The 281,293-nt window shown below is 39.1% G+C and overlaps 3 protein-coding genes across 7 annotated transcripts; 1 reads left to right on the top strand and 2 right to left on the bottom strand.

Moving 5' to 3' along the window:
- Window positions 1-18,219: 18,219 nt before the first annotated feature.
- On the bottom strand, window positions 18,220-69,162 carry NIPAL2 (NIPA like domain containing 2). The gene is made up of 11 exons (XM_031503742.2): window positions 68,938-69,162; window positions 50,282-50,350; window positions 45,879-46,050; window positions 36,729-36,788; window positions 34,635-34,756; window positions 28,594-28,690; window positions 24,557-24,692; window positions 22,102-22,190; window positions 20,239-20,302; window positions 18,837-18,931; window positions 18,220-18,525 (listed from the first exon to the last, which is right to left on the bottom strand). The coding sequence occupies exons 1-11, from the start codon at window positions 69,061-69,063 to the stop codon at window positions 18,431-18,433; spliced, it is 1,125 nt and encodes a 374-aa protein (XP_031359602.2). The 5' UTR covers window positions 69,064-69,162; the 3' UTR covers window positions 18,220-18,430.
- Window positions 69,163-96,282: 27,120 nt separating this feature from the next.
- On the bottom strand, window positions 96,283-269,633 carry STK3 (serine/threonine kinase 3). Of its 2 annotated transcripts, XR_013339874.1 has the most exons (12): window positions 269,458-269,633; window positions 262,902-262,982; window positions 262,328-262,456; window positions 260,284-260,398; window positions 243,844-244,008; window positions 243,250-243,417; window positions 212,084-212,221; window positions 210,087-210,212; window positions 198,896-199,088; window positions 188,325-188,500; window positions 121,991-122,069; window positions 96,283-96,328 (listed from the first exon to the last, which is right to left on the bottom strand). XR_013339874.1 is itself a non-coding variant. In XM_021529418.2 (11 exons), exons 1-11 carry the CDS (start codon window positions 269,478-269,480, stop codon window positions 143,154-143,156), a joined length of 1,473 nt encoding a protein of 490 aa, XP_021385093.1. In that variant the 5' UTR covers window positions 269,481-269,633; the 3' UTR covers window positions 142,787-143,153. The 2 variants fall into 2 exon arrangements, 1 of the variants encoding a protein (XP_021385093.1); XM_021529418.2 differs by lacking the exons at window positions 96,283-96,328; window positions 121,991-122,069 and adding an exon at window positions 142,787-143,312.
- On the top strand, window positions 124,437-131,352 carry KCNS2 (potassium voltage-gated channel modifier subfamily S member 2). Of its 4 annotated transcripts, none has more exons than XM_021529414.3 (2): window positions 124,437-124,456; window positions 125,521-131,352. In XM_021529414.3, exon 2 carries the CDS (start codon window positions 125,558-125,560, stop codon window positions 126,989-126,991), a length of 1,434 nt encoding a protein of 477 aa, XP_021385089.1. In that variant the 5' UTR covers window positions 124,437-124,456; window positions 125,521-125,557; the 3' UTR covers window positions 126,992-131,352. The 4 variants fall into 4 exon arrangements, with proteins under 4 accessions (XP_021385089.1, XP_021385091.1, XP_021385090.1 ...); XM_021529416.3 differs by lacking the exon at window positions 124,437-124,456 and adding an exon at window positions 124,502-124,638; XM_021529415.3 differs by lacking the exon at window positions 124,437-124,456 and adding an exon at window positions 124,986-125,058.
- Window positions 269,634-281,293: the final 11,660 nt, after the last annotated feature.

The raw sequence follows: 281,293 nt of genomic DNA, 5'->3' as shown, positions 1-281,293 counted from the left end.
CTATCTGCTAGAGACCTCAGTGGGTCTCAACCTCAGTTGTTTTAACTGTGGCTCTAGTGATGAATCCTGCGTGTCTACAGTTGTAATTATTTATAAATACTATACATATACTTCTAAGAATCTTACCTGGGTTTTATCAGGTGTCATCCAAGAAAGCTTTGACCCAGAGGCAAAGCCAATTGCTCGTCATGAGGAGGGTTGGGTGGGAAAGAGGGATCATCCATATGAAAGTCTGTTACTGATCCTCAGCCATGAGAAATATCCTGGGTGCATGCACAGAATAACAAACAGTAAATCTGCAATTAAAAATATACTTTTCAGATGGGCAGCTGCTTAATGCAGTGATTTTTGATTTTTTTTTTTTAAGATGCATGTGGAAGTAGTTTTGGTACAGACCAGCAGGGATTAAAGGGTTAAAAATAGATAATTTATTTTCCTGTAGAACAGAGTGTCTTACAGGAATCAATTGCATCCAGGTTTTCTGAATATTTTTGCAATGCAATAATTCTTTTAAATTAGTTGGCAAATACATGAAGGGGGTTCCAAATGAAGGCACAAAAATTTATGAAATTGGTTGAAAACTGTAACCAGTTGTTTTTGTTTTTTCAAAGAGAAGCAGATGATAATGAGCATTAGTACATAGCAGTCTGAGGAATGTCTTTAAAAAGAATTAATTGTAGTTTCCCGTAGTGTTTTTAGGGCTTTCACTGAGCTTCTGTATATTGAGGCATTCATTATTTGTATTCATAAGAGTTAATTATTTTAAAAAATAGATATAATTTCTTTTGGTGTCTTTAAGAACTTTTATGCCAATAGGCAGCACAAAATGGCCCAACTTCTAAAATGGTAACCCCAAACTACAGATTTCTGTATCCCCTGAAGTCTCCCCACACCTGATGCTGGGACAGAGGAGGTTTATGGGGTGTTGCAGGTGTCCAGCAGCACCCAGTGGGACACACACACACACACACACACTGGAGGCTGAGAAAACAACCTCAGTAGAAGCTGCTCTTGGAGCACTGTGGCAGCACCCTGTGTCAAAAGCTGTGGAGGCCAATCCTTCCCATGCAAAACTGGAGTCCTTCCATGTTGGAGAAGGAAGGGTAAGTCTAATAAATAGCTCAGAGATCCTGATCCTGCCATTCTGTGTTAATTTGGGGGGAATAAAAAAAAAGCTCTAAACTTTCCTTTTTTAGGTTAGTAGACATGTAGAAGGTTTGTTGTATAATCCAAAAAGAAGTAAAACTAAAGCAGAAATATTGGGAAAATGGCAGTTCCTTCTTTGCCTGAAGGCCTGTTTGTGGCATCCTAGGCAACCACCCCCTTTTTGTGGTACAGCATGCTGGTGTGAAGCCAGAGCTCACTGATGTTGCAAGGTGTGGTTGTGCAAGAGTTTGCACATGGGCAAATACATAACACACAAGGTAAGAGGCTTCCTAATGAACAGACTTTCAAATCTCTGCTTCCCTTGGAGCAAATAATTCTTTTGATTGCCTGAGCAGCAGAAGAGGCTTCACACATCTTTAAAACCACAGAAACATAGAGTGGTTTGGGGTGGAAGGGCCCTTAAAGATTGCCTAGTTCCAGTCCCCCTGCCATGGGCAAGGACACTTCCCACTAGACCAGGCTGCCCAAAGCCCACCCAGCCTGGCTCCCCCCACCAGTCTGTGTCCTTGCCATTTGGTGTGGAATGGGTCATGGTTTGACAGCTTTCCTGTAGAAATGTAAAGACCACGGAAGAGGGAATGGCAATGTCTATTCACAGAATTCACAGAATCACTGGGTTGGAAGAGACCTGCAAGATCATCAAGTCCAACCCAGCCCTAACACCTCAACTAAACCATGGCACCAAATGCCACATCCAGTCTTTTGTTGAACACATCCAGGGATGGTGACTCCACCACCTCCCCAGGCAGACCATGCCAGAACTTTATCACTCTTTCTGTGAAAAACTTTCTATGCTGTATCTGTCTTTTAAATTCTGCTTTGATTCTATTCTGAGTAAATCTTGGCCTTTATTTTGAAACACTATTTTTTAATTCAGATTTCTTCCTGTAAAAGACCATCAAAAGCTGAAAGATTACTGTCCCACAGTACAAGAACGGGGATGCTGTTAGTTTTGCCAAACAACTATCACAAATATGCAAGAAATACAACATAAATTCATTTTTCTTCAAATGTTTTCTGCAGTCAAGATCCCAGGCTATTAGATTAACTCCAGGGACTATGAAGACAATAACTTGAACTACAAGTCCCAGGACAGTAGCCAGGTTTCATGTGGTCTTCAGGGATGGGAACAAAAAACCGCACCAAAAATAATAACTTCCTTTCACCATTGAAAATAGGGAGCTCCACATGTCAGCTGGATTTCAGAGTCTATTAAGCAGTAAGAAAGGTCAACTCTTCTATCTGGAAGGTTGTGAAATTGATGACCATTAAAACTTGATTCTTATCCAAATCCATTTGTAAAATTAATTTGCATATTTTCAAGGACATAAATTACTCTATAGGGACCTAGACTTGGAGGAAAATATACGTTTCCTCCTTTTCAGTCCTCAAAATGCTACGACCACTGAGTATTGAAAAATATTAAAAGCTTGAGCCACTCTCCTCACTGAAGCTTCAGTTTCCTTCTCAAACAGGAGCTAAACAGGGTTTCTGACCTTACAGATAGGATATACCTTTATTCCATAACATCAAAGTGTAAGAAAACATTAGAAGATTGTCCTTTGAACTTTGATTTCTGTCATTAAAATTTCCTTTGGCTTAACACCTGTCTTCTTTCACAGACTGCTGTAGGCATACTTCTATTAACTGAGCCTGCTGCTGTATGTACCTCTATTTTTTGTCACAATAAAATTTTTTCAAGTGGAAAATACTATGGAAAAGAATGAAAAGCAGATACTTTTCTAAGATTTTAGACACCGAGATATTTTTTTCCCAAATATGAAGTAATATATCTTACAGGAGACTCTGTAGAGTATAGGTTTTCCAATAAACTAAGATAGTAATTAAAATAAAAAAATACAAATACTTTAATAAGTTTTCTGTTTCCACTTTCAATTCCTGAAAAACACTTGGATAAATTGGCAGAGCACTTCTCTTCCCCAACTTCCCTTTTGTGCTCCAGCATGCACTCAGAATTAATTCCTTTCCTCTAAAGAATAAAACCATCAATCTCTATATCCTGCCACTTCAAATTCAAGCTGAATGCTGAAGAGAAAAAAAAATAGTGATTGGCAGAGCTTGGAGGGGGAGCCAGGAGTACCAGCTCATCCAGCAGAAAATTTCATGTGAAACTATTCCTAGTCCAAGGAAACCAGACCAAAACTCTCACTTTAGCATCCATCATTGATGGAAACAAAAGCTGTCATGTATCTGAGTATGTTCCAAATTAATGAAGGAACAAGGAAAAAAAGAGGAACCCCCAGCTGTGACAGCACATATGAACAACATCTCTTCATGAGGGAAATAAAGCAGCAAATTAAAATTTATGGCTTCCCAGTAGCATTGCATACCCTGGGAACAGTGAATGTTTTGTTCCTTCCCAAAATGACAAGTGTTAAGATCATAAAATCAAACTCAACTGGAGTAGCAAATTGATTCTAGACTATCTAGTTCTTGCAGGCTATGTAATGTCAAGTGGAGTTGATGGTTGGTTGCCTAGGGTAGCAAAATATTAGGAATAACAGTATTTAGTGGCTGTTCCTTATGAGCATGCCTCCAAGAGGGGAGGAGGTATGTTCATGTGTTACTGTGCTTAGCACAGCAGAAACCCTAGAACTGAGTCAGTCCTGAGTGTTGTCTTTCTAGCCAACTTTCCAACAGCAATGAACTAATAGCATTTCCAAAGGTTAACATTTCTGTAACTTTGCCAAATTGTAGGGTCATGCCCTGTTTTTCTGCTTAATACAACTTACTTCCCTCATTTTTTTTTCTCATGACCTTTTCTCCACTATTTGCCACCATCTATTTTGGCCCTTTCCCATATTGCTACAGACCTCTAACATACTTCAATATTTATGTTTTGCTCTGTCTGCAAGGAAGGGCTGTAGAGCTGCTGTAGCAGTAACTACTCTGCCTAAGCTGCAGCTGCTAACCATACAACAAACAAGGTAGGTCTGAAACTCCTTCTTTACAATGTTTTTCACAAGAATGGTGTTTTAATCTTTTATCTTTGGATGTTACATGCTATTCCAGGTACAGTTGATGTGATGTCTGTGAGGCCCTAAAGCAATTTTGGCTTCTGTGACTCTGTGCCATCTCCTGTCACAATAAAACTGTTCAGTAGCACAAAGTGCACTGAGGACAGATCAGGTATTTACTAAGTAGAGACGCCACTCTTAACCAAAAAAAAAAAAAAACAAAAAGGAAGAGACAGAAGTAAGAGATGACCCTGTGCAAAGATGTCACTCTTCTGTGAAGGACTCCAAAGAGATTGCCAATATTTATTGTACCCTTGTGTGGTTTGTTGGGCCGTATTATTCCCTAGTTCTCAAAGAAATTGATCTTCAGAACGAAATCTACTATGATCATGTTCTCTAGTTAGATGTCCTACGTATTTGCATTTTTGGAGCAAGGTGCATATTTTGCTGTCCAACAGCCTCTGCAGGTGGCAAAGCAGAAGAACTCAGAAAGTGAGCAGGGGATGGCCCACAAGCTTTGTCCAGACTCTCATCTGCTTCCAGCAAACAGAAGGAGACTTCTACTAACAATTCTGTCATAGCAAGAGCTCACCTTGGGCATGGGGTTTGTCCTCTCCAGACCCTTGGCTTCCTCAGACTGTTTATATCATGAGATGATGGTCCTACACATGATATTTTTTGCACACAAATGTACCAGGTGCAGGAAAAATGACTGAGACAGTAACACCCAATCTCCTTAGGTGACATCCAAATTCCTGTAACTATCCAATTAACAAAAGAAGTTTCTTCCAGGACCTGGCCATGTGTTGCATTCCATGGACATACTTCCATAGCAAGTGTAGGCCAGTACTGCCTGAAACTGCCTTCTGCTTGAAGTCCTGCTTGGACTGTAGGGGAAAGCAGCGAAAGGTCTGAGTATTTTTTTAATGAGGAAAGGGTTTTTTCCCTTCACTTCTTGTTCATGCACTAATTGCTTCCCTTCTTGTGAATGAAAAGTTTCAAAATGCACAAAACTATCAGGACACTGGGAAATCTGGAATCAGGAGGTGGCGGCTCCTTCAGGTTAGGGTCTGAAAGTGAGGTTTCAACCAAAGCCTTCTCACCATGTTGGCCTCTGTTCTCACCCTAGGTTTTAATGGAAATCACTGCCTAAATCAGTTGCATGAAGCCAACATGAAGTGAAGCAATAGGAGGATATGATGGTAAAGAAAAACGTATTTTGGATATCCCAATGGTAGGATGGTCCACAGAAAATGCAGGCGAGACAAAGGAATCCTACATCATGATCATCTATAGGTGTTAATGGGTGGAGGGATCAAAAGGAGGAAACAAAGAGGCTAAAGGTGCTGGGTGTGGGTGTGAGGAGGGACTGTGACACAGCCAGCAGAGCATGTGCCTCGGAGACCAGAGCGATGTGTCAGAGAAAGGAGGTCCCTGCCCAGCTCCTTCCGGGGCCATCCCAGCTGACCTGCTGGCCCCAGCCCCACCTGGTGATGCTCACAGCCTGCCCCCCTAACCCCCACTGTGCATCAGCTCCTCACCAAAGACAATTTTTCAGTTGTTTTTCAAACTCAGACTTGGGACTTGTATTTTATCTTGAAGATAAACATTTTGAAAGCTGTCTTCTTTCTCACACTGCTGGCAAAAGTTGTTTTTATTATCTTAGGAAAGCTTTTCTTGCCCAGGCCAAATTGTTCACTGTTTGTCTTGTGGAGCTGGCCTATAAACCAGCTTTTAGGGATTTATTGTATGACATTATCAAGAAAGCAATCTTTGAAAAAAACTGAAATCACAACACTTTTTTCTTCTTTGCAAATGGCTTCGTAGAAGCCAAATATCCAAGCTGACCACCCAAACTTTCTGGACAACGCTTACTCCAGATGAAAATGTTTAAGTTTAATAATGTTTTAATCCTAAAATGTTTTAAGTGATTATTTAGGCAAGAAAAGAAAGTTCTTCCTGTAGGGGAGAAGTGAGATTTTGTTTTTCAGAATTGCACATTTTGGAGTCAGCAAAGCATAGTAAATACAGGTATATATAATTCCTGCTCTTTGGTAGATATGTGTTATTTTACACACACACACACACACACACACACACACACACACACACACACGCATGAGCACGTAATCTTATTTAAAGAAAGAAAGCAATGGGCAGAGAGAAGAGCAGTGATTATTCAACCACCACATTTTATGACTGTTTATTTCTTTACAGACTCTGAACCATGTGAGTGTTGATTGTGGACTTTTTAAAATGCTACCTTTGAAAATTTTGACATTCACAATAAACATGCTGCTCATTTAGAGGAATTTGGTTGTCTTGAAATGTAACAAATATTTAACTTTCTTTTTTTTCTCTGACATATTTCTGCATCATCGTTTTTTGACCTAATGCCAGTATTTTTCAGATGACTGCAATTTTATTGCTTTCCTACAGACAAAGGAAAAAGGCATGTCTTTCTCAAGTGCTCCTCAAAAAGAACAGAAAAGCAGGACTGATGTAAGTAGAGGAGACTTCAATATTTACATTTTATTACTATTTGAAAGGAAATTTGATGGAGGAGAGAGTTCTGCTTTTAGTCAGAACATCCTTATATGTCTAATTTCTGAAGCACCTCTTCTGCACTAAGGAAATGTTGCCAGACTCTTAAAAGACTACTCAATCCAGAAAACTAAAGAAACCCATTGGAAATCTGGCTCTTTTCTGGGATCCGTACATTTATTGTCCTTATTATCTAGAGCTCCCCCACCTTTTTTCCTCGGGATGGTCTTACATATGTTAATGTTGATGCAACTGCCTTTAAAATCTCCACTCCCTCTCAGTTCCTGCATATTTTGATCATCACTGATGTCAGTCAGAAAGTATAAGGTATTGACTGTGTCAGCTCTGATTTTATACTCTATGCCATGGGAATACCCAGGAGATCCTTGATCTTTGACTTTCCAGGAATGCTTACAGCAGACCAGCATGGGTTGTATTTGCACTGAGTTTAAATATTTCCTTCCCTATGACAACAATTATAGTGCTATTTCCTATTCTGCTGCAAGTTAAAGCTGTGAATAACAGTGCAGAGGTCTAACCACCCCCTGCTGTCCAAGCAATCCTTGACCAGCCTGGCAGCTTTAGGGAACAATGCAGTTCTGCTCTCAGATGTTTTTTGTCCCTGCCCTGGGAGGGAATTTCTCCACCTGTGCTCTGGGGACCACCCCTTTCTGTAAGATTTCAGAGAATGGTTTCTGAGATAATTCTAGAACAAAGCAACTCCCCCCTGTCTCCCCTACCCCAAAACTGCCCAAACTCTCACACACATGCTGTCACTACTTTCAAAGGGTAGCCTAATCTTCAGTTGGTTATTCATGAAAACTACTGCATTAAGATTGCTCAAGCAGTCTGCAGCTTAATCCTCAAAAACATTAGTGGAACTTTGGAGTATGGAGAAACATCTCTTTGGAGGAGTCTGTCTACTATTTCATTTATTTGTGAAGACACAAAATACCTGCCTAATGTGTTGTCTGTACTCTTTAGAGTCAATGACAGATTGTAGTATAAGCTTCCTTCTTCCACCAGGTGCTCATGAATGAAGCATACTGGATGCAACAGTACTACTAATAAAACCAGCAGGTTAATATTAATTTATTGCACTCTTTTCATCTAGTGAACACCACTTCAGATGTTGCTGAAGCCCTTACACCAATGTTACAGTAGGCCAGGTTGGCCTTTCCAACATAAATACCTCTCCTGGAATATCTCAGCTACCATCAAGCCTCTGGTCAAATGCAAGCCTTTTTCTGTCCTCACAGTGGTGTTGATCCACTTTTACTGGATAGATCTTTGTTTGACAGCCCATGCCCACTTCTCAGCCTCATTCTCATGCTTGCACTCCACCGTGCTGTGCCTGTTTCCAAGAGCCAGAACAAGAATATTTGTCCCAGAAGAGTTCTCCCCTTCCTCTGTATGCCACCCTTGCCCAGACACATCCTGTTCTTTCTCACAGCCATTCTTACTACCAACAATCCCTGACAGCTATGGAGCCAACTATCTGGCTATCAGTGTTTAAAACACAGATTAGCTCCTTATCTTCTGGCTTCTACAGCTGCCTTTAATCTAAGTGAATTATTTACACTACAGACACACCCATGGGCCCTACCCAGATGCCTCCAGGCACTCAAAAACGCTGCATATGCGGCTGATCCAGAAGGATTCAGGACAACACTGTAAGCAGAAGATGTCAAACACAAATGTGTGCAGAGGACTCAAACTGGTGCCCTGACTGCTGACAGCTCTGGTGCCTCTTTCATCACCAGGGACACAGCAATACCCCAAAGCCCTGCTGTGAGAGGCAAATGGAGGGCATGGGGAAAAGGCAACAGGAGTAGCTGCTCCAGAAAGCAGAAGGCTGGGTTTTAGAGCGATAGATAGATAGATAGATAGATAGATAGATAGATAGATAGATAGATAGATAGATAGATAGATATACTTACTAGATACTTAAAATTATTTCATTTTTTTGGAAAAGAGAACCAGAAGATTACCTTACCCACAAGCAGCCAGGAATTCAGGAGAGTCTCTTACCTGTACTGGGATACAATATTTTGTAACTGCAGGCTCAAGGCAAGAGTCTGAATGCCTCCCAGTAACCCCCAGCTAACCCAGCAGTTTGGTTATTGGCTACTAAACAGCTGAAGTAAAGCACAAGGACCCTGGTATCTGCTTTGGCTTCTGCAGTCTGTGAGCACCAACATTTGCTGAAACAGAATTAGGAATGGTCCTATTCTTTTAGGTTTTTTTGGACTCTATTCTTGTAGTTTGATGTGGAGATAACCAGTGCTTCAGTGAACTGGATGTTGCACATTTTACCCTGTTTCATGCAGCCCAGCTGCCATCTCACTCTGCCAATGGCTTGGTGTGTTTAAAGCCACCTTTCAGGATAACAAAATGAATTAATATAGGCTTGAGTTTTGGCCAGATAAACATGATACATTTTTAAGGTATGATTTTGTTTTGGCCAATGGTTAATGATATGTTTAAAAATGTGATATTATTTTGCATTGGAAAGCTTATTTATGCATCATAACTAATTTAACTGAATTTTAATGATATTTACTGCATGGTGCACAACTTCAGTTCTAAGAAAGAAATAATAAAAAGATGCACTCTGAGCACTGAGAGGGAACCTGGCATTCTAAAAACCACATGACAGGGTGGGTAAAATTAAAGGCTGATCAGTGCAACCTAAGTATGCAGTTAACCACACATACCCACAAACAATTTTCTCTCCAATAACACATATATCAAGAAGAAAAATGTCCTGGTCTTGGGCACAGCTGGTAGCACTGCTTTGTTCTCTTCTGTAAAGATCACATTTTGAACAGATCATAAGTGTCAAATTTTTCCCATTTCACCTCAGATTGCCACCAATGGTTTTTTATAGTCAGTGAATTTAACAGTCTAGCTTAAGTTCAGTGAAGAAGATAGTGAAGACTGTTTATTTCTTAGCAAAACAACAGCACTGGATTTAATTTATTTTCAACACAGAAGGGAAGAAGCATCTTGTCCTGCTGGTGATACGAAGTGCTGCCACAACCCTCTCCGGACTGCTGCAGCAGAGTCAGGGCTGAGCAGAAGTCCTCTTTTCCCAATAGTCTGGTTCTTCCAGTTCCTGAAGACACTACTAATAGTCTCCAGTTCAGACTGGAAAAGGATTTCAATTTGTATATTTAAATTTCACATTAATGTTTTGACCACTAAGAGGTCCCTGGAGCAGTGTATACCCTGACCTCACTTAGGCTACAGAAAGCCATGGTTTTGTAAAGTGCTGAATCCTTTGAAGCCATGCCCACCTCTCAGGCCCAGGGCTGCAGGGTATCCTCCCCGTGTAGCTGGTGGATGGGTGATGCATCCCTCATCTGCTTTCAGCAGTGATCAAGATGAGCAGAGGTTTCCCTTCATGGACAGGGATGGCCATGAGAGGATGCTCAGCATGTGCAGTCTAATGGTGCTGGCAGAGCTCTGCAGCACGATGGCAAGCAGCTTTGGGGAAATGCCATTTTTTAATCAGCATATTCTTTGCAAAATTGCAGTTTGTCTGTGCTATAAGTGTTTAGGAAATTTGTCTGGGAAGTACATGTCAGTGATGCTTCTGGAATTAAAGTGAGTACTTGTTTGACGTAAGTGGGAAACATGAAAGGCTCAGCTCAGTTCAACATGTCAGACCCTGGATCAGGGAGGAAGGGCTGATGTTCAGATTGCTCCTTGGCAAAATTACCCCAAGGGTTTTCTTCTTTCCCTGCCCTTTCATGGGTGCCCTTTTGGGTTCCCAGCTGAAGACTTTGCTGACTGCAGCTGGAGATTAGGGGGAGCGCAATAGACAGGAAAGTAAGAGTCTATTTATCCCTGGCAAAGCCTGCCTTTTTCTACTTTTGATGGAAAAGAAGACGAAAGTCCATGGAGCACTTGAGTGAACAACAAATGGCATAAGGACAAATTCAGTGAAAGGGAAAGCCAAGGTTGTCATCCCCCATGAGCAGTTTGGATGGGTTTCCTCCTCGGAGAAGCACGGGGGAGGCTGTGGGACCTCGTGCAGGAAGCAGGTGGTTTGCTTTACCCAGAGCCATGCGTAATGGCCAGCGAGCTGTGCCGCACGCCGGCCAAGCTACAGCAGATGGGCTGCAGTTTGCTCTGCTCAAGGATATTTTTCATGTTATGTGTGGAAAAGAGCAGTAACCCTTGTTTGTTATATGAGGCCTTGTAGGATTTTATTTGGAAGAAAGCCATTTTTGAGATTAAAAAAGAAAGCCATTAAAATGTGAGTCAGTGTAATCACTTTTAAAGTGCTCTGACAGGGCCTTCTACTTGCAAAGACTTCACTATTTTTTTATTAAAAACTCTACCACAAATTATCTCAGGCTAATTGAGGTGACATTAGGGATCTGTTAATTTGAAATTACAAAGAAAAACCGCTTTAAACACCTCAGAGCACTGGATACAAACTACTCACTCTGTATAGCTGCCAGCAAAATAGCTGTGTCTGTTCTGTGGCTCAACATAGCAACTTGGCTGTAAAAGCACCACGATATTCTCTGCCCTGCAAAGGTATTTCAAATCCTATATCCTCAAAAGGGCTGGGGGACACTCATTCCTGGTTCAGAGATAAGTAGGACCTGAAGCACAGGGTTCACCCAGGAGTTGGACCCTGTGGGATGCCTTGGGAACCTCAGCATGGGGAGATCCAAAGCCTGAGTAAATAAATGGCTGATCACCTGAATGATGATCCAAAGATGAAAGGGCTGATATGCACATCCCACTGCTCTTTGGGGTTTGGATGTCCCAGTCTCAGCATTGCCAGATGCTTGTGCCCTCTTGGAGGGAAGATTCCCAAAGTGCTGCTTTCAGAATACAGGCTCACTGTGAGGCTGTGAGCAATGGGGGTCAGAGAGAGCAGAAATCTTTCTGTCATATATTAACATGTGTCAAATTATCAACATCTTTTCTCTCTGGTGCACCATCACCATCCTTTGGAAGTGACCAACTGACCTGGGTCTCCCCACATCCAGGCACTCCTCCCAGTGTGGTATTTACTTACCACACCTCAAACAGTCACTGAATTAGTCACCCTCCTCCCAAATCTGGGCTGAGCCCTCAAATCTCTCAGGTGCTGAAGAAAGGGCATCTCTGTGATGTTGCTTGTTACCACTGCCAGGTACCACTGTACCTGTGTCAGACCCTGGGCCAGAGGCTTTCAAAGTCTCCTGCTGTGCTGGACCTCCTGGAGACCTCTGGGCAGGGGCACCTACTCTTTGGACCACCACCAGACTCAGCAATGAGTCTGAAATCAAGCCACTGAAAAGAACTGAGGCTGCTGCATCTCTGGGCGTGCAAAACAGCCGAGGATAAATTACAGTGTCAGAGCAGAGGCACCTCCCTGGAGAGGTGGCAGGGCTGCAGCTGTGGCAGGTGGGGAAGCCAAGCATCCAACCACGGCACGCTGGGTCTCATCCTGCTCTGTCCTGCTTCTTCAGTGCTGCTACAAACTGATTTTTACTTTGTGTTTGGCCAAATGCAGACGCTAGAAAAATGGAGAGAAAGCAGCAAACAAGCACAGGAAACAATTTGAGGGTTGACAGAAATATCTGATGGTGAGAGACTTAGAAGGTTTGTCTCTAGCTTAGTGAAAAATACACCATACTGTATTTTGCTAGAGGGACTTATACCAAGTGCTTTAAACCACTGGCAAAAGGCAAATAGCTGCAAGCTAAACAAGTTAAAATAGACATAAGGCAGAGTTTAAAAGCAAACAATGACTCACTGCTAGTAAAAATTACTAATGGCATTGGTGGTTCCTCTACTTTAACTAGTAGGAGAGGATGGGCTGTTTTCTTCTGTAGATGGGTCAAAGGGTTCACACAAGTGCTTGGAGGAGGTTGCCTGACTTGAACTGTAAAGGAGGCCAGGCCAGATGACATAAAGCTGCCTTCTTATATCAACATCTTTCATTATTCACAGTGCTGATTTGAGTCCTGCAACACATCCATACACCCAGAATCCAGTCAGTATTGTCAGGACGTGTTGTTAGTTCACTGTTAAATATTGCCAGGAAAAAAATAAACACATGGGTAACTGCGGTGCTTCATCACAGTAAATTATACTCCTCAGCTCTTTTGCATTATAAGGCACAGAACAGTTCTTGAAAAATCAATAGAAGGTCCAGTAGTGTGTTTTTGTATTCTATTGCTGTGCAGTGTGTTACCAGCCATGACCTTCAATGACAGGTAAGAGCTGCTTAATTGGCAGCCTCTGTGCCATGCAAGCATTCTTTCCTGCTCTTGGCTGAGGGCATTAGAAAGCATTAGACAGCATAAAGCTCTGTACCTGGTACACATGCTATTAAAACTCAAGAAAAACTTTAAATTTTTTTTTCAAATTGAGAGAAAACTCCTGATCTTGTGCTCATGTTTCTCTGGATTTATGCCCACAAGCTATCAAATGGAAGACAAATGACAGTGCTGTTATTTCAAGCAGTTTAATGATTCTGGCAAAAGACCTGGCAGCAGACTGCAAAAATTTCATCTAGGCAAGGCAATGCCTATTCCAAGAGTGGAAATCTTCAACTGGAGAGCTGGCAAGTGCATGTTTGTGCTGGAGGCTTAAATCAATCATTTCTATTTTTCCCAAAGTGATTTAGCAAAGTACAGAAATTGGCTCCTTCATCAAGGGCCACAGGCCACTTTTCACATTTAAGGTATTAGTGCCATGGACGAGAGTGATATATTGACTTCATGTAAAGCAGTCAGTGTTAGCACCACCTGTTTAATCATTCCTTTACAGTAGCTGCAGTTTGAAAACTGTCAACAGTGCCTTGTTGACACTGTCAAAAAGAAGCTCGGGAGACCATTATACATTACTGGCCCCCTGGAGTAATTTCTCTGTATTCTTGCAAAATTTTCCTGCCACCACGATACATTTCTGAGTCTGCTGCCCAACAGCATCCTTCCCATTGCTACCTTGGGAACTGAGAGATTCCCCTGGGACTGATGCCTGAGTCCATTAGCAACCAAAATACTGATGGAGATTTGTAGTATGAAATGCACTTTGAAAGTCTTGGACAAGCTTTAGGGACCTAATTGTGAAACTGGGATTTAGATTAAATAAAGAACCTACTCAGCAGCCACCTAATCCTTTACTTAGGCCTGGGGATTCTTGAGATTCTGTGGATACCAAAACTGTCCATGCTTACTGTAGTGGTAATTAGAAAGTAAAGGGAACGCAACCCAAGACTACAGGTTTACAAAACTTCCTTGCTGAGCACTCTCTATAAACACTTCCCAGGTCATAGGAATATTCTGGCAGTACTGTACTTTCTTATCAGAGCAATCCTGTGTTGTATAGATATCACACAGTCTAATTTCCCTAAAGGGAAGACCCAGCAAGAGCTCTGCATGAAAGACAGTACATGCCCAAGAGGCACTGATATGATGCTCAGGGCATCCCATTTAGCATGTCTCAATAATATGTTGAGGGGCCAGATTGGCTACATGTGCTCTGAACAGATTTAGCACGTGGCAAGAGGACAAGGATCCTTCCTACATGGTCAGGAGTGCTTAATATGAAGTGATGTATTTGTCAGTGCTGCCTCCTTTTATGTTATAATGAAAGGGTTACATCAGCCAGGTGCTTGGGAGGTACCTCTACAAATTTCCCAGCTTCAAAAGGTTGAAACACCTCCCATCTGCCAAGATGCTGTATTTCCTTCCTGCTTCTCTAGGCAGAGAGCAGTCATCCTTCACTCCCAAACTAGTGGGAAATAAATAAAAAAGCAAAACCCAAACTAAAACCACAACAAAAATTACATGAAATCACTATTTATTCACTGATGTCCCTGACTCTATCCCAGAACCCAAAAACATCACAAACTCAGGATTTCTCAAACTCCTGAGAATGGAGACCACTAAACATTTCTCTGTATTTTGCTCCTGAAATGGCCTTGGTTTGTAAATCTTCCAGCTTGGCTCTCCAATAATAATTATGGTACTTAGCCTCTATCTCTTTTCAGCTAGTTGCTAATACAGTCCAGCTGATTTCTGCAGAAGGAATGAACAAACAAATTTGAACAAGAAAATGTCAAGCCTCAGAGGACAGTAACAAAAGGGCACACTGACAGACAGCTCAGTCTAATCATCTGCACCCCAGTGTTATAAAAGGGAGCATTTTTCTCTGCAAGTAACCATCGATCCTGCATAGAGGGCTGGAAGGAGACATTGCATGGATGAGAACAATTTGAGTATAGAGGACTTTTCAGTCCATTCTACCAGCATTGTTTATACACTTCATTGCAAACAGTCACTGAAAATAAAAACTTAGCCCTTACAATAATTTATAGTCAGACGTGTGTCCAGGCTTTTAGCTGACATTGGGACACTGCTGGTTGCCACAAGCTGCCTATCCTAGTCCCACTGGGGGCCATTTATCACTCTGTATACACAAGCCAGTTAATCTGGCAGTTATAAGAGTTTCAGGAAGCTCTCAGCTACTTTTGGGGCATGGTAATACAAGAAGAGTGATCTTAGCAGAATTCTTGCTATATAGAGAATCTCCTCAGAAGGAGAGAAATAATATTATGGTTCCCCTGAAGCAAGAGAGGTCTCATTCCCTCTCCCCCTTTTCACATCTGTCCCATCACATGCTCCAGTCAGTCTGGTTGGGTCAGTTCAGAGAGCTACCCCAGCAAGCAGAAGGATGCAGATGTTTTCTACAGGATGGGTGAGCTGAACTGGCCACAGGAAGCCACAGGACCTCGCAGCTGAGAAGAAGAGGATGCGCCTTTTGGCAGTGCTGATCCATTCAAGCAGCTTGCCAGGTGCATGAAACCATAGGTTCAAAGCACAGAAACTCAAACCCTTATAAAGTTTGGCCTCTTTCCTTTGGTTTTAGGTGACCAGTGCCCTTCTATGCAAAATGTGAGTCTGCCAAAAGTTGGGCTGGAGTGAGTAGCAGGCAATCAGCCTGCCAGGTGAACACCAAGCCCCTCCCCGGGGCAAACAGATAAATCCAGTCCAAACTTTGTTTATTTTTTGCCAGCTGAAACTGTTGGTAAATACATCCTGATATTTTATGGCAAAAATGAAACAGTCTTGCTATGCTGAGAGCTCCCATTTCCAGGCCCCTGGCCAGTTAATACTTCATCTCTCGCTGCAGCGTGACCAGCAGTGGAACAAGCACTAAATGAGTCCTGCTGGTCCTGGTCTGTCAAAAATCCCAAGCTGGAGCCTGAGGGACCACGTGAGAACTGCCTGCCTACCACACCTTCTCCTGGTTTGATTTCTGCAGATCCCGTGGAGGATCTGTTCAGGAAAATTCAGTCTGCAGGCATAAGTTTTGCAGCTTACCTGGCCCGCATGTTTGATGTCAGGAAAAGCACTGAAAGAAAATAACTTGTTATTAAGGAGAAGGGCTCCAGAGATTTTTTTTTTATTCCAGTACAAAGGCTTTTCTTTTAGCAGGCGTTTGTCTGTGGTGTTTGCAATGTAAGTATGGCAAGCAGAATCTGAAAATAGCATTGATTAGAAACTGATTCTTGAAACAAGTCATGTCTGTTTCTTGGCAGAGCAGTAATGAATTCTCATAACCGAGTTTTTCCAATCCTGTAATACATTAATTAGTTGGAATACATTAACATCTCAAAGATCGTGTCAAATCACAATTTTCAATTGCACATAATTTATACCAGTGTTTTGGTCCACAAATTATTTTGAAATACACTAGAGATAAAACAAAACACTTTAACCCTTATAATTTTTTAATAAACCCATAGGAAGGAAAAAAAATTGTTCAAGAAGTAATCCAGTAATTTAAAATAAATAACTTTTGCTACAGATTTTTACATTTGATTTATTGCTTTAAAGAGAAAATCCTACAGCTGGTAACCTTTATTACCTCCTGCAGCCCTCCTGAGCCATGGAAACAGATTTCAGAAAGATGCCCAAGGCCAATCATTTAACAAAACAACAATACCAAATCCGTTCACCCATTCGTTTCCCAGGTCACACAGTGAAAACCTGTAGGCCTCTTATTTCCATCTTCAGCACATACTCTCACTTGAGACTTAGCAGCTTAAATTTGACTTGCAAAAGAAAGATAGGCATGTCCTTACTCCCTGGACAAAACCCGTAAAAGTAATGTGCTTTTTTAATTTTAATCTTTAGAAACTTGAACTCAAGATGCTGGTTGGGAAAGGAAAGCCAAGCAGTTGGTACAAGTAAGGTGCAGACACAGAGTTTTATCCTGTGTCAGCTGGAAAAGACCCATATTGAAAACCAGCTTCACAAGTGCCCAAATGCCATAGTTCCTGGGACATTGCTGCACACAAAACACTACAGCTCTGTGTGTGCTTTGCAGCATTTGAAACAAAACTGTCTTATGGACCTTCAGCTGTACCTATCTTAAAATTAAATATACAATTATTTGAGAAAAAAAATAGATCTGAAACAAAGTACAAAGTCTATGACCTCTACCCATTACTGTCCCTACCCATAACTGCAGATTAATTCAATCCTAAAACAAGACATGAACATTTTCCAAGAGCACTTTCATTTGTTTAGGCCCCTCTGTGCTGCCTGAGGTGGATCACTACTATCACACAGGGATAAGTGCATCCATGATGAATTCCTTGAAGAAGTTTTTTGGTAGGATACTGGGATGGAGAGACACCAAGACATCCCAAATCTGAACACAAAGCCTGTACTGTCATTGTTCTCATCACTGCTGGCTCTTCAAATCAGTGTGGAGACACAACCATTTAAATAAGGGAAAACTGTACAATTACTGTGACTCTTTGTGGCCCTGCTGTTTACAGCCTTTCCTCATGCAGAATTACCAGTGGTGACAGGAGTTGCCCTAATTTTTTAGAGGTATTTTTCCAAGACATAGCAAGAGAGGGACCCTGGCTACCCCACTTCCTCTGAAGAACCATGCATTTTCTTCACTAAAACCCTCTTTTGCTGAAAACAGAAGTTAAAACTCAGACCAGACTATGCTAAGAGATCATAGAGCCCACTGCACAGGACTCCTCTGGGAGGATGTAAAATGTCAAATACAGTACCCTAATCCTGCCTTGGCTGGGCACCTCAAATGTGTGTGTGTGCCCACCTGCCTGTGTTTATGGCAAGCACCATCTTCCCATCTTCCCACTCCTCACACAAGTACTGATTTCCTTGGAAGATAAGAGAATTAATCTGATGGTAGGAGATAATCAGGATTGTTCTATACCAAATACAAAATTATTTTTGTATTTTAGTAGACACAATTCTATTTTTGTCTACTTCATATATACTTACAGTTTTGACTCCTGAACAGTAATGAAAAGGTTTTAAAGGGATTATATATATAGCAGAATAGTTTGAAATCACTTACAAAATTTCAAATTTCTCACCTTTGTCTTTAAACCTTTACACAGATCTGAGGGGTTCCAAAGGGGAATTTTTATAATCCTGTTCTGTTCTCATTGCATTTAAAATCAATTAAAACCCTAAAAATGTCCTCAAGAGGCATTGATACTAGGAGAATATTCCATTTCATTAATGGTTATTTGGTTTTTATTAAGGCTTCCTTTATCTTTATAACACATTTGGTACTATCATGGGATAAACTAATTAGGATTAAATAATACTATGACTCATCAACATCCAGGAATTCAATGTGTACTTGAATATGTTCAATAAAAAGGTGCTACTGATCCTTGTTCCAGTGGTGTTCTTCCTGTTAACTGGCATGTAAAGTGCTTTCTTCTTTCAGCTTTGCCTTTTCACCAAGTCATCTTCCTTATTCAGTGTGCCATAGCATGAACAGTGAGAATCTGGTTGTATTTTGCCTGTCAGTTTTTGTCCTAAGGAAATGTGGTGAGAGAAGGAAAAAACAACAACTCTGTGAAGAATTTTAATAAAACAAATTCCCCACCAATCCATCATTTAAACATTCTTTGCTCCAGTAATCATTGTTTTCATTTGACTGGTTGTAACAATAGCTTGGAAAAACCCTGGAAAATTATTTGAAAAATCTGTAGGAAACAGGAATAGAAATTAAGTGAACAGTATATTTATTAAATATGACTAGAGCATATTTGTGACTCAATTCTCCTAGGTCATCTTATTATCTGATACCTCATTTAAACAGAGACAGAAAAAAAGCCCTACTTACCAGGAATATGTCCACAGTCAATAAAAGGAATTTGTAAATGCTCCTCTTTTTTATTTCTTGCAATTATAATCACGCCAAGGAAAGATAGGAGACACCTGCAAAATAACAGTGGCACAGTATCATTAGAAACAGTTCACTGCATCTGAGATGAGAATTTCTTTCCATGTTTCTTTTTCAAGGACTTCCAAACCCAAGCTGCTGAGTTTATAAAGAAACACTTCTTCCTGGCAGCTCTGTAAATTTATTTTGGGCCTCTTTCAGTCTAGTTTTTGCCTCCTGAAGTTTTATTATCAGTTCCAAAGGCTCCACAGCCAAATTACACTTCCAGCAATATACACCTAATCAGATGCCTGTGAGTGTGAGACCTCAACATTTGAATCCCTGAGCAAGCCTTCACAGAGCATCCAAGCTAGCATTCTAGCATGTGCAATTTCATTAACAACTCAGCCTAGCTGCAGACAATCAACATCTCTGTTGCTGTTCTCATTTGATTGTGTGTCTCAGGGGCAGGCTGTAAGCCAGGAGCAGTGAAAAACTGCTGTGGCTGGACACATCTTCTATCTGTTGTGTGTTGGACACACAACCCCTAACTCCTAGCTGCCAAATCCATGGTTGCTCATCTCCATTTTTGTATCTTCCAGCAGTCAGACAAGATAATGGCTGTGTGCACCTACTCCAGCCCAACTGCAGAAGATGAAGATGTCTGTAGCTATCAGCCCTGTTTATTTGACAGCACTGTGGCAAGACACTTCCAGCAGTTTAGGAGATCTTTTAAACATTTCATGCCCATTATTACAACTGTCACCTCTCCCAAAAGTTGTGGTGCTGATAGCCAGCAGAAGGTTTCTCCTCTCACAACACCTAGGCCATTCTTCAAAAAGATATTTAGCATGCTCTGAAGTTTTCTGCAGGCATCTGTGTCATTCTTGACACAGACAGATGGGGGAGAGTTATTACAGCAGTACCTTGTAGGCAAGCATCTTATGTAATTGCCCATGCCTTGGGGCAGAAAAAACCAGCCAGACACACCAGTGGAAGGTAACATGGGAGGAGATGTCTCACAGCTGTAAAAGCACCCCCTATAATTTGATATTTGGTGGAGAGCAGTGACTTCTCCTTCCTGCTGGAAGAACACATGATGCTGCTTTTTCATTCCATTGTGAGATTAGTAGTTCACAAGTGACTCACATTTTTACATATTTGGATTCAAAACCAGGCCTCCAAACTCCCAAAGCACAGACATCAATCTTTCCTTTAATGTTTTTTTTTTTATCCTACTATAATGGCTATTCCATAATACTTTAATAACAAGGCAGGTTTCTTCTTACTGAGAAAAGAGATTCCACAAGGCAATGCTGTTTCAGTACAAACCTTAGTGAAGATTTTAGGCTGATACACTTACCCCAACGGAAACATGAACATGCTCAGTAAAGTTGCACTTTGGAATTCCCGATAAAATATGACCCCTGGAATGTGACAGAAACAAGAATTGCAGATCTTGACTGGCTTCCAAGTGATATGAATTACAGCTGGGAGGGTCAGGAGAAGTGTCATGCTTAAACAGAGCAAAAAAATCCTAAATAAGGTATTAATACACATTGTGATGTGTTCACTGGATGTCCTATATTCCATAATCTAGGCTTTCTCAAGATACTGCATAGGACTGCAGAAAATTTAGTCAATCAGGCTGGAACATGTGCTGGGTTAGTAATTGCACAGATGCACGTATCTTTTGCATTGTCAGCAACAATTTCTCTGCAGGTCAAACTTGAGGTTTTATTCACAAGCAGTGACATACCAATACAGCTAAGAGGCTCTTCATGGACTTCATTAAACTACTCCAGCAGACCATGTGGACATCTTAACTCCAATTGGGAACAGATTTTCAATAACTAACTGTGTCCCTGATGCTTACACCAAGTGAAGTGCTCCAGCAGCCAAGTTTGCCAAATCCTTCTGGCTGAAGGGATCACTAGCTCTTTCTGGTCACCCCTCTTCCAGGAATTAGCACCTCTGTAGTGGAGGTGACAGAACCAGATGTGTATCTGGATCTCAGCTGCCCCTATTAACAGCCAAGTATATTAGATTTAAACCACTGATGAGCACAGCTCTGCTTAGAAACACCAGAGTGGGACCCAGCACAGCTGAAGTGTGAGCGTGTCTTTGAAGGCTGTAACTAGGGACAGGGGAATCATGACACCAGGTACTTTCTGTGAGCACCCCAGCAAGATTCAGAAGAGGTTGCTCTTCTAAGCCCTACACTGGTTTAACTAACCTAGTGCAAATGCATGTGTATCCACTCTCAAAGCTATTAAGCCATTCCTGAATAGGTACTTGATCTTATAAGGAGGCACCAGGCCAAATTCCCCATATGGTCACAGGAACACAACCCCCTTTTGGCACAAGTTTCTTCTCGGTCACAAAGCGTAAGTCTCTTCTAACACAGGTGTTGAGGCAATCTGTGCGTGAAGCTAACTCCCCTTCTCATTAATGGCAGCTCTGCATGAGAAACTCCTGCACAGCAATGACAGGAAAGCCCCCAGCGTGTGTTAAAATGAGTCATAAATGTTCTAACAACATGATCATTTTGGCTCATTGCTGATACAGCATCTTAGTCGTCCTCCCAGCTCTTGTTCTTAGGCTGCACACCATTTCCAAGATTTGCAGTCCCTCTTTAACAATGCTGAGTTCAAAGTTCTCACCCAGAATAAAATGTTAAATGCTTAAAAATTTTTGTAGTCATTTTATTTCCTTCACTTAGCCCAGAATTCCACCTTCTGAAATGGAATATACACTAACTACTATGAAGCACAGCTGGTTGTCATTTGAGTAGTTTGCCAGGCTGTTAAAATTACTCTACCAGTTTGTATAGGGAAAGACTGGGGTGCACATGGTAAATACATTTACTGGATGTCAGTATGAGGCTAGGATAAATGCAGGTACTTCTAGTAAGCCAGCAAGGTACAGTGAATCACACATAATCTCTTTTGGAAAGGTTAGAATTTGATTATTTTTGTAGAATTATAGAATTATTTAGGTTGGGATGAACCTTAAAGATGATCTAGTTCTAAGACCCTACCATTTATTTTGTTTCAGAAGTTGTGAAATTATTTCTTTTTCAAAACTTAAACACCTATGACATAGGAAAAACTTATTCCTGTGAAGACAAATATGACTGGTTTGGGTTCCTATTCACAGGGTTCCTATTATTGAAACTCTAATGTTTAAAAAATCTTTCTGTAGATGAAGAAGGTCAGAAACAAACCTGAAATGATGGCACTGGTGGTGAAGAACACAAAATTAATGGGGACAACTGCTGTTGCTTCATACAGATGCATTGCTTGATTCAAGAACCTGAAAGGTAAGCATTATTGTATCGCATGCCTACAGAAGGTTCCTTGCACTTTAAGTCAGGTTAAGCTACTTCTTGTCAGTTTTATAATAAGTGTGACCATTCCTTACCACAACAGCAAATAGCCCTGGACAGCATACACACACTGAATTTACTTTCTGGTTTTGGATCTGCAGAGTACAAATGAATAGGTGAAAGCAAGAAGGTTGGCATGGATTCTTCTGGCCATAGGCTTTCAAAGGACATCTTTTTGAAGCATTGCTGGAAAATTTTTGTCTGTCACAGATAAGGGAGGAATGCTAGGGTGTTATTGCTTATGATCTGCATTGGTTCTTGGAAGCAGTGTTGCCTGCAAGCAGCCAGGGACAAGTTGGTGTAATCAAATAGGTTGTGTAAGGGTACACTGGCATCATGGATAGAACATGTGAGTTCTTGTAGAAACTGTTTCCCTTTTCTGAAGTCCACATTGCTGCTACTGCTCAATCCAGCTTGGCTGAAACACCTATTTGTATGTTTATCCCTGCAATCACACCCCAGAAAAACTCTGTCCTGTGGGGAAAGTCCAGGAAGGTGGCTTCAAGCTCCTTGGGTTGGAAACTCTCTGCCCGGCTCTTCAGAAAGGTAACAAGACCTCTCATCAGAATCATGAGCAAGAGTGTACAGGACCACAGGAGCATACACTGCACACAGACCTGCAGGACTGAGACACTGGCCATGGAGCAGCCTGCACAATCTGCAAAAAGGCAAAACAATTAAAACCCACTTGTACAGAGACCAGAGCTATCAACATCCACCCATAGAGTGATGAATCATGAGCTGACATCGTGGATGCACCTGTAAATAGCCTGTTATGTGAATGGTCATTTCAGAGAGAAAAATCAGGAGTCTGCAGACTAAATTCAAGCCTGTAAAAAGAACCACACTTGAACATTTCACTGGTGCAATATATGCACACAGTAAAAATCCAAGCTTGGATCTGTTTTAGCCATTAAAATAATTGCGTGGTTATTTTAGCAACTGTTGAACAGTCTCCATGGTGCTTTAAAAATAAAGAAATCCTACATATCCACAGGATAGTCAGGATTTTGAAGTCATTGAAAACACCTCATTATTTTCTCCCATTTGCAACAAATTTGGTCACGGGGACTAAAACAGTGATAGGCCTGGTGTTGGATCCAGGAGATTGTAGCAGCACAGGCTGTTTTCATCTAATGAATGACAGTCATTGAAAGTAAGAGAGAAAACAAATAAAATGAAAAATTAGACTGACAGCATTGCCCCTGCTAGAAAACACATCCAAAAAAGTAGAAAGAAAGGGATGCTGAGCCCAGGGAATGAAATGGTCACATTTCACTTCTGCTTTATTTTTTGCCAGCAAAGGAAATAAAGAAAAAAATTACAAGATGGAGAGGTTAATTCAGCAGCTTCTTATTTACTAAGCTCTTATTTCCTATTGAAAATGCCCAGAGCTGTTCTCCCAGCGAAGACAAGCTGGATGTAAATCACTTTATAATCTGTTACAGGGGAGTTCCTGAGTCAGCCATGGAGAGTCAGTGCACAATAATGCATGGACTTTCTGATTCCACATGGGAATGGTATGTTCTGCCATGAAAAAGCTGGGTTGGCTTTTCTACCGGAAAATAATCATACAAGTAACTACTCAGGCTCACACTGGAGCAGTCTAGATGAGATTACTGAAGGCTGCTATCAGCACCAGAAGCAGAGGGACAGGCAGAAAGGGAACAGATGCTGTTCAGCTGCAAGACATATTTTACTGTGCTGCCACCCCCAGCAATCTGCAAAGGCAGCATAAAGCAATCACTTCACAGACCAGAGGCCTGCAGGGGAAACTTGAAAGGTACAGTCATGCAGGATAGCAAAGTGCAGCAGATTTAACAGAGGCAGGGAGAAAGTTGGGGTAAAGTCTCTTCTTCAGTCTGACTGGGGCCATAAAGCTGGGGAACAGACATGAATAATGAGGATAATCATGGTAATTTGATTATTCAGCAATAAAGATTTCTAAAAGTAACCCCCAAACGACTACATAAGTGTAAATTTCACTTAGTGTGTTAAGACCTGTGCCAAAACTAGACAAGTACATTTGGGAAGACCTTGCTGAAGGTGATAATGAGAGGAGGTGGTGTCCATAACAATCAATTATAAACTAAATAATAAACTAAATATAAACTAAGAACTAAAGTTTAAACAAACAACACAATCAGCTGGAGGCAATTTATGCATCTGTCAAGGCTCTGCCAGAATTTGTTGCCTTAAAATGCAACTTGTATCTGGAATCATTATCAGTCCCAAATAAAACTGTCAGATGAAACATGTATGAAGGTTAGTAGGTAAGTAGAATCTTACTCACTTGATTTGGAAAGCACAAGAAGTTGCCATTAAAACACTCATGATATAGAAAACGGAGTAAGTTAGCTGCATTTTCCCCTTCACAGAAAGTGCTATCATGCTGGACACAGCCTTAACAGCAATGACAGTCAGCGATGCTGAAAGGGAAGGGAAGAGATTAGCAGGGCAGGGCTCAGATTAGCAGTGACTTCAGTACATCAGTGAGGGAGGACAAAGATCCAGGTCAGAGGCACAGGCCTGATCTCTTAAAACAAGACTAAGGAAGGACTTGGGCACCTAAAACAAGTGTATGATTCTATAAATGCTTGCTAAGCTCCTGTCTAAGGTCAGTGGCCTTAGATCCAAGTCTGCTGTGTTTTGCCTTTAAGTCTTTTTAGCACACTGGACTCCCAGTTGAAGGTGGTACAAGAGCCTCCACATCTTCCACACATACTTTGTTTAACTCCACACATACTTTATTTAGCTAATTTGAAGCCCATGTTACAGTATTCAGGAGACATCTGAGAGGTTTGGCTATCTGTTCAAAGCAGTTAGGATGCCTCTTTATAGCAGCCTGCATGTGTCACTGGCAGCCTCAAATAACTCATCATCTTCAGGATTTCTCTTTTGAAACAGGAGCTGGACAAAGTTGACTTCAGGGATCACATCCCAAAGCACCTAACTCTCCCCATGCATTAAATATATATGAAGAGCAGACAAACAACACAAGGGTCTGCACTTCATTTCAAGGGCCAGGCTCTTTAGAGCATTTACTGGACTTATCCCACAGAAAGAGAATTTCATTAGTGTACTGTCAATCCATTTATTCATTATCATTGTGTCACCACAAACAACTTTCAGACAGCAGGCAATGGTTTTAATACATGTCACCAGATCAGAGAGGTTTTGCAAGAGAAATCTTTTAGAAAAGGGGCTGAGAGTTTAGCTAAGAGTTACTTTAGATTTCCTTTTGGAGCTCTTGGTTTGTGGAAGCTAATCCAACAAGTCTGTGATTACTGCAAATAAAATGTAACAAATTCAAAAAACCCTAAAAATTTCAAGTGTCAGGCTGCAGGGATGACCTTTGAAGAAAGGTAATTAATTGTCAGGAGCACCATCCCCCAGCTGAGATCCAGTTCCACCCTTGTGCAGAGCTGAGGAGTGTTGGATTTCAGTGGTCTGATTCATCCTGCCGTAACATTCAGATTGGCAAGGAGACCTGTGCTGTGCAAAAGGTTCAGGCCAAAGGTAGGGAGAAAAGGAGGGGGAAGAAGAATGAATGCAGGTTTGTGGGTTTGATTGCAAGCATTTTTCTTACAGAAAGTCCAAAAGTTCAGGAGGAGTTTAAAAGCTGCATACATGATGATCCTGTTCATCATCATGAAAGTCACTGTTTTCATGACAACCTTTCCCCCCAGCACTTCACTTCTTTCTCTGTAATGGGAACGGGTGAAGTGCTTTAACAAACACAGCTGTAAAACTGAGCAGAGGTCAGTGGTGCAAATGCTATGATACAAAGTCAAAAATACACTCAAGCCCCAACAAGACATCAACATAAAACTGAGATTTGCACTCTAACATGGGGAAGTTATTATTTTAAAAGAACAATTACAGGTATTAAATTGTTTTGCTAAAAGTAAAGATTGCTAAATTCTTCTTCTGATGGAAGGGAAATTTCCACGCCTTAAAATTTTAACAAGACAGAAATGAAAGAACCAGGGGGTTTGGTTGGTTTATATTCTTTGAGAAGTAAAATTATATTTTCCATTAAAGTAACTCCAAAATGAGTTTCAAACCCAGGAGTTGTTTTCTCTGTCAGAATGACCTCCCCTCAAAGCTAGTATGAGAAATTATGTCACTTTCCAGCTGTTAGGGCAGAAACCTCTGAAATCTCACTATAATCTGAAATGTTTCCCCCAAATTTATGATAACTGAGCATATACATGAGGTAAGATGATTCTCTCCAAATGAATCTGCTGAGTTGTACTAAGTAAAACTTTATCAGATTTTTTCATCACCTCTGTATTTTCTTGATGGTGAAAGTAGCTTGCATATCCAGTGAAACACAGGTTTCTCTGTAAAGAAATCTTGCCACATTTAATTTATGTCTGTATGAACACCCACCAGGACTGTATCACCTTCCATGAGCTCTCACCCCTTCAGCAGGCAGAACCTTGCAAGGGCAGCGCCTGCGTCACACAGCTGGGAGCAAAGTAATGGACAATTTTCAGCCCCTCCATCACTTCACTCAGCAGAAAGGTCAGAGACCAAAATGCTCTAAGTGTAGATTTGTAGGGGCTGCCAGCATCCAGGACAACTGCAGGAACCAGAGTCAGATGCAGTTCTGAGTGTCATGTTCAAGGGAAATGTCAGTATTTCAGAAGGTCCCGTGAACCACGATTTGTTTGTGTCTTTTTTAACAGAGCAGAAATAATGACACATCCTTCCTCAGGTTGCATAAGCTCACGAAAACCTCAGCAGCCTCCAGCTGAAAATGTATTTTTGGTTGACTGCAGCCAGACCAGGGGACCGCAGTTAGAGCCTGCCAGGGCACAGGTTTGCAGCCCCGCTGCCGCTCCTTTCCCAGCGGAGCCCGGGGCTGGCAGGACGGGGGCAGAGCCAGCAGGAATGTCCAGAGCAGCTGCCCAGCACTCCCAGGGCTTGCCCAGAGCAGCGTCATGGTGAGCCTGCCCAGACTGCAGCAGTGATGTGCAGGAACACATCTGGAAATTTTCAGGCTTCCAGTTATGCAGAAGGAGGACCTGGACCTGGTCCAGGACTGCCTGGACCTTCGCTCAGGAGGGTGCAGTGCTTCACACTCCTCAGGCAAGCTTTGCCAAAGCTCCAAGGCTCTGTGCTAGGAGCTGGGGATAGCCACACTCACACTTCCCTCCTCCAAACCAAGAGCAGTTAGCCCTAAGGCTCCAGGGCTCTTCCATCTCTGCCTCATGCAGGGAGCAAGGAAATCCTGCAAGGAAATCCTGCTTCTGCAGAGCTACAGATCCTAATGTTCCTAGGGATGAGAAACCTACATAGGAAAACTGTCCCCAAAAAGTTGTTCTGAAAGTCTGAGTTTTTCAGCAGAGTAAGAAACCATTCAGGGTTTTTACCTTGAATGAACAGTTAATACATCTGTGAGGGTTTTTACATTCAGTTAAATCCGACTTCTGTACCTGGCAAACTTTAGGGAAATTCTATTTTATCAAAACCCTCATGGTCATATCCATTAGACACATAAGTCTTTGCAGACTGATACATGCACCCACTGAAATCGGAGAAAAAATAACCTTTAACTTCAATGGCACCTTTCACTTCAACCAAAGACTTCTGTGCCATGAGGGTTTCACAGAGAAATGACAAGACAAGGACGGGAGAATTTGTCGCATAGGGTGGTGAAAATTCTTGATATAATCCTGCAAGCATAGGAGCTTTAGAGATGAACTCCTGATATTTCTCAAAACAGATTCAAGTTTAATTTTATTGAAAGATGCTGATAAAATGATCTCCTGTATTTTCTCTGGTTATTGACTGTGGTGACAATGATAGAAAACACATTTCAGTGGCTCACTGAGTTCTTGTTTTTCTTTAGGAAAGGTGGTAAAATATAAAATGTTGCATATGCAAATAGTCATAGATAATTAAAATTTGCTGTAGAGTCACAGAATATCACTGCGTTTGTTTAGAGAGCACTTACAAGGTCTTCAGTCGCTGTTACAGAGAACCGATTTTCACAGCTTGTTCTCCAAAACAAAGTTTTGAATAGTCTATTTTGCCAGCATCAAAACCTAAATAACCTTGTTATTTAATACAAGTTTCAGAATACCATTGCACATAGCATATTTATTTGAGGGCATCTGTAAAAAGAAATAGTCCCAGCAATAAGCACAGAAACTATGTTTAATAATCAGCTTTTCAAAAAGAGAACGCAGTAAAAATCATGTCAAATGTTTCAATGATTCTTCTTCGGCATGGCTCTAATCTAAACTGTCTGGAGAGATGGAGTGACAAGGAATTATCAAGTAGCAGACAGGAGCATTAAAGTGAATAATATGTTCTTACCCAGTAGAGCTACCATCATTAACAAAACCATGATGTGTTTCACAGCCTTTCTTTTGTAAAAATAGAGGAGAATGCAGAATATTAGAATTTCTAAAATCTGAAAATAAAAGAAAAGAAAGTTAGAGCCATGAAACCATGTAATAGATTTTTCATTCTAAGTCTTTTGAGATTTCGCATTCATTTTTGCTGCTCTGTATGTTCAAAGCAAAGAATGGCTTTATAAAATGTCTTCTGCTAAAAAATAACTATTGACTGAGCTATTAAACAACTGTTGTAATTTATTTTTCCTGTTATAACAAAAGTTAAACTTTGAGCATTTTTCATATCTTCTGTTTTTCATTCTGTACTTTTATATATATTTTGTCACTAGAAGACTTTTTTTAATGTGAGAGCAAAGGTACCAATATTTATCAGTAAATAATAATACTTACAGAAACTCTGTCTATTAATCCTATCGAAAAAAGCACTTGGCTAAAGAAAGAGCAATCTCTTCTTTTAGCTATAGTATTCCTAATGTCACTTACTCTTTGTAATGTGCAAGCTAATTTTTGCTACCCTCTTTGCTCTTCTCACCATTCCTACTAAAAACTCCCCTCAATTTTCTGTCCAAATTTTCTGCCATACATCATAAGGAGGAAATAATTTATTTCAGACAGTAGTTCTCAAATCACAAGTACCTGCCAGGACCTTACCTTGAAAAGTTCAATGACACTAGCAGACTGCACTACTGGACACGTTGAGATGTTGAAGCAGATCCACCTACACCATGCATGGTCCAGTTTTGCTCCTTCAATAACATGTGACAGCTAAATGACAGCTAAATTTGCGGACTTCCTGTGCACATGTCTCTGCAGATTGCCTCAGTAACTCTTGCCATCTCAAAAGCATGGGTATTTTGCCACCTACCCAAAGGGGTTGCCCAAATATCCCTCTATGCCTAAAGAGAAGAGCAAGGGCAAGGGCCATGAATCTCCTGTCAAGCTCAGAAGACTTATGAAAACAGGAGAGAGCCACCTCTGCACTAAGGGGTGCTCAGAAGCCTGGTAGCTTTAGAGACAGCATGAAGATAGACAAGTTCATTTGTGCATGTCAGAAAGAAATCAAATGGGGGAAATAAGACAGAAAATGAGATTGCCTCATTACTGAATCTCATTATTGCTATTTTTTGCCAACAAAGCAAATCATAGAAGCATCTGTTAATCTCATTGATTTTGTCACTAGCATACTATTTTATATTTTATAAGCACTTCACTCTCAAACCAACAGCCACCATAAGGCAGCACTAAACTCAAAAGTACCTGGGTGTAGTGCTGATGAAATTCCCAAAGAGGTGACTGAACAGTTACCAGTGATGGTTATATAATGTAAGTAGCCCATTTCTCATTTTGGAGAGTGACTGCAGCAGGAAAGCTGTCAGTTCTGCCCAATTACTAAAATTCTCTGCCTCATTTATACCCTCCCCAATTCAGTAGTGCTTAAAAATATTAACAGAACACAATTATACTTTAATTCAATTTTTAGTTACCTTCACATGGATCCCTTGCTCCCAAAGACAACCAAGAGACAATTGCATTTCAAAACATGAAGAACACAAATTTGGATTTTATACCACATTTCTTTAAAAAATGTCAAATATTTATCACAAGATTAGAAAAACCAAAACAACAAAGTTGAGTGGGAGAGGGTGTTCGGTTGATGTTTATTTGTTTGTTTTTCAAATGTGTTGGATTTTGGCTGTGGGTTAATTAAAAAAAAAAAAACAACACAAAAAACCAAAAAACCATTCCTGGACTACCAGACTAATCCTAATTGAATAATCTTCACAATCTCTGTGAAGCACTGGTCTCATCTTCCCCCAGACTGATGTCCCTCCCCACCAGTCTTGCACACAGAGATGAAAACTTGGCCACCAGCTTGGCCACCACTGAGGCTTTTGCCTCTACAACACTACCACTAGTGGTAGTGTTGTAGTAAGTAACTTGGCCAGCCTCTCCCACTTTATTCAACAGTGTGACACTGGGTAAATCTAAATCAGGAACCAAGGCACAAGAAATGTCAAGATCTGCAGACAGGTGAGTTCATCTTGGCCTCCCTGTTGAAAACCATGACAGAGTTTTGAGGGGACTTGAGAGGAGAAGTAAAGGTGTCAGCTTTGCTTTTTGTGCTGCTGTCAAACACATCTTAGGGCCAGAGGGGAATATCACATTATCAGGCTGCAGCTACAACAGCCACCAGGTAGCTTCATTTGCTATTCTGACAGGGAACAATTGGTAACAGAACAGAAGAAACCTGTGATAAGAAAATATTCCCCACTCAGAAAGGCACCCATGTTAAGAAAGGAGTCCCAGAGATGCCCTAAGTATCCTCTTCTATGACACACAAGTTCACAGGAGGGTGTGACTGGGACTGGGCCATGGCACCAGGTAACAGCACTGTGAACTCTGCTTCCCTCACCCATGCAAACCTGAGCACCAGTCACTCTTCCCAGACCCTTGGTGTGGCTACCACAGGTTGTACAGAAACCCATGAGACAGCCCTACTGCAGGCAGCTACATCGATTCATTTTATATCCTCTAGACAATCACAGCAGGGGAAAGCACCATCATCTATCCTACCACTGAGATTTCAAACTATGCAAGAACAATCATCCAAAAACAAGCCAAGGGACAGTCACTGACTCAAACTGGTCTATCATAGCAGCTGTGTCATTCCACTCCCTCTTCTACCTCAGTCCAGCCCCCTGAGTGACAGGTAGTGCCAAGCAGCACCAGCTTTGACTGAACCAGGTCATCATAGCTGGCTCTGTCCATTAGCCTTCTGTTGGTCCTCATTGTTTTGTCATTTCTTCTCTTGCTAAAGCTAAATTGAAGCTCCACTGTGATCTCCTCCTGCTTAAAAACAAACCAACCCACCAAGAAGACACATCTGAAAGGAAACAGCCAAGCAAAATGATCAATAGGACACTGGAGTCCCCGATGGCAACTCTGGAAGGGGTGCACAGGTCTGTGTGTGTCACCACCTCCTGGGGAAACCCCAAGAGTAGCCATGGTGTAGAGCCAGAGATGACAGTCCTGTGGCCAGACCTAGGGAGATAAATGATGTTTGCTTTTCAGGGCTGCTATTTAAGTTTACTCAGCTCTGTCAAGTTTCACATACTAAGCTGTAAATCCAAACAATTAGTTCTCAGTGCTGTCCAGCAGCCTAACTATTCTTCCATGGTTCTCTGCCACTTGGTGACCCAAATACAGGTCATCTTTAATCAGAAGACAAGGGAGAGTCTGTGACAATTAAGTTACACTGCAAGCAGAGTCCATGGCTCCTAACAGGGCCTCACACAGCTGGGGTGCCCCAGTTGCTGCCTAAAATTGTCTTCCAAGAACTACCCAAAACATCACTTAGTCTCATCACTGATAGCTGTGGTAGTGGTAAATATGAAGTCCAGGAATGGGAAGCTTCACATACTCTGTTTAGAGGAAATGAAGGAACTTTATCTGTTTACAATCATCTTTGCTATAACAACTAATGTCTACTGATGTCTCCTCAAGCCCACATATCATCAACATTTTTTAATAATCATGTTTTCCATGTTTCTAAGCTCTACCAGAAGGCACCAAAACAAAATACCACACTGGCTGCCTCAAATGCTTTTCTGGCATACACAGGATGGACTTCTAGGCATTTCAAAAGAGAAGCAGAAATGTTTTGAACCTGATTTTGCAGAGATTAAATATTAACAACACAATTCTTACTGTGCTTCTGTTTAGGGAAAAGTAACAGCTTAATCTATGATTTATGTCCTCTGTAGAGATTCTAAGTGCACATAAGCAAAAGAGAGAAAAACAAGCTAAGGTAGTCATTCATGCTCAGACATAATTATGCTACTGCAGAGTCTCAGAAGGTGACTCAAAGTTGTCTTGTGGGAATTAGAGGCTACTTCTGCAGAATATAGCAGTGGAGTGCCACATGGGGATGGTTTACCACCCACAGAGAACATTTTGTACCATTGGAGCTTTGTATTTCTCAGCAGATCACACTTTGGGGCTACTTTTAGAAAGATTGTTGGACTGCATTATACTTCTGTACTGTCTCCTCATTGTATATTTATACTGGAAATTCTGCAGCTTCTGCTGCACTTTTTTATATCTCAACAGCCAAACTGTGCTAGGCATTTTACAACCAGTTTTGAAGAGCTTGTTTCCTGCCCAAAGAGAATGTTTACAGCAGGGTTTGCTTGATCTTCCAGCAGCATACCAGGGCAATCAGGCTGATATCTCTGTCTCTTGTGGAGCCTTTCGCTCGTCCCCTTTCTTTGGTGGAAGGGAGCTCAACACAGATGAACGCACGAAACAGAAGGAACACATAAAGTTTGATATATTGTTGAGTCAAGATTTGCTCCATATTTGCTCCATCCTCCCCTACAACCTATGCTATACATGCAGAATTAGATGCTGGCTAAGGTAGGGGAAAGAGATAAGAGGAGAAATGAAGTTCTGAGGTTACCTACTACCTCCTCACAATGTCTCCTAAGAAGAATACAGCACAGTCTTCCTACACATTCAATTGTATTCTTGAAAACTTTTCCTGAAGTCAAAAAAGTCCTCAGGTGGGGAAAAACCCTTTTCCAGGAACCTGTTTTTTTCAAAAAAATGTGAATGTTATATCACACAGAAATTTCTGGTGTCACTGAGTGTGGATAGGGAGTTTTCTTTCTCCACCATTTCTACACAAATGGGCGAATCAACAATTCAAAATCAGTGTCTAAAATTCAGGCTACTTTATAATCTAAAAGTAAAACTGCAGGGTAGAGGGTGATATTCAGTAGAAAAGAAAGAGCATTGATATCCCTATTTTGAACTCCACCCTCTTACTCTGCTGATTGCATTAACTTCTTGAAGCTCTTGTAGATGCTGAAGCTACCCTTACTGAGTACCCCAAAACTCTTGGGTATTGCCTGATTGAAAGTAGATGTGACTTATACAGCATAAATATTCATTTTTTCCACTGAGCTGAAACAGCATATTTCAGGATCTTTTACAGGGCAAAAAATTGAAAGAGAGTTTAAAATGCACAATTAATTGAAAGAGAGGATCAACATGTTTTATGGTAGCATGTAATTTCTGTTTAATTAGTAGTTAATGGATAGTTAGATGCACGTAAAATCTGCAGGTTGGCTAAAAGATTAAGGTCCTTAACTGTCTACTCAGTGGCTTTCTAACAGAAATTCCTACTAAGAAAAGCCTGGGCACTAAGAATCTAACTTGAGTGAGTCCCTATTCTGGCAAATAGTAAGTGCTTCTGAAGCTCCTATATTGCAGCTTTTACATTCAGCTGGAGGAAAACATTTTCAGCTTTCCAGAGGAAAAGAGGGACAGAAATTTATCCTACTCACTCTGGTCTTGCTCCTGATGTTAATGAAATACATCAAAGAAGATGTATGGTGTTTGAAGTTTGTACACAGATACTTTAATCAAAATGGTATTTTTGTATTTGAATTCTGCCTCATGTTCAGATTAACCTAAGTGGCAGAGAAGTAGGCCACCTCTTCCCATCTCCGCTCCTTTCAGCCAGGCTTAACAATGTGGGAATAAAACAGAGTGATATGAAAGACAAAAGGCAGGACCAAAAACACAGATAGCCTGATTTTTCAAAGCACAATTCCATCACATTCCAGAAAAGCCCTGAAACTTAGATGTACAGGTAGACAGGGTGGCATGAACACATATATAAGAAATTTAAACAGTACCAATATTTAGGTTTTCCCTCAAGTTCCCCAAGTATCAAAATCTTTCCACTCTTGTAAATCCTGCACAATTATGACTTTATCCTGCACAATTATGACTTTCCCCTGAAAGGTAGTTTAAAATTATCTTTTGTTGCTGCATATTTTCAGTTTGGATTTAGTAGGATGATGAGGGACTTTCCTTTGAAAATCACACATTTTATCTTCAGGAGCAGTTTTTCTACCACTAATTTATAATGCTATAAAAAGCCCAGTAACCCAGTTTTTCTGATTAAGGGAGTAGCATGAACCAGATACTCACTGAATATACCAAAAAAGGCCAGCTCACTAAGTAATTCTGCACTTGTCTTGCTGTGAGCTCCTGAGGTACATTTGGAGTGAATGTCACCAACAAGTATATCCCTGTTATTGTCAGTGTTCCTCCTTTAAAGAAAAGGACATGTTACTTTGGCAATACAGTATTTGGTAATTGTGGTCATGCTTGATCACCAGCTGATTCAAAAATAGTTTCTAGAAGAAAATTTAAGTCCATTTAAATAGATCTATACTTAGGCAATGGGATTGCCTTGCATGTGTGGTCTTATCTAGTCTAATTTTTATTAAAGACTCAAAGAATTTTGGAAATGTGAAAAAAAGTTGTCAGTAAAGCCATGTGAATTAGGGTTCCAACTCAACAAAAAAATGCATTTTCAAATACTGTCAATTCTAAATCCAAGTGTAGGACAAAGGCAAATTAATCCTTTGTACTTCTCTCAGGCACAAAGTGCATCATGCAAACTTAGCCTGAGCCGAAAGGACAAATTTCCTACTAGTGCAGTCAGTTGGGTCATTAGCCAGGGCAAACAAACGTGACTGTCCCAAAGTCAGAGTGGCCACAGAGATCTGCACCAGCCATCAACCTGACCTGGAAGCATCAGATGCAACACAGCTGCCAGTCCAGTGCTCAAGTGAAGCTGTCATAGGGCCAACATTCTGGCTGCTCCCTCTTGTATTTGCAGATCTATGAACTGTTTTATACAAGGATGATTTGCAATAGGCTGTTCAGCCACTAGGTTGCCAGGGCCCCTTTTCAAGGTCGAACTTGCATTATTATGCTTTTAATAAAAATCTGCAAGTTCTGCCTTGTGGACATCTGCCTGTGACAAACACAGATGTTCCTTGAAGTATCAAGATAGAAGTGAGATGATCCGAAGATCGTAAAATGTATTGGATTAAGGAAGATATTAGCTAAATCAAGTAATCTTTAAAATTCTTGGTAAACCTATAAATTGGAGTGGAATGCAAGGCTCAGGAATACAAAACAAAGCACATCCGGAGGGATTTGTTGGCACTGCTATCTCAAACAGCTCCCTTGGAAAAGCAGAACTGTGCTATATTTATGTGCTTGCAAAACCATCACCATATTTCCCATCATACAGCTCATTCTTATGGAATGTAGCAACATTGTTAAATTCATCTTGCAAAGTCAAACTCACAGAAATAAAATAAATCAGCTGAACACTAGTTAAAGCAACATACAGTGTTTAAGGCCATAAGGGAAACATGATCAGTGAAGGGAGGGGGGGTTTAGAATTTAGCAGCTGAGCTGGCAAACTTGGATTCCAAACCTAAATAAATCATATATAGTATTCCTGGAACGATACTGAGCAGATCTCTCCAACACATTCATGAGAACAGCTGTCCTCACTACAGTTTGGACAATCTAGCCTAGATGCTAGGAACCCACAAAAATATCAGGTGCCCTGCATCAGGTGCACTGTCCCAGTTGAGATGGCTTGGTGTAAAGCCCAAACCCTGAAATGTGCTTTTTTCTCACTATTACTGTGTTGAAGGTGGGCAGTTTTGATATGCAAAAAAACCTTGGACACAGACAAAAAGCTGACAGGCTTTTACAGTGAACACCACATTTCCCAACTGAACACTTGACAAATATGATTATTTGTTTTTTGAAGTGATAAAATTAAAACCAAAGGGAAGTTATCAATTTAAATTGAGCTTGAATTTTTGTGCAATAGCTATGCAGTAAGAAAAAAAATCTTATATTCAAATAAGTAACTCGATAACTTCCCTGATTTTATTAATTCTGTGTTGGACTCATGAAGATAATACTAAAGACAATCTCATAGGCAAAATTAGAAAATGAAAATAAATTTGAGCAATAAGGATACATAAGGAATGAATTATGGTTGTAAGAGCATAGGATTTGGGAATAAAATCTTTTCCTCATGCACTGAGGATTCTCTCTCTTTTTATCACTTTTTCCCAATTTTGAAAGTATCTGCCTTGAAACACTTGCTTGGCAAAGTGGGAGTGTGAAGGTGGGGGGCTGAGTGAGAGTTACAGCTTGCTAAGCATACGGCAGCACACATGTCTAAATTAGCAAATGCTTACTTACCCAATATATCAGCAGTCCTCATGGTCTTCTTTAGGAAAAAGACAGAAATAAATGCACTACCTAGAATAGATATATAAAGACCTTTATATATATACACACATGTATTTGCTAGAATATCAAGTGCTATGGCAAAAACCTGCCCCGGGACAAGTTTAAATATATCTCATGGGTGTTGTTGTTGCACCATACCATGATATAAACAGCCAGCAGTCCATTCCTGCAAGCCACCAAAACTTTCTTTCTGTAAGATTTCAGACATATCTGCAGGCCCTTATGTGATTGAAAAGATGTGATACCCTTCTTATTTCTCGTGCAGGGACACTGCTTAAACTGCTCTGATTCAGTCATATGTGGAAATATCAGGGAAAATGGGCACTGATCAACCTTACTGTTTCACTCCCCATTTGGCTACCGAGTCACTGTATGGGCTTGCTCAAGGCAAACTGCATCATGGAACAATAAAATTCTGCTTCTTTAGTCTTCAATGTATTAGAGGCTTATAAGCAAAGTAACAGCAGTACAACTGCTGTTGTAGTCACTGCAAAAACCTAATATTTTCTATCATCTATGTGGTCCTGACATCTACAGACAAACAGGGAGAAAACCCCACACGTGTACGGGAGCATGCCCATGGTCTTTTAGAGTGACTTGCTCTGAGGAAGGAGAAAACTGGAAGTGAGTCCTAGAAATTATTTTTCCTGTTTTCTGGGAAACAGGTTCCCTTGTTCAGCTCTTGCATCTGACCTCTGCCAGCTCCTAGTCCTGTCTCTTCAGGATGGGCAGCAGCAGGGAGATGAGCAGCAGTAGTGGTTAGGGCAGGTTTTGTGGTTAGCAGCTCAGTGTGGACATGTGCTAGAGAGGAAAGAAGGGCTTTGAACTTAGGATGGATGAGACTGTGAGACATGGCTCTATTCCAGCACACAACATCTACCTCTAAAAAGAAAGAGGCTGGATATAAGAGATGAGTAAAGTCCTCTGTGAGAGGTGCATCAGCAATGTTAGATTCATTCAGAAACCTCAAAGAAAAACTGCTCAGGAGGGACAGTGAAGGGACACATTGAAACAGAGTCATGGCATGCTGCTACAAGAGCTTCCTACTTGTCTTCAGCCTGTTTTATTCTTGAAATAACAGTTCAACATTTTTACAGCTATCTTTGCCTCTTTATTGTTCTCATGGAAAATTTCATTTGTGTTTAGCTTGTGGATGTACTCTAGAAAAATCTAGAGAGGTTCATACCAAGAGGTAAACAGAGAACTGTAATTCAGCATCAGGTCTGTTTTCCAGTCAGTAGAAGATCAGATGGAGCAGAAGTCATAAAATTAAACTGTAGCAAGAGTGATAGGGATTTGTGCAAACGAGTAAGTGCAATAAAAGGATCTTCAACTGAAAATGCCTCATTGAAATTAGGTTCCCTGATATGGTTTTCTTTATTCAATTTTTCAGTGATTACTTTGCTGGAGTGAAGACACTGATGGTATCCAGGCAACACTGGTAATAGCAGAGCTACCTAGGTTCAGAAAAAAAAAAAGAAGGGACAAAAACCAGGAAAGAAGAAGCAGCATCCAAGATAGTGCAGGAATTAATTACTGCTTTGTCTTCTTGCTCTCATAGCTTTTACAAATCCCACCTCAAACCACTCACCTAGACCAGTCCCTGTCACAGCAAAGAGCTGCTGCTTAAAGGACTGATACCTCAGTGATGTTTTTGCCATTCTTTTTGTTTGTTTATTTGTTTTGAGTACTCCATGTCTGGACTCTGCATTCAGCAGAGGTCTAGTAAATGCAATTCCACTGTTGGCATCCAATTTGAGGTAAGATGAATTATGCTCAAATGTCAACTTACAGGGATCACAACCTCTGAGGCTGGCAGTGGGCACAAGATGGTGCTGGAATGCAGCCAGATAATGAAACTTTTCACTCTGCTTTAATAATGCATTCAAATGCAGCAAGCCCTGTCTCCAGAGATAGCTGGCATTGCACCAGAGATCATGAGCTTAACAGAATCTATGTATAATTAATACTCTATGATGTAGAGAAATATGTAGAGGAATCTAAAAATAGGAGAGGTTTTAAGAACACATACTAGACCATCTGGGAGTAGAGAAAAAGCTGCAGTAGGAAGGGAGGTACAACACCAATCTGAATGAGACCCAGGAGATACTCTGAACACAAAACACAACTGTCTCTGGAGTAAGCTGCCAATGCTCCAGTTGCATTCAAGTGAAGAAGAAAAGGAAATGGGGTAAATATAAGAGAATAAGAAGAGAACAGTTACACAGACCTGATGAGATGCTAGAAGACATACATGATAGGTCAGAAGCCTTGCAAACTCTGGCTGTTACCTCCAGGACAAAATTTTAAGCAAGTTATGGTATTGTGGCCAAGAGAACATGATATTTTAATTTTACTTTTGTTAGTTTTCTGGGGTTTAAGCTCCCAGGTTTGACCTTGGGGTAGTCTTCCATATTCTTCAATTTTCAAGGTAGGCTTGAATCAGATTAAAGCAAAGAAACCAAGAGCCGATTGTCTTGCTGCAGATGGGTCGGGGAGGAGGAGTATGAAAGGAGCCCTGGGAATGCAGGCTGGTGTTGCCAGAGTTCTGCTGGCTTTGCAGCCTTTTCTGGCTGATGAGACAAATGACAGACATCAAAGTGTTCCCCAGGAGCCCAGTGAAAAACCCACAGCCCTCCTAGCTCTGCTCCTCTTCCTTAGCTCCCACTTACAACCTCAGGTGCATTCAGTTTTCTAAGATATTACCTCCTCCTGAAGAGGAGTTTAAGACACTATGCCAAAAGGCCAACACAGGCTCTCTGCTCTCCTCTCTGCTGGATGGCCTCTGAACTGATCCTGCTTTAAGCAGGAGGTTGGGTTAGGCACTTCCTAAGGTTCCTTCTAATCTGAGTTATCCTAGGAGTCGTGAACTCTTTGCAGGAATAAGTGGGCATCCAGAGGCTAACAACTAGGCCTACCAGATATATTAATATAAGTCCTTACTGTATCCCAAATTCAGTTCTTAAATGCAGACCTGTTGAAACTCCCCAGACTCTCCTCTCCTTTCCCACCCTCCCTCAGATCACAGGTGAGGTATCTTACATTCCTCTCCTCCTCTCTACCAGTGATGTTATACCCCCATACTTTCCTCTGAGCCCACTTCTTCTTGATTTCACCCCATCACTACAGTGTAAGTTTAATTCCCTACCACTCAGCCCAAATATTTCCTTTCCCATGCCAGAATTCTTTTGCTCTTCCTCCACAGAAACTGTGCTTCCTCCACCATTATACTGATGTGAGAAATAAATTATTGAACATTATGTTTCAGTCTGTGAGTGAATAGACTGAGGAACTTGGGCAATTGCTGTGCTAAAAAGTATGAATACATCTTTGCAATTTTTTTGGTTTTTTGTTTGCTTTTTTTAAAAAAAACAAACATAGAGACTGAGGTCTGCGTCAAAGCGAGGAATAGTTTTCTTCTTGTGTTTTTGGTTTTTTAAAATTGGTTAGCAATAGAATACAACAATACAGAAACCCAGACAAAAAATTGTGTCAAAGAGTAAGCTGACAGTAGCTCGGGAACAAAACAAGCAATTTATCATTGTTCTGGAGGCTCGCTGGTTTTGAACTGTTGTCTTTGGGAATGCAACACATAGACAGCCCTAGGCCTGGATTATCAGCCTTCAAGTCATCAAGGCATCCCTGGTCATCTGAGAAGAATTGTGTACTTTTGGGTGAATCAGAATAATTTTTTAGGTTTTCACTAATTATTAAGGTAAAACTTCCAAAAGTAGGCAGAGATGTAGCTCCCATTCCCAATGACAATGGTTGCTAGATGAAGAGAAGGGCAAGAAAATCTGTGAAATGATCTGTTAAGGATTAAACATAACAGAACCAGCACAACCTAATGTAATCCTTGAATTTGTTTCATGCCTTGATTGCATGCTTATATTAATATCCATAAATTATGAAATAAATAGGTCCTGTAAAATGCTTATATCTATATGAAAAAGCCTTTCTTAATGCTCATGAAACTCAAATGGAAAATATGATTTGACACTACATCAAAATCATGATAAATAAAAACTGTTGGATGGAAAAGGGGGGGAAAGTATTTGTTCAGAAGCTTAATTGTTATCTAAAAATCTTCATCATGTAAGCCAGGCTGGTTTACATTCATTGTTGAATGAATATATTCATTATATATTGAATGATCGTATATTCACATGTATTGAATTAATGTGTATTTATTGCAGCATGTGAATTTCAATGTAAATTGAAAAAAATATTTAAAACATTTTATATGCAATTAAGTGACCTGAGGAAGGGCTGTAATGGTGCTATACATAGCTCAGTCAGCTGCTCATTCTCTTAGGAGAGTGATTATTTACAATTATCTCCATATGTAGGTTTTCTCCAGCACAAATAGAAATAAAGAGCAATGTGATGTGTGGGTTCTGCCACTAGCAGACAATGAATGGTGAGAATCCAGCTCACAAAATACCTCCTCTGCTTCCTAGACATGAAAGCTGCAGCTAGGACTGGGTTTTGTTTGTTTCTTTAAGAAAGGGATAATACACAACAGAAGTAAAAAATAGAAAATACATACTGATTCATAGTATATATTCTGTGTATTTTGTCCAATCCAGCCACAAAAAACTCGAGTGTGTGTGCATGATTTATTTTCCTATACAAAACTATTTCACTGTATTTCACTATTAAGCTGTTTTCCTGATACTCAAGCCATTTTTGAATATGTATGATCATACTACCTCTTGTTTTTACTGCCAAATCTTGCACTAAATAGTTTTTGTAACAACTGTTTATAATTTTAAATATTATTATATTCTTTCTTTCCCTCTTTTTGATTTCTAGATAAGCTTTATGCACTATTTAAAAAGATTACTGCTCTCCTCATAAATGCATAGGCTGCTTACACTACTGTCTTCTCCAACAGTTTAAAAAAAAAAAAAATCCACAAAATTTCATATTTGCTTTAAATGTTAATTCTCTTAAGCTTAACAGATTCAGTCAGGTGAAGGCAGTTAAACTCACCCATGCAGAAGAACACTTCACCAGTGGTCTGGATGAAATACCAAGGGAAGAGAACTAGGTATGATTCAAAGACTATTGCACCTCTCTCAGTTTGTGCAACAATATTTCACTTTGAGACCAAGCATTTACTCTATTTTATGCAACTTAACGGTGTGCTTCCATCTAATCAAGCAGTTTAAGTTCACCCAGTTGATTTTACCCCTAAATCAGTTGAGCAGTGCTCAAGCTACGGGAATGCAGTTGCTGGCAGTCCCATTCCAAGATGTGACCTCAGAATATGCTTTGTATGAACAGACCCTCAGCCTGTCTTCCAAGCTGAAGTGAATCAGGACCCTCCCAGTACTGAGAACTTGAAGATGCTTCAATCCAGCCCCAAACACAAGCTATTGTGGTCTGCCACAGAGTCAGGAAAATCTGGAGAGATGATGAGTTCCGTAGTGCATTTAATTGCTGCAGAGCAAATGACACCTGGGAACAAATTAATTACATATAATTGACTTCCAAAACCTGTTCTTGGTTTATATGATGGATATTAATGCTCCACTGAATACAAAGAAAGACATTACAGATACCTCTTGACAGCTGTCTTGCACACTGAGCCTGTAATATTTCTAACACGATCAAAGATTTGTACTGGAAAAGTGGTGAACAAAACATGAAACATTTTTCCCCATCTGAGAAACTGCTCAAAAGAGAGACCATTACGATGTGCTTAATTCTGGAACCTGGATTATAGGACATATACACTGCAAAGAGAAGGAAAAACCATGAAAATACTTTTTTTTTCATCTTCTAGACAAGTACAAATCAAATATTTTAAAGAATAGTTTGGTGACTGTTTCCTAGATATCATTAGTAACAGAGTCCTCAGAATTCCAAGTTCTCAGACCACAAAGATGCTACATTACAGTGAGTGGGACAAATCCATTTCTACAGAGAAACTTCCTAAAGTACCTCAGGAATATAATTTTCCTAAGCCTGAAGCTCCCCACTGCTGTTTAGGAGCATATAAAAATGCAAAGGGATCTTAACAAGTTCAGGCTAGGTGAGGCAAGTGTAAAACAACTCCCCCCAGAATGATGAACATTGCAGAAGAAATGGTCTCCAATGCCACTGACCTTTCCTCACCTTTTCCATCCCCAAGTCATTTCTGCAGGCAAAAGCAAGATGATGAGCTAAAAACCACTGCAACCTAAAATTACCCAAGCCACATGTAAAACATGTTTTACTTTTTAAGTATAGAAAGTTTCTTAATGATCACATCAAACATGTATTACTCCTCCACTTTTAAATTAAAAATTTACTAATTTCTCCTCTTGAAGAAAACAACTGCTGTCTTCTCAAACTATTTAAAACCCTGAACAGATGTAGAGCTTGCATCATTGCAACCACACACAGAAATACTTCCACTGTGTAAGAAGAAAAATATATCATTTCTCTAGATTAATTATTAAAAAAAAAAATCTCTTGGTGTCATTCCAATTCATAGTCTTTGGTGCTGTATTCTTTTTAAAACAAGACACTGGAACAATCCAGCTCAATAGAAAGAGGCACAAAGTTTTCACCAATTAATTGATACCGGGTTGAGTGCAAAATCCAGTTGGTTGCAGTTAAATGTGGTAGCAGAGCATAATAGATGTTGGCTCCATCTATTTTAAGATGCTTCCCGTCTCAGAAGTCTGGAGATATATGATGGGTACAGCTCAAATTCATTCTGGGTAGGGACTCCAGTCTGCCTTATTCTCCTCCAAACCCTGGTTCCCAATCAAAGGAAACTCTCCCTGCAAACCCAGAGTCACAGAGACCTGCAGAGGATCCCCTAGGTGACTGGACATACTGCAAAGCACATTTCCCCTCAGCACACCATATGTACTGCATTTCCAATGTCAGTGAGAGTCAGCCCTTACCATATGGAACATGTTGACACAGAATTTGGGAACAAAATGATTCTCAGAAGGTTGGACTTAGGGTTCAGGTATGCATTTGGAGTTTGTTACCAAGTACATAATTTGTTCATTAAAAAAAAAATTAATTTATGAAATACACACATTCAACAATACCTCAAAAACACTTGTAAGCTAGACTCTGCAAAGGCCACCCTCCACCCCTTAAAAGTGGTCACAACTTAATGAGAAAAATATTTCTTGATCTTTTAAATTGGAAAACCTACTGCCTAAACTACCCTTGGCCCAGTTGTTAGCAGATGATGCACATGTGACTTGGGCAGTTCGTCATTGCCCTCAATGAAGAGCTCTTTTGAAATTGAGAGGATGCTCTCTCTCTCTCTGGCTTTAATTTCAGAAGACAGGAAAGTATCTTGTAGTAGGAAGTGTTACTGGGAAGTTATTGCTGTAATTGGCTGTCTTCACAATTTTTACTTGCTCTTCCTTAAGGGATTGTTTGCTAGACTAAATAAAATTTCAGATATTTCTATTGTTTGGGCTATGAAATGGATACTGTCAGCTGACTTATGGGAATGGAATATAAGATATTAAAGTGCTTTCTTGGATCTTCCAGAATAAGCATTCTGGGACAGTTTAAAAAAAAATGAAAGTGGATGAGAATTTTGGTAAGACATAACAGTTAGCAAAATGGTTTCTTGGTATTTGTTGTAAGTAAGGGAAGTGGAGAATGAAGGAATCACCAGATGCAACATTTCTTCTTTTGCAGAAGCAAAGAAGGAATCTGTTCAGCTAAAAATCAACCCTAAATGTGATCTCACCTTTTTTAGTTTAATAAATATAGGGATTTTTCTTTCTACTCACTGCTTTTTGCTTTTTCTTTCTAATTTTCTATATTTACATTTTCTTCTGTTTGGACAACAAATGAGATTAACCAATATTCTCTGATGTTCAGAGATGTCTGACAATGCCTACAATTTTTACATATATAACTACTACCACCAAAATCACACTGGGGTATAGCATGTTAATTTACGTTTTCATCTCGGGTAATATGTCATTCCTTTCTTTGAGAACTCTTTCCTACTATAATGAACTAACATGGCTTTATATCTGAAATTCTGCAATAGTTTAACATTGAAGGCTGCAGTAAATTGCCTGCAGTTTCCTTCTCCCTCCGTCTCTGCTAAATTGCACCTACATATTGTTAGCTGCTTGCTTCCACTACAGCTAGGCAGTCCACTGGGAAGGTATTTCATCTTTTCTACCTTCCCATGGAGAATCACTCACTGCAATGTCACTTCCAAGCATGCAAATGGTAACTGCAGACCTTGCAATGTTAGCACTTGCCAATAGCAAGTAAATGAGCTCCAGCATATACAGAACTGTTGAGATCTCTCAGTCCTGGATGTTTCAGCTGTGCATGTGAAGTGACCAGGTTAATGGATGTAGCTGCACCCTTTATTCCTGTTCTTACAGCTTCTGTACAATACTGCCCTGTCTACCCTGTTTTACACTAGCACAACATAAAGACATATTTTTAAATGTCTGTTACTTTGTCAAAGAAACAGACCTCTCATACCTGAGCACCTTAATAACAAAAAAACCCACATGAAGTAAAGAGTGAGATCATATCACTTCAGCTAAAGTCCAATTAATCTGTATATAAATGAACATGTTTGATAATATCCATAAACGCATGAAACATTTTTGGAAATTTCTAGGCCCTTTTTGTCACACACTATGGAGTGTCAAGTAAGTTTGTCCACATTAACATGAATCATGGTGATGTGCAGTGAACAGGCAGCAGAAACCACTTGGAGTGATGGCAACAGAGAATGTGTTGTAAGCATTCAGGATCAGAAGCAAAGCTCTGAGCAATGCAGCAGGATGCCAGTCTCCCTCTCTGGGGGCTTGCAGAGCTGGCAACACTTACAGCATTGGGCAGGAGCCTAGCAGAGCACAGTGACACAAAAGAAAAAACCATGGAAAAAGAAATATATTAGAAGAGTCTTTGATTTAAGTAGACAGTTTTTGTCAAACTGTCAGCTCATGTAATTATATGAATAATTTCTTCTCAAACCACGACATTAACATTTTCCTCTTGTGTTCCTGCTGCAGTTTCTGTGGTATTATTCCTCTAGCCAGAAGCAAGCATTTGATTAAAGCACATACTCGAGGAAGAAATGGCAAACGGTCTCACCTATAACAGAAACACATCCCAGTGGAGCGACAAGAGCAATGGGGGCGAGTCCATAGGCTGTGAAGTTGCCCACCTCTCCAAGCCCCAGCAGGGCAATCCCACACCACCACAGCCTGCTCGTGTAGTAGGGCTTCTGCTCTGCTTGGCACACCAGTCGGAGATGAGCGCATTTCTAGAAAATTAATTATTAGGAACAGGCGTGAGTAGAAATACTTCCATTGTGTTCTTATATCTGACAAAAGTGGAATAATTAAGGGGGCTGTCAACTTCAAACTCCAGGTGCTCTGAGGTTTTCTTTTTAAACAGGACTTTGAGCTAGTTGTTGCAGAGCTTTGTGTTAACTCAGTGCTGCTTCAGATGTGCTTTCTTAGCCGTGGTAGAAAGGGCTGAAAATTTAGGCCTCTGAATAAACCTGAAAAATGCTAAGTGAATACTATCTAGTGCTTCCTAGCTATCACTGCACACATCTGCTGCTGTCTCAAAGCAAAGCTCAGCAGTTGTGCTCTGGATCTGGAAACACTCAAAGGCAGGAGACGAGGCAGAATCAGAACTGTGGCAACAAACTTGGACAAGGGGAACTGACAACAGGGTTTTCCTGTCTGTGAAACCTATCCTCACCACAAATATACTTTCAAAATAAAAAAGGCAGCACTTAATCACATCTTCTGTAGGGAGGACTCTAAATTAATTAAATATAATTTATGATTTGGCTACAGTATCCTGTTTGACCTTAGAAGGAGATCATAAGTAAAGCATTATTTTCTAAAGAAAAAACAGTTGGCACAGGTGTAACATACATTCAAGTATGCATCAACACTTCCTGTTACATGAAGAAGGTATCATTGGCAGAATGTAATTGTTTTTTCTCTGGCTGTACAGCAAGAACCTGTATATAGCAAGACATTTTTTTCTTTGATCACACTGATCCTCTGCAACAGCGTCCAGGCAGTCTCCATCAAGAAAGTGTCATTACTGGGAATGATGCAATGTTTACCAAATTAATTCTACAGATTATAATTTTCTTTCTCAAATTACTCTCCAGTCTTTCCGCACATGGGTCAAAAAAGGTGGAAATCAAATGATACAGTTGTTGCAATATAAATGGTGGTAAAAGAAATTTTTTTCTCCATTACTTGATATTTGATTTTAGAAGTGCCCCTGCAGAGCCCAGAGAAGTTGTAAAGGATTTTCCTCATAGTCCCATCCTTCTCTGTAGGCTACTTAACACAGCATGGGACAAACAGCAATGTCTGTAATACCCCATAGTCTTAGTCAGTGCTCTTGTTGAGAAAATGCAGCACATCACTGCAGTTTCATGCTGTGGAATGTGTTCAGGGGATTAAATTCTAGCCTTCCAAGGAGAAAAAGAGCAAAAGGAAATAAAACTTGAGCCACCCATCCAAAATGGATGTTCCATTTATATAAACAGAGAAATTTTAAAAGTCCAATAAATAAACAAATTAAATTAATATTAAATAATATTCAAATTATTATTCAAGAAGCCAAGTTTCTGCCAAAAATTAAACAGGACAAATTCTTAACTGAATCCTGAGATGTATTTTCACCCCAGATTCTTGTAGGATTAACTTTTGAAGGCACAGTGAGATTGAAATGATGTGCAGCAAACACAGGAAGGTGAGCTCAGCAACTCCTCTACAGCATTCTTTCTCCAGATGTCTTCTTTGCACAGTGATGTGTGCAAATGGTATTTCGGTGGAGGCTCTTTATAACTCAGCTGAAATACATTGCAAATGATGAGCTGTTCTTTAGTAGGCAACCTGCTAGAGGGAAGAGAAGCAGGATAATGGACTACATGGTCAGAAAAGGACAGAACAAAAAAAAAATTGGCCCGTCCAGTTAATAAGAGTGTGAAAATAAATGCTGAGATCTAGGGAAAGTCATAATTCATATTTAGAAGATACAGTTACTAAATGAAGACCTAATTTAAAGGATAAAAAAAAATCAGTTTAAACTTTTTGTCAAATGGCAAAGAGAGCCGTTGGGTTTCCCTAATCAGCATTTAAATAGCTGACAGTTCAAATCCAGTAAGGGATGTTATAATTACAAGTCAATAGAAGTCTGCTTGTATGCCTTGGTACATCCCCTTGCAAAGCATCTACTTTGGCACCCAGTACCCTCAGCAGACTAAAGATATGAAATCTGAACAACCTCATTATTATGGCTAGACTGAATTCCCACTTCACCTTCACTTTTCTTCACTTCACCTTTACCTTTCCACTTCAGAGTTTTTCTCAGAGCCTGTCCTAGCACTGTAACCACCTGCAGGTTGGAACTCATGTGGAAAGGCAGCAGTCATTTCAACTTCCCTACCTCCTCTGGCTAAACAGATTTCTTTTTATGGGATTTTCCAGCTAATGTTGTTTAAATAGAAGGGAATCACTGAAGAACCTTCTAGCTTTAATAAATTGGGTTACTATGAACAGAAGCTTTCATATTCCACAACTTTCTATTTCATCCTTTACAGAAAAAGCAATAAGTACAACTCCTAAAATACTAGCTAGCAAAAACACTTCTGGACAATTTACATAACAATGTCTTCTGTGCTTTAAAAAGTTTGTTAGAAGACCTCAAAATACAATGAAGCCTACAAGATACAGATTATAATGAAAAATGTAACTTTCTACTGAGTATGTATTCTAATTATTAAAATAGAAAGGATTTTATAATTGGCACCCTACAATGCTTTACCAAAGTTGTAAGGGCAGCACCTCCCTTTATTTTTATGATTGAAATAGTGTTTACTCAGAGTATTTTATCTTAATTGAAGAAGAAAAACTAAATTGGCCAAAGTTATTTTGGGGTCCAATATTGTAAAAACCTTTATGTCTGTATGCATTTATGGAACAGGTCCTCAGGGAGCTGACTCTGAAAGATGGCCTCCTTGATCTGCTGCTTGTCAGTTCTCATGAGTGACGTGGTGACTGGCACCACCTTGGCCACAGAGACCATGAAATGTTTAAGATTTTTGTTGACAGGAGGAAAAGTGCAGGAAAACCTCAACTCTGGACATGAGGAGAGCAGTCTTCAGGCTGCTCAGAGAACTAGTAAGAAAAGTCCTTTGGGAAATGTTTCAGTAGTGCTGGGGTCTATCAGTGCCGGTCACTCTTTAAACATCACCTCCTAAGGGCACAGGAACAGCAATTCCCCAGTGTCAGAAGTCAAGCAGAAGGCTGGCTTGGCTGAACAGGGATCTTCTTTTGGGTCTATGGCAAAAAAGGAAGGGGTTTGCCCAGTGGAAGCAAGGTCAGGTGAACTGGAAGAATACAGAGATGCAGCTTGTCACTATAGGGAGAAAATTCATGTGGCCAAAGCTCAACTTGAAGATGGACAGAAATGTGGAGCACAATAAAAATAGAGTTTTCAGATTTATAATAGCAAAAGGCAGCATAGAAATAACATCAGCCTGTTACAGGATGAGGATGGGCACCTCACAAACAGGGACACGGACAAGGCAGAGGCATTTAATGCATTCTTTACCTCTGTCTTCAACACAGATGATGGACCAAGGGAGGCTCAGTGCTCTGAGCTGGAGGACCATGGCTGTGAGAATGATCAAATCCCAGCTGACCCTGAACTTGTGCAGGATCTACTCCTCCAGCTGGATCCCTACAAATCTAGAGGGCCTCATGGGATTAATCCAAGAATCCTTAAAGAATGAGCTGATGTAATTGTAAAATCTCTCTTGATTTTTGAACTGGGAATCTGGAGAGGTCCCACTTGACTGGAAGCTGGTGAACATTGTCCTGATTTTCATGAAGTGCAAGAAGGAGAACCCTGAAAAATTCCTGTCAGTCAGACAGCAATCAGAATTGAGACCTGTCAGTCTCAATCCATTGCCAGTAAAATAATGGAAAAGATTATTCTGGGAGGTATTGAAAAAACACCTCAAGGTCAATGCAGTCATCAGTCACAGCCAGCACAGCATCATCAGGAGTAAGTTCTGCTTATCAAACCTGATTTCCTTCTGTAACAGGGTAACCCACCTATCTGATCTAGGAAAGCCAGTTAATGCAATCTTTTAGACTTCAGCAAAGCTTTTGATACTGTCTCTTATAGTACCCTTCCTTACTCCTGGGTTCACTGGGACCACAAGTGACTCACAGCTGGTATTTCTTTATGGCTTTAAAAAGAGGAGGAGTTATGAATGTTTCTTCTATTCCTGTATGACAACCACAGCACAGAACAGGCTGAGAGCTCCCAACAACTCCCGACTCCTAGCAACTATAGCAGGGCGCTGCTACATTACAGCTAATGAAAGAGAGAAGGTTTATTAAATGCAACAAAAGTTGCATTTTTGCATTTTGAACTTCATCAAAACTAAACTGCAATGTAAGTACTTGCTAAATATAAACAACACTGAATAAAGAGAAACCATATCATACCTGGATATTCAAAGAGACACTGATGAGGAAATTTGAAGAAACAGCAAGTAAAACTCCAAAAAGCTGAGTCTGCAAATCACAAAGCAAAGAAATACGAAAATATTTATTAGTTTAAGAAGAACTATATAATGGTGGTTTTCTGATAGCACATTATGACCCAGTCAAAACCAAATTATTGTACTTCTCAGTCACTGAGTTCATGCTGCAGTGAGTAAAGTGATAAAAAATACCTCTGCATAGTTGACTAGGGCTTAAGTAGTAAACAAGTAGGAATAGAAAGGCATGCTGGTTTTGCTGTCCTTCAGTAGAACACTTTCTTAAATCTCATGAAAGACAAAACTAGGCAGCTGAAAACCACAGACAGGTCTTTTTCCCCAAAAAAAGGACCTAGTTTTTACATTACTGAGAAGGAAAACCATCAGCAATTAAATGATTCCTATTGGAACACAATTATTTTAAGTGTCAACATATCCACTATTTGACAGGGTAGCCAGGAACATAGGTCTGAAAATTTCTTTAATGTATTGTGTTATTTCATTAAACAATTTCCTAATCACACTGTCTAAATTTCAGTAAGATTTGCAAGCTTTCTATGAAGCCAAGACATTAAAAATACTCAAGCAGGATTCATTATTTTGGACAGAAGTCATTTAAAGATGCCATTTCAGCAAGGTCAAACAACACGGACTTGATAGAGCTCCCTGACACTCTCAAAATGTTCTAATACATTGCAAACCATCCTAAGTGTATTAAAAACCCATTCAAGGTCACTTCTATCGTGCTGTGAGGAGCCCCATTAGTTTGTAGAGAAGACAAACTTACCATCAGTTTTTATAAACAAGGTCATGGTAATATAACCCAGCATAACAACTGTTTCCAGGCTGTAAAGCAGCATCCAACTCTGTGCTTACAGCCTCATGTTTCATTAGACTTACCCAAAAAGGTGCCTGGGCAACTCCAAACAGGCAGCGCCTACCAGCCACTAACAGAGACTGTTACCCCTCAACATTTATGAAGAGCAACATGTTGTCCCAAAAGCACTTGGAGGGGTGATTGTTGTCATGGCTAGATAGTTCCCAGACTAAGCAAAGGCATCCCCAAAAGTGTGAAGAAACAACAGCCTTATTATAAATCAAATATAATATTTAAGCCAAGCAGCAGAATCCAACTGTTTCCAGCCCCGATGTTCTGTAGGGGCTTGGAGCCGGCAGGAGAAGACAACAGAACTGCTCTGAGAGAAGTGCTTGGCTGCCTGCCAGGTGTCACCAGGACAGGACTGAGTGGGCCAAGGGGAATTAGAGACAAGAAAGCAGGAAGTGAGAGGGCTCCCTCTGCTAACTATTACAGCAGCAGTGCCACAGCTTGAGTACAAGTATTCAGTGAGAAGCATCACTCAAGATTTTAGCCCACAGCCACTGGAGGTCCTTCCTCTCTTGCATCCTCTCCCCAGGATCCTCCGATCCAGCAGCATGTTCTGGGCTCTCACACAGCTGTGTTTTTCATGCTCTGGGAATACACCTCGCTGGAGCCAGTGGGGGGGTGTGTGATGTGACACCTCAGCACCGATGTCCCTGCTGGGATCAGCATGCACTGTTACAGGGACACAGCAGCCTCCTTCCACTCTGGGGAAATGCTGTCACATGGACACCACCCAGGCCTTGCAGAAGCACAGGGGATGGGTTTTCCTTCCTTACACCTTAATGCTGTAGCATCAAATCCTGAGCACTGATCTTGCCCAAAGTTTGACCACTTCATCCTGCCCACACAGCAGCTTCAAAAAACAGCACTAAATCAAAACTGTTTTCTTGCTCCCAAAGATTTGTACTTTTAAAATAACAACATGCTCCCTTGTGAGGAGGTGGAGAAGTGGCCTTGTCAGCCTTGTCATGAAGTGTTTAAGAAAAAGGAGACAGAAGGGAATAGAAAACAGAAACTGCCCCCTCATTTACCCCATCGTTTTATTGCACTTACTTTAGTAATTGTAACAAATCCCCACTACTCCCAGCTGAGAACTCAGTCTCTCTGTGGCTCTTCTTGTTCCAGAGGCCGGTCCTATCGTTGTGGCTGCATCTCTAGATGCAACCCCTTGCAGCTCCTTCCTTCCAGTTTTCAGCTGGGGGTGAGAAACCTTGCACAGGACTCAGAAACCTTACAACCAGCACACCACGGAGAAAACACCATTGATCTTTAGCCAGACCACAAGCGGGTCTCCATCCAGCTCTTGAATGCAGCTGGTGAGCAGAGAATGAGGTCATGTGTTCCACTGGTCATCTAAAATAATGTGCTAAATCAGACCCATGTGTGGGTACTGATGATGACCTGAGTGCCTCTAGAGGCTGTGAATCAAATCTCCAGCAGTGGGTTTTCCAATGCCCTGCATCATGGGTGTCCTCCCCAGAACAGCAACTGCTTTTGCACCACAGTGGTTGTTTCACCAGGTACCTGTGAGCTTGGCTCAAATATCACTGTGGGACACATAAGATTTCTATCATGATGATCAGCCTACGTCTGAACAGAAACAATCTTGAATTGTCTTTTTGGAGAATCTGTCCTAGATTGCAAGATGTATTCAACTGCCATCTGTTAGAGGTGGGGCAATTATCTTCTCTTAATTGGGCAGTTTTCTTTATCTCTTCCACAAACCAATCCTCCCTCCAGGGGAGATATCTGCTGTTAATGGCCTGTTGAATGTCACTGCATGACTGAGAAAAGTTGCAGCATCCCATTGTGAGATGCCCCACCCAGAGGGAGGAGCCAAGCATTTCTACCTGGATATAATCTTGAATTTCTTGAACATCAACACGGCTTTTCCTGCACTGGATTTCCCAGAGGAAGAGCTGCCTCTTCCACTGCAGGAAGACTACACCCCTTTTTTACAGGATCATTGCTCCAACAGAACCACACCTGCACTCCAGGAGGACTGCAGCCATAATTCCCAATTGGACTGCTACCAACACCCTGACTAACAGGGTGTCAGGGTGTATTCTGACTCTGTCAGTGTTGTTTTTGTTCACTGCATTATTTATTTTATCGTATCTTTTTATTTTCTTGCCTAATAAAGAACTGTTATTCCTGCTTCGATATTTTTGCCTGAGAGCTCCCCTTAATTTCAAATTTATAACAATTCGGAGGGAAGGGATCTTCATTTTTTTTTTCCTATTTCAGGGGAGGCTCCTGCCTTCCTTAGCCGACACCTGTCATTCCAAACCAAGACAGAATCACAGAATGGTTTGGTTTGGAACAGAGTTTAAATATAATTTAATTCCAACCTGTCTGCCATGGGTAAGGACACCTTCTATCATGTTGGTCAAAGCCCCATTCAACCTTGAACATTTCCAGGAATGGGGCATCCACAATTTCTCTGTGCAAACTGTTCCAGTGCCTCACTACCCTCATTGTGAAAAGCTTCTAGTATCTAGTCTAACTCTATCATCTTTTAGCTTAAAATCCTTCTGCTGTGACACTCCTCTGTGCCTAACTTAAGCAACCTCCCAGTTTGCACACAAGAAAAAGCAGTGCATGTGTATGATCAAGGCAGCAGCTGGGCTCAAACCTTACCCTCATGGCTCAGGTCATCTTATGGCAATGACCACATGTTTCACCTGAGCGTTGCTGTTGGCATATATACTGCACTGCCTGCTCCAGGCTGACAGGTGTTCATGAGCTCTGCTCAGCATGGTGATAGCATCATGCTTCCAAAGCCAGGGATGGACAGACCCCTAAAGATTAAGAGCAGAGTACGATGCCCCAAGGTCAAATATCACATGGATCCATTCAGGGAGATGAGATGAAAGTACAGCAACACCATACAGCTACAGCATGGCAAAACTGTCTCATGTGGGTTCATACTCACATGTGCTTAGATTAAATTTAAAAATGGGGGAAAATGCAGTACAAAGGAAAATTAAATTGCAAACATCTCAAATCAGAGTGAATCTTAAATCAGCAGACAATTTCTAATGAACCAGGATTACCACATACAGCAACATTCAGAGGAGAAAAAGCACATCTCAGGCTAGGAAAACCATACATGAATGAAAGAAAACCAGTAACTGAAGAAAGATCCTAAAATTGCTGTACTGCCCTGAAAGCCACCAGAGCCCTTCTGCTCTCATACTATCATGTGAAAGGCTTCATTATTTGTGCTGTGTCTGCCACTTAATATCCTTCAGAGGCTAAAGGACTGGTGGAACATCCAGTTTAATAAGTAATAAACATGATATTCTCTGAGTTTCCAGTTGTGATATCCAGTTGTGATATCATCCACAGCACTGCAGAGCTTCCCACACATAAGTCTCAAGACAAACCTCAGTTAGGGAATTCAGTTGCAGACACAATTTCAGAGCCATGGTACTACTTCAGTCAACTAAGGACTTCTACAGGAAAGGGCTTTAAATATTCAAAACTGTTGGCATAAAATGCAAGTTTTTTCATCACCGAAACATCTGTCCGAGCATACAGGCCACTTTGTCAGACCCCAGATTTCGAACTGTTGACACATTCTTCCAGTGCTTCCAAATGCATGAGGCTTGTCACAGAAACATCTTGCCCTTAAGCTTTCCAAAAAATAAAAAACAATACAGAAATTTAATTTACTTCACTTTAATATGTTTTGGAACAAGCCATGAAAGTCACCAACCCATTTGAAGTCCTTCCTAGATAACCCCTGAGCATACAGACCATGGACTGAGATTGTGGATCTGCCAGCATTTTACTTGGTGGCAAAACAGGCTTGAGGAATGCTTTCCTCTGGCCTGCTGCTCCCTCACTGCCTTGCTTAAGTGCCTGAAATAATCCACCCAAAACACACCCCATTACCATTATGTTCTTTATCAGCCACCTGCCAATGTTTAACACTAAAGGAGGATCAAAATTCACAATCCACAGCAAGGGTTTTAAACTGGTGGCCCTGTGCAGTTTGTCAGGGGTGACACTGACCTGTACAGGGGGTGCTGGGGTAAATGAGTTCAAGAAATGAAAATGTGCCTCAAGCAAGGCACCCCCAGCACTCGCCTGGCATCCCCATCCCAGCTACATGAGGGTCCTGCACAAGCTGAGGCATGGGGGAGGGAGGTTTGAACCATCAGTCAGGAGAAATCCATTTGTCAGCTGGGGTGGCAGCACACTGCTATTCAAAATAAGTGAGCAGCAGTGTGGCAGCGGCTGGGTATAGTCCTGCTCCCAGCACTCAGGCAGGACCTGATGCTTGTTTACCAGAGAACTTTTCACATAATTCTGACAGTATTTTAAAGTGACATTTTACATGCAAAGTCTCTATTTATTGTCAAAGTAAAATAAGGGTTTTATGGCAAATGAAAGCCAGGCTGAAATCTGTATCTTTGGCAATAATTCTACTAAGTTTATCACTTGCAGACTAAAATCTGCATTGGAGATTCAGTTATATGGTGAAATGCAATTTATCCATATTATATGTGTGTTTTCCTAAAGCACATTAAACTGCAGTTGCCAGGTCTGTGAAATGGAAACTTAGGAAAAGGAACATAATTTGCATTGACTAAAAGGTATACACCATCATTTATGGAAACTTGCTATGCCTATAAATTGAACTGATGAGCAGAAAAAACACAAACATTCTAAATATCTGTTGTCGGCTCACTCATAAAGGATAGTTAAACAGTTGCTCCTATTTTTTCTTGATTTCTCTATGAATTTGAGATCTAAAGGTGTTACAAATAAATTTAATGGCATATACTGTTTCAAAAGCTATGCAGCATTTCAAATAATTGGGATTTCGTCAGAACTCAATGGATCTTACTAAAAAAAAAAGAAAAAGGGGTGGAACATGTTCTAAACTTCCAATTATGAGTTAACTCTGAAGCAAGAGGAATTCAGAGTCCTTAACAAAAAACATATTTTTCAAAGAGCTACCATGTGGAATTGGGAGAGGCTTATCATTTAGCTATTATTATTCACAGAGCTCTGGCTGTACTTAGTACTTCACAGATGTATAAATAAAACAGGGTCCTTGTTCCAATGGTTTTCATAGTGCAATTCATATACTCAGAGATCAGTTAAGGTCCATATGAAGTACTGAAGGACAGCTGAAATAAGAGTAAAAGGGCAATTACCAGTGTGGGAACATGAAATGAAAATACATTTGATTTTTTCATTGTGATATAAAGGAAAAAGGGCATTGTTCAGTATATGAAAAGGAGAGAGTTAAAACATTTGGCATCATTATTGTTGGGAATAGAGAGAGGAGACTTGGTAACTACATTACCTCACAAATTTAAAATTTATCTTTTTCCAGAAAAGTTACAAATTGCAAAGGCTGGAATGAGAGTCTGGTAAGTTATGAAAAGGTGAGGGAACTTCAGAGGATACAGCAACTACAGAAGTGGGACTCTTCTATTTATCTCTGTGTTTTAATCACCTTCCTGAGATCCTAATTATATTCATCACTCTGATTATTTTAATTCATATACATAGCAGGTAACAAACCAAGCTGGAGAATATGAACTGTGAAATAATGTAACTAAAGTAATTTTTTATGTGCTTACTATTTTATATACAAACATATCTACCCACTGTATTGTAAAAAAGCCTAGAATTATAGAGTTGTTTAAGTTGAAAAAGACCTCTAAGACAATTCAGTCCAACATTAATCCAGTACTGCCAAGTCCACCACTGAAACCCTAAGCACCATATCTACATGTCTTTTAAACACCTTCAGGGATGGTGACTCAACCTCCTTTCTGGGCAAACTGTTCCAATGCTTGAAAACCTTTTCTTGGAAGATATTTTTCCTACTGTACTATTTAAACCTTCCCTGACACAACCTGAGGCCATTTCTTCTTGTTCTATCACTTGTTACTAGGGAGACAAGAATTACCCACCTCACTACAACCTACTTTCAGGTAGTGTTAAGAGACCACTATGAGTAGCAATATTTTTTCCTTTCTGAAGAGTTAAAACTAAACCTCTCAACTTCGACATTTCAATTTCTTATTCTCTGGAATGAAATCTTAAAACTAGAAATAAATGGGAGAATGGAGAAGGGGCAGAATGGATTTTTACACTGTTTCCATGAGCAGCCTGTGATACTTTGGGACGCTGTAGTTCCTGGGATATTTTGCTGCATAATCAAAGACCATTTAATATTTTTAATAATACCTGCTAGATTGCAAATAAAAACCTCTCCCATGACTGTATAAAAACATCAATCATAGCTGAAAACATCTTAATAAAAGATTTTCTCAAGTGCCATCACATATTGTCTCCATGGCAACTACAGAAATTAAATACCAGGAAAAGCAAGAATAGGATTATAAACTTTTGCCAGTTTCCAGGTCCCACAGGAGAAACAGGGAGGCAATCTAGCACTGCCTGAACAGCTTCTCCCACAAAATGGCCAGCTGGCTTGGGGATATGCTTCTACTGCTGCCCAGGAGCAGGCTTTCTGGATATTTCCTGTTTGACCCAGTCTAATTCCTGGTATACAAGGTAAGGTTCAAACCACACCACTCCAAGCCTAGGAATATTAATCCCCAGAAAATTCAGTCTGGCTCACACTGAGAGGCTGGGCTGTTCCTATCACATGCTTAACGTGGCTCCCTGGACCCCTAAACTGAGAGCCAAGGAGGTGATACAAGGCTTATGGGAAGCTGGAGGCAAGCTCAAAAGGGAGTGGATAGAGCTGTTCAGTGTTACAACAGGCAGGACAAGGCACAAGGAGTACTCTCAGAGAGATGTCTCACTCTGCATGTACACACAGCCTCTGCATGCACACACACATGTGCCTCCAGCCAAGCACAGAGAGCTTGTTCCCTCTTGTTATTGTAGTCTTGCTAAAGTACAAATGAGCTGTTTCTGACTCCACCTCAGTCAGAAACAGAAAACCCTGAGAGAAATGTAGCAGCTTAATACATTATTTAGCAAATCCTCAAAATAATTTTCATGTAAGAATCTCCCTTTACCAGTTGAGAGGAATGGCATACCTCTTCCAGCATGCACCTCTCCAGCACCACTTTCAAACAAAGGCAGGCTTATCTCCTATTCTAACTCAAATAATCTTCTGTTAGCTGTAACTAACCCTTCCTTTCATCTTCACAGAAAATGCTTTTCCATGTCACAACCTGAGTGAACAGTTGTTGAAACACAAAGTCACCCATGTCAGACATGGGTAAAAACAGGCAGAAAACCACACTGCTTCCAAGCCAGTGGCACTGCAGAAATATTCTAACAGGAGTAACAACAGGGCAGGGAAAAAAGAAAAGACCTGACTGCAATTAGAATGAAGTTGGAGCCATCTGTTTAAAGAATTATTTGATTTTATGGCAGAGGAAGGAGCTGCCCAAAGGCCCTTCCAGTGTGTTGTTCCTGCAGAGGGGTGCTCTGCAATAGTTCTCTCGCTTTCCTTCCTGCACCTCTTGCACTTGGCTCTCCTAGTTTGATTTCTAGAGTGTTAATCATTTACAGAGAGTTCCTAATGCAAAAAAAACCAAAAACAAAACAACAACAAAAAAAAAAAAAAAAAAAAAAAAAAAAAAAAAAGTGGACTCCAGAAGGCAGAACCTTCTGCTTAGCAGCATTATTATTTTAAATATAAACAACTGCTAGATTATCAGTGGTGATATAAAACAAGAGGCCCTGAACTCCCTGAAATGTTCACATGTATGTAGATGGGTACATAAACACATGGCTGGATGCTTTTAGTTTGCAGATACTTAATGCAAATCTTGGAATAAAAAAATAAACTCTAAAGAAATGGCCTCACATGCAAATTTTTTGCAAGGGCCTGAGATATAGGTAGCAGGCTCTATGACATAGTGCAGTGGTACATTTTGACATTTTACTACAAACTGTAGTTTACTGGTTTAAAATATAAAGTATTATTAGCATTTTGTAACCCATGGTGAATGCTGACATAAAGAGCAGGTGTTTAGGTCACAAAAATCCAAAGCATCTACTTCATAGCTGCCTTCTGCAAGAGAAAACTAAGATCAGTGAAGTTGAATGATCCATTCTACGTACCTTTAACACCTTTTTATATTGTCTGTTGTACTTACAGAGATAACAAGGTGATTATACTTTTTCCCCTAGTTATTAGTATTGTTGGTCTTTCAGCAATTGTGTCTTATGTGGATTCTCCAATATAGAACTTGCTGTCTTTTTTCCCTGCTATTTTAGCATTAGTATAGGATAAAATGGTTACAGACATTATCCTTGACAGGGATTACTATGGAAATGAGGTGAGGAAGATAAATTCCTTTTCAGGAATTGAAGAGATGGAGAAGAACTGAGTATCTTTTCCGTGAGCCAGATGCTATTATCTCTCACATGCATGCTTTTTAAACCATGCATTGCTCTTCAGTTTGTCCTGGCAGCCTCTGATGTGTGGTTATCACAGCAGCCAGCTCAGCCTCACGCAGCTGGAGCCACTCTTCCAGCAAGATGGGGGAGAAAACTGGAAGGATAAAACTGCAAAAACTTGTGGGTTGAGATACATACAGTTTAATAGATAAAGCAAATGCTGCATGAGAAGCAAAGCAATATCAGGAATTCATTCACTGCTTCCCATCAGTGTATAAGTGTTCAGCCATTTCCACAGAAGCAGGGCTCCATAGTGGGTAATGGTTACCTAGGAGGACAAATGCCAAATGTCCCCTTTTCCCCTTTAGCTTTATATGCTGAGCACAACACCATAGGTATGGGAATATTCCTTTGGTCAGTCAGGGTCACCCGTCCCAGCTGTGTCCCCTTCTTCTTGTGCATCCCCAGCCTACACATCGACAGGGCAGTGTGAGAAACAAAACACACCACAGTGCTGTGCAAGCACTGCTCAGCAGTAACTAAAGATCCTGATTGCCAGCAATACTTTTTCATCATAAATCCAAAACACAGACCACACAAATTACTGTGAAGAACATCAACTCTGGCAAAAACAAGTACAACAGTGAAGAGATGGAGTAGACGTGATCAGGTGAAAGCTGCTATTATTTGTTTGACAGAAGCTTCTGCAGACATGACAAGCTTTGCTCTTGGTCATCTTGAGATGAAGACCGAGTCATTGCTGCATGATAACACAGATACTGAATAAAAATGTTCATGGTGCTTTAGTCACTGCTGAGCGCAAAAGATTGTTACTTTGAGAAAAACAAAGGGAAGAAAATAATGTGATAAGAAGTCAATAAATAAAAGAACCTTGTGACAATTACAAAGCAGAAAAAAATCCCCAAACCCACAACAATACCCCCAATAAAAATGGAAAAGAAACATTAAGAAATAGTAGGTTAGAGTCATAAGGCAAAGTAAATGAAGTCACAATCTATTTACTCCCAAGCTCAAGCCCAAAAAATTAAACTAGGTTTTAATTGATAGTTAACTGTGTGGGTACAAGTTTCTTATGCACACAAACCCCATATTTTGGCTGTTTTTCACAGGAACATATTTACAGTGGAGATATCTTTGGCTGTTGAAGAAAAGGGCTTCAAGTACAATCTGTATCAGCTGGCAAAATTACTTTGTTTCCAGCAGGATGACAAGTCAAATCATCCAATATGTTAGCTAGGACATTGGTAGAGGTTTCATCTCCCATGAGGCTAATTTGGTTCTAGGAAGTTAAATGTCAGCAAGAAGTAGACTTGTCCACAAAGGGATATGCACTTCTGTGTTACTACGTCACCCCAGGACCATGAAGAAGTCCTGTCCAAGGAGCCAGTGGCTGATTTGCTCTGAGTCATTGTTTTTGTGTGTGGAGGGGCTTCCTCCAAACCTTGCACGTCACCACAGACCTCTACCTTACAGGGTTGTTTCTTCAAAACACAGCAGGATACAAAGGGACATACAGCCAGAGAGTGGCTGTGTGCCTCATCCAAGAGTTTAACAATTCTGTGATTTCTCACTGTCATAGTTCCATAATCTCTCTTCATTTCCCCATTATGGGCAAAACAGTTCATATCACCAAATGCAGCCAAAGCTTTTAGCCTAGATGATGTCAATCAGTCATGAATGTCATTGAGGAGAGTGGAGTTATACCAGTATAATCTCAGTCAAAGCAGCACACATCTGTTCAGTTTGAGACTGACTATTTACTTTTGAGCACACTGCAAATATCCCTTTCTTAAGAGCTCTGCTCCAGGCCTGGTGTTGATTCACACACCAACTGGCTGTTCTTTGAAGCTGCTGGCCACACATTTCAAAGTCCGTATTAGTCAAAGTGTGGAAAACGTATCTCCCAACTGCTCCCATTAGTGAATGCCATTGTTCTGGGACACTTCATGGTGACATTATAAACATGAGCGTAACAGTTTATACATGTCACCAAAACTCCAAATGGAATAATCCCAGTCTTCAGTTACCAGGTTAGTCAAATGTCCTCACCTCCCTTATGACTCAAGTGCACAGTCAATTGTTTGTTCATCTTTCTAAAGCCTTGGGTTTTGAGTTTGGTCGTATTTTTGCTTGAGCAATTTGGGTTTTTTTGATTTCTTCAAAGAGGACAATCAGATATGGCAGACTATAAGGCCATAGTACAAGAAGGACCATTCTTAAGTGCTGAAGAGCAATGCAGTCTTTGGATCATGAAATCTTAGGGGGCTGGTGTTACAGGTGAGATTTTACATTAAAGAAAACTTTTATTTTAAAAATTACATTAGTGAATATTTTCTTGTCAATTCACCCAGAAAAACTGCCTCATAAAGGAGTCAAAAGAGTGCTAAGGCAAATGAAGCAGCACAAGCACAGATTCAAGGTGGGAGCAACACTACTCCTTTGTGTGACAGCAATGTCCTAGATCCAAACAGCAACCTCATGAAATCTCAGGAGCAGACAGGTGTTGGTATGTGCAGCCAGACTTTCACTCTGCATTACTTTGCAACTCACAGACATGCTGTGAGACTTGAAAATCAAGACAGTGGCCACAGCCAACTAAATTTAAAGTAATTACTTGTAGACTAGTCTAGAAGCTGGGAACAGGAAGGGCAAAGCACTACACTGAGCCAGGCACGTCCAGAGCAGTGTAGGGATTCAGATTCATCCTATGCCTGGTCTTTCCCACTCAATGCTGACTAAGGGACAAGGAGGATTTGTCCTGCTCTGCTGGCTCCATAATTTAAGCCCTCTAGTCAGTGGCTAAGCTGCATATCAGACACAGCCTACACAGTGCACCTCATTTTTCTTCATCATACCATTTTGAAGAAAAACTAAATTCTGCACTAGGTAGGATATGTTTAATTAGTGATTCAAGTTTCTTTGCATCTCTCTTCTGCAGTCCACTTTCTGACAAATTACAAGTATTGTAATGTTCCTTACTGCCTAGAAATTTCCTAATTAACATTATCACGCCTCTTAAAACAGATTAGTGTAATTACAAAGATCCTGTTTAACTTGCAGTCACCTCAATCACCAGTAAAAAAAAAAAATAAAAAATTCAAATGCAAATGTTCTTTAATGTCCTCAGAAAAAAATTTAAACTCATTTTATTATAGCATCTGCTGGGAAGGGAAGCATGGAAAACAGTCTGAGATTGTGAAAAATAGCCCAGAGAGAATCAGACAACAGACACTCAGACAAGCTATAGCTGGTGCATAGCATGGCCCCAGCTCTGCAAGAGCATTCATTTCCAGTGTCCTGCATGAGGTGTCCAGGAAGACTTCTTCAAAATTAATTGTGAACTATCAGCCTAAATAAAATTGTTTTGCTCACCAGCTTCTGATCTCTGTCAGGCACGGAAACAGTCCTGCAAGCAGCTCTGCCAGTAATGCTGAAAAGATGTCCAGATGTCCTGGTTTGTAAGATAAGCTTGTATTCTATTTGCCATCTGTTGGAGGTTGGGCAGGTTTGTTATCTCTTCCAAGAACAATGGTTTGCTCCGAAGAGGTAATGGTTTGTTAATGGGCCATTGACTGATTCAATGCAGGGCTGGTAAACGTAACATCATCCATTGTGAGATGCTCCACCCAGAGGGGGAAGCCAAGCACTCTTTTATTGTATAAAGGGGTACCTTTGGGGGACAGAGCAGCTCGCTCTCTTTGTGGGATTTCCCAGAGAAGCAGCTCTTTCGGCGGAATTTCCCAGAGAAGCGGCCAGAGCGCGGTGAGGCAGCGGCGGCGGAGCTCAGAGGCAGCCCCGGCGCAGAGGAAGACCGGCCCAACTGCCACCAGATCTTCAGAGAAAACTATACCTCCTAAAGATCACCACTGCATCTGCAATTCATCAGCCACTGCAAGAGGAGCAATAATCCCAACCGAACTGCTACCAACACCCCGAATCCTCAGGTTGTGGACTTTATCACTAGTTTTGTTTGTACCGATTGCATTTGCCTTTTTAAATTGTTATCTAGTTTTCTCCTAGTAAAGAATTGTTACTCCCATTCCCATATCTTTGCCTGAGAGCCTTTTAATTTAAAAATCCTGGTAATTCGGAGGGAGGGGGTTTACCTTCTCCATTGCACAGGAGGCTTTTGCCCTCCTTCACAGACTCCTGTCTTGTCAAACCAAGACACCAGAATAGATGGACTTTGAGTTCTCCCAACATCAGCATTTGCTTTGAGGCTGCACACAAGCTCAGGATGTAGCACTGGGCTGGTTTGCTGTTCTCTGCTACCAGCACCATGCTGGGCTTAGCAGGAAACTGCCACAGGCACATGACTCTTTCCAGGCTTTGTAGGGGGAATACAAGCAGGATACTAGAGGCCTGCCAATAACACACACTAGGAAATTCTGCTCTGGGACCCTGAGAAGTGCCTGGTGGAACCCAGATAAAAGGTCAGTCCTCAAGGAGGCTTATAAAACTGCATACTGCCTCCAGTCTTTGGGCTACTCTCCCATTGTTCCAGACCTGCTGCCCCATGTCCAGCCTCCTCTATATTCATAGGTATAACCAGCTTCATGGCTTGCTCCCACTCTGCTTACAGTGGTTGATAAAAAACCCTGTATTTCCCTATGGAATTTGAGAGCTGGGACAATACAGACATGCTTTTAGTATTGTGCAAAAGGACAGGCAGGGGATAATGCTTTCCTGTAGTTATTTCCCTTACCTTTGAGTCATGAGTAAGTTCCCAAGCAGCAGCTGATCTCTCTTAAGCAGCTGATCTCTCTTTAAGCTAGAGGCTGAAGTCTATAAGCTGTGTGCTCATTTCACATCAGAGATGTGATCTTTACATCTGCAGGGACAGTTGATGTTCAGCACAGCTGAATGGATGTAAGAGGTTAAAAAACGATATGGGCAATATTTTCTAACCAGTGTTCAATTTTGCTTTCTTGTGTCAGCTTCTTGGTCACATTAAAGCTAATCAGAACACAACCCTCAGCAGATCAGACCTACAGCTCTGGCAGAGCCTGAGAGCTTGTGTGCAAGTGAGTCCAATTGAGAGTCCTGCATTTATGAGCCAAAGCCACAAAATTGTTTTCTAGCAGAAACTAGTTAAATGGGCACTAAACCATGGAAAGTTGCTGGATTTTTGACAGCAGAACAACACTGGAAAATCGTGCAATGCTTCTTGCTTCTAGCAGCAGTGGGGAGAAACTGACCTACAGGAGATTCTATCTGAACACAGGAAGAACTTTTTTACTGTGATGCTGACAGAGCACTGTAACAGGCTGCTCAGAGACGTTGTAGAGACTCCTTCTCTGGAATGATTCAAAAACCTTTTGGACACAATTCTGAGTAATGTGTTTTAGGGGGCCCTTTTGAGCAGGGTGGTTGAACTAGATGAACTCCAACCTTACCCATTCTGTGATTCCTTCTGACCTTACCCATTCTGTGATCATGTGCTTCATTATAACATTTAAGTTTTTAATTCCCCTATAAGAGGTTGAAAGGCTGAATAAAGTCCTCTTCCTAAGTTTTGATTTATTAGGACTGAAAATAATATACATTTCCCTAATACCTAAGAAATTGGATGCATTTTCTCCCACATTTCCCAATAAGATAAACTGAAACTGCATGAACTCTGAAATCTGATAGGTAAAGGACAACAGGATGAAACAGAGTTAGTGTTTTGATACCCTTGTTTGCTTTCAGTGAAGAGTTTTAGAATAAAGAGATGGTGTTGAACAGGAAAAACTTCACTGCAGTCTTCACAGATGAGTACACCAGCAGAAAGCTGGGTGAGGACATTTGCCTCTACCCATGCTCAGGGACTGGTTTACTGATTAACCTGAAAAAGTTAACATCTGCAGTGCATCCAGGAGGAGACTGGAAACTGAGGTATCCTACAGAGACTGAGAAAATACCATTAAAAACCCCAGGAGGGTTTGTCTTCAACAGCCTTTCTCTTCTTTCCTGCAGAGGAAAGATGTCATGATAGAAATCCACCTATGCTGTGGCCATGCTGCCCTCTGACTCCCACCCACATTTCCTAGGTTCACCTTGACTTGCTCTAGAGTTTTTCCTAATTGAAAGCCATGGTTGAAAATGCCATTGCTTAAGTGTTTAAAATGTCCTGGTGAATGTTTGTAGGGATGTACCATGACAACATTTTTCTCTGGTGATGGTGCCAGCTGAAGAGACTCCCACTGTTTCTGGGGTGCTTCTTCAGCCAAGGCAAATGGAGAGAAAATCTTTCCATGGAGACAGCTCCCTGCCTTCCTGCCTGGAGTCCCTCACAACACAGGTGAAGCAGCCCCCATGGCATCAGAAGTACCAGCAGGCTCTGGAAAAAATGGGACCAAATGATGCTCTCATCTTGGCTGAGTGGAGCTAGACATCAACCCCGAGTAAAGAGAGGACTTGAAGCACCGAAGATGTTCCTCTTGAACAGAATGAACTAAAAACCTCAATTGTGCCATTCCACACAAAATCTAGATTTCATCTATATGATAGAAGGCAGAGTAAAATGACCTCTACAAGAATCTGCTTAATCTGTGGATTTCTCATCACACCTGATAGCAGCCACGATCACTCACTGATGAGACCACGCAAGGCATCAGGCACATACCACCTGACAGGCTCTGATAGACTGTGAGGGGCAAGAGAGCACAAATCCATCTGTGTCAACCCCTAAATACAGAGCAGAAATTATTTATTCCTACAGTCCACAAAATAAGAGAATCTTTTGAGGTGGCTGTCTGGGCAGCCAGTAATAACTCAGAGTCTATGAAGTGACAGGCAAAGAGGGAAAAAGAAGCAGAAGTGAAATAAATTTCTATCTCTGGCTCTGCACTTGAATAACTACACAGAGTGTCTACGCACAAATAGACATGTGAAATGCTGAGTTACAGAAGAGTTGTTATGGGGCTCTGAGTAACATGGTTTATTGGAAGCTGTTCCTGCTGGTGTCAGGGGGGCTGGAATTAGCTGGCCTGCAGGGTCCCTTCCAACCCAAACTATTCTATGATTTTATTTCATCTGAGCTCTCAGTGACTGTTCTCACCCAGATGTTTTCTACTACTCTGATAATACAGAGTCAAACCAAGATCAATACTGTAGCTAATAATCTCAACTAATCCTGCAAATTGTTTTTGTCCATAAACAACAATATTGTAAATAAGTAAAAACCTATGAAGGGACATAAAAATGTATTACACTAAGGCAATTACATACACTTTCTATTAAGCAGACAAAGCCCACATGTTGTGGCTCCCTATACTCATTATTCCAGCAGACACAAAAATATTACAATATCAGTTTCCAGGAAATACTTCAGGTAACTAAGTACATATTTCATCAGATTTTACTGCACCATTAAACACATGTCCCATAACACACCTTGCCTATACAGGGAGGGCTGTGGGAGCATGGCCTGGGTATTGCTGATTTCAGAGATGCAGCTCCTCAAGCAGTATCAACCAAGCTACATCCATGCTGATGACAAGGAGAAATCCTACCTCCACTGTTTTTCCCCATGGTCATGTGTGCCCTGTTCCACCCTTATGCCAACAGCTAGTATACAATCAGCCTGATTAAATGGAGGGGTCTCTCAGGAGAATAATCCCAATTAAATCAAAAGATAGAGAAATGTAATTCTAACACAGAGGCATTATATGACACAGCCACATAGACACAGCCACTTTAGTTTTACCAGGGAGCTGAGTGTTTACAGACATCACTGAAGGCCTACTTTAGTGCTATGGATTTCCCTGAAGAATGTATCAGACCTACTACTCCTGTGTGGATGTGTCCAATGCCCATGTGGCACTAGGCAACCCCAATTGGCAGCTCTGCCAAGCCACTCATGTCTAGGAGCTCTTGAAAGGGGTCTTACTCTTTCACCTCTTGATGGGGTTGAAGGGGCTGGAAAATACTCCCCCAAAAATAATTCACCTCAGCTGTCTTGGGTTGCTCCCAGGCAGATCAGAGCCAGTGCAGTTATGGTCTCTTGTAGAGGGAGAAAACAAAGAGCTCCTTTTCAAACCAAGAGGATGACATTACATCAAGAAAAGGGGCAGGGAGAGAGGCCCTGTGTGAAGACCTGAAAATGGGATGATCCACTGAATCACAGCCAGGATAGCCACAAACAGGAGGGGGGAATTGTTTCTGAGGCTTCCAAAAATGTAAAATGTGAAAATGGAGGTGGACAGAAGAACTTAACTGTTGGAAAAATTAAGGTTGGCATCAACACATGACCCAAATGACCATTACTGCTCCAGAGCTACAACTAAAGAAAATAAAAGAACACAATATCAGTCTCACCCACAGACACCCAAGCAGCTCTAAAATATTATTAAGGTCTACCCAGAAAGCTATCACATTTTAAAAAAAGCAATACTCATGCAACAATCCCAAGGAGTACAGGATCAGGACTGGAGGTTTTCCAAGGAAACAAAAACCCCCCTCTTTGACATGCAGGTGGGTATCCCCATGCCATGGGAATTCCCTATTGCTTGGCAACATTCCCTATCTTCTTGGCAGCTGGGCACGCTCACAGCCTTGGGACAATTCACAAACCCACAGTAAAACCACTGTCTCCACATTCTTGTCTCCCAGTAAGAGACCCAGCTCTGGTCTTGGGAAGCACTGCCACCAGCCATCAGCCAGGAGTCCTGCTGCTCCAGGAGCCCACGCACAGGAATTCTCAGTTTTCCTTTTCTCAGAGGACATGAGGCTGAAAAATGCTCCCTGCCAAATGGATATCCACCCAGTAGCAAATGCAGAATGCTGAGTGGAAAGTTTTTGGGACCTTCTTCAGGCTATCACCTTCTACTGGGCTGCTCCTAGAAAAAGGAGAGCAGCAGTTGCAAGCCATTTTATACATAATTTATACCAATACTTTTCATCATGACAAAGTGGTTTGCCTCTTATGCAGAGAAAATCAAGAATGTTGGGTATCCTTCTATGCCTTCTAGTTTGTGAAACAAAAAGCAGAGAAAAGGTAAAGGGTTTAATCAACCTCCAATTCATTTTTATTGTTAGCAGATGCTTCAAATTGCTAGCTCTTAGGGGCCACTTCAGTCTCTCTTTTGCAGTTGCCTAAATCCATTGTCAGCACTGACAGTGACAGAAAACACAGATGACAAAAACCAGTGCTGCTCGAGCACAGAACAGAACCGCTCTGCCCAGCTCCTGCTCAGAAAGGACGGCTCGGAGAGGGAGTCAGGGTGGTGCAGGCTGAACAGTGGGGTGAAGAGGGAGCAGAGCCAGCAGCAAACAGGTGCTGGAATGGGGCTCTTCAGAGGACACAGGAGAGAGGCTGAAGTCAGCATCGCCCTCTCCCCAAGCCCTCTTGCTGCTGGTGCTGCTCGCTGGGCACTCACCTTGTGTGTGCTGTACCAGGGGCCAGACAGGGCCCCGCTCCCGGCTCCCGCTCCCCCAGAGGATGCATTCCAGGACGCCTGGGATGATGTCCCCGTCCCTGCCCTCAGGCCCCAGCCGCTGGCCATGCCATGCAATGTCACACCGGTGGGGAAGGGTGGCTGTGAAGAGAGGTGAACAGGATGTGGACGTGGCACTCTCTTCTGGTGCGAGGAAGGCTCCTCGCATGGATCACTCTGCACGCAGGTGTGTGCGGCCAGGGCTGCAGTTGCTGCTGTGCACCAGGACGCCCTTAGCTGGAGAGTAGATGGAGCATAGGAGAGGAAGGGGAGCTTGACAGAATGTTTTCCTGCTCCTTGCCAGGGTATTCAGGTGCCTTTCTTTTCTGTCTCTGACTTCCCCAATGCCCCACCCTGCTCTGAAGAGGCAGCCTGGGAATTTAACTCCTTCAAATCTGTGCCTAAACCTAATGGTTAAGTATTAATTCCTCACTGCTAGATTGCAAAACTTAAAAGTTGTTGTTCCCAGAGGCAGATAGTCCCTTACATAAATTCTTACTTATGTCCTGTCTTTTTCTCTTCTAACTATTTCCTGAATAGTTTATTTGCAGAACCTTTGGGCAATGTGTTTGTTCCCAGTCTGTGGCTTGATTCATTCATTCTTTTAGTTTTGATTTGATAATTTATTTCTTCTGGGGAAAACAATGACTGAACAAGCTTATTAAAGGGAATGTAGAGCTAGCAAGGTAGGAGCTTGGCAGAATTACATAGGAGACAGAAGTAGGCCTCCAGAGAAGCACAGAAAGGAATGTTAGGACACCACATCCTCAGGCTCTGGACAATACAATGGTGTGCAATCCAGAGAGATCATAGTGTACCTTGGAGGAACTGACATATGTTAGTTCATTCCTTTGCTTAGCAGGGCTTGAAAACACCCAAAGTCCTGACAATTATTGCAGCAGACAAGGGTCAGTGGGCAGTCATACTGCTCCCTGCTATAATGGGTTCCTCCTACTCTTTGGAAGAACTGGCACTGATTGCTTAGTCCCAGAAGGGCCCGAGAGAACAAGTCAGCATGCAGATAGCAGGTTGGGGGTCAAGCTTCCAGCAGGCAAGGAGATACGATCCCGAATAGAAATGAGCAGCAGCAAAGCTGACTGCCAGTATGATTAATTTGGTCAAAAATAGAAGAAACACACAATTACAGGAAAGAATACTTTCCAATACTTTCCAACTTGAACACATAATGTAATGTTTTAGCCACAAGGATGTTATTTGAATCCAGACAGAAGGTGATAGAGAAAAGCCAGAAGTGGCAAGGTAATGCTTCAGTTAGATGATGGTATACCAAAATACAAAATCTTGTCGTATAACAATAAATATTTTGTTCATGTGTGTGGCCTAACTTGAAATACCAGTTTCTGTGATCACAACTCCAGTGAGTCCTTTGTAAATATTGGAATTAGCTGCAGCCATGTATATATAGGTATGCTGGAAAAAAACAGCTCCAGTATTTCATGGCTGTGTAAATTGCTGCAGATTATTTTTACAGTGTTGTGTAATTATTCTCTGCAGTCTAATCTTACATTATAGAAAAAAATTCTATGCAACCTTGGTTATGGTTGAAAAAAAAAACAGTGCAGTGAAACTGGAGTGTAAACTGCTGCAATGCTATTTGCCCTGTCTAGAGAGAGTTGAAACAATAGCCCAGAGGAAAGTGTGAAAGGACCCATTCTTTCCTCTGGAGTGCTAAACTAGAAGTCTGCTGACAATTTAAGTGTCAACATCAGCTACTTCAAGGCAGATCATTTGAGCAGAAACACCAGGCTAATGTTCTTATTTGTCATCCTCAATTTGCACTTGTTGTATAGCAGATCCTGGGATGAAGAGAAAAAGCAGCAACGATTGTCAAAGGTTGCTGAGCTGAGGAAAGTTCTCCCATTCTTCACCCTTCTTCACACAGTTACCCCAGCCCAAAATAGGGAGCAAAGATGGTCCCCCAGGCTGGAGAAGTTGTCTTTGGTAGCCAAAAGCCACAGTAGTCCCTATCAGCCTGGAAACAACCTTTTCAGTATGGTGCTCTGTTGCCAAAAATGCCCAGATTGGTAGGAGATTGAAAAGGAGTGTAAGGGGAGTGGGAGGAGAGGAGCAGCCCAAAATATCTCTTGGGGACAGTTGCTGTTGTTTTGCTTCATTCTTGTTGGTTCACTGCCTAAAATACAAATGTGAGTGTGGTTTTCTCTTGCATAACAAAGCTATTGGAACAGGTTTTTTGTAAATGCTGTCTACATGGAGCCCTTGTTGAATTGCTTTTGAAGTTGATCTAACAGTGACAGATCATTGTTCCACAGTTGGGTCCAGACATACCAACTCAGTCTAAACAAACCAGGGGCCCTTATGACATCCTTTATTTATTAAAGGTCTCTGGTTTTCTTGCATATAAAACCATTATTCAGTTATTCAGATTAATTTTTCTTTACATTGTAAGCCAGTCCTATTAAAATATTAAAGAATATTTTAAAAACTATTTCTGCTCAGTTACTACACTCCATTAGAAAAAACAACCATGTGCCAAAGTCTTTACACTTGTGCATTTCTATTTTCAGGCTAAAAGTGATGTTGAGGTGTTTGGCATAAAGGTATTAAGTCCTTAGGACTGGATCCTGAAATATCCTGAAGAAATGTCCTGTGAAGTGGAAGCAGAAGATGGATCTGCAAGATGTTTTAACTGAAAACATTACTTCCAGTTTTCAGTGGCACACACCTGTGCTGAAAGTTTGTTCCCAAAGTCAAGTTCTATTTGAGGGTCCTTAAAATCAGGGATGTCTTCTGCCATCTGGGCCGCAGAATAGACTGCAGCCACTTCCAAAACATGGAAATATAAGGCATTTTCGGTGGGTACTACAACACATTAGCAAGGTCATGTCACTGGGGATATGTGCAGAATGCACCATGTGCATTCTCTGTCTATGTGTTTTTGGTTGTTGTCTTTGCTGTACTGTGGGAAAACTGGGGTAGCTCAAAAAAAACTCAAGAAAAGTATTTTCAGAAAGATGACCTGACTTGCTGTTGCTGGACCTGTCTGTTTTAACATGTGTGCAAAGGCTAGAGATGTACAGATTTGTGTCTCTGTGGTGGCTGACCACATCAGTATCAGGACAGGACTGTTTCTCCCTGTGAGCAGCACCTCATCCCTTGGAGTAGCACACAGCACAAGGCAGCACCAGTGAAGATGGAGTAGATGCTGCTTGAGTTGGTTTGCTGAGAAGTCTCAAGACTGGTTAAGGAGAGTAAGCTGCAAGGTGGCACTATTTGACTCCCCTCATTCTATTGCCCATCATTTTTGGGTAGAAGAGAAGGGACTTCACAGCCTAGGAGATTACATCCCATCAAGTTTTTAACATCTTGGGAGATTTCTGAGCAATGGAGATGCAAGAGACTGTTTTGGGTGTTAAGTGCATGGATTCCCTCACTTGGATGCTGCCTTTCTGATATTCTTGGGCCAAGCATCGGTTTCTGTTAACAACAGATAATGTTTCTCTGTTTGGTCACAAAGATTTGCAGACTGCAATGGATGATTTTTCAGCTTCAGGTTCAGATGATGTGGGATAGTGCCCAATCTGTGTGTCTCCCTGAACTCTTGCTTGTATGATATTGGAACTTCATAAACCAACAGAGTAGGCAGTTTCCTCCCCCTGCTTGCTTTAGCTTCTGGAAGTCATCCATGAAGAGCTTGACCTGGCACTCCCACATTTGGTATACTTAATGCGCTTTGGTGTCTGAAGAGGAAAGAGAGTTTTTCATGTTTGCTTGCCCATGCCCCATCACTTTTCTGAGCTTACATTTTGCCATTGTAGATGAGCCACACTCCCAGCTGAGAAGAGTCCCCGTCGTTGACTACTTGGCTCTGGTCACAGTTACTGAGACTTCCTGGGACAGAAAATTAAAGAGTCAATGGTTTCCTTCTCTGCCACATAGCTTTCCTTCTCTGCCAAATGGTTTCCTTCTCTGCCAAAAGTACTATTTGTGCAGGGCCCTTAGGTGTTCTTCTGTGAGGACTGAGCCCAGGGAGTTCAGTGTTGGGACAGATGGTTCCAGCAGGGTGGTACCGGAGAGAGTTGAAGACCTTGCTTTTACCTTGCTGCTAGTGCTAGCTGAGTGCCGAAAGTGCTGAGCTTGAGCAGGATGATCAGATGTGTTTCTGAGTTAAATGTCTATAAGCAGATTTTTGCTGGGTCACTCACTATGTGTAAGACTGTACCTGTGAGCTGGGGATCTGCCTGGAGTGGGTTACAGGCAGGGAATATTGTGTAATGGATAGTGCAGGACAATTTTTGGAAGATGTAGTACCAATAGTCAATTGATTTTATAAGCAGCTTTCATCTCCCTTCCCCCAGCAGCTTTACAAGACAATGGTGCAAGTGTGTACTACTTCATATGCTAGCAATTACAGTCCTTTGGAAAGTTGCTTTCCCTCTTGAAGTCTACAAATGTATGAAAAATAGAAGTTCTGGAATCAAGATGTACATACAGACCTTGGAGAAGGGTTTCATCCTTCCTTTCTGCGTGATGGATCAGCGAGAGATTTGTAGACTTTGGACATTTTCACTTTGCCTTTTAGACCCTACCAATTTAGGCTTAATCCTGATCCTTTTACAATCAATGTCAAAGTTCCCACTGACTTCAAAAGAGGCAGCCTCAGCTTTCAAATACTTTAAAGAATAATTTTAAGCAAACAAACCCAAAATGAATAAGAACTACATTTTCTCTCTCTATTAGGCATGCAACTTATTTTCTCCAAATGTAAACGTTACCTGGAGAATGAAGCAGTGATGTGGTTTTTATTATTTCTTTAGGAGACTACAGTACCCAAAAGTATATTCCATACATACTTCTTCATTTAGGAGCCAAACATAGCTATGTAAAGTGAGCGGCTTGTTTACAGTAGGCCCTTATGTCTTGCTATCAAATTAGTGGCAAATCAGGACTGTAGTAAACAGAGGTCAAAGATCAAACACACAATTTCACATAAAATTCCAAACCATGTACACAGAATTTAAAATGCAAAATCTTCAAATCATAAGACCATCAACTGCTCTTAAAACTAATCAAAAGCAGGATAAGGACTGAAGGAAATGAAATTTAAACATGATTTTAGTCCAACTTTTAATGGAACAGCTACATCATGGGTATCTTTTAACTATGACAGCTGATTCCATGCTACTTATTACATACCATGAAATAAGGTTTTGGTACATCTCTCTGGATATTCATACATGCTGTTTTGTTTCTTTTTCTCCAATTTGAAATAAAGATAAAATAAATTCTGAAAATGTTACCACCTAAGATTTTACAGTGGTTCTGTTCCTGCTAAAACCCATGGTAGATTTGCATCACTTTTTTTTAAGTGCTTTGTTTCTCTGTGTTCAGAAGATGGAATGACAAGATGCCGTGTGCTCCATTTTGTGACTGTGTTTGAACACAGTCAGGTGGCTTGGCTGATGGTCTCTTGGCTGATGGCCCCCCCTTATCTGGAGGTCAGTGCCCACATACATGTCCCACAAGATCTCCAGGACATGCCGGTCCCATACCAGTGTGTTACAGTAAACCCCAGTCTGAAGTGGTCTGGAAGGAATTCTTTTCTGCACCCAGCTGAGGGAAAGTAAGGATGTTGTCTCCTTAAAACTGAAACATATTTCTTTAATGAAGATTTTGTTGCTGAATGCCACCAGATGTCAGCATACACTATGATTAAAAGCAAGTGCCTAAGATCTCTGAGAAGTGAGCAGTTAACAAAAATGCCTTTTGCCTCATGGAAATGATGAACCAGATCAGCTTTGCTGGGGGAAGAATTATGGCAGGGATTAGCTGGAAGAAATTGCCTGTGAGGTTTTGCTTAAATATCTGCTTACTTCTTCTGTCCTTGGAACATGCCCATCTGCTCTGCTTTCAATCCTTCTCCCCATCCAGAGGTCTGTCAGAGGGGGTTTCTTAACATGGGCCCAAAGATCATGGGGTGTCTTAGCATGGACCCAAAGACCTGCATCTTCCTTGAATCCAGGACAGGAGGGGAGAAGGGAACTTGCTGAGGGTCCAGAGCCCTGTTTTCATATATGTAGTTAGGGAAGATATACCTCTACCCAAAATACTGCAGCAGTATTTGCTCTGGCTGTGAATGATCATGAGAACTCACCAAGGAGGTGGGCACAGAGAGTGGTTTTTTATGACTTATGGAAAAAATATGAACAGAAAACAGAAGAAAAATTTTGATGCAATTTTTTTCTTCTCTGACATACTCTTTCCCACTCTGGGAAATGACAGAAGGCCAAAGCCATTCTTTGGATGACCCAGTTTAATATCTGCTCAAATTAAGTTTTCTACTTTAATATAGGTGTATGAGGGTTACATTTTCTCCTATTGAAATCAGTGACACAGCTCTTCAGAGGTAACCTGCAGGGTTACCTGCAGTAAGGTAACCTTCTTCCCTTCAAAACTGCTTTCCCTAATGAACATGTACAGAGGTGAAACCATTATTCTGCCACTGTAAGTTCTGACCTAAGTCTGCCATTGTCCACATCCCAAGAAGTCACAAAACTCTGATCTATCAGAATGTCCAAATAAGAAAGTCAGAACCCAAAGGACAGCTGAGCAAAGTGACATTTCTATGGTGCTGTGAGTAAAAAAGCCATACATCTGAGTTTCCCAAAGCATGTCCTCTTTTTTTGTCTTGGAGTTTCAATTTAGTTTTGAGGATTTTACTATGTTTGGCTGACTTTCTGGGTGTATGGCATCTTTATTTGAAGGTCCAGTACAACAGCTCCAAGTGCACTGGCACCCCTCCAAATTTCACAGCCACGACTACTGTGCTGCAGCAGATAAATTCTGCTGGAGGCACGTGCTGTTGTCACCACACACCAACATAGCAGATCTGATGCTTTGAGGCAACTTCAGAGGTTGCACATTCATAGAGAAGACACAAAAAGCACAGTGCTTCTGGACACTATCAACGCCATTGCCTGCTTGCTATTCAGCTGCTTTGCTCTGGCTCAGCAAATGTGGTGTTTCCCAGAAGCACCAGATGTCCACACCAGAGGCACGTGTATGCAGATGGTCTGTGTAGCAAGCTCACTGCACGTGTGTCTGCAGTAACAGCACTGAAACTCATGCAATCCAACAGCAAAAATCCATCAGTTCCTTCCCTTTCATCCATGTCATGAGCTGGATCAATCTGAGGATGGTCCTGCTTGAATAAATTGAGTCTCAAAAGAAGGGCATGTCCTGCCTATGCCTTATGTAAGTGGCCTAGCAGTAAGGGTAGGGGACAAGTAGTTGCAAGTGCCTGGGGAGTGCCTGAGTGCCTGTTTAACCTGGCTCTATGTATGGTTTAGGAAATCCCCCCTCTTTGGAGGGAATAAGGTAGGCACCTTTTTTCAAATCTGTGGAATATCCTTAAACAGGATTTGGGTGCCTACGTGCCTTTGAAGAGCTGATCAGTGCCTCAGAAACCTTATTCCACTGAATAGCCCACTGACTTCAGAGGAAGGAAACTGCATATTATAAAATCTGTATTCCAAAACCACACTGAAACCAGCCCTGGAGCCAGATACTTTATGTATTACAGCCTTGACAACACTTACATATGGTGGCAGTGAACTGAAACAGAGTATGATAAGGTCCGATCTGGATTGAATCTGCTTTAAAAAAATAGTGATTTAAAAATAAAAATTATGGTATTTTGGTAAATCCATAAAATCCCTGCAATATTAAACATAAAAAGTAAAATAACCTGAGGCAACCTCCGGGATAACTGGACTGGTTTCTTCCCTCCAAGAAATAAATTGTTAACATGAATATCACATGTGTCTGTGAGTGTGCTGGGAGCAGGGGAAGAGCTGAACTATGTTTAATAACCAGTCAATTGATATCACAAACCTTGTATACACACAATATGCCTTGTTAAAATATTTGAAGAATTGGAAACAAGCTTTCTTCACATTACAAAGGACTTTTATGCCTTTGCATTTTAAATTAAGATCAATAGGTTTATTTCCATGAGTTCAGTTTTCATAAATGAAGTATTTTGTGTTCTGAGAACAGATAAGATATCCCAATTATAAATTAGTTTTATAAATACCAAAGATCAAAGTCCCCCTTTTATTTTTTTGCTCTAACTACAGAAATACTCACTGTAGTGTTTTGGAAATGCTGCTTTCATCCTTGTAAAACCATTCAAGCAAGAAATGGACATACAGATCTTCAGAGATGGAGATAAAATTTGGAATTATTTGGAGAGAACAACAGTAAATAATAATAAATCAAGAACATGGTGATAGACTTCTTTTGCAGGGAACATCTTCAATGAGGTATATTGATGCAGATGTTTCCTGAAAGAGCTAGTAGAGATCCCTGAAGCATCAGCTGCAGAAGTGCAGATGTTTGCTTTGGTGAGGAATACTATCACCATGAAAGCAAACAGGATTTTGCAAGGGTATGTCCTGGGGGCGTATTACATTTTATTCAGGAGAATGATGGATTTTAAGTACCTCATTGAAGAGGAACCTTCCTTTGTTAGTGGAGAAAAATACTTTTGTCTGTGATGTGGGCTATTTTTTTAGACACAGACCGTTTTGTTAGAATATGTATTCAAGAAAATAGAATAGAAAGAATATATATATGTATATATATATATATAATACCTCCATCATGGATGCTTCATGAGATTTGACTTTCTTTGGAGTATTTATTTTCTTGCCAGAAATTTGTTTCTTTGTCTAGAGTCTGCAGAACATTCCTTTCTGTATTTATTATATTTTTTACCATGTTATAATAATTTAAAGATTAATATAGTTTTTCAACCTCTGGCTGAATGACACTGTCCCTTTTTCAACTTAGACAAGAGGAACTGATCTTTAGTTTGAAAATACCTTTTTTATCATTAGAAAACCATTTGTGATGCAGAGTTTACAGACTGTTTATGATAGTTTTTAACATGATGGAAAGGAAAAAAAGAACAGTTGAAATTGAAATCAAGCTATACCAGACAAGGAAACATATTATATAAGGAAAATATTTACAGGATTTCAATCAAGAGTGGCTTATGTGTGTAGCACATGGAGAGGTTTTGGTGTTGCGAATCCTCCAATTCCTCATCCAGTCCTTGCACATGTGGAATAAATGGATTCCACCCAAATTTTGAGCCTGCAAGGTTTTTCCTTTGCCCTGCAATATAATCTGCTAAGTGGAATAGGTTTTGTGAATTTCTCCTAAAGGTTGGTGATCAAATCCCAGATGCATGTGTGGGTGGGGAGAGACCATTTTCAGTCCATAGCAGAACTGGCTTTTTCAACTATTAGTAGAGTTTCATGGAGAAACCTACTAATCTCTTTATAAATCAAATGCAGCAATTCCTGTTATTTTAATAAGCACAACATGGAGTGTGCACAGATATCTTCACTTATTGCCATGGTTATATAGATCAGGTTTGTATCCACTAGTTTGCTAGCTCAGGACATGCGTAACAGCAATGCATGACAGCAACCGTGGAGATTGGCTTTATAAATAGCTCAAATCAGCACAGAAAATGTAAGCCAGGGGGAGTTTGTATCTTCGACATTTTGAGGAGGTTTTATTTTTTCCTTTTTTACTAGAGGGTGATTTTAATTCTCTGAGAAATAGTATTTTAGAATTTGCAGTGTATAACAGGTTTTCCATAACTTTTTACATTGGATGTAAGCTGTGTTTATCATTTCTGTAAAGTCTTGTCTCACCCCCTTGGCTTTTCTATTTTTTATGCTATTTGTCAGTATGAAGGTTTTATATGTATACATCCCCCTTACCCCCTCTGTCTTGGGATATGGGAATGGCAAAGTAGAGATTATTCTCTTAAGCCTGAACATAGCTTCTGAGCTATCCTTTATATATCACAGCATTATATGTAATCCCATCCTTCTGAGATAGCTTTTTTTTAGCCTATAAAACTCTTGAGGTTGCTAATTTTGAAACTCCAATTTTAGACAAAGACTGCTGAAGAGAAGAAGGAAAAAATAATTCTAATTGCTAGTGAAAAGTATTGCATGGTTAAACAAGAAAACTTGGACCAGGCAGGCACCAAGTCAGTGTCACAAGTCATATTTTCCTAGTCAAAGTATAGATGTACATCCCTGGTGGCAAGGAAAGGGATTTGGGACACACTGTCTTTCAGCTGGCATTGCTGCATGGCAGGTTCTGCTGCAGCCTGCTGGGGAAGCTGCCTGGTGTGCTGCAGGGCTGCAGGGTGCAAGGATGGGGGTCAGGGCACAGCCTGCTGGGTGGCATCTGACTGGGTCCGTAGCACTGCACAAACCTTTGGGTCTAAGTGGTCTAAAAGAACCTTGAGCTATTTTGGTCTTGCATGTCTCCACATGTGGATTTTCTACCATTAGCACTCATAGCAGTGGTAAAGCTGCTTGTAAAATGGATTTTTTTTTTTGCACTCATGCAATTTTGTTTGTTTTTAAAATTAAACCTAATAAAAAGCAGAACTCAGTCTCAGGTTTCCAAATGAACATTTAAAAACTGGCCAGGAAAGCACATCTTCCCACAAAAAGAGAAAGAGTAATGAAGAAAAGTAAATATCTAATTTTAAAAAAGCCAAAGGAAAACATATTTGTCAGGCAATTTAGCTTTTGTAGGTCACCCATCAGCCTCAGGTATGGGTTACAAGTGTTCCCTGTGTCAGTAGTTTTAAATAGCTGTTGCATGTATCAATCTTTTGCAATAAATTAGTTCAATGCCAGTTGATCAATTACATGTTATTTGAAGTTGTAATCTCTGTATTTTCAAGAAAGAAAGGGGGACTTGGTGTTTGTTATTGTTAAAAATTTTCAATCTGGCAACACCAATTAAGACTCCACTGTACAAGCAGACAAAATTATAATTCTTGTCCCTAATAATGCTTTTCACATGAAGTTCAAGAGCTACTTCTCTTTGCTCTGAGCAGTTTAATTCAATGCTCCAAGGCATTGAAAGCAGCTGCTTCAGAATCATGTGAGCTCTCTGTGTGCAGTCTCATTATAAGCAGTGTTTTGTTTAGGATTCCCCATGTGTAGAACACTGTCTTGTGATGCATGCTTATTTTCCAGGACATGCTGATGCTGCTGAACTGTCAGAGAGAAATTCCTTCCTTTGCAAATGTAGTGCTGTCTTTGAAGTGGTTCAGCCTCAGCTACTTCTCAGTAAAATTGTGATAATCACCACAAGAGAATTGAAAGGGAGGTGTTTTTAAATTAAGTAGAGAAAGCTCCCAAAGGGATGGCTCAAGTATTGTAGCCTTGCAAGGCCTAAACTTTTACTCACAGTTTATGCTTCCTCTTTATTCAGTGGAGAATAATCATAGAGATTTGAACTTACTAGAGGTTTCATAGGCAAAGTTTGTAGAAGAGGGGTGATTTTGCTTGTTTGGAGACTGTTAAAAAAGAAAGCACGATCTACTTCTTTATAAGCTGTAAAATCAAAAGCAAAACCAGCAACCAAACAAAAAGCTTGTTGGCACTTACAGCCAGCAGCAGAGCATGCCTGCACCATGTCATTGGAATGGTGCCGAGGCTGGGGCTCATCCCTGTCCTGGCTGCAGCACTCGTGGCAGCTGAGTCACCCACTGCCCAAGGAGCTGCAAACAAGAGCAAGATCAGCCCAGCCCCGTGACGCTTGGCCTCCCCACAGCTGTCTCCCAGGCCTTGTTTATGGCAGGAAGTTACACTGTGGTAGTAGTTACCAAGAGTCTCCAGCAACATGTTCTAACATGATGTAATTTCCCAATGAAAACTATCCTACTAATGTCTCTTTCCAGTTTCAATACCAACAAACAACATTCATGTTGGGCTCAGTTCTAAATACTGCTAGAGTGTCTGAAGATGCCAATGCAAGGAAGGTGCAAGCTCTTTTATCATGTGCTTCAAATTCAATTTGTTGCAACCATAAAATGCCAGGTGAGACTTCACATGTGTTCTGCGTCTGCATTAATCACAGCAGCTTTAAATGGATTCCATTAAGCCAGTGCACTTGGCAGATTGAGAGTTGCAGCCTGCCTTTCTAGGGACAGCTCTGGTTGCTGACCTCCCCTCTGTAAGCACCAAGAGGACATAAGCATCCCTGTCCTTCCAAGCAGGCAAGCCCAAATCCTACTGTATGACTTAAGACAGTTAAAATTGCTGGTCTGAGCCAATCCCAAGGTTAGCCTGCAAAGCATGTTCACCTGCATCCCCAAGAGCAAGCCACAGGGATGAAGAACGTGAACAGGTGCTGCTTCTTTTCCATTAACACAGCTGATCCTAAATAGGATGGCTGTCCCTGCAGAGAGTGGGAAACTCACGCTAAATACCTCCAAGGGTGAGAAAAGCAAGGGAGAGTAGGGATCTTAGCTGCAACCTTCACCTAGGTAGTGTAGGCACTTACACAGTCTTGCAGCTGTGAGTCACTTTATGATTTATAAAGTGTACACCAACAAATCCTGACATTCCCCCAATGCTTTAGCTGATCAGTGTGCTTAATGATTTCCCACAGGCAAAAGCAGATACTTCAAAATAACAAGATCTCAGCTTTAAAAAGTATTGAACATTTACATGTGACAAAGAATCATCTAAGGACAATGTGTTGAGGGACAGACAAGCAAAAACAGGGGAGCATGCATGGAAGGAACATTGCAAATCACCTAGATGTACTCAGCATCTTGCCATGTGGGTGCATTCTGCAGGAGGAAAAAGATATTATGGCAACAAGAATAATAATAATTTGCAACCAGTATGGTGCAAGGTTAAAGCAAGAACTGACCTCACCCTTTCCACAGGGAGACTAAGAGATTATCTGATCCGCTTGGTCTCATTCGTGATTTTTTTTTTCTCTTACATAAAATTTAATTTACTATAACTGATTTAGACCTGAACAAATAAAAGCCAAAGCTGTTGCAAGTACTTACTCCTCAAAAGAAAAACAAAAATCTAGAGTTAAGGTCTTGGTTTAGGATTTTTTTTTCTCTCTCCTAGGTAATTGAAAGGAAGCCCACATTTTGTGTCAGAACAATAGCTCAGTAATATAGCAATAAATATTTGTAGAACTGAGCCTTTTTATAAACCTCTTCCAATCTAGGTGGCTTGCTGAACACATTCTCAGCACATAAGAGATTAATTTATCCTTCCTTTTTCTTTTAGAGTTGGCAAGCAAAGGCACCACAGCCTGAAGTCCATACCTCTAGAGACAGCATGGTCTTGGAACGCAACCATGATTTTAGCTGAAGAATTTAAGAAAATAAATTCCATAGCATTTGATACCACAACTCCTACATTTGGACTTCTTGCATTTTGCAGCTAGGAGGGGCAATTTATTTGTGTTTATGGTGGAAACACAGAAAACCTGGACCCAGAAAGGGGTGCTGTAAAAAAGGTTGGTGGCTGTATTTCAGTGCTACCCACAACTGCAAGTACAATGTATTCCCTTTATATCTGATATGAATTCAGCGTCTCTTTGCCAGGCTACAAGCATTGCTGCAGCCTTGTGGGCCTTGCTCGATGCCCTGAGCTCGCTCCCTGCAGTGCTCACTGGCAGCAAGGAAAGCCCAGGTGCAGGTGTCCCCATTACCTGCAATGCTGCTCTGCAGGGCAGTGCATTCCAAGCCTCAGGTGATGCTTCCCCTCCAAGCCACTTTGATACTTCAGAGCTGAAGCAATGATCTCTCTTCATCTGGTTTCAGCAGGAGAGAAGGTAAACACACAGAGAGTGAAAATCACCAGTCTGCCAAATCTTAAGTGCTTGAATTAGATTTAAACACCTCTGCACAGGAAAGAGGTTCCTCTGCAAATAGTGTTTCTCTTCAGGCAGCAAATACTGGTTTGACACCATCACGTCTGACCACGCAGCCACAGCCTGGTTCTCTCTAGGGGCAGATGACAGTCTTTATGGGACTAATAATGTAATCAAAACCAGAGAAATTAATAGAAGGTTAAATATTGTCTCTATTTTGTCATTAAAGCATAATGGCAAGGAGAAAATGTGCCACTGCTTGCAATATAGTTGGATTTAATACTGAGAGTCTTTGGGGGCTTGATGTAAGCTTTTATTTTAATCAAGTGTCATCCTTGCAAAAGTGGGTGTTATTTGCCAAGTGGCTCTAAGTGGCATACCAATATTGAGATCTTTGGCTTGTTTGCAGAATTGCCACCAATTTCTAATCGGTGGCAAAGGAGACAGCAGCAACCCATGCGTCCCACTGATCTTCTCAAAATTCTTCTGTGTGCCTGTGGAGATATCATTAAAACTGCATGGTGCTGGAGGCTGCAGTGCCCAGGAACAAGCATGCACACCAAAGCCAGCAAGAGCTGCCTCCGAGTTAAAACAGTGAATTTGTATTTATTTGCTTTTATTGCTTACTCATTTACTAAGAGAGAGAACATTTGTCACTTGCTCAGTTTTTCCAGCACTGCACCCTCTCTCCCTTTCTCTCTGCCGGTCTGTGTAGGACATGCACACTATCTCCTACACTCACTTAACTCCCAAGGTCTCTGAAATGCCCACACCCTCTATATCCACTAGAATGTTTGGAGTTTTTTTTTAAATTATAGCAGATGCAGAGCCCCACCACACAAAGTGGGGGAGGCAGAGGACACCCAGTCCCTAGGGAGTGGAGGAAGCTGTAGGCAGTGTATCCTGCTCTGCAGAGAAAGCCTCCTGTGTCTCCCTTCTGCTGCTCTAAAAGCTGAGTTTGCCTTGATCTCTGTAAGGATATTTAAAATGCTGACACTATAAACAAGTCTGAGGGAGTCAAGATCATTAACACCACTAAAAGGAAGCTTCATCTCTTCATTCTCGCTGGGCTGCAGAGCAGCAAAGGTGAGAGCAGCAGCTCCTTCCTCCTCGCTACACAGAGGACAGGTGCCTGTCCCCTCCCTTGGGATGGCCTGTCCTGCAGCAGCTCCTTCCAGGTTCCCTGCCCAAATTTCCTTCCACACTCTGGCCTGCTGCTCTCCTTTTGATCTTATGTTGGGATGAATGCAAAGCTGGCATTCAACAAAGATTTCTTGAGGTGGTCATGGTGCCTCCCCACCAGGACACAAAATCTATCTTCAGTGACAAACCTCGTGCACACTCACAGACATGGAAAGGGCTGAGCTCATGGATCAATTCCCATTGCTTTCTCAGCTAGTCTCGATGTTCTCCATGATGGGATCTCATATATTTATACTTACTTATGGCCCTACATTGTTTCATTTCCTGCTAGCTTCTCACTAACAGCCTGCTTTGATTTAACTCCATGCAAGCAGGATATTATCAGCAAGAAAAATAGAGAGGATCATGATATGGATATACCAATATTTACGAAGCAAACAAAAGCCATATATTTTTCCTCATTCTTTCCTTCTAGGTTTTCCAAATGCACCTTAACTTGTAGCAGTAGTGCAGTAAGGAAGAGTCTCAACATCAGGGAAGAACAAAGGCAGCCTACTGCCCCTTTCCAGTTTTTTAGAAATGGCAATTTCCTAAAAGGAAAGGGAGAACTTCTGTGATCTTTCCTGGAGGTGAAAAGTTAAAGCTTAAGTCTTAGAGAAGTACCCATTTATTATCTGATATTCTCAATGCCCACAGGATTCACAAAAATTGGACTGCAATTTAGATTCCTTTCTGCTTCAAAAGTTGCCTTATTTTTGGAAAGAGCCATTCCTGCATGTATTTTGTCTTTATGTGATAGATTTTTCCCATCCTGAGTCTAGGACTTGGTGTTTGTCCTTATTGAATTTCACCTAATTGCTTTCAGACCATTTCTTAAATGTATCAAAATAATTTTAAATTCCTCTCCTGCCCCCCCCCAAAAGCCTGCCAATGTGGTGGTCATGTCTGAATTTCATAAGTATGTTTGGTCTTCCATCATTCAAGTCCATCATTATGAAAGTTCAGGATGGTACCAAGCTTAGAACAGATTTCTATGAAACCTCATGTATGCAACTATTCCTGTTTGTCAGGAAATTATTAAGAACTAATTTCTGAGTACCTTTTAATTACATTTTCCAAGTATTTGTGCAGCCTTCCCACAGCAATTTCATATAGGCCAGACTGCTAAGTTTCTGCATGAGAATGTCAGAAAAATGTAAAAAATATTACTAAAATTGAGACACATCACATCTACTTCCCCCTTCTCCATGATAAATATTTCTTTTCAAAGAGGTAAAGTACATTACTTTAACATGACCTGCTCTTGACTATTTCATGCTCCTGTTTCTTATAATATTTTTTTCTCTAGGTGCTCGTAATTATGTGCATTTATTTGAATAACTTTAAATCATTGGAAAGCTCTCTGTAAATTTCCAGACCCTCTCTCCACCTCTCACCCTTTTTTAGGGCAGGTATTTTTATCTCTCTTAGCTCTGTAATATTGTCATGATTTGGAGTAAATTTCTTTTGGTTATTGTTTGCTTTTGATAATTCTTTTTGTATTCCAAGTTTTATTAAACTGTCCTGCATGAAATACCTAATTTATGACAATAAACCTCATATACATCCCCCCTGCTTTGTTCTAACACACTGTCTCCTTGTTACTATTAAAAAGCACTGTGCATCCTTTTAAATTTGTGCTTTTTCCAGTCTTTTTGGTAGGATTTCTTCGCCTTCTAGATCAGCTTCATTCACTGAAACCTTTTTGGTTTGTTTGGATATTTTTGCAACTCTTGCTGTTGGCAACAGCTTTGGACTTTTCAGGTTTTTTTCATAGTTACCTAATTCTTATGGGTGCAGTTTCTGTTCAGCTTAATAACAGGCTCCTGTTTCTTCTTTTGTGATTTCCAGATGAAGAAGAGGTCTTAACACTCCTCTTGAGGTTAAGGTACAGTAACCTCAATTAAAAAATTAATCTGAATGGGGGGAAGATGGTGCTCTGAAGAATAGTCTGACACTGCCCAGGAGTGAATCTATGTGCATTTGAACAGGGATGGCAAAGGTGTTGGGACAAAACCAGTTTGTGGGTCCAATAATGTGTTTTGAAAGTAAAGTTGCATTTCAGGGTTCCTCCAGTGACCAGGCAGATGTGCAAGATTCTCCACAGTAATTTCTTTCCCATTGCCCTCATCAGGACAATGTAAGCCTTTGGTTGCATCAGGGAACTGATCCAGAAGATACAAAACCGTATTTTAGCAGAGACTTCTCTTTGTATTTGTTGCTGATCTGGCCCAGAAGAAAACTACCCAAAACACGGAGGCAGTGCCACGGAGGCAGCAGTAGCGTAGCTGGAGGCAGAGAACAGCAGGAACCTCTTAAATCCCCTGCCTGGCGGGGCAGGCATTCCCCAGGCTGGCTCTCAAGGGGAGACCAACTTGCAGATCTGGAGTAAGCACCAGTGAAATGCCATGCAGAGCAGAACTGGTCAGTAATTTTTACTTTACTTATTTTTGCCACAAAAAAATTACATTGCAAACTTTTGGCCAGAAACTTTCTTTTTTTTTTTTTTTTTTTTTTTTTTTTGTAATATTTTGTAACTAATTGAAATAGGATCGTTCAAGGGATTTTGGTTCAAAGCCAGTTTTTTTCAATTGTAAGTTAATTTATAAATTTTCAAATATTATATCAACATCAGAGCTATTTCTAGATTATTATCCTGGTTGTATAGATTAACAGGACTCTGGATTAATGGCTGCTCCCTGGAAAAGAGAAGTGTGGTACCTTTAGGATGGAATTTCCATCTTCTTCCTTTCTCAAACACTAAATATTTATGCTTTTTTGAGGAGGAAATGTAGGATAGGCAGCAGTGATTGCTGTGAGCCACAAAATGAGCCAGGGTAAGCTGGATCAGAATTCAGGAGCTAAACTTGACTTTTCTGGGCAGTGCCCCAATGAAATGGAAAACTTCTGCTCTTCAGTGACTTTAAGATGAGCAGGGAAGGCTGCCTAAACTTGCCACAGCAAAGAGGGGGACACAAACAAGAATTGATTAGCTGAGGGGAGTGACCAGTTAGTCAGTGATTTACCCTTGTAGAAAGAGCAATACAGACACACAAGGTAACTATGCTTAACAGTGTGCTAGATAGAGATAGGGAAGCTTTGCGTGCGTCTTCAGTAGCACCCGATGGCTGAGGCAACTCCTGAGATATGTGACAGAGAAGTAGTGGCAGGGTTTGGCCCTGCTGGAATGGGATGACTTTTAAGAAATATAAAAGTCAAACAAGTTGCTGGTAGTTAAGATATCTTCTCAGGATATAATAATGGAAAATTCCTTTCAAGAGCTGGTGGTTTAGACCTCAGAAAATGCACAGCAAATTGCATTGTGATTTATTTGTCGGTGTCTTTATAGGTTGGGCGTTACTTTACCCCACAGCTGGAGTCAATTTTTAATATTTAAAAGTGGAAAGAAAGCAAAACCTAAACACATACAGATCTGTCTGTTTTAGATTGTGCTTTTCCCAAACATTACTGTTTAGAATTGAACCCTGAATAGATTTCTGCAGAGGCCAGCTGGCAACAGAGAATTAAAATAACTGGGACTGGGTGGACCATATAGAAAGACCTCCTAAACTGCAGTTAGTTGATCTGGTATTCACAGTCACTGCAGAAATAAATCTAATCTTTCCCTTTTCCTGATAAAGGACATGAGGTTCTATATTTTTTTTTATCCTTCATCTCTTTCTCACTCTTTTTGTCTTTCTCTTTTCCTGTCTCTTTCTTTCCCTCTTTCTTTCACTATTCCATTGCAAAGTGCTGCACCGAGTAGGTGTGGTACAGTACATTCTCTAAATACAGTAGTTGTTGGTTACCATGAGAGCCTGTTGAAGAAACAGATAAATAGAGTGAGGGAGATGATGATTTACATCACTCTTGAACCGCACACATGTGAAGGAATTAATGGAGAAATAGATGACAAGAAATTTTCTGGTGCCCATCAGCTTTTACTCAGCCTGGAAAGGTTAATGAACAAACAGCTGGAGTCAGAAACAGATCCTATTTCAAAGCCCATACTATACCTACACTAGAAAATTCAGTCTCATGTGGTTCATGCTCAAGCTTTGTTACAAAGTTGTGCCTGGCTTGCTGCAGCTTTAAATGAACTGACAGGCCAGTCCTTAAAGCACAGCTCCAAGGACCAGGATTTGGGAATTTCATTGTCTGCCAACAAACTGCCAGGTGATTTCAAAGCTTAGCAGAAAAACAAGTTACCATCATATGCAGATAATCATGGAATGACTAAGCCCCAGTAATTGCCTGTACATGTGGTTATAACCTCGAAGTCTGCCACCAAAGACCAGGTAACTCTTCTTGGTCCATAGGGAAAGACAGCTAAGCTGGATCTGCTGTGGGCTGAGACACAGCTCAGCTGATGCTCTGTGAGTTACCATCCCCTGTATCTAAATACTGGGAAAAATCACTTTGCTTCTTCATCTGTCAACTACAAACTGCAATGGCATTGCCTGACTCACTAACGTACTGCTGCCATAGGCCTGGGTAAGGGCTCAGAAGCATTCTGAAATTTTTTAGCTGCTGTATTACTGTGGATCTACTATACAAAGTAACAAAAATAAGACTATTCCCAACCTCCCTCATTTTTCTTAGGGAAAGTTACCTGTGGAAGAGGCCACAGCTTCCAGGTTCTCAGAGCCTCTCTGTGTAACAGCAGAGTACACATGGAAACAAGACCATGTCTGCATGGCATATCAGACGTCATGCACAATTTCAGTCTCCAAGTTGCTGGTGAGTGGCCCTGGCACCCCTGCAGAGAGCCATGGATATGTTTACCAACAAAAGGGCTCTGTAATATGCAACATATGGAGATAGAAAAAACAACTCTAATTGGGAAAGGCACAATCTCATTTGGTAACATTGTTGTACCTCTTAATAGTATTTTATTTATTCTCTCTTCCCTACTGAGTCGTGGTGGATGCCAAAAGCCAGGACCACCAAGCAAATCTGGCTCCCTCCCCAAAATATGCCTTGCCTGAGCAGATTCACTCTGTGAAGTATTGCAGGGAGATGTTCTCCTTCAAAGATTTTTATATGATTGGAAGGGATGTTGTAAGATAGGCAAAGAATGCTTCCAGCTGAGAAAGGTTTTAGTTTCCTGCCTGTCTAGTCCAGAGCAAGAAACTTTTTGGCTGTCTTTGTGAAGCTGATGTCTGCAGACCACAAGGCATTTAGTTCAAGCCTCAGCTGTGAAAATGTGCACAAAAGGAGTGTTTTATTCAGCAGATGGGGGACATCTCTGTTTGCGGAAGGCAGCTAATTCAGGGTCTGGCCAGCAGCTGGCAGTCCTGGCAAATGATATATTTTTTAAAATATCAGCTCTTGTGACTTGACATCCCCATCAAGAATTTTCACATCCCTTCTTTGAAGATCAGCACAATTATGAAAGGCTTGCATTACAAACCTTAGAGGATGAGAAAGAATCCTTAGACCAATTCCTTGCTCTTAGGGGTATCTGGTCTGGACTGGTCAGGCTCTATCATGATGGGATTAGTTTATCTCTCAACAATCTGTGGGAGGTGAGAAAGGTAGTACAGATTGCTGTAGTGGCTAATAGGAAACACCAGTGAGGAGGGCTCATTCCTCCATAGCCTAGATTCTATGTGCATTCTTTGTCAAGAAACACCTTGCTCGCTCTAGAGGCTATCCTAGTAATAGAAAATATGGCAATGAGTTTTCCTGACAGAACTATACTTCATGGGAAAATCTTTTGTTTCTATTCCTGCAAAGTTTCTGCTTGAAAAATCTCTTATCCATTCAAGCTTTCATCGAATTAAACAAGCAACCCCCTGCCTGGTTTTGGGCAGTCTACACAAAAGCAGAGGGCCCTTCTCTCTGGGTCTGTGGTGCTGGGCCAGCCCAGATAGCCGGGTCTGCCACGGGCTCTTGGCACCTGGGACTTCTGCTCGGAGGCAGGGTCGCTGTGCTGCGAGTGAGCGGCGCTGGCAGCAGCCCCAGCCTGCGGGACGAGAGGGATGCCAGGCAGCAAACCCTGAGGCTGGACACCCAGGGAGTCCAAAAAGTGAGAAGCTTGCAAGTTCTGGCTCAGAGTGGGTCTTGGCTCCCTGTGTCCAGGCAAGGATGGAGCCCACAGAGCCTCAGGTGGAGCTGCCCAATTCTCAGATGCACAGCCAGGACCTGTGAGGACAGAGACAAGTGTCAATGATTCTGTCTACACAAAAAGATAGGAAGGTGGGACTATTGCAGCACCTGAACATAAGTAGGAAAGGCAAGAAAAAAGTTTTTGGGCCAATTTGTCCAAGACAGTCCAAAATTTTACAATTTTTTCCTCAGGTCAGATTTTCTTCATTTGGATCACCTCTAGTGACACAACAAAACTCACATGTTGAAATGACTCAGTGCTAAAATGAGGAATGTATTCCAAACTAAAGAGGCCACCTAACAGAGATCATCCCCCTCCCTGGCATATATACAGGCTTCTTATGAACTGTATCTGAGTGTTATTCACATGAATTACGTGCTTGACTATAGAAAAGGAAATAATAGATTTGGACTGGAGCTGCCTTTTTTGTGAGAATGACACAAATATTGCCAAATTATTCCAAAATTTTCATATCCATGCAGTAGTTCTCAAAATTGAAGAAATGAAAGAAAAACACTGTGGTGTGCAATGAGGGCACAGGAGATGGGAAAGTATATAACAAGCAAGGAAAAATATATAAAAAAATAATTCAGACATAAATATAAAGGATTCTGTCTCTCTCAGGCCCCAGCCCATTTGATTCACAGTGTGTGTGTGTGCCAACTCTTTTCATGTTCAACTTTTTTTTTCTCTCTGGGGCAAGGGTGACACAGAATAGAAGAATAGAAGGTTACTTTTAAACTGTGGAGCTGGATCTTGTGTGACATACAAAATATCAGGAGCCAAACTCTGCATCATGTCTCAAACTTTTTGTTGAGCATGTGCCTGTAGAGACTTGAACAACATAAACACCTCCCTAAATAAATTGCTCCAAAGTTAAATGCTCTCCAGTATCACAAATGTGTCTGCATGTGTTTTCCTTGTTAGATCTGTTTTAAAAATGGTGTGCCAAAGGAAAATATTTAAGGTAAGTTATTTTGCTCAAGATTCAGATATAGCAATGTTCTCACCTCTCTAGTGTCTGAGAAATTTTGGCTTGGATACATTTTTGTAGAGAAAATATCAGAAAAATAAATATGGAACTCTTGATGAAGAGCATAAGCAAAGGAGCTAGAAATGGATTTTGTAAGAACCTAAGTGGAGGCTCCGGATCATTTTCCCCCCAGCTTTCCTTTCCAGGGGGGAAAAGTGAGCCTGAGCCTCCACTTAGGTTGAAGCTGTCATGTAGTATAGGTGAGCCTTCCCAAAAAGCAAAAGACACTTCTATACACGAGGCAGGGTTCCTAAAAATATGACTTCAACAGAATGATTCAACAATGTACAGGGACAAAGCAGTTCCAACAGCAGCAAAGAAATCAGCCTTCCCATTCCTGGCAAAATGTGACTGAAGTATTTGATGGAGCAACTCCTCCAAGCAGTTTGGTGCTATTGCTAAGTATGAAGGAAAGAGCATGAACCTTTAGAAACATCCTTTTGCTTTTCTGTGTCTGGTTTTATGGCACAAGTAAGGAGATGCCTAAAGGGTCTTAGCAACACTTGTATGTTCCCTTTCAACAGTTTATTTTTAAATATGGCCAAACAAGTGGTCGTCCATGTTTCAGTTATCAGGATTGGAAGCTATAAAGCACTGCAGCACTTAAATTCCTGGATGAAATCTTGGCTGCACTTACTCATTGAGGCTTTTTCTATTTACTTCAACAGGGTGAGAACTGCACAGCTCTTACTTGCCTGAAACCACAGAGAGAGACTATCTGCACAGTTGGCTGCAGGAGGCTTTCACTGAACTATTTCATGGGATTTGGGGATTGCTGCCTCATGAAAGGGATTCTTCATGGTTTCTCACTTGGTAGATCTGTGCTGTGTTTAAATTCTGCTATCAGATATGCAGGAATAAAATCCAAAGGGTGAGGTGTGAACATCTACTTCAGGACAGAAATTGCTTCTTTTGATAAAATTCCACATGCTATGTGGAAACTCCTGGATTTCTTGTTGGACACACCCAAGCCATGTCCTTCTGTATCTGGGCAAAGAGCTGCCTACAGATGATTACTGCACCCTCCCATGCCTCAGAAATACATGCACAAAGAGATCTAGGCACAACCCAGTGTCCAGATACCTGGTGTGAATAATCAGGGACTGTATCTGAGTCACATCACACAGCCTGGCCACTACTGCCTATGGAGATGACTGGTGATGCTCCACTGCAGGGCTTTATGTTGTTATTCTTTATTTAATGCTAACACAATATATGGGACACATATATTCTAGGGACACTGCCTGTGAATGTAAATGGGATCTGCAAAGGCTTCCAAAGTGAAAGCTCCACTTTTCTGCATAGTGCTACATTTTTTGAATTTGTCGTCTTGCTGAATTACCATTGATAGTGATTAAAAGCACCCAGCTTGTGTATCAGATGCTCCAACAATACATCTCAAAATGTTTCACAAAGCAACATGAATCTCTTTTATTTCCATAGCCCCTGGAATTTCTGTATTTCTAATTTAGCTCACTGCTTTATATGATCTGATACATTTCACGAGGTAAAGACAAAGAGAGAGGTCTTTGCCTGCTGCTGTAATCTAAGAGGACATGTGTGCTATAATACACAGATGGAGAACCTGCAAGGAAGTGTATGTGCAGCCAGGTCAGTGAAGAGAGAGCCAGCAGCTGTGTGGGCCCAGCCCCACACTCCTGCACAGCTGCACTGAAACCGGCCTTGTCTTTGAGTAGGTGTAGAAAAAACTAAATTTCACCTACCTCCTTATGGCAGTGGGGGAGCCACAGAGGGTGATTCATAGGACCTAAATAAGGCAGTAAGCAGGCAGCTGCTTGGAGCTAGTCAATAGGAACATCAAGCACAGAAACACAAATGGAATTTAGCCCCAGTTGTCTAATATAAAAGATCTGCCAGGGCCCAACTCACTGCTTGGGTGGTTCTTCTGATGGTAGTTTGTGGTTTCAGTTATTACTTTCAACAAAGGAATGAGAATAATAAAGATTTCTGAATCTAATTTAATCTTGGGAGGCTTGTAAAAGTTATATTCTGTACCAGCTTTGTGTTAGGCACAATCCAGTGGCTTTTATTTGCCTATATAGCCCTGACTTCTGAAATATGCACTGTACATAGAGATAGCAGATTCTACAAAAAATACAAGGATGAAATTCACATTTATTCATTTATTCTGTGCTAAAACACCATATCAAAGACCTGTCAGGAGAAAGTTTCTTGAAAACAAATCACCTCAGACAGAGCAGGATCAAAACTTTCCTTTGCATTTAGTCAGACATTGAATTAAAAAAAAAAAAAAGGAAGAAAAAAAAAATCTGTACTCACATGACTAGCAAATAGGCCAGAACATTTTTTAGATAAATTATGCTCTTCTGTCAGCTATTGTGAAACTATGAAAACCTACGCGTGCTTGTAAATAGATCACACTTAGATGGAAGGAGATCTCTAAATGCACCGTGACTCATACAGCATAAAGATGCAAGGATGGATTGTACACTGCACAGGGCTGGAGTTCCTGGCAGCATTATATATTCACAGACACATCGTTATACAGCGTGACAGGGGAGCATTGATAAGAGCCCTGAGGAAGGAGAGTGACTGTTTACTGGGTGGATTTTGAGGAACAGAAAACCAATCACCATTTTTCTTTTCTTCTCAGTAACTACTAATCAATCTAATAATTATTAACAGGCTATTTTTAAAGGTCTAAATTTACAAAATAAGGAAGGAAAATATATGGCCAGCCTAAGAACACCATACTGCATATGAATCTGTTCACCAGTATAATATAGGACAGCTTTTCTTCTTTTAATTCCTTATTGTTATGAATATTCAAAAATTAATTGCTTACAGACTTAAGTGCATTTTAAGTGCTTTGCCCAGCTGCTGGTTTTCTTAAGTTCTTTACTCCATTCACAGTAGACTTTGTGCTCAATTACTCACCTGTCTTCATGATTTTGGCATTTAATCTCATAGTCAATGTCTACATGGACTCAGCAGCCCCTGCATTCTGGACCACCTGGCTGCTACAGTGACTACTGACCAGTCACTTCTGTTGGCTGGTGACCATGTGGCTGTGTTTGGACTTGTATTCCAACATCTCCCACAGCATTTGTGTGGGTTGTACCTCTGATCATGTCAAAAAGAGTTCAAGTAAGGGTGGCTGGCACAGCCCTTCTAGATGGGAGTCCTGATACTCCTGTTACGAGACAGTGGAAATGTAGTCCAAGACATACAGATCTTTATTCAAAGCTTGTTTGAACTGGGAGACAGGAATTATTCATGACTTCTGAGCATTTAGAGTATCAAATGAGTTCCACTTGTCAAAAACAAATATAGCACTGATATATGTTATACATTTTTCATATTATTCTACAATAATGAGAACTATAAACGTGCTTTTTTTAGAACTGAAATATGAGATTTTTGGAACATGAATTTCTGGCAAATTTGGTAAGGAAGTTGCCTGGAGCACTGAATTTGGCCAATGAGTATATTTGCAGTCTTTTGAACCAGAATGGGACAGCATCAGCAAATACTACAGGGAAAAACAAAGAACTTTGCACACTTCTATCTGGGAACCTGCTTTCAGCCCCATCTGTCGATCAGCACATGCTTGAATACTTCCTGTACCTGGGCTCCAAAGCAGCACAAACCATTCACTCCAAGGGAGAAAAGAAACCCCTGAGACCTCTGCAGCCTGAATTTTGACCATCAAATGCTAATATCATTAATTGCTTCCAACCGAGTTAGCAAAGCCAGAACTATGCAAACCTTTGTGCATGAGCAGCTCACACTGAACTTATTTCAGAATGCTGGGGCAAGTCTACTTGGAAGGCCAGTGGTATTCACTAGGCAAGTCAGTCATTGCCAATTATTCCCCATGCTGTGAATCAGAACACGGTCCTTATGTTACAGATTTCATGACCACAGCCCATGCTTGAAAAGGCTTAGAAATGCAAGGCACTGCTTACAGGCTCTGGCTCTGCACGGCGTTCCAGTATGTGAAGGAGACCTATTTTCATTGGAAGAGACTTGGCAGCAGCAACTGACAAATTTTGGCCCCATTAATTTTGTTTGTGTAAAGAAAATTTAAATCTATTATTTGATTTAGAAAATAACTCAGCATGAGTTTTTAATTCATCTTGCCCTTCAAGGAGACAAATTAATGAACTTTGGTAATACATTAGTCCAATTGCCTCTTTTCTCTTATTGAAAAAAATTTACATAGAAAGAGGTTAAAAATGTCTGCCCATTCAGCTGCTGCTTGCATTTCTTGAGTTACGAGGTGCATACATTGTGAGCCTGGAGGGATGCAGAATTTTGAGTGCATTTCAGTGCCTTCCACTCACTTTGTCATTGAGATATTTGCTGACAACCTAAAAGGGTGGAGGCACCTCTGCAGTTCTCTCTGGGAGATTTTATGGTTTATTTTGTGTTTGTGTTGTATTCCAGGCTCACAGCTGTAATTTTTCTACTGTTCTTTTGATATTATTACTGGCAGTGAGTTCATTTCCTTACCCAAACTGGTTGTGGCCTGTTTGTAGCCATCCCCTATGCTCACCACATTTCACTGTCTGAAGAGGAATCCCACAGTCTGTGTCTCTGTGCCTCCTGAGTGGAAAATGGGAAACACTCACCCAGCAGCCCTACTTGCCCCTGTCACGGGCAAGTGTCCTCTCTGGCCCCTGCAGGACTGTGCAGCCCAGGGACCATAGAGGCGGGCAGCAGAGATCCCACAATGTTCCTGCGGGGCAGGCAGGACCACCACCATCTGTCACAGGGAGATCTGGCACAGCCACTAGTTGGGGACAAGTGACTTGTGTTTCCCACCGGCCAGACATGCCACTCATAGCCCACTGCTGGTGGAAAGGGCTGCTGCCCTCTGCCCAATCCCATCCAGCAGCAGCAGCTCAGAGTCAGGGAAGCTGGCAAGGAGTCTTTGCCCTTTTTACACACAAGACTGTGTAACCCCAGCCTGTGTTCTCAGACTTTTCCTGTTATTTTCAAGCCCCAAGGTCTTGCGTGAGCTCCCCGCACGTTACTCGTGTGTTGGGGCCAGCTCAAGGAGGAGCTGGGTTTGGCTCCAGCCAGGGCCACAGCTGAAGCAGCTGCACCCTGGCCTGCACCCAGCTGGCATGGAGCTGCTCCCCCAGTGTCCATAAGCACAGATCTGGCTGAAAAACAGCATGCAGATACAGCCAGACTGCTCTCTTACCTGGGCTGGTAGGAATGCCTGTGACAAGGTAGTTCACTAACTCAGGCTCCCCTGGTGCTTGCCATTTGGATTCTTGCCCCAGCATTCAAATCACCCAAAGCTGTCAAACACTCAGGAGATATACCGGAAAAATAGAAAGAATTAAATTAGTTTAAGTAGGGTATTTTAAACAGATCAATCAAGGTCTTAATGGTTGCTTTATTTCTCTGTTTTCTGAGGCATTAGGATGTGTGGGTTTCATATTCTGAGTCCTTTCTCTACTGTCCTTCCTTTTAAAGAAAGCCTAAGATTCTTACTCTCATACTTTCTTCTGCAGCTTTTAAAGAAACTCCAAAATAGTAAACAAATTTAATGAGATTTGTGTTAAAATCAGTGTTGGCAGCACTGTTTCATTTGTTGAATTTTTCCAGGACATGGAGTAACTTTGCTAACCCAGAATGTGGAGAAAGACGTAGTTTATTCACAGAATCACAGCCTGGTCACCAACTGCCCTTTATTCATTGTTAGATAAATTTTATTGTTATTATATTGTTAGGTAAATTTCCTTGGCTGTCATATGGATGAGAAAAATGAACCTTTCCTTCATGGGTGCATAACTTTTTTGAGCAGATAAGTCACTAAGACCCATTGGCACATCCTGTCATGACCCCTCCAAACCCCTTCCACAGCCCTTGCATCACATTTATTGTTGAGGAAAAGCCCTCAGCACCAGAGTTCCTTTGCACAGAGCTGAGCTCTCAGAAGATGTACCACATTGATTTATACATATATATATATATCCTGCATTTTCAACACAAGGATATCACATCCTCTAGAGAAGACAGCATTCAATGCTGAATATTCACTGTCAGGAACAGTACTTTTCAACTTTCTGTGAGGGGGAAATTTTTTTAATTTCTCAAACTTTTCCTAGATAAAGATAAATGAACTTGATGTAAAATTTCCATATTTTAATAGCATCTATTTTATGTTCAGGCTTGGGACTTAGAATAATCAAGTTAGTTTCATTTTTGTTTATTGCTCATTTCTGCTCAATTTCCTCTCACTGCCTTTCCCACAGTAACCTAGCATGGCAGGGCACACTCCGGCTGCAGATTCTACAGGAAAATAGTTAAATTGAGTTAAAATTTGTTTCACCAAAAATATACTCACAGTTCATACAAGCCTATTTATTCATCCCCTTTTCAAAAAACTTTACCTGTGACCTAACTGAACTAGACTAGGACCCTCTAAGCTTTAGATGATTTAGATTTTCCCATATATTGCTTACTGTCTGTTTCTAATTCATATGTGTGTTTCTGATCTATGACAACTGGCTGTTTTATTTTTAATATCATGACTGCACATGAGCAATAAAGGGTGGCACTTCTTCAGAAACCCACAAACTAGCAATAAACTTCTTCAGTTACAGAGGAAAAGAGCAGAGCCTTACCAGCAAGGAGAAATCATCAAATTTGGGGGAGAAAATTCAAAGTGAGGAAAAGGGTCTTCACATGGTTTGCAACCCGCATGCAAATATTTTTTGGCCACTCAAAAGTGTTTTGCACTTGCCAGCCAAGTGCTACACAGCAAATTCCAGTTCCAGTGATGCTAACAGAACAGGTCCAGCACTCCAAAGACCTTCTCTGGAGATATTTAAAACCTGCCTGAAGGCAATTCAGTGCAGCCTGCTTTGGGTAAACATGTTTTAGAAGGGAGGTTGGACTAAATGATCTCCAGAGATCCTTCCAACACCAACCATAGGTTCCTTCCAACCCAAACCATTCTATGATTCTGGGATTGTAGAGGAGCAGAGAAGGTCACGTGGAGAGCTACCACAATCTGCCTAAGTCTCTTAGGGAAGTAGAGGTCATTTCACAGGGGAGACTCATCAGGACTTTCACAAAAGGCAACCACAGATGAGAAGGTATTGTCCTCAAGCTAAACAGGTACCCAGAGGACAACACAAGACTGGCCTAAATCCCTGTTGTGTGACCTTTTCCTAACTGAAGAGAATGTAAATAAAGGTGTCCTGCACAGGGGCACCGTGTCTGCTGTAGTGGAGCCAGACAAGCAGCTGGAGCACAGCGGTGGCTGCAGTTGTTCTGGGGTGGGCTGAGGAGGGTGAAGCTGAGCCTCAGCAGGTTCTGGGAGCTGCTGGTGGCCATAAACTCATGGCTAGGATAACACCACCAAGACACACACTGAGCAGTTATTTTCTCTACAGAGTGAGAGTACATTACATTTTAAATTTCTAGATTTGATTAAGTTTTATTCAGCAAGTTCACAACTATATGAGAGTAAAGAGCAGTTCTTTTCCAACAACCCTACTTTATTTTTCATCACATCTTGTCTGTAAAGGCAATTGCTATAAATAATACACTTCAACTTTGGCAAGTTATTAGATATAGTGTTACACAATGCTCTGATGGTAGTGCTAGAAAATATCAATAAAGTGAACACTAAGCTGCTGAGCAACCAACATATCATAGTGACTTTGATTATCAAATAAGCCTGGCTTTATTAAGGCTCTGTCAGACCGAGTGTGCTGAGTCTGACACTGTTTGATATCTCCACTGGTGATCTGGGAGCATAAAATCATTGCTAATAAGATATTTGGTAACAGAAAAGTAAATAATTGTGTGGGCTGAAAGTTATGCAAGACTGAGACTGTGCTCATTCTGTCTAAACACCCTTTAATACATTTTACACTGCTAAACAAGGAATGGAGGACAAATCTTTGCAGAGAGGAGGTATCTTAGTTTGGGGTGGGTGACTCAGAATAGGTCCCAGTAAAGAGACACCTTACCAGAAATTCCCTGTGCAATATTGAAGAGGATTTGATGGTAAGCAAAACTATCTGAAGTCTGACACTGAGTGTGGGTACCAAAACCACAATACTGTGTATCATCAACATTCTTTTTCTCAAGTTTTTTTGAAGGCTTCGGGAAAACTGAAGAGGATGCAAAGAAACATGAAAATATCGAAGGGCCAGGGAAAATGCCTAAAGCTGGGAGACTTAAAGAGATCAGCCTGATTTAAAAGAAAGAAAGAACTAATTTACAGGCATGTTAATGAAAGAAAATACAGAGTCCTGAAGGGGCACTTCCCACAGAAAAAAAAAGCATAACAAGAACCAAGAAAGGGAGATGAAACCAAATTAATTCATACTGAAAATAAAGCACAGAGTCTTACCAGTGAGAACAATTAACTGGAGGAAGCAAAAAAACTGTGAAGGAAGGATTTTTCATAATTTCCTCCTAATGTCCCCTGTTCAAGTCTGAATTTGCTTTTCTGCATGCTAAATTTTAGTTTATATAAAAAAGCAAATAGACTCCAACTCAGTGGGAAGAAATTGAAAATCTGGAGACAGACAAGAGGTCAGGCTCAACTGGCTGCCCCTTCCAAGCTTAGAAATCCCCTGCATCTATGAACTGATCTGCTAAAAACTTTGTCTCAGCTCCTAACAAGTGTAATAAGCAGAGAAGTGCTCTTGGAATGAATAACTAAGGTTTTGGGGTTTTTTTTGTCAGTGATACATATCACTTAATGAAATCTAAAATGAGGTGACAGATACCAACAAAAACATCACTGATTGAAATTGTTCAGATGTTTGTTATGAGCCTCTGCTGTTATATTTCTTTGTTTGTACATTTGCCAAAGGATTTCTTGGCATGCAAGAAGAGATTTTGTTCCTTTTTGTAAGAATGGGAAGAAAGCAGTGTTTTTATGTAGATGATGCAGACCATATTGATTGCAGTAGTCAATTTACTAGAGAAGCAAGTCCAAAATGCATGCCATGTAGTTGCTTAGGGATTATAGTCAGTTGTAATTTTCCTGCTAATTAAAATTACTGTAGAAATAACAATATTTCCATGTTGATTTTATATCAAGAGCAATGAGATTGCATGTCTAGTGCACAGCTTTATTTGACAGAGAAGCTTGCATCTGTATTATATCACTGACAGCTAGAGCATTTGCATGCAGAATACTAGGGAAAGGTCATGATTACCAAGAGAAACATAAATGTGTATGCACTTACTAGCTTATTTGACTTGGAAGCTTATGTCTAGATATAGATGAGGAGTGTATTGCCATAGGTAGGAATTTTTCTCAGAGAGTATAATCAATTTGAAATTTTTAAAGAAAAGTATGATGATATAGGCAATCTACAGTTCTTGCCTTCAATTGGTTTGCTGGTCTGTATTGCATTATTCTAAGCAGCAGATGCCTGTGAAATATTCTGAAAGAATCTGATTCTGAAAGAGCAGGTTTCATGTCAACAGATTGAATAATAATACTGTGTTCAAGCCTCTGCTTCTCACTCTGATCAGTCTAAATTCCTCAGGAAAAGAACATGTTCTTGTGTGCAGGTATCATCTATGTGTCTCTTCTTTCAGTGGATAACAGAAAACATTTTCCCAAAACTGGCTTCATCAGAAAATGTAGCAGCAATTGCACTGAAAGTCTCAAGCTCCAGAGAGGGGAAAAGTTCACCTCCCCTGATAAAGCACGCCTCTGAAATCATCCAGGCTCTCAGCTCTAGCTGCCTTTCTCTCCCCCACATCACAAAAATAGCCTTTGAGTTCAAAATGATCACACACTTATCTTACATAAAATGTACAGGTTCCCAGAGAAGCTTGTGTCCTATTTGCTGAGGCATTTACAGAACTATTTCAATGCCTGCACATGATGGAAAAATATCAGCACTTGTGTTAGAACTAGTGCATAGGCTCATAATGATGAGAAACATAGTGTTAGAAATAATAATGGGAATTGCACGTTTACTGATGGACCGTTGAAAATCCAACAGAGCAAATAAAACCTAGTTGCAAAAGGAAGCTAGAATTCCAGGTATTATGCCTATTTTGCTTAGCAAGCCTGGACTTTCTTTGCCCTGCAGGTCCACCTGCTCCCACTTTGCCTTCTGGAGTTAACTGAGTAGTTGTGCATTACCAACATCAAGGTGCAACTGCTCAGCTGGGGCAGGTGGCCACATGAGCACAGGATTTGTCACTGAATTAGCCTTCCAGCCTAGTGCCTTGCTTTAGGCATGAGTGTTTCTCTGGCAAAAATGTTCCCAGAGAGCACTCATGCCTGTGGCACTGCTGGTCATTAGGGTGTGGGAGGGTACAGGAATCCCTTCACTGGAGCAGTTTTATTCTCTGCCTGGTCTGGGTGGGCTGCCAAACTTAACTCTCAGGAAGATGCTCTGAAGAACCTTCCCCCATCAGAGGATTCCCTGTCTTCTTTCAGACCTTGATTTTATTCCCACACATCTGTTTAAAACCAACTCTAAATCAGAAGTCATGTCAGCTTTCTGTCTCAAAAGAACTGGGATGTACTGGGAGGTGACAGTGCTAGTGCACTCACTGCACAGCAGGCATCTCAGTGAGAGCCAGGCAGTGTGAACCGGGCTGCTTGGGAATCACATTTTGTCCTCTGACACAGCCAGGACCCATGTACTGAAGCCTTCTAGCAAGCCCAGCCCCTGAATGAAGTCTCCTTGTTGGCTCTTCTGGAGACCAGGTGATTTTCCAGCTTCAATCCAAACCTAATACCTTTGAGAGGCAGTTGATTAGTCACAGAGAGGGAATAAACACTGCTCTAATATGTTGAAAAATATGATATTTTCCCCTATATTTCCAAAAGAAAGAGGTTCCCAAGAACCTAATAGGAGATGTGATTTGCATTAAATGCAACCTATTAGTCCCATTTAATTTAACTAGGAGAGACAGTATCCATCCTGCTATCAATGTCCTACTGTGGTTCAGATATTTATCTCAGTAAATCATAGCAGGAGGCCATTTAATCAGCAGAAACCAAACTCAGAGTTTGCAAACAGACCTTAAAATAAAAAACTGAGAAGTGGGTTAGACTGAGCAGGCAGCCTGGCATTCCTTAACACTGTGGCAATTTGTTTTCATAACTTCTGTAGCTACAGCCTCTCACCCCTCAGCAAATAAGCACCAATGAACCTGCAGGGAATAATTAGCTTAAAACAATTGCCAGCAGATTTCTTTCAGATCTCCAGAGCGCTGACTATTGCAAAGCTTATCATTTGGCATTCACTGCATCCTTAACCTTTCCAAAGGCAGCAGAAAGCAACAGAGAGCCTTTCAAAAATCTTTTTAATAGCTGCTTCCTCTGTGTGTTTATAGTGACCATAGCTGTTGCAAAAAGCTTTCTGAAGTACTCCAGCCCTCCCTGGAGCAAAGGCTGGCTGGTGCTGGGCATTGTAATAGCAGCACACTGTTTCATCAGTGCAAAGTCATTCTAAAACCTTTCCTTTTCCTCTCTCTGGAGACCACAGCTGGCTATAACTCTCCACATCTAGCAGTCCAAGTCTGGTGTCATTCCTGCAGGTGTGGTTTCAGCACAGTGCAGGGGGATGGGAATGTGGGGCTGGGAATTGCACTGGCAGCTTACTAATGCTGTGTCTCTGCACTGGGGACTCTCCCATTAGAATTACCCTGCTGGCTGAAGAGTAGCATTTTAATGACATTTGCAGATGCCACTCAAACCATGGGTGGTTTTACTTATTTAAACAGGACATTTTGGCTACATGACTTAGTGCACTTGATGCTCTGTGCTTTCCAAAGTGTGGTCCTTGAGAACATTTTCCCCTGGTGAACAGAAAAGTCCAGATTCTCCCTAGCAGCTGAGACTACTTAGTAAAACTGAGGAGTAGGGACAGCAGGGACTAGTTAGTGGATCCTAATCTTCTGCTGTACTCTGGCTTCAAACTGAGTTGGAGAAGCTTAATACAATTTAATGCTCTAACTCCTAAAGGATTCCCTAGAAGACAGAGCCCTTCACCCACCTCCTTATCTTAATATGCTTATTCATGCTATGTGCTTATGCGGAGAATATAGCTGAAAATCTGATCCTAAAAGTAATGGAAATATGATTTTTACACACTGTTATTCCAATGTAATTCAAGAACCAGGATCTCTGTGCAACATTTATCCCACCTGGGCATAACAACATTTATGCTACTTATGCCAAAGAGCATAAATTCGTGATTGATCTCATAATTACTAAGCTGATGGATCTGCAGATACAGGTGGTTTTGACACATGCTTTCTTACACAGGAGTGACAAAATCACCAGTAACCATTAAGCAGTATCTTCAGATTATGGCCCTTATAATTTAAAGCATCCTTAGAGAAATCCTGTGGTTCTACAAAGAGATTTCTGTTAAGGCCAAGAGATCCAGCTCTCATTTGTGTTAATCACCATTACAGTTGATGCCTTGAGAGGCTGCCTAGAACAGAGGCTAGACAGTGTTAAAGGAATGAAGTAGGTATTTATTTAAAAGGCCTTCAAAGGATACACCTTGGGCAGTACAAGAGCCTGGCCCAGGCTACACCAAGATGGACACTGGGTCATGAGTTTTCACACTTTTATAAGTTTTGGTCCATTTACCTGTTGAGGTTAATTTTCCATTTACAGGTTCAGGTTATTAGTCCCATCCTCCCAGTTTGCTCTCCTCAATTTGCTGTTGTTTACACTTTTTGGGCCTGAAGCTGCAACAGTGTCCTTAGTTCTTAGGCTGGAAAAGGACTGTTTTGTCTAACTAAACCGTGAGGAGAACTTGCTAACATTTATATCAAGTTCAATTATATACTAATGCAGTACAGAATCTGGATAATATGAAAGCTGAAACTTAAGGCATCATAGTGACACCTGTGAACAAAGCAACAGGAGGTCCATGATGTCTCTGCTCCACAACTCAAGCAACAGAAAACAACCCACCCATGCATTCAGTGAAATGCAAGGTATGAAAATGCTCTTTTTATTCATTTCCATGCATGTGCATCCCAGCAGCTTTCTTGCCCAACATTCCCAAAGAGTGTTTCACAAGGTGACCAGTCCACCACCTGTCCTCATGTGCTTGCAAGGAAAGAGACAAAGAACCTGATGCACTAGACGTGTTCACAGCTAACCTGACTTCCCAGCCATAGAGCAGTGGCAGAAGGTGAAAGGGTTAAAGTCTGCTTCTGTCTGAGCAACTTTTAAAATTATATCCTGATCCCAACCATACAGACATAAGGAAACTGTACAGTTGTTTGTGGCTTAAATGGAACACGCTGCTGGAATTTAGACAGGCCTTCCTAGTTTCAGCCAGAAGCACCCAGACAGTTGCTGGCTTTGTGAAAATACTGCAGAGCTGACTTCTACATACCAGCCTGTTTTGTTGACATGACTAGTGAACATCAAGTTTTTGGGGAGAGTTCAACAGACCACTCTTCTGTCTTGGTCAGTACTGATCAATCAGTAACCAGATTTTGGCTTTTTTGGCTTTTTAATAAGTTTTTCATCCATACATTCCTTCACATTTTCTTGCTATTTTTTTGGTATTTTATTCTAAAACATGGCCTTTACCATGGAATTCTGCTTTAGGTTTGTTAAGGGTTTTTTACAGAGAAACAGAACCCCTAACTCAAATCTTCTGGGGGCCTGTCACTAGGGTGCAAGCAGCCCTATTGGTCAGGAGTAGCACCCAAGAAAGTGAGTCAATGGAAAGTATCTTCAGAGGACCATCCAGCTGAGGCTGGGACTTATTATGGGATGGTTAGAAGGACCACAGTGGAAAAAGGGATGGACAAGGGTTGTTTTGGAGAAATAAGCATGAATACAGAGAGGGATAAGGAAATAAAAGGAGCTGGTTGCATGCAGGCCTGTGGCTGGTCAGCATATCACTGGGTCATGCCCTGTACCTTACCAGTGCAGTCGTTCTTGTCTTCCTATTAACCTCCATCTCTGTTTACCTGGGGGTGAGGGACTCTTTTCTGTGTACATGAGTGTGCATTGACATCTAAATCAGCAGCTAGATTTGAACCACAAGTTACAATTGCCCATGTGCCTGGGGTGCCAACAACCCCTGCAAGTGAGGGTCCATACGACAATGTGTGATTGCTAGCTGTTCTCAAGCTGGACAAGGCAGCAGAAGGAAGTGGCCTGGGAGCCAAAGTGGCCATAAGCCTGGGCTGGATACATGCATGAGACCTGGAGGAACTGGTTACTGGAGGCACCAGGAGATCCAGGTCAACTCTTGAAGAGACCATGGGCTCTCAGAGTCATGTGTGTGCAAGTACACGTGTGTGTGCAAATCTCTGGAGGCAACTGGAGACAAGAGGGTGCAAGGGTAGGGACAAGAGGGAGATGCTGGGTAGGCCTGGTGTCTGACCTTACTGGGGATCCATGGTATGCATAGGGGACTGGGAGGGGACATGTGTGTCTGTGAGGGATGGACATGCTCCTGACCCTGGCCTACACTCTGTCTGCATATAAAGCATCACCTGAGTAAATAAATTGAAAAGCACCAGAGACTGTTCCTAAGAACTGAACTTAATCACAATAACTGTAATGTAAGAATATCCCTCATCGTGCCCTGAGTCTGTGCCAACAAACACTCCTAAACAGTTTGAAGGCATGCTTTGGGATGTAGCTCAAGTTAAAGTTTGTGTGCAGTCATCCTTTTTTGGAAGATAAGCAAACCTAAGGCCCCCTCCTCTGCCAGCTAATTTCAGTGCCCAAGATTTAGCCTACACACATTTAATTTAATGACAGATCTGTAAGCACAGAACCACTGAGCATGGTGCCCCTGCAACAAAAACTTCTGGGTATCATCCTGCCTGAACTGTGGTCACTGGCCCTTCTCTCTACCCAGCTCAATGCAGGATCAAACATTTGGTTATACCACCCCACTCCAATAGGCATTGCCTCACTCTTCTGCTCCCATTGAATCCCTCCATTCATTCCCCTGGTCTGGAAGGTTACACCTTTTCCTGTCAATTTTTCTTACTCAAGATCCATAAACATCCATGTACTCTGCTCACCTTGGAAGTCTCTGCAAATCCTGTCTTTTCAAATCCTCTACCCAGCAAACACTTGCAGCAAGTAGCCCATTAATGGGCTGAGCTAACACTGATGAGGTTGACCATGACTGTTTTATATTTCTTTGAGCTGAAAGGCTTGAGTTCTGCCCCAAGATAAGGAGCAAGAAGAGACTATCAGGAGACAAATTTGTATTTTTTGTGGAAAGACAGATATTTTTAACTTGCTTTTTTTCAGGTCTGATGTACTACAGAAAAATGAACAGAAGTGCCTAACGGTGGAGTGGAAACCCTACACAGTGTTTCTCTTCATAATGCCACATCAGGCTTCACTGATGCTCAGCCCCATCATGTGCCTGTTTCTCCTGCAAGATCTCAGTGATTCCCCCCAGTGTCTTCTCCACACCAATGTGTACCACTGAGCCACAGCTGTGGGGTGCCAAGCATAAGTGATGGGGTGCAAGCGCTCCTCCTATCCAATCCCACCTTCAGAGGACAGGTTGCTGCAGCCACACTACAGGTATTGCTGTAGGCTCTGCTCGAGAGGACATCTTCACCACGTCCTCCTGCTTCCACCCTTCTAGATCTGTCACAATTTGTTTCTCTAAAATTTTCAATGGCAGTGTCTTTACTCCTGCTATAAATTTGAGATGTTCCCAAGCAGATGGATTAGGTATTTGCTGCTAGGAGGTAGATAAGAGTCAGCACTGAACAACAACCAGCTGGCCATCATGACCCATATTTTACATTGTTAAGGGCCTGGATTAATAAAAACAACAGGATTAATAAAATCAGCAAGTGAGGAGCACAGGGAAATTTCACTGCTTTTGCAAAAGGGAGTATGTCTCCCATCCCAAGTGATGGTGCTTTTTCTTAGGACCAGCATCAATGTCGTCCCAGAGAGTCAACAAAGGCTAAATCTCACCAAACAAATATGGTCACTCTTCTTTTACTCATTTACAAAGCCAGCTGATAAAGAGAATGAAGAAGCAGCCTCCAGCCAGTCCAGAGAAAGCCTCAGTTACAAAAATTACTTGAAAAATGAATGTAAGTTGGCTGGGAAATGAGCAATGTCACAGAGATTGAACACAGGCTGTAAGTCCATAAACAAAGAGGAACAAAAGATAAACATGAACATAAAGAGCTGATGGGAGAATATCTGGGGCATGGATTTGGCATAGGGAGGGGAGGGGAGGGAAGGAGGACTAGAAATCTGCCCTGAGTCTGGTTTTATTTAATGTCTATTTTGATCTGGAAGGAAGTAATAAACACCACATTCATTCAATTTATATTTGATGTAACATCTCCTATGAGTTAGAGAGGTGTTGTGTAAACTAATGGGGACAGACACAAAACATAAAGAAAGTAAGACAGGCTGGAAATAACAAAACAACAGCCAAGTAGATGGGCACAAAGCAGTAGTCTGCAGGAGGAGGGTCAACCTCAAATGCAGACATGAACTAGAGAAATGTGCTTAAAGAAGGGAGGCAGAAGGTCCTAATAACAGCAGAGACTGACTGTGATCTTGTGGAGCAGACTCATCCCAAAGGAAGCAACGGGGTAAGTATCTGGACCTACTGATTTATGAGGAATTAAGTCAATGAGACAAGTTTGGCTGTACACAGCTGAGCAAAGAGAGCAGAGTGTGCTCAGGCACTAGTGCTGAGACAGACTGCTGGTAGTGAGGAAATATCCTGGGGATATCTATATATTTTGACAGTGTAAACATCACAAAGGAGGAGAAGGACTGATTTATGGACTGAGGAGGAACAAGGGTCAAAAACAAGCTAAAAGAAATACAGGCTGACTCATTGACAGGGCGAGTTGTACTGCCCTGTCAAACAGCTACCTGAGGAACGGTCTGACATTTCTTTCTCTAAATCCCTTAAAAGTAGCTTGCACACAAACATATGAGAAAATATGAAAAAAAAACCTAGGAAACAGTGTTTTTGCCTTTGAGAGGAGAGACTGAATGGATGTAGAGGACAATGGCAGTCTGGGTTTGTCTGCTAATGGGTCTTGTCTGTTGTGAAATCCTAAGTGAGCCTCTCTTTCTCTCCTAAACTGCCCTCTCAGTACAGTTGCCTGTGAAGAAAAGAAAACCAAAACAAAAAACAAACAAACAAAAAAACCCAACCAAACATAAAGTCAGGGGATAGCTGAAGCAAAAACAAGAGAAGAGAGAGGCCAGAGAACTAAAGTGAATGACCTGTCAGCAGGGGAAAAGTCAGATTCAGATAAGGGACCTGGATACTTCACATCTTAGTGGCTGGTTTATTCCACAGGTAAAAGAGAAACCTGAGCTCTCTGCTCCTTTCATCAGACTGAAGCTGAGCCCACACCTTTCAGCTGCCCAAAGACTGCCCTACCACACAGCCTGGGAGAGGCTACCAAGGTTACAAATCCTCCCATCAATGTACTTAGTCTCTTCCCCAGGAGAAGGGAGGATGCTCAGGGAATCCAAAAAACATTCAGCAGAAGAAAAGGGCAGGGTGGCAGTGTGGACTGTGAACTTTAAAGCTGGCTGCTCAGCACAATATGGATTTGGATGGCCCTGGAGGCAGGACTAGAAGCTGATGATTAAGAGGAACTTGGCTGGTAGACATGCAGATGGCTCAGGAACTTAGGAAACATGAGGCTGAAGAGAAAAGAGCAAGGAATTTTGAGGTGTAGTATTGGTTCCAGAGTAAGTTAATCTAGCACTAATTTCTTACAGGTTCATTGTTTTAAGATGTTAAGCTGCTCTCCTGTGCCAGATGAATGTCCAGAATATACTGGAAAATTAACCTTAATTTAGATAATCCTGTTCTCCAGAGAAGTAGCTATAATGCATTATAAAATGATATCTCATGCTTTGGGCTGAAGGGGAGGAAAAAAGAAATCTATTGAAAAACATGTTTTCAAGCATTAGACACCAGGAATTGGTTTCCCAGCTGTCTGAAGAAGATAAGGACAAAAGTGAAAGTGAGGAGCATTTTAATAAATCACTGGTGAGGGAAACATTAGACTTGTCAGTAAGCTTCATTTCTTTACCTAGGTATTAGTCAGTGTTTTTGAAAAATCTTAAAAGAGTAAAAATAATTTTTTAAACAAACAAACAAAACCAATTACTCCTTACTACAGAAAGTTGTGAAGACACCCAAACTTCAGATCCTTCTGAGAAGGGAGAACTCTCGCCATACAGAATCATAAAAGGTATTCAAACATGAGGTATTTCCACTTTGATTCTCCTTATTATACAGGCAGTCCATGAGTGAAACAGCCATTCCCAATCTTAACGCAAAGAATGGTTGGACAATATCTTCAGTAGGCAGGAGGCAAGTCCCAGGGTCATGCTTTCTATAGATGGCTCCTGGAAGTATCAAATCACACGATAGCTGAGGCTGATAAGCACCCCTGGAGATCATCTAGTCAGTCCCTGCCCAAATCGGGGTCATGTGATGACGATCCTCTACCAGAGACTGAGACCTCACAACCTCTCTGGGCAGCTTCTAAAGGAAACTCCAGCCCCATTTGCTTTACACCCCGTCCCTCAGGTATTCATACATGAATAAGGCTCCACCTCCAGGCTGAGCCACAGCTCTCACAGGTTGGTCTTCTATGTCACTACTTGAGTCCCGTAGACATTTTGATGGCCCTTCACTGGACCAGCTCCATAATGTCCAAATCTCCCTTGTACTAGGGACCCAGCAGTTCAGACAAGTCTCAGTGCTTAGCTGAAGGGCAGGATCACCTTCCTCATGCTCAGCCTGCTGGCAATGCTCTGCCTGGTGCAGCCCCAGCAGCTGTTGGCCTCTGCAGCAGGGGCACACAGCTGGCCCACGGCCACCCTTCCATCCACCAGCCCCAGCAGGGCCTCCCCTGCCAGCTGCTCTCCAGGCAGGCAGCCCCCAGCCCGTACTGCTGCAGCCCATCGGTCTGGCATGGTGTTTTAATCTCTTTGGAAATAAAGGGATCATCTCAGTTCTGAACCCTTTACACGCACACTATGAGACAGTCCCAGAGATGAACATTTCTCTCTCGGCCCTGAGGACTGGGCAAGCAAAGAGGAGATTTCAGCTAGCTGCTGGGAAAGACTTTTTAATGGTAAGGAAAGTAAAGTGATGGAAAATCATGCAATCATGAAAATTCTATCACTGGAGCTTAGACCTAAGTATCTAACAGGAAAATATTAGGCCTAGTTGATCCTGCTTTCAGGCAGAGGAGTGGATTTAATGAACAGTAAAGGCTTTTGCCATGGTTTTCTGCTGAATCATACACAAAAATAATGGCATCGATATTTGAAAAATCTTACCCTGTTATTCTAAGAATGGCATCTATCATCTCACACACTGTGAAACACAGGTACTTATTCCAAAAAAGGCATGTTATGGTGTTCTCCTATGCAGGATTGTGGTCTTCTACAAACATTGACAAATTATCTTCCCAGTACTCCTGAAGTTGAAAATAAAGTATTCTTCTATGTTTACTCATGGTCATTGAGTTAAAATTCCCAAAAGAAACCACAGACTTTGGCTTCTCATTTGAGATGCTCAAGAACAGATTTTTTTCAGCATATAAAGTGTATCTTCAAATCAAATTTCCCATAATTGTGAGTTTCCTGCATATCCCATATCAGATTCCAGTTGTCAGGGTTTCCAGAAAATCAGTTACCATCTGTGAAAAGTTGTGAGTTAAGTGACTAGCCTAGCATTACGTTTGGAATGAGGTGAAGTAGAATAACAACAAAATCCATAATAGCAACAAAATCCAATACCAAGACATACTCAGTTTCCCAAACCACAGTACAATCCTTTCCTATTTTGAAGTCCTCAGCCATCACCCTCCAAATTCCACACAGCTTCTGCAATAAGGTAACCATGATTTATCCCACAGCAGGTCCATCCTCTGCAGTGAGGGGAAAAAAAGGCCAAGAAACCACTAGTTTGTGGCCATGCAATTTGAAATTGGAAGATAATGTAGACAATGGACCTGAATTATTGCAGTTTTAGTTCTGGCATTCCATAGCCTTGCTTGGCAATTATTATAGTCTTTTCTGGGTTGGCTTGTTTTTAATTTTTTTTTTTTTTTTTTTTTTACCATTTCAAGTAGTTTCTTAAGCTTTTACAAAAGCAAACTGGAAAGACAAATTCTTCACATGGAACCAGCTGTTCCACAGCTGGGTAAACAGCAGAGCTGGAATTTTCGTATCCTCATCATAGTTCAGCGGGTGAGAGACAGGGGCAGAACTGCTAATACTGCAACTCTGTTATCCTCAGATGGTGCTAGCAGTTGCATATCTTCAGACATGACTCATGCATTCCACAGGAAAATGTGGCACCTCTTTTCTTGAAAAAGGTAGTCTGCAGACTAATCTCCTGCTCTTACTTGAGTTTTCATCCCTCAGGTTTGGTTCATTTTATAGGTATACCAGCATATTGGCTATCCTCCAGATACAAAAAAAACCCAAAGCCATATTGTTAAAAGGGGGTCTGTTGGCAACAATCATCTCCATAGATGTTAGGGCCAAATAACCCATGGTGGATTTGTAACTGGATAGGAAAGCTAGGTACATTTTTCCTGAAACTGTGCATAGTTCCTGTGCTGCTTTTCTGAATCTAAAATAAGACTGAAAGAATAGATCTCCATTCTGAACTTCCATAGGTTTTATATTCTTCCAATTACCCTAAAGAGTTAATTTCAAATAAGCAACAGCACTGTTAATACAATTTTTTTTGATTTAAAGATGGCTGTTTTCCCATGTTAAAAAATCACAAATGTTGTAATACACTTCTGAACATAAAGGCCCAATTAATTTCTTCTTTTTGGCAGCGTAAATCTCTTATCACAATCAAAGTCAACACAGAAGCTCCAATAAAGCAATTAGATCTGAAGTACCGCTGGTGATTTAGGCCTGTACATTAATGGGTGTCAGTCTTCTGGCTCTAAATATATAGAATAACTGAAGAAGACTTATGCATTTCCCTGCAGAAGAAAAGAAGCTAAGATTGGAAGTATTGCATTTGAGATGTAGAAGCAAGAATTACAGGACCAATCATGCAGAATAAATGATATTATTATTAGCATTATTTAGAAGCTGTGTGAAAAATGACAAGCTAAAAGGATGTGTTTAAACATGCCAAACATGTTTGGGATATCTCAGAAGGATTTCATCATCCTCAGATACAAACTGATTTGATTTGTTATTTAGGGCTAGCTGGCCCTAAAGCAATTCAGTATACTCTAAGTTATCAGATGAAAATATCAGATGAAAAAAAGACAAGTTTTTGTCTATTGCTACTTTCAGCTCCGGTGACATATGTCATAAATCCATATAACATCAGATTTTGACAATTTCTTTGCTTCTAGTAAGACTTCTTAGAATAGACTCATCCCTGAGACTATTCTAAGGAAGGCTTGCAGCAAAGACCAGGGCTGATGTAGCCCATGAAACAGCAACAACAAGCAAAGGGATCAAAATCTGATGCCATTGATCCAGTTCAGTGCTATGGCAGAAACACCAGCCCTTGAATGGGAGCTAATGAAGGACATCTAATTGGTATTTGGTATTTGAATCTCATCTCTACCTCTTTTTACACCCTCAGCTGAGAAACTTAAATACTCTGCCTGCCACTATAAATTCTCAGGAAAATCTGCACCAATACTTAGGATGTTTAAATTTAATCTCCTGAGTGGTTGAAGCTGGTTGGTACCTCTGGGGAGCCTCCAGTCAATCTCCTGCCCAAACCAGGGTCATGTTGCCCATGGTTATGTTCAATCAGGTTATGAATATCTCCACAACCTCTCTGGGCAGCCTGTGGCAACACTTGACCACCCTTGCATTGAATATTTTCTTTTCTTATGTTTTAGTAAACTTTCCTGTGTTTCAGTTTGTTCCTACTTTCTCTAGTCCTGTTACTGAGCACCACTGATAAGAGTTTGGCTCCATCTTTTATTCATCTCTTTACCCAATTAGCTATTTTATGCACAATACTGAGATTCCCTGGAGCCTTCTCTTTTCTAGGCTGAACAGCCCAAGTTCTCACAACTTCTCATATGCCAGATGCTCCAGACTGCTAAACATATCAATGGCCCTTCACTGGACTCACTTGAGGTACATCCATATCTCTTGCACTGGGAAGCCCAGACCTAGCAGACCATACTTCTTTGGAAGTCAGAGGATTATTATTCTGCATCTGTATGTACAGAAAATCAGAACTTCCCACTCTGGGAAATAATTTGCCACTTCCACATGTTTATTCTTTAACTCTTTCACAGATAGAGAGTTGGAAGTTTTTTTCCAAAAAGTACCTGATGAGATATATTCCCTTGGAAAAGAAAAGGCCAAAGCCACATACTTCCAGCTGCTTGTAGCTATTCTGAAGTTAGCTTTAACATGCAGCCACAGCAGTGTGGGCATAGTGGGACATGGTTCAGTAGGGAACATCAATTCAAGCACAGTTTTGGGCTGCCCGTACCTTACCAACTTACGGTGAAGTCCAGCCTGGCCTGTCTCATACTGTCATTATCCATGAGAACCAGGGAACAGCTAGTGTGAGACTGCCTCTCTGCACAGTACTTGCATGTTAATTGGGCTATGTGAGCAACTCCCCCATGTCTTCTTTCTCCTTGGGATGACCTATGTTTTTGGGCCAGCCTCCAGGAAATCCCTGCGTCCTGCACAAGGAAACATCACCACTGTTGTCCCTCTATCTTTGCCAGGTTGTGTCTCTGACACAAATCCACTCAGGTTAACAAATTACTTTATTTAGTGTATTGGATCTGCAGAGAGAAGTTTTCCTGGCTTAGCTGTTTGCCTAGTATTGCAATAAGACTACCTATCTAGAGAGTGTTTCTGTTACTAAAGGCATCACTGAGGAATGTTTAATTCTTAGCAGAACTCCAGTTCTTGTTCTACAAAATCCAGATGATATAAATAAATAAACCATGAAACATTCAGGGAAGGCAAATCACCAGTCCATCAAAATACCTGATAAATTAGTTCAACAAACTGGACTACAGACATGTTCAGTGATTCATCATCACAAAGAGTAAATAAATTCCGATTAAGCAAAACTTGATTGAATCACGCTGAAGTTTGGCACTTAACAAAATAGATCAGTCTGAGGTCTTACTTTAGGAACACATAATCTCTTAAGATTTATGAGTGTTATTGCTGACCACATATGTTTCTATGTTCCTGTTTGCTATGTTGAGAAATGGATACTCTGAGTGTACAAAGGTTTGCTTGCTATTACACGTTCTAATCTCCAAGAAACTCTTCTCCTTATTCCCCTTTTTGGGGTATGGAACAAACTTTTGGAATAGTAAACTTCCTGATTTCTTCCTCTGCCCCAGTAAAATTTCAAATTTCTTCCAGGTTGTTTTCAGTTCCATCTGACCATTCAATTCGTTTTGCTAAAACAAATGTTGTGATGTAGCCAAAATGAAAGAGCTGAACTAAGGCATTTGGTGTCACTACATTAAAAGAGCTGAGAATTCTTTCCAATAGCTGAAACAATTTTAACACAATGATCCTTGTTTTAATCTGTTGGTAGCTGTAGATTAGGAACAACAAATACCTATGGATATATTTTAAGAAACAAATTGAGGGAAGAAATAACCTACCCACTTCTTACCAATAATTATGTTTGTTTAATGTTTATAGTACGGCAATATCCGAGGTCATTGTCAGGGTGGAGAACCAGATGTACTGACTGCTGTGAGAATGGGAAGGTAAAGTCCTTTACAAAGCAAATTGAAAAATTATAACCACTTGAATGTCTGATGTCAAGTTCTCCTCTGGTGTAATACTAAAGCCCTCAAATATCTTTGCATTTGAGAATCTCTTTGTGCTATAAATATTGGGTAGGGAGAGAGTTGGTATTATTAACCTTATTATACTAAGAGGTATAATATGCAGAACAAGTTCCAGACTAACAGTGGTGAGTACTCTGCGTTCAGCCTTGGATGGCAATCATACTTTCCAGAATACTTAAAACAACAAATGGTGATTTTCCAGCCAACATCATGGATTGTGGGTCAACACTGTCAAAAGTTTATATTTATAAGCTGAGTTTATCACACAAGCAACAGTCTCATGTCCTTATCCAAGCAACTGCATGTATTTTCATCTGGAAATACTGATCTTCATCCATGTCCTCCATCCAGATTTTACTAAAGGAAGTAACATTGTGTGTGGAGGGCTCAAATGTCAACGTCCCAAGAGGTCACACTTAGAACTAGAATATGACTGAATTCTAAGTATGTTCAGTGCAAGTCAAAGTATCTTCTACATCAGATTAGTCTCTATTGCTATAGAAAAAAATAAACAAAAAACCCAACAAGAAACAACAACAAAAAAACCCAAACAAAACAAGTCTTGTCCAAAATTCTAAGTATTAGCGGTTACCATACAAGCAGTGCTTACACACATACATGTGGATGCCAACACAAAAATATTATTTTTCATATTATGACTAGGCTCTGAAATAAGCCTATTCATTGTTTCTTGTGAATTACAAAAGTAATATTCACTGAAGCAAACCTGCCCTTGGTGATGCCTATGCTCCAGCCCATCTGTAGGTCAGAGAGGAATGCTTTACAAGACAGCTTCTCCTGTCTGCTGGGGCTTGTTCAAACAGATGTTCTCTGACTACTGGTGTGGTCTTTGTGGTGCTAAGTTTAAATTTTAAACCCATTTAAATTAACCTCAACAATACTGCAAAGGGAGAGCCCATTGCATTTTCCCCACTACAGCTGGGAAAAGACTGGCTGAAGTACATCTTATCATTGTTTTGTCTTAGGAACTGCAGAAAAAACATCTGCAGAGCATGCATCTATGTCAAGCACTCTCCAGACAATATTTGCTCAAGATGACTTATAAAAGCAGTGTCACTTGACAGGAGCTACCAGGAAATGAGAATGGGAGAACAAGGGACAGTGAAGCAGGCCAGAAGGAAAGAAAAACATGTGTGCCAGTGGCAAAGGCACTGCTGCCTCTCAAGCAGCTCTTATACCAAGGCACAGCAGCAATACATCTGCTCTACTTGTGGCAGATTGTGTGAGTCACAAATAGGATTTCACAGCCAGCAGCAAACTTGTGAGCCATAAAACCCACTCCCTTCAATTACAGTGATCACCTCCCAGGGATATTGTAAGACTTGATCAACTGATATTTACAGAGTGCTTTGAGATCCTGAGATAAAAGTCACTATAAAAGGCTACAGATTTTTCATAACGCTCATAGACCACCTGCTCAGACCAGAAGCATTCACTTTTAACATCGTTTGAGCCAGCTACCAATCTGATATCTCCACAGGAATTTCCTAAAACAGATGTGGCTGTCACATTTAATCTTTCTTTTACAAGGAACTCTAAAAAAAGAAACTCCTGGAAAAGGAAATAAAACAAACTGCATTAAAACTGATGGTGAGAAGAAGGCCCATAATTCTGTTCCCACAGCTCATGGATTCTCCATCTGTACCTTTCAGAAAGCTGCCATAGTGACTAACTCTGTGAGCTTCACAAATTAGACCTGACCTAGATTCAGTGAAGTCTTTGATCTGCAGCTGGTTAGTGTAACATTCTGACTGCAGTGAATTTCAGAATTGTTTCACAAAGCAGCAGCTTCAAAAGAAAAACAAATAAAACAAAATTCAGGTTTTCCTTACAACATGCTGGCCCTCACTTGACTGTATACCAAATGAATCAGTCAGCAAACCAAATGGTAAAGTTTAAACTACTGCTGTTTTCTCATAATTCTATAGTATATGCTCTTGAAAAAAATTACTTCATTATTTCCTCTCACTCCTTATTATAGGAATAACAAACTCCAGGAGACTGAAGAAAAGCATGATTCTGAAAACTAGAGGGGGTTATAATTAAGCATATTGTTAAGTGCTTTCTTGAATAGAGGTTAAAAATTTGAAGTTTAAAAATCATGTTAGCTAAGGATAAAACAGTTCAGAGGCTTTTTTTATAAACTGATCTGAACCATATGAAATTCTTCAGAGCATGGATCTGGACTGGCATCCCTTCAGAATAAGGTTTCCCATGATGTTTTGGACTTTCTGCATTGTGTATAGAAACTGAGCACAGATGTCCCAACATGTTTCAGAAATTTTAAAACCTTTTGTTCCACGATAGCAATGGGAACAGTGGGAAACATTAATTACAGTCTTATTTGGTGATCTTTTTTTTTTTTTAATTGGCTTGTTCTTGCTTTAAATATGATCCAAAAATATCATAGTGAATCAAATCCAAAGAAAATAGTTTCTTTATCCTTCATCCAATAGTGAGAGGGCTCTTTATAACCGGAATCTTTTTGGAAGCATATAAGAATCTCGATCAGATATTTAGGTAGGCAAGTCTGACCTTTAGGATAAATTACAGACCAAATTCCTTTTGAGGTACGTTTCAAGCAAGGTACTGCCATGGCAAAGTTACAGTGAATGACTCGGAGATAGACTGTTACTGCAAATAATTTGTTAGTATTTCTAAATGGGTGGAGTGCACCTATTCCAAAAAAAAATGTGACATAAGCATTATGCAGATTATGAAAAAGTTTTTAAATTCCTTTTGCTGTGTATATAGTTATTAAAGAATATATGGTTAAGGCTGATTGATTTTCACTAAACAGAATTTAAAAAACTCAAACCACTATCTCCATCACAGTAGGGCTTGGTGCAGCACAAATCTTTCTCTTTGAGCTGTAACAAAAAAAAAAAAAAAGAAAAAAAAAAAAAAAAAAAGGTGGGGTGGGGGGAAGAAAAAAAAAGCCAAAAGCTGCTGGAGGCAATAACAGTATAACAGTACAGAAGTCTATTTTGTTGGCAGTGTGTGATGGCCATATATCTTCCAGATAGTGTACTACAAACATCTCAAGGAGAGACTGATTTACCTTTATCTCAGCTGGCAAACTATGCACTTGGTTTATGAGGCAGTGGCAAATGGTTCACACAAACTGAGAGAAATTATTCACAGTACCTGCTTTGGAAAGCTTCAGGAAGCCAGTTAAGTGTGATGTGCTTTCACTTGCTCCTTTTTTGTGATACTAGGCTGCATATAAAAGGATATACCTGTACTGCCACTTTGGGACCACTCCTTTTCAGACCCATGCTGCACTACTTCTTTAGTCACTCAGGACCCTTAAATTTCTTCACACTCAGGCTGACTTCAGAGGCAAACTTTGCTCTTCTCTTGATGAAGAAACCAGCGTGAATAAAGTGGATACTGAAGAACTGTGACCACCACAGCCCCCAGAGCAAACTAAATCCTTCAAAGGATCTGATGTTGGGTGGCTTCATAAAAAACAGACAATGCTAGTATTTCATATTTAAGAAGCCGAGACCTTTGTTTAGAAGCCAAAAACCAGCTTCTGAATCTGTGCTGAGCTGCGCAAATATTGGGATGCAGGAAGCTGGAGCCACTGATGGTCCTCTGTGATCAGAACTGGGTCCTAATTATTAAGTCATCTCTCCAAAATCTTTCCAGTTAAATCTCTATGACCTTATCTGAGGATCCAGTAAAGCTTTCTCTCAAGCTAGAATATGGCAATAGAGACCAGATATTGTATCAGCAAGTTATTGTGTCATTGTTTGGGCAGTCAGGGAGGCATGATAGTGGCAACTCACAAATGGAAAGCAAATAGCACATCTGCCTTCTCCCTGTAGAAACAACCTTTGGGAGGTGCAGAGAACGCTGTCTTCCATTTTCTTTGCTTCTTTGTTTTATCTCACTCATTGATCTAGCTGGGCATTAAGGTTTTCAGTCGCAAAATAAATACATTTGGACAGATGAAGAGTAAAATTTGTTTTAAGTTCAGTAAAGGTGCTTATGATCCCCAGCTCTGCCTGGCACACTGCAGACTGACCTCACACTCTGGATGTGCTGTCCACGAAATGATCAGTCTATCCTTGCCAATATCCCTAGTGATGAGGCTGGGCAACAAAAAGCAAAGGCAGTGAGCCAGGTGTCATGCCTGGGTATCTGTTGTATGGGGTTACTATATGGATGAGAAGATTTGGGCACCCAGTAGAAACTCATACAAGGAGTTAGGACAGAAAGTCAATGGATTAAGAATTTATGTATGGCAGTAGAAGCAGTCTCTTCTAGCTGTTACCAACACAATTTCAATGTTGTTCCTATTTATTTGAAAAACATGGGATTGGCTAAGATTCTCCTAGCACTAAACTCCCCCAAAAACATCAGGAAGAAGAAAGGCGATAATGCTGATCCACATATAAGGCAATGGTAAACAACGTTAGAGCTGGCCCAGCATTGCAACACCAAACAACCTTGGCCTGGAGGTTACAAACCTGTGCAAAGTATGGTATGGCTGTTTGCTGCTCAGTGCTGACAGCAAGAACAGTCTGTGAGGCGGGGTCACCCAGCTCGAGAGGCTACTCCTGCCCTTCTGCATGCTGGTTTCATAATCAAAATCAGTTTTCCTCCCACGCTGTAAGCTAGAAGGGGCTTTCTCATATTCATGCTTTCTTTGAATACTATGTTTCCAAGTAGGAACTTGAATAAGTTCCAAATTAGTAAGTTTGAAATGCAAGCGAAATAACCTTCAAATGCTCCATGTCATCTGACTGACAACAGAATTAGGCTTTTTAGTCACATTTTAGAACTAATAGCCATAACCTGCATCCAAGCAAGATCCTCTTTCTCCCCTCCTCCATTCATACATTAAAGAGGCCAAGCCCATTGCTGTCTGCAACACATGCCACTGTGAAAATGACCATTGCACTGCATTTGGTCATCTTCACATCCAAAAATGCAGCTCTAAAACCCCCTCTTTCCCATGGCTCATTGGGGTCTGTAGGTACGGCTCATTTCACCCATCTCAGACATCAGTTTTCACTAGGGGACAGAAGGTTTTAAAATTCTACAACCTATCTAAAAGAAAGTCACAATTATCTAATAACCTTTTTTTTTTTTTGCTTGCATTCCATGATTCTGGGATGTAGTGATTTAATTAAGGAAGACAATGCTCCCCACTGGGCTTGCAAAAGCAAATATTCCCACAGAGTCAAGAATCAGGTGGTGCAGGCACAGAAGTGACTAAGGAGGTCAACTCACAACAAAAGGCAGAATACCACAGTCATCACAGTAAAACTCCAATACTCCTGCAATCACTGCACCACAAAATATCAGTATTTGCCACTCTGTTGAGGTGCTGTCAGACAAAAAGAAATGTTCCATTCATGTTCAGCACATGATTCAGTTTCTTCAGCTGCCAGATGGTCTCTCTGTGGTCCACTGAGTTCCACTGTGTCACAGTGAAGGTCTGTTTCCAGACATGGCTATCACTGCCTTGTAAACTTACAGCTTAGTAAAGTGACTTTCCTCGCTCACACATTTTATACTGCAAATGCCACAGAACTTGTGCAAAGCCTTTGCCTCCTAAGAAAAGCAGGAATATCTTGTCAGGGCACTCACAGGGCGAGCAGACTCATAAACAAAGGGCACTTCTTTTATGCCTCTGGTTATGAGGGTTTTAGAATGATGAAAAAAGCAGGGACAATCTCAGCTTTCATTAGACTTCCAGTTAGAAAAGGCTGGCTACAGACTGACAGGAATCAAGCATCATGAGAGTGGCTGCCTTGCTGACATGGGGGAGGTAAGAAAAGGTGTGTTTAGAAGGGTCCCTCTTCTGCAATATTCTCTCTCAAATTTCTGTCAAATTGAGACTGTACTTAGATTAGGTGGATAAATATCCAGAAACTGATGTAGTCTTTATGAATTTGTTTAAATCCATTATCAACTTCATTCTTATAAACTTGGCAATGTTCTGCAACAATCCTTTTCTAGTATTTAGTGAGCACGATGTGCAAAGTTATTTTTACTTCTTCTAAACGTATTTACTAACTGGCCACAGTTAACAGTTGTGGCAGTAGAAAAGCCAATACAGAAAGGTCTCAGCCACCTTTGGAAAGAAAAGCAGGTTGTATCTATAGATCTTAAACTAAGACATTAAGATGCATTAAGACCCCTGGATTTTCCAATCTGTCTGTAACAAAAGGAAAGAGTCAGCAAGAATGTACATTTGAATCTGGCCCTAGGGACAGAGGGAAACCTTTCAGTAAGTATTAAATTCAGAATAAAGTTCCATCTTCAGTGTAATAGATGGTTGTGTCCTCAAATTCAAAGTGAATCCACCATATTCACCATGCCAATAAAACTACTGACTTTGGTCCCATAACTTCCTTTAGACCCAATTCAGTATTTCATTAACACTTGTGGATTTAGTAGTTTTGGAGCAGTTCCACTTCTTCCAAAGGTGACAATGCATCTCAGCTGCCGTGTCGTGCCTGCAGGACAGAATGCCACATGTCCCCAGCAGTGTTAGCTCACCGCAGTGGTGGCGGGGCAGCCAACAGGGACCAGGCAGGGGGTATGCCTGAGGATATGGCTTCTTAGGCAGCAGCTTCCTACACTGACTCAGTCAGTAGGATGGCAATAATTTCCACATTCCCTCACAGTTTAGGTCACCACAAACCCCAGGCTGGGTGTATTGTCAAACACTGTAGTTGCCATGTCTCCCTGGCCCTGGAGGGCGCCTGTACTCACGCTGTGTTTTTACACTGGCACCTTCTCATATTCCTTAAATAACATGGTACCACGTGTACCAATAAAAAAAGTCCCGTCTCACGCAGTCTCAGTCAGAAACTATAACCACCAAACCCAAAGTTAGTTTAGCTTTTGTAATATTACCCTAGGGTGATATGAATCATTCATTCATCTCCCCACTCCAACAGGCAATTCTTCACACTTCCTTATGCTCCCAGCCCAGCCCCACCTCAGCACTGATCTTGCATTCTCTACAGTCCAAGAAGTGTCCACAAGGCAGTGCAAACAAAGTGTTGTTTTGTATTTATTTGGTGTATTATCAGTGCATCCCAAAATGTGTTCTTATCTGACACATCACAAGCTCATTTTGTGCAAAAATGACATACCTGATTTCTTTTGACATATCTTTTGCCTCAGATTACACCAGTGATAGCGTGTTCACAGCAATTTTTTCTGTATTTACTGCTGGGAAAGGCAAAAATATTAGGTCAGTAACAGTAACTCTTATATGCCCATGGAGCAGAGTGTGCCCTTTACAAAAAAAAAAAAAAATCAGATGGATTTTTGGATTACTAATTTGGGAGCTGGAATCATTTTAGCCTTATTAGCAAAATGCTTGGGCTGAGTCTATTAGCCCTAATTACAGGAGCAGTTATATGAGACCAGAGAGAGCTGTATCCTTATGTGTTTTTTAATGAGAAAATGCAACTTAGAAAAGTGATCAGCAATTTTTGCCAAGGTACAGATAAGATCAGAGATTGATAAATGAGTAATGAGACTGCCTGTAACCATTTTTTTCTTAGCCAAGTCACTTAGAAGGTGAGAACAATCTATAAAAGCTTGGAAATCCTCTAAATATGTCTCCACTTAGTTTGTTCTAAAGCAGCATTAAGGAAAAATATTTAATTTAAGAATAAGAAACAAAAGTATTTTTAAAAAATTGCTGAAGATGTTTCAACATGTTTGAAGCCCCCACTAGCTACCCAGAATGAAGCAGAGCTGAGGGAAATACACAGACATCGCTTGAATGTACTTCCAGCAGCAGCAGCTCATTATTCCTTGTAATGTTACTGAGGAATACGAGTTATTTTTGTTCTCCTAAAAGTGAGTGGGAAATTACAATAGAGAAGTTTTGTGATTTATCCAAACCCTGGGGAACGTGGTGGGGCCACGTTCAAAATCCAACTCAAAATTTTAACGTGGTGTTTTCCCAGTCCTGTGTCCTGCTACCCCTTGCCCCAGGCATTAAAAGCCAGTATAATTAGAGCTCTCCAGTGAGTGGCTCGCCAGCAAATCCCCGAGAGGAGGCGGCTCTCACGAACTAACACAACAGCTACAGTGCCACTGGGAAGCAGGAGAGCTGCCTCTCTGGACATGAAACCACACTGTTACAGGGAAGCGGGCAGGTCGCCACTGCATTTGCAAAGCCTACTCCCTGCTGTGTGCAGTCACTGTCTCCTGTTCCCAGCAGGTGGAGAGCTGGAGGGACCGGGCTGAGAGGAGCAGCACTTTCCCTGGCCAGGAGAGCAGCCTGGTGTCCGTAATTCCATGCGGATCCAGCGTGCCCTGGGATGTCGCCGGACACGCAGTGACGCATGCTGGGACACAGAACCCTGAGCCAGGGCATCTGTAGGAAAGGGAGGCAGGAGGCACTCACCAGCGGCAGAGCAAAGCAAGAGCACACACCACCCAAGAAAAGGCGAGCAGGGAGACCATCTGTAGCATCACTGGAGCACGGATCGTCGGAAGCATCTCGGGGGGCTGAGGGTGCTGTGGGTCCCCGCACACCGCTGTGGGAGTGTCCCAGAGTTGTGGAGTCTTTGACCACACAATGCACCAGCCTTGGTGGGATATGGTGGTGTGATCACGATACCCCAGGTAAAAAAGCTGAGCAGGCTCTTGGAGACCTGGCCAGCGGCATACACCAGGACTTACTTGCCCTACTCCATGTCTGTACTCAGTTTCCTGGGCTCTTAAAGGGCTGATCTTTAATACTGGGGGGCTTCTTGTAAATGAGGCTCACCTGTGGCTGGACTTGGACGTTATAACCTCTCTTCCTCACCGAGGCTTTGAGGAACAAGCCGAAGTTGATGTGTAGGGCTGGAGTGCTCAGGGCTCTAACAGGGCTGAGGGAAGCAAGAGAGGAGTCTTCATCCCCCTGCACATCCTAACCCTACAAAACACTGACAGCAGTGCATTAACAGGAGCTGGATTTCAGAGGCATGGGACCACGAGTGAGAGGCGGTCACGAGGCAGCTTGCAGGAGACCATGTGGGTTATCTCGGCATAAAGCACCTGTTCCGGAGCATCTGTGCTCTGCACAGCCGGCCCTGCTCAGGGCGGGGTCAGGTGCGCAGGGATTGCCACGATCAGGCTCCCCCCGAGAAGCTCGGCCTCACCCTGGGCTCAGCAACAGAGGGGATGTTTCTTCCCAGTCGCCTGCAGCGTGAGCAGGGACACTGCCATCGCTGACCATGTGCTAGCACAGGGACACTATTCCATGTGCTAGCACGAAAAGTCTATCCACCGAGAGCAGCAGCACAAGGAGGTCAGCCCTCCCACCCGCCCTGCTCGATTATCACGATTATCACGATTATCACGATTATCCCCCCCGAAATGGCTGGCGGGGCTGTGTGCGGAGGTCGGGGGTTCCCAGCCGGCGACTGAGGGGGCGACGAGCAGCTTCAACACGCAGCTCCGTTCCCCTCACACCAAATCGCTCTGACAAGTGTCCCCGTCTTTCCTGGGGTCAGTGTCCGCAGGGACCCTGCTCCGGAGCCGCAGCCAGGACCCGCTGGTGCCATGGGCGGGCGGGGTAGCGGCACCAGCCGCCCCGGTCCCTTCCCGGCAGGGTGAGGGGGAGAGCGGCGGGGGCGGGCGACGCCCCTCGGCAGAAGGTCCGCGGGTGCTCGGAGCCACTGCGGCCGCGGGTGGGCGTCCCCCGTCCCCCCTCGGGAGGTTGTGCCGCTCGGAGCCGGCGTGAAGCAGGATCGCGGTGGGGAGGAAACCCGAGTTTGCGGCGCCGCTGCCGCCGGTGCGCGGGGGCAAGAGCGAGCGAGCGGAGGCACCTTCGGCGCACCGGCTCCGCTGGGCCGCCCCTCCGCAGCCCCGGTGCCCACGCACCCGGCCCGATCGCTGCCGGCGGGGTCGGGCCGGGGGTAGGTGGGAGCGGCGGGGGCGGGCGGCAGCCGCGGGGGTCGTCGCCATGACGAGCGGGCGTGCCGCCGCCTCCCGCCGCTGAGCGGGGCGGCCGCTGTCCCTTCAGCACCGCGCGGCCGGCGGGGCCGCCCTGCCCTGCCCGGCACCGGCACCCCCGAGAGCAGCGCCACGCCCGGCACCGGCAGCCCCGCGCAGCGAGGCGAGCCCGGCGGCCCCCGCGGGCGGCGGCGATGGCGGGCGGGGGCCGGGGGCAGCCGGGCGCGCCGGCGGGGGGCCGCGGCCGCTGAGGCAGCAGGTAGGGCGGGCGCGGAGCGCCGCGGAGCCGGGCGGGGCGCGCTCCCCGCGGGTCGCAGCGCGGCTCCGGCCCCTGAGCGCGGCGTGGGACGGGACCCCGGGCGGCGGCGGGGCTCCCTGTGTGGCGGGGCCGGGAGCGGCGGGAGGGAATGAAAGGTCCGCGCGGCCCCGGTGGCACAGAGGCCGTGAGTAACGGGGCTGGTGGGAGCGACAGCCGCAGCCCAGGTGAAGGGCGAGGGGAGGGACAGGAGCCTCCGCGGGAACAAAGGAGCCTCCCTCAAGGTCTTCAGTGGGAGGTGGGAAGAAAGAAAAGAGGGAAAAGGGGAGAGACGGGGGCAGAGGAAGAAAAAGGGAGGGAGGGAAAGTGAGTGAACAGGGAGAAAAGAAAGAAAGAAAGAAAAAGATTGGTGAACATGCTGTGGATTCGTGCATTCTGCCAACTTTCTGTGTAATTGTATCCTAGGTTTTCATTCCCTACCCACCTTTGGAAGGAGCTCACTATGACAGGGCAGAGTCTGAGGGCTTTATCTGAAGCGAATTTTGAAGACAATGAGATCAGCATCAACGTTGGAGGCTTTAAGAAAAAGATGAGATCCAACACATTATTAAGGTTCCCCGAGACCAGGCTGGGCAAATTGCTGAGCTGCCACTCAAAGGAGTCTATACTGGAGCTTTGTGATGACTATGATGACACCAAGAATGAATTTTATTTTGACAGGAACCCCGAGCTCTTTCCTTACGTGCTACATTTTTATAACACTGGCAAGCTCCATGTGATGGGTGAACTCTGTGTCTTTTCTTTCAGCCAGGAGATTGAATACTGGGGAATCAATGAATTCTTTATAGACTCCTGCTGCAGTTATAGCTACCATGGGAGGAAAATGGAGCCAGACCAAGAGAAATGGGAGGAACAAAGTGACCAGGAAAGTACAACATCTTCTTTTGATGAGATTTTGGCATTCTACAATGATGCCTCTAAATTTGACAAACAGCCCTTTGGAAACATCAGGAGGCAGCTCTGGCTTGCTTTGGATAATCCTGGCTACTCGGTTTTAAGCCGCATCTTCAGTGTCCTTTCAATAGTGGTGGTGTTGGGCTCCATTGTGACCATGTGCCTGAACAGCCTTCCAGACTTTCAGATTGTTGACAGCAACGGCAACACCGAGGAAGACCCTCGCTTTGAAATCGTGGAACATTTTGGTATTGCATGGTTCACTTTTGAACTGGTGGCAAGATTTGCAGTAGCTCCTGACTTTTTAAAATTTTTCAAGCATGCCCTGAATTTGATTGACCTAATGTCTATCCTTCCATTTTATATTACATTAATTGTCAACTTGGTGGTGGAAAGTAGTCCAACTTTAGCAAATTTAGGCAGAGTTGCACAAGTCCTGAGACTCATGAGGATTTTCCGCATATTAAAGCTTGCTAGACACTCCACAGGTCTCAGGTCTCTTGGAGCAACTCTGAAGTACAGCTACAGAGAGGTGGGGCTTCTTTTACTCTACCTCTCTGTTGGCATCTCCATTTTCTCAGTAGTGGCTTACACCATTGAGAAAGAAGACAATGAGGGGTTAGCCACAATCCCTGCTTGTTGGTGGTGGGCTACTGTTAGCATGACCACAGTTGGCTACGGGGATGTGGTGCCAGGGAGCACTGCTGGCAAGTTGACAGCATCTGCATGCATCCTAGCTGGTATCCTAGTGGTAGTGCTTCCCATTACACTGATCTTTAATAAATTCTCCCACTTCTATAGACGTCAGAAGCAGTTAGAGAGCGCCATGAGAAGCTGTGATTTTGGTGATGGCATGAAAGAAGTTCCATCTGTCAACTTAAGGGACTACTATGCTTATAAAGTTAAATCCCTTATGGCCAGTCTGACCAATATGAGCAGAAGTACCCCCAGTGAGTTGAGCCTGAATGATTCACTGCATTAGTGTACAAGTCTGACAGCAGTTTGCATGAGAGCTATCAAGAGCTATGTTTATAAATGTTTTCCTATTTGTCTTTTTTTTTTTTCCCAAGAAGATAGTGTTGCTGACACTGCACTTTGCACTTGAGAAACTAAAGACATTTCTATTACAAGTTAACAGTTTGCACATTTTCATCCTGTTGCATAAGGGTACTAAATGCTGACTTTTCCATACAAATGTTACTACTTCCATGCCATTAGTGCTGGTGGTATAGTGATGATCTGTTACTTTATGCATCTTCTCATATGAGCAGAGAAATTAATGTACCCAAGTGGAATAAAAATTCTCAGCTGTCACATGAGTAATGAAAAAATCACCTATCACTTATATTGGTGTCTGTACTAGTATAAGACTTCCCATGCATTTTACAAGGGTTTGAAAGAGCCACCTGTGAGTCACTGATACAGGAACACTTCTACCTATATTGCTGACCAATAATTCTGATCATCACTTGCCTGAAAACACCTCTGAGTTTGCTTATTCTTTAGTATGTGTGTTAAAATCTGGGTGTTGTTGTCCTGAAATGTTATGTATAATAATATTTTTCAGAATCTTCTGGGCATAGACCTTCCTCCGTTTCCAAGACTAGATCAATACCGAGCCCTCTAAAGAAGGCCACCCCTCATTTTCAGATAGCTACATATTCTAAGACTACATTTCCACAAGTGACTCTAGGTATGGAAGCCCATCTAGAGTTCTCAGGATTCCATTCCGAGAAGGGATCTGCTCACAGCTCAGTCCCAGTGCAACTGCAAATGTGTTGTATCAGTCCACCAAAATGGTTTTGAGATTAGACATACGAAAATGTGGGCTTTAAACAATTAGAAGCACCAATGAAATCTTGGATTCGATTAATGAAGTGAAATATTCCCACATGAACAGTACAGGCAGCATTTTAGGAGTTGACATTCATATACTGCAAAAAGACTAATTATAAAGATGCCATATGTGATGCTGAGATATAAAATCTAATTTTATCAGTAAAGCTTGAAAGCAGGTGTTGATGACAGACAATTTCATTAAAATTTCTGCCAAGGAATCTCTAAGCAAAAAAACCATTTTCACTCAGAAAGAAACTCTTAATTTACAGATAAGGGAGAGTATAAAAGCCTAAGAAGGGAACAGATAAAGAGTTTAATACTGCAGTTATCTGTGGGTAGATCCTCCTACCTACTTCTGTTATGTCAATTTTAATCCTTTCAAGGGCTGGCATATACTTGTTTAAAGAAAAAAACAACATGAGAGAACAGATCATATGTGATTTCAAGAGTAATAATGAATCTTCATAGAGTGGTTTTCTGAGTGCTTAGTCTTCTCCCTTAAACAATTGTATAGAGATCAAACTTGTAGTCAACAGGCAGAAGCCACTGCTTCTCTCTTTTTACTTCTGTGCTAGAAAAAAAACTACTGGCACTCAGTGGGCAGAACAGTATTTCTCTTCAGATCCTACTGCTGTTCCATCCCATTCATTACATATAATGTTCCAATTAATTTTTTTTTTGTTTTACTTGGGAAGACCAGAGAGGTGCAGAAATTAAATTCAAGCTAGTTAGAAGAGAAATTAAAATACAAAAGCTGAAATTGTCTTGTTTGGAAGACTGTGTTTTTCATTACAAACGGTGACTCAACCAACAAAATAAAGCAAATATGATATGAATAGTTAATTGCCTCATTTAGGCTATTAGAGGTTGCAGCTTGGTCTGGATCTTTTGATACTGTATCAGCTCCACCTAAAAAAAAGAGAGCTGAGCACCCAGGACCAGATTTCTGTTTGCCCGGTGATCTATGACAGAATACACAGTGTGAAATAACTTACCCCATTTCTGTTGAACACCCTCACTTCTGTAGCTGATTTAGGCCATGAAGTGTGAGGGAAAAAGGGCCTTTCCCACCTTACCAATTATTGACACAGCCTGCACAAGTTATAAGTCAATTGGCAAGCCATTGCTTGCTGTCCCTGAAATTGAAAGTGCCATATACGTGGTTCTGAAGGTAGACCTAGATAACTTGAATTTGGTATCCAAACTTGAAATATTTTGCTAAGGTTTACGCTTCTGGATAGGGCTGGTTCAATTCAATTTGTGCTGACTCCCAGGCATAAATTCAGTACTCCTGTCCCTGATTCATACTGCACGTGTGTAAGCTATGACACACCCACAAACAGCCACCTCACACATGCAGCAGCGGCAGCGTGAGGTCACTCGTTGAACTGAAATACCAAGAAAGAAACAAGGGGAGGAAGATGTGGGCATGGGCAACACATACCGTCCAGTCATGCTGCAAGGGTGGCAAATTCTCTTACTGATGCAAAGGACACTGCAAACTCCATCTCTTGGTTGGGGCTTTTGGAGAACTCGGCTCCAAGCAGTGGTTTTATCTCAGTTTCACAAAGAGTAGATTTACAGAGCTGAAAACCAGAGACTTTCAGAGGAATTATTTGGTGAGACCTGTAGACTTGCCAAAGAGCCACAAATTCCCTCAGCTGTTGCTAGTTTAACATTGCAAAGGCTGGATTTAACTTTGCAACACATCATTTCAATAACCTATAGCTTATCTTATGTTCTAGATTTATTATTATTTGTAGGGCTGATGTTCTGTCATTTCTGCAAATATTGACTGGAACGTGTCCAAATTGCATTTTACTAAAGAAAATGAAATACCCAAGGATTCCAACTTTTATTGTATTGGTTGAAAGGAATTTTCATTATTGCATTTTTATATAAGTGCTTTTGATCAAAGACACTAAATAAAGTATTGAAATTTAAGATGTTCTTATTATCATGACAATTACTTTACACAGTGCACAGGAATTCCTTTCATAAACTTAACTAACTCCATGTTAAAAGTAGTCACATTTTTGCTCCCCGCTCCTCCTGAAGACCATTCCAGAGCTGTGCTGCTCTCCAAGACTTGCACTTTTAGCACAATTTTATTAATGGCCGCATTATACCAATATAGTTTTTTGTTTTCTTTTGCCAACACTGTTCTTTAGCTTAAATATTTCATTTTCCTCTTAGTGTATTCATAGACGGCAACCATATGGCCTTACATACGTATTTTCACAGGTTTATACCTCTCAAGCTTCCTTTTAGTTTTCTTTTTGCAAGTCCTGTTCTCCTGACCATGCTATGAGATGTAGCCATTTTTTTTTGCATTACTTCTGCTTAGATTTATTATGTTTGAGCATTGGACAGTATTGTACAGAAGCTTTAATATTTGCTTATGACTAACAGAATTTTTCACTGAGCAGATTAACAATTTAATGATTTAAGAAATATTGCTGTCTCAGCTGCCCCAAAATATCTAGGTAAGGAAGAACAGGGCATATGTTTCCCACCATTTTATGAAGTAATGTCATTTTAGGGCTCAGTGCAGTAAGTGCTGCAAAAACTTATCTCTCATTAAATAAAAGTACAGGAAAATGTTTACATTACACTTTGAAAAAAAAATGCAATCTCTCCAAAGCCTCACAGGGAGAAGAGGTGGGGCACTTTTTGCACAGTCAGTACTTCTGCCAGACTTTCTCACTCACTACTGTGTGAGAGCAGGGCATCTGCACTTCCATACACCACTGGGTCAGAACTGAAGGACGAGAGGACTGACTGGCCACTTTCTCTGGAGTTGGAAAATTTCCGTGGTCAGGAATCTGCACAGTATGGATGTGCAGTTCACTGAAGAACATTGCATCGGCCTATGCTCCTCCTGCCTGTGACAGTCACCTTCATGGCACCAGTGAAAATGCTGTGCCTACTCTCTTTCATCTGAGAGCTTTGTATCATTTAAATGAGAATTGTGGTAATATTTCAAATGAGGTAAATATTGCAAAGAATAAACTGTTAGAGAATCTGGATTTCTAGTACAAATCTAGGGTATTATGAGAGTCAGAGATACCCTTGAGAAGCAATATGTTACATTATGTTCCTGAGATGTAAAATCTATATATAGATTGTGATTAAGCTTTTTATGTATGTTCAGATTTTGTGTTATTGCCTGGTTTATTACTCATTTACTTTCATCAGTTGCTAATTCTCTCTTTCCCTGCAGATTTTCCATTTTGAAAACAGACTGGTTTTTCCTCCCATGTTATATAGAGCATGGGCTACTTCACATTGCAAACTTAAAATCAAAAAACTTTGCATTTAATTTTCCAAATTTAATACCTCCAGTATTTGTACCTTTTTGTATAGAACTTTACCAGATTGCAGGGAACTAGCATATCTGGATCTCTTTGTACTGTGTGTCTTGTCCCAGTGGTGTGTAATGCACTAAAGAACTCAGTTTTGTGCCATAAAATGGAAATTAAATGTATAAAAAATTATCTTTCACCAGGGATCTAGAACTGATTTAAGTTTCAGGACATTCTGAGCATATATTATAATCAGAGAAGCCTGAGTGTCATTGTGAAGATAAATTTTTTTAAACATGCACATCAGGCTAGATTTCTGTTCTTAGAAATGCTCTTAATTGGTGGTTGTGGTGGGGAACCCATATTTTTCTGTTGAACAAACAGTATAAGCTTCTTGTTCTCTACCTGACAGATTAGGGACTAAACAACATACCACCAGCATTTGTAGGCACTAAATCAACTTGACACGACCTTTCATCTCTTCCAAAATAACCCCCATCCCTAGAGGCCCCAGCTGTGCACATATAAGCAGCAGAAATCCCCTGGAGTAACTGCTCCTGCTGTGCTGGTTATCCATTTCCTCCCACAATACTCCTGACTTTAATCTACCTTTGATGGTGCTTTCAAACAATATTCAGCCCGAGGCACCACTCATATCCCTTGGTGAAGTGTTGTGCCAGAACTATTCTTTTCTCATGTTATTCTTATTTTCTTTTCCAATTTATGCACCTGGCTTCCCATTAAATTACACCAGAAATTAATTTGATCTCCTGTAACTAACTTTCAAGTTGCACACTATTCAGACAGGATAAAAGAATGTTCCCATCTGATTTCTGAAGTATTTTTTTACTGATTCTGCCTTTTTCCAAAAAAAAAAAAAAAAAAAAAAAAAAAAAAAAAAAGATTATGCTTCTCATCTGAGAATAATGTATGGGGTTAAAAATAGAGCAATGGGTAATACATTATTCAAAGCAACAGTTCTACAGAGCAATCATTGAAGCTGCTAAGAAACATAACTCTCATTAAAGACTGTGGATCTCTTCACCCTTCAGATATAAAATTATGGGTTGTCAAGTGGAGGAAGCAACCTGCAAACAGTCTAGAAAGTGTTTCCTGAGATCACATGACACTGCTGGCAAAGGTCTGGCTCTGGAATTTATTTGCCCTGCTAGAAATGCGGATGGAGAATCATCTTGCAGGTGTTGGGACTCACACTGACCTCCCACTGCAGAAATTTGTTTGCCTGACATCGCCTCACCCTTTACACACAGCCCTAAATCATGTAAGTCCTCACTTGGATAAACACGTGAATTTGCCATAAGAGGCAGTGGCACAAATCCAGCATTTCAGCTTCACAGAAGTGCAAAGAAACATCAGCACCTCCTACTCTTGCTTTTTTTCTTTAAGGGTACTAATGGGCTCTGGTTTCTCACAAATCCCTGCTCAGATATAAACAGGGCTAAGTTTTTCAGGAATTGGACAAAGACTGCTATAAATCTGACAATTCCTTCTATAGATCTAAAGCAGCCTAAGAACTGCCCACTTTCAGATGCACAGTCCAACATCTGTTTGTTGACACCCAATGTGCAGGTGTTCTGTGTGGTACAAAAGTCTGTGTAGCTTTGAGCAGACTATTCCACTGATGACGCTGTTGACTTTCAAAGAAAACTCTTAATCTTACTTGGAAGATGAGTGGTATTCACACAGCAGCTCAGTTTGCTTGCCAGCAGCTGCTGTGCTGCCCATCCCAAGTCCTGTACCTCCTGCTTCACCCTCTTCAAGCCATGGCCTGACATGGCTATTCCTGCAGCCTCCATGATATGTAAGGAAAGATGATGGGGGTGGGGTTGTAACACAGCAAAATGGGGCTTTGGAGTTCCTCATTTAGGAACATCAATCCCACCAACTTTCAGTGGAAATTATCCTTTCAAATTACTGTGCTGTTTTTGAAATTCATGTGCCACCCCATTCTAGGAAATGTTCTGAATACTGACACCCTACTATAGCGTCCTTACGGAACATCCATTTGATTACCATTAGGTAAATTCCAGGTTTTTAATATTGTATCAGTGTCTAGGCACATCAGACTATGGGCTAGCACCTTCCTGTGTTAGGTTTTCCAAGTATGGCAGAAGATAACATGTCAAAATTGTGGTTTACTTTTGGGAAAAATCTATTCTGTATGTTGTTGCTTTCTTCTTTCCATACCAAGGCACACCTTCCTATTGCCACTGTCAGCATGATAATTTTTTAACACTTTGATCCCTTCCTATTGAAGGAAGAAGCCCTGCCTGTATTTTTCTTTGGTGAGCTGGTTCTCAGCATTCCCTGTTGGGAGCATGCTCTGAAGAAGACAGCTGAAACCAGGGAAGAGGCTGATGCCACTTGCAAGCACCTTCCAGAAGAGTGGCTGATCCCCATTCTACTCCCCTTATGTGTCTCCCGTTCTCTTGCAGGGCCAGCAGAGGCAAGGCTGGCCCCACAACAGGGACCTCTCAACCAGCCAAAGTCAGGATGCAGCTCCTTCTCCAATCCTTCCTTACTCAGCCTGGCAAGTGAACTACCAGGTCTGGCAGTTGATCTTTGCAAGGGACATCTCAGCTGCAGTATTGGGAATGCTTTATAAATATAGGGACATTTTGCTTATGCTTCTGATGACAAAAATGCTTCCTTATACGTTGGTGAGGACAGCCCCACTCCTGGCTCTCACATTCCCCAAACTGGAACTGTACTGGTGCTCTCCCCAGTGCTACCAGTGCACTGCTGGAGAGCACAAAGGACTCTGCCTCATATGAGTAGTAACCACAACACTGGCCCATCCACCAGCACACAAAAATACAAATATGCTTCCTCACACTCGGCAGGAGCCCCAGAGCACCAAAACAATTTAAGATGCTGGGAAAGGAAGAGAGGTGGCAGGTGTTTCTAGGTGCATTTGATTTCCTTAGGAATCCCTTTAGATTCAGAGAAAGGTCAGTCTAGACATATCAAGAAAACAGAAGAAAAAGGCTTTGCTAGATAGTTAATGATACCTGAAACAAGACACCTGACAATTTTCCATCCTGACAAAGCAGTATTATAAAAGCAAAGTACATCTTTTTATCTTGACAGAGAAGATGAGAAGAAATTATGGGGAACGAAAAGTTAGTCTATTTCAGTTCTGGGCTTTTAATATAAAGCATTAATACAATGCAGCCCAGAAAAGAATAAACCTGAACAGAAAACAAAGCTGAAACTGAACAGTGTTTCAAGTCTTTCCTTGCAAAGTGCACAGGACAGTCATGTCCTGCATGGTTTCACTTAGAGATCTGGACCAAAAATCAGAGACCACCTTCCAAAAGTTTCAACTTCAATTTCTAAGCACAGCCAGCAGCATACCCTCCCATCACCTGGGTCAGCAGCATGGCACTCCAAACATGAGGTTGGCAGCCTTACAATATTTTGGGGAGGTAAGGCCATGCAGGTTCTGTCACTTGCTGTGACGAGGGAACACAGCAGCTGCTTGGCCCTGCAGCACAGTGCCCATTCAGCCCTGAGCAGCCTCGATCCACTGATCAGGACAGAAGCTGCAAGACAGCTCAGAAATGGAGCACTAGCTCTTCTAAAAAAGCCTGAATGGATGCTCTTTGTTCCAGAGCAAAGAGCTGAACTAAACACTTCAGTCCACATTAGTCAAACATTGTGCAAATAAGACTTTCTCCTAATGTAGCTGAAAGATAGGACCAAACTGTTGAGCTTTTTGTGGAGGCAGTAACTGAAGACAAGTGCTATGAGATGTATAGACTTATGTCAGTTGATGGGCTGAATAAATCAACATTAACTACACTTAAAAGGCTTCAAAATTATACTTACTCTTGGAATACATTTGCGTTAATTTTTGGGATGCAAGACTACTGTATTGCTGGCCCTATAATTCTAGAGATCCTCAATTCCTCACTTATTCTAATAATTACATATTTGAGGGCTCTTTAAACATCTGCTTGTCAACAAAATTATAATTACACTAACTAGGAGAAATAGGTTTCTTGGGTTTGTTGAATCTAATACAACACTCTTGCTATTGATTTTACCCACATTACATTGTGGATGTAAACAGCCTCAAAAATTAATCTATTTTTATAAAAGCTGAGCAATCAGTGGTTTCCTTAGCAGGAGAGATACTCACATACCTATAGTGGGTTACCACTATAAACCAAATATATAAACCAAAATTGCTTTTGGTTGTTATAGAGTTTCTAATGGAATGAGAGACTCTTGGAATGAGTCAGAGCAATATTTCAGTTGTATTTATTGAAAACTGAACCAGTACTCATCTCAGCAGAGAATTCTGTTCACTTTCTGAGGTAAATCGGATTCAGACTAAGCAATTGTATGTGTGTATAAATTGGTGCAGTGCTGCACATTAATACAGTCACCCCATTATCTTCTGAACAGTCTCAAGGCCATTTCTGTGAAGATCAACTAATAGAAAAAGCAACCCAAAATTTCTTCTGGATTTCAGGAGACTCAGGAAGTTATTTTATTAATTGTACTTATAAGAGAAGCATTTGATTTATTTCTGCATCTTTAATACAAAACACTGAAAAATTCTGGTCTTCTTTGAGCAGGAAAAATTGGTATATGACAAATAAATAGCACTTATCTAGACTGAAATAACAGCTGCACTTTTAAAAGAATCTCATGCTTTTGGAGATAGTTGCTATGAAAAATGGTACTACTACTTAATCCTTCCTCAAATAATCTCTGACCTCCATAATCTCTGGACTATGATACCTGTTTTCATGTGTGATGAGAGATCAAAAGGACACCTCTTGCTGTTAAGTCTATATACCCCACTGTAGTGCAATAAAAATGAAATATCAATTGATGCATCATACAAAAGGCTTAGTGTCATATAAATCAACTCAAAAGCTTTTGGTCTCCCTCTTTGATGTATTTGCTGCGAGGCTTTTTTTAACAGCAACCATGCAGGCCTTGGGAGCCCAGGAGTGCAAAGCAGCAGAAAGATCTGAATAGAGAAAAAGAGCAGTGTTAGAAACAGCTGAGGGCCACAGCCATCTTCTCATGCATCAATCCTTCCAGTGACACTGAGGGAATGAAAGGAGGAATGTGGGGGTAGGGCGCTTGCTTCTGTATGCAGCAAAGGAACAGCTGAAGAATTATACTGGTCAGCTCCAAATACTGTCCAGAGGAGTGAAACAGGACTAGTAGGGCTGAGCTTTTCTCTGGGAGAAGCTAGGGAGAGATACTGCAATATCTGTCCTAAGAAGAAATATCCACAACGAGAGGAAACCAGTTTTTAGTAAACAACATGTGGCTTAATTAATTTGACAGAGGAAAATATATGCAGGTACATTAGCATGTGGCCATGTATATTTACAAATTTTAATTTCTGAGAATATGATACCTAAAGAAAAAAATTTTTAAGGTTGCTGGGGTTTGCAGTGCTATGGTAAATGGTGAATACCATTAATGTTTTCCCCCATTGTGACAGACAGAAAACCTGCATTTGAGCCCAGAATATAGTTTCATTCCTTCCAGTGTCTTCTTGCTGACTAGGTCTGGGCAGCTCCCTACTTAGTGCCATTTATCCCCTGTGAATTTTCTGTGCCCTTTAGAAAGGCCTATTTGCACCAAACAAGTACCAGCAGCAGGCAAGAACTCTTGTCTGTTTGCCTATAGCACATGAAAAATTCCTGCTCCCATCATCACTTCTGGCAAAGGTAAGCCAGCACCCACAGTAGGAACTTGGGAGGCTGAGGAATCGTGCTAATGCACTAAGAAAGCTCCTGGCACAGGGCATGGAGAGGTTGTTAGCTGATGCCATTACACAAACTCCTCCACTGCACTGAGATAATTTCCTAAATATTTTTTGTACATCAATTAAAAAATAGAGACAAGGAACTTTATATTTCCCAAGGGCAATAGGCCATGCTGCAGTCCAACCAACCAAGCTAAGTGGCATCAAAAGCTGTTTGCCACCACAGCATGGCTTTGTCCCTGGGATAACAGCTGTTTCCTCCAAGGCTTCCCAGACCACAGGCATTGACTTGAGCTTAGTGCTACCCTGCTGGGGACCAACAGCTTCAGATTCACACTGACTCTCTGGGCAAAGCAGGGCTCCCTGCTGTGTGTGCTGGTTCCTCATGCTCTGCAGGAGCCTCAGTGCCTGCTCCATGGCCCCGCAGGGAGAGGAGCAGGAGGACAAGGACAGCAGCAGCTTCCAGCAGGGCACAACACTTCCAGGACATCCTGAGCACGTGCACAGCTCATCCTCTCAATAAAACCATCCATGTCTGCCCAGGGCTGGAGCATGCAAAGTCTCTCCATGCACAGATAAATGTTTGCCATCAGAAGCCTCTGTAACCCCAAAGAAAGGAGCGGGGAAAGAAAGGAGGAGAAAACACCCCCACCTTGATGACTTTGATTAGGTTCTTTTTCCATTTTTATTTACTTGGCACTGTTATGGTATTTTTCCATTTATATAAAGTTAAAAAAATTAAAACTGCTATTTTTAAAGTAAAAACAGGATAAATAAAGCATGACCATCTAAGACAATAAACATTAATGGAAGAAAATCAGATGTGAAACACAACACAGAGCAGTAAGTTATACATATGACTACCTGATTTGCTATTTTCAGCCAACACTTTTTTTCCTCACATCCACAGTTATCCTCATAAGCTGCCTAGCCAGGTGCAGATGCCATATTCTTTTTCTTCCCTCCACAAAGAATACTTTAAAATTTCTTTATTTCTTCCTGTTTCTGTGACAAATACTACTCTTCTCCAACCCAGATAGCTCTCTGAAGGCCTAGTGAAATGAAGTGTGAACCTGTCCTGAGGACTGTGTAGCAAATAATGGAAAAAAGCATAAAGCATCTGGGACTAACAATAATTTAGAAAGATTTGCTTAGAATCTGAACATCTCATCCTTTCAAAGGAAGGAAAAACAGGACAGTTGAGACTTCAGTGATCTCTGAATAGGAGAATAAAAGCTGTTGCTGACATTTGCACGTACCCACTATGTCCAAAGAACACTTGGCTCAGGGGATGCTCTTAAAAGTAATGCCCACATTCATTTTCCTGAGCAGGAGGAAGAGAAGAAGGGAAACACGGGGAATTTTCACATATGCTTTAAAAATTTTAACAAATTAAACCAAATCAAAATGGATGAGAGCACACCATGTAAAAGATAGGCACTTTTCAGAATGAATACACTGAACAAAGAGGAGGAACACATTTTGTGAAAAAGTATTTCACAAATGCAACTTAATAACTTCTCACTAAGCCATCAATGCAATTTGCCTTTCTCCAAAAAGCTTAAGCTATTACTCCATCTGGCACAACACAATCATGAGAAACAACATGGGCTACCCAGGATGTGTCTTCTTTCATTGTCAATAGTGGCCATAACACTGCTGCATCACAGCCTGGCATAGAAATATCTCACAGCAAATTTCCCAGCCAGCTGCATGACACAGCCTCAAGTTACACCAGGGCAGGTTTTAATTTGGTGTTGGGAAAAAATTCTTCACTGAAAGGATTGTCAAGCACTGGAACAGGCTGCCCAGGGAAGTGGCAGTGTCAGTATCCCTGGAGGTATTGAAGACACATGTGGATGCAGCACTCAGGGCCGTGGTTGAATGTGGAGTTGGCAGTGCTGGGTTAACAGCTGGACACGATAATCCTAGATCTATTTCAAGCTAAACTAGTTAACATCCATCACTGCCTTTAGAAACACAGAAAGAAATGTAACTGTAAGATGAAGTCCCATTTAAGAATTTTCACATATTTAAGAATGTGAAGAAATAAAGACTTTCTTACTTCAGGAGGTCTTTCTGATTAGCTTTATAACCAGGTATGCACTTAAGAAAAAGTAACCCTCATCATACCACACTGATAGAGCCACATGCACACCAAGTGCTTCACAGAAGTTGTACAATACACATTCTGCTTGGAAGCACCAGTGCCTTTCTGTGGTGAGTCAGACTATCCCGTGTACTTGGGCAGGGATTCACTCACCATGAGATGTATTTATATCTGAAAGTTGAACACACTGAATGAAGAAGCAGCCCAAAGCCACAGTGCATGCTCATCAGAATATACTGATATATATGTGTGCAATGCAGACAAGCATTTGCTTATCTAAATTAATCTGACATCTGTAATTATTTACTGCTTATTTACAGCAAATAATGCTGTAAATAAGCAGTAAATAATTAGAATAACCAATAAATGTCAGATTAATTCAGATTAGCAGCCAACTTTTGTGACTTCAAACGTACCATGGTCCACTAAGGAGCATCGGTAATGAGTTCCTTCTACTAAAATGTATTTGTGGGCAAGTTATTAAGAGAATAATTTTAAAATACCAGAAAATAAATGGGTAATGGAATTATATTTGAGACATTAAATGTCGCCACTTTTCTACTTTGGTCTATCCATTGCCTACTGGTTTTCTAGTGTGATGAGAACAACAAAGGAACAACTCACACTGCTTATGTCCACTAGCACCTCCAAGTAAAGGATGTCTAAGAAGACAGCCAAGATATTTGAGTGGTGCTCAGCTGTCTCAGGATTAGGCCTTCAGCAACATCAGATTTCAGAGTACTAAGGATTTCTGGCCTGATCCATTTTCATGGGATCCTCAGACTTCTAGTTCCTGCAGCACTGTTGTGATCTGGAAAAGTCCTTTCCAGAGCTGACTTAGAGAAATGTGGGTTTCAGTGCTCACAGTGTTACAGAAAGGAAACAAAACATGAGGGATGACTATGGAAATGAACATGAATGGTTACTATTACGATAATTTTGCTTCAGTTAGAATGAACAAGTCAACAATTATACAGGAAAAATTAGCTTTTATTAAAAATGTTTAGTAATAAGCAATGATTTTCCAAAATTGTTTTAACTTACTAAACCTAAACATACAAAGTCAGAAGCAAACAAGAAATTGCTTGGTTAAAATCTTATTGAAGGTTAACTTGTCAGTAGTTCTATTAGATTTCCTGCAAGGCTTGCTTTTAAAATATCTTATTAATTGGCTTTCCTTTACAGAGATGCTCATCCTCCAGTAAAGATGTGTCATCAACAACATGGATTATTTGATTCATTTACATAAACAGAGGAATAAAAAAATAAGTTGCATCCATCTCTGAGTACAATGTTAATGCTTGCAGAAGATTCAGGAGTCCATATGTTGGCTTCCTAAGCCCAAGGCAGCTTTTACACTGACTGCAGTTTGCACCATACCAGAATGGCAACATACTAATTTCATATTAATTCATGAAAGTATTCTTTGGTCACAAATATCATGTACCTACCCAGTTTACAGTGCATCAGACGCTATTTTTCACCCTTTTAAGTAGCTTGTTTTATTGTTTTTATTATGGCATTCAGATTTTTTTCTCATGCATATATATTCCATTTCTGTGTGCATGCATGTGCACAAAGTCTCAGTTGTTTCTATGCAGACACATCAGGATAGAAAAAAAGGATGTCATTTACCTTCTGATAGCTTTCAGATATCAGACTGCAACAGCTCTAGTCTAAAATAGCCTTTCATTGGAATCCCTTGGGATACACAATTCATCTTTAGGGTATCTCATTACTGAAGTCTTCAGAACACACAAAATAAGAAATTTGTGATCCTTTTCACTGTAAAGCCACATTACTCAAACTCAAAGACTTCTTTTTGTTGTGAAAAGTTTTAGAGTAAGGGAAAATCTAGCTGCTGAGGATGCACGTAAGAGTGTCTAGACAATGACACTTTGCTTAAAAGGCACACCAAGAAAAGGCAAGCTAGGTTCCTCTCCTGATGGTCTAAACCTGTTCTATAATTTCTCTTATATATATATATATATAGGTACAAATATATATGTGTGTATATCATGCAAATCGATGTATGCACACACACCTTTGAGTTTTTGAGAACAGAAAGTTTAAGTAGTAGAAATTACTTTAAATAAATAAGAACCATAGTAATAGGGGGAAGTTGGTACTGTTATTTTTTTCCTGCATTATGATTATAATCTAATGACACAGTGATATGTTTATACCATTTTTTTACTTTACATCATTTAGTTGTATAAATGTGAGGCGTATGACTACCAGGTGCGTTTTATCTTGCCTAAAGTAATTTTTATGGATCTTCTGTGTTCTTGCATTTTCACAAGGAATGGTCATTGCTCTTGAGAAGTATGAAGAGAGCTGAGGATAAGGACGTTCTAATAACCACAGTTAAGATTTATTTGCCTCTAGGGTTTACATGTTAGAGTGTGGTGTGCATGCAAACACACAGAGAATGACATGGACAGCAATGGCTGTATACGGCTCAAACCCAAGTACTGGTACCAGCAAGGCTGTAGAATGCTGATCCTGTAAGAACTTTTTGTTTCCATTGGCATAAGCTTTGTGACATAATGCATCATTTCCAAAATAGGCACTATTCCATCTAAATGGTCCACATATGTTGACAAATAATGTTAAGAGGTATGAGATGATTACTAACTTCCAGAAAACGTTTAACAGAAGATGCCCATACAGTAGTCACCATTAAAAGCTTAACAGCTGAAGGCTGAATGTAAATATCTTTTCAGCTGTATTGTTTGAAGAAGTATGACTATCACAGTGAGGTTATTTACATACAAGGCAACGGTAGTAAATATTTCAATAGAGAACACAGTAGATTGTTCAGAGAGTGGATCACATTTTCTGCAAAGTCTGAAGTATTTCTGACAATGTTGTAAATTCCACCAATAGATATTCCACTACATAAACCAGACAAGAACTTGTAAAAGCTATTAAGAGCTTGGTCCTGCATTTCTGAGTCCCCAAAATCTAGCAACAGAAGACTATAGGAATTTTGAATGTTTAGCAATTGCAGGACAAACGTCCCAGAACACTATTAAATGTTGTTTCTTTTCTATACTTGTTAAATATAAGTATTCAATTTATTTTCTTTGGTTTTTAAATTACTATCCCTTTGTAGCTACAATATGAAAACAAACAAATCCCAAAGCACTAATAATTCCCCTCTCCCCTCAAAACAGTGATTTAAAAAACCCCAAATGAAACAAAAAACATATCCAGAAAGTGTAGCTGTTACTTCATTATAAAACTACGGTGCAAAATAGAGGTTTATACTGGTCAGAATTGCAATAGCAATTGGAAGTTTACACTTATGGAGTGACTGTAAGTATTGCTTCTCCTGAATAACAAAAATTAAAACTCATTAGGCACTTGTTTTCTTGTTTAATGACAGCTGACTCAGTGTGCGTACAAATGACAGAATCCTCTCTCAAAGAATGCTCTGTAGTGTAACAACTGTACTACTCAACTACAACAGTTCCTGATTCAGGGGAGCAGAAAAACACGTGCCTATTACTTTATTCCCAAATTTTACTGCTATGAATGGGCTGGTTACATGTTCAACTGCTGTTCTGAATCAGGATACGTGTTGAAATTGGAGTATTAAAAGATAATACAGTGGTAAGCAGTTTTTAATTATACTACAATAGCAAGTTTATCTAATTTGACTCTGCTCTCCACAATATTATCTTAATACTTCCCAACAGAAAATAGGCATAAAATAAATAGGATAACCAAAGATTACATAATAAATATACTACTGAGTGGGAGAAAAATACATTGTAATATAAGGCTCGGTAGTGTTGCACAATCAAGAAATTTTTCCAGGTGCTCCAAAACACAATTCCCAGTGTACAACACCAAGTTATCACTACACACCTGAAAAAGATTGGGAAGTAACAGATTAAACTTCTATTACATTGAACATTTGAAAATGCAAACAAGTGGTAAAGTGTTTTGCTGCCTTTGCAGAACACCATATGAATATTCTTGACTGCTGCAATTGTCACTGCTTGTGAAGGAAAATTTAACAGATTGGATTTTTGAAAATTCATAATCAAATTCCTTCTGACTTACAAAGTTACCAATGTCCACACTGACTCCTAGTATTATGTTTGAAAGGAAAACAAACTCAGAAATTTTGCTGCCTCCGTTTCTTCGCATCCATTGCATCTAGGATAGGTTGCCTTTTTGCAGTGTACCTCTGACGAAGCTCCTCAATTTCTCGTTCCATCATAGGGTCCAAAGCCTTTAATCTCATCTGTAATTCTTCTAAACTCAGGTTTTTTAACTGCAAAACAACCAAACAAAAAATAATCCCACAAAAAATATTAGAAACTTTTCAACAAAAAAGAAAATCATTGCCTTTCATTTACAGCTTTAATTTACAGCTGCAGGGTTTTTACACACTTAAGAGTATATGTGTATATATATATATATATATATATGTGTGTGTGTGTGTATATATATATATATATACACAACTGTTGATATAGCCAGAAGTCTTAGTATGCTCCATAGTAAATAAAAGCCTATGAAAGCAAACACACATAGTACATTTAACTTAAAAAAAAAAACAAACCAAAACTTTGCAAACCTTGGAAATAAATCACAAATAAATTCAGGGCAGTAGTTTGACTTATTAGGCTGAAAAAGCATGCCACAGAATACAAATACATATATATATACTCATGTATATAGTTTATATTGCATAACCAAATACTTTTTATTGAACTTTATATAGAAGCCTGAAAAATACACTGCTGCTGTAATACTCTTGACAGATATTTAGTGATACTTTCTGATAAGAATGACAAGGCACCTTCCTCAACAGACTGCTGTCAGAACTACTCAAAACAATTTGCTAACAGTATTTTAAGTAATATATTAAATAACTAACTGAATTCATAGTGGGTTTCCTTTGACCAAGTTCTTTTCTCTCCAAAAATATTTTCTCAGAATGTGTAACAGTTCATTAGATTTCACTTGTTACAAGTGAGTTATCATACAACAAGTAAATTACTTCACTGCCTTGCTGGCTGCTGCCCACAAAGGTTGGAATCTTGTCAGATAATGGAGCATGTTGGGCACTACTACTCCACCTGCTACTGCAGGGAATGGTCTGCATTTGAAATGCATTTTTTGTCTGGCCTATGTGTTTTCTTCCTGATGTAATTTAGTGCCATTCTGCATTTCTCTTTTGTTAGAATTACCCATGTGCCATTATTCTTCACCAGTGTGAAAAACAGTCAGGAAATTTCAAGTAGCACATATAATTTCTTCTTACAAAAGGGCTAATCTTTATTTTGTTTGCAAATTCTCCAACATTGCAAACAAGCACACTACCTAACTCATTAGTAAAAAAAAATACTTTTCTGAATCAACTACCAATGAGTCAATACTTCATTCATGAATCTAGGGCAGGCTTCTATTAACACAATCTGATTTGTTTTCCCTGAGGAATTAACTGCTACTTTTGATCTTTATTTTTATCAGCAATCGAGGCATATAAATTAGCAATACATCCTGCTACATACAGTCCAAACCCCAGCATTATGACTTCTACTAACAGACCACACTGCACACAGTAAACAAAGAATTTAAAGTCATAATAAAAAGACTGGGCATATCAGAAATGTGTGACAAACCATATGGAAAAGACATGATTTTCATGCAACATCATGTTAACCATAAGGCTCTTAATGAAGAAGAGAATTAAACCCCACATGTCAAAATCTCTTTGAGGACCAAAGATCCCAAGATCTGTATGAGACTACAGATGTGTTCAGCAACGTTGATCTTACAGAATCACAAAATATGCCAAGCTGGAAGGAACCCACAAGGATCATCAATGTCCAACTCCTGGCCCTGTGCAGTACAGCCCCAAGAGTCACATCAGGCACCTGGGGAACATTATTCAAATGGTTCTTTAGCTCTTTCAGGCTTGGTACTGTGATCACTTCCCTGGGGAGCTGTTCCAGTGCCCAACCAGCCTCTGGGTGAAGAACCTTTTGAAATGTCCAACCTAAACCTCTTCTGATACAACTTCAGGCCATTCCCTTGGGTTCTGTCACTGGGCACCACAAAGAAGAAATCAGTGCCTGCTCCTCCTCTTTCCCTCATGAGGAAGTTGTAGATCGCAGTGAGATCTCCCCTCAGTGTCCTCCAGGCTGAACAGACCAAGTGACTTCAGTTATTCTTCATATGGCTTCCCCTCCAGACGTTCACCACCATCCCTGTTGCCCTCCTTGTGACATTCTGTTTGCTCCCCCTTGCCCTTTCCCAAAGACTCTTCTCCTTATGAAGAGTTGCCTCCCAAGGCATCAAATATCATTCATTTTACTGCACTCCTCCCATCTGACATATACAAAAAAGGATGGGGGAAAGGAATTCCTCAGTCACCAAGATTTCTGCAGAACAAGACCTTTTCATTTGCAGAGAAATAAAAGATTAAGTGTGCATAATTTGATTTAATTTTTAGCTCATTGATATATGTAACTGGCACGTGACACACTTTTCAGTGAAGATACTCTTAGAGGAATTAAGTGTCAGAGATTTTAAGTATAATGGGAAGAGATGTCAGTGCCAACTCCACTGTTAAACTGATCCCAACACAGCACAGATGAGAGGAGCAATAAACCCACGTGTGACAGGAATAATGCATTTGGGGCTCCACAGACTTGCACATGCCTAAGGCAGACACTGAATAATCTCATGCGTGTGTTTTGTGAGAACTGCCAGTAATGGAGTCCCTACCCACTCTTGGCCACTCTGGACAGCCACTTATTCTCTGTCAGTCACCATTGTAGACATCAGGCTTAAACTGCACAGAATAGACTCCAACTAATGTAATCACATAATTATTCTGCTCTGAAAAACATTTTTTCATAAATTAGCAGAGAAGAATGTGGTGGGTGAGTTTTTATTTAAATTTCAATCAAGAAACTGAGCCAGCAAACAGAATTAACTACTCTTTAAAGCTCACAGACAGCTGGGATGAATATTAAAATATAAAGAAAATGAATTTTTTAAGCCAGAGACCAAGAATCTTTCAGAATTATCTCAGACATCTCCCAGGAGATCCAGATAGCCACAGTACTCATCTATATGAATGGCTGATATTCAGGACATTTAAAGGAAGGAAGTCACAGAAAACAGAAGAGTTAGGAAGGACTCACCTGACATCGGATGAGAAAATCACTTAATCAGCCATAGCTGAATCTGGGAAATTATGTGTCTGTGTATGTGCACATATATGTTTCCTTGGCAAATTTAAAAATATATTTCTTTGACTTCTGCTGTGCTATAGGTATTACCTCACAAACCCTAAAAGCCTGCAATAATCCAAACACTGAATGCAACAGCAAATATATCAAATAAGATGTGCAGAAATATCTCAAACAAAATATTTCATTACTCCTATGTAATTTATTGCCCTGCATGAATAAATATTTTGGTTCAAATTCTTGAAGCAATAGAGCTCAGCATTCATTTACTTCCACTTGCAAACAGTTTGCAATTTAAACTGCCATAAATAATTCACCAAGTAGCTTGTAGCAGTAACTACTGGGGCTACTGACATTAATGGGAAGGGAGAGGGAAGCATTCAGTTGCACAAGCTACAAGAATTCAGAAAGGCTTCAAATTTTATTTCAGTAGCTTTTAAAATGCTGTTAACTGTAATGAATTGTTACCATTGTAATCAGGATAGCATTTGAGTGACAATAATAGATAATTCTATTCCTGCCACTCAACATAATGGACTGGATCATGTCCTTTCAGAGATCAAACACCCACAACCACCCAAGAAACAGTAATTAGTGTCAGGATGGGCCACTTCCAAGACAGAGGTCTTAGTGGAGTTTCTGGCAGCAGCATTTGCCTTCACCAGGACCCTTTACCAGGTAATCACATCTGGGATTTGGGAAAGCAATAGTCCAAACTCCAACTTACAATGCCACACACAGACAAAGCCTTTTAGAGTGAGTACTCTTACCCAGTTTTCCAGAGGAAAGATTAGGTGTACAAAGATAAAACTTTTCTCCTTGAAGACGTATTTGTTAACCTATTAATTAAAGAAAGCTGCAATGCATAAGGGAAGCAAAACAAACAAGCAAGTCAAACACCACCAGAGCCAGATGACATTAAATAATTTCTCCTCGAAGCTGATGCATTCTCAAGACACAGTCACAGGCAAAGAAGCCTCAATTAAATTCTCTGCTTTGCTAGAGCAAGGAAAATCAATTTTGCCTATGAAGAGACCAGACAACAGTCATCCTTACAGGACAAAAGCTCCCAGTGCTGCAAGCTGAGTGCCAGCAGCTCCTGCCTCCACCTTCACTTCTCCCTGATCCAGGGGGAAATCCTGGTAGAAGGCAACCTTTCAGAAAGGAGCTCCATCGACCCAAGTTTCCAGTGGCTGAAGTATCTTTCAGCAGCACCAACCTAAGATGGGACAAATAGAATAAAAGCATAACTAACCTAACTGAACTAAAATTTTCAGTTATAATATTTAGAAAAGGCAACTCAGCCACACACTTGGGAGTAAGTCTGGAAACTTGGTACACTTTATCTCAAACTTCTAGCAAATGGGGCACCAATCATTTAACTCCTCCTTGCTAATTTTTCATCTTATTTGTAATACGTTAGAGCATTTTCCAGGAAAGGCTATATGTAGATGTTAAAAAGGAGCAGAACAGATAAGGAATCATTAGCAAGCTTTTTTTTTTAATGTGACTGCCCTCATTACGCTGGGATACAGTAAAAATCTGAAAGTTGAGGCAGCTCCAGGCAAGAAGTGTTCCAGTCGCCATCAGAGCACAGGTCAGAGCTACCAGTGCTCCACAGACAGGCATACTGCCCTTGTGTGAAGGGTGTGAAGGTGGTAGGAGCCACTGCTGATCAGCCCAGGGGTTTAAAATAACCCAGCATGATCACGCAAGGTTTGTTGAATACAGTGCAAATTAGTGTGTCATCAGAATACTTCCTTGTAGTGGGCTGACCCTGTCTGGGTGCTAGGCACTCACCAAAGCTGCTCAGTCACTCCTGCAACTGGACAGAAGAGAGAAAATAGAACAAAGATTCTCAAGCTGAGATAAGGTCTGGGACAGACCACTCACCAAACTCTATTGTGGGCCAAACATAACTGAATCGAAGATACTAATTAAATTTACTAATAACAAAATCAGAGCATGATAACAAGAAGTCAGTAATTTTAAAAACACTTTCCCTCCACCTCTCCCTCCTTCCCAGCTATACCTCCTTCCCCCACTGGCAGAGGGAGACAAGGAATGGAGATTTTGATCAGTTTATCACATGTTGTTTCTGGTGCTGCTCAGGGAGAGTTGTCCTTCCGCTGCTCCAGTGTGGGGTCCCTCCCATGGGAGAAAGTCCTTCACAAACTTCCCCTATGTGAGTCCATCCCATGGGCATCAGTGTGCACAAACTGTTGCAATGTGGGTCACTCTTCCATGAAGTATAGGCCTTCCAGGACAGGCTTCTCCAGCATGAGTAACACGCAGGATCACAAGTCCTAGCAGGAAACCTGCTCCAGCATGGGCTCCTCTCTCCACAGGTCTTAAAGTCCCCACCAGGAGCCTGCTCCAGCACGGGCCTCCTGCAGATTCACAGATCTCTTTCTGGCATCCACATGCTCTAGGTGGGTCTTCTCCATGGGCTGCAGGTGGATTTCTGCAGCATCATCTACCTCCATGAAGGGCACAGTCACCTCACCAGAGGCTGCAGGGGAACCTCAGCTCCAGTGCCTGGAGTTGGAACCTCCTCCCTCACTTCTCCCCTGACTTTGGTGTCTGCAGAGTTGCTGCCCCAACAGAGTCTCATTCTGCTCTTCTCTGGCCACAATTACCACAGGCAATACCTTTTTTTCCTTCTTAAATACGTTATCACAGAGGTGTTACCACCATTCCCAACCGGCTCAGCCTTGGCCAGCAGCAGGCCCAGAGCTGGCTGGCACTGGCTCTGCTGAACATGGGAGAAGCTTTGGCAGCTTCTCACAGAAGCCACCCAGCTACCAAAACATGGCCACACAAACCCAATACATCTATTCCAAAAACGTTCTTACTCTGGTCACTGCTGGTTTCAGGTGATTGTTTTTTTTTTGTCTTCAAACAGTGACACACAAAGAACTCTTCCCTCACACACTGATGCACTCACCTCCCAGAACCAACCTTCTGCAAGGGAAGTGCAACAAGTTTTACCTTTTTGTCTTTTGGTCTAACTTCCTGCATTCCATATGGACCAGGTTCATTTGGATCACTATTTTCAGCAAACCAAAGAATAATTACTTGCAATCATTACTACTGCCTGCAGGAGGATCCACACTATCTTGTGTAGTTTGTTTATAATCCTCATCAAACCATACTGATGAAAATTCTGGCCAAAAGAGGCACTTGGAAAATAGGTGTGCATTCCTGTCTACAGACTTAAGTTCTGAGCAATAATAAGCTCAGAAGGAAGAAGATAAAGTACAATGAAAAATGGACTCTCAGAAGTTGTGAAGTCAAAGAGTACAATGTAAATCCTGACTACTGGATTCCACATGTATCCAGCACAAAAGCCAGAAAGATGGACCAAGTATCTAAGATACTTCATGGTGCTTGCAGTCCATGGATTTAGGTGAGGAGGTCTGAACTCAACAGCCACACCTGGCAAGCTCATATCTGTAGCCATCCAATCTGTTCAGAGGGCAGAAGCCAAAATTGTGGTGGATATAGAACACTATAATCTTAATCCATTCTGGACAGCAAGAGAGGTAAATAAAACCATTATGCCAATCATGTTTTCAATATGATAAAAGTAGATTTCATTATTAATTCCATAATGCAAGAGTTACCATTGCAAACGTCCAGTCTATCAAAGTAAATTATGAAATACTGCTATTAAGCTGGTGCAACAAAAACAAGTAAATACATTTTCAGGGTTTAAATTGTTAAGAAAACAGATATTCAGTCAAAAAGCAATCTCTATCAAATTTATTGCGTTTACTTGAAAAACCAAATTTTTCCTAGCAACTGCTTAAATGAATCTTACATGCAACATGCCTTATAGGGGCCTTTGATTAAAAAAATATGGACTGTTAATACTATATTCTGAGTCATCTATTGTTGTGATGCTAGCAATTCTTACAGTATGACTTATCAACAGAATGGCTAACAACAGTTATTGCATCAATGGCAATTGTAAAAGAGGGTTGCCCATAGCACCTTCTAAGATTTAACCAGTGCATATCTTGGATTGCCTTGTGTGTTAGTGGTTTAAGGTAACAGAAACTTTTCTCTCCAGCTGTTCACTTCCCTCTGTTGAGCAGACTTTCCTCTAGTGGAATGAGCTCCACTGATGGCTTCAAGATCTTTCTTTTTTTACTGGTCTAAAAAGTTAAAATTGAGTCAGAATCCAAAAGGTCCAAGATGGGTCTTTCTACCCAATTTATCTCTACTATGAATTCACATCCAAAATCTGTGAATCTCACTAGTGAAAACATTGTCACAGGCTTGTGTGCAAGGAAATGCTCCCCAGCTAGTATTGTCTGTTCAGCTGCTTCCATGCAGCAACAGGAGGAGAACTGCTTTACGTTTTGCTTACACAGCAAATCTTGCTGACCCTGCCTAAGCAATGCCAGGTGAGGATGAGCTGTCTCAGGCACCCACTGACCACACAGCACAGCTCTGACTTGCTGCCATCCTCACCCCTGCTGTCCCTGCAGTGAGCATATCAGTCACAAGAAAAACTGGGACGGAGAATGAAGTGAGAGTGTTTATTTCACAGTGTCTGAAGAGCAAGAATGCTTGTTGCAATGCACGAAGTTATACAAATATAAAAAGGACCTCATTTACTGTAACAATTTAGAGGAGTGAAGGACTGACAACTGTCAAAAGCCAAAGTTCATTCCACAGGACTGCAGTTACCTTAAGCATCTTGGGAGGTAAAATAAGCATATACGAGAAAACTAAATATGTATTTTTAAAATTTTTTATGGGATAAAATTGTATTTAGCCTCTCTATGATTAATTCCTATTTTCACTTGTAGAATTCTCTCTGCTCTAACATTAAAGCTGTACATAATTTTAGCAACACAAAGCTATATCTTAGCACCATCAATATTTTTCAGCTCTAGGAGATTTTTCTCAGCTTCAAAGTGACATTTCAATAGAAATCACCACTAGGAACAAAGCAGACTTTTCTGTAGCATTAGTTTATATTATTAGTTTATACTATCTAAGCTTTTTTGAATAGTGCCCAGGGCTCTCCTTCAAGCACATTAAATACTGCCAGTACTAAAATACAAAAATCATTAGCTGAATCATTTACTTTCATTAAATTGCCCTTAAAATTAGATTCCTAAAATAAGATGTTTTTAAGAGAAGGGAAGTGTCTTTTTATTTTCCCTTTCATTTCTAAGTCATCAGGAAGTAGCTAAAATCTAAATATTTCTGCAATTAAAAAGGCTGAAAAGCTCAGGGGGAAAAAATCTCGTAGTCAAAAACTTTAATGAACAATCCTGATTATTGGAACTGAAATCTAAAGAAAAGCACAGCTTATCATGAACAGCAGTGTAAAATTAGCAGTAATGTGTGTTGCAATATTACCCAGTTCCTGACAAGACAGTAACGCAGTGTGCATTGATGATTTATCATATCCTCAGCATTTCAAATATAGTTTACATTGGCTTTACCTACTGTAGCATGCGGTGTTCTTGTAGCTAGAAGGCATACAGCTTTCACCATGAAAGAGACTGAATACAGGGAAATAAACTGAAGCAATGTATCTCAAAAACTCTGAAGCCAGTAAACATCCATTAATAAGTACATTCGTGATCAAATCCTTAGTATCTCATAGAAAATGTAAAAAATAAATCTAAGTGTACAGAAGGAAAAAAATCCTACCAATCTCTCCCATGTCATTTACACAGGGTGTATTGTTACAGTACATGCTAGGGTCTACTGAAGCATGACACTTCAATTTGCTATCACCTTCTCTTTGGAATTTCATCATCCATCACAGACATTAAAAAAATTACTTTTTGAGTATCACAGGCAAAAATTCACAGTTTGGAATCCCTTAGAGAAAATCTTGGTGGCTTTTTTACATCCTGTGATTTTCTATACCAGGAATCTGAAGCTTAATTGTACAGTTTGTCCTGAAGAATACTATAAATGTTTATGGAAGCTCCCAATAGAGTAAATAAGCTAAAGATTAGGAAAAACACTCCATCTGGATACTCATCATGCTGTTTAAACTTCATTGCAAATATATCCACACAGTGTTGATGGCAAAGTAGCTACTACACCTAATCTAAAAATATGTTGGATTTTCCCCCAGCCCCTTCCTGTTTTTGTAGGGAAAAAAAACCAGCAGAAGGAAAAAAAACCAAAATAACACCCAAAACATCCTTTCAAATATTACCAAGCAAAGATATTGCAGTTTAAAGGGAAAAGGGACTCTTTATTTAAAGCTCTTAGTGTAGCAAGTAAGTAGCATCAAAATGTCAGTATTTTATCTTTATTAATCCATAGCTCTCCAGGGCAAGTGCTTCTAAATTATTGTTCATCCTGAGCTCAGCTATCAGCAGGTATCTTATGGTGTCCCTGAATTCACTATATCACATTTCAGCTACTGCAGCTGTCATTCAGCTGCATAAATCCAAATATTGCCTTCATATCCAAAAGTTTTTGCCACTGTCTCCCTTACATCTGATTCTTCCATGAAAAAAACATTTAAAAAATATTCAGAAAATGACAGTATTTTATTTTTGTAAAATTCTACTAATCTATACATAAATGCAAGTTGTTTTAAGAACAAAGATATAAGCTATTAGGGAATGAGAAACATTTTAAAAACCCTGTTTGTTTAAGACAACAAAACACTGTAAAGATAAATTTAAAAATGAAAGATACTCCTAGTTTTGCTGAAGCATTTAGTAAATACAAAAATATAGTGAGAAGTAAAGATATAAGTAACTTGAAGTAGAAGTCTTGAGGCTAAAAAAAGCTGTATTAAAATCTAAAAATTCATTGAATATATAATGATATATTTTAAAGCTATTTTACCTCAATAGTACATTTAAGATTATTTTTAAAATAGAAAGAAAAATGCAAACTCATTTAATAGTAAGTTTTGATACACAATGTATGCACAACAATAACCCTCAGACTGAGAAAAGCATTTAATCTGAAGAGCAATGCAAGAGGCTAAAAGAATTTTAAAAACCAAACCTTATTGTCCCTAGTGAGGGATAATACAAGTGAATCCCAATCTTCTGAGAAGCATAAAAGGTTGATACTCAAAACTAAACCAATAAAACTAAATATTCCTAACAAGGAAAGTTTGTTGGAAGAGACATGCAACCCCCTAACCCAAAATGCACATAACAATTGGTATCTTATTTGCTGGAAAACCTTGATTTAGTTATATTCTTTATAAGGAAGAAAACTCAGTTTAGTTTAGAACAGTCAATTCAGAAAGAACCTACAAAAATAAAAAATTATCTTTAATAAATATAAAAATTATAGACATACTCTTTGTTAGGGTTTATATAATGCTTTCCGGAAGTCACATATGGGAGAGGATGAGTTTCAATCACTACTGATATAAGACAGACAAAAAAATCCTATAGTCCAAAAACTCAGGGTAATTTATGAGCAATAATTGCCAGGTTTATTAATCACTGGGAAAAAGAAGAAAATAAAGAAAAGGCAGCAAAAAACTCCCAAGAAAACTGAGACATCAGTTGAAAGAGGCCTCCAAAACATCAGAAATTGTGGAATCTGAACTTGCAGCAATTCAGTAAAGACTGGGCTAAGCAGAAAGATGTAGCTGTTAATCGTGGCAGGGAGGAGAACCCTGCCTCAGGAAGGACTGCAGGTTACCACCTTGGGAGAGGGATTGGAGGAGGATGACAGCCAAACACACCCTGAGTTTGCTTAAGCACCAACACACAGCCCATGGATGCTGCACATAGGGACAGACTGCAGTGAACTGCAAGGCTAGAATCAATCCCCCAGCCTGTAGCATCTTTGCCAGACAGCACCAAGCTTTCTCTTCTGTACAACTTTAAAGATCAAAGAGAAGCACTGCTGGCTTTTAAAGAATGTGCCTCAGTCCACAATTCCTCAAAAGTTCTTTATTCCTTCCTCAAATATTTTCTGGAAATCCTTTTCCCCCTGCCAGAACTACTTGACTACTATTTAGTCTGATGTGCTTCACAGTATTTAGCTTGATGTGGTTCCCAGTTTTCCTAAAAGATTTGGGTGCCTAATAGCAGCATCCTTGCCCACGGCACCCCCAAAGGGGAAGGGTACTGTTCCACTCTTGCATGGCATTCAGCAGCTTCCTGAACCACAGGGAATGGAGATCTCAATTCTGATGGAAGTTTTAATGTTATGAAAATTGATTAAAATTGTTCAGGCTTAAAAACTGAGCAGATTTTTAAAAAATCTCTTTACACCAAAACAACAGTTTATTAACTTTTCCTGATGCTGCCTTCCATTGAAGTCCTATCTATAAATCATGCCAATCAGGCACTACAGAATTTCAGCTGATTCATTAAGAATTTGGTTTTTCTTTTGTCAAAATGCACCAGCCTCGGAAAACGCATAATGAATGAACTCTATCAATGAACCTGATGAAATCCACTAGTATGATGGGCTAAATCTAGTAGACATCTACTAGTTTGCTTTTAATCAAGACTAAATTAAATCTAAAATAAGTGAACAAATACAGAAAAGGGATACTCTATGAATAACACCACTTAGCTAGCAGCTTTTAAACAATATACAGTATCTCTTATTTTACATTTAGTAGACAACTCTATTGGAAATAATATACTAAAAAATATCCTGAAAATACAGAACAAGATAATCACTGATAATTGATCATGTCAACACACATTAATCAAGAGTTCCATGTACCAACATACGACTAAAAGCAACACTAAGTTAAAAACAATAGACCACTCATCTTAATGAACAAGAAATCCAGGGAATCTAGACACTGAACAGTACACTCAACCATAATCTAAATCTAGTCTCTAAAACACAATCCACCTTTGTGAGAAGTGTGATGCTCACTCTCTATGAATTTCAAAACTACAGTTATTAAGTAAGATTCAGTAGCATATTCACTTACTGGTCTAGAACTGCCAAAATCATGTGCCAAAGAAGTAATTTATTATCAAACATTTTGTCTGTGACTCAAACATCAGTGCAATCAAGTCAACAATTAGCACAGCTCTTTCTTACCTTCACAGAATTCTTTCCTAGGAAGGTCTACAGAGTATTTATCTATTTGCTTTCTCACAGAGAACAGAGCAATGCTAGTTAATTTAATTAGGTTTTTTAGATCATAATCTGCAGATATAATTTTGACTCACTATTCAAGGCTAACAGGTACTGTACAAGCTTTTGTGCCAATGCTGTTCATGATCCCCATTCAAATTTAGAGTGCTCACTCTTTCCCCTCTGCACCTCTGGAGTGAATGATGACGATGACATAGCCCAAACTCAGGAATGTACGAGCTCTACAGACTCTCAGCATGCAAATCACATCTCAGTAGAATCTTTATGGCCTCTCTGCCAGTATTCCAATCCATCTCTGGAATGATTATCTAGGGTTCAATTAAGGGCTCCATTTTCTAGACTTAAAAATCCATAAAGAAAAAGAAAACAATCATAAAATCTTATCCACTGCATAGCTGATATACTGCATAGTATATCAACAATGAAAACACTGGTAACGTTCAAGTGTAGAACATTGGTAAACTTCTAGTGTCTGTAGCTTCTAGTCTAGATCCCTCTCAAGAAAAACTGTTGGGAATTCAACACAGGTTTTAGAATTGCTTTTGTGTTTACAGTTTGGAAACTGAAGTAGAACCAAAGGCATCACCTATATTATTTCCAAACTTAACTATCAGGGCAGGAAATAATGTTAACTCCCACCCAGCACATTCCTAGACCACATAAAAAGCACAAGAAAAATGTGAGCTAGATAAATGTATTCCTCCAATGCAAGGTGTCATTACTCAAACAAAATCCATGCTCAATGCAGCCAGCTGCTATACAGTTCATAGGCTCAGCTTTAAATAAAATTATGACTAAAAGCCAAAAACCCCATGTATTTCAGTTCACAGTGCCTTGTAAAAGCAGTTTGGTATCTTTGACCAACTTCATAGCAGTGCCTTTCCAAAATAAATGTTATTAAATGCCCTCACAATTTATTTCGAGTACATCACTGGGGTTTCTGCTTACAGAACAATTATTCCTCAGTTTGAATGGTATCCTGCATTCAAAGATACAACTCTGAAGGCAGACAGAGTACAAATTTATAGGACTAGTCATGTATTAAGTGTCATTGTTCAGTTTGTAAGAATAAAATAAGGGTGAATAACTCCCTTATCACCAACAGATCTGATGGATATGCATGAGCTTAAATAGATGCAGGAAACAAGTTTAGTGTCAAAAAACTGCCTATCTGTCCTGGACTTTAAATATTAATTTAACAATGCACATGGGTTATTTCTTGATCCAGTTATTGCACATGTCTGGATATGAGCACTAGGATTTACTGTCAAAAAACCCCTACTCTAAGAAAGATGTAAATATACAGCCTACATTATGGAATTGATACAAAAGAAATTCACCTTATGTGTCAGAAGGATGCAGGAATGCAGAGGAATCATCAGTATCTTTATAACTTCTACATCCCATCTCAAACAGAAAACAACAGTAGCTCAGACAGTTTAAAACCTGGCATTAACTTACAGCAGCAAATCCTAAGAACCTCAAAAATGTAATTATTTTAGAATCCCCAGTACTAGTATTGTCTCCCCTTGTCACCCAGAGAGATGTGTTTTCATTTGAAGCTCAAATTATTTTCTGGGTAGATTCTATCAGTGACAGAGAAGTTGCTTTTGGCATTAAGCCACCACCTTCTGAAAAGCTGCCACAGCTTTGTGCTGAATTACACCACGTATTGAGTAGTGGACTCACTAACCAATTGTTTTTTCCTTTGAGAAACACAATGCCAGTTCAGGTCTGATGGAGGAAAAACTATACTTTTTCTGTTTAATGTCTTTAAGACTTGCATTCTTACAGTCTGAAATCAGAGTGCAATCCAAGTCTCAATGGCCCAACATCCTACCACCACAGAAATTACCTGAGTAATTTAAGAATGCTATAGACATGAAGAATGCTATAGACATGTCTTGTTGTTTTTTTTGACATCACTGAAAAGGTAAAGTTTTCATTATAATAGTCCTAACTTCATCTCACACACACACCTATGTGCACGAAGTTCAAAGTATAAGTACTGTATAAATTGTGAGAATTCACAATGCTGTAAAATCAAATACATTAGAGAAAAATTTTTTAAATCATTTTGTTACAGTGTTAGAGAAAAATTTTTTAAATTATTTTGTTACAGTGAATGTCCAATTCACCAAATGCTCCATTAAAAGACACAAAATGCAAATAATGACTTCACAATATTTTAAAATCCAAAGCATAGGAAGAGGTATTTTAAAGTAGCAACATTACCAAGTTGCATACAAAAAAATTAATGGAACTGGTCCATCAGTCAATTTTGTAAAAGTGGTAACTTTGCTTCCATTTTCATTACTGATTCTGACTCTATAATCCATTTGCAAGAAGTTTTAGATTCTTACCCATTTCAATCTCTAACCATATTCCTCTTTCCTCTATCAGTATCTCTTATGGATTTAAATACAGTCTAAGAGAAAGATCTTATTCTGTTGATTTTTAACATTAATGGCTCCAAATATCTTCCATTCTGGGAGTGTATTTATGTAATTTGATGATCTGTATTCCACAAGGAATCCTAGTAATTATGAACTAAATGCCTACTAATCTGGGTAGTGATGATTTTGTTAGAATGCCAGTCACGATTACCAGATCCTGACCATTAGAATAATAATAGCAAAGGAGTATTTTCAGCAATTTAACAGTATCTCCTACTTCAACAAATGTATTCTATTTATACTTCCCTAAGTAGAATCACAGTGCATAATAAGTTGCCTAGAAGCAGCCACATTGCAAAACTACAAGGTAAATTAATTAATCACATTAATTTGCTTTATAATGCTGAAAATATTGCACCTCTTTCTCACCAATATAGTATCATATAACATTTTGAAAGCAATATAATTTGAAAATTAACAGATTTGTTATTTAATGTTGCCATAACAACCATAGAAAAATTGTGTAAGAAAATACCAGGCAATAAAGGATGAAATGCCATAGAAACAGATAAGAATAGAACAATTTGTGTCAGTTCTAGCCTTAAGGAAAATTTTAGGCACAGAAAAGCTCCTGAACAGAATTATGAAGAGATGGAGAAACAGAAAAGGGCAGTTAATGTTGGAAAATTTAAAAAGTAGTTGTATGGCATAGTGCCAGTGTCCTCCAACAGAGATTACATGCAGATTAATTGAAACGTCTAAGAAAACTAAAGCACATTAGATAAAAATTCAGCACAGATTATGATAGAAACTTGTTCTACTTTTGGGGTTTTTTTTTTACTATTCTGCTTGTAATAATACTGCTGAAGTGTTGCACAATATAAATAGTCCAAAGTCCTCAAAACCTGTGTACAGTAATAGCTAAATTGCTGCCAGTTTTACATGGTTTTCTAAAATTCCCTCCAGCAGAAGGAACTAACAATTGACTTAGGAAGTTATGAAGGAATTCAAATGTAGGATCTATTTTCCCGTAGGTCAACCCACTACTGCACTGTATAATGAATGTAAACATGAGATGATATCATTTCATCTCTGCTCCTCACCTTTCCAACGACCTTTCAGAGAAAACACCCTGGAGCCTGAATTTTGTTTAACATGGAAGTCATAGAGGCTGGATAATGACGTTCCTACCTATGAGCAAAACATATTTAATGCATTTATTTCTCCTAAAAGAAAAATGTTATACAGATATCTCCGTATCACAGCTAAAGTCAACACACAGAGCAGTCGAATACAAAGTTTTGTGTACAGTACAATAAATAATTTATTTACAGCTCTTTGTTTGAAGAATTAACAAAGCCAAAATCAAACCTCTCTCTAGTGGAACTCCATTTTGGATGTTATCCACTACCTTGTACTGAGAGCATAATCAAGGAAAACCACTTTTTTATTACATCTCTCTTGTTTCAAAGAAGGACAAAAAAGCAGATGGCATCAAAATTGAGTTCCAAGATGGTATATTTAAATTTGATACACCAAACATATGGAAACCCTTATATAAGGAAGGGAATTGTTGCATAAAATGTTCAGGTGAGATGCAACTTAATGAAAGACAAGAATCTTGGAAGCAGCATAAAAAAGGACAGAGACCAAAGAAGACGCTTCATTCTACAAAATCTGATCTAATCACAGGAGGTAGCCAAATGGCCAGTCCTGCTGTGGGAAACCCTCATGCTTCCTTACATGACAATCTACCAATTCTTCAGCTGTAGGGTGAGCTGGGAAAGAGAGGAGGACAAGGGAGTGTTGGACATTTTTTGAGTATGACAAATTGACTCAGCTTGACTAATACATGGAAATAATATAAATGAGCCAGTGTCCCCTTCATAGCTCCCATCTCCTGGGTAAATCACCCATCTGTCCCTGGCTCCAAGCTCTGGAGGCCACAATCAACCTTTCAGCATGACAAAGACAACAGCTGACTATGGGCTTCAGGCTACAGCCCATCCTTCAGCACAGGTATTGATCTGGATCCCTCTTCTCAAGAGGCAAATTAGTAGCAGTAGTACTGAAACTTGGAGCAAATTAACTTCCTTGGAAACCTCCACCTTTGATGGAGGTTAAATTTGGTCAAAATGACTCAAAAGTTATCAGGATAAACAGCACAATAATATAAGTCTAATTTCCTCAAGAAATTGATGAAAAATATTATACAGCTAGATAGCACAAAAATAATCTTTGTACAGGGTGATTAAAAATTTAAAACACCGGTATGAATAAATGTTAGCAGAAAGCACATAGTATCCCCTAAGTATCCCATTTTGGGTAAATATAGGTTGTGGGAGAGATCACAAAAATCTATGAAAGGTGACTGTGCTTTTATGACAAAGTGAATAAAATTGATTTTATACAGTAAAACTTCTAAATAATATAAAGTATTTCCACCAAAGCTCTAGAACAGGATTAGCAGTTCCCTCAAATTCAGTTTCTGTGCAAAACTGTAGACAGGTAATTTAAATGCAAGAATTGGGGATTCTGCAGGGCTAGGGTCAACCAACATAGCAGCTTTTCTCTTTCTGGTACTCAGAGCACCTTAGAAGAAACACAGAGATGGTGTATCCTCAGCACATTTTAGGATTCACAGGATTTGACAGCAAAATAACAATACCAATACCTATACCAAAAAATAGCACCACATCTGAAAATCCATCAATGTAGTACCAGCAAGCAAAGCTTTTGTACCAGTTATTTCTTGTAGACTTAGAAAATGAAATAGTAAACTTTCTTCTTACTTCACAATATTCTTTAAATATCAAATATCTATAGTAAATGCCAAATGCCTACAATCAGCAGTCATCAGCAGCAGACCACACAATAAATGCTTTTGAAAACCTTTTTATAATGTCATCTTACAATGCAACCTATTGCAATAGTTTCTCGTGTTCTTATATTTCTTCCCTGTTCCAATAGAAAAAGAGCCAAGTATCATATTAATTTATTTTCTACGTAAATTTGATCTCCTCATATTTAGAAGAAGAATATGAACTCGGCCCAATTGTGGATGTAGATGGGGACCTACTCAAGTGCTTAAGTTATACAACAATGAAATTTAAAGCACAATCTAACTTATCAATTGTATTTCTAAAAAGCCCTCACACCCTTGAAGAGGAAGAAATACCATCTTTGGAAAAAAAGTTTCAAGTATCACCTACTTGAATCCTCATGTTGCTTCAGTGCTACTACTGAAGTTCTGACTTTTTCAACTAACTGCTCAGGCAGCCCTGGTTTAATTTGGAAGCATTCAACATCTTCTCTAACAGAAAAGCCTCCAGCAACTTGGTATCACATCTTCTCACCACAGTGCAAAAGCATTGCTTTATCAAAACCACAATAAATTTAAAAGCAGTATACAAATAGCAGAGTCCACAACTGTTGTGATAGTGCTGATGAAAATGTGACAACAATCCTAATACTTCAAAAAATGTTTTAATTAAAATGTTTCAGTTGAGGCAATTGCTACTTTTACTTTTTCCGTTAGATTCTGATTATCAGTAATAACAACACACCTAATTAAAATAAAAGCTTAAGTAACATTCACAGTTCTATGACGAGATATTTCAACAGGAAGTGAAAGCTCATTAGTAAATTTTCTATCCAGTGAACTGAAAGGCATCTGCTGACCTATGGAATATAAAACACACAGGAAAAGAAATCTGCAGGTATTGCAAAGTTACCACAGAGACTACTAAAACTCTCCAAACACAGATTCTACAGCACCGCAAGGAAAACCTACCTTACCCCTGAAGTAACTGACACTTTTTAGTGATGAGGACTACCCATTCATCCAGTTTTACTTCATGTTATCCAACATGTAGCACTGAGGTCAAAAGGTGTTACTAAAATGACCAGCTACAATTGATTATTCCCCACCTGAACTGGAAACCAAAGGCTGAGGAGAAAGGGAGGTTCTCACCCACTGTCATCCAGCATAGTGCATGGCCCAGGACCACACAATGAGTTATCACAGTGCTTATCCTGCAAGGCAGATGGCTGTTCCAAAAGCAAAGTTTGAAATGCAGCCCAATTGTATTCAGATTCCCTGTACCAAATCATCATGACATTTGGGCTAATTTAAAGGATTCAACTAATTTCAGGTGGCTGCTTTGAAAATTTAGAAATTAGAACAAGTCTTACACAGCTACTGTTAGTTACAAAGCTCTGACTGAACATGGCTGAGTTTAACCTTTAAATATGTATACTCTAAAAGTAAGATGTCACTTCTTAACATAAGCCTCCCACAGACTAAAAGTAGAAGCCCTCCTATACGTTAAATGTGAAGTTGCCTGGTATAACTACTCTAGAAGGAAGAAATAGAAAGGAAATTTTGGTACAGAACAGTCAGAAAATACTCCATTAATGATTCCTACAGATAACTGGTAAAGCACCAGTGTCAGCATGAGCCTGACATTTACCCAAAGTAGTCTTAAGACATTTAACAAACTCTTGGCATGTCTCCTGTAGATTTCCCTAACCTGATACGAAGTTTTGCTGTCTTTACAGCAAAATTCTATCTCTTGTCTGCTTTACAAGTAGATACGGCTGCTACTAAGAAAGGTAGTAAAAACAATAATTCTTACTCTGCACTTTGGTCTTCAAAAATCAACATACGTTTTTTTTATGTACAAATGTAGCAAATGCCACAACAAGGAGAAAACCTCAAAGAATAAATCAAGGATACCAAATATTACTCATTAATAAAGATATTCCATGTTCATGAATGCACTGAACACAACAATTCTACTTAAATACCCTAAAGGTCAGTTGTGAACATGGGCTGTCTGGCAACAGGTACGTGTGCTTAGGTGAGTATAAGATGGAACAAACCATGAAGTTTGATGGCATAATCAGACAAAATACAACTAGTCCTAAAAAACCCCTTATGGCTAAGACAGGCAGCTTTCACTTAAATACCTGAGACTTACTCAGTTGTCAACTACCTGCATACAAAGTTCTTGGAAGCTTTAAAATACCTTTTTTCTCTCTTTCTTTCCTTCTTTCTTAAGAACAAAGTATTCTTTAAGCTATTTCCCATTGTATCAAGTACAAACATGTTTTCATTTGACTTCAGAAATTGAATGTGTCTTTTTTTAATCTTTCACCTTTGCTCAGTAGAAGAAACTTGTACTGTTGATAATAGGAGACAAACCAGATCTTGCTTGAATTATGATTTATGCTATATATTTGTATCTTTTCAGGAATACTGCATTCCAGATTGGCAGCTAGTTGGGGTTTTCTTGGGGGTGGTGGTGTTTGTTTTTCTTTCTTTTTTGTGTGTGTGTGTGGTTTTTTTGGGTTTTTTTTTGGTGTGTGTGTGTTTATTTGCTTGCTTTGGGGTGTTTTTTAATGTTTTCAAAGCAGTCAATCCTGCAAAAGCAGTTGGCAGGATTACCAGACTCCTGACGCAGTAGGTTTAATCATCAGGCACTCATTTTGATTTTTAGCTGAAAAATTCTGGTATTCATTCTACAAATCATGGTTTGGGAATAGAGGATTCCCATGGCTTTGACATCTGCAAAAGGGACTCCATATTCCCAGCCCCTGCCAGAGCCCCACTGGATGCCAGCAGAGCAGTGTCTGCAGGGGATGGACAAGTGCAGGGTGGCTGTGACTGTCCCCTCCCCCTGCCCCGGGCTGCAGGAGCCTGGGCAGCTGCTGCAGGTACCACCCACCACAGCAGCTCCTGCATGTGCTGCAGGTCACACCAGTGCCACACAGCATTCCACCACCTTTGCCTGCTTTTTGGGAGAGACTTCTCAATTTACAGTTTGGAACACTTGCTTTATTTTCTGAATTAACTGAAGGATTATCATGTAATAAGAATGCAGCGAAATTGCTTGGCAGCAGGTTCCAAGATTTGAATACTTTTGTGGATCCATGGTTGTCAGGACAAACTGCAAAAATAATGAATTCATTTAAAGTAGAAAATAAGATTAAGGAACAAAAACACAGACAATAGGAATCAGGATTGATTATCCAGCTGTCAGCATGGAGAATGCAAATCCATGGAAAGAAATAAGGGTATCTTTAGAAAAATAGGCAGCCATCTGACATGAAAGTAATGCCAAACATTATCATATTATCACATTCCCATAACTACAACTAAACCAGCCCAGCAACACCTTCCTCATCTGAGAATTTAACAAGCCTAAGTTCTAGAAGAGATAATGGAATATAAATGAAGATTAGGAATCATCCCCTCATGCTAAGTCATTTGCCACAGTTTCCAGGCTTGCTGAAATTCTGATCCTACTTCTAAAGAAAAAGAAATGGCAAAAGGAATTGTCCTGATATTCTGTTAGCATTTTGAATTTCCTCCCTCAGGAAACAAGGCATATGCATGAAGCTCAGCAACTTGCTTCTGGTGAGTGCTTCTTGCATTTATACATGGCTGGCTTCTCTAAGACACTTCTCTTCAGTTCCTACTCACCCTTAAACAGAGTGAAGATACTGATATTCTCACTGAAAAGCATTTTCAGAACTTTTCTGAAGCATTTTCAGTGTCTTTTCTTCAGACACTGTAGTCTGAAGAAAACATGGCACAAACAAGTTAGTTCTTTTAATTTTAACTGCATAGTAATATTCAAAACAGCAAAGTATAGATAGATATTCTTTGTTTCACCTGAATTCAGTGAGGTAAATTTACAATATTTCAAATTATGGTATTTATAGCATGAATCTAATCTTTCGTTTAAGAAAAAGAACCACTAAAACAAAACACAACAAAACAACACAAAACAACAGCAGGAGAAAAACCAACCCACTCCCCAAATAACTAAACCAAAACAACAACAACAAAAAAAACAATCCCCAAAAGAAAACAACCCAAAAAACTGAACTCCCCATAAACCCTCACAAAATCCCCAAGAGCCAAACACCTAGCACTTTTGTAAGAACTAGCCTAAATAGCTTTAGACCATTTTAAATTTTGTATGACAAATCTAAGGGTTTTCATCTGCAAATAGGAAACTGAAGCAACATACTTTATTCTATTTCTTTTAAACTCTTCCCAAAAATATACATAGTATGAAAAAAAAAAAAAATTCTAACCTTGGAAGATGGAAGACTACAGAAGTCCCCCTGGTTAAACCAAATTCCAAATTCCTCTGCCCTGAAATGGTCAGATCCATAGTTCAAATCCACTCCAGCTCCATACTGGGGAGCCCCCATACAGGGGCCTCAGGGGAGGTCAGAGATCCAGAAGCAATGCATATCACCATGAATTCTGCTTCCATTAAGGTTTGATTGCTGTGTACAGTGAAGGAAATTTGCCATTGCTGTACTACACTAAGTATTTACAGTGCAAGAAATTCACCTCACTAATACAAAAGTAGCCATTCCCTTTCAGGTATTATTTGTGATGCTTTGAAGAAGTTGCTCAGTACCATCGTGCCTGTCAGTGGATGTTCATCCTAGTAACAGACTGTCTCTAAGGCTCTCCTATAATCCCTTTTTTCTTTTTTAAATCTATGCCGTAAAATTATACATCATATATATTTTATTTCCATTCCAATTCAACACTAGGCATGGGAATACATTTCTATGCTACAGGTACTTTAGTAAAAATCTGTGAGCAGTTTAATTTAAAAGCCATGGACAGCAACCCAAAGGAATTTTTGACCATGCAAAATGTTTTATAAACAGTTCCATGTGCGCTGTTCTTCTGGAGTCTCACTAGAGACGAATAATGACCTTGTATTTTGTTCTCATTTACTCTGAATTAGTCAAACCTTCTGGTTTTAATTACATACTTAATACACCTGGCATGGTCTAATTACAGAAAACAAAACATCATTTAAACAAAGGGTGACCTTGAACTTAGTCTATCAAAATAATGGTTAACTTTAAGTTTTCAGGTTTTAACGAACTGCCAAGACATGCAATAGCGATTTTCCAAATGTGATCATATACCTTTAGAGCAACAGACTTATTGCATTAGGAAACATCTGTACACACCCTTTATAGCTTTCCTCATTACTAATGCAAATCCCTCTTAGATTTCAATAGCGCTATAAACAGTTCTATAGCTAAACACCAAGACTGCACTACTTATATGTTTAATGTATTAGACTATATCAGATTTGTCAAGCAGCAGCTTGTCGAAGCTGAAGCAACTATTTGTAGTGATTTTGTTTGAGTATTGCAACTATGAACAAAGGGAACACAATGCGATAGCCATGACAACATGCTGCAGAAGAGGCAACAAAGGGTTCTAATACCAAAAACAGTTAAATACATTGGGGATTCTACTGCTGTAATGTGGTTACTTACCTGCTTGAAACGGAATATTTGCTTTAATTCTCTTTTCAGTCGTGTTGAAGAGTTTCAGTGACAGATTTGTTTTAGAAGAATGTTTAATATAATAATGAATTTGCACACCTTCTTAATCCTACTTGTTGTGATCAAGTAATGTTAAGAAGCACATTTATTAAAGCATCTGGGATTTAAAGTCAACAGAATATAATGCCTACTCAAAATTCAGTAAGGCCTAAAATTTCTGTAATATAACCAGATCATGTATCATTTTATATTGATTATTGTTACAGCCCTAGAACTTCCCACCTAAACATGTCAGAACAGCAAATGTGAAGTGCATTTGAGGTAAATTATGTGAATAACAATACTAAGGAAGCACAGGAATTACAATTTGATCATGCTTAACAAAGATCTCCCAAACTATTGGCTATTTCACAAAGAGCTGGTATTCAAAGATATACTCACAAAATAGTGGTCTATGTTCCATACTGCTAACCACAGCATACTTCCAAAACAGAATACTCCAGCACATAAAGGCAGAGAAGTTGGTTATTAGAGATTTTGACAATGTTTCAGCATGGGAACAGATTACTGTCACTGCCAATGTTTTGAACATAAATGACAAAGTTAGTGTTTTGCATGTATATTAGGTCTGACTAGGTAGTGTTTTTCGAAAACAATAATTCTTCACTAATTAATAGTTTCAACTAATCCATATAAAAGTATCCTATATAGATAAGCAAATATATTCAGGGTTGCCATGAATATTGACAAATATCCATCACTTAATTTACTTGGCTGGCAAACTAGTAATAACAATGATTATCCAAAGGAGAAAATTTTAATACCTCACTGACAGAATCCAATAAATATATTAAGATAAATGAAATAGTAAGAAAACATTTTACAACATAAACCATATATGTAATATACTGTGATTAAATAATTATATATATCACTAATTATTTAACTGAACTGCAATAGCATCCAAACCACTGCCTGACACAGACACATAGCAAACTGCCCAGGAGGGGATATAATCTAAATGAGATTTGTCACAAAGTAATACATCTTAGAAAATGAAGAAGAGATACATGTGAGTGAGCAGAATTTATACTTCACATGAGACCTGATGGCAGGACCCTTGTGTCTTATTCCAGATCTGCTACAAATTCACTGTGAAATCACTTACTTTCTGTTTCTCTGTCATCGTTCTCCTGACAACAGCATTTATTAATTTTTTTTTCCACTGCTAGACTATAATTAAGGAAGTCCTTGAATAAATACTCAGATTTGAATCCTTCTCACTGTGGTCTCTCAACCAAAAGGTCTCTGTCAGTGCAATTATGTTGTTTTAGCTCTACCAGAAAATCTTGTTTTCACAACATAGGCTATATGCCAAACACACAAACATGGCATCCACTAACATACTACAAAAATAACCTGTCATAAATTCAAACAGTATTTAATTCTCTTCAGATCTACTATGGCTATGCTACTTTGAAATGAAAATAACCCTGTCCATCAAACAGTGTTAGCGACACAAGCAACCTGAAGCAAACAGGCATGTTACATTAGCACAGAGGAATAAAATCAACACCAGCAGTGTTATAATAATGTGTTATAATACTGAATATTATTCCCCAGGAGTCAAGGATGAATAGAATAAATCTGGAAAAAAGTCTTGAGACTATGTAGGGCAAAATGCTCTATAGCTGAGTTCTCACAAACTCTGAAATTAATGGGCACAAATAGTTAAAATACAGTTTAACTACAAATGGAAAACCATGATAGCTTCTCCTGAAGATTATTTCCCTAAATAGCAAAATGAAAATAAAAATCATTTCACATGCATAATACAGGCAAATTAAAATACTCTTTTTGTTCAATTCAATCTGATCAAAAAACTTGACATTATTTAGTCTCTGAATTGTTGAAAGCACACAATTATAATTTAAATGACAGCACAATATAGTTGTCAAAAATATTGCAAGAAAGGCAATTCTGTAGTGAAAATATGAACACAATCCTAAAAATGAGTGCAAATTCATCCCTATTATCTTTTGTTCCTTTGTACTGGAACCAAGAGATGAACTTAAAAGTTTCAAAACCTGTTTCCTTAAGTTGGCATTCATACTTATAGTAGTGAATTTAATTAACCAATCTCCAGATATGCATAATAGTAGATACTCTGTTCTCTAAAGCCCTTAATACTAGGAATAAGATCTCACAATACACTCCAAGGCAAAAATCACCCACTATAAAAAAGCATTCCTACAAACCACCAAATTACATGAATGACACACTGAGACTGAAGATAATGGGTCCATCTCTGCTTTCTAGAATACATAAGTACTTTAATAAACCTGGCAGCATCCCTGAGGATAAATTCCTTGCTGTCTGCCAGTGGCTAACCTCTTCCTTCTGTGAGACCAATAATTTATTTATATGGTATCTAAAAACAGCTTACACATGAAACAACAGAAGGCTTTTGTTTGGGTCGTTTTTCATTTGACATTATTCTTTGTGTCCAAAAAAAAAAAAAAAAAGACTTAGCTCAAAAAGCTTTTTTCTGTCTAGAGTCTGTTCAACTGTAGGGAGAAAAAGTAGCTCCTTCAAGAAGATGACACACAGCCCAACTAATCTCCCTTAACTGCTGTCAAGGCATTTGTAAGGGTTTTTACAAGGGTTTCCTGTGCTATGGTTCCAGAGCCAGGAATGACTTGTCACAGTTTAAAATTAGTGTTCTGCTGACAGATGTCCTCTTTGCAGAGAACCAGCTATTGCCACCTGTGAACGCTCACGATGCACGTACAGAATCGACACACGGGGGAACCGATCATATTCCTTTCTGCTACTGATAACTTAGTTGTGTTTCAGGGATCTTTAAAGCAGTCACTAATGCCAAATCTTTTTAATCATTCCTGGCATGGGTATTTAAACACTCATATATATATTGTTCTAGTTGTGCAATATTCTCCCTAAAGCAGACATGTAAGGGAAGATTTAGTAACCTATATATCTTGAGTAAGTTATTGCTCCTTGGAGGAGTAGGAATTGTTGAAGATTGTTCAAGGAGCTTTAGCTATGCATAAGTTCATAAAATTTTAAACTGAAGATTAAAAAAAGATTGTTTAGCTGTCAGATCTATAAAACACACAGCTGCCCCCAGGAAAGTAATGGAAGTACCTTCAATTCAGACATGTTAAGCTAATCTGGAAAATGTACTTGGTAGCACATCTACTTTAATAGGGATACTGAAAAGATAATTTAGTAAGGAATTTTAATCTCTCACTTTTCAGATTAATAATAGTTTGCACAAGAACTGCCTTATTAAATAAAAATAACAGAGTAAAATGTAAGAAAATAAACTACTGGAATCAATATTTAGTTGCTAATTTACTTTAGGAGAACCTTCCACATATGCTCAAATTCAAATTACCATGTGAACACATCCCAAGTAGAAGGAGCTCAAAAACCACTGAAAGAATAAAGCATTTTTCTTGTTTTATATATTGTATTTGATATTACCAGTAGACTTGTGTGGTTTTGTGCTTAATGTTTTCTTTATGTTATCTCTCATTTACAATACAAAGGCAAAGTGAAACTCAAGTTTATCTGAAATAAAAATTTTGAAAGACCACAAAAAACCATGACAGTCTACATAGGTCAACTTTTATATACTTTGCAAGAAAACCATCTATTTATGATATTTTTGGACCTTTCTGCTTTTAATTTGAAGGAGGAAAATAACACACATAATTCTTTCCCAACAACTTGAAGAGTCAATTTTTCTAGATTGTTCTGGAAAGCTCCAAAGAGATAAGGTCAGAAATCAATGATCCTCAAACAATAGTGTATTTAGATACATGATTCTGAAAAAACTTTGCCTGCCCACAAGTTAGCACCAGGATCAAATTTTCCTCAAATGCAAGGTGTTTTCCCAGTAACCCTGTCTACTCACAATTTAGTGGCAGGAGCAAACTGCTCTTGAGACGGCAGATTTCTCCACATATCTGAAGATAGACTCTTGACTAAAGAAGTGTTATTATAGACACAATTTATAAATTACAACATAAATAACATAGGCAAGCTAACTTAATGCTTTGCTGAATTAGAGGTAGAAACCTGGTACTCAAAAAGAAAGAGGGATGAGAGAGTCAAAGATTGTCATTGGGTATTCTTAGAGAGGCAAGACCAGAGATAGCCTTACAGATATAAGAAAACTTAAAATAGCTGATAGGTACAAATTACTGGCTAAAAAATCTTCAGAGTCCATACCAAAAAACATGATAAATCACAGTTGTCAGGGATTCATTTCATACAAATTATTTGATCTAACCATTCATTCATTAACTGGTACCACACTGTGTTGTGCTTACCATTTCTAGTGAATGAAAAGGTGGAATGAAGAGACAAAGTCAATCTGTTTGTATACCAGCAAGAGGAAACAAAAGGCAAGAAAAAACACTTAAAACAAAGGTTGCAAATGCTCTCTTCTTACACAGGAAAGTGCAGAACAGGTTTTGACTACATATTTTACAGAGTTATCAGGTGACTGGGGTTTGACAACAATTTGAACAGAAACAAAGCAGCCTCTCAAAAAAAACTCCAACCACCTTCTAATCAATTTCAAGAGCCGTCTTCTTTCTAGTCTTTCTTTTTGTCTTACTGTATGGCAATCCAAAAAAATTTAGTTTTAACCAAAATACCAATAGCTGCTGAAATAAGAGAATGTAAATGTCTTCTTTAGTCATATTAACATGTAAATGTTTAATTCAATGTATTACACCAACTATTTACCTCCACAACTCTGCTTCTCTAATATGGTTACAATTAGATTGTATTGCCATGGAGAATAACTGCAGCCTGAGCCTTCCTCTAATTTTGATTGCTGCTGAAGTTTCTCCTTTCATCTTTGTCCCAGAATGCCATACTACTGAACAGAAATTCTAGTTCTTCTAAATGCCCAAATAGAAAATCAAAACCATAAACCTGGCAGTAAGATAACAAGCACTACAGTTTCCAGTGTTACCACCAGCCTCATGGTGGTTTTATTATTTTCATTTTCTTGCAATAGTGTGTGAAATTAACAATCCCAAAACTTAACTGAATGGTTGTTATGCAAAGACCCACACATTTAGATGTATAATTCCTCAAATGGAAGTTTCTTCTGAATTTACATTTTCTTCTCTCTTAATTTTTTTTATTTCATTACACTAGTGGATGAATGCATAAATATCCTTCCTGAAATCTGCTGTTTAATTACCAAAGGGCCTTTTTTCTTTTTTTATAAATAATAATATAGAGCAGCACCTAAAATAAGCTACTGAGCAGTAATCAGAATGTCCTTGAAATGTGATACTCTGTGCACAACCCTAGAAAGATTGGGTTTTTTTGGTTGTTGAAATACTCACAGGTGTGTGCATGCTATATCATGCTGTGGGGGCTGCATATGTGAGGTACCAACTGGTAAACATGTGCCCTTGGTTCCTCACATCCAGAATCTCCAGTAAGTTAACTTTCAATGAGACCTCATACAGAGTTAGGAATATATACATTATTGCAATTTCTTGAAAAAGTTTCTTTCTAAACTGAACCCACTGATTTTGACTAATGAGGATACGTAAAACCTTAAGGAAAGCAGTACTTAAGAACCATCTGAGCCACATTATGCACGGAAGCTCCCAGTCATGGCACCATGCTTACAAAAAAGCACAAGCACATATAGAATTTATAGGGACAAATCTGCAAGTCTCCGGGATAGACACATTTCTCACATCTCAAAGCACACTTGTGCTCAGGTGGATATGCATGAATCACACCTTTGGCCCTGCTGCAGTAGATCCTGACCCAGCATACTAGCACACTATCTCCCTGTAGGGAAATCACCATACACATTGGAATTTTTGCAGCTTTTTGATAAGCTGAACTATCTTTCTATACTTTCTTGTCCATATTAAAAAAAAAAAAAACAAACTGGTGTCTCAGATGTGTGTGACTTTGGTAGGAATACAGGCAGGGCAATTTCCTGGCTTGAGTCACACATTGCAGGAATCACATAAAATGCAAACTTACACAGTTTTTCCAAAAATAAAGAAAGCCAGAATAACTCAAGATGTATTTTTCCTAAGTATGTGGCAATTACTAGAACATATTATTTGAATTCAAAGAATTAAAAAATTGAAGGAGTGATCACACAGCCATGAGCTTAGACAGATGATCTATAAGGGGATGTAAAGGTAACATTAAAGTCTCAATAAAATGCTGGTTCATTAGATCAGCCAGAAAACTCTTATTATAAATTTTCCTACTGGGAAATTTTGCTGAAGAACACAATGAACTCATTCCAGGAACAAGGTGTACTCCCAAAGAGTGCCCAAAGAATAACTGCTTTTTTGGTTTTCAAAAAATTATTCAGACCTCCCCCTTAAAACATAGAGGATGAGTACAAAGCTGGCCACCACCCACAGAAACTGGTTCACTTGGCTGTGGGTGTAGATACAATGAACTTCTGAGCACTTTTTGATATGGCTGTTCTCAGAGGATCAGGAAACTTTCCACAATCTGGAGTAACAATGCATCAGACAATGAAAGTCCCATGATAGTAAGCTTGAAAACTCAAAATTAGCTGTTATCATGGAGAAGAGACTGTAGAATAAAAACTGCCTTCATGAAGCTTGGGATAACTTAGCTCTTTTGAATATTGTAACTTTCTAAGAATCACCAATAATCAACCCAAAATTAGCTCAGTTGGTTAGAGCATGGTATGAATATTGCCAAGATTGCAAATTTGATCCCCATATGGCCATTCACTCAATGATCCTTGTGGGTTCCTTCCAACTTGGAATATTTTGTAACTCTGTAAATAAAGTTACCAGAAAAAGATGAGTAAAATGACTGTGACTAGCATATTAAAGAGGTATCCAAATAAGACCCTGTGGATAAACCAGACCATGATAAAAATATTTATTTACCTAATAAAAAGTATTTCTCCTTCATTATCAGAGCAAAAAGGGCCCATTAAGCATCTCAAGTCCCAGAGAACTGGCTTGAGTATCTTTCTGAAGCCTGTTTACTCAAAATTCTCTAGTCCCCACTACCCAATATTATGAGGATTAGTCAATACAAGTCTTATATAGATATATCAATTCCACATATAATCACATTTTCTGCAGAGCATAAAGATCTCAAGCCTCCTTTTTTGTTCACAGAAATTACTGCCCTGTGTATGATCTTCCTAAGATTCAATTACCACACCGGAGAACATGGTGAGATGGGCCAGGTGGGACCAATTGCTTCAACCACAACTGCCCTTTGGGTGTATGGAACAAAACATGCGCTTGCCTCATGAACATCACCAGCTGTAAGACTGAGACATTCACCAGTGTACCTATTTACCAAACACCTAGCTGTTGCAAAATACCAAGAAAGCTCTGAGCCAGCTCTGACAATCACAATTCCAAGGACAGCAAGTCACTCCAGTGAACAGCCAAGAAATGCATTCAGACCACCCTGTAGCCCTTGTACTGCAGACGGGGCTTTCTTCTGAGAAGTTCCAGAGAAAGCTGACAACTTTAATGAGTAGGAATTTGGAAGCAGTACTTCTGTACATGTGTCATGGGGCAATTTGAGGATAGCTCCAAAAAAAGAAATGAAAAAGCAGCTAGACTGATTCTCTGTATCTGGTATGTGTGAGCAGTTATGTAGAAACTCACTGAAGTGATCTTAACTGTAGGACAGATGGTATTTGTGCTTTAGATCACTGAGGGGGAACCAGACCTGGCACTCTTTCCAATAAAGCGAGCATCTGCAGTGGCACTTCTTAGTTGCTGAGCTATGACTGCACAACAGAAGTGCTGTATCAGGAAAAGAGAGAGAAGACCTGATACAGAGCATGAAAACTTACTCTTATATCAGAGATGAAGATGAGTTTCTAGCTACAGAAGATTGCTCTAACGAGTCTTGGCTGGTAAGATGGGTTAAGTCTTGCTAACAGCAAAATGCCCTCCCAACTGCTCACTCTGTCCCTTTTCTTCTGAGGCTAGGAGGAGAAAATAGAATGAGAAAGCTTGTATCTCAAAATAAAGATAGGGAGATTGTTTACCATTTACCATCACAGGCAAAACTTACTTGACATGGGGTGAATTTAATTTATTGCCAATATAAATAGATTTGTGTAGTGAGAACCAACCAACAACAGAAAAACACTGAAGCAACACCTGGACTCTTTCCCTTCCCAGGCTTGACTTCACTCCTTCATTACAGACTCTGCTACTCATAGCCACTATCTCCCAACAACACAGAGGGATGGAGGATGAGCAGTTACGGACAGTCAATAACAATTCCTTGTTGCCATTCCTTCCCTCCTCATAGTTCTCATAGAATCACAGAATGATTTGTGTTAGAAGAGAACTTTAAAGACTATCTATGATACAACACCCTTGCCATAGGAAAGGGCATCTCCCACTAGATCAGGCTGCTCAAAGCCCCATCCAATATTTGAACACTTCCATAGATGGAGCATCCACAAGTTCTCTGTGCAATCTGTTCCAGTGTCTCAGCAACTTTATAAAATAATATTTCCATTCAAAAAAGCACTTGCAGCTCACTGAATCAGTTTAAAGTCATTGCACCTTGTCTTCCACTACAAGCCCTGGTAAAAAGTCTCTATCTTTTTTAAGAACTCCGCCATCAATATTGAAAGGCCACAGTATGGCCTCCCCAAAGCTTTCTCTTCTCCAGATTGAACAACCCCAACTCTTTCAGCCCTTCCTCCCTCTGATCATTTTTGTGTCCATCCTCTGGACCCAGTCTGACAAATCCACATCTTTCTTGCACTGAGGATTCCAAGGCTGGATGCAGTATTTCAGCTGAGGAAGGACTCATAAGAGCTGAGTAGAGGGAAAGAATCACCTCCCTGGACCTGCTGCCTGTGCTTTTTTACACAGCTACAAATGGCTCTCTGAGCCACATACACATATTCATAGAATCATTCAATGGTTTGGGTTCAAAGGGACATTTAAGGACCAAATAGCCCAACTCCCTTTTAAAAAAGCATTTTAAGGCTACTTCCACTTTCATGGAAGCAGAAATAATTGATACATGATTTCACATCTTACCTTCTCAGTTCCTATTCTCATCTCAGTACGCATTAAAATACATCTACTACTGGGCAACTCAGTCACATGTGCTCTATTACATGAAGGCCAGGCTGGACAGACTCTCTGCCACAACAACTGGCAGTCAAAAGCATTTGTGCCTTGTTCAGAATAAAGCATCTGCTCATATTAATCCTACCTCATGACCAGCAGAAAGACTAAGGTGATCTTCCTTGTTTTGCTGTATTCTCTGTTCCCTCCTTCCAGGCTCCCAGTAGTCTATTCCTCCTTTTGATTTCCTCTCTCTGCCAGTCAGCACAGGTGATCTGGGTATCAGTAGTTAGCAATTCAGTGCTTAGACCTAACTGATGTTGTGTAATTAAAGGCTTTTATGTGTGCATGGACTAAGCGTAGCATTTCTCCCTCCTTTTCCTTTTAAAATTGATATGAAATTACATTCTGTGATCCTTTATATAAAATTGTGATAGAATGTTAAGTCAAATACTTGAAAGACATTAGAGAAGAACATTACAATTCCTTAGGCAACCTTAATTTTACTTTTTTTCCTAATTATAGCACCATAACACATTCTTTAATTACATGATTATGGGTTAAAACTCAGTTAAATAATGGGCCCATAAAGGGTCAAATGATCATAAATGCATCACTCCTTAACTTTTGACCATTTGATTTCAGCTTCTGAACAGTTTTTAAACTCATTTTTGCATTTAATAAGATTAGTTGAGAACCCTTCACAAATACTACTTCTGTGAAGTAGTAAGCATAAATTGAAGATCACAGATGAACATTCTCCTTCATATTTGGTCTTATAATCAGCTTGTTAGAGGTGAAGGAAGACTTTCAATCCATGGCAAATCCAAAATAATGCCAATAGATTTGGGGAATACAAAAAAAAAAGCAGCTAGCTAGAGTATTCTACTCTGTCATAGCTCCCACTCAGTAAGGCAAAGGCTCCAGTATTACTCTTCACTAAGGTGCTTTGCTGGGGGTCCCAGCTACTCCTGTCAATTCAAAGAGCAATAAAAACAAGGTCTTCCTCTTGAAATTTGTGCTTGGCAAGAACATAATGTTTTTTAAAACATGGGTCATGTTACAACCACTCTTCTAATAACATAACATGAAAAATGCCCTAAATTGAAAATATTATTATGCTTCTATTAACCAAACCTTTCTGTTATCATACTATACTGCTGTCCACCTTCTAATTGACAGTTCTCACAAGCAGCACAGTATACTCTGGATGCCAGGTGAAGTTCACTGCACTAATTTTCAATTTAAAACTGTAAAATAGTGTCTTGAACTGGCCATGTGCAAAATCCTCTCACCACCACAAGTTATAATGGCAACAGCCAGCAGTAGAGGAATTTCAGATAGCAATTCACTGATTAGAACTGTCAGGTAATTTTTCAATGAATGTGTCTCAACTCTGGAATTAATTTCTCCTTAACCTATGGTCTAACAGCTTATGTTTTCTGACTTCCATAACATGGGATATGGAACTGCAAAAGAAAATTACCATTGTATCGGGTGACAGGACAGTATGAGGACCACAGGGTACTATCGTTCTTTGGAAATGTTCTATTTCGGGAAGCAACAATGAGATGAGATGTACAAAGGAAGAAATTAACTGAAATCAAGCTAAATTAATAAACTGCTCAGCAGGGTTTGGAAAATATGTTTTCTAACAAATCTGTGCTAATTCTAGGGTAGCATAGGAATCTGTAAGAAAGCTGGGTGCAGGGAGCACACTTTGATGCTGGAAGCAATCCAGCCGCTCCAAGCACACACGACTGCCGAACCTCTGAAACTTCACAGCATTCATCCTCGGTGAGCTGCTGTTGCTACAGCAACAGCTCTTTAAAACATGGAAAACAGGTCAGGTAGTTTCAAACTAACCACTGTTTCCAATGTCACTATTTTCCCCTGTAGTTTTGAACTAGCCCACCTCTGAGATAATCACTGGGCTGTTGCTATAGAGTCATCAGCCCACAGAGAGAAGAAAACAAGGCTCTTGAGTTTCAGAGGGATGTGTAAATAACATGGAGTTTGGCCTCCCTCCACCTACCACTCTCCCTCAATCCCTTAGAAATCCCCTTCAAAGGTATCAGCTCTTTTCCATCTCTTTTTCTCTGCAAATATTCTGTACTCTGAAAACTGTTTGGGACTTAAGCTTTTTAGTTTTCTTTTTTTAAATAAAAAGGCACTGCAAAATTTTAGATTTAAATCCCGTTAACCGCTGAGTGTAAGCGAAAGATGTATTATGTGGCTATAACATCATTCTTTCAAAAGGACTATTCAAAACTTTATGTAAGAGAGAACAACCATTGCAAACTAGACCTTTAAATCCCATGACAAGGAAGTTAAACAGGTCAAGACAACAAATGAAACCGTTGAGCATGTACACACCGAGCTGCACTACAACCAGCACACTCCTGTCAATTCCTTTTCTGTTCCTCTAAAGTAGCACTGAAGGTGCTCACATCTTGCCGAATTTTAAGCCACGGAAAAAAATATAAAAGGACAAGCCTTAGTTTCATTTTGAAATTTAATGTCTTTGTTACATGAACCTGTCTGAATATAGGTGTACTTACACAGATCTCTTCATCTTGCCTTATAGTCGTATTGTAATAGTTAAAGGAAACTCTTTAGACAAAATAGTGATGAAAACTGTAACTTTGAAAAAGCAAAACAAAAAGCCCATTTCATCCTACACACACATATCACAAGCACCATAGAAATACTGTATTTCTAGTTCTATGAACATTATCAGCATAACAGTTTGCATCTTTAAGTGGTTCATCATCTCTGTAGAATACATGTTCTTCTTCTGTGTGGATGGCATTTAGAACATGGGACTATAATTAATGGCAGTCTTAGAGTAACCCAGATGTTTGCACTTTAGAAAGAAAGCCTCCACTTCCATTCACACTTCAAGTAATTCCCCATGCCAAAAAGCACAATCTTCAAAGAGGGCACAACAAAGAAAAGAGGCTGTCATTTCAGGACAAATAATTTTTACTGAGAATTTTTTGCATCTAGGTAATTTTTTAGGGTAATTTGAAAGTTTGGTCTGTGTCTTTCAAGAACACTTTCTCCTCCATTCTTACTTGAAAGTATAATATTGAAATATAAAAAACAACTACATATACTGGACTGTATTGACACCACAAGGGAAGAAAAAAAATCAAACATGTTTTTAGAAGATTCCACCTAATTCACATCTACAAGCACTACAGTATGGTCATACAGCATCATGTGGTCAAGTCTGCACGGGTTACAAATTTCCTGCTTCTCAGCTGCAGACCTAACCCTCACCCATCACCCTAGTCTGCTGCAATGCAAAGAAAGTTAAAATTTTCAAAATGGTTTAAGGTAACTTGTTTTAGTCCTCAGTATGGCACACTAAAAATTGTCACGGAAATGAAGGCAGGGTGCTCAGCTGAGCATCAAGAAGCTTCTTGAAATAGTGTAACCATGCTACTGTACCTTTAGAGCTGTCCTATTGAAAAATTCTGTCCTGGAACATTTATATCAACAAACTAGATTATCTGACTAGATTATTCTTATATCTGTACAATCTAGTTATCTATTAATAACTAGATTATTCTTATATCTGTACAACTCCTAATGTCAAGCCCAAATGTAAGTAACACCATGATCATTAAACAGATGCCAGAAAAGTGCTAATTCTTAAATTGTTTATTTCTTAGGAATGGAGTGAACTTGCCCTAAACTAAGGAATGCTGAGAGAAACAGTCTAAGTTGTGAAATTTCTACCACAAAATCTAAATGCAGTTTCACATTTAGGCACCCAAATGAAAATCACTTCTTTAACAGTCTGAGCAGTGAAACTTAAGATTGACATCAGTAGGAGTTCTGCCACTGACTTTAGCAAGTATGAGATTAAGTCTTTACGAAGAGTTTGCCAATAACTGCAGCCTCCTATACTGGGCTTGCATAGCTTTATTTTTAAATTTTTACTCATATAAAAATATAAAGTAGGTATAAAAACATGTCAAATTAATTTTTTTTTGCTTTGTTGGATTTGTCATGCATGTGTGTACCCTCCACACACCAGAGGATTAAAACATAGGAGTGATACCTTTTTGCCTTTTTAAGTACTGGTACTGTCCATAAGGCATATGTCAGCCCAGCCACAAATAACAACATCAGTGAATTTTTTAAAAAGTCAAGTCTCCAAACAGTTTGATTACAAATTTACAATGCACATGTCTTACCTTTTTCACCAAAAATAAAACTACTAGGTCACAGCAATAAAATAGTAAATGTGGATTATAATGCATATTTGGTCACAGATTTAATGTAAAAGAATGACATTTCAGTAATTTTAACATATACTTTTCATACATTAAAAAAATACAAGTAAATGAGAATAATAAGTTATTCAGAAACTACAGAAATACAAATTTTGCTCTCAAGTTTCACAGAGTTCCCTTTTATCTCAAGTTATAAGAGAAGAAATAAAATTTACATGTAAGGCAAAGTATTTTGGACAATCCCTGGACTTGGTATAAGTGCACTAAGTCAAATCTAATCATATATCTGAAGATATTAATTCAAAATAACAAATAACTCCAAGTATTTGAGCCCACTGCTTTAAGTCAATGTGTTAGTGCAGAAGTGTCTTTCTTCAAATTCTGCAAGATATTTGCAAACTAAAACGACACAGATTTTTTCCGTTCCTTATGAAGCACAATAGTATTAAATGTCAGCCATTTAATTTCCAGCATTTTGTTTACGAAATATTGTTAACATCTATACTTAATATAGAATCTACACATGGTACTTATTGGCTGCTGATCAAAATATGAGGCACAGAAATCTAATACAAGTGTTGTGATTATTCAGAGTCAGTCACACAGTCACTAAGCTCATCCAATTTTTTTTTTCTGTTAAACTGCTAGAATCTTATCTGACAAGAACCCATTTGAGTCCAAAAAAAAGGGATGGGAGGCTGGCGCAAAAACCTCTCAACTGATGAAAACATCTCATTCTTTACCAAACCTCATGATGAGGAAATCCTCCTTGAAACTAAGAAGCTATAAAAATTAACTTTAAACAATTTTCCAGTCACCCACTCTCCCGAGGCAGGTTTTATTTTTAGCCCTTTTCATTAGCATTAATTATCATAGCAAAGAGCAGAAGAGCAGATTTTGTTTCCCGGTGGTAAATTTGCATGATACTGACAGAGAGATGATTTCAAAGAATTCTGTAGAAACGTTAAGCTGGAACAAGGATTCCTTGGTTCAAACATTCAGTGCAGCGATCAGACATTACCCACAAAGGTGTGGCACACTCTCTTGACACTAACACTGATTCATGGAACATGAAAAACTCCTTAGATTAAATACCCTTCCTGTCTGGGGTTTTTTAACTGTAAGGGAAAATAGAATAGAGACCTGAATCTGAACTGGTTTGATGAACAAAAAAGAAACATTTAAAATTTGTCCAGCCATAACTGCCTTTTTACAAGTTTCTCAAAACTCCTTCTCAACTATGCACATTACTGAGCTATTACACAATGATCCTAAAGAGGTATATTAGTATGGACAACTGGTTACTAAGGTAACAAGATGTTACTTTAAACCAGCAGTACTGTCCCAGCTCATCAGTTTCACTCATGTCTTTCCTTTATTCTTTTTATATTATGCACAAATCACAGACTTACTGTATAACCAAATACACATACTAGAGCTATGCTTCAGTTTCTCAAATAATTTTCCTCATTTGAGCTAATGAGTTAAAAAAAAGAAGATGATGGAAACATTTGAACTCTTTGGTGTGTAGTAGATTCATTCTTAGCTCTATACTAAGAATTTGAAAGTTGGCTGAAAAGTAGATTTTGAAATGTTTTCTCATGAGGAACTATTTTGTAACTAAAAAGCAACTGCACATTGAAATTTTTTGATGGTATAAAATAAGATGGCAGGGATCCGATAAAGTTTTGGGAGGGAAAACCTGGTTAAGTCTTACTGACTAAATTTTGGCTGAAATTTTCCAGAGGAAGATTCATGTTTGAAAATAACAGTTGACTGCTAATAGCAAAATAGATTAAGGTTACTCAAACTCTATCGCCTCCAAAACACTGATGCTCCAAACAAAGTATGTCACTATTTTTTGAGAGCTCAAGCTTGTAAAACCTAAGTGTTCTCAACATCTTCTATGATTACAAACATCATTCATCAGCAGTAGCTTAAAAAGCCATAGGAAATAAGGCCATTGGAAACATCTGCAGGAGCAGGTCACCCACAGCAGTCCTCTGCTCCAAGTGGGATTAACTCCACCAAAACAGTTCCTGATGTGTTTATCTATGCAGGTCTTCAACACTTACAACAATGGCAACTTCTGCAACCCTCCAATGCAATCTCCTGTTGTACACAGCCATTCTTCTTACTATCTAACTTCAAATAAATTGCTGCAATTCAAGCCTGACCTCTTGCCTTGTCTTTAGAGTATATGTCAATGATAAATAAAAGCCTTTTGTTCTGTTTAACATGTAAGAATGCAAAAAGCTTTTTGTTCTAGAAGGGTGTTTCCTGTGCTCTTTTAAGATACAAAAATTCATATAATCTTTGTCAGACAGCATGATTCCTTTTCCAAAGCTGCTGAAGTACAGCACTGGCACTTTGTTACACTTGACTCAGTAGTCAGAGTAATAGACTTATAATAATTGTACAATTTAAGGTAAACAGAAAGTATTGATCCTATTTATAGCCTAAAAATTACTGGGATCGATTGTCAATTATTTACTTAAACACTAATAGAAGAAAGGACATTTTCAAAGAGAAAGCATGCTGTATTCAATACCAGTTGGAGAAACATTCTGCTTGGGCATTGTATTTCCCCCTCTCTGCAAGAAAAAGAATTCTACTTTTGTGATAAGAATATATAAACATAATTAAGTTATAATTCTCCTTTCATGACAAGAATATAGAAACAGAATTAAGTTAAATCAGTATTTGGCTTATAGACCTCTTTAAAAATTGTTATAAGTTGTTCTGTTATGTTTACCTATAAAAACTCAGCAACCAATACTACACTTCTGGTTTAAATGTCAGGCTGGCAAAAACTCCACTCCTGAACAGCTGCATGATAAACCTAACAAACCACAACATGCCAACGATCCTCTGTGGATCCCTATTGCCTCTCCCACTTATTTACCCACACAAATACCTTTCATTTTTTGTAAATAATCACCCAAGACACAAGAAGTTTATCTAACAGCCACCTACTTTAAAAGGTACATAAAATCTCCACTGCTGAGGTTCACACTGTCCTCAAAAAATGACCTAGATAACGCATGTAATTTTAATCAAATTCATTTTACAGTCTCTCCCCTTTTAGCCATGCCTGAAGTGAATGCAATGAAATTATGTGTGGAAACTGTCAGCACCAATAATTACCTTTATCTCAGGGGTATATGGCCCATGCAAACACAGAAACCTAGGTTTCATATTTGCTTAGTTAAGAAAACATTCTTCCTATCATCATCTAGAAATGCTTCATGATATTCAACAACTAATTAAAAATAAAGCAAAAAGAATCTATATTAACACTTCATTTAAAATTTACAAATTTTTGAAGAGAATCAGAAATGACTGAAAATAGATTAAATATGTTAATTACCATTAATTAGAAAGAGAATGCTTCCAAACAAACTCATTCACTGCTTAAATAAAGTCAGCATAAACCCAGCCAAGATTTTGGACAAAGACATATTTCCAATGAAGTTATCTCAGCTTGGCTTTATTAGTGCAGTTTTAATTTAATTCTATATAGTCTTCAGCCATTTTATGCTATTTAATTTTTTACAGAATCAATTGCTACATTAGACATTCATAAATGTTAACAGAAGTCTCAGTATCTGCAGTACTACTATTCCAAAATTATTTTATTCTAATGTATTTGTTCTTTTGAAACCCAGGGAAATATTCTGCCTACAGTAACAGATGGCTTTTTATTTTTTTGTTGCTATTCCAGAATCTTTAAGTCACCCAAAATGCATCTACTTAAACATGATACTGCAGTTATTATGCAAAGCATGATCTACATGTTCACTGTTTAATATTTAACAATCTGGATACCGTTCCTGTTTGGAAATAATTCCACTAGAGAAAGAAATCATTGTCCTAGCATTACTATAATAAACAGATTTGCCTTTTTACATTTTATTGTCTCATAACAAAAAGTAAATGACTCATTTGAAATGAAGTAACATATTCAATTAGTGCAAATGAAGTTTAACAACTCATTCTGACTAATATAAATTCAGAGGTTATCATCAATTATGTTCATGTAAATCCTTTGTTAATATCACGTCCCACTCTAACACACATTACTAAGGGGCAGAGGAGTTACAGGGTACTTTTATATCTTAATGACATCTAAAACGTCATGATACAGTAAAAATGTAAGCAGCAGGTCCTTTCACAACATGTACACATTGCACATCAATCTCACAAGCTAAGATTTACCTGGGTATCCCCACATAACAAAAATGTTGAGCTCTTCTTGCTCAGAATTAAATGTTCACCTTTTCCTGGTGAAAACTAGTTTCTATTATAAATATTATACAACATAAAATCTTCAATTGTGAAAGACAATAAAAAAGTTAAGCAATTTGCTTTAACAACACCCTGCAGTTATACTACTCATTTAATACACAGCTCTCTCCAGCATGTACTTATTTCTAGGAAACATTCCCCATGGAAAGAACAAAGCTATCATAACAGCAACAAGATCATAGGAATACAAAATATCTACAAAAACCAACTGTTCTTAAAAGGACTGGCCCGTCAGATGGGTGAAACAAACACATCATTTGCTCTCATTCTGATCCATACTGCTGACTTCTGAGCTAGAACAAGAAGTCAACAAGTTAAGCCTCCTTATGAAAAAGCTGCTTATACCATGCACCATTAACACTACTAGGAATCTCATACCCATACATTACAGAGCTTTACTGCATTTTTACTTATTCAATGACATTATGCCACTATTCCTCACAATGAGTACTATCTCGTTGATTACACTTACTGGCTTCAACGTTTGCCGTGCATAAAGCATCACTTAACCCCAAGTAAAACTGACAGCATTAAGATTAAAAATACTGCTTTAATTATGCCATCTGCCACATGCCTTTTAAAAAGAATTAAAATGTGTAAGAGAATTGACTATAGACTGGTAGAATTAATTGAAAGCAAAATTCCACAATGATCCCTGAGTGTGAGATACACATTAACAATTTAATATAAAAGTTGAAGTTTGAATAAACATTAGTTTGGTTTTTTTTAAAGAGCTGTATATCAAATCAGAGCTTCAACAGCTGCACTTCAAAGGCTGAGTGGAAAAAGCAAAACAAAACACGACAAGTACTTCCCCAGAAATACATTTCCCTAATTTTCCCTGATATCAAAGGCCCATACTTTTAGGTTTGAGAATTTATCATGAGACATCAAAAATGGGCAGTAGAATAACGGAAAACAAAACTTTAAACCAGCAATTCTATACAAATTTCTACTCACATAAAAGAAAATATTCAAAAATGCTTGAATGTTGAGCTTGAATACTTTTACTTGGTCAGTGTTTCTTTTTAAAAAGCAAGAAGAAATGTAGTACAAAAATTCCTACCAGCCCTCTTGCATGAAAAACAGCACTTTAAGTCCAAAAGCAAATATAACAGTGTAAATTTGGAATATTGTAATATTCAAGATGAGTATACAGTAACAAAATTCAGTCTAATTAAAGTTATTTGCAATATACCTGATTCAATGCAATGTAAAACTTGAAGGTTTACAGTGACAATTTTTTCTTATCAATTCCTGGAAAATGACATCAATAACCAGCACAGACTGATCACAGAACTGAAGGCTCGCAGATCCAAAAGTCAGAGATAGACCTTAAATTCCCATATGCCATCAGTGAAAAAGAATTAAGATCAGCTTTTAAATTTCAAAACAGATGTACTTCGGCAGAGAAAAAAAAACACATAGTTACAGAAGAAATAATGCTGCTAAAATTTACTTTTTTTAAAGCTTAGATTGATGACCAAAGCACATTATTTTCTTGGAAAAGTCTTCTAGTTATATTTGTGCTGGCAAATAGTTTTTAAAACATTTACATCAGGGCAGAAAACTATGCTCATACCAAGACTTTCAAACCAGTCCTAGCACTAAGTTCATTTGCCTTATTTTATATATTTGTTTATATCCAGATTATGAGACAGTTTCCTGCATCATTTATTTACATTATCTAAAAACATCAGCAGGTATGTGAGACTAACTGCTCTACGCACATTACATGTATTTGTACATTTCAACAAATAAAATAACCATGTTTTATCAGACAGTACAATAGACTAAGAATAGGATAAAATATCACTGTGACCTAAAGCAAATATACTATTTGGCCACAGGAATTAGTTCCCAGTTCTACATGTTTCACCTTAAAATATACAGAAATAAACAAACTAATTAGTTGCAGGGATTTATCAAGTTTGCTTTCACTTTCTTTTCCCTTCTCTTTTCCACCTCAATGGCATTTCTTTTTCCTACTTCATGCTTTAATAGACATATACATTAATAAATTTGTAGGGCTTTCCATCCAATAGACTTAAATATTTCTTCTTAGCATGACCCTGTCATTCAGCCTGGCTCACAAGTAAAGTGCTCACTGGCTACCAGAACTGCCACGGTGCGTTTGGCTTACAAGGATAAGAAATAATGGTATAATTCAGCAAATGTTTGGTGATGTCTGGCTTACAGGGTATCCTTCCTCTTCTACACAGGAAGCTGAAGTACTATTAGAATATACTAGTATTAAGTTGTATTTTGATCATTTATATTTCAGTTCTCATGTAACAATCCCTTCTTTAAATAAAATTATGACTGTCTTCATTTACAGTTTGGATACCTTTTTAGATCCCATTAAAGCTAATTCCAAACAAAACAGCATGGAAATATTTAGTTCAAAAAGTTTCCATCATTTATCCCTTTCATGAATCATTTAAAGACTTCATGTCAGCAACTGAAAACATTAATGTTGATCTCACAAAGAACAGACAATATATTATGCATGCCGCTCACTGATTTATCCTTTGAGAAAGTCTCTTGCAGGCCACTTGCCAATACTGCCACTCACTGTCTAAAACACAAATAGAAGTGCTTAAATAAATAAATAAGTAAATAATATTGCCAGTGGTTCAAATCAGCAGGCAGTTAAAACCCATAGCCTGCGCAACATCAGCTGGTACCAGATGCTTTAGAGAAATATATTTTTGAGTAGACTACTCTGAAAAAGTATATCCACCACTGAAGCACCTTCCCAAACTTTTTCTTAGGATGGTTTATCTCTTCTTCATGTTTAAAATAAAACACCATCACACACACAGAGTTCATACAAATAGTTACTCACTTTTGAAAAAATCCTATTTCATTTTCAATCAGAATAATTTTTTAGCAACAAATCTCACAGCACTGCCTTTTCAGGAGGCCAAGGACAAACTGCACAGTACATAAATTCCAACAGACTTAGGGCCAAATTACCCAGGTAAGTTGTGGATGCCACATTATTGGAAGTTTTCACAGTTACAGCTTTAAACAGCTAGTGAAAGATCACGGTGTCCATGGCTTGAAAGCTGGACTAGAAGACCTCTAAAGAGCCCATCCTTTATAGAGAACCATTCTAGGATTCTGAAGTCTGTACTTGCCAGTCTAAAACCACTTGGAAGGTTTGCATACAAAACTGAGCAGTTCAGTTTCTGAATATCAGAACTGATTGGGTTTTGTTCTAGGACAAATTCCTATTTCAACAAGGCAACTTCAAGCAATGCCAACAAATTCTACACAATTATCCACATATGAATTATTAATGAGTAAGTACTTACAGATTTATCATCTTAGCATTTACAAAAAGAGTAATTTTTGCCTGCATTTCTTCACAAGTAATGGAAAAGATAGGATTAATTTTAAATTGTTCTAAAGGCAGTTTTATTGCCACTATAATAACCCCACTGAAACAATGGCCAGTTATTTGCCAATGAATAGTGCAAGTATTTTGTTAGTCAATCATCAAGATGATGATTGCTGCATTTGCTAGAAAAAAAATAAACCTAAAAAAACTCCACCCAAACCAAAAGTCAACTAAATCAAAACTCTCCAGCAGCAACAGCTTGTACTATGCTATTTAACTGGCTTTACCTCAGTAGTTTAAATTTAAGAGTCAGCTTTAAGTAGAAATGCAGTAAGTGAAAACTGGAAAGAAAATTCCCCGCCTACAGCTGTTACCTAAAATTAAACACAACATTTCTCTTGAAATCTCAAGTGTGCTTCACAAAGGCACCATGTGATCATATTTAGCCAGTGCACTATAGTTATGAACATTTCATCCACAATAGATAAACAAAGATTTCAGTGAAACATGTTAAAAAATAAGCCAAAGTGAAAACCAGGTATAATTACTTACAAGTCTCTAATCACTAATACTATATTTCATTTTAAGTGCAACCTATAACTTAGTAACATTTTCTTTTTGACCCTATTATAATGTGCAACATAGGCAAAATTAAATAAACTACACATATTTTGGAGGGTAAAAACTCCAACCTAAAATAGATGAACTTGTGTTAGGTAGAAGAAGTCTATGTAAAGAGATGTGTGCTATTGGAATGGTACCAAGAAGATGACTTGTGCAAAACAGTAGGTGGTCTTAAACATCTCCAAGGGGATTGATTAAATGGCTCCAATCCAGTTTAAAATGCTTATCGTTTTACTAAGATAGCTAGCAAACATGATAACAAAATTCCATGTTTATAACAATTCTATTTTTTCTTAACAGTATTGGGTCAAATTTTGAAGTTGCTTTAGCACATGAATTTTAAGGAACCAAAAGCATTTTTTAGAAAAAGTAATTACGAGGTAGTATAATGTCACACACCACTCCTCATTAAGAAAGTCCTGTGTTAATCAGGTGCACTTAGTTCAACAATAAGGATGAGGCTCAAAGATTAGATATCTGGACAGTATTCTTGAAAGTTTACTTATTTTATTTGTATTAATATAGTTACAGAGAGGGATTAACTATTTTTGATACATATAAAATAAACAGCATGCAAGAGATTAAACAATAAAGAAGTACTTACGAAATCAAAGTCTCCATCTTGAGGGACCTTCCAGTTATCAGGGAAAACATTTTTGGATATGTGGTAAGGTTCATGCATGTTCTGATTACAGTTTTCAGGGCTTTTATTCTTGGAATCTTGTTTATCAAAGTAGTCCATGAAAGAAGGTCTTTGAACTTGTGGTGAAGTAGCATTTCCTTAGTCAAAAGAAAACAGACAAAAAAGGTAAAAAGCTATTCAAAGATTATAGAATTAATGCACTATAAACTAAACGTCACTAATTAATTTTCTTGGGGTTTGCAGAAACTAATACAGTCATCTGTATGTGATGCAAGCCTCTGTTTGTCCCCTGAGGATCTCTAGCATAAAAGCTCATAGTCAAAGTATGATATTTTTCTAGCAAGATACAATGTGGAGAAATGTTCAAGACATTTCAGTGTTTCACACACAAATAATATGAAAAGCTACTTCATACAGTATTAATTAGTTATTATAGAGACTGAATAACTTGAGGTCCTAAGCATGCCTGTGCGTGCTGAATGCTCCTAACTTCAAGGCCTGAACCACAGGCATTTGCTGGAAAGGAACAGAGTTTCACTAAAGGTGGGATTTAATAATTATTTAGAAAAAGAACTTGCAAAATACAGCTACACAAATTGTATCTAGATGCTGCTTAATTTAATTCATTACCAATTAATATTCCCAGAAAATTACAGGATCACCCTCTACAGATGGTTGCAAAGCACCCTGTCTCCATATCCCGGGGGATTTTTTGTCATCATCAAACAGCTGCAAAAGTTTCATGAAGCAGATAGGGATCAGCATGAACTCCTGCTCTCTTATCCTTTTCACAAAACTAAAGGTAAAAAAAATAAAATTTTCAGTTCTAAATGATTGAAATTTGTTTCCATTTGTCAGATTTCAAAGCAAATTCATTACTAAATAGCATAATAAATAAACATAACTGTCACCTCAGAGACCATATCCTGCATAGCACTGACACATGAAATGTGTCATGTGACTTGCTGGAAGTGTAAGACATTTGACATGAAGATACATAAAATATACTTCCACAAATAAAATATGAAACAGGATGAGAGATAACTAAGATGGCGGGGGGGGGGGGGGGGTAAGGGGGAGAATCTAACACCAAAAATCAGACAAAACTATACATTTAAATTACAACCATAACAAAGTAATAGGAATTTTTATTTTATATATTTGTTTTAACAAGTAAAAAGGTAAACTGAAAATATATTTTGAGCTTGTGTTTTACATGATTACTAAAACTTGCTAATCTCCTCATCTGGCTTTACAAGTGTTTTTATTCATTCACTAAATCGGTTTTTCCCCTCTCTTCCACTTCTTAATTCATCATCTCTTTCCATCTCCTTTGTCTAAAGGTTTTCTAATTCATTCTAGTTTTGCTGCATGGCTAATAGCAGCCTATTCTTTCATTAATGCTTATTTTTGTACTGCTATCTTTTCACAGAATCATTAAGGCCAGAGGAGACATTCAGGATCTAGTCCAACCACTGACCTAGAAACACCATAATCACCACAACCATACCCCAAGTACCATATCCAGATACTTCTTGACACTTCCAGGCATTCCAGAGATGTTGCCCCCACCACCTCCCTGGGCAGGACATTCCAATGCATACTTGCTTTTTCTGTGAAGAAAAAAATTCAAATATCTAATCTGAATCTCCCCTAGCAAAACCTAAGGCCATTTTCTCTCATCCTTTCTCTTAAGACATGGCACAAGAGACCAATCCCCAGCTGGCTACAACCTCCTTCCAGGTCGTTGTGGAGACCAATACAGTCACCCCTGAGTCTCCTTTTCTCCAGGCTAAACACCCCCAGCTCCACAGAGGACTTGTGCTCCATACCCTTCACCAGCTCCATGGTCCTTCTCTGGACACACTCCTGCACCACAATGTCTTTCTTGAAATGAGGGGCACAAAACTGACCAAGGATTCAAGGTGTAGCCTCCCCAGTGCTCAGTAGAGGGGGGAAAAAATCACTGTCCTGGATCTGCTGGTCACATTATTCTTGATAGAAGCAAAGACTGCATGTTGATCAATATATAACATAATATATAATATATAATATATAATATGTAATATGTAATATATAGTATAATATATATTATATTTTATTAACATAATATATAGTATATATTTTATGTGTTATACATATTATATATTATGTTAATTATATTATATATTCTTTTCTTTCTTTTGTTCCTCAATTTTTCTGTTCTAGTAAGATTTCTTCTGGAATTTTTTTAATGTGTGCTTCTACTGTCATGCTCTAAGCTTCAGTGAATTTGACTTCAGCTGCTTTCCTTCAACTCCACAATGATTCCTTCAATCTGCTATTTCTATACACACCTTCTTTTCCTCGTATTTTTTAGGTGATTTTTCTCTCAGTTTTTGCCACATTTTTTTAATATATTTTTTCTAATCCTAGATCTCTACTCACCATATTTTAATTAGTAACAACTAACAATTCAGTGAACTAAATTCTGGGTTGAATTTAACTGACCAAAGAGCAGCCACCTCTTCTCCAGAATCTCCCAAGCTTGCCCCCACTAAACACAGGATCACTTGAAGGAGATTCCTTTATCTCCTGAATCTGGGACTGAGAAAGGGACGAGAAGTAAACAGCAGGGATGCCAAATAACTACAGAAAAGAGCACTAGAGAGCAAAAGCCATAGTCATAGAATGGGTTGAGTTGGAAAGGCATTTTTAAAAACCATCTAATTCCAACTCCCTTCCATGGGCAGGGATGCCTTCCACTACATCAAGGTTCTCAAAGTCCCATCCAACCCGGCTTTGAACACTTCCAGAGATGGGGCATCCACAGCTTCTCTCGGCAACTTATTCCAATATTTTAACACCCTCATAGCAGATAATTTCTTCCCAATACCTACTCTAAACCTGCACTCTTTCAGTTTAAAGTCTCTACACCTTGTCCTGTCACTACAGGCCATTGTCAAAAGCCCCCTCCAGCTCTCCTGTAGGCTCCCCGTTAGGTACTGCAAGGTCCTACAAAGCCTCCCCGGGGACTCATGCAGAGAATGAGTCTTCTCCAGGTTGAACAACCCCAACTGTCTCAGCCAGTTTTTATAGCAGAGGTGCTTCACCCCTCTGATCATCTTCATGGTCCTCCCCTGGATTTGCTCCAACACCTCCATGTCCTTCTTGTTTTGGGGGTCCTAGGGCTGAACACATTATTATGGGTGGAGTCTCATGAAAGCTGAGTAGAGCAGAAGAAAAATGGAAGAATCTAAACTTTTAAAAAACCACACATTTAGAAAACAGATCCATGAGAAGATAGTAGTATGAAGGAGGTAGAATTAAAAACAGAAATACAATGCACTTTCTGAGTACAAACTGTTCATTACTTGGTGATCACTGCCCAAAACCCCTGAAACTGTTTGTACCAAACAGATAGGACACCACATTGCTGGCCTTTCACAACCAATTTTTTACTTCTGTTGAGATTGCTGTACTTAAGTTTCATCCCTGAGACACAATTATAAACAAAAAGATTGCCAGTGTCTCTGTGCAAAACTCCAAGTACCAAAATGTTGGCCCATTACAGGTAAGAAAGTCTCTGTCCTCACGTATAAGGCAATACTAAAGATTTTCCAAGCACTGCTCATAAGTTTTAAAACTATTTATAAATGTCTTTCTTATACATGTAATAGAAGACTACCTACATACAGAAAAGAAACCAATCCCTCTGAATTCCTTGCTACCAAATGCATATTATGGAAATTGGATCAACAGAATTGAAATTACTCCAAGGTAAGCAAAGAACATTTATTTTTTACTCTGAGAATGTATTTTATTTGTTTTGCTAAATAAGAATTTGGAACTCACTTCTGTTTTCAATTGAGCATATAGTCAGTTAGCCCAATTGAAACAGCAAGAGCTGCTTACCTTCACTGCAAATACAAGAACTCACACACAAAACCAGAAATGTGACTGCAAAATGATGGCACCAGAGGCATTTCAACCTTCTTTTTTTTGCTTGTTTCTTCCTCCAGTGTAAAAAATCCCACAGAATTTATTTAGAAATTTATTTTTAAGGTTTTGTTTTGTTTTTATAAATAAATAAATAAAAACAGAGACACTGCTTCAATCTAGCTAACCTAATGGGCTCAGTGTTTCATAGGAATGGGTTGACATCTACTAGGTTAAAGGCCATCTCAAAGTTCCTATCTCTTTTGTACTTACTTTAGAAAACATTTAGGACCTTTATGCCACAGCAAACTGATAAAGGTTGCACCTTTTTGGTCTGAAAGCACTTTTTTTAACTTTCATGAACAACAGAGTAACTTTTTATCTTCTCAACCATCTTTCAAGAACCAAGAAAATTGGATGCATAATACATAAAGATTCCCTTAAGAACAAATAATTCACTCATCTATTCAGTAAGTTACATTTGCCACAAAAAAATCTACAGCACAGTCAGTATCACCCAAACATGCACTGAAAGCCTATTTTTCATTAACCTGTTCCATTCTAGAAGGATCTGGATTTTTCAGTTCTTCTAATTATTTCCTTTTCAATAAGCAATGATCATGTTTAAAAATGTTTTCCACAGTTTCAATATTTAAGAATACCTGTCTCCTATCATCCCTACAACTTGACTACTACAAAGGCAGCTTGGGGAAAAAGGCCACAGTAAAACAAGTCAGGAATTGCTGGCAAGCCATAAAACCCAGAGAGCACCATTAATGCTGAAAACATTGAGGTAGACCTCAGCAATATCCCTGATAGGAACACAGCCAATAGGGATGTCCCCAAATAGTTATGTAAGCAAGTTTCTTCCAAAAAGTATACTGAATAAAACTCTATGACATTGTTTCAAAAGCATATCACAAATAAATAATTCTCAACACACATTTCAAAATAAAGAGGAATGCACACTCCATTCTAATATATGCTTTGATAAAATTCTACCAATGTCATCTACCATGAAAAATTATTTTGCAGTGAAGCATTTTCAACTAAATCAATTCGATATTATATTAATATCAAATTGATTTTAAATCAGTTTAAAAGTTCTGCTGTTAGTCAACAAGTAAGGTCAGCAGATGCGGGTGACCATCTCTTACAGAAGGGAGACTTGAGAAACTCCCACTACAATTTCTGGGGGTGGGGGGAGCATGGGTGCTGTATTTTGTTTGTTTGTCATGTTGGAGAGGAGGATTTACAATGTCCAGTGCAAAGTCTCTAAGTCTCTCACTCTGTGACTACCAGGACCCTGGACCTCTTCTGCAGCTGCACATGTATGGAGGAAAGCTTTCTTCCTTTTGCAAAAGCCATGAGCTTCCACATCCTTCCACATTCTGTGGATCTCCATCTACCACTCAACTGAGGAACATTTTCAGCTGCTTGGTCTGGCTCTCCTGTCTGAAGTGCTTCTGTGAACATCCTGTCAGTATCTTTTATTCCCTCAAAATACACTGCTTTGTCACTATTAGGAGTCAGAAGCAGTAAAGCAATCAGCTTTCAGCCTTCTTTAGTCCTGTATCTTCCTATGTGCTCTCACCCCTGCTGCAAAAGCTAGCAGAGCTTATAAAACATCATACTGTACTTAGGCTTTGTATTCCATACATTCCTACCACTACTCTCTTCCCTCACAAGATGCCCTACAACACAGTGGCAGTAATTCTGGGAAATGGGAGGCAGAAGTCTAGAATTTTGACCTCAGTCTCCAGGCAAATGCATCTAACAGTGAACTACCACATAAAAACCTGCCACAGCCACCTCCTTCAGCCATATTTTAAACAGGAATTGTGACTGTATTTAATGAGTGGGAAAGTTCTGCTGCTAACACACACCTATTAAGCAACCACCTCAAGAGAATTAGAGGCCAGGCTACTGGGAACCCAAGAAAGCAGCAGTAGAAATTGCATCAGTTACTTAGGCCAGAGCAGCTGGGAGTCGGAACAGGACAGATCTAAATGTTTGACTACTGAGAGCTGAAACAAAGTGGGTACTGAACTCACAGGTTTTGTATCACAGTGACTTATACACCCAAGTCTTCATTCAGTGTTGAGCCTCATTCAGTCTTTTGGCTGTTGTATGACACACCTATTTACCAGAAATAATTGCAACTGGCATTTAAATGGAAAAACCACATAATTGTCAACTAGTTGAAGCTTTCGGTGACTTTTTGAAGGACTATGAACCCAAGTTACAATTTCTAATGGGGAAAAGTTTCTAGCACAAAACATTCCTTTGCTTCTTGAGAATAAGGCTCATAAAACTGGTTTGATAATTTTTGGGGTTTCTTCCCCCCACCCCCTGGAAAAAATAAAAAAGTTTAAATGATATTACTATTATAATCATGGAATATTCTGAGTTGCACAGGATTCATCAGGATCATCAAGTCGAACTCCTGGCCCTGTATAGGACACCCCAAGAATCACACTATGTGCCTGACAGCATTGTTCAAACACTTCCCATTAGTCCAGTCCAGCCAAACTGCATTAATTTCTGTTTATAGCAAAACAAAGAAAATCTACATTAAACATTCTGCAACAGCTCTCCAAAACAGAATTGACAACAACATTAAAAAAAAAAAAATCCTCATTTTTAAAATATACTACTACTAGTGACATAAATGACCAACTTTACCTGTCACAGAAAATGGCTTGAGAGCCAATACAGACCTCTAAACCTCTATCACCTCTATACATGTACAGAAGTAAAGCACTAGTACACCTGTATATGGCACCAAGCAAACCGTCTTACTGGGGGCACAGTAAACATGCCTGACTGAAAATACATCCTTGAAGTATAAATACCTAGGCTACAGTAACATTGAAACCAGCCCACAACTGAGTTTCCTTACAAAATTCCTACTGAAATTAGGACATAAGTTGTTATAAAACACATTTCACCAGCTTTTGCTTGTCAGCTGAAATACCAGCTAAAGGATTTAGTCCTTTCTAACAGTTTTGAAGCACCACTCCAGAGCTATTTGAGCATATACGTCGTATCACAGAGAAGACTGACTTAAGAGTATCAAACAGTCCCTTACCCTGCATGCTGAAATCACTAAAAAATAATGAAAAAACCAACTCATGAATTCTTCTGTCAACATGTAGATTCTACAGCATGGTGCATGTCCCACTGTAATCAAAAATACCATTAGGTATAATAAGACAGGAAAGTAAGTGCTGGAACCAAACCTGTTGCCTGACAGCTGAATGATTAAACCACCACTTGCCTCAGGCTATCTCCAGTTTGCCAACTTTGCTGCAGTTATGCTGCTCAAAACAGTCATCTGTTGGGGGGGGGGGGGTGAGGTGGGGAGAACAGCGAAGGAAACCTGCTGTCCCAAAGATTAAATTCTTTTATTCTTATGTTTGATTAGAAGGAAGAATGTGTTTAAGAACTAGACTGACCAAACCTAAAATGTTCATGTCTTATAGGGCAAAATGTAATAAAACAAAACCTGACTACTTTTCTACATTCTAGCTGTCAAATGCCACTTCATGACTTCTCCATCTTCATCTTTTAATACATTAAGTACCAACCACAAACTATCTAGAAGCTTCACCAAAGATTAAAGCAGCAGTTAGAAATCCAGAATAAACCCAAACTGCACGAAGAGACAACTTCAATCCAATATGAATAGATAGGCAATATGCATTCAACAGGGCAATAAAGAGAAGCAGGAGGCATGTTACTGAAAAGGAGAAAAGAGAACAACCACAAGTACTCTTGGTACACCAGAAGCCCTTAAACTAAGCCTTGCTGAAAAATCACAAGGGGAATGTGAGGAAGCTGGTCTGAACACTAGTCTCTCCACTGACATATGAAAAAGCTTATACACAAAAATAAGTAAAACCCAGGCAACTGAACAAAAGAAGTAATATTTTGATCATTCTCACTCTCTCTTCTGCTCCACATTAAACCTCCCAAAGTTAAGTTGCTCAGAACTCTCCTATGCTCTTCATTTTCTTTCCTCCTTCCAGGTACATACCACAGAGTCTCTGTTCAGAGCATGCAGAGGCATAGCAAGCAAGACAGGATAAATGTTGTTTATTACTAGACTGTATAATATATGTTGGGACAGGAGGACAGGCCTCTTTTTGTTTCAAATCCCAATTTTATCTGGGCACAATTCCCTATTTGTGAAAAAAATATGGTTTTAGTTATTTTCTGTCATGGCTCCCAGAGGCCTCTAAGCATGGGTACTTATAAATAAAAACATATTATTGTTTCTTATTTTGTCCTTGAGCAGGGAAACAAAAGGCAGAAGGAAACAAAACATGAAACTAAACACAACAGCAATTAAATAAGAAGTTTGTCATAAATATTTTGTGTCTCTAGGAAGGAAATTAAATCTCTCTTCCCTAGTTTACAAAGTTTATTTCTCCAACCTTCTTGCTTGCAATGTTCTGTTATTCAGCAGTATCAAAAAGCACTTTTAAGACACTAATTTTCTATGAATTTATTATAACCAAATAACACAAACATCCAGAAAGTGACTGTTTTGCCTCTAAAGGTATATTGGAAAAAGCAACCAATCCCCAAAGTCTTGTGTCTTTGTCAAGTACAAAGAAGCACAAAATCTGTGGCTGCCTTTCAGGGACAGCAAGGATTTTTAATGTCCCTTTCTGGTGACATTTATTTAGGAAACTTGCTATTGCTCCTATTTTGGTCAATAACACAACTATCACAGAACCAGAGGACAAGTCCACAGGACCAGTGAACACGATTTATATTCATTTTTAGCTGAGAGATGCAGAGGTCCAGTTCTTGAATTATTTCTAGTTTTTAATGTAAAAAATTAAAATAATGGGTGCCTAATGCAAAATACAACAAATTTTAGCAAACCAAACCTGTAGCCTGACAGCTGAATGATTAAACCACCACTTGTCATGAGGCAAACTACCTCCAGTTTGCCTGCTTTGCTTTGCTGCAGTTACAGGGCTCAAGGCAGTCATCTACGAGACAGGACAGAGGGGCAGGGGAATAATCACAGGATTATTCTTGTTTGAGCACAAAAAAGAATGGGATTAAGACATATACAGACCAGATGTGAAGGTGTAGAAAGGCAACTTCCTAACTACAGTTACTGGTATCAATTAAAAATTGAAAATAACAGTACATTTTAAAAGCAATGTCCTCAGCATGCAAATAAAACACAGATTAAGAGATTGCAATGCAAAACCAATGCCACTGTTCTGATCTGTTTGGCCTAGCAACAGGTATTTCCTCTCAACACATATAAAAACTGCATGGATAGTGTGGTGCAATTTGGTAAACTACTTACACAGAAATTACTTATGAAGACTGATTTGTCAAGCTGCATAGAAACTGCACTAAACCCTAATTCATATACTTACACTCTAAAAATTAATTCTGATTTTTTTCATACTATCTTTCCCCTTTTTTTTTATCAACAGCTGAGAACTCTAAAGGAAAAACAAAATAAAGCCCAAAACAAACCCCAGAAAAGCCCAACAAGCAACATCTACAAAACCCCTTTTTTCAACTTCCTAAACACACACAAAAAGTTTCTGCTTTGCACTTCCAAATAATCTTGAGCAAATTACATCAGGTATCGATATGCAAACACAAATGCAGCTTTGTATTTGCTATGAAACACTACAAAGTTGCTTATTTGGCACTGATTTCCACTCTTGAGATATTAGCTCTCTATATTACATACACACAACTCCCCACAGCCTCCCCTCCCTGCAACTGCCTTAAGTTAAACATTACATTGTGCCTCATGAAATCAGGCAGCTATAGCCTCAATTAGAGTAATCTATTGATGCTGCCTATTCATGCAAATAATTCTATTAAAATTTGTGGACCTCAATCTGCAGTAGTCTTTAGGCAAACAATGAGCAATATCAGCAAGTAGGTATGTAAATTAACTACTTTAAAAATGTGTTCTTATAGCTATTGCAGTATATTTTTATACATAAAAAACATTCACGATTCTTTTTTTTCTTTGTTACATACTCCCTCACATGCTGACAAAATCTATTAGAACTTTTTAGTTAGGTTTCAACAATCTTTTCATCATTGCCTTAAATCAATCATTGTTGAATTACATTCCAAAAAATGTCCAAATAATTATTTGCTTAAAAAATACAGATCTTTTAAGTGATCAGGAGTTACAAAACAATTTTGCAGCAAAATATATTACTGATTGCTGACTCCAAAGAGAGTCATGATATATTCTCAGGACCACTGACATTGAAACAGCAGCCTCTCACATAATCACACCAGTTTAGCTCCAAGAAACTGGTCCAAATGTATGTGGGACAGGATACAAAGTGACAAGCAGTACAAAGGACAATTCACAGAAGGAGAATTTTGGTCCTCTAGAAAAACTTAAAAGCACCAAAACCAGGCTTCTGCTTTGAATCTCCTGCTACAGTCAACTTTTTCTCTACAAATTATAGAGTGCTTAGAGACACAAAAACCCCTCTCTCCCTGTTTTAACCATAAAACTTTACACATAAAAGCCTTTCATGATACAACACTGTCACGCAGCATGAGAAAACACATTATTAGAAGAAAGTAAATTAACAACATACGTTTCATGGTCCCATCTTCCTCTTCATCATCATCACTGTTGATTACCATGGTCCCCAAGTCTGATTCTAACATGGTGCTGTTGTGCTCAATCATTGTCTGCGCGCCTTCACTCATCGTACTGGTGGCTCTCATGGTACCAGCACTCTCTGAATTGGTCTTCACCATGGTGTGAGAGTCCAACTCATCTTCATCCTATAGGAAAATATTTGCCAGAACACAGCAGATCATTAAAACAAAACAATGGTGATATGCAATCACTTATTGATTAGTATTTTATCTTTATGTGACCTAGTTGTACTGTTGGACTCCCAGGTTTAAAGCTTTAAAAGAAATCACAAAACAAAAAATCTTCCACATAAAGAAGAATAAAAACTCTTCTTTCACTCACATATGCATAGCAGGGTAAGTATAGTAAGGCCCACACACTCACTTTGCATTAGCATTCAGGTTTGCGTTGTCTCTGTGATTCTCATGACCCACTTTATCTCTCTTGGTACCAAAACTCAGTAACACAATTTACAGAAAGAGATTTGCTGTTTTGCAAGGAACTGTCACGAAGGGTGCTGACCACCCTTAATTTAGGATCACGCTCAGCATCTGACATTACATACAGAACCCCAGATGATAGGCTTATGTTCAAGTTAACTATTAAACAATCTCCAACAGAGTTTTTAGTGTCCCCCTCAGAAACAAAAAAATCAACTTGACTTACTTCAAGTTACACATTTGTAACAAAGGTTTTAAAATGGTATGAAGTACCATTTTAAAACCTTTGTTACAAATGTGAGTAAATAACTTGTTAATACTACACAGAAATAGCCCTTGAGCACATACTTACTCGCTAGTGTGAGGGAGATAATATCAAGGATATAGACAGTAACATTTTGAATTGGTAACAGTAATGGGCCAGGAATTTGAAACAGAGTACTAATGACAATCCAGTTAATGAAACATGAAATTCATATGGAATACCAATATTTGAAAACACTAATGGGAAATCCCACTGGTTTCCAAAATCTGATTTAGATTATACACACAGCATCGCAGCATTTCAGGAGTAATATGATGGGCTGTGACTATATACATTTTCTATATGCATAAAATCTATTACTCAAGGAGAAAAAAAATTTAGACATTCTCAATTGTTGACTAAATGTAAGCAATAATATCCATCACTGTGAAGTTACTCAATGTCAAATCGTTATATTTTAAATACAAATGCTACTTTCACCAGTTTTATAACCGTATATGCATTCGTTTCCTCTATTGTGTCAGAACTTCATTAGAGTTCCTTGATAAATGAATTTTACCTGATTAGCAAAATATATATATAGTTTGGAAGATGAATAGATAACCCTTGAATTTATTTTTTTTTTTGCCCCTTACATGTTGTTGTTACATAGAATCATAGAATTATTTAGGTTGGAAAAGACCTCTAAAATCATCAATCTAACTGTTAATTTGGCACTGCCAAGTCCACCACTAAATCATGTCCCTAAATGCCACATCTACAAGACTTTTAAATATATTCAGGGTAATGTGTAACATTAAAACAAGTTTTCACCCACTAATAAATATCCTGTTTTTCCTAAATCTTTGCATTTCTTTATAGATTTTAAATGTTAAACTATGACTTGTAGGTGCAGGGGCTGGGGAGACAGAGGCAGAATGCCAAAAAAGTAAAGCCTAGACTCAAACCCCTGCAGCACTTTCTGTTTCTCACTGAACTAATTCCCTGTGGCAGACAGTTTCCCTCTTGCACAGACACACGTGCACGAGCTGCATGGCCTGAGTGCCTGTTTCATTAAGGGCTGGTCTAGGTAGATATAGAAAATTGAGTGCAGTAATACCAGTTCCTGAAAATGATTCTATTCCATCTTAACTAAAAGATACAAAAACAGATTTTATTTTGATAGTCCAGCTAACAGCATACCGTAATGAAGCCAGGATACAGACCTAAACAGATGTCAATTAAAATTCCAAACTCAAAAGAATAATTATTTTCCAGATTATAATTTGCAAAAATACTTGAGTTCTTAATTTACATTCTTTCAGGGTTTTTTGTTTTGTTTGTTTTATCTGCATTCTATTTAGTATCCTGCCCTTAAAAAAACTGTGATATTCCCAAAGATACAGACAGCTTACAGCTACAGCACTACGCAACCATGCCAGTGAAAAAAATGAGAATATTTTGGTACTGCACCTCCTGGTGGCAAGTTCAAGTTTCTTTGCTTTCTACCACCAAATGTTACTGTTAACCCCAGAGTTTTCTATGAATTGCATTTTTCCCCTTCTAAATAGGGTACTCGGAAACAAAAGTAGTTTTGCATAGCATTTTAAAAGTGCCAGAACAGTTAACCTACAAGTTTTTCTTTCAGTACTACAATACAACATAAAACTGACTTACAACATACTGGTGTTTCGCCTATTAATCACTACCAATTTGACATCTCTAACATACAGGCAGGCAAATTTCTGAGTTTAAGACACAGTTACATTTGATTTACAGACTAGGCTGACTAATATTAATACCCACTTGCAGTGCATATGGCCCTAAATTTACCTAAGCTGAAACAAGAAATTAAACAAATGCTTTCCAGAAGCTCAAAACTTTTATTGTAGAATTAATGGGAGAAAGTGATGGCTAACAATATGAACAAGTATGAAATGAGTACTAAATTATCACTTTCATAACTATTGCTTCCTTGAAAAAATATCTGCTATTTCTTCAGTCAAATCAACTACCTGGACTTGGCCCAAAGAATAGCATTTCATTTTCCAGTCTAAGAGTGCCAAAAGCCTTTATCTTAGTATTGTCTCTCAGCAAAGAGAACAGTTATCTTTTATCTCCTAGGAGACTAAGGATCACAAAAGGCCACCTTAGTACTAGAAGAACAGTTGTCACAAAAAGGAAAGTATACAACAATTTTGATGAATGGTGTTTTCCTTATATCAGGAATGAGGTACTGAGACAGAACAACATAAAACTTCTCGTGGCCTGTGCATGCCCCAGAATATTTAATTTTGTAGCTAACACAGAATGCTTCCAGAACTGTCATTCTAGTATTTCTTACAAATGTGAGATTTAGCTAATATGGCAGTAGACTACACTGGTTCTGAAAAGGTAACTTAATAAAAATATGCAGTGGATCCACGTTATGGAAGTGTACATTTACATGAGAGATGAAAGTGATTCCTTCATACAAATTCTGATTCAAGCTTTACAGTACTTAAATATTGGTGTAGAACTTGTGATCTGTTGTTAAAAAAGGTAAACACACTGATTAAATAAACACAAACACAATCTCAATTTTAACCAGAAAAAAAAAAAGAGGTATTAAAGCCGAACTGTCGTGTTTTCATACTGTTTATGAAAACAGATACAAGAATCGAACAGTAAAAACAACTAACTCCGAAGTTAAATTGTCTGCTGCTCTCCTGTGTACAAGTAATAAGCAACCAAACTTGTATTTGGAAGGGGTTTCAGTTACACACTATACAGCAATACAAGGTGTGCACAAGCGAGAACTCGAAAATCTCTTGAAATGCTACAGAAAAAACAATATACTAGAGAAACTCTGAATAACATCATAATGCAAAGTAAAGCAATAACCTGCAATCCTATAAGCCTAATCCTCCAGATCTCTTTATTTACCAAAACGTTGTTATTATTAACAAACTCAATCCTTAGAGTATAAAAATGCAATCATAGAGATTTTATTATCAAGACAGAAAATTCAAAAATACTTCAGCAGAAACCACACACAAGGCTTCATGATATACTTGGAAAATACAAGATCTCATCACACAAGGAGTTTATTCAGAGAAGTTGGCCTTGCAGACCATACCTAAGTCTAATCAGTACAGAAGTGAATGAGCCGAGGTGATAAAGACTAATGGATTTTTCTGTTGTCTTTTAAATATCAGTAGGATGAAGTCTGATAAAAAATTAAACACGAGATGCAAATACGGCAGCAGTTACCTTAAAAATCTCTCTGCCTGTGGTTTGGTATGTTAAAAGAACACTAGAGGGCAGCAAAGACAGCCAACTCGGCTGCAAAGTATTAAAGGAAGATTTATTTACATGCTGGCAAAATTTAGTATCCTGTAAAATAATTTCATTTACTATTAACACCTCATCATCACATTTTAGAAATGTAGCTGTAGTCCCAGCTATCTGTTTTTAAAGCACTGCAGTAGCTACATAAACACAATATAGTTTGGTCAAGCACAAGGACTTTGTAAAAGCTCTAACGTACAAAGCCAAATTTCAACCTGAGTATATGATTAATACTGAGCACACAAAGCTTAGACCCATCAGTAAAACAGGTAAAAACTTAACTTTCAGCACACAGTGAAATCCCATGGCATTCAACAGACATCTGTCACAAAACAGTACTTAAGCCGGTTTTCTACCTCCAGGTAATGATGCCTTGCTGCATGCTTATACCGCCCCATGTTTATTCTTCCTATAACCAGTTTCTGGCCCCACACTGATGTGGGTTTTAACAATATGCCATATTTCTAGCTTCAGGACACCTAAAGTACTGCAATTAAATCTAATTAACACACATATCAAGTGTTTTTTGGCATGAAGAAAAAATGGGAAAGAGAAAGTTTTAACACTTTCATGCGAAATTAAATGGCTATCTATAGACAGATATAGCTATAACATATACATGAAAGAAGCATGAAAGCAAATAGAAAAACTTTCTGAAAAGTACAGCACAGTGTATCAGATTTAAAATACAGAATAACTAATCTGATTCACTAGTTCCTTTACAACAACACTATAAAAATTGTAAAAATATAAAGGAATAATTATAGCAATTATTTCTTAGAGTCTCAAAACACAGATACAAACTTTTCCTAATTAACCACATAACCTTTTGTATGAATTAATAAATAATCCTACATAGAGGAACAACAGATTATCCACAGTTGGCTTTGGCATTGATAGTTGTCAACCAGCAAGTAGCCAAGCAAAGAAAAAAGGGATCACTGAAGTAATTCCTTGATTTAATACTCTAAAAGACTTCAACATTTCTCACATCACAGCCACATTAAAAAGAAAACATACAGAGAGCTGCTTCTTAGCTCATGCCTTTAAAGGTCCACAGAAACAAATATTTAGGCATGTTTTCTGTAAGCTGCCAGGCAACAAGTTACTTTATGTTCCCATAATATAGCTGCCCAGCCTCAGCATCCACTTCACATCACACTTCCAAAAATGCACAAGAAGAGACTGCTCATGTCTCATAATGCCTAAACTAACATTTCAACTTTGATATTGGGATTACCCTTCTGTAGAACACAACACTTGCAATTTTTGCTTAATTAATAAAACCTGCACAACTACCTCAGCACCTATCAAAACATGTCAGTTTGTCACAAGGCATTCTCATCACATCAGCAGCTCTCATAACAGGCATAAAATCAATTCTGAGCACACTATAATGATATTATATCTCTCAGGAAGGATACAGACATGAAGACTGTATTCAACCTGGACATTCATTTACAGGTCTATAATACAAAGTTTTGAACAGTAAAAAATATTTACATTACAAGTTACAACTTCTCATGCTATAAAATGTTCACAGAAAGTGGTGAAAAAGAAAAATAGAAATGAATTTTAGGGGGGATGTGACTCTTCCTCACTTGAAGGACAACTGAACTGACCCTGAAAATTAAGTACATAATTGTGAAAACTTGGCATCTGATTATTTCTCAAAATCCACACAAACCATTCTACTTCTAGTAATGTAAGTCACTTTTAACTTGAGTGCCCATTACTATACATTAAGTGACTTTACAAAGGTATTAAAGCACAAAAACTTATTCAAATGTTACTGTTAGGGTAATACAGGTTTCCTAACATAAGAAACTTCACAGTCAGAACACTTTACACCTTCCTTCTTGAAGGGTCTCAAATCATGTACTAGTGAGTAACGAGCAGAACTCCTCAAAATTTACATAGGAAATTATTGGGGGGTGAGATTAATAAATTCAAGCCTCTGACAGGTTAAATGAAACCATTATTTTTCTATATGTATATGAACTCAATTCACTGTCCATGAGGGAACTTTAACCTCAGTACACTTTACTTAACACTAACATCAATATTTACTCTTGCTTTTAGATGTTGTTAAGTGTATATTTCTCAAAGTTCAAGTCTGTTTATGCATTTCTATAGTGAGGCCTTCACAGTAGTATGATTGGGAAAAAATCTATTTTTGAGGTGTTATTTTTCAAAATTGAAGTGCCAGGTGGCTGTTACTTCGCAACTGAATAGTGACTCCAATTCTAGACACAATCTAAAACCATTATTAGATATTAAAATATGAAGAAATATATGCATTACTTACTGTCACTACTACTACATAAGGTAACACAGGGATTGTTGTTAGCTCTTTCTAGGACTGCTGCCACCACTGCAGACTTATCAAGACCTGTGTTATTATTTGAACTATAGGACCATGTAGTCATGTAAACTACATACAAGCAGCCCTGGATTTCTTATGGGGTTCTATGAAACTGATATATAAGGAAGAGGAATGTGCAAGGGTTATTTTTCTTTGTCCCTGAATGCTGGACTGCTGACCTCATCCACTACCAAACTGTATACCAACTATACCAAACTGGCACTCGTATTATCTGCTTTCCCTTTCCAAAAGGAAAACAATAAATACTCAGAAGTGCAGAAATAACTGGTTTACTCTTTTTCTGGCAGTACCACAAACAAGTTCTAAATTAAATGAAAGACACAGCCTTTGAGTTTATAGTCAAATTATACATAATTTTGAAGTGTGGGATTAAGGATACACAAATATTGTAATGCTTTCATTTTATTCTTCCAGATTTTTATCCTGGTTTCCTCTAATAACTTGTGGGTCCATTGATTAACCTCTGCCTAGTATGCTTAAAAAACTAAAATCAGAATACCACTTAGTGCAGACTTCACTTACACCTAACATGTTCAGCAGTTTTCCACTATGCAGTACATGAGCAATATGCATTCAAGAAACATTTTACAGAGAATGTCTTTAATTTAAAAGAAAATGGTAACAGTGTCAAAGAATCACAGAATGTTTTGGATTGGAAGAGACATTAAAGACCATCTAGTATCAACTACCCTACCACAGGCAGGGACACCTTCACCTAGATCAGATTGCTCAAAGTCCCATCCTATTGACCTACAACACTTTAGGAATAGGTCATCCATAGCTTCTCTGAGCAACCTGTTCTAGTGTTATACGCCCTCTCCACAAAGAATTCCTCCTAATATCTATTCTCAATCTACCTTCCTTGAATTAAAAGCCATCACCCTTATACTATATGCCCTTGGAAAAAGTCCTTCAGCTTTCTTCTAGGCCCCCCACTAGGCACTGGTACAAGTTTATGCTGCTGTTTCCTAGTTTAGCTGATCAGAACCTTTGGTGATGGCAACTGGAGAAGATTCTGGTGTTATCACTCAAATTAATTTGGAATTTCTTATAATGATGTACTGCACTGAAACTGCTGCAAGACATAGGAAGTCTGCATTATAACCAAACAATTTTTATAAACAGTCCAGAGCAAAGTTTGTTCTGCATTGTAACACACTAAAGATATTCATAGGTCGCTCCAAAAACCGTTTTTGTCAACAAGGAAATCCTTCATCTCATCATCAACATTCTTAATTTCAAACACTTACACCCTCGCTTTTTCTATTAAAACCAAGTATTTTTTTTTACTCAAGGCTTACCAAGTAACATGGAATTATTAGACATACATTTACTGATAGCAAAAGTCATACTTACCACCAAATATCACCAGCTTTAATAACTGTTATATATTTCATCCTAACTACAAATCTTATTACAGATTATTTTCTTGAACCATAAAATTGTGCGAAAACTTAGGGAACTAAAAAAACCTCAATAGCATTAAAAATATAAAAAATTATTTTGATATAGTAGGTACAAAAATTTTCTTTTACTTGATCTTACAATGGGAAGCCTTTGAAAATGTTTAATTCTTCAATATAAACTTTATAGCAAGAACACTTGGACATCCTCTTGTCCATTACAAGATATTCTTGCATCTCTCTTAACAGGCCTTGTAAAAATAATTTGGTGTTTATTATTAATATAAAACAATTATAGCCTGGAAGTAAGCATTCACAGTGAAAAATAAAAAGTAGTACACAACAACATATAACAAAAGATGATAAAAGCATTCTGAAAGAACATATTGCTGAAGTTTTTACCCATACTCTCTTATCCTTCTCTTTTTGTCATCTTAAAAGTCTCATCTAGTGATCCCTCCACTGAAGGGAATACTACAAGGCTTCATTTTTCAATTTCTCCCTGTCTGTCTTTCACTGTGCTGAAATCATGCTCTTCTTTCTATTTTTCTACGATCTTTCTTTTCTGAACAGACTAGTCTCATTCACAAGCCCACTTTCAACGCTTTCTCCTATTCTGTCACTTTATTTAGTACTGAGAAGTCAGCTCTGCCTCAAATTTGCCTCTTCCCTTACCTGTAAAATTTTCAAACCTTTACTCTTTTCTCACATCCTGTGCAACTACAGGCAGGGCTGCCTCTAGCCCTCTGCGGGGCTGGCCTTTAGAACTCCTCTACATCACGATCACAAAAAAAACTGAGCAAGGTATGCAAATGCTGAGCTGCCAACTGCGCTGACCTTCTGCCTTATATTGAAGAGCAATTTCTTCAAGAAGTTGACTTCTGGTTCTGGGTTTCTTGCTGCTCATACACTGCTATATAATTTACAGCCCCTAAAATTCTATTAATGACACACTTAGCATTTCCTTATACTACAACAGCACTAATTTTTAAGAGCAAACCTACTTTTTAACAGAAGTGGCTAATTAGACAAATTAGGCACTGCATTAGACAAAGTTGCCAGGAGGTGCAGGGTGGTGAGCAATCCTTTCCTTCTGTTCCTTACTGCTGACACCACACCTGGAGTGCTGGGTCTAATTCTGGGCTCCACAGTATGAGAGACAAGGACACACCAGAGGGAGCTGGCAAAGGGCCACAAAGATGAACAAGGGACTGGAGCATTTCTCCCAGGAGGAAAGGCTGAGAGCTGGAACTGCTCAACCAGGAGAATACAAAGCTCTAGGGGACCCCATCAGTACTGGTAAATATCTGAAGAGCAGGTGCAAAGAGGATGAAGTCAGGCTCCTTTCAGTGGTTCTGAGTGACAGGAGCAGAGGCAAAGGTCATATAATGAAAAGAAGGTTTCCTGTGAACATCAGGAAACATTTTTTGTACCACGAGGTTGACAGAGCACTGGCACAAGCTACATAGGGAGGTTGTGGAGTTTCCTTCCTTGGAGAAGGAAAGCTGTCTGGACATGGTCCCGGGCAGCCAAACCTCAGTGGCTTAACCCCCTGCTTTTTAAACCCCCTGCTTAAGTAGGGGGATTGGACAAGGTGACCTCTGCAGGTACCTGCCAATCTCAACCACTCGGTGATTGTGTTTTCTCAGCCCTATTAACCAAAGATACTCCTGTTCCTTTCAGATTTGAGGCACTTAGTGACAAGCAGAGTCTTGCTGTCTTTTTTGCTCATAACTTGTTCCCTTACTGCACCACAAAAGCTCATGGCAGAATTCCCTACTACAATGGTAATAGAAGTAACAGATTGCTGCCTCAATCCTGGATTTGAGGTTCTCTTACACTGAACACTAAACTGGGGAAGTATGGAGGGAAGGAGTCTCAGGGGGTGGCAGAGTGGGGAGTGCAGTGTTAGGTTTTGACTTCTGCACCCATGCAAGAACCATGAGGAGTTGCTAAATGCTGCCTCAGTTGAGGTGAACCAAACTTGTGTTACACCCTTCCATGCAGTAATGAGAGAGGGAGGTATACACCACATCCTTAGCTGGCATGGACTGTGCCTGGCAGTGTGATCTGAACCTCACACTAAGTAATCAGATATCATGCCTAATTTTGTGTTAATGCAAAAGACATCAACATTGCCCAAGCATTTAACATCTCCAGTTCAGAAGGCAATAGTAGGTATGAAAGCAAGCTAGTAAAGATACCAGATTTTTATGTCAGTAATAAATCAGTATCTTCAAAAATAAACTATTCAATAAGTCAAGTCACAAACATCAACTCTGCATGTCAAGTCACAAAGAGGAAAATTTTCTAAAGTAAAAAAATAATCTCAGCCTTCCCTGCCTGTTTATTATTGACTAAGCAAATACAATTCAGAGTAAACCACCTTTATAAAAAGAAGCTATCAATATTCTTAGAACACACTCTTAGCACAGAAAAAAATGCAGCCATCCACATAGATTATTTGAGATACAAAAGATTGCACTGAATCTGCTTGAAAAGTATTCGTATATATAGATCATCACATAGCATTCTGTAACAAGTATTCTACAATAGGACAAACAGCATTTACTGCACTGCTCTTTTCTGTTTGCTCAAAGCTGTAACATTCCAGTCTCCATTTTCTCTTTGTGTTCTTTCTGAATGACCCTGAATGACCATACATTGTATGTATGGCAATACACTTCTTTGAAGCACATTCTGCTGCATTGCTCAAAACTAACCTGAAATAAATTGTGTAGGGAAGAGTAATAGTGCCAAGAACACAGACTTATTCTTAACACTGCCAAACAATTCTAAATGCAACCTACTTATCACACAGCCTGCTTCTCTTCTCAAACGTATGCTGACAATGTCATCTGAAGAATGAAGTGCCATCACCAGTTTCATGTTACTTGCTTTAACCACATTGCAATCACTGCTTAACTGAGTGTTGTCATTAACTATTCTGTGCATTAGACTTAACAAAAAAAAAAAACCCTAACACCAAGCAAAATACCCTGAACTAAAAACTAAACCACTTGTCTAGAAGTCCAGCTGTGAAAGCAGAACATCAAAAAATTTGGGGGGGTTTAATGTTAGTCTGAATAGCTGAAGTTGACATGGTTTCTTTTCCCACTACCTAGAAAAGCTTTTTACTAAGACATTTCATGGAATACTGCTGAAAGCTGGTCTATACAGCATTACTCATAATTAAACAGTGTAATACTAAGAATTCATAGGCTTAAAACTACAAAGAAAACTGGTAAAAAAAAAAGTCTTTTAACACAACTACAGGAAGTAGGGGAAAACTAGCAACTTATCTGTAAAGTATAGGTGGTTATAGGAAAATGGGTACACACCGAATTGTCTTCCTCCTCTTCTAGCTCTCTCTGCTGTTCCTCATGTCGCTTTGCCTTTATCTCCATTGCTTCGGTGATCAGGTCCCTTAAAATTGAAACTGGCTTAGCATTCTTAATAAATGTATGCTAGGGGGAAAAAAAATCATTGAAATATGTAACATCATTAAAGCAGTTGTGCTTCAGATTTAATTACAAGTCCTATTTAACACCACAGATTTCAGTGATAAACAGTATCGTGCATTACACAATAACCAAAATCTACACCAACACAACATACAGTATCTTTCAGCTGCTTCATAACTAAAATTTTACTTTAAATATTTTTAATAAGCCTTGGGAAATGTAATCACTTAATAACTGTTTCATGATTGATGATACAATTTTCCAAAGAAATCATGCAGAAAGTTGTAAATAGAGTGGTGATGCTCTGACATAGAAAACCAAACCTTTTCAGATATTCAGTTTCATAATTTAATTAATCTTAACAAATTGAGAGCAAAAATTAGTGGCTCTAACCAGAACATCTGTGGCTGCTTATTTCAATACTTTAAATGTCATAAAATATTTCTTGATCTGTGATGCTGAAAAGAGGAACCAGGAAATAAAACCCTTACTTTTAACAGGAAGTTTAATTTTTAATTCAAGGTCATTTAAAACATTGCTTCTTCATTTAAGATAATGTGCATTATACCAATTGCACATTTTGAAAATTGTTAGGAAAAATGTGGTTCTGCATCATTATATACAAGTACAGTTTAGGCAAAATGTAACTAAGCACCTCAGAAAAATATTATTAAATATTTAAAAACTGCTTCATGAAGAATAGAATTAATGAAGCTTCATGCACTACACCTATTATCTACCTCCCTTGATATATTAATTCAATTACTCTTTTTCATTCCATGACCTCTCCTCACAAGTAGTACTTTCATTTCTACTCAAACACTTTCACAGCACTTCCAGCTCCACCATGTATGCTCCAAATTCCAGCTGGGGAAAAAGACAACGCAGACTCCTGATGAACAAACACAGTAGCTGGTTTTCTGGTCAGTAAGCATGGGAAAGAAACTGTACACCGAAGGGCTTTTTTTGTTGGTTTCTCCTTACTTGTCCACATTAATGAAAGTCTCTTCTATCCAGCCGTCTGTATTCAGCTAACCATACGAACTTCACATCCTGGAGGTCCCAAGTACTGATTCATACGTCACACAGACACTTATAACTTTCAATTTTTACTTACCTTGTGGCCTACGTTTTCATATTTTGCAATGTATAAAATTAAATATTCACAGCATGATCTACCAATTTGACAGGTTTATTACCAAAAACTACTTTGCAAAATTTTTGTTCTCTTTGTAGTGGAGTTCACTGGAACTTAAAATTTAACAGCTGCTATTGCTAGCTCAACACAGAATACACCAAGCAGGAGAGTAATACAGGAAGCGAGAGACTGGCATACCCTACCCTGCTCCAAAGGTCCACACTACCAACTGTGGCTCACACAGGCAAGTGCCCTCCTGATTGAACTTAGCCCAAGAACAAACTCATGATACTGCCCATCTGCACCACACCTTTCCAGCATACAGAGCCACCTGCTTGCTCAATCTGACATGACCAGAGGAAAGACTGAATATACCCCATGGGTGGTACACACAAAAGGGTAACCTGGGCTCAGTTATGTTACTAAAAACTTGTCTAAATCCTGAGATCTATTGCAGGCCTCTAATCACAAAGCAAGGAACCAGTATTAATAGCAAAAATTACCCCTAAACTATTTAATGAGCAATGACTTTTTAGAAGCAGCAAGAAGAGAAATAAAAAGGGGGCAGACATACTGGAGCTGACAGAGAAAAGACTACAAAGTAAAAAAGAAATAAGGCATAATAATAGTTAAAATAAGATTTTCCCTTAGAAAATTTCACACCATTTTGGGTGGGGGGCGGGGAAAAAAACCCCGAACATAAAATGTGCTTTTCCTCAGTAACTTAAATACTGACCTGTAGCAGCTGGGTTGCTGTAGCTCTTTGTTCAGGATTTTTCACTAAGCATTTCTTCACAAAATCTGTGAATTCATCAGACCAGAGCTCTGGCTTCCGGAAGGTCGGAGGGGGATTTGTAGGAATCATAAAAATAGCCTAGATAAAAATCAAACAATAGCAGATCTAAACAAAACACATCACCACAGCAGCTGAAGCCAAGTTAAAATAAAGAAATTGCTTTATCCACCTTTCTTATCAGGCTAAGAATCTGGAAGACAAATTTTAAGTATGCAAGGATTTCTACTCAGATCAAGATTCAGAAAGTAAATCCATCTGCTACTAATATAACTACTTCCCATTAGATTTTCTCTGTTTCAACTGTACCCTATTGAGCACAAGACTCCTTATTTTAATCTACTGCTGTTCATCAATCTGAAGAAATTATTATATTCTTTCAGAAACTCTTAGCAGAAATGACAGTACTACTTGTTTAAACACACATAGAAAGTTGCTGTGAACAGTAAAGCTCACCTTCTCCTCTCTATTTTATTGCTTAGGAAATTTGGGGGGATTGCTATTTCCTTTTGCACTCATCATTCATCAGATAGAGCTTTAAAACTTGCTTGGCCAAATAAGATTTAGATACACATGCTAAAAGACCTAAGACAATACTAAAATAAGACAAATAAAATAAGCAAGTAACAAGTTTTACAATACTGAATACTTACATGAAATTGAAAATGCACCATTTTACATATATGACAACATTTCTTCTGTTGAGAACCATATGCAGACAGATCTTGCAACTGGGAAAAAATTTTCATCTTATATAAAAAAAAGTTTCTCCTACTCTAAGATTATTTATAATGTGCCATTTTTATATGATTATTACCAGGTTTTCCTCTATCTAAAAATACACAACTGTAGCAGGGGGGAAAAGTAGCCATACAACTCTGACAGACTAGTGCAAAATAATGAATGCATCCAGTATCATCACTTAAGACTTACACATCATAGCAACACACTGTTCAGAAGTAGGTCTATTGACAAGAACAACAGGTTATTATTGACTTCCAAACTCAGGTTCAATTCAACGACATTTTCCAAACTCACAGGGAGTAAAAGTTCTTCATTTGTTTTTCTATGAGCATAGGCAGAAATACAAACCCAGAAAAGGGTAAAAAACTGATTCTGCACACTTTTAACATATTAGAAGCACTAGAAGCTTCAGCCTATGTCTGAAACATAGGCAGAAGGCAGAGAGAACTTAATGAGATTCTATCCATAGCTTTTAAAGAACTCTGACTAGTCTTGAAAGTTGGCTGAACTCATTCAAACCCTCATTAGAAAATTCTTCTCATATTCTGAAGGAAAGTGGAATCCATGCAAAACGATGGCAAAACTGCTAACATTTTAATGAAAAATTAATTCAGTATTGAATAGTTGCTAAACATTTACAAAACATGCCATTTTCTTTAATAAAAATGTATGCTACAACACCAACTTTATATTTTCAGTGGACAGTCATGCCAAAGAAGTATATGGACTCAGGAAACGTGGCACTCAGTAACTGGCCTTATCTAATTCACTTGTGATTCAAGATTAATTGTCAGTACAAGTGAAGTGCTTCTGGCAAAAAGCAGTGGCTAACAAATTCAGCTGTGTCCTTTAAATTAATGATATCTTCTGAACTTTGAACTGATGACTTTTGATCTTATCTCCAGCTACTCTTAACAGCCAACTCTGCAGTAGCGATTGAAAACACACAGCTGTAACAGAGGACTACCAACCTCTGTTTATGTGGTGTCAAAATGGGTACCTCCTCTTTGATCATAAACATTGACCTCTCTCCCCACAGGTAAGCAAAGCTAAGTTAGAGTCCTACTCAGCTCCACAGTTCTAGGAAAGATGCTTGCCTTGGCCAATTATTTTCATCAAATACACAGCAATTAAGAACCAGAGCAAAGAACTGACTTCTTTACCATTCACAAAGGACAATGAGAAGAAAGAGGAAATTAGCGATTCATTCTTTTATGCCAGGCAACAAAAGCCACAAAAGGAGATATTCAAGTGTTAGAGAGTTCTAAATCCACACACGTTTTGTACACTCATTGAAAACACCTACTTCAGAAATATGTATATCTATGTAATGCCTAAACTGTAGGCTTTTTTAAATCCTACTGTCTCACATGAGCTGTATTAGCTGAAGAGAAAAATTAGATGCATTTTTTTAATACAGGAAAACATACAGAAACTACTTATTGTTTAGTCCAACTTGGTAATTATGCCATGCACTTGCTAGTGTGTACATCTCCCTCCAGCTCTCACACTCCATTCTATCAACCAACCTAAAATTCTGGGTTTCAATTCTATCTTCCCTCTCTACTACCTAATTTTGGCTTGCATGTTTCTTGGCAGAAAAGTTAAGCTCTTTTCCTCTTTCCAAACAGTCTATGATTTAGCTTTCAACTACCTTGTTTCTTTTCAAGAGGCTTGCAAAGCAATCACTGGAGAATTATAAAGCTAGTCCCAAATCTCCAGGAATAAAAACAAAACACTTATCTGACAGGAACTTATTCCTCATTTTTGCTTCCACTTCTTGTCCAAAAGGTAATTTTTATCCTAAAATAACTGTGTATTATTTTAAAACAAAACGAAGCTATTTCAATCACTCTGGGTGCAAACAGAAACAGGAAATACTTGGGTTTTTTCACGTTTCTTTCATCTTACCTTAGATTTCTCTAGTCCCTGTGTTTTCTCAAACTATTACTTGTAGTATTTTTTTAACTCCACTCCACTTGTAATTTTCTCAGAAGTTTCCCACAGCTATTTGTTTTAGTGTAGCTCTCACAGTGGAGCTGAGGACAGTGCTCATACAGCCAGTGTTAGGCAAATGTTGCTAAAAAGAAACACCAAATATAAGCTACTATCCACCCAACTACATGGGCTGAACTGGTAGTTCCAACTGCAGGAAATGTTAGGAGGAAATTGTTCAGCAGATGGGGCAGGTTCTGACATACTTATAAAAGAGCTGGGCCTGATTTTTTTCACTCTCCCAGCCTCACCATCACCTTCCACATTGCCTTACATTTCTGAGACAGAAGGGGAAATCTTACATGATCAGCACAACCAAATATACAACGAAAGAATTAGATTGTATGACTCAGTCTTCAGTTTTAACCATTCAATCATCTTTTAAAAGAGAAAGAAATCTTGAAAGATGCAAGAAGGATCAGCTTAATCTGTGCTGGTCTTCACCTGCCTATAATATAGAGTTCATTCCAAATTTGTCCTGAACTGGTCCTTCCCCCTCTGAAATTTGAGCCCAATTCTGCTTTGAATAATCTTTTACACATTGGTCTGAGGCAAATCCTTCACATTGCAGTGAAACCAGAATTCAAGGCAGATGATAATATCTGCATGACAAAAGATGGGGGGAAGATAAAACCATCCAGGTCAGCTTTTGGGGCCACTTCTGAATTGGGCACTGGACAATCCAAAACAGTTTCTACCATATGTGTTCCCTGTTAGCACTTCCAGGCTAATCACCAGCAGTTACAACTAAGTTGAATATCAGATTGAGAACCAGGTCTTAAATGAGAGCAGAAATGCACAAGTCAGCCCAGGATTTTCTTTTTATTATTCTTAAAGGGCCTAGTATTTTAAATTAAGTCCAGGCTGAAAACAGGGGTTGTTTTAGCATGAAGGTTCTTTTACAGACAATTTTATTGGCGTGAAAATGTAATTATGGTGATGATGATGAATTAGGAAACGCCAAAAGAAAAATGAGATGCTCATATACCACATATGGAAATTCCTAATCAGAAAATCTTTGCAGCTCATTCTTCTAGTCAGTCAGGGAAATATATCTGTATTTCACACAGCCCACAAACACATTAAGTGATCAACAGCAATTTTGTAGAGGTACCATGTCTTCTGGCTTTTAGTTCCTTTAATAACTTATCTCTATTACTTAGCTGAAATAAGTTACTTGCAATAAAAAGCAGAAAATCTATCCAGTATCATTAATGCTGCTGAAGAGGACAACAAAGACTTCTATATTGTGGTGATTTTATAATTTTCATGCTGTGAAGCTTCATTGCTAAATCTACAGAGAAAAACATTTTTATAAACAGGGTAAGGATACATGCCATCAGTTTGTGATTTCATAGTTTTTGGAACCAAAATTATACTACTTAGTTCAGCAATCTACAGTAGGAAACAAACACCAAAACACATTTAAACTCAGTAACACATTTCAGGGTACAAAAACCTATTTAAGTCTGGCGGAGTTAAATATCGATTACTGCAAAATTTTAGTAACTTTGGAAACAAAGAATCACCTGAAAGACACATTTTTCTCTTCTTTGTGATACACATCATAGAACCTCCCTCCTTTGTTAAATAGTTTTCAAAAAGACTACTAAAACACCATTGATTGAGTTACACAATTCATCAGCTGTCTAAGAATGAAACATCAGCAGGGAGAAGGGTGAAATACTAGCGGGTTCTACACTGGATTTTCTTTTCTGAGCATGTTTCCTTGGTGTGGCTTTTGGGGGGTTTTTCTGTTTGTTTTGTTTTTATTCATTCAGAACTATAATATTTCAACACAGTGAAAAATAAAGTTACTGAATAACAGCTCATGTATTTGAAGTCAAGAAAGTCGGTTCATAATCTGCTTCATAGTAGGTAATACATTTATTTGTTAGAAGCATCCTAAAAATTACTGCTTACTCTTCCCATCTGCTAACACAGATGTTGATGAAGATCATCTACTGTACTCACATCTTCAGTGCAGAACTACAAAAAGGTCTGGTTCCATCAGACATTTATCACATACCTGATTCAAGTTGATTCTTACTAAAACTATCAATACAGGATTAAATGCAGAAAGGGATAAGTGAAGCTTCAGTTCAGGGAAGTTCCTGGACAAACAATAAATGACAAAATTTTTCATCCTAATGAGGGGAAATATGTGTGACATTTAACATGCAACCTACTGCGCTTACTTTTATAGTTTTTAGTAATGGCCACTGATTAAACCATGTACACAATACTACATAAGTTAAAATTACATTTAAATTACTTTATTGTAAAATTACATATATTAACACTAGGAACACTTGAAAAACAAAATAAAACACCATAGGGAAAAAACCAAACTGAATAAAACAACTCTTACCAGTGGCTTAACTGCCATTCACTGTCATAAGCTTCCCTCTGGAATAATGACCTTTGATGATCAAATCAAAGTATAATTCACTTAAGATGTAAAATAATAAAGTAATAAACACAGAGAAAAGATGCATAATGGAAAGACTATTCTCATGATTAACAGCAAAGATGGGTTACTGAAAGATAAGATATTTACATATTTACATGGACTTGCATATTTATTATTGCTAGTAAGCTTATAACATACTGACAGCATTACAACAGGTCAAGAATGTAAAGATGCTGATCTCAAACATTTTGCAATAGTAAGCGCAATTGCAAATCTACTAAAAAGAATCAATCCTTGCCTTGTTAGCACTGTCACGCCACAGAACAATGCCTTGAGATTCACCTCTGGGTTTACTCATCCTACTAAGGTGGGAATCAGACCAATGAACCCTATGGGTTCCTTACAAATGGACATATTCTTTGATGCTAAAAATTGCTTTCCATTTCAAAAGAATATAAGAAATAATTTGTTATGTGACAACAGCTTGAACAGCTTAGCATTCTCAGGCCACAAGTCCATTCATTTTAGGGTTTTTCATAACTGGTTTTAAACACACTTACTTAGAAAACTGATTTTTAAGTCCCATCACATTTCCTAACTTCTACCATATACTCCACTGATATATTTAAAGGACAGAATTTATTGTACTGGCTGCTATGCAATTATCAAGACAAAGAGTATGTTCCCCCTGCTAACTCAGCTAAAAGGATCACAGTATCTGCATATATGCCTGTTCATTATCGAACCATTTATTTTATCAGATGAGTAACAAAAACATTTATTACCACCAATCTGCTCCCAGAACTATCACCTCAGCATGCTGACTTACTACCAGTTGATTAATTTACGAGTTTATATATTTCTTTTTTTCATTTTTTAAAGCTTCTTGAACTCTTACAACCCATCACCTGTATTATCCAAAGATATCTGAAAGCTACTCAACATATTACTTCATGGAGTTGTATGCAAAGAAAGAACTTTCTTTGCACTGACCACCTCTGCTTCTTCCCTCTCCCTTCAAGCCCAGCAGACCTATCAATATTACTCCAGGTTGTATTCTAACATATTTAAATAATATTTGGGCAACTCTCCATTACTTTTGCCTGTAGTTTTTTACTATTACTTTGTCCCAACTTTCCATCTTCTGTTTTGAAATGGAACAGTTTCAGTTTCTCCAATTGAGTAGGGTTATTTTGACTTCCTGAGCTCAGTTCTTCAACACAAAACATACCTATATTCTGCCATTCAACTGAACATTGTCCTTTTAGTTTAGAGATGTAACCTTCAAGTTCCCATTTCATCTGCAAGATGCAAGTCATTGATGTCAGTGATATATAAACAGAAAGAACAGTCAGCAACCTGCTCTTCAAAATTCTTCCCTCCTTCAACTTAGATCCTTGAAAACAGGGCAATAAATGCCTTTTCAAAATCTGTAGAAATTAAAAACAAAGCATGGAAACATCTGCAGTTTTGTGAAGGTATTTGAACCCTTCTTTGGCTTCACTGGGGTTTTTTGTTTTTTTCCTTGGGGTTTTTATTTTTGAGTGAGGGGGGCAAGTATTTTAGATAAGTGAAATTTTTCACATGAAAACAAAAATAATTTCAGGCTACTCAAGATTTTGTGTTTAAACTACCCAGTCAACTATCAGTTTTGAATTTTAATTGACATCTACAGGAATTTTCAGAGGAAAATACCTAATTGCAAATAACCCCTTATAGGTACTAAAAAGTGTAAGTATTAAACATTTTATTGAAAGCTCACATCCACAATAATTGCAAGCCTACACATTTTTAGTGTTCTTGGACATAAAAAAAATTTAAATTCTGATGAGTTAAAAAAATCCAAGCACTAGTGGAACATAAGACAGTCAAAGTCAGCAGCTGAAAGGAACTGCAGCATTCAGACACCACCTAGGAGAGTATTTCTAATAATTTCATTCACCAAAAGGAAAACCTGAATAAGCTGAAATTTATTTCATTATTCTTATTCTGAAAAGTACCCTCGATTTCAGCACTGGATGATCAAGATTCATTTTATCAGCGAGAGAAAGAAAAGAAGGGTGCACTGCATGTATGTATATGGGGGTATTTTAAGGTTTTATTTGAGGGAAGTGTTTGCAAGTAAGGGGGTTGAGATATGAAAAAAAATAGATATTAAACTACCTTTAGGAAAAAGTATCTGTTGTAGTGGTTTAAACTTCTACATGATTTTTTATTTAACACAGACTTGGAAAACAAGTGCTTTTAAACACTGTTGTATAGGAAAAATATATTTTTGATAGTGATAAGCAACACCTCCTCTTTGTGAGGAAATCAAAATCACCATAACAGAGAGATAAGGCCACTTCAGGCCATGACCAATTAAATTCAAACCCTCAGAATTCAACACTTAAAGAGTTTCTCAGATTAAATTATACATTATGACAGATCCTTGCTCAAGAGCTAGGCAACTCACTGCCCAAAGGGTATCTCCTAGCCACACAGGTGGCCAGGAATCAAAAGAGAAGATGTCTTTTTGAACATTAGTACCTCTTGGCCAGAAGCATCCTGCTATCACATAATCACTGCTATCACTCCTGTCACAGAATATGTGAGATCAAGAACATGAACTTGAAACTGAACAACTTTTTTCAGCACTGAACTACTTTCTTATCAGTTAAAGGATAAGGAAATGGTTCTGTAACAACGAAGTGCACACAGCGTGACAGAATTCAGGGAATACTCTTGTGATTAATTTAGTCTTCTTTCACCAGTTTTACTCCTGATTCAGTACTATCTTGAAAATTCATATGCATTATATCTAGAAGGTTCCAAGTGTTTACCAGAATATGAAACTCACTTTCCCTCCAAGAAAACTCCAATAATAGAGCTTACTATAATAAAAAAAAAAAAATCTCTTCTTCCCACAGTATTTTCTGTAGTTTCTCAGAAAATGAGGCAATGATTACATCCAGAGACATACTAACGTTTACTGAGACAGGAAGTGGAAAAACTGCATTTGCAATTACATTTACTAGTAGAAGAATCAAGGAGCAAGTAACTTATATTTGTGAGAAAAAGCTGCAGTAAACTCATTGGACATTAAATGTGAAATCTCTGATATAACCACAGACAGTAGTAATGAAAGAAGGCATTCAAGAAATATGAGGTAGTTCTCCTTTATTTGGGGTATGTTAGACCTCCAGCAGCAGTTTTGTGCTCAGTTTCAGGCATCAAACTTTCAGAGATGCGAACTGACCTAAGATGGTTTGAAACAGAGTAACTACAATGCTTAGATATTTAAAAAACACACTCTGCAAGAAAAGATTGAATTAATTAGAATTGCTAAGTTTCAAGAGAAGGATACAGTGAGAGATACAGTAACAGTCCCGAACATGTTAAATGCCACTTCAAAGAGGGACAAAGTCTATAAAGAACCAAAGAGGAGCTAATGAGTTTAAATTTTAACAAGGAATATTCAGGTTACATGGTAGGAAAGTTGCCAATAAACTACCCAAGAAGTTCCAGAACTTGTTTTATTCTACAAAAAGATATAAACAAACACCGTTTCAGAACTTAATTATTAAAATCTGGGCATATGTTTTGAAGATCTTTTCCAGCACCACCACCTTCCCATTTGCCCCATGCTCATATAAAATAAAGTTTAACAATAAAGTTTAAAAAAAAAAGGTGGGAAGGATTATCATGTTTGGTCAGCCTAGGTACAGAAACAGAATGACCATGTTTAACATAAGAAACACGAAACACAAATGAAGAGTGCCTTTCAACAGTGCTTGCTGCTTCCTACTTCACCTTTTACAATGGGCAGCAGATGAACAGGTGACAGCAAAGGCTGACCACCAGCACAAAGCAAAACAATTCATTCACCTGCAGTGTGAAAACTAAGAACTAAAATTAGACTGACAGATTACAAAATTCCAGACATTAAATACAACATCCTACTGACATAATGAAAACAACTAATTAATTACAGATTTGGTAGTCTATGAAACAGTAATGGAGTTCTTACATCTTAAAGCACAGTCTACCTTTAAGTGAAGAATGAAAACCTCTCCTGTTTCTGTTCCACTGACTCTCAAAGTACTGAGAGAATATAAGACTCAATGGTGTTGCTTTCCCAGCTACCAGGTACATAAAAAAAACAGTGCTACTGTCCTTGCCTTGCTAATGCTTCCAGTATTCTCCCCACTAGTTTCAAATAAATGTCATTTATATTGTAGAACCTTACATTTCATTGCTAGATTAGTGTAATAGCCACATTCTTTCCTGTAATGAAATGTTGCTAAAGTAAAACTATTTTTTCTATTCCATAGGCCATGATACAGTGGGAGGCATTACAAAGTAAAATCTGGACATGTGAATATCCAAATGAAAAGTACAACTTGATGGAATTTAGGCTTGGTTTAGGGGTTCTGTATGGTGGAAAACTTTTTCTTCTAACTTGTGCTTTTAAAGAAAGGCTTAGTAGTTTTCTGTTGTTTGGTCTTAAGGTAGTTTATTGTAGTTATTTAAAAGATTGGGTTTTTGGGCTATTGCAGTTTGGTTAGTAGCCTAGGCAAAGGCACATACACTTCTGATATTTTTTTTGTCCTTTGACATTTTCTTTCCCCTCCCCTGCCCCTGGCTGCTGCTATCTTTTATATGGTATATTACGTGATAAATGTTTACAGTTTTTCTCTAATACTTACTACTTATATTAAATGGTGTTTTTCTACTTTAAAGTAATCTGTAAGTGCTAAACATTATTAGGAACATGGAGGTAAGGAATAAGAAAGAGGAAGGATAGGGCTGGCTAAAAATCTCTGTATCTTAAAACTTCTGACCCTTATGTATAAAGTAAACACCCCCCCACCCCGTATAGGTGTTAAAACTTTTTTGTACAATACTAAAAAATTTTTCTTTTTACTTTGTAACTACTTTTATTATAATATCTAGACTTTTGTGACTTCTTGTTCTTCTTGCAAAGTTGGTAAATCATTCTATGGCTCAAACTCAAAATCGCAGCTGTTTCTAGCTGCCTGCCAGGGTCTCAAATGCTTCTGACCAGGCCTAGAACCTCCAAAAATGTCTGAGGGACATTTTGAGTTCCAACAACAACCAACATCCAAATGAAAAGTACAACAACTTCATCCAAATTAAGTACAACCAAGGCATAACATTACTTTCATAATTACACCAATCCTATATTCTAAAAAACTAACACTCCTTTTAAACAAAACTGAATAGTACAAGATCATAGTCAGAGTTAAAATTCAAATATACTACCAGAGCTGAGACTTCAGCTCTTCAAGGCACTGTGTTAGCTTGATATGTGTAAGCAGTGCTCTCTGGAACAGGGTGCGAAAAATATAAACTACATCATGGAATTTAAAAACTATTCAAAAGGCATGGAACTCCTACAAAATGACAGAGATAAAGCAATATACCAAATTCTGGATATGCTTGGTAAATCAACAAAAAAAAAAAAAAAAAAAATCTCTGAAATGGCATTATGTCTGAGGAAACTGGAATTGGTAAAAATTTCTCATGATTTAATAAGTGATATGACATACATCCTCAGGAATATTCTTCCAAAACCAGAAAATACTCCAAAGAGAAAATGTACACACAAGATTCAGTTGCCATGTATTTTTTTTAAGACAGTAAAAAGTAAAATGAACTGTGAGCCAAAGTTAACTCTGTATCTTCAGTCTTATTTATCAAACTGAAAAATCTCTCCAGCTTTCTCTTTTCCTGTATGAGACCAAAACTATGAGATGTTCTGTTTGTATTACAATTATACTAATTCAATGCAGGTCACTTGCATTTTACTGAATCCAGATGACATTTAGTAAGCTAAACACAGGCCAATTGGCTTTTTTTTTTAAAGGCGGACGCTGATTGCCGCTGGGTAGGTCATACAGTGGCTACAGAACACAATTGCTTGAATTACATTTTGACTTACATCAAACACAAAACTGAAGCTAAAAACTATCAATTTTTTTCTGCATGCCTTCTAGATTTCTCATATTGAAATGTACTCATTTAAAAGTCACCTCTTTCCACCCTGAGGTGACAGATACAAACAGATTCAAAGTTTTTGTTGTTTCCGCTTTCTCTACTTAGTTTAAAAATATACCTTTTTAATACTCTAAGTAGTACAAACAATTTTGTTTCCACTTTATTTTTAATATCCCCAGTGGCTAACTAACCTTTTCAAGCTTGCTCATTTGAACATACCACGGTAAAAAAGAAAAACATAGCACCCTAGATTTAGTGAGTACTAAAAACAAGCCGCTTCTATTTCTGCAACAACATCTGTATTCTCAAATCAACCTGAACTGCCATGTAATTAGCCATACAATAACCTTTACTGATAATACAGAGAAACTAGTTCCAGAGGAGTAGGAAAACACTCAAGCTTATCTCCAAGAAAGAAATAAACAACATGTCTTTCTTAATGCCTTAGTTGTGATCAAGGACTGGTTCTTTTTTGACAAAAACACTAGCTAGAAAACAGTAGTTAAGATCTATGCCATTAAATAAAAAACCAGTTTAGACTTAGTGCACCTCACTGCAAATCAGTCAGTGATATCCTTTCTAATCATGTCTGCCTGACCCGGGCACCTTTTTTTTTTTTCACCCTGAATTTATCCACCTCTCAAGCCTTATTATCAATTGCTAAAATAAAATGTAATGCGTATTATAAAGTAGTAGCCTCACTATTTGATTACTCTGTAACAGCCTGAATTATACAAGTTAGTTACTATTTGTATCATCTCAAGGTTTTGTATCCACCTCTTATTCCTACCAATATGATCTGCTACACTTCCAAAAAATTTCACCCAACACAGGAAAAAAAGCACAACACAACAGATTAATTGAAATGCATTACACTACTGGCATCCAATGCTAATTAGATGTCCACTAGACTTGGTGATCTCCAAAATACTGCACATCCTACAGGAATTGCACACCCTGCAGGAAGTCATGCAGATAAACTGCTTAGTTGTATTTACATGGTATCACTCTACAGGATGTTGAGGACATGGAAGAGAAAAATTCTTAATAATTAAGAAAAGAAAGTCATTGCATAAGGTATTTTGGAGGCCAGAAAGATATATAGACAGAGAGAGAAAAGATATGCAACAATGTGAACTGGCCTTGCATCTACTTTCCTTTGCTTAAACCAAATTATAAGAGAGAAGATGAAAAAAATAGCAAGCATCTAGAGTCAAGATGCCCACATTACTTAGCCTGGAATATTTTTTAAAATTTTGTACATGTTGGGGTTGGGTCTCTGGTCTGTGTTTTACTGCCCTGTCCAAACAATTACTAATCATACTTTCTACATTTTTGTTTCTTAGGGTCTAGTTTAGCCTACTGCATTTTGTTCAATTTGAAGGTATATATCATAGCTTTTCTACAATAACTGAAAAAAAAAAAAAAAAAAAAAAAAGTGAAAGCAAAGCTCTGTTACTACAGGTACACACAGAAATAACATTCCTTCACAAATTGCTTAGGAAACAAAAATCTGTAGCCTATATTGCTGAAAAAAATTACAGTTTAGCAATGTGGCTGTTGCAATCACTCAAGTATGCAAACAATACAGCAATAGTTGAAGCACTGACCAGAAATGCTGATATCATATAAATGGGCCATATCATACCCTTAATTCCTAGCAGCTTGTCCCCAGTTTATACAAAATACCTCAGGGCAGACAGGCAAAGGATTTTTGAAGGCAAAGGTTCTTCAAGACACGGCAGCCATATACAGTTACATGTAAATGGCCTTTCCTCTCTCTTCAAATGATATGTTAGCAATCATACTCCTGGCTCCACCAGCAATATGATAACTATTCACTGAGTAAATTGCATAGTTCACATGAAGCATCCCAAAAAGCATCTTCAAGATTCATCTTGCTTGAATAGCCTTTGAATAGCAGGATACTTTACAACATATGTATGCAACCACCAAGTGAAGGCTCTGCAGATCTGAGAAAGGTACACTTTGAAAATGGTGAAGATCTTGTATCTCTCTCTCTAATTATATGTATTCATTCCACTCAAGCAGCTTCACAGAAATTCCTCTATCCAGCCTATGAGTATCTATAAAGCTCCCTTACAGCAGAGACAATAGAGGCAAGAAATATTCCTAAGCAAGTAGAAAAATAAAGCATGAATGGCATTTATGTTACCTGAGGGACACAAGCAATGTGAAAAGAGTATTAGCTGGTAGATTCTCAGCATAAGAAAATAATAACCTAATCCCTATAAAAACCCACACAGAGTTACGAAATTAATCTAATTCCTCCATTCCTCCTCAGATCCCAAGTGAACAATAAGGAAATTAGAATTATTAAAAAGTGCAGGTTGAAGGAAATTACTACAGATTCAAGAATTTCTAAAGGACACCACAGTCACAGAATGGTTAATACTGGAAGGGACTTCTGGAGGTCATCTTGTTGAATCCTCCAAACCAAGCAGGACCACTCAGAGGCAGATGCCAAGGAATATGTCCAGACAGCTTTTGAATACCTCAGGTAGGCTCCAGAATGCTTCCTAGCTGAACAGGGTTCCTAGCACTCAAATAGAGCAGGACTGAGTTAGAAGTTCCTCATGGAAGCTAAAACACGGAGAAGTAACGCAAGTGATAAAAATCCTAAAGAAAAAGCTTGATGTGAAACAGGAAGAATCATTACTTCCCATGGATTTCCAAGGCAAAAAGACCTCCTTTGGAAGTCTCCCGTCTCAAAGGGTAAGTTTTGAAGCATTGTTCCAGACTCATGTTTTCCCAAAAAGTGCCAGAAACTATTCCTGACAAATATTACACTGTTGAGCTTAAGGAACAAAGACCTTCACAGGGACTTGAACTTCACTTGACTTCTTTCTCAGGAGACTGATCCTCACCTGGGAAAAAGCAATCCCTCTCACAATATCAGTCCTCTTGGTCATCACTACATATAGTGTCTTCAGGCCACAGAGGAGCTCTTGTGTCTAAAGTTTCTGATGTGAATGATGAGAGGTAGATGTCCTCACTGTTAGAACAGGTCAAAGACTGAAGGTATAGCAGGCAACCAGAGTCTCAGACAGATTCTCAGCATCACCTATAAGCTAGAGCAGGGTGAATGCAAATTCTAGACATACAGTCCACTCACCCAGGCCAAAGCAATATGCTAATAAAAAACAGGGCCATCATATACCTTTGCATTAAGAGTGCCATGTATTTCAGGAACTCTCTTTCCTCTATCCCTGTATTTAGAGCTTATGTCTTGTCTCTGCATATTTAGCTTATGTCTTGTCTCTACATATTTAGCCGAACACCAGACTGTACAGTGCACCCAAACCAATTTCAAAACGGAAATAAGAGCCACTGATTTGGAAGACAGCAAGAGTTGGAAAGCTGCTGAAGACTATTGGTTCAAACTTCAGGTGGAGAAAGGCTGGGCACACTGCTTGAAGACACAGCACTTAACTGGAAAGCACTGAATGTAAGTCATAAAGCAAAGGTTTCCCTAGAATAGACAGCAACACCAGAAAGTGCAGAGGGTGGCATCTTAATCATTCCTCCTGCAGTTTCTCCTGGCTACTTACAAGGAACTGTGTGTGGTGATGGACTGAAACAATGACTTGAAAGCAGCACAGCACACTCCAAAGGGCCTTTCCTGCAGCAGAGCCCCAGGCACTGCATAACCAAGACCACCACCAAGTCCCATGTCTAGTAAATTATCTTCTTTGTACATAAATGGATATGTCCACTGAAGAAGGAAATTTGCCTTCATAAGTTAAAGGGAATATGAAAACATAACTAGAAATAGCATAAAGATGATTAAACAAGCTACCCAACCAGGATAAAGAGCACTCACTTGGTAGAAATTATTCACTTATTTTAAATAAGCCTTTATTTTAAGTAGTAGCAAACTCCACAATCAAGCCAAAATCAACTGACAAACAAAAGGAAAGGGAGATGTGAGATTGTTCCACCTTTTCTTTACACAGAAAAATAACAGAAAAAATAGGAACATACCTGTTACCGACTGCTGGGACTATTACAGACTATGTCATGCCTATATTAGACTGACACAGATAATGATTTAGAAGACAACAACATAAAGGTCAACTGCTTGAGCTGAAATTCAAACACACATTAAACTAAGAAGCTGATCTTAAAAACAGCAGCAAAAGTTTTAGACAGGATAAATCCAGGATAAATTCTTTCAGAGGTTCAATGCCTGTAATAATGTCTTTCATTAAAAAAAGAGCCAGATTGAAAGTTTCATGTGAATCTGCCCAGCAGTACAGATAAATACAGGATGATTTACCAGGTTCTCTGCCTAATTCCACTCCAAATGACTTATGATGTCCAATTGATCCAGAAAATGCATAAGAAGTCTCATTTTCTACACAGTAGTTAAGAATTACTTGGGAATCCATTCTTGGCAGTGAAATTGAGAGTGTATCAGTTCAGTATTAGATACAGCTTCAAGTACACTGGAGCTCTTAGGCATAAACATTTTGTGAAGGGCTATATAAAAATCAACAGTTTGCACTCATATGATCACCAAGGAGACATCTGCAAGCTGCTGAACAATGTCTTCCAAGTGTTATTAAACATGGACATTAAAAAATAATCAAACAAATACTCATCTTCTGCATGACTGAAAAAAGCCACTTTTAACAGGGCATTATTTGCAAATATATAGAATGAAATAACTCCTCTGTGTCTGTGTGCCTGTGTATCTATACAGAGTTCTTTGAGAGATACATAAATATGTAAATATATATTTCTGCATATAAAAAACTAAGCTCTTTCCTTATAGATATGGAGATATGTTTATGGATTTTATGTATACACATATATTCCTCTCAAAGAACTAACTCCATGGATATGGATATAGATGATATAGATGATATAGATATAGATAAGATAGATAGATGATAGATATAGATATATATAGATATAGATATAGATTATATAGATGATATAGATATAGATGAAAAAAAACAGTAACAATAAAAATGTGCTGTTTTCTTCATCTTCATTCAATGGAGGAAAGTTTCTACATGTCTGGAAGTAGCTTGCAACCATGGGAAAAATACAAAGAATACAATGCTCATTTTTGTCTGAAAATACTAAGGTTCCTTATCATCTTCTAGATGCAAGTTTTTAAAACTTACTGCTCTGCCTCTGAACAAGACTTGCCTGTATTTCCCTGGCAAGGCTGTTGGTATTGGAGATGAAGCATAACTAGGTTACATGAGCACAAGGTACAGCAGTTAAGGAATGGTGAATTCTTAAAACACATCAGTCACATCCATTTGCTACTCACATGCACACCCTGAACTCACTGGTTTTTCTCTTTAAGAAGCTGGTATGCAGAGACAACAAAATAAAAGTGAAACTACAACAGAAAAATCTGAAAGCAGAGGCTCCCTCAGTGAAGGGATTATCATGGCTGGGTTCTGATCTTCTCTGTGAAACAGAACCCCAGTGTCTCAAGGAAGCTTTGCCAACCTCCACTTTGCATGCTGGAGAGCTCCCCTTTGCCTGGCCAAAGCACCGGGACACAAAAGGAGGTGTAAGAGATGAAAATGCATATAGAAATTGGGAAAAGAAAGAATATTCCTGAGCACATATTGCCTGACCTAAACAACTCAGACTAAGTTTCAAAATTTGGCTTTAACTTATGGTAGGGGACCAGCCAACCATTACTCTGACTCTAAACAGGGCCATTTAAAACCTTCAATTTCTAGAACAGATCCCTATACCTGCCAAATGACACAATTTTTTTGAGAACGACTATTCTCAAATATATTAAAAACACTGAATAAAAATAAAAAATCCAACCACACATATTTAAACTGTCTGTAACAAGAAGTCAACTTCATTTTTTTAATGAATACTCAATACACTCCTTTAGTTAAATTAAAAATACACTTAACGATAAATTTAAGAATAGAAAACATATAACTTCTAAATTTGCCAGAGGTTCTGTAAAGAACAGCATCCAAAACCAACACCCATTACCCCTGCATATCATCCCACCAGCATTAGCTTTCTCTGCCATTTGGACTTAACACCCCATACATTCAAATTACTCCCTCAGTGAAAGAAAAGCCATCTTTGGTTGACCATCACTGGGATGGTTATTTGAAACTAGTAATCACACAATTCTTTCAATTCTTATCATATTACCAGTATTTTATAGGAAACAGATGTTACCAGTACAACTTAGTAAGAATTATTGAACAACTTTTCTTCCAATTTCATAACAAATTAGGCAATGCTTAGCTGATGCATCTGAAAAAAGTTACAGAATTGCAAGCCCTAAGGCACAGGGCTGGTGTCATAATTTAAACCATCACCATCTGAAATGCAAAGGCATTAGAAACATAATGTTTTACTCTGTTAAACAAATTTCCCTTACAGATGAATTTGTTAATAAATTCTGAAGCCTCAACAGCAACCAAAAGCTCCCATTTCAACGTCAAAAGTCTAGTAGAATTCTTACAAACACAATACTAAAATTCCCCAGATGTTTATAAATAAGTAGTGAAATACAAATAAATAATTAAATACATTTTTATTTTAACTAAACCTCATCTTGGCATAGCAGTCATGAAATTATGATAGCATTTTTGATTCCTATCATAAAAACAAAACAGAGCTAGGGAAGGGAATAATGAAGAAGTCAAATCTTCCTGTGTGTACACTACAGTAGCAGAGCCTAGGTAAGAATTCTCAAATTTAAACAGAAAGCAAGATCTTTTCAGTGCCTGTTTTTAGCTCCAGATTTGATGTCTCAGCCCCTAGTAATGCAGTTTACTGCCTTTAAAGTCACTCTGAGAGGCTATTTTTATAAATATAACTGTCAATTAAATAAATAAAGGTGGAGACTTGTCAACTGCTGAAATTCTGAATTGCAAAAATTATTTATTTTAGCAACATGCATCAAGAACATCTTTTGATCAAGGTTGTGTTACAAAAAGCAAAAAAAAAGTTTCTGTGTCAATGCCAGGTTTGGCAGTCTCCTTCTACTCACCATGTGTCTTCTGATAACTGCCATTAATTAAATGTGTAACAAATGTAATTATGATGTTCAGGATTCACCTTCTTCTGTTAACATTAAAGGTTAATTTATAGGAAAGAAGTTCCCTTCAGGTGTGAAAGAAAGCTGAACCAACAATGATTTTATTTTCTGAATACTGGTAAGGAATCAAGGTAACATCCTAACCAGATTATTAAAAAGCAATAGGAAAAGAACATGCTCAGTGCATGAAACAATACCTGGAAGACATATATGACTTAATGGCTTAAGAAAATGAACATTATACTCACTGACTTCATCTGTAAGTACTAAGGGGTCAAGAACAAACTCTTATATAATTGGCATGTTAGTCTAGTTGATTTTTATCAAAGTTCTGTCCAGACAATTCTAAAGCAGCTTTAGGAATCATAATGCTAGATCAGAAACACCACAGAATACACTGTTCTCCTGCAGTTAAAGTTAGTTTAAAAAAATTAATAGGTTAAATTTTGCATCAGCTAACTTAATGCAGAACTGAATCTTAATCTAACCAGAACATGCAAAAAGTCAACAAGCCAGCAGCAGAAATCCTGTAGCATATGCTTTAGCTGCTTGGTGAAATGCACTTCTGTGTCCACACTCAGTCCAGGCACTGTGAATGAATTCTGTACTAAAGGATATGAATTACAGCCTGAAACAGAAGGTATCTTTCACACTACAAGAGGTAAACATGGAAACAAGCTCGGAGACTGGGTACATTATTTGGGGTACAGAGGCACATTGGGGCAGTGCACTGCTCCTGAGCTGGAGCCACCTCACATCCTGCCCTTGGCCAGCACAGCTGTCAGAGGGAACACCCCCAGCTTTTCAACATCCATCCAGACAGACATGTCCTCTAGCTTTTAACCTGTCCTACTATTCACCCTACAGCAGTAAGACCTTTTTCAAGCACCATCAGCTTGCCATAGTATTTCCAGACTAAAAAGAACCTTCCAGCTACTGCACACTCCACATATTTTCACACCAAGCAAGTGGCAGTGCAACTAGTTGCTCCACAGTCACGATTTATACATGACAATTCACACAACTGCCAGAAGGATCAAGTTCTAAGAAACTTTGTGCCAATTTCTCTAAATAATTTAATTATTCTGACTGTTTAACAACAGCATGTTTTACAAATTAAGAACTTGCATATGCTCATTTTCACCACCAAGAATCAAATGCTAGCTACTTCTAAATATCAAAAAACACAGCTTGCACAAATTAGTTGTATTATTCAGAGAAACAAACAAAAAGCAAGACATTTACAGTATGCACACAGTTGCTCCAGAGGCACTCCTGGAGAAAAGTGAAAGGGAGATAGTACAGGCTAAGTTCACTTGTGTCTGGATGTACCTTCCCAGTGCAGACGTGCCCTCTGTCCAGGTTAGAGTTCATGATTATTACATTTCTCAAAGAAATGTCCCACTTGAAACAGATGATTGTTTGAACACATGCATGTCAGTTTGCCAACAAATCTTGCGCTGGCTGATGCTACCTGTTTTACGTTTTCACAGCATGAGAAAAGGAGCAGCAGTAGAGGAAATACCAGGCTGTCATCTTTAATGCCTACAGTCCCAGCACCAGGACACTGGGAAGTACTGCACCACAGGTACCCATGAACTCCATCAGAGGTACACTTTTCTGGGAACAGATTACTTCATTATCTTCCAAAATAGGTTTAAGTTTCTGGGGGAGAATGGAAAATGTAAGACACCTTAAACTTCTCAGACTGTCCAGTGTTCCTGTAACTATCACTATAAATCTGAATTGCTCCACCAGAACACTTTTTCCTTTCTTTGATCACCAACAGTACAGCATAGAGCTCAGAGCAGGAGATCCTCACAGCAGACAAGGCTTCTGTCAGTAAGGCAGAGCTTTTCAGGCAAGAAGGTAATGATAAGCAGTATTTGGAAGAATTATGTCCATGTTTGTGTTTCTGAAACACAAACTCATAATGTATTAAGATTTGTGGCATTTGGATGGCCATATATGTAATTTTCATAAGGTGAATTCTCAGACACAGTAAAGAAGCACAGACAAAAGTAGAATCTGGAGGTAACGCTCATGTCGCCTTTGTTTCCCATGGGAATGCAAACAATGACAATTTACATCTGGAAGAAAACCTTGGATCCATACAGCTTTAAAAGCAGACAGATTGCGTTATCTAAAAACTATGAATTTTTACTCTACTTTTCTGCAGGTATTTATTATAGCTTTCAAACACACTTTTTGAGACAGTGTATCAAAAAGAATTCCTGTATTCAGTGCATTTTAAAAACAGCAGAAAAATACAAACTGGCATTAGTACAGAAAATTCTAATTTAAAAAAATATCACAAATTGTATACCCAAATCATTTGAATTAGTTTGCAAAGTACTAACTGTGTATTAAAGCTTTGTCTAAGTATTTAGTCAGTAAAATCAAAAGCTGAGCCAGGCTGATTTCATTCTTCTCTAAAACCAGGGTGGTCTACGGGTAATTTTTGATACCACTGGTGTTGCCAGGGAAACAAAATGAAAACAGGTGCCATCAAATACAAATTAAAGATTTACTTCTATTTTAAACCACCTTAAAACAAAGTTTCCATAAACTTAACTGATACTACTACAAATTTGACAATACTTTATAACAAGAAAAGGATTATAAGTTGTCTTTAGACCATCAAGTTTTAACTGAAGCAAATTTAGACTGATTGGCAACCCTTCCTTTTAAATAAATAAATTTCTTCATTAAATATGCATCATCCTCTTTAAAAATTACCTAGTGTACATTTTAAGGCAATATAATACCATGACAGAAACAGGGTACATGCAGTCTTAATAAGCTTTCTTCATTCCAAATTTTATCCGCCTCCAAATCTAAGCAATTTTTTAGATTCTTTATGAAGTAAACAACCAGTATAGGCTCAAAGCACACAAAAATCTTCCGTTAAGTAGCAACAGAAGCTTAATATTTTCCTCCTAATTTGATTGCGGTTTTCTCCCAAATATTAAAAAAAAATCAAATATCACTATAGCTAAAATTCAAGTAAATACACTTCTGCTTTTAAAACTTTTAATAATGTGCTAAGAATTTGGCTATACAGCAGTCAAGTCTCTAACACACTTACTCCAGGTCAACTAGTTATACTGACAGAAAACATATTTAAGAAAAAGTGAACATACAATTAACTTCAATGAATAAACATTAATACAAGTTTCCAAAAATGTCTTAAAATTGTTTATTGAGTTCTTTCTTGGCTTAAAAAGACATTAGTTGTATACAAAATATTCAAACAGACATTTCAACTAAAAGCAATGTACAGATTCCCTCCTCTTTAATGAAGCTAATTGCCAGACTGAATAAAAAATTAACCTTGCATATTTAGTGCTAACCCTAGAACTTGAAAGATAATAATAAAAAGAAATTGAAATATATTTGTAGCTAATACGTATAGCTCTTCACTTAAAAGTGGTATACTTGACAATATCCTAGAAGGTGTTACAGAATTGCTAATAAAATTAATTCTCCTAAGTCTGTGCACAAACACCTTGTTGAATTATTTTCCACATCCACAGTGCAGGTAAAACAGAAAGTGAATAAATTCAGCATACAATGACACATACAAATGATGGAAAGTTGGGTTTTTATTTAAATAACAATGGCTGTAAAGGTCATTAATAAAAAAGTCTTGTCATGTTAAAATTGTAATTTTAGATTTAATGAATCCTGATGGTTTACTACAGATTGACTATTTTAAATAAAATTTTCTTGAGACAGATTGCCTATTTCAAATAAAATTTTCCTGAGATCTTCAATTAGCAAGATAATTTTGCTTTGCATTCTGATCTATGTTTACAGTATTACTAACATCACAAATGAGCAAATCTACAGCTATTTAAAACTTCTGAATAAGCTTTTTGGTAAAAAGCTGTTTGCCTGTTTGCTCTTAGTATTTGCCCAGGAGAAAGCAGCCAGCTCAGCCACAGTGGATACTGTCATCCTGTTCCATGCTACCTCTGCCAAACACCTTCTGGGCTTTACCCTCATTAACAGTTCTAGCAAATAATTTTTAGCAATGCTTACAGGTTCTGGGGCTTGAACCACTGCTCACTCAAGTCATCAAGAATATTTCCATTAATTTCATGGGTTCATTCAACCTCTGTTTACTGTTCCAACATCTTAGAAAAATAATTTTGCCAGGTCCACCATTTACCACCAAAGCACCTTGTAAATAAATAGGTAGCATCATGGTATGGGTCCCTTTTTCAGACTAGCACTGCTAAGAATCTGAATCACTCACAGAAGATGCACAGCATGAAACTAACCAAGATCAAACTCCCTTTACAGTTATTTTAGTTAAAAGTTTCAAGTTAACTCACTTGTGTGTAATTATGAAATTACTATACTGATCCTCCACTTACTTTGAAAGTGATTAATCAAAGTCAGAGAAAACCAACCATCAACTGAAGCATGTCTCAAATTTCCTATTCAGGGGTAAGTCTAAAAAGATGCACTAATTTAATTTTAATTAAACCTTCATTTAGAAGCATGCAGTAAATGTTTTCCATTTAATTAAAGTTAAACTCCAGTTCCAGTACAAATTTCAAATATTCTCCACTTCTGCTACTTTATTACACATGACAGATTAACATTTCCTTTTTGCACACATTTGCACCAGCAAACCCGACATGATTTTAAAATGTAAGGAATTTATGCTTTTAACAGTAATAAACATTTATTCTACTTCCAAAATTTCTAGTGATATAAAGAAAATTCTAGTGATGTGAAGGAGTGACAATGCATTCTCTAAACCACAGTCAAACATGTATGCTACATTCTGCAACTACTCTAATTGCACTTTATTTATATTGCAACCATTTTGTTACATGAACTTTCAAACCATCTCTTCACTGGAAAAGCAAGATAGAGAGATGCAAGAAAAAAGGAGGGTAAATAAAAAAATATCTACAGGAAGACAATAATTACACACATCAGATTATAGACTTTTGAAAAAGCTTTAACATGAACAGGAATAGGATGCTATCATCCTCCAAATTTAATCACTGAGTGCACCTCAAGTAATCTAGTCTTTTCACAGCAAATCAATGCTAATATCATATCATTAAAGAGTTCAATAAACCAGAGAGATGTGTCGATCCTTTGTTCGGGAAGTCATGTGGCAGAACCTTTTTGAAAATTTCCTTGGGCTGTTAGGGAGAAACCTTTTATGTTCAGTAAGTTTTGCCAGAGAACAAATGGTATTCTTCCTATCTTGCTTTCACTGTGGTATTACAAACCTCTCTTTCACAAAAAATGGGCTGATGTTAAACATACTATCCCCTTACATGGCAAGCTGTCCAGTTTTGGAAACTGGATGCTGCCATGCTGGCACATCATTCCCTAGGAGCCTCCATACACATCACTGAGTCCTGTAAAGTCAAGCAATGAACTGTTGATTGCAATTTAAGGAAATAAATAAAATATCACATGTGTATTTCATATGTTTTGCAACCAGATACCTCTAAACTCATCTTCAGTGTCTGAAGACAACTCACCAGTTCTTTTTAGTCCATTTATATATTTTGACTAAGCCATGCCACAGGGATTTTCATTAAAATTCTATGCTAGGCACACTGGAAAACTGAAAGAAATTATATTTCTGTATCACAAGAAACTAGACTATACCCCTAAAGCACTTCCCTAGGTTGACTTCCTCAGTCATGAGAATTTTTCCCCTTCACCTCTACATCAGGTACAGGCTGATCACAAACAAATAAGCAAATTAAATCCTTTGGAAATTCACTGGCTGCATTAATCCTGCAAGCATTACATACTAAAAAAGAAGTTATGTTCAAAGTGTACTATGTCTGTATCTGTGACTAGCATTTCCACAAAGAGTAAGAAGTTAAAGAAGAAAGCACTTGAAATCACCTTAAATATATAAATGAACACCAAACATATTTTAACTAAAATAATAAACTGTAGCTTTTAGTTTGGAGAACCATACACACTTTGAAAAAGAATTTTAAAAAATCTCCAGAGCAGGATCTCTGCACCTCTATGAGCAGCTTGCCCAAAAGCCACAAGTGAAACTTTGACAGAACATTATTTTTCTGCGGGACCACAATTTGCCTTTTATTTAGTTTTCAATTCACTACTAAAAATAACTCAACCACAATGAAAAGTAATGTCAAGCTGACAAAAGTATCTAAAAGCTTTCCTTTTTATCTTGTAAAAATGCCATTATTGTAATAGTTAACAGTTGCTTTAATTGTATTACTTTAAAATTTAGAAATGTATCTCCTCGCATTAAGGTACATACAACTCATCAAAAACATGCTTTCATACACCCAATTAAAGAGTAATAGCTGATGAAATAAGCTATCAAGTCCAATTGTTGTTACAATTACAGCAATTCTCCTGGTAATCAATAGATCTGTTATCTAGGTATTAAGATTTTAGCAAACTCTATGCAAATATTTCATTTAGGTAAGACCTCAGGTATTTGGTTACAAACAATGAAAACATGCACAATTAAAATGTACACAATCACTCATTTTAATTTGCCCAATTATCATCTTATTCCAGAAGCTTTGTTGAAAGGAGTCATATCATGAACAGGATATCAGGACGTGGTCTGCACCTCAGCAATTACCACACCATCAGCAGTTCAGGCAAAGAGGTCTGCTCATGCACTATAAAAATAGACCATTCATTTAAAATAAGTAAGTAAATACATTTATTTTGACAAGCAAAATAAGTGAATAGACTTATTTTGACAAATAAAATAAATCTTGAATGAAAAAGCATTTAGCACCTTTTTTTTTTTAATGTATTGCCTCATCTGTTTTGGTTTTCAATTCATACAACAATTCCTGCACAGCAATTATTCACATTTTGATCAGAGCAGGTGGACAGGTTGTTTACCAATTTGAATCAGCAGCATATTTAATTAAAATTTAAAGCTTTCTTTTGTTAATAACCTTAAGTAAGTCACACTTCCTTAAAGTTCAATCCTGAAAACCTGTTGAACAAAAAATGAAAACTACCAAAGATACAGATCAATACTGGTATTAGCAGAGCTGCAACTGATCTGAACGACATACTACTACTACTCATTCAAGGAAAAAATGTTCTATATCCCATTAGAATATGGACTTGTATTTCTCACGGTGATTTATGTGGAAAGTAATTCCTTTGAAACTAATTTTTTTCCCTCAGTCTCTACAGAGAAGATACTTTATCTTCTGTTAGACAAATACAGTCTGGTATTAACAGTGCTTTTTTTTTTTTTCTTGAATAAAGTTATAACACCTACTTTAAATTTTGGGTACCAGAGGCAAATATATTATGAATCAAGACTTGCTTTCAGCTGCATGCACATTGGAAGACCACTCAAAGCTTTCCCCCATGAAGTTTGGCTGCATCACAGCAATAGCATTTAAAGATGGAAGAAGGGAATGAGGTGAAAGAGGAAGGCTTTGCAGGGCAACACTCAGCCATGAAAGGGTGGTCTAGATTCCTATCTAATTTTATCAATATGCCCAACCAGAAGAAGCTTCAAAGGACAATTAGGACAGCTACAAAAATGCCAGATTGTCCCTTAGGACAAGCATTTAAATTTACAGATGACCAGCTGAGACTCTTTTTCAGCTACCTAAATCAACTTGGCTGATGCACAAAAACAGATGACCTATTTCTTCTACCAGTCTCACCCACACATTTTTGTCCCCACCTAGTTGGAATACCCTGTTAATAGTACCATTGAAAGCTACTTCTTGTTACTTAGTTAGTTTTCTGATCCAGCTTATCATGGGACCACCTAAACACTCACTCCAGCAGAAATGGATGCTGAAAATGCATGGAAACAGGCAGGAATACCACCCCTCTGCACCCATCACCTGCATTTAGGTCTGTATAAAGCAAATACAAAAATTCCATTTAAAGCCTAGAGAGGGCCAAAGGTCTTACAACAGCTCTTTGAAAACCCTGCAACAGAAGACATGCTCCTCCAATTCCTCTGCTGTCACAGCCATATCACATCAGTGCCTTAGGGTCCCCACAGCAAACACGTTACTTACACCTTAAACCATCACAGCCCACTGCCATTCTTCCACAAGATTGTGAAGAGTAGTAAAATAATGAACAGTAACATACGATCAAATATCCATATTTTAAACTCTTTAAATATTAGCTCACTCTACCTTGACACAGCAGGCAAGAAGACATCAAGTTACAAATTAACAATGTCTCATAGAAAGTTCTTAAAAGGTAAAGGACTTTTAGCAGTTAATTCAAAGTCTTTTCCAAAGATAAGCAAAAGCACTAAAAAAAGAAAACCATATAGTTTTACAAACCTAGTCTAATTTAAAAGCAGTAATGCTGAGATAAGATACGTGAACTCTTAAAGGAAAGAACAGAAACCAATGAGATAACACCATGTGTTGGAGAGAAAAAATGCAAGAGTGACTATACAGAAAGACAGAAGTGTTTTTTCTTTATTCCTCTCCTCAATTTCTGGCACAAAAGGCATACAGAAAAGTGTCTTCTTAATGGCTGGAAAACTGGTCCCTGTCTGACTGCCATACTCCACATGACACCTCTTGTTTTCTTAGAACACTACAGAGCAATAATTCTCACTTCAATCCTCAGTTTTAATGCAATATGTCGAGAATAAAAAACCGGGAAATTGTAGTTTGTTATAAGATACATCAGAAATAAAAGGTTATTACAAACAGATTAGTCCAGGATGGAAATGACACAGGCTAAGCAGGAGGCATGGATAATCTGGGTAAGTGCCATGGAAAAATAAATATCATGATTGAACTTAAGGCAAATGGAAGCAGTTCAAATTGGTTTCCTCCAATTCACTGCAGAACATATGATGCCCACATGTCCATTTCCAACAAACTTCAGCATAAAGAAACAAAGACCAATACTGTGAAGTGTTGAAAAACACATCTAGCACCAGCTTCTTCCATGCCGCAACAATGTAAATTACTGCAGCTGCTCGATAAGCATGAAAGAAACGCATTTGGGATTTTTTTGTTTTTTTATTTCCTTCTCTTTTGTAAGAGCTACCAGCATTTATTTGAAGCACACCAACCTGTCAGTAACTGTTTGCCTTGCAAAGACGAGGAAATTTTATAAAACACACGTTATCATTCTATAGTTGGTCTAAAAGGCTCAAAAGCAGTAACTCCCCTCAGTCTATTTCCTCTGTCCACTACACACTCCTACGACTTCTCTGGCCCAGTTCTAAGAGGTTTTCTATCACATTAACTTTTCAGAACATCCGCTGCTTATCCAAATCCATGTGAGGCCACAAAATGTTAGTGTTTGCTTAACAGAAAGGTCAGGAATTTCCAGCTATGGACAGCATGTCTCTAACAGCAGCAGTCCACACTTAAATTGATCACAAAAATCTCAGCCTTTCAGGAATAACTGATCACATCATTGCATGAAAAATTTTAGTAAGGGTGGCCTAGAGAAGGACCTCAAAAAGAGCCATGCTTAAGTTTAAAGACTAGCTTTACGATGAAGTGTTATTAATCTACTTGTTATTAAAGCCAAATACCAGCAGCAGAAGGCTCATATGAAAACTGTGCAGCTTAAAGGATGTTCCACCAAAAACAACTCTTACATGGCAATTTGAGATCATGGTTTAATTAGCAAAGACAGAGGATATCTCACAAGCATGTTACCAGTTTTTAAAAAGACAGAAATCACAACTGCTACAGTAAAACAGTCCATTCTTTGTGCTCTCATCACAGGTTAAAAATAGTGAATTTAGAAATACTAACGATATTACATGCAGAGGAGTGACTGAACAAAACAGTTAATGGTTTGAATTAAGTTTTGTCTGGGACAAGACATAAATATTTTATCACTACAGGACAGCATATATGCTGTAGTCAATGGGGACATGGAAATTCAGCTGTTAAAACATCACTGCAGCTTCAGAGGAAGAGATTGAGTCTTGACCTAGAACCACAATGAAGTCCCCTTTAATTAGCTCCACTGTAAATTGCTAACTGCTCATCACAGCACAGCAATCAAAGGCAGATGCAGACACTGTTACCCACATTAACCCTGGGTGCTGCACAGTCTACTGCAATCAGCATGTTTTTAGCCATGCTAGATGGGTTAAATTACCTGGGTTTGAGTGATTTTTTTTAATCAGCAAATTGCTTAGTGGCGGTATCACCATGTTTTAGGGCAACCGTGAGGACATCTCTGTTTTTCCCTCCTTTATAACTATTTGAAAATACTCCTTCTTTTAAAAGAAACACAAAAAATACAGAAGTTTTACTTTTCATCATTAGCAAAAGGCAGAAAAACACTCTGACATAGAGTATGTGAGACAGTCCATAATTCTTAGGTGAATAAAGCATTAAAACTACTGAGCTGGCAACTGCTCTTGACCTTTGAGCTTCAAACCAAGTGTGACAACTACAGCTCCTTTTGAACTCAACTTTGAAGCAGGAAACTTGTGAAATAAGTCTTAAGCTGTGCCAAGGAAAATATTGGTTGGATATTAGGAAAAAGTTTTTACAGAAAGGGTGATAAAGTACTGGAATGGTGCGCCTGGGGAGGTGGTGGAGTCACCATCCCTGGATGTGTTTAAAAAAAGACTGGATGTGGCACTCGGTGCCATGGTTTAGTTGAGGTTTTAGGGTTGGGTTGGCCTTGATCTTGAAGGTCTCTTCCAACCTAGTCATTCTGTGTGAAATAGCATGGATGACACACCCAAATACACTATGACTGAAATACTTAACCAGAAAAAAACTGTTTCTTCTTCCCCCCCTCCCACCTGAAATTCCATTTTGCACCCCCCACTACTTCTTTCCCAGCTGAAACTAGTACAACTCTTTGGAGTAGTCAGTGTGGCTAAGCAGAGGAAGCTATGCTTGTTTGCATGGAATCTGCTATTTCCTCTCTGCCAAAACACTTGTTTAAAGAAGTCATGTAATATTTCTATTAAGCTGTAAATGCAGTTGACAAGGAAATGGCCTACTGGCAGTGCATTACCTTTGTGGCAGTGCCAACCAGCCTACAGCAAAACAGTGTGCATGGTAATTTCACTATGCATTCCCAGGCAACAAAATTGTGCCTTACATAAATACCACAGAACTCCAGCAACATCTAGGAAAAGCAATGAAAATTTGCCCAAGCTTTCATGCTTGCCTGTATCAATTCTGTGTCATAACTAAAACAAAGCATCTACATATGGCCAAAAGTCTTGTGAAGCTGTATCATATGACACCAGAAAAACTATTGCAACTTAAATCTGTGTATTTCTTGTTAACCACTGTAACAACTCACTAATAAAAATTAAGAAAAACTAGAGGTATCAAATATACAAAAGAGTACTAGCTACATACAAGCCCTTAAAAACCATAACGTAATTTATTAACAAGAACACATGTTGTATGTAATCCAGAATTGTGTTAGATTACATTGGCCTTTGATAGCATTCACTTGATTGCGAGAATTAAACAGAGCCACAAGCATTCAAACACAATGACCTTTGATTTATAAGCAGTTATTGTCATGCACATAAAAAACCTCTCTGATAATGTAGTCCTCACCTTTCAACAGCTGGTGCAACTACATATAGTGATGTTACTCAGATGTAATTAAGGCATTTTTGTTAGAAGTATAACCAAAAATCCCAGCATGATCAAGTGTAGTTAATTTGTCATCAATCATTCTTCAAAATATTTTCAGAGGTTATTTCATCTTAAATTCTCATCAAAATCCAGCTTCAGAGATACTTAGTTTGTTCTCAGCTTTCACCTGAGTATTTTTAGTTTGAATTGTAATTTTAAAACAGTTAATTACATGGAAAAAAACATATGGTGCAGGAGAATGATTAAACCTTGCTTCCAAAACTATGAAATGTTTAAATGAAAATCACTCACTAACTTTAGCAGAAATTCCAGGAAACATCTCTCCTCCAAAGAGCACACACAACCAAAAATCAAGAACCCCACAAACAAAAATAGCACTAAATACACTTGAATTCAGATGTGCATCACCTTACAGTAATTGTATATGAACGGTACCTTCTTCTATAGTGGTGGTTTCTTTATATTAAGATTCTGATACATGAGGGATCAGCAAAAGAAAATGGAATAAAATAATTTAGTATGCATGACAATTTTGCTGCAAATTGCTAAGATTCTTCTGGAAAAAGATATGCTTTAAGCAACATAAAGTGCCTCCTTATTTCAAAATGGATTTTAAACAATTTAAGAATTGAGCGTTTATTGATGCTCATTGCAATCAGGATAGCTATTCTATAGTTCATTACAAAATAACAGCAGCATGACTAACAGCATCAAGTTATCCCTACATAAACATTGTTCTCCATTAACTTCTCCAAGTAATTCCCTTGTAACTGCTACTCCTCATAAAGCAACTAATTCTATTTACAGTTTATTTTGCAAAAACTAAACAAACTCAGTAAGAGACCTTAGGAGTCATTAATAAATAAAAGCTGTCAGGTGTAACTAATAATAATAATATTAGCACTGCTCCCATAGGACAGTTCTGAATTCTTCTTTAGGTCACCTTTATTTCAAAACTGCCTTTCAAAAGCAGACTGATTCTTGGTGATGCAAATCTCCAAGTGCAGTATGAAACAGATTCTATATATCACCCCAAAGCCAATTAAGAGCTTCCTGCTGCAGCTCCCTCTCAAATAGAGGTACAGGCATTCTGAAACCTTACAGAAACATGTTAAAACACAGGCAAACTGGAGTCAAGAGGAAGCAACACAGAAAGTAAAAATTGTTAGCATTAAAATCTCTATTCATAAACGTACAGATTTATGATTCCAGTATCAGGGGTTTTGAATGTTTTGTGGGTTTGAGGGTTCTTTTCTATAATACAACAAACAAAAAATGCCACCAACATACTTACCCTCATTGGGTGAATATCAGCATATGGGGGCTTTCCTTCAGCCATTTCTATTGAAGTTATACCAAGGGACCAGATGTCTGCCACACAGTTATAGCCAATCTCTTGTATGACTTCAGGAGCCATCCAAAACGGAGTTCCTATAACAGTATTACGTTTTGCCATTGTATCCTGTAATTATATTATTTATGCAATTAAACCATAGATCTTTTTTTCAGATTATTTTTATATCAATTCTATATTTAAAAGTTAAATTATCCACCAAAGGTCAAATAGTAGTGACTTCAAATTAATACCAAACAGATTCAGCCCATCAGCCTACAGTGGCCAAAGAGGTGACATTAATCATAAACCTCAACCTAAAATTTAAAAGGATCATCAGGTACTTGATACACTGGGTTAAAAAAACAAACAACTAAAAACTAAATAGCCCTGCAGCACACGAAATACTCAGATTGATGAAGAATGTTAGTTCTGTCACTACCACTAGTGGCAATGATACTGCTCAGACACAAAATTCAAGGCAGAAGACAGAAGTGAAAGAACAAATCTGGGAGCACTGCAGCATTTTAAAATTTTCTTTCCACAGTTACTTACTGTTAACTGGCCAGCCACACCAAAATCAGCTAATTTTGCATGTCCCTCGGTGTTAAGAAGGATGTTTCCAGCTTTTATATCTCTATGTATTTTTCTCATAAAGTGCAAGTATTCAAGTCCTTTAAGAGTAGATTTCAAAATAGTTGCAATTTCATCTTCTGTTAGCTGCAAGAAAACATAAAAACTACTTTCAGGTATACACATAAGGTCCATATATTTGACTGATTTAAATAATGATAATTTGATAGTGATTATTATAAAGAGCACAATGCTTGATTTTCTTGTTTGTTTTTTTTTTAGCAGGCAATTTCATCTTCTGTTAGCTGCAAGAAAACATAAAAACTACTTTCAGGTATACACATAAGGTCCATATATTTGACTGATTTAAATCATGATAATTTGATAGTGATTATTATAAAGAGCACAATGCTTGATTTTCTTGTTGTTTTTTTTTTTAGCAGGCCAGAAAAACTTCCATTTCAAAGCTGAAAAAATGAATAAAAAATAAATTATTAAATGCCAACTACAGAAAAAAAAATATGTTGTGTAGCCTTGGCAGGCTGAAATACTTCTCTTAACTCTAATATAGCACAGAGTCACATGCCATTACAAATGCTACAATAAATTGCAAGTCGACTGGCAAAAAGCTGACATACATTTAATTATCAAAGAAAACACAACACAGTGAAAACATTCCTACATTTTTTTCTTATTTGCTTCATAAATAACACAAACTCTTGAGTAGTCAGTTAGCAGTTGTTAATCCTCATCACCTTAGATCAACACAATAAGAACACATATGCTCCTGAACAAATATTATCAGAGAAACAGCAAGTCTCTTTTTCAGGTACTAGACCCCCTTTGGAACACTTTTCAGGTTTTCATTAGCATTTGTTCTTGAATAAAAGCAAAAAACATGCATATATAATTCATTCCATGTGATGCTCAAGAAAATACAAAGAAACTATCCATACAACTGAAATGTCAGTTAATTACCGTACACTGATGATTCAATATAAGAACTAAAATGAACTTCACACATTCTCAGAAATGCAAGAAACTGGAAAAGTGAGGATGAATACTCTCATTTGGCTACAATGCTGGGTTGCATTTTTCGCCTCTTCCCTCTACTTTTCCAATCCTACACAGAAAATAAATTAAGCAGTAGCAATTCCTTCCAGTTTCAGTTCTGAAAGTGTTGGTAGACATCCACACCTCCCTCCAAAAAACAACCACCACCAAAAGCCCATAAGAAACAAAAAACCCACTCACGATCACTCTAAGCAAAAAGAATGAATCAATAAAAATGAAATAAAATTATTAGTCAGCAAGATTATCAGCACCTGGGCTGCTCACAAGTTTTAATTATTTAAAAAACAGAACCACTTCCCTGTTGCAGCTTCTATCTCTCACAAAACCTAGGTGTGGAGCCCAAGGGCACAGTTACACATACATTTATTTAAACAACAGTCCCGAGCTGTTTCTGTTTTCTGTTTCTCCTATCCCTGTAACCTACAGCAGTAATTCACACGGTGTCTCAGCCCCTCTTCCACTGAACAACTGTAACAGACAGATCCTAGTTGAAAACAAACCTGTCTGCCAAATTATTTTTCCAACAAAACAGCTCCTGAATTCTTCTCATGGCATAATAAAGAAGGACAAAGCAAAGTAGCTGCTGCTCAAACTGGCATTGCTTTCAAAAAAGTACATGTGTCAATACACCTCAGGAGTTCCAGAGACTTTTATAAACCTTTTCCTATGCAAGCAGAGGATGAAATTGATGGTGGCATATTAGCTCCAAGCCAAGCAGTTACTGCCTCTGCTGTGCATTATGCATTCCTTGCCCACCATTTATCTCTGAGATTTTTCAGTGTTTCTATTCAGCAGCATACTGCTCAAAGCCTTTATTTGTGCTACTTTATGCTGACTGCTATGCTGCTTCAAAGGACTGCATGCCAGAATAACTGAAAACCCTGTTATACACAGCTCAAATAAAACAACTTTCCTGGCATCCCTGTGCCATGGGATTAAAACCATCTACCTGATCTGGAGTCAAGCAAGAAGGGACTTTAAATCAACTGTAAGATAAACTTAAGTATGGTCAAAAGGATATTTGGAGAAAGACACAATCCTCATTATGTGAGCTAAAAATTCTATGGTGAATCCCTAAGACTCACACTTCAGGCAATTTAAACCCTGGCTATTAAACACTCTATTTTGAATGGTGTAAGACATGCTAAGTGTAACACTTTCTGCCCAGACTTTGCCAAACCCACCCAATTTCAGAAATGATACAATCCTGAATCTCCAAAGCCTTCCACGCAGCAAATTCTGAACATGCAACAGAAAATTACCCTGAACATTGACAAATGTGTAACATCTTCCCTCCCACTTTCATCTGGAAAGAAGTATTATGAAAATGGTGCTTAGAGGACACAGCAGAGATATCTCCTCAGTATGTTGTGCTTCTAAGGAGGTAAACCTCTAGCTTTAGTTCTTGAAAAATTAACCACACGGAGATCTTCGAATCATCAGCTTTAGATCAAGAGGTGGTTTTGTAGCTGCATGGCAAAGTTCAGTTCTCAAAAGGAGAGGCTAACAGAAGACTGGAACCAAAAGCTGCAAATGAACTATGGAGTGAGAATCCAGCAAACTGAAAAAGAATCCTGGAGTACTGCAGCATGATGTGCTATCTGGGGACCCTCAACAAAATAAAAGCTCTACCATGGCTAAATACTACAAAAGAACAAAGCATTTACACATCCGAATGCACAGAGTGGTCAAAAAAGCCCAGAGAAGTGAATATCACCTCTAAGAAGGAGGCAGAAAGCACAAGTCATGTTTATCATAAACAGCAGTAACAGGAAAGCACAGGAAAAAAGAAGGAAGAATAGATTTACGCTGTTCCAAGAAACATTGATCCCAGCTCCAGACACCCTAGATTGACCCACTTGTGCTTCATATAATCATCATCCATATAACATGATGCATTCACTAAAAATCACTCCTGCTTATATTGTTGCTGAACATGGCCAAGTATGTGCACAATAATACTCAGACAAAATGTATGGCTTTAATACCTAATATTATTTAGAAGAATGCAATGAATTTCCAGCCTTACACAAGAAGGAAAGAAAGTACACTCACCTTATCTAGACAAAATTACCTTTTCAGAAAATAATGCACTGCCATATTGAACATTACCATGCAATCACCACAAAAAAAGTATTTTAAAAATATTTCAAAATCATTAATTTCATTACTTTTGTGCCATTTAAACTTTTTACAGAACACATACCATCTATCCATAACAGTGAAAGCAGATAAACTACAAAGTTTGCCACATGTACACTTCTAAACCCAGAAACACTGTTTAACAATGCAGTATAGCAGCTGAACCATATATACATCTCATTCTTCCCTCAACACTAAGCATTGTTTTAAAAGTTCCATTATGTTGTTCCCGTAGACCAGAACCATCTTGTGCAGATGTTTTTGCACACATTAATGGTAGTTAAGTATTTCGTACACTGCCTGCCAAAAAGCAAATGGTATCCTGGGCTGCATGAGATAACATTGCCAGGAGGTGCAGGAAGATGAGTGATCCTTCCCTTCTGCTCCACACAGCTAATGCCACACCTGGAGTGCTGGGTCCAGCTCTGGGCTTGTCAGTGTAAGACACATGGACACACCAGAGAGTTAACAAAGGGCCACAAAGATGATCACGGGACTGGAACATCTCTCCCAGGAGGAGAGACTGAGACAGCTGGGACTGTTCAGCCTGGAGAAGATAAAGCTCATGGGGAATTTTTTTTAATGTATGCAAATAACTGAAGGGAAGGTCCAAAGAGGATGAAGACAGGCTCTTTTCAGTGGTGCCCAGTGACAGGAACAGAGGCAATGGACACACTCTGAAACACAGGAGGTTCCCTCTAAACAGCTCACTTTTTACTGTGAGTGTGACTAAGCACTGGAACAGATTACCCAGGTAAGTTGTGGGGTCTCCCTCCTTGGAAACCATGCAGAAATGGCCCTGGGCAGTCAACTCTAGATGGCCTTTCTTTAGCAGGCTGGTTGAGCCAGATGACTTCCAGAGGTCCATTCCAACATCAACCACTCAATAGTTTAGTCCATACAAGAAAATTCAGTGCTTTTTACACCAATTTGAATAAATCATGGGTGTTGTTTTAGCTGACTTGTCTATATTTAAAGTTTGGATATCACCCCAAAATAAATTAATTCCAAAATATATCACTACTAAGGAATAAGTAAGTTAGTTAACTGTCTGAACAAAAGGCAAGTATGTGTTCCTAAGGAGGTAAGATCACTAGCTTTAGTTCTTGAAAAATTAGTGGCTGAGGTACCTGCTAACTGAAAGCTATGCAGTGTTATTCCAGTTTAGAAAAAGGGCATGATTGAAGATGCAGGAATCAATGTATCTGTTAGTCTAATCTCAGTTTCTACAAAACTGAGCATCATAGAGAGCATACTAGGTACTACTGAAAGGCTTTGAAAGAACAATGAGATCATCAGACATTGTCAACATGGGTTCACAAAGAGAAAGTCCGTTTAATTTGATACCTTTCTATGATAAGGTCACACAGCTATAGTGAATAAAAAGTAGTGGGTACTGGTTTTCAGTTAAGTAAGGCTTATGATGCTGCTCCTCATGGCATCCTTCTGCAAGATGAGTGAATACACAGTGAGCTGCAGGCTGAAGGGCAGCGCTCAAAGGGTTGTAGCAAATGGGGCCACATCTGGCCAGTGACCTGTCACCAGTGATGTATCCTCAATTCTAGGGCCAGTTTTGTTCACTACTTTTATCAATAATCTGGATGCAGGAATTGAAGGCATCATTAGTAAAGTTCACTGAGGATACCAAAGTGGGAGGTGCTGTTTGAACGAAAAGACTTGAAGAGGGATTTGGACAGAATGGAGGAGCACTGGGCAATGATGAACAGGATGAAACTGAAAAAGCCTGAATGACAGATTCTACATCTAGGATGGAGTAACACAGGGACGAGCAGCCCTGCAGAAAGGGATCTGTGTGTGCTGGCCAGCAGCAGGCTCAGTAGGAGCCAGCAATGCACCCTGGCAGCCCAGAGGACAAACTCCTTCCTGGGCTGCATGCAACTCAGCCTCACCAGCCAGTCACAGAGGTGACTGCCCTGCTGTGCAGCCTTGGTGTGGCCTCACCTTGAGCTCTGTGTGCTGCTCTGGGCCCCACAGCTGAAGAATGAGGGTAAAGGATGAGAACATGTCCAGAGGAGGAGAAATACTGATTTTTTTTTTTTTTTTATGTGACAAAAAATAACACTCAGTTCTTCTTTACATCATGGAGACTAGCTGACATACCAACTAAAGCAAATCTGATGGAATTTGGGGAAATAAATGCAGGCAGACACACTTCTTTAGCCTACCAATTGTTGGAAGTAATAAGGGACCAAAATATATAAAAACAGATCCAAAGCTCCAACAAACATTTATTCACAAAACCTCAAATAAACTCTTAAAATCCACATCAAAATGTTTCCTAATTACGTCTCCTCCCTTCTTTAAATCAGAATCTGTCCTCATAAGCATGGTTAAAAGTCGCTATATAGGTAGCATACAAACATCTAAGTACAGAACCAGACCATTACATGTTTTGTCACAGCACACAACTATATCCAATACTCTAGTTCTAGAAGTAGTTTGATATTGACATACATGCAATGCCATTGATAATCACCACACAAAACAATTAAAAGAAACAAAACTATTTCATATAAATATAAAATTACGTTCCAGTCAATGTTGCTATCCTGATCTATATGTATGGTTCTTACACTATTCTATTCCTGATCAATCTATATGGGCAGTATTTTTCTGTAAAAAAGTTGGTCTAATTTATTCTGAGCTTTTACATGCACAGCATCATTCTTTCATCAGCACAGCTCTATACTTTGCACCTTAGTATAATTTTAGTCATAATCTTTCTGCTTAGTTTCTAATTTCTGTTCACATCAAGATCTTCACTTAAAACCTTGTGGAACATTTATCTGTTTGGTATCTTTGGCTAGCTCTAATCCTGTATACTGTCCCTTTGACAGGTTGGCACTACCTTCTAAATAAGAGTCAGCCATGGAGCAGCTTCCAATCCTTCACCATCAAAACCACATGCCACCACAAAACCAGATTATATATTAAAAAGAACGTGAATGATAAAGATAAGCAACTCTACAGCCTACATAAAATACATTAGACATGAAGCCAATCTTAAAAATTCAAATCTGGAGCAAAGCAGCAAACTCTAGTGTTCCACATCTATTAGGAGACTGTAATAGACATCTAGTTCAGATATTTATATCTAACTGGCTGTGGATGCCACACACAAGAGGGACTGAGGGGTGCATTTATCCAGTCCATCACACACCAACAAATCCATGCAGCTGTTGGGACAACTCATCCACAGGTTCTCTTGCACATATTCTCCTTCCTGAGGCCCCTCTAAGGGGGTCTGGGTCAGCTGAATTGTTTTAACTAAGTCAATTCCCAGCTGCTCCTTTTACACTAATACATGCACATTAAATTTGATGCTTCCAGGAAGTATCGGATTACTGCATCTAAACACTCTGATTAGGTTGAACACATCGGGTAGGTCCACTCTCATGGCAAATAAAGGAGCCATTCTTCCACCAGAAGCTATGAAGCTCGAACATTTCACATCCTATCATCATCACAACACCTCTCCTATTCTTCATTTACAGGAAGACAAGGCTGGACTAACAAAAAACCCAAGATGCAGGAGAGATGGGCAAACAAGTAGGGAAGAAGAGATGACAGTTCCCACAATACCCTTCCTATTTGTAGTATTTGACATCTAACTTAGGAATTAGGCAAAAATCTTCAGAGAGAGAAAGAGTTGTTAAAGTTACAGTTCTAGCCCGAAGCCAATCTTAGATTTTAATTCTCACTATGTAAAATTGTTTTCCTTGAGCCTCCCTTTCAGGGTAACTAGACTTCTTTTTCTAAGCAGATCAGTATGCTATGAGTAAAGATAGTGCTCTTCAAAGAAAATCACAGCCTCTGTCTTGGAGTAAAGTACCAAATCATGGCATTATTTAGGACAACAAGGTTTGGTCTAAATCTGCCAGGTAATCTTCACTTAATCCTATATTATCTAAGGAGACACCTCAATATTACAGTAATGGATAGAGTAAGAACTCACCAGCATAAGACCCAAGCTGCATATAAAATCATACAGAAAATATGTTGCAATAAATATAACAACAAATATTCACTGTACAGGTGATGATCAGTGTTAGTATTTTTTAAGATTTGTTTTTCACTATATAATCCCAGTAACACAACTTTCATAATATTTCTTGAATATAATATGCAAAATCCTCATCATATTTTTCCTTTAAATTAGCATTTTTGTACTGGGTAATCAAAGATAGTGCTAACACATCACTCTTCTATATGGAATTTGAAAATTATTACAGCCTAACAGCAGCATAAAATTATCTAAAACATATCTAGCTCATAGGAAAAACTATTTCAGGAAATCTCATGCTTAACATTAGCTAACATTAATACATAGACACAGATCAAGAACTGACCAGAATATGGAAGTCGGACTCTTCATCCCTTCATTACCAAGTTCCAGCTTCCTGTAAGATATCTATAAAGTACTGAACAAGATGTTGAGCACAACCTTAGAAGTAAAGCAGAAAAGTACAGAACCTCTTCAGCACTGTACTAAATTCAGATTTTAACTATGATTCAGTGCTTTGGCATGTCTACACACAGCTGTGATCAGCACCAATGTAGTTAGTTTTGTTGTGCAAAGTCCTCTTCTGACAAGAATAAGGTCAAGAGCTACACTGGAAGACCTTAACACAGGTCCACTAAAACAATGTAACTGTATGCCTTTCTAACAGGAAGCACCTATCTGAGTTGTCACTGTTCAAAACCAACTTTTCCATGGTAGGGAACATATTCATGCATAGATGACGTGGCTCACAAACTACACACCTCTCATACCATCCCCACCGGGTCTGACAGCATCACCAAGAGTGACCTTGCACAATCTTACAAGCCAACAAAGAGCTGGTTGAGCATAAAGGGCAACCTCCTAGAAATATGAAAACAGTCTTTCCTGGCAGGCAAGGTAAGTAAACACAGCAGGAGGCCATCTTGAGCAAACTAAGAACTCATAACTGAGCTGAAGTGTAAAAAATAAGGCAGCAAAGCACAGAAACAGATTACTAAACAAAAATAAAGAAGCACTGCCTTGATAATAAAGAGCTGAATTACAAAGGCCAAGAATAGGGTGGACTTAAATCTGGACAGCAAAACAGAGGACAGGAAGAAGATTGTATGGTCTATATGAAGGAAAAATAAAGAAAATTAAAAATAAACACAGAAAGATTTTGTGTTGAGTGGTCAATCTGTTGACAAGCTATGCAGAAATCTCCCAAACATGTTCCTTGCCTAACTCTTTAGTAGGGTTTCTCTGACTCAATTATCTCTGCCTAGTAGCAAAATGGAAAAAGTTAGGAATTATTCTAGTAAATTGGACAAATACAAGTCCATGAGAACTGGTAAGATATATCCAAAGGTGCCAAGGAGCTGGCTTACGTCAACTCAATGTTATCTCTCATCAACTTTAAAAGGTTTTAGCAATCAGGGTATCCCCTACAATACCATCATCTTCAAAATGGGCAAGAAGGACTGGAGGTACTACAGGCTGATTAGCTCATTCTCAGGCCCCAGGACATTATGGGGTGAATCCACAGAGAAGTTAATTTTTAGACACATAAACAATAAAACATGACTGAAAACAGCCAGCATAAGTTGACCAGAAGGAAACGATGCTAAATTAACCTGGTCACTTTCCTATGAGGATGAAGAGAAAGCTAAGGATGTCATTTTGTTTGACTTTACCAAGGCTGTTGGCAGTCTCCAATACATGCTTTTAAGTAAATCTGGGGAATCACGGAGAAGATGTGGCAGAACAATCAGCTGGACTGCCAGGCTCAGCAGTGGTTCAAAATGTAACCAAGAGCCAGCTATAAGCAATGTTCTCAGACTGATCATAGGGTGAATACTCCCAACATCTTGATCAACAACCTGAATAATGACCAAGAACACAACCCATCATGGTTTGTGGATGACATGAAACACGGTGGAAGCTGCCAATACAGAAACAGATAGGGCAGGGCTGCCATGTAGAGGGATCTCAACAAGCTGGAAGAATTAGCTTCACAAAAACAAATACAGTAGTTCAACAACGGCAGAGTCCCACACCAGGAGAGAACCATCCCATGCCATGACCAGTATGCACTGAGAATCCCGTGTGGCAGGGAAATTCCACCAGAAAAGGTTCTGGGTGGCTCCAGAAGACAAGCTGAACATCAGTCAGCAACATCAGCAATACACCCTAACCATAGACTGGCCTTCATTGGGAAAGCACAGTCAGGTCAAGCAAATATCCCCCTCTACTTAGCATTTGTGAACACAGATCTGGAACACAGTGCCCTGTTCCAGGCTGCTATAAAAGAAAGGCTAACAAACTGGAGAGTCCAGCTAGAACTGGACTAGAGGAGCTAAAACAAGCCAAAACAATCCTCACTGAGCATTCAAGAAGAAATAAAAGTTAACAGGGCTGAAGAAAGAGACTGTTGAGTCTCCCACTTTTCAGATTGTTAAACTGATCTGAACAAGGTCCTAAACACTAACTGGAGTTCCTTCCTTGGAAAAGTAGATTCACCTAGCTGACTTCCAGAGGTCTCTTTCAAATTAAAATTATCACTTACTTATTCCCAACCAGTGGCACACTGTTCACCTCCTTCATTACCATCTCTAAAATAAATGTCCAAAATCAAAACAGCAGCCTTTCTTTTACCTGAAGCCTTTCTACATTTCATCCACTTCCTCACCACAAAAATATATAGCAATAAGCCCATCTAAATTTTAAAGACTCTTTTATTGTAAAATAAAATATACATGGAAGACCGTAATGAAACTTGGCTTAACTCCTTGAATGGAGAAAAAATTTATTGCCCAGATTATAACTTTATATGCAGAGAGGTTGATTCCAACTGGAAATACATTAAAAATTCAACTGATATTTCTATCTCTCCAAGGCAAACAATGATGGGGTTCTTTTCAGAGGAAAGAGCAGTGTGGGGAGGCAATAAGATTAAACTTCCACACCTTATTAAAATAGAAATAAGATTTTGTGTGTTTTGCAATGCAAGCTAGATACAGGGTACCAGTAGATGACTGATGAAACATTCATTTAAACAGCTATCTTTTATTGCAAGATTTTATTATAAATCTCTTCATATTCTATGTTTACATAATCATTTTATTGTTTGAACAACTTAAAACTGGTACTAACTGCAAATTATTTACAATAGGGGAAAAAAAGCTGCTGCTTGCGTTGAATAATTTTAACAATCTTTTATTTGAAAAATCATTAGCAGCTCAAGTGACTGACTTCAAACCACAGGTGCAGCTTCTGCTATTCTCCCAGAAGTTCCAGATTTGTCTTCTAAAACATGGGTAAGGAGACAAAGGAGATCTGTTAACTGTGCAACTAACTAGTTTGTTCAGATCAGAAAAAATCCTCAACATACCATAGTCTCTCTCATCTTTTAGCAGTGACCTGACTGCAAAGAGATCATTAGCAAGTATAAACATTGTGAAACCCAGCAAATACAGCCATTAGAAATGAAGTAGTATTTTGTAAGCTTTCTTCCAAGGACACTTTTTAAACAGAAAGTGAACTACATGATGTTGAGCATTTCAGTATTACAAGGCTAGTCTTAAGACTGCCCACAAAATGAACTCCAACTTTGTATTCACATGTAGGAAACTACAGAAATCATCCAGGAGTCAAATTCTTCTTAGAACTGACTTGCAGATGTTCATGGCACAAGTTAACAGCAGTATTTCTTTTAATGGAAAGAGGAAGGTCAGATAAAGTTTAGGGAGAGATAATTGTTAAAGTATTTTACAAATAAACACAGGACATGTAATTTAATAGCATATTAGTCCTCACTGAGTGAGCATGATCTGCTAACACTGTAGAAAAAGGGGGAAGAGAGGACAGTTAGTGTATCCCATAGCACATTTACCAGGTGATGCTGCATGGCCAATCTTTCTTTTGAAACTTCCCAATTCTGAATGCTTTTGGCCAACTGTAGTTGCATGTAATATATACATAGTTATTTTGAAAATGGATGAATACCAGTGTAGCTCCAGTTTCCTCTTCTTTCATAAAAATTAGCCAACACATAACATGCACCTTATTTCTGGCTTACAAAGATTTTTAGCTCAGGGAGAAAAGTCATTTTCCTGAGCAAATTTCCAAGCAGATAAATACAGTTTAATGCAAGGTTGAAAGAAAAGTCTATCATTCTGAGAGTCAGACAGTACAATCCATTTTTTAAGGAACGTACAATGTTACTTTAAAGAGCTAAGTAAAAATATTTCCCAGCATTTATATAACAGTTAATCATTCAGAGCCATAGTAAGGATTTTATTAGACAAGCACTGAATAATCTCAGCTTTGCACTGTAGAAGCTAGTATAAGCTTTGTAAGGCTAAACACAGAATAAGGCAACAGGACATTTATGATCAAGTTCTTTCCTCCTTTTCCTGAACCTGGCTGCAGAGAAAAGTAATTTAAGAATGTTGGCCTAAAGATATGTGTTGCTCTGAATAGCAACACAGCTGAGGAGTCCATTGAGTCAATTCATCACTGGAAGGCCCACCGACAGAAGATGGTCAGCAGCACAGCCAGGTTGGACTTGTCCATGGACGTCAAGATCAGATAAGCAAGTGAGCCAGCACAGAAGGAATTTCAGTCTTTGTGTATGGACTGTCTAGGTATTAATTAGGCCATGTGGGCTCAACTGAGGAAGTTATACTGAGATACAGATGCTACTTAAACTACAAGAGGTACTAGGCCCTAGATAGCTGCTTTACAGCTAATAATCACATGAACTTCATTGGAGCAAAGGCCTACAAATTGGAAATACTTTAACTGTGAAATTACTGAGAAACGTAACTTCTTAAAACTGCAAAACAACATCTTTATGAGCAAAATGCCTTTAGCCCAGATAACAAGATTTACCCTGAATCCCCATGGTAATATACAGAGAAAGCAAATCCAGTAGGACATTTAAATACAGCTTCCAGAGATTTGGATTCACTGTTCACTTGAACTACTGGAATTTAAACAAATCAAAGAAAGTAATTAGCTAAGAAAACATGGCAGAAGCTAATCATTAAGAGTACATGAGACATTATATATGTAACTGATAAACTGGCATGTAAAGGAAGTAATTTTAGATAAAAAAACCGCACAATCTCTGGGCCCAACTGCACAGTACCTGCGCAGTTATCCTTTCCTGCACTTGTTACTGACAATACTGACCCAAATAAGACTGGTTTGTCTGATAAACCTACAACATAGCCACTACCTGGTTTCAATCAGTTGAATTGGGTCCCTGAAAAGTCAGGATTAGAATGACTTAGTTAATTATGATCAGTGAATGAGCAAATGCATCCTCAATAATCATTTGAGAGACAAGCTTGGTTGTGTGTAAATATATTCCCCTATGTTAAGAGCAGCCAGTGAGTGTTGCTTCACACTGTAATTATATCATCTATTGACACTGAAAGTCAGTCTCGTACATGCTCTTCCTTCCCCTTCCGCACTGCGCATTCCTTGCATCGCATCAAGCCACTGCTCTGCCACAGTAAGTCCAGACTGAGCTCATGAGGAGGTGGGAAGGACAGAACAGAGAGGAAGTTCCCCCATTATATCATCAAGCTTATCAAAGATCACCCTGCAGCCACAGACAATCACTGCATCTGAGGCATGGAAAAGGCAGGAGGAACACATCAGTCAGGTTGGAGGACAACAGCAGAACTGCCCTTCCTGGCAGCAACCCACAGTTTGAATGCGTAAGATACATGTACCTCCCAAACCAGTCTCCGAGAAAGGTAGACAAAAGCTTTGCTGCCCAGGACATATGTAACACCACACCTCATGCTGCTAACAAGCACCATGGATTTGCTGAAGTGCTGCTGATCTGCCTGGCACACTAGGAGACTCCAGCCAGAATTGCGAGGGTCCATTTAACTCCAAATTAATGGCTCGGGCCTCTTGGACAAGAGCCTGCTCTTGCTAAGCTGAAAACTTCTCCATATGAATAGGCTCCAAACAGTCACTAAAAAATACCCTAACTCCCTAACTTTGGATTCTGTTTCCCTTGGTTTTGGTCAACCAGAACAGTAGAAAAAAGTCCAGTGTTGTTCACTTTCTAGACAAACAAAATTTTTGAAAAAATAGGGAAACCACAAAAACAGAAGATGATCAAAAATTCTTAGTTTTAGAGACAAACAACAAAGGCAAATACATATCAACATTTCCTCCCCAAACAGGAGGAGAAATCTACCTTTTTCCTATGACAACTTAATAATGATCCTAGAATCATTTAAGTTAGAAGAAACCTTTAAGATAAAGTCCAAATGATAATACTAATGGCCACTGCACTAAAGGGTTCTCATTTCAACTTTCTCCATTTCTTTTCCTTAAATATGAAGAAGCAGGAAAGAAACTTTTCCTTGGCCCAGCCACAGTCTTCATTTGACAAGTTAGGAAAATTACAGAATACATAACTCTACGTGTCTGACTGTATTCAGTAAATATTCTGATAAAATAAGAAACAACTCTCTCCTTGTTTGCAAGTGAATATATTTATTTTCTTATTACAAAACCATTTCTTAGTTCCATTTAATGAATAAATAAATAAATAAAATGTAAAGTAATCAACAGAATGCTCAAGTAGTTTAAGCAGCCTCATTCCAGTATTCCCATCACCCAGTTTGAGTGATGAGGCTGCTGTTCCACAAAGAGCAAGAGAATTCAAACATATCCAAAGCTTCTCTGCCTAAATCTTCAAAAACGTACAAGACAGAGGCATAGCAAGGGAGAAACTGAGGAGTTTGCTCTGCTTATTTTTTTGTTATAGGCACTAGAACACTCCCTATTCTACACAAGGACAAAAATTGTGGTAGCCTGCCTGAATGTAAGTACATGCCAAGTAAACTGTGATAGCTGTCTGCTTCACTTTCACAGAGCTCTGAAGCAGACACACTTCCTGCTCCAGTCATTACCTATTTGGGTGCACAGTCATTTTTTCCTGGTCTTATTTAGCTGCCTTAGAAAATCAACTCTCACCACCTACAAGAACTTCTATAACTATACTGTGACCCTCATCTTCATGTGCAAAGAAAAAATTTTTGCTTTGCATCTACTGTGACAAGTGATCTCTTGTTTTGTAATAAACAGTAACATACCTACATCTTACTTTCTTGGTGCTATGCATGGTTTTCAAAACCTTTCACCATGTCTCTCCCTCAGGTACCTCTTCCCATCACAGAAATATCCAAATGCATCTGGGTATCTGCTTCTAGAGATGTACTCTTTACTTCTGATCACCCTTGTTACCCTCTTTAACTTCCATAATTCTGCTGTGTCCTTGGTACCACTGTAACCTCTGACAACCACTTTACTTATTCAATTATTTCTAAAAGTTAAGCTCAACTCCTCATAAATCTGAATATAAAGACTTTGCCTTCCTCATCAAGTTGAATGTATTTCTTGACATTTAGTTGAGCTTACTTTCTCAGTACCACAAAGCCTTTCAAGTCTTTGCCAGTTTCCACCACTAGGAATATAACCTCTCTCATCAGTATTTCTACCCTCTTTCTGCAACAGGATAGCACAGACCCATGCAGTAGGCCAAAACACCCTCTTTCTTATATTTAAAACAATTACCCACCTGTGACAGAACTTCCCATTTACTCCCAATTACAGCTGTATTTGCTTGAAAAGCCTTTGGTGTGAAAGTCTGTCCATAAACATTTCAGCACATCCAGCCAACTTTACACCAGCCAGCATTAACTGTGTCCTTACCAACTCCTTCACAGAACTCTACAAGCCATGTACTCCACGACTTGCTTTTATAAAAGCTTTATCATTGGTACCTATGCATTTACTGATTATTCTGTGGCTTAAAATAGATTTCATCCTATTTAATCCTATTAACCTTAAAAAACAGCAGTAGAATATGTAGTCTGTCTGATCATCAGTATGCACTTGCTCCAAGACTCCAATATCCCTTCCCCTCAAATCTTCAATATATCTACTATGTCAATATTCTACAACAGATGTAAGAAAAACTAGATAGCCTGATCTTAAATAAGTACATACACATTCACATGCACACCTTTTTTAAAATAAAAATTCAAGCATTTTCTATCAATGCACAAACAAGTTTGCTTTTTTTTTTTTTTTTTTTCCCTAAATTCTGTCTTAAATGAGTTAAGGTTTGTTTCGTTTTTTTTAAGTTCTGGACTAGCTTGTGCCACTTCTTATTGGAGCTACTGATCCTTGGATAATATACCACAGCAAGAATACCAGTTTTGAAGATTGCATAACTCCAGCAATCTCACATTGGTTTTGGCTTTTCCCCATCACTTCAATATTACAGCAGCCCTGACACAAGCCACCTTTTCTAAAGGGGCTCCCTTTAGTCTCCACATCACCTCCACTTCCTAACAAACCTGTTTCCATTTTCTTTTATGTCTTGTTTCCTAAACATTGCTTTTCTCTCCTTTACTTTCCCCCTCTCCTCCCAGGTAAGGTGCAAGGAACATTTCAGTGAATGTTTACAAAATGTGAAGCCCAGCAAGTAGTGCCACCCAGAGTACTTGCTGGTAAAAAAAGTACCTCATGTTACAGCCTGTTACTGAAAACAATGGATTCAAAGGAATTCAAGGTTGCTTGACACCTACAACAAAAAACTTTTCAGAGAAGCTGTTTCTTAATTAGAACAAACAATGCCTGCTTCCTACAGGCTTCCTCTATATTACTGCTGTTAGAAGTCCATGAAGACACTTCCATACAACCCTCATTTTGGTTCCCTCTCACATTCCTTAGCTGGCATCTCTTCCCCTTCTGGTTCCTTGAGTAATGCCAGTTACTTCTCATGCTCCCTAATTACTGAGTGAGACAATTTTACTCCTGTTTATAAACTATGCAGCTACTAAGTGGCTGCTGACAGACTGTAAGTTGGAAGGGGTAGGGGAAAGAAACCATAGTTCTGCCTTCTACAAAGCAGTAATTTTCAAGAAATTCCCGAGATCTTTGTATTTCAAAATGCATTTGCTTCTGCTGGTGACCACCCCACGGTGGAATGCACAGAGACAGTAGCTGCATGAGCTTGTTTCCTGGGAACCAAGGCACAGATAGGTCCATTGGCATCAGCCAAGATCTTGTCTTGTAACTCCAGCTTTTTTTCTGGCTTCCAATCGCAATTCACAAGTTGATTTTGTAAACTGTTATATATATTTTTAAAAAAAACAACTCACCGTCTTATTACGCAGTCTAATTATGTCTGAAACAGAGCCAGCTCCACAATATTCCATAACAATCCATAGATCTGTGTTCTTAAAGTAGCTGCCATAGTACTTGACAACATAAGGACTAAATGGAAAAAAAGAAATTAGATAAGTAGATGACTTCTTAGTAGAAGGAAAAAAAATCAGCAGCACACCTGTTGTTAAAAACTACTGTTTGACACAGCTAAAGAGAAAGTGCAACCAAATACATTTTAAATCTGTAATCAGCTTAACCAATGCCTTCTTAGAGTAAATTATGGTTACTTAATAGAATTATAAAGGCACTACTATGTATATAAGTTTTCCGCAATCTCAGATACAAACATAGTTTTCCCAAACATCAATCATCTGATAAAAAGCTTTGTTTTTCCCTCCTCTAAGCCCTCTCTTGAATGTTTCTCTTCTTAGAAAGACTGCCTTGTTTTCTTCTCTCCAGAGCAAAATCACATGGAAACTCAACCATGTTTTCCCAGTTTTGCAAGAATGAATTTATTTCAAGCACAGAACTAGACTTTCTTATTAAAGAGAATCTAGTGCTGGTTTGAAGCCTGCTGGATTTGCAAATACTTCTCATACTGAAGCATCGCATGTGAACTGATAGCATTGTCACAAATAGAATGTATTGCTTTGCTACTCATCAGTTTGTCACTTGACTTACTTGGAGTCACTTGCAAAATAAAGGCAGAAACAGGTGTGGTAAACATAAAAAGGATCATCCTTCATAAGTCATTAGATGGTGCATTTAGGGAAATAAAAGACTGAAGGTTTGGGGTGGGGTTTTTTTGCAGGAACTTAAACAAAGAAGGCTACAGTTCGATTGCCATCTATCTCTCACGAAGTCAGGAAGTGAGATACTGAGATTTTTCAGACAGTGGTTTCTCATCAGAACACCTACATTATGGGGTGGAATCAAATACCATTTTGTTTTGAGCAAGGAACTGTGTTTTACGATCAGCATTTCTGGCAGCAACATTCTTCATATAGACAACTGATATTAGAAGAAGAGAGGACCTATGGTTGCCTCCTGCAACTTGACACTATCTTTACAAAAAGACAGGTCAACATTATCAGAAAACTATTTCATTTAAGAGCAACTGTTAGCACTAAATGAATTTGCCTTTTCAGAAGGGAAGGTGCGCCAGTCTCCTCCTAACTAGTCTAAATGTCCACCATTTACTAGCATGACACATTTATCTTGCTCCTTATAAATTCAAGTGATGAAGGCTGTATTACTTCTAAAGAAAACCCACTGATTTTTGTGACCATCTCTTATCAGATTTATACTATGCCAGTATTCCCGGCAACAAGTGGGTATTATCAATCAGAACAAGATGATCTTTTCAAGACATCAAGTGCTGTGCAATCTCAAAACACTGTTCATATTTGCCTGAAGACTGACACTAATAAATTTGATTTTGAAGAGCCCAAAACTCCACAGACAACAGAAATAGCAAAGCAATTTTTGCATCCCTGCACTAAAGCTTCCTCTTCTACAAGATCTGCAATTTGAAGATCTGTGAGTAAGTGTAAGGTAACAATCCACCAGCACTTTTAAAAGACTGTTCACTTTTTGAAAGGGATGTTCCCACAGAAAAAAGGCAGCCAAGAGAATATTCTTCTGGAAGTTAACTGCTAGCCTTTCATCTCCTGCTACGAACATCTTTATCAATCTTCTGAAACAGGTAGACACAGAATTTCACAAAGCCCAAGACATTTAAAGGAAACAGTAACCTTTGGTCTTAACAGTACAAGTAAAGTTAAGCAAGCATGAAGAATTCTAAGCAGAGGCCAGTATTTACTCTTTCAACAGTTTTTGTTATGCACACTATTTGTACTTCCTTCAATCTAAAGTAAGAAGAGAAGGAGGTCCACAAAGTGGTTCCTTTAATTAAAAGGTCTATGTTGGGACAATTTACTTTCCATTAAAAAGTTTGCAGCTGCTCATATTTCAGCTATTTTCACAAGTACAAATACATTTTCACATAGACTCTTGGAACAGAAATGTCATACCTACCTGTCACATTGTTGCATTATAGAGATTTCTTTAATTATTTCTTGAAGATCTGACTCCACAGGGACCTGTTTAATTGCTACAACTTGTCCAGATTCTTTGTGTATCGCTTTAAACACACTACCGTAAGACCTAAAAATAAGGTACAATTTTTTTAAAAAAACAAGGCAAGCTGCTCCCAATTTCCATTATGCACAAAAAGTCACAGAAGCCACACGCTTGCAGAAGTTTGAGCATTTTTCAGGCTGCATAAAAGATCAGTTCTACCAGGATCTCAGGAAAGATGGAAGAATGCTTTGGCAAGACTGCAGAAATTTTTGTCAAGATTTAGAGTTTCTGATTCCATTACAGGTGCAAGTACATTTGCTTTATTAACAACAGACATCAAAAATGCATAAATATATAAGGGAAAGTGTAGACATCTACCAATGCATGCATTTGCTTTAGTAGTAAAACTTGTCTATAGAGGCATTCCTTAGGACATTTACAGTAACTCTCCCTGTAACTTAATATTCCAACATATGCTTTATGTATTGTTTCCCTCTGATCCTATGCCTCTGTAAATAGCTGTACTTACCCTTCACCAAGCTTCTCCAGAACATCAAAGACTTCTTCAGGCTGCTTAGTTAAACTATCTTCACTTAGCTTTTTCAGTTTGCTAAAAGAAAGACAAAAGTTATTTATTTTTGGGAGGGAAAAAGAACTCAAGCAAATTTTCACACAAACCAGCAGACAGAATAAATTATTACAAAGAAAAATATATTCCAATGAAAACAAAATACTTAATATGAAACTGCAACAAAATTTTAATTTTAATCAGCTATCATATAAGATTAATAAAGTGATGACAATTTTTGTCATTATCACTTTCCCATTCATGTTTGCTCAATTCAAAGCAGCATGGGACCAATTCACTCCTCAAACTACTTCCTTTGCTGATATAGAAACAGGCAAAGAATACAGGAAAGTTTACCTTCCCTCAAGAAACAGTCAGCATGCAAACACACGCCCATTACTGCTTAGAGGATGCCACACTGTTCTCTATTTACAAACCAATCCTTCACCCACATGAGGTATTCAGTTTCTAAATTGCACCCCTCATCAGCCAGTGAATGACAGTATTAAAAACAGAAATCTGAAGTCAAGATGATTCCGAGAGCATATGATAGCACTTCCCAGGTAGCAGCAGAAGACTGAAATTGCAAAAGCTGAGTACTGTAAGAGCTGTTGGGGCAGCTTCTCTTGCATCTTTGCAAATGCACATAGGGACAGGATGCAACAAATCTCTAATTACATAACACCACCATATTTGCCCTCAGTTCTCTCTCACACAGTCTCAAATCACTCAGTAACACCCTATGATTTCTTCTAGCATTTTCACCCTCCTTTTACTACCATTTTTTGTCCTCTACAAGTAGTCCTAGCATTTCCCTGGTCTCTCCCAGCTATACAGGCTCGCAGATTCCTGGCAAATCTCAAAACACAGCTTGGCTGCAAGCTTGCACTAGAGCTAACAGTGAACACAGCACAGGAAAATATAACCACACACATTGCAGCAGGGACCAGTGGCTGCAAGACGTAAATCCTTCACCGTAAAGTTATAGGGAATTCTGCTGCAAGACTGAAGTAACAAGGTGACTCTACATGACAGCCAAGGGTACTAATAAAGTAGAAGATGAGCTGAAGAAAAGCTGGTGCTGTAATGTTAAATAGAGTCAATGTATTCCAGATGCAGGAGGAGGAAAGGGAAATAAAAAAAGGAAACTTTGAAGAACAGCAGATCATGGAGAACTTACAGAAGGTAAGTTATCCCACAACACTTTCTAGAAATAAATAGGGGAAGAAAGGAGGGCATGGACAAAAAAGATTGACGAATCTTAATAGTGTAAGAACAGCGATCTGAAGAAAAAAAAACCTTCATATTAGGAGATGCAATTCTGTGATACACAAAATCAATAAAAACTAAAGTGACTGAGTGTTATAGTTTAGAATGAGAGTGAATTAAGAGAAGTGATGTAAAGTTTTTTATGTAACTAACAATCTTTTAAACTACTGGAAAACTAAACACTTTTGTGAAACACACATGTTAAAGATGACAACCTTACTACCTTTTTTGTCCTTCTAATTACCTTTAATAAAATTCTCTTTTGTACCCTTTTAAAGTTTTAAGCCTTCTTTGCCTTTCTCCTAATCCTATCTCACAGCAGAAAGTGAGTGTATTAGTGATTAGCCAGCACCAAACCCCCCGTATTCTGTAGTGCATTAGCCAAAAAAAATCTCAAAATTAAAAAAAAACTTAAATTAGCAAACCAAAACCTCTGCACGAAATTAGTGTTTCTGCCCAGTTTTGAACTGAAACCACCACACTGACCAGTGAGGGAACTCATGAGTCAAAATAGATTTATAATTGCCAACCATCTAAGTAAAAGCAAAGAATTTAAAGTAACTGTAAAAGCACACAAGTCATATGGATTGGTGTTAAACAAGGGACACAAGGCAAGGAGAAGGCACAAGGGTGCACACATTATACACCAAAAAACAATTTCACAGATGTAGCAATTACATTAATACAAAAAGCATCCACAATCAGTAAGGAAAGGTGCATTAACTACAATAAAGACCATGCAGTTTGCTACAGCAAACAGCCAAGAAGCTGGAAAGTCTGTGTCTTTAGGGAAAATAAAACTCTTCACAGCAAAGGGAAAGCAACTTATCAACATGGAGAAAAACAGAAAAAAAAATTCAAATTATGTTCATATTATTCAAGTCGGACAAACATGTTACAAGACCAAATCACACTTAACATTAAGGTAGCTTAATACAAAACCTATTTCCAGTGAGAAAGGTACATGGCCTCAGGAATGTCATCACCAAATACTGTGCTCAAAGCACCTCCCCCGCTCGTCACAAGCACTGTAACAGTACAGATGCTGGGTAAGATGTTCAAGTGATAGTATCAACACCACAGGTCTTTGAATCAACAAAAAATCCTAATGACTCAGACATTCTAATGATTTCTGTTTCTGGATGTTTAAATATTCAGCTCTTGAACTGCAGAACATCAGGTGATATACCCTGAAGGGCTGCAGTGAAGACAGCATTGCTATAAACTCCAGGAGAAACAAGGAAGAAGGTGGCGACTGGTGTAACTGGCTGCAAAGCACCAAGCAGAATACAAGAAGAGACTAGAAATAGTACCTTGTTGCTTAAAAGCAACAATCTTAGGGCAGAGAAACACATCTAAGAGTTCAGCATCAGCTTTTACTGGCAGAGGGAAGGGGGCAAAGTGAAGAGGGGGCAGGAGGCAAAAATGAAGAGATAAATGGCACAAGAGCAATAGGAGAGAAAGACAGAATGTGTCTCACTCTCTCCCTCACTGATTCCCTACCTTCATAACACAAGCATTTAAAACAGAACAAATAAATCAGCACATCCAGGCACTGCTTTACTCTGGCCAAAGCATGCAAGTCCCATACGTCTGTGTATGTATGTATATATATCTCCATATATGAGAAAGTCCAAAGGAGATGCAGAGAAGTTCAGTATAAAACCTGGACAAAGTTGTTCTGAGTTACTTTTTTCTCTAGAATCTAAGTTATCGGGTAGTGATTATGAGCTATTTTAGAGGTCTTCTAGAAGGGAAGCTGGTCCTTAAACCAGAAGGATTAACTAAATTACACTTCTGGGAAAGGCCTGTGAAAACTATTTTCTTGTTCCAAGGTTTAACTTTCACATAACACCTTGTCTCTTAACAAGGAAAACACATCCTAGCAAATAATTATACTTTTATAAATCCAGTTCATACGAGAAAACATTAATTCCTAGTCTGACCAGAATCTTAGATGCCATTGAGTACATCAGAAAAACTCTAGAAAAGGAAAACCTAGTAGGCACTCAATAACAGCATAAAGATCAGAAAAATTTGAACTGCAACACGAAAGAGCAAGAGATTTCCTCCCTAAAAAATGAAAGGAAAAAAAAAACATGACAATAGTACCCTACAGTCTTTATATATAGATTTCACAAAATAAATTGGTGATGTGCTACAGCGGTAGGGATAAAAAATCCTTGAAAGTTCAAAAATCAAACTAAAGCTGGAATAAAGAATAGAAAGCCATCAATGACTGTCATGAGTTACAAAAAACTGGACAGCCGCTCCAAGAAACATGAATATATACAGTTTATTGTGCAGAAGAACTAGCACATTGAAACATTTAAAAAGAATGGCTGGGATCAATTATACTGATATATTAAAAGAGAAGGTAGTAGGAGCAATCACTGCAGTCATCTGAAGTAGAAGTGGCAGGTGGAAGCCTTGGGACATTTGTTCTGCTTCACAGCACTCACACAAGTAGAAGCAAGATTAAGACAGTTTACACCACTGTGCTGTGTACTTCCATTGAGCATCCTGCCAGCAAAGCCCAAACATTTTTGTTTCATCATTTTCAGGAGGAACTTGACAATTGCCAACATGTCCACTGACACACACTTTAAAAAACAAAAACACACTTTTTCACAAACAATTTGTATTCTAATAACAAGTTTTTATTAGAACATGAAAAGGAAAAGCTTCCTTTTTCCACAAAGCCTGAAATGTTGTGTTTTTCAGTGAACATTAAACTCAAGTTTAAAGAAAGGACTGGAAAATCTTCATTAACACTTCCCATGCTTGTTAAGCAGACTTTTATTTGACAGCAACATGCAGGAGATAGGCAAGATTAAAACCTATGTACTTGAGAAAATTCTGTCAATAACTACTTTGGTTTTCCCTTGTATGCAACCTGTATCCTCACATGCGAGCTTGCCAGGGATACAGAAAAACAAAGCAATAACAACCAAGGAAAATCACACCACTAAGAGGCAAATTTTGTAACTATTTCAAGAGTAAATCTCCTTCCTAGTGAGAGAAAAATCTATAAAGCACATCTAAAGTACAATTAAAGATTCAAGATGCAAGAAAACACTGTGTCAACTACTGCACTAATTGTTCAGCATAAAATCAGAAAATCTACTCTAAATTATTTCTAAAATTTAAAATATTCTGAAAAGGAGTCTCCCTTTAAAGTCTGGTGTTAGTGCTGCAGTGCATTAGTCAAATGAAAAAAGTGAATTATTTTGATAGCACCTCCATTGAAAAGTCACAATGGCTTAGAATGTCACTTGGGCATCACCACTGCTGCTTTCTGAAGGGCTGTATTACAGATTTATACAACAGGCAATTGCCTTGTGTGCTTCACTACAAGGAAGTGCAGATAAAACTGCCCTATACCTATGAGGTAACACTGGGATTCTAGGACATCCATGCAGCTTTTTATTGTACATATGAAATTCCTACTAACTGTAAATGGAAATGCATCACAGATATGATGACAATAGATCCCTCTCAGTAACTGCTCCTGTGAACAGGCACCAAAGTAAAGAATTCTAGTGTTCACATCTGTTTTGCCAAGTAAACACAGTCCATTTCATGCCACTACTGCATCCAAGGACAGCACCAAAAACTTAGCCCACAAAAAATAATCTGCATTTCTTCTGCACTTGCAGAAAAAGGGGGTGGCCTAGAATAGTTGAGAATACCAACAACTGGGAAACTGTACAAAACTACCAATAAAGGAAATATTATGCACAGCCATGAAAAATTTGCTTGAAATCTTAAGAAATAACCTCAGTTAATATCTTGCTGAGTTCAAATTTTCCCTCCCACTAAAGAAACAAATCACAAATTTCCAGAAATAAGCTTCAAAACCCATGTGGAATATAAAAACATGCCAGAGTTTAGATATTCCCACATCTAGTTATTTCTGACCAAATCCAAAGACCTAAATATCTCTTTGTTTCAGTTAGGCCAGACACACACCTCCAGCTAGGTAATAAAGTTACAGCAAATGCCACATCTTCCCCAAAACATTTGGGAGGTTATGCTAACTTCTGAGTTTGATTTTCAGTCCTGTTACACCACCAGTTCCCAACGTTTCCACTGCTACTAGCAACATTGATTACTCCCCAGACTTTTCCATTTCTTTTCCTAAATTTGTGCTGGTGCTTGTCCTACTTCCTTCATTTGAGATATGCAGAACTGTCAGCCTGAAAGTACAGCATAGGTCTGTCCCTTCTTACCCCACTGCCTGCTAAAACCACCCTAGATAGCAACTACAAACCAATTCTTTTTCAAAATTTTCCACAGTAGGTACTGTCACTTTATGAGTTATTGGAGAAGTCATCAGATGTTTAAGACTACATTCTTCTCAAGTCTTATCACCCTACAGGAAGTTGTTTTTAAAGATGTTTTTTCTAAATGGGGAACATATAGGTTTTAAAGATTAATGCAAAAACGTATCTAATATCCTTTATCACAAATTTATATTGCGTAGTCCCTAGATTTTTTATTATCAGGAAGCAAAAGTAAAATCAGAGCTCAAAGGCAGTGTATATATATACGTAAACCATGTAACTACATTCTGTACACCACACAACTATGGTCTGTGTATTGTACAACTATATCTTCTTCCAACTGAAATATATGACTAAAATTTAACACAAAGTTATTTTATGCACTAAGAAGTCAAGTGATACATTATTTTTAAAAACGTGCACAGTAATTAATATGACCTGCCAGTCTATATATTTGAGAAAATACATCTACTGTGGGAATATTCCTGGCTTTTACCTCTTCCCACTCCCCGATTTGCAATTGCAACTATGCAACGCCCACCCCCACAAGCATCCATCCCTCCAGCAGCAGAGCACAAGGACACTTTCCAGCGTGAAAAGAGAACTACTCATGTGTGCTCCTGCCACAGACCTGAACCATCGAGTGAGAGACCCTCAGGGCAGAGAGGACTCTGCTCGGCGACCAAGCTTCCCTCACTTCACGTTAAAAATGTTGTTAACTCCAGCAGCCCCCAGGGGCTCGTCTCCGCCGGGGCTGTATTTCCACTGGAGGCTGTATTTCGGAGGATCCACCGTACAGAAGAGCCCTCCCCACGCGAGAGAGCCCTCCGGCCGCCGGGCAGGGCGCAGGGCTCGGTGCCGTGCCTGTCCCACTGCCCCCTCACAGACCCCGGGCCCGAGGCCTCACCCCGGCCGTGCCACCGCTCCTGGCCGGGGAAGGGGCCGCCGGGGAGGGTCCTTACCTCTTGGGCGCTGCCTGCTCCATGCCGTCCCCGCCGCGGCCCCGCAGGGCCGAAGACCGAGCGCCCGGGCCGGAGCGGCCCCGCAGAGCTCCGGAGCGATCTCACAACCCCGCCACAGAGCCCTCAACCTCCCACGGCCGCGCTCCGGCTGCCGCCACTACCGCTACCTCCGGCCGCGGCGGGGAGCCGCCCCCCCGCGCCGCTCATTGGCTACAGCCGCGCCACACCGGCGCTGATAGGGTGGCGTGGACGTCGCTCAGAGCGGCGGCTGCGAGAAAGCCCCGCCCCCCGCGAGGCAAGCGGGCGCTGCCGCGCCGGCGGGAGGGGAAGATCATGGACGCCGCGGCGCTGCCGAGCTCCCGGCATGCCCCGCGCGGCTACGGCCCGCGGGGCACGCCGGGAGGTGTAGTCCGCCCGCGGGGCGTCCCCGCGAGCCGGGCTGTGCGAACCGGCACCCCCGCGGCGCCGTTCCGCTCCCGCGCTCCGTCCCCGGCTCTGCGCTGCGCCGCCGGGCAGGGCAGCCCCAGGCAGCTCCGCCGCCCAAGGGCGGCCCTTCCCCCGCGGCCGCCCCGTGGCCTCGGGCAGCGCTGCCGGGCGGCCGGGCGTTCCACCGCCTGCGTGCGCCGGGCGAGGCGGCGGCGCCGCGGGCAGCCCCCGCCTGGGCGGGCGGCCGGAGCAGCGCTGAGGGGAAGCCCCGGGTCCGGCGCGGCGGCCGAGCCGCTCCCCGCTGCCACCCCGGGTGGCACGGGCAAGCTCCTGAGGGGAAAAGGGCCGGCGCTTGGCCCTTGGCTCTGTGGTGCCAAAGCACACAGGGTAGCCTGCGAAGCAGGGAAGCTGTCACGTAATTAATTACTCAAGCAGCAGGTTTCAGGCTCCAGAGCACCATGTGACAGCTGCAATTTCACCACCTTACAACTTCGACTTACGTGCTTGAATCAGATGGATCCAAGTAGATGTAACCAAGTCAATACAAGCAAAGCTGACTTGCTCAAGCCAAATTCTATATACTTTCCTGACAGTAGGTTTATTTGCCTAACTAATGGAAGTTCAAGGTAGTAAAACACCTAGGCAAGTTGCATAAAAACACTGAGATGCCCACGTTTCACTTCAAACTGATTTTAGATGTGCAGGTATTACACTCCCACTTCATAAAAATATCTGCACTCCATACGTAATTTCATCTCTTTGATGTGAACTAGCAAGGGAATTTAGAATGAAGTCCTACTGTTGTGCAAGTTCTCTACTTTGAGTCAGTCCAACCCTGTTGACTCATTGTAGTTGGGCCAAATGCACAATGGCAATATTGAATGAACCCACAAAACAAATCACACACCACCATATGACCTTTTAGGTTTCTTTGTTTTTCTGAGTCATGGAAAAACTGCAATAGAACATCTTCTTTTGCACAACAGATTAATGCACAGCTCTTCCAAGCATCATCCCACAAGCCACAGTGTCTCACCAGCAGAACTGCCAGATGTGTCCATAGCATAAACAGCAGTTTGTAGGATATGCCAAAAAAAAAAAAAAAAAAAAAAAAAAAAAAAAAAAACCACTTAAGAAAAGGAGCCAGCAGATGCCTGAGATGGAGTATGGTATAAGTGCCTCAGAAAGTGGTGAGGAGGAATTCCACATGTCTCATTTTCCAGTGAGGTCAGGCAGATAGCAAATGCCACGTGGCCAGTGTCCAGCTTTGTTCTACAGGATATTTGGCTATAGCCACTGACCAATTATTATTTACAATTCACCAATTTCACCTAATGAATCCCTCTTTGGCTTTAATACTTCTGGAATGCAGAGGTTGTCTCCACATCCTTTAACACAAATATTTAAGACAGTATTTTTTCCAGGTTATTTCAGAGGAGGCGAGTTTTGCTGCCACATCTCAAGCCAAAGGTGCCACAGACTTACACATTAAAGCATGGAAAAGGATTCTTAGAAATAAAATACAGGTACTATATTATAGTTGCAACAGCAATACAAAGAAACAGAGCCAAGAAGTGCTCCCTCTCCCCATTCACACATATATTTCATTTTCTGGAAAAACTTAGGCTAAACAGTCTAATCCACCACTTTTACCTCTCCCTTAAACAACAATTGACAAGAACAAAAAATTTTTTTCCAAGCAAAAAACTAGCACATTTAGAAATTTTCTCATTTCATTTGAAATTATTTAATACCACCATCCCCACTTCAAAAAAATACCCTGAGTCCTCAGTAACTGAGGAAGATGGAGAAAGACTATCCTCCATCTATGCCACTGAAGAAAGAAAAGGGTGTCAAAAACTCAAGATGTCTGAAAGAGGAGAAGTTAGATAGCCTGGCTTTATTACATAATGGGGCAGACAGTGCCAAAAAAAGTATGGACTAATTCCATGCCTCTCTCACAGAAATTTAAGTTGTATCTTGTACAATTGCCAGAAAGCTTTCTAAGTACATTTAAACTGAAAATAAAACATCAGTAGGATAACATATTTACCACAGTATTTTTCAATATCACTTTATTAATCTCTTATAATTTCTAGTAGTATTTTTAGTCAGTGACATTGGAATAAATAGCACTATCTCACCTTTCCCCTGTGACATGAATTTGAGAACCATACTGTGAAATATAACACTGATTTGGTATTCATTACAATACTGTACTTAGCCACTGGCAAAGAAGGAACTTTGAAAGGGAAAACAGATTCCCTCTGTTCTCCTACCTCATTCAGAGTTCCCAGTTAAGAGAAGTCTAGATGTTCTGGAGGCATGAATATACTATGAGATTGCTGGTGTCTAGACAAGATGGAGATGAGGAAGTTGCAGACACTCTACATGAGTATTCCCATGATTTCTTCCAACAGCAGGACTAACACTAAGAAGCCAGCTGAGTAAGAAAAGGCTTAATGTAGCCCAATCCTAAAAATGTAGGAGGAAACTAACTGAACTACTCTTTTCTTCTGAAGTATTTTATCCATTTTACAAATTTACCTGCCTGAATTAGGTCGCCCTTCTCTTCAGAATTGGCATCAACATCAAATACAATTCCTTAGGCCAAAGAATGGATGAAGACCATACTTAATTTTTGAGTACTATAATTATTTTATAATACAGTTTTGTAAACAGATAAAATAATATATATTATAATTACTTATACTACAATGAAATCAGAAATCATGATGTATGGACAACTATTAGGTGCTGTAGAAACATACACAAAGGAAGTTCTTAAGCCCCTAAAAATATGAACTAAAAAGTCCTAAGATATCAGTCCTGTCTCAGTGTATATAGTTTGTAATAAAACTAAGAAGAATAAAAATTACTTGAGAAGCTCATGTCTGCATTTTCAACAGGTATTACTAATGTTGGGATTTAAATTACAAATATGTACTTCAAAGTCATTCATAAACATCATGCAAATAAATTACCTATGTTATAGCAGGGACTTTATCTCATCCCTTTGATAGCAAATAAAAGCAGCATTTACTTCAGAAGGTATTAGATCAGGCTCATTTAAACAAAGTACATTGTAATGAATACATGATGCTACTGTAAAACAGCAGAATTAATAAATAGTGTGTGTTTTCCAAGAGATACTTGTCATGAACACTCCCCAAAGAAAATGCCCCTAGTCCTTCATCATGTCTGTGCTGCTTTTCACAGGCCAGCTCTTTTTCCTTGCTTTCTACCCTTTCACCATGGTAGCTCCCATTTCTTTCACACAGACCGGGTCTTCAATGCTCTTTCCCTTGATGTGGAATTATCATCCCACAGTAGCTCCATTCACCTGCTTGGCACACCAAAACCAACAAAAGCCATATAGACCCCCAAGCACGCTCCCAGCTTGATCCTCCCTAAAACCCTCCACATCACTGGTGTCTCACCATGCCTTGGCCCACTCTGGCATTGGCCCACAGAGTCCTAAGGATGCTGTGTCTCCATCACATCTGCAGATTCACTCACAGGAAAAGGTGTTTGGCTCACAGGAGAATGCTGGAGGCCAGTGCACAGCATGGGCCCAAACCCAGGTAAGGACAGAGTTTCCCTTATTTTTCCTTTGCCCTGGAGTAGACTGCCCCACAAGCAGGGCATTCCCTCCTCTACCCTTGAGTTTTGTAAAAATAGGAATTTACTATAATTACAGACCTCCAACTTTCCATGAAACATGTTTAAGACTAGTAAGGTAAGTCACAAATTATTGTGAAGGGGAGAAAGGTAGGGGATGTCAGGCAAGCACAAAGATGGAATGAATTCAGGAGCCTGCTTTCCTTGGAATCCAATTCATAAATTCAGTAGATAAATAGTCAACAACAGCATGTTTGCATATCTCTCCCTGTGACTGCCTGATACTGATCTGGTATGCCGAAAGTTAAGGAAAAGGCCTTGAATGAAATACCAGCTTGTTTATACAGAAGATAAGGAAACTTGACTTCTGCCTGTATTTTCTTCCTACCTATCATGTCTAATGTGAAGTAACCTTGAAGACTTATCTAAGAATTTGTTATATACTTTTCTAACCTTGTCAGTCATAAAATAGTTATACATAAAATATAAAAGAACATAATATTTTCAAGCCTGGAATAAAATTTATATTTTTCTATAGTGGGTTTTTAAGTAAGTTTAGGAATAAAGAACAAGGCATAGAGACAGGGGGCTCTCCTTTCCTGATCTATTCACCATTTAATGGTTAATTAATGTCACTAAAAGGAAAATGAATTTTTGCTGGTCCAACAAAAGAAAGAGGCAGAAGATAAAAAGTCAGGCAATATATAAGTACAGCAATATAGAGTCTGCTATCCATTTCCAGTCTGTTAAAATCAACATGATTCACAAAATTCCTACTTAACATTAAAAAGAGTCATAAAAGGCCTATAAAATATTAGCTGCACTGCTGCAATTCCTTTCACTACCTAGTATACATTATTTTGATATTCAAAATATTATTACTGGACCTAAAACCATTTGTTGATTAGGATAGGCTTTTACTGTTGACTAACCATTTTGTTCACAGTCTTGGTAACAGGCTATATATAGAATTACCATTTGCTATTTTTCCTATTATAGCACACTATGGTAAAAATAAACCATGGATACAGAGTTGCTATTTACAGTTGACCACAGAAGATATTCTAGCCTGTACTACAGCTGCATTGATTGTGCTCATGGGATCTAGATTGGCATTAATAAAATCATTATGGATTGTGAAACAATTACTGTTGTGGTAATACTGAGGGTTACTCTGGATTTTCTTCTGCACAAAAATATTCCTTCTCTTTCTGAGAGCAACCATCTGCTCTCCAGTGTGCAAAGAGGTGTGCTCACACCCTGGAGAATAAATAAGTAACATTTAACTAGCAAGCCTTCATGCCTGCAGCCAGGGTGGAAACTAGTATCAATAACAAAAGAAAGATTGAATCATCATTACTTGATGAATCAAGTACTTCATGAAAGCAGCTTCAGCTGTGTGAGTACACACAGCCTTATGGCCAAGGCTTCCACCACCATGGTGGCTGGATTTTCTCCTATCTTCCTTAAGCTTCTGAGATGAGAATTTTAATAATACATGGTCAAAATATTTAGAGAAGATAAGGATTTTTTTTTTTTTTACAATTTTTGGGCATAAAGATTTCAAGAGGCTAACAAGACCCATTCTTTCAGATTCAAAGGAGGGAAGTTTCCTTGCCTTTGTGGGCCTTTCACCTAAGTGCTGGAAGAGAAGTTTCAATATGTGTGATGCCAAATGACAGAATAAAAAATAAGGAGAACTCAACAACCTGAAAACAGATTGTGAATATTGAGCACTGCAAAAACAATGCCATTAAGTACTTACAGTTTATTCAGTTACAGAGTTTTGGGGTTTTTAGTAAAACCCTTCCTATTTATTTCTGAAGTGCATCTCCAGCTTGCTTCATAAATATTAAAAAGCAATTGTTTTTATGAAGAAGAATCACTCATCTAAATGCTTTACAATCCAGAAACCACATTTCAGTTTCTTACTTTTTTCCAACCTTCCCAACCAAAGCATGCCATAATAATTCAAGTCCAAATAAGTTATTTGTACAACATGTACAGTGACACTTAAAAAAAAATCCAAAACCTAAATACAATTCCAGTCCTAAAACTTCACTAAAAAAAGTGTTCAGGGACATAACAGACATTTCATGACTGAATATGAGGTAATGTGTCTGATTACAAGATAAGGACCACTGGAAAAATCTAAACATTTGCAAATCTAAAGATTTGCACTTACATTCCCATTTTGCACTTAAAAGCAGTGGGAAGCCTTCCCCACAGCAGCCTGTGTGCTAAAGAAAATCAAAGTAGCAAATAATGAATTTTCACAGAACTGGCTTTGTACAATTCACTCCTTTGTCTCTTCTAAGCAAGTTTGGTTTGGTTCAACAGGGGAGAGTTTTATGGCATCCTCACCATTACCCAGGATGAGTCTTTAAACTGCTGTCACTACTGAGCAGGGGAACTTTCTGCTGAAAACAAGATTTCAAAGAGACTAAAGTGTATATATGTAATGCTAAAAACGTAGAGGAAGTTACTATCTAGAGAGCTAATTAACCCCATTAAATTTGAGAACTAAGCTTTTTCCACTATTCCTTCCTTAAAAATAATTTTCTTAGTGGATGATAAATGGATTTCGTTAATACCACAAGAGAATTTATCAACAGCCATCAAAGCAACTCATTTTTACCCAGCCTAGAGTTAACAAAAAGAAAAAAGTTTTGGTGGCATGATTTTCTTTCAGAGCTGAGGAAAATAGAGCAATTCCATATGCTAGGAGCTTTCCTAATAGAAACATTTACCACATAAGGAATATCACATGCATACCACTTCCACCTAACATGAATCACTCCTTCCAGTTGAGAAAACTAAGGTCTTTTATCTTCCTCAGGGTGGAGTCCATCTCCTCCCATAGATCCCTACAGAATAAAACTGCTAATGGTTTTAAGATTTAAAAGCATAACTTCTTTCACTTTCTTGTGTTCATATATCACATTTCAATGTCTTCTAAACAAGAGTGAGCTTAATGTTTTTCTGTAACCTTGAACAGGCCAGTACAAAACTTTTACTGCTTCATCCTTGAGCTCTTCTGTAGTTCCATGATCTAATTTGTTATACTGGTGGTATTAAGCTGCTCTTACCAGACTAACAATATGCAGTATAAATTCCTTATAGCTAATTTTAAAATAGATGTGCTAATTTGAATACTAGGTTAAACAAGGAAAAACTGAAACAGAGTAAAAAAGCCAAACTATATGTTTTACTCTATGCTGTGTCTCTCCTTCAATAAGGTTAATAGGTAGCAAATCACTTAGCAGTTCAAACTAGGCAGAATGTCTCTAGGACCTGATCTAAAATCTGTTTACATCAGCAGATTCTTTCTTTCAAATTATTTATTTCAATTATTTAAGCATCAGTCCTTAAAGGAGAGTCCTGTCTAATTTTCTCATGGGAGTGTGAATATAAAGGCAGATTTTTTGCTTCACTAGTGTTTCCATTCTTGGCCCATTTCATCTTCTAGGAGGATGGAGAAAAACTCAAGATTGGAGACATATCATATTAGACACTACCATTTTTTTAAAATAATCTCTTAAGAATGTGTCATTGGTTCATTAGATGAGAAATTATGCAGTCAGAGAAGATAAACAGTGTAGATGTGGTCCCCTTATTGTAGAATAGAAACTAAGCATCTGAAATTTTAGACACTGGGAAAATCTGCTGTTTCTAGTCACAGGGACACTTATGCAATGTTGTATAATATGCATTGCCTGCTAATGCATTACAATATCTAAGTATAATTTGCATTGCAATGGTATAGCAATTTTAAGTGAGAAAATGTGTAGGAAGATTAAAACCACATAACTGTATCAGTATACCCACAAATATACACAGCACTAATTTTACATAAAGTAACAGGAACATCACATTATAAACACTTGACTCAAATGTTATTGGTATTTTTCTTGACCTTTCAAAATGGTCTTTCAAATGCAAGTACATAATTTTAATGGGTGTGGGACACTCAAAGGCCCTGAATTAAATACCTCAAAAGTAGTCTTCAAAACTGTGTTCTAAAGTATATTGCATTAGGCTACACAAGACCAGTTTTTGGCACCTGTTCTTGAAATTAAGGGGAAGAAAGCACATTGAAACAAGATTATGCATTATTTTTCAGCAATTCAGCAATTTCTTGGAGAGATTAAATTTACTAGAGCTTTAAAATAACAGAGTTAGTGCACGTTTTGAATGGTTGCAGGACTGGGTAACAGCTAGCACAGGAACCTCAGGGGATTTTACTGTAGTTAACCCATCCTTCTGTTCTGTTCCTACTTTTATATGCAGAAAAACAAGGTTGTACTTAATACAGTATTTATAGCTATAAGTAATAGTCCGTTCCTTTCTGATTTTACTGTGCCAGCATGTATAAGAAATACACAGAACTATATCTATATTACTGCTACTACTTTGCAAAATGTTGTATATATTGCAAAGCTGGCTATTAGAAGGCAGTTAAAGACCTCTGCACTGAAATCTGCCAAAGCTGATACTGCAATCACAAACATGTGTTGTTACACTTCTTGTGGCTCATCTCCACATGGTGCAGCTGTTGTGCTGGCTAAAGAAAATGCAGGCCCAAGGGAAACAAATTTAATTCAGCTGGGGCAACTTGCACTAAAAAAAGTGCTTTAAGGAGAACAGGTGTCTTACAGTAAGCGGGATTGTTTAGAGGTTTTCTCCAAAGTTGCTTTGCTTCTAGGAAAGCTATTCTAAAGTGGTATGCCTGTGATAATAATCTTTTGCAGTCTAATTTTTAAATAATGCCCTTCAGAAATGCAATGGATTCCAGAAATTCTATTTTTGTTTGTTTGGCTCATTCCTAGGACAGGAAAGTTACTACAGGACCTTATGCTGCTTATTAGGAGCTGGAGGAAGCCTCATTGCTGTTATTCAGTTTCCTTAGCCTCAAGAAGGTTCATTTAATCAACAAATGATTGTACCAGGCAGACCTGCAGCCCATGTAAGCCACCAGCTGACACCCCTAGAGCTGTGCCTGCTTAAACCTGTGTAACTATTGTTTTAAGTTTTGTTTTTCACTAAATTCACTTACATGTAGCTCCCTCCTAAATATGTTCCCATTAAGTCAAAATAAGTAATCTAAGATATACTATGTTCTCTAAGAAAACAGTATGAAGTATATTACTTTTTTTCCTGTTCCAGGAAGACATTTACCTTATGCACTATGATACCTCCTCTAACTCTGTGCATTCCCACTTCTCTGCTTTCTGTGTCCTCTGGTTTAGCAGAATGGAAACTGTTTGACTGATGTTCAGCAGCCTTCACAATATGGGCAGTAGCACATCCCGCAGCACTGAGGCACTGGGATCCCTGGAAGCTGGGAAAGACCTTTCCCAGCAGGCTCTCAGGAATTGTCTCTGTCAGTGCTGACTGAACCAGCCCTTCAGACAGCTACTGCAGCAGACAGCAGGTCTTTCTCTTCCTCTTGTCAGCTCTCTTTCCAAAATAAGGTTACTGCAGAGGGCAGTCTCTTCTTGTGTAGGTGTCTTCACACTGCACTTTTCTCCTTTAGGCCTGTTTTTTCTATCTCCTATAAGTTCAGAATTCCTTCTCTTTGAGATAACAGAAGTCCAAATGGGGGATAATTTTTTCCACACACATCCCATTCCTTCAATGTTAGTTCTCCTTACAGGATGTATAGGAGTTGCTTTCAACTCTTCTTTCTCACATCTTAACTAAATAAATTTTATGACAAAATTCTGTCTTTATTTTTGCAAAGGTAAGCTTCTTAGCTCCTTCTTTGATATTTATTGCCAGATTTTGTGTCTTCAAAGTGTCATATGCAGACCTTGGGCTGTTTTGGACTTTTTCTCAAATTTCTGAATTGAAGACCCAGTACTCCTCCTTTTGAATAACATTCAGAACTCAGCAAGGTCAGTAGCAAAATTCATGAGAACTTTGATCTCTATGTCTGCACATAAAAACCTGCTACAAATCTTGCATTTTTGCCAACTTCCCTTTACCAAGGGAAAGAAATTTGTTCTGCCCTTGCTACTTTTCTCCATGGGACTTTTGACAAAGGTCCAAAGTCACACTGGTGGAAGGAACTTCCATGGCCATGCCTGAATTCAAAAGCCAGGAGTAGATGGATCATACCCTGCCAGTGAAGTGAAAAAAAAGTATTCTGAATAACTAAATAAGGAGAAAGAACAGTACAGTGAAACCTGCATTTGCAGTGCATTAGGGAGACACTCTTTTCTTTGTATATGTACAACCAGTATCCCAAACACTGGAAAAAAATTTATTTTTTGTAGAGTGAGATGAATTGAACAAACTGTCTGAGTGTCACGGAGGGAAGCTGCTTAAAGTGATATCTGAAGTTAAGATTAACCTCTTATTTTCATGGCGTTGGACTATGTGCTTATCAGGGAAGTTTTATGTTTGAGGTTCAGGGAGAAGGTGATGGCCATGTCCTCTGAATGCTTTCAGATGACTGATTTTCAGAATGTTGCTGGCATTCTTCCAGCTGGAGGCCTGACCATTAGATAAGCTTAATATTATGGTGGCCATTTGCAAAACAGATGAGAGCAGGAATAGCAAGAGGAAATGAGAAAACCAAGAAACCTACTGAAACTCCCTGAAAATAGTCTTAGCATTGGAAGAAAAAGTCTTAGATCCTTCCACTGAAAGAAAACCTATTAAGCATAGAATTTCAGCTGGTAAAAGTATAACCACTACCCCAAGGGAGACAAAAACACTGGCTGAAGCAACACTACCACAAGTGCCGGCTTAAAGAAATCTAGGAAACATTGCTCTACCTTCCTGAATGAGAGTCTAGACAAAAGTTTTTAGATATTGCCAGACAAGATACATTTACTTCTGCTTTCAGGTGGGGGGAGTTTGTTTGGTTTGGTTTTTATTTGTAATGGTGAAGCCCATAGCTCTGCTGGCTAAGAACCCTGTTTAATAATCCCTCCTCTGCCAATGTTAAATGGCATTGGAGTATTAAACTAGCAGAAGATTTGACAGATATTATTTGGCAGATCCCATTGTAGCCATTCACCTCACCCTTCCAGCTGCCTCCCCCTCCCTCTGCCAGAAATTACTGCTTCTGGAAGTGGCTTGGCAAAAAAAAACATACCTGTACTTCAGCAATTCTTGTTCAGCCAGATGCTCCAAATCAAACTTGCAAGCAGAGATAGCTGAGGGCCATTCATTTTTATTCTGCATTTAGTAGATGAAGTCTCCTTTGCACTGGCATTTGGAAACATTGTGAGCAGTGATCCTTGGTTACCACATTTTCACTATCAGGCTTTCACATGGCAATGGAACTTGTGGTGGAAACAGGAATGGGGCTCTCTCCACTGGTAACTGCCTGGCAGAGAGAAAATATTAAGTAATCTTTTTTTAATCAAAGAGCCTCACCTGAGTAAATATCCTAGCAATTCCAATTTTTAATTTTATTATCATAGTCTGTTGCTCAAGCTATGTTTTCTGACTGTGCAGCAATAATAGTGCTATGAGCACATGAAGATTTTTCAAACTGGCATTGTATTCAGTTCTTCTTACATTTCCACACATAATCTGCATAACATTATTAAATCTTTCCTGTACATTATTTAGCCTCTGGGATCAAATGAAATCATACATAACTGGAACTCTTTGGACTTTGACAGATGTCCTCTGGCAGATTTTTTGCAGAGGTTTTTAAATTGTTACTGCTTTCAGCTATTTTCTTGGCTTTTTCCTGGAATTGGACGTGTGTCAGCTGCTCTGGTGGAAAACACTGACCTCTTAGCTTTTAATGATGGTAAAAGTGGGTTTG

The sequence above is a fragment of the Lonchura striata genome, chromosome 1 (assembly GCF_046129695.1).
Source record: "Lonchura striata isolate bLonStr1 chromosome 1, bLonStr1.mat, whole genome shotgun sequence".
Taxonomy (NCBI): Eukaryota; Metazoa; Chordata; class Aves; order Passeriformes; family Estrildidae; genus Lonchura; species Lonchura striata.
Note: the sequence above shows the minus strand (reverse complement) of the source record. Positions and strands in the feature narration are given on the sequence as shown.

What these genes read in the sequence shown, in the direction of transcription:
- KCNS2 (XM_021529414.3), top strand. Translation starts at nt 125,558, where the DNA reads ATGACAGGGCAGAGTCTGAGGGCTTTATCTGAAGCGAATTTTGAAGAC.
- STK3 (XM_021529418.2), bottom strand. Translation starts at nt 269,480, where the DNA reads ATGGAGCAGGCAGCGCCCAAGAG. An exon ending in GTGTGGCTGGCCAGTTAACA is followed by an intron (nt 243,418 to 243,843) that starts GTAAGTAACTGT and finishes ATATAATTACAG; the next exon opens with GATACAATGGCAAAACGTAA. An exon ending in GGAAGATGGGACCATGAAAC is followed by an intron (nt 188,501 to 198,895) that starts GTATGTTGTTAA and finishes CTTTTGACTAAG; the next exon opens with GAAATGCTACTTCACCACAA.
- NIPAL2 (XM_031503742.2), bottom strand. Translation starts at nt 69,063, where the DNA reads ATGGCCAGCGGCTGGGGCCTGAGGGCAGGGACGGGGACATCATCCCAG. An exon ending in GGGATGTGTTTCTGTTATAG is followed by an intron (nt 36,789 to 45,878) that starts GTGAGACCGTTT and finishes TATCTATTCTAG; the next exon opens with GTAGTGCATTTATTTCTGTC. An exon ending in TGACTGTGGACATATTCCTG is followed by an intron (nt 18,526 to 18,836) that starts GTAAGTAGGGCT and finishes ACATTTCCTTAG; the next exon opens with GACAAAAACTGACAGGCAAA.